Below are 251,501 nucleotides of genomic sequence, written 5' to 3' on the forward strand. Positions count from 1 at the left end.
GACTGTTTCGTTTAGGGAATAAAAAGTAAACGATTAATACAAGCTTTATTGGAAATAACAGATGAAAATAAAACAGGAAATGAAATGTAGATGTTAGAACGAGGAATGCGGTGTCACTCATGTATTTTATGCGAAAGGACCAGAGTGACACATAGGCGAGAAATTAAATGAATATATAGCCTTTATTTTTCTCTGTATATATGACCAAAGGAACGGGCATACGCATAATAGCACGGTGAAGTGGCGATGTTTTGAAATGCTATGTGTTGTAGCAAGGGCATATTACATTATTCATAACCTTTAGCCATTTTCATAAAAAATACATATTGGGTTAAGCATTCTGCACAGTCATTCGGACCGCACGCCGAGAGGATCATTTCTTTACATCCGAAAAACATACTCGATTCCATCAAACATTTTCGTGCAATTTGTGTTCATGTGTATAACACACACACAGCCCGCACGCGAGAGCCAGACCCACAACGAGTAAGTATTTTACATAGGTGTTTGTGGTGCGTGTCTGTGTCGTTGTCTTGTGGTAGCTTACTTATATTTTGTGTTTCGGTTGTGCTGATTCAGGCCTGTACGCTGTGTCAACGGACTCAACAAGTAGTCAGGTCTACTTTGTTGTAGTTTTTTACTCTTTTGATTGTTCCTCAGTGCATACATTTGTGGTCCGTTAGCTGTTGTCAGTCAAATTTCGGGTGTCTTGTCTTTTCACATATTTACTCACCACTTTAGGTCTTTTTGCATGAATAGGCTACTTGTCTTCCCCCATTACATCTTTAACTAAAACAGACTTATGTTTTTTAAAAGAGTAGCCAGACATAACATTTAGCTATGAAATATAAACAATACTTTTAAATACTGCATTCCAATAGATTTTAATTGGCCACATCCAAGTTCCAGCATCTCTTTTGGATGAGTTGCAGTAGGCTCTTTAGTTCTAACTTGCATAAGCCTAAAAAGCTAAAGTGTAACCGTTTCCTCTTTGTACACTTTATCTGAGCATCACACACTGGTTAAACTCTTTTTACTTTGTTTCGGTCACGTGTTTTCAGTCTCTGGTCCTTCCCTTTCGCCCTCCCTCTTCCACCTACCAACATCCTATGTGCACTGCTGTCCTCTTTTTACACCAGTGACACTCCCTCCTCAAAGCTAATGCTTTCCCTGATCCTGCACGATGAGAAAACACAACCTTTATTTCTAAAGTGTCACCTTTACTAGTCACCTGAAGTGACCCCCTTTTCACCATCTGTTTCTTTCTCTCTCTCTCTCTCTCTCTCTCTCTCTCTCTCTCTCTCTTGTCACTATACTCCATTCTTTCCCACTGCTAAGAATAGTTTCCATCAAGTTCATGTGTGGTTTGGCTTAACACAATTATATCCCATCGCTCTCCGGCTTCATTCCCTGAGTACTTAATGGGGGACTATAAAGGGATGGTAATTAACCGGAGAGGGCACTTTTATTAATTAGGTTTTAACGAGAGCTGAGACGAGAGGGTTGGGTGGGTGGGGGTGTAGGGTTATAACTATCTTATGAATACTGTTAAGTGCGAGATATGAGTATAGTCGTGCACAGCTCAGTGCTGTCACTGTAAAATTAGTCTTGTAAGCCCGCTATCTCTCTTTCGATCTGTTCTCTGCAGTAAGAGCTGTGATTATTTTCAAAGCAGAGGTTAAAGCCTGACTAGTGACCTTCGGTGTCTATGTGTAGTTTTTGAAACGGAGAGTCTAACGCAGCATTTTCAACTAAATTAATTACATGCAAATGTAATGTGACATGCCATTTTGTGTGAACACGCCCATGTTTGCATCCGCAAGCGTCCTTGTGCTGTTAATTTGTTCTGCTGTTGGTTTTCTCCCTCCTGAGTGCTATTCCACAAGAGACGCCAACATGAGCAACTCAGCTGAGAGTCGCCTGGTGCACACAAATAAGAGAGAGAGGAAAAAAGAGGGAGGGATTGAAAAAGCCAAAACCAATCACTGACCCAAGTGGTCTGGTTGAGTCTGAGATAATAGCTTCTTAATTCATCAAAATCAGCGATTGAATTGAATTCTAAAGTGATTTCAGTTAATTAAAAGGGTGTACGACCTGAAAAGGAAATATGCGCACACACTCACAATGCATCAGCTAAAGAACAGATGGTTTGCACAAGGCATCCATACCTCAACAGGAAAAAAGGCAAGAGAGGAGGGGGGACTGCAGTATTTTGTTGTGTGCAGTTCTGCGATAAATCCTCTAGGTGGCCTTTGAGCACCGCTGAGTCTCAACTGCAGTGGGATAGCGAATAGAGAAATCTAAAAGAATCCACATTGCACCAGACAGAGAGAGAGAGCGAGCGAGCGAAAGAGAGAGAGAAAGAGAGAGAGAGAGAGAGAAAGAGAGAAAGAGAGAGAGAGAGAGAGAGAGAGAGAGAGAGAGAGAGAGAGAGAGAGAGAGAGAGAGAGAGAGAGAGAGAGAATGCAGACACACTAAAGCATACTGTAAGATACCAGAAAGGTGGCTAAGATCAATTTAAAACAGGTTCTGTTCTTTTCTATAATGCTAAATGCATGTGTATATCAAATATCATACATATTTTTCAATCATTTAAATATTTTATTAATGGAGGCGGTGCTTCTATTACCTTTACTGCAGTCATTCCTGCATCCTCAGTCACAATCCCCTCAGTGGCTGTAACCGGTTCTCTCGCTTTTCCTCTCCGCCAGCTCATGGTTGGTCGTCTATAGTACTGTAGACTTTTATAGGCGTATCTGTCCTCACGACCAACCCCCATCCCAACGGACATACACACTTAATGTACTTCCCCCGTCCACGCACACACTTAACAATGATTTCCCTTTTAAGTGAGAGCTCTGTTTGCTTTCTCAACACACTTTGTAATACATTTTTTGCAGTTCTTCCTATTTATCGTTTAATTTATGGTCGGCATGGATATTGTTATATGATGTTTTAAAATCCATTAATCCATTAAAAATCTTTTTTTTTGACCAGATGTGGCTATGCTGGGCTCATATCAGTTTGCATAGCAGGCAATTTTGATCAATGTAGTTTTGAAAATGAAAATACAAATAAAAAGTTTTAACTAAATGAAATTAGTTCAAAAGGATTCTAAAGGAAATTAATTTACATAATGTGTCAGGTCGGTTTTGTGTATTCAAATGTTTCTGAATATACAGTATACTTTTTATAAATATAATTTTTAAGTTGAATATGTTGTCTTATGCATTTAATAAAATGCTTCTGTGTTAATGATATCACTGCTTATGGTGTGACATGTCAGTTCTTAGCTTGAAGTGATGAGATGAAACACCAGGCGCTGTCCATGGTGCTGAAATGAGAAACCGGCTCAATTGGCTTTATTTAGAGAAGCTATGAATCCAACGCCTTGTTTTATATGATTCAGCCCTCACACACTCTTATGATCTTTTATATTAGTTATTCACAAAACAGGTGGACATGAATGAAATAATAAACTGTAAATAAAGGAGAAAGTAGGTGAATCGAAGATTCAACTACATTTTGTCTATAGAAAAACCTCCCTGGTTATAGTAGTTTAGACCATGAAGAGAAAACTGTTACACAGGAATGTATAATACAAAAAGCCAAACATGACTGGCACATTTTATTTTGGATTCTGACAGTGTTGCAGTTGTGATTTCTTTTTCTGGATTTGTCTGATGAAAGTTGAGCCAAATTCCTCTTTTACAGGCACAATTTTAGTCAGTTACATACTTATGCCTTTTTATGGCAGTACATACAGCTAAACAAGAGGTATAGATGAGCCTAAAGACCGTAGACTCACTTGCTCCAAGGTATAGTTCACTCAAAAATGAAAATTCTGTCATGAATTACTCTCTAGTTGTTCCAAATCTGTAGACCTGTATACCCACAATTCTTGGAACCCATTGACTACCATAGTAAGAAAAATTGCAACAGTAGTCAAAAGCGCCCCAGAACTGTTTGCTTTCCTACGTTGTCTTTTGTTTTCAACAGAAAAAAAAAGAAAGGTTATAAAGTATTTTTTCCTACTATGGTAGTCAATGGGGTCAACAAACTGTTTGGTTACAAGCATTCTTTCAAATATCTTTCTCTTTGTTTATCATAACAGAGAAATGTATTCAGATTTGGAACAACTCGAAGGTGAGTAAATGATAACGGAATTAAAATCTTTTGGGTTAACTATCCCTTTAACTAGAGCTAAATAGCAAAAGATTCCGTTTTCCAGCAAAGCTCTTTAATGCAGTGATAATGCAGCTATGTATACATGTAGACTCATTTTAAGGATTGCACGCTTAAACAGTTGCAAGCTATTGACGTTGTCACACCTAATACTGTAGGTGCACTATTCTGACTGTTCTCCATAACATTCACTGCACACAGAGAGCAAGAGACTGAACGTGTAAGAGTTAATGCTCTGCAGTCTTTTCTCCCTATTTTGTGTAGCTCAGCAAATAATGGTTCTGCCTTTAGCTTTTCTCGCTCTTCCTCCCACCCTTCGTGTCTCTCGTTTTCTTCCTCTCCCTCTTTCTATTGGACACACTGAAAGAATGATGTGTGTGGGGGGGGACGGAAACGTTCAGTCATTTTCATCTCCCATCGCTGTAATTGAGGAGAGTGTTTTAGTGAATTGAGGGGACATGGGACCAGAGCGATGTTGTGAGATGGGAAAAGAGAGACGGGTGGGCATTGCAGAGAAGGAGGGATCCCCTTATTATAAGGGAAGACTGTTTATTATGTAACATGGAATGTACATTGAACTCCTTTATGAGAGATGAACAAAACTCGACATTTGTGTGTTTGTAGATAAATGCATGCATCATATTCCCGCATCAACATCATTTCGATTTTTAGATTTTCACATATCTTAGATTTTATAAGCGTAGCTGGGGGGTGTTTGAGTTCAACTTGTTTTGACATTGACCAACTTTTATAAAATCCTCCACAGAATCATGACTATTACAAATTGCTGTATAAACCTACTGTATAAGTGATAGGTTACTTTAACCTGATGATGTTTAAGAATATGAACATCACTAAATATCGCTTCTTTTTTTCTTCTCCGCAGGCTCCTCCCCTCTCGGTTCTCTCTCCTCCTCTCTCTCCCCCTGCTCCTCTATGCTCAGTTCGGTGTGTGTCTCCTCTTTGAAAGGGCGCAAGGGTGGGAACAAGTCGTCCAACAAAGCATGTTACAGCGCAGACATGACTTGTCCGTCAGACAGCGAGAAAATAGTGATAAACTGCGGGGGGATTCGGCACGAGACGTACCGCAGCACGCTGAAGACGCTGCCAGGGACCCGCTTGTCCTGGCTCACCGAGCCAGATGCGTTCAGTAACTTTGACTATGACCCCAAAACCGATGAGTTTTTCTTTGATCGTCACCCCAACACGTTTGCTTTCATCCTCAATTATTACCGCACGGGAAAGTTGCATTGCCCTAATGATGTCTGCGGTCCTCTGTTCGAGGAGGAGCTCGCTTTCTGGGGTATCGACGAGACCGACGTGGAGGCTTGCTGCTGGATGAACTACCGACAGCACAGGGATGCCGAGGAAGCGCTGGACAGCTTCGAGACGCCTGAGCCCGACCTGCCAGAGGATGACCCGGCGCTTACGGGTGGCGCGGACGGGGACTTGAAGAGGTTGTGTCTACAGGAGGATGGTAGAAACCGCAGCTGGTGGAGTATATGGCAGCCCCGAATCTGGAATCTGTTTGAGGATCCCTACTCCTCGAAATACGCCAGGGTGAGTGTCGGCATCTTTTGACTTATAATCACTTTAATAAATGTCCGCGGAATCATCTGCTACTAATGTTTCATAGGATGCGTTTTGCTTCCTTTACGAAAGTAAACCATGGTTTAACTGTAGGAACCGAATTTTATTTGTAGTAAAACCATGAAGGTGACCACAATATTTACGGTGGTCTCAACGCAATAGTCATAAGTTAACCATGGTATTTATTAGTGAAATAATGGAAACATAAATGGTCACTTTACTAAAACCATGTTTTATTTTCTTAAGGGTCATTTCAGGGGATGTCAAAGACAAATGTACATGGGGTTTCTTGGCAGTTCAATAAAAATGCATATAATAATGATGATAATAATAATAATAATAATAATAATAGTGATCTAATGAAAGTATACATCATTGGCTAATGTTATCATGATTTTGTGAGTTCTTCCAAATAAACTCCTAAAGTTTAGTGTGACCATAGATCTGGAAAGAAAACAACTTTCGTCTTTATTTTATATTACTTTGCATTGCAGTATTTTGTGGCGTTGTCTCTCTCTAAATCTTTGCCTCACACATTATTTGCTGGTTAACAGTATTCTCGAGATCACAGCAAGCACAGCGTCTAATTTCTTTGTCATTCTGATTCTGTACGATTTTGTCGTTTTCTGCACTGACACCCATTCACCTTCAATTAATGAACCCTTGCACTCTCTCCAGTCATTTGTGTTGGTTGTCCTTCTCCATGTATTCTTCTTTTTCTCCCTCGGCACCCTTCTACTGCCGCACACACACACGCATGTACACACGCATACAGTGCACACACAATTCTGTTTTACTGCTATAAATGTTGCTTTATCAAAGAAAACCGTCTGGCTATTTTACATTATGACCATAAAGAGAATACAATGGAAGTTCTGTAATGCTGATACATTCATTCTGTTTAGCACAATCTACTTTTATTTTAAATCCAGAATTCTTAGTCATAGGTGCATGGTTTGTATGTTCATACTGCAGAACGATTCCTGGCAGACCCTTACAAATGTCATCACGACATTTACCCAGAGGTGTAAGTTTTAACTATGAATTAAGGACAGTGATTGTCATGTACTGTAAATAGTTTTTTCCTCTAAATATTATAGACATGGAATTGGTGCAGTATTTTGTAAATCTTTCGGTTTGGTAGATTTTCCAAGGTGAATTATGTGTTCCTTGTGTTATTGCCCTTGCAGTGGTAAGACATACATTGAAACAGGCACATTATTCCCAAATTGATTGACTGTTGAAAAGCAAACCATCAGGTGTCAGATTTTGTTTGGGTATGTGTTCCGTTAGGAAGTGCAAGAACTTAGCGGTATCCCAGGAACTTCCGAGTTTCCCATGGGTCTTGTTTTAACCGAATCAGATTCCTGCTTACTCATCACAAACTCCATATGTCACTACCACCAAAGTCACCTGATAATCAGTACACCCTACCTCTCCCACGTCCAGACATGATGATCGAACATGGTGGTCATGTTTGAGATTAAAAATCTGATCTTTTATTTTATGAAAATCGACGGGCCTAGGCTGATACTGTTGCATGAATCCATAGACTGCAGCCTATTCAGACTGCAAATTTAGCAATGCACCAACCCTTTTTTGGATTTTCTTTATAAAGCATATAGAAGTAATCATATCTTTTTTTGTCAGAAATAATCTCTGTCTGTTTTAGAAAAACGCAAAGTCGTTCTCTGACCCTTTTCAGAGTGTAGTGATATTAGCACATAAAAGTTAATACACCTTTTGCCTTTGGGAATGTCCTAGTGAACAGTGATCATTTATTTTCTTTAACAGTGTTCGCTGGTTATTTATGATATTTTTCTCGCTTTGCACTTCTGGGTTAATATATCATAGATAGATAAGTTGATTCACTTATAAATAATGAGGCTAGTATTCTTGACAGATCAGTTTAAGTTTGCTGTCTGAATTTTAATGTAGAATTGCTCAGGATGCGTGTGAAGTCTGCGAGTATAAGTTACAAAGCTATTATCACAGCTCTAAAGGGGAGGAAGAGATGCCGTCATGATTTTGATGCGTCGTCATTGAACGGAGGTCTTTTATCAACCGTGACAAGGGTAGCGTTTTATTAGTGGGTGCGGGGCCTCGCACCGGATTGCTAATAATCGCTTACAACCTCCGTGTCCCTTTCTCTTGCTGTGCTATAGCGTAACACTGCGGCGTGTCATACTAGCTGACTGCGCGCTGATTCTGCTGCAGAGCAACCGAATAACAGAGCAACAGAGGCACAGCCACTAAGAAGTGTGCATGTGGTCACCTTTTTGACTGGAGGAATGCAGATGCGTAGCTGCTTATCTTGAACAAATGTTTTGTTAAACCCAGCTTGGAATTTGTCAGAATTAAACATTAAAACATACAAAGTGCAATGACTACATTTAACAACCTGCAGTGTCCATCTGTGATTTATTGAAGCGGTTCATGCGTCCTGATGAGAAACAGATACAACTGAGTTATAGGCCAGTGAAATAACGTGAAATAAAACCTCAAGGACAGTGGCGTGAAGAGGAAGTGAATGATATGCAGACTGAGCAGAATTGCTTTGCTTCTGGTAAACGCTTCGAACTTGTAGTTGAGCACATGTTGTATGAGCGAATGGATACCAACCTGCGGGTGCATATAGTCATTCACGTGCAAAATCCCATTCGATAAGGATGAAGAAATATTAAATGAACTAGAGCCCTGGCAGCGTATCTTAGCAACAGCCTGTAGTCAAATTAATCCCGCTTTGCGTCGCTCTCTGTATTTTGTTCCCACGCTTAAATATATGCGCAGAAAACCTCTAATTAATCTCATGATTCACATCATTTCAGATAGACGGTCAGAAATATATTTAAAAGTTCATGTTTTTATGTTGCGTCACATTCTATGAAATACTAGTGTATTAAAATAATGAACTTGCTGTATATTTTAGTGAATAACTTTTGGGTCATTGGTTGTGTGTCAAAACTCAACACAGGCTGCATTCACAACTTTAATATCAGATCACAAGTCAAGACCAAGCAAGCATGACATCAAAGTTGTGGCTGTTGTGGTTTCTCTTATGTTAACATTGTTTTTGCAGTAACTTAAAGGAAAGGCACATTGATAGTCTGCATTGACCGTATTTCGATTCTAATTTAAGTAAGTAGCCTAACAAAAAACTGCCCTTGTGACATGCTACGTTTATCTTTACAATACTTTCAATTACTTTTAATTCCCCACACAAAAGCAATGTCTATTCTTAGGCAACATAGGGAAAAAAATGAATCGTTTTATAAATGCATTTGAATTTGAATGCAAAGACTTTCGTAAAAGCATAAAAGACCCAAATTATTCATACACAGTACACTTTAGCTTTCTTACCTTCAATTGTTTGGAAACGGTAAGCTAAACTGATTTCGATGGTCATGCCAAAAACAAAGCCAGGACTTTAGAGACTTTTCGCCTGCATTGGCAACCAAAAGCCTGTCTAGCAGGGTCCGTAGACTATGACAGCCACTCGTCTCGTCTTTCCTGCATACTGTCCTTTTAACCACACGCATTTTCTTCTAAAATGAGGCTGTGTTTATCAGTTCCCCAAAAGTATCAATTACCTTTGTGTTCCCTATAATGATAATGTTCATGTGTAACCGGAGTTTGTCTGGCTGTCTATGCTAAGAGACCTCTTTTGGCACCCGTGCGCACACCTCCAATCTGCCTCCTTTGTTTCCCTTCTACTTACTACATCTCTAAATATAGTAAGAAAATGAGGAGATATGTGGGACGAGATCTCTCAGTAACAAGCAGGCCTCGGCTTCTCCTCCTTCACACTTGTAACGCAGCTGGTTACCCGGCCTCTATAACAATGAACCGGTGCATCGTGCACCCGTTTGGTTTAATTTACGCAGTACTGGTAGCAAAACCTTAGCAGAGCCTGCAGGGCAACTTTTTGTTGTTCGGTATTTCAACAGCACGCATCTTCTGATCACACGTTGCCGCAGCAGCAGAGGATGATAATAAAGGTTATTGAACCAGTCACGCTGAGACCAATGAATCGGTCAATGAGAGGTATGCCGCTGGATACGCTTGAATCTACAGTCGCAGTGTGCTTTATCCTCACTGGCCTCTGTCCAGCTCGCCGGTGAATGAGTATGGGAGAGTTGCAGTGTATTTGCTTTTACAAGCCAATTTTTCTGGCTCAGGATATTTTGTGTGCTTCAGTTTTACTGAACCCACCCCCCGAGAAGTCAACATGGAGATCCCAGTAGGCATCCATCCTTGAACTGCAGTCAGCTAGTTGCTCACATGTACGGCTCCACATGCAGTCTAGCTCTCCTGCTTTGAAATTTAAATAGGTGTTGATCCTAATAGGACAGAGAAGATCAGCCAATAACACAGCCAACATGTTATGTGAGCGAGTCGCCAGGTTATATCGTTTAAATTACACTGTAATCCTGTAATGCTGCACATCCGCTACACCTTCAATCCACATTCCCTCAAATACCGATCACAAGGGAATAGCCGACTTTTCCACCCCCACCCTCCCATTAAATACCTCCCAGAGGTCCATGTGTGGCCAATGGGACTTTTACTTTTCATGACCACACAGACATATTTTTTGAGTGTCAGGCTACTTCCACATAAAGGTTAAATGTGTAGTTTCTGCACCACTAGGATCACCAAATGGACCAAAATTTTCCAAACAGGTTTCCTGAACACTCCCCCAGGCTATTTAACTCACACCATTAGTTGACTCAAAGGCTTGTCTCTGCATATTAAGCTGAAATAGGAGCAAGGATAATATTGATACAATTACAGACATCACCTTTAACAGTGTAGCTTTCCTTGGATCGATCTTGCCTTTCATTGTGTGTCTTCAGGTTATTCAATGACTCTTTAAAACAAGCAGTGTGAATGAACACAAAACAGTAACTAATACTGATATGTTTTGTGCTCACAGTGCTTAAAAATGCAGTGGCCTAGATTAATTTGGATTCACATAGTTGACAAATAAACTGTAAATGTGTCCTATGGTGTAACAGCAACATTTTTACATGCTATTTCTAATGCTATTTTATACAAATATAAATTATAAAATAATATATTATAAATATAATATACAATATACAATGAAATTCTTACTTTGCTGTCCACAGTGAATGCCAGAATAAGTGCAACACATACAACAAACATAATAAATAAAATAAATAAATCTAGATAAACTAAATAAAACTCTGCAAGAGCGAATAAAACTATGAAAATATACGCTGTGGAATATAAAATATACATTAAATGTGCATGTACATCTATAGTGCAAATGTAGTGTACTGATTTATGCGCAAAATATACAATGGTAATAACAGCAGCAGTAGCACTGACAGATAATGCAGTGATAATAAAAAAACATTAAAAAGTATGCAATGGTAAGTGCTGTATTGCAGTAGCTGCAGTTACATTAACAAATGTGCAAATTAAGATGGAGTAATTCAGTCCGCTTACCTGTGAGATAGATGAGACCAGTCTGGTCCACTGGTTATCCATTTAAGAGTCTAGTGGCAGAAGGGAGTTGCTTACTCTGGAGGTCCTGCATTTCACACTAATATATTATGTTATAATATACATAATATAATATATTAATATAATATATTGCTGTAACACCATAGGACACATGCACAGTATACCCCAAGGTTTCAACATATTATTTTAGATAAATAAATTATATTTATTTTAAAGAACAAAGGCACAGGCACACTTTTTAAGCAAAACATAAACAATTATAATGTTTAAAATACAGATAAGAAGCATTCTACACCTGTGCGATCTTGAGTTGATTTCAGTCTGATTCACTTAAATTACTGATATATTGAAAAATTATGAAGAAAATTCAGAGAAAAATGCTTTAGGAAATGCCACTTGCATTGATATTTTGTTATCTAACGTAATATTATTCATAAATGTATACGTGTGAGAATCTGTTTATTAATAACAGTCACAAGGGGGATTGGGTGGTCTCTGATGGAAACATTGCATTGCATAGTTTTATTCTCTCTTTTTACCCCGTCCCTCTGAACAGATCCCTTTCTTTTTCTCAAGTACACTCCCACAGGACTTCATTTCTGCATTGAACAGGGGAAACTGATCTGTGACAGGAAGTGAGAACAAGAGAGAAAAAAGGGGAAGGGAACAACCGTGGTGCTGTAATGTATCATGTCACTTATACTTTATATAGCGTATCCTCGTTCTATCATGTTAATTCAGATTTGACTACTCCATTCCATTACACACACACACACACACACACACACACACACACACACACACACACACACACACACACACACACACACACACACATACCAGACTATTACTAGGAAATACGTTTTTTTTGCCTGCCTATTTAGATAAGATTTTCCCCACGGATGTGACTGGATTGTATGTTGGTGTGTCTGTGTGCGCGTGCTGTAAGAGAGGCGAGAAAGAGCAGCGCTCATAAGATGCTGATGGAGGTAATACTGCAGCAGGCTGGATGGAGAGGGAGAGGGGAATTGCAAATGAGAAAAGAGGGAGGAAGACTGCAAAGACACGAGCCAACGGGGGACTGAATGAGAGCACAGATACAGGCAGGAAGAAAGGGTGATGGGGAAAAGACCAAAAACAGGGAAAGGTGTCAGTTCGCCAGGCAAAGAAGGAGTAAAAATGGCCGACATGTCTTGCCCATGCTGTCTTGCTCATGCTGAAGTGATTTCTAGAGCCCCACAATAGGTTTGAATGAGAAACATGTCAGTTTCATGATAGAGCTTTTTTGTGAAGCTAACTTAGAATATAGTGAACAAGTCATATGGACCACTTTTACGAGTTTTAGTAGTTTTATGGATATTTTTGTATTGTGTGTGTCAGTTTACAAATCCATGCTCACATGTGGCAAATGTTACCTATATATTCCTATCATGTAGATTGCTATATTGACATGTATATCTACTCGGAGGCATATGTATGGTTCTCCTGCAGTGTGTGTGCATCAAAGAGAGGTTTGTGTGTCTCTTTGTGTTTTTGGCACTAGCCACTGCAATATAGCGTTCAGCATTTTCTCCAAGTGGAGCTCTCACTTGGATTAAGGACAAAGGGGAAAGGCACTCTGTCATCCCAGCTAATGGCATAGAGCACATAGAGGAAGAGAACACTGCCAAGCTATGCCTCAGACAGGGAGAGAAAGTGAGAAGGAGAAAGAGAGAGAGCCTTAGAAATATGGGAAGAGATCAGGATGGAGTGATTGCACAGAGCAGAATGATGAAGAGAGGAAGGGAGACGGAAAATTTGCAAGGACAAATGTACACGGTGTGCTGCAGTTATCAGGATCAAATACTAAGCAGAAAAAAATATGCTGTTCTACTTATTTCCTCTGTTTCACCTCACTGGAGTGTGTTTGAGAGAGAGATAGAGAGAGAGAGAGAGAGAGAGAGAGAGAGAGAGAGAATAAAGCAGAATGGGTTTTTTTGTGTGTTAGGAGGTTAGAAGGTTTCTGCATGTGACTTCATAGCTAGATCTGTGGTTATACATTTTCGTCCCTACTTTTCTTTCCATTATATTTAAGATGTATACTGGCAAATCCAGATGGCCAGAGACAGATCAGAGCTTGCGTCACTGTCTTGGTTTCCTGTAGACAAAGACCATCAATGGTTTTTATCAATGAGTTGCTTCTTTCACAGAACACTGTGAGCAGTGAATTTTCTCTCTCTTTGTCAATCTCCTTGAGTTACTTTCATTACACCAAATCAACTTCTGTTATGCAATGTGCTCATCCTCAGTCTCAACGGTTCAGTTTTTTCCTCTCCCTGAGCCGTCAATCACAACACCACGATCCGCACCGCAGATGTGTGGAGATGTTTTCTCACACACCTAAGCTCTATACCGCATGAATGCTTATATTGAAACATACGGCCGCAGGAAAATATAAGAGACCATTTCGAAATGATTTTCAGTTTTTCTGAATTTCCTTGGCAGGTGTTTAAGTAAAATTATAATATTGTTTCATTCTGTGAACTACTTACAATATTTCTACCAAACGTCAAATAAAAACATTGTTTCAATCAGCAGAAAATGAAAACTGGAGAAACAGGACAAAATAACAGAAAGGATGCTCAAATACTGCAAAGAAAACAAGTTCATATTCACTTTTAAATGATACACCAATTATATTGATCCATTTAGGAAAAGTTGAAAATATATATTTTATGTGAACCTTGATTTTTATCACCGTTTTCATGTGTCTTGTCATGCTGTCAGTCTTTCACATTGCTGACTTTATGTCCCTCCTGAGGTTTGATTTAATTGAAATTCAACAGACACTGAGCTGGAATGGTCACGATACATCTAGAAATGCTGATTAAAAGAAAACGTACAATTGCCTCTTCAATTTTTCAGTGGCTGTACATGGGTGTCCAAAAGTCTGAGGTCACAATAAAAAGTCAACAAATCTTTTGTATTATGAAACATTTTAAAAGAAGAAAGATTATGACTTAATAACGAGGAAATATGTAGAATTCAGATGTTTGATTTTATTGCATCATCACTGATCAAACAAAAATACATTTGCAATGAGAACTGTCTAAAGAATGCAAAATGAAAGCATTTTCACTAATCTCTTGGACCCGTCTATAGGGAAGAAGTAATCAGGTGAATTGTTTGATGTCTGCACGTGTTTGCGAGAGCTGCTGTCTCTGCTGCTTTGCTTATGTGCTGATTTGAGGGGGTTCATTTTGTCCTGTCAGTCAGTGTCTGTAATTAATCTCCTAAAGTGCTGTGCTGTGAAAGAGAATGAACGAGCCGTGCCACAGAGGCAGAACTGACCACTGACCGTGCGTGTGTATGTGTGTGTAGGACATAATAGCATCTGACTGGATGGGATATCGTTCCATGCGTCTGCTGAATGAGGCATGTTTGCTATGATACGTATTAATGTAATATGAGGAGTGTTTCTGCTTTGTTAAATTAGAGGGATCGGTGTCAAATGAACAGCAAATTGGTTTTGCATTGTGAACGATTTGAAGATCAGTTCAGCTTTTAGAATTAAGCTTGTTGTAAATTGAAAGAAATATAAAAAATAAACATCATTAGCACACAATAGAATAGCTTTTAGTCAAAGTGATGGCCTGTTTTTTTATGAGTTCATTGGCTTTAACATAGAGAGAAATTAAACTCATGCTGATATGTGATATTTTCCAGTTTATTACTTCCTTCTCTTTACATTATTGTTGCATTCCCAATGTTATGTATAAATTACAAAACGTATTTCCTCTTTAACTTATGTATTTCTTGCGAGCATGCTTTAGGCCAGACAAGATCTGGATTCAGGCCACAGTTTGTTTGTTTTCAAGTTTACTTGGACCATGGCCTCCCCTTTTTTTCCATTCATTCCAAATAATATGTACTTACCAAGTCACTCTATACTGCCATTACCGTCTTACTAAATTTCCGTAAGCTTCTGCCCTGTATCATTATTTGGGTCCCCATGGTGCTTATCAGAGGGATCCAGAGGACACCTGGCATATACCTCGGAGACCTCTCTGTGCAGTGTTTGTTACTGGATTCCTCTGACCTTTCTAGACCAGTAACCTTGCATGAGATATCCAGAAATCAGAACAAAAAGATTTTGCCACTTTTTTCCAACAGTAACAGTAGGGAGGGTACAGAAGGTTTTACATATTTAGTTGTCACTGAGTTGTCGCACAGTTGTTTTTTCTAAAGGGTTACAGAGATGGTAGCAAATGTAAGTGAAATTCAAATTATGACTGTTTTGGTTCAACAAATTTTCAAACATGTAGTATAGGTAGTAGATTGACATGTTTAAGAAAGAGCCCAGATGACGTCACTCACCTGGGACGCATAAATCTGCTGAAGAGAGAGAAATGGCAGAGCAACACGCCACACGTGTTTCCGGCATCTAATTCCCTTATGTGTCCTCCTTGCCAACAACGTCATTTGCTTTGAGATTATTATTACCGCCACAGATTTTGATAAAAACTTTAACAAAAGTATTGCCAAGCTTGGGCTGGACCGAGAAACGGAATCTCCAGATGGTATACGGTGGGATGGGCAACTGCAGGTGAGTGGCCTCTATGGGTGTTTAAATTAGCTGACACACAAACACACACACGAATGTCGTCATCATTAATCATGTAATTCCAAACTTGTGTAAGAATTTTTTCACGTTTTTGGTTAAACTAACTGTCCCTTTAAGTAAATTGTAGGTGTTTATGTTATTTAGGGCATTTATTACCCAAGACAAATAAAACAAACATAATAACGTATTTGTTGACTTTTCGTTTTCTCTCTGAACATATTATCCTTTATTTTTTTCTCTCTGGCTGGTGGAGGTACCAGATGCTGATTCCTTGGGGTTCCAGGGCTCTGGTCCCGTCCACCCTGGTGTTCTGCCAGATCTTGAGAGAGAGGGACATGGAGATGAGGTTGAGGGTGGAGCACAGCTTGTCCTCCTCTCTTCCCAGATGGCTGTTGCGGCAGTTTTCTCTCTCTGTCTCTGTTTACTTTTATGTTCTGTTTTTTCTTCACGTTCGATCAGATATGCTTCTGATCAAACACTCGCACACATACACGTTCAAGACCAAGTTTGTGTGTAGTTAGCAATTCAGCTGACATCAGGAGATCAATATGAGAATGGTCTCCCTAGAGGATGACATCACATCTCACAGAGAGAGGCACTGTTTCCAAAAAAAGAGAGAGAATCCCACATACCAATACCTTCTAGATAAATCTTTCTGGCTGTGTATCAGTTACGATTTCCATTGCTCATCGCTTAACACCACGATATGGCTTTATTGCTTTGCTGATGTAATATATTGGACTGCATGCATATGCTCCAATACAACCTTTGCTTCGCAGTTATTTCCCTAAACTCTTTTCTCATCTCCCTGGTTGTAGCCGTTGTATCGTTTTGCAGTGTAGGCGTGTATAAAGTGGTTGTTGTGAGAGACGGTGCTCCCTAACCTTCCAGCTCTCAATGCACCAGAGTTTCTCGCTGACGATACGGGGGATCTCAGTTTGGCAGCGTATAGTGCTGTGGCCTTGGCTGTGTGCTGCAGGAAAGAGGAGGCATATCTGGCAGGTGTCTGTGTCATTTTCACCAAGCCACTCACTGCACAGAATACTCGACCAATCAGTGTTCATAGCGCTTCCTTACGCAGCAGAAAGAGCCACAGAGATTACGCGTCTCCCCCTCCTCCCGTATCTTCATTCCCTCCTCTGCGTTTTCCCATCCTTCGATCCACCCTCTCCACATTCATTTCATGTCTTTTCATCAGCGCTCTATTGGCTGTTCTGTTGTTTGTGGTTTCCATCACACCCCCGAACCCCTTTTGTGTATCTTTGTATGCACTAAATGTGGGTTTTCTCCTTGAAAAAGGAATGTTGAATTTTTATTCACTCCTATGTCATTTCAAATGCATATGATTTCTGTGTAACATATGAAAAGTATTTTCGAACTGAGGATGTTAGACATTATCCATTTCAACATCTTTTTAAGAAACAACGACCGATTTGCAATTTTTGGGTGAACTGTCTCTTTAAATTCCACACACTGCACCATATGGATGGGTTCCCGTTACAAAATGACTCTTACAGCAACCCATTCTCTCTCTCCATCTTTTCAGTTTCTCCCACCCATTTTTCATCTCTGCCCCTCCTCCATGTGTTTTCCACCTTTGGGTATGCGATGGTTCATGTCATTATGGTGCAGTAAGGCAAAAGAAGCCGAGAGCTCCATGCAATACATTAATGTAAGGCTTGCGAACGCGTCCCCTCCCCACCTTGCTCTACCTTTCCCTTGCTTTCTCAGCAACACGCTTGCATAGCTGATTACATTAGTGGTCAAATATGTTATTTTCTCCAGGAAGCCGCTCGCCTGTGTTACAGTATGCATACGGCAGAAGTCTGCGCGATTTTGACATATTAAATTAGATGCTTTTAGTCAATGGATTTTATCAATTGATTTATAATTAAATCCTCTCCACCACTCTTTGTTTTTCATTTAAATTATCCTATTGATTTTTCTTTTGTGCTGATTCAGTGCAGCGAATCTGCCGCAAGCACTGAGTGATACCATTTGCCTCCTGAGAGGTGCATGCGTGTGTGTTTATGATGCGTGTACGTGAATTGTGTATTGCATTTTGTTGTTATATTGGTTGAGTTTATAGGTATATTAGTGTGTGAAGCTATATACATAAGGCTCTCTTAGTAAAAATGTTATTGTGCGTTTAGCCTTTTTACTGAATACGGCGTGTGATGGGGTTTTAAAGGAACGTTGTTTGTAGGTGAACATTTAAAGGTGTAGTGTGTAATATACAGAATATACAGTATATATGCAATATAATATACACAACTATGTGTTATGTTTTAATTACCTTAGAATGAGCCATTTCTATCTACATAAACTGCGGGTACCCATACATAGAAATTGCCGTGTTGTTTCTACAGTGGCCCTAAACAGCCAAACTAATCTACCGAGCGCGTTTTGTAAATACTTTATCTCCTTCGACAAAGAAGTGAAAACTAGATGACATCATCTATGTTAGCCACCATTAGTGCTTTCGGAAGAGAGGGGTGTGTGGTGGACTGAGCCATTGGTTGCAATTCGCTACCTCACACTAAATTTCATTCACTGCACATTTAGGTCGGTTAAGAGTGCTTATATTAAACCTAAAACAAGTTTTTAGAGGTCCTTTGATACATAATTATGGCGGTGTAATGGATTTCAGATGCTTTTTGTGATGTTTTTAATAGACAATCTAAAAAATTTAATACATTAGAATGATTACTGTTTTTAGACACTATGCTTTAGACATTTTAACATGTCAGGTTGTGCTTCAGTAATGCCTTATTTCATACGCTAGTAACATTCACAAGCTTACTAGTAACAGCTCTTTAATTGTGTGATTAATTGTACATTTGCTGTTTTAATTGTACTTTTTAATGTTTAACAAAGCCGTAATGCGCAAAAAACATGAATAGATATAAATTTCCCATGAAATAAAATGAACTCTATTTACTTTGGTAGTTCACATTACTAGTTTAGTGGTGAAAAACCCTTTTTGGCTTCTTAATTTTTAATTAAAATCTAAAAATGTACTTTTGGATGGCTTGGACTGAACATTCAAGTCTTCTGCCAGTTCCTTTTCTTGATCCAGTCATTTCGCAGCGGAAAGCACAAGCCACACCCTCTATTTATCTCATTTGACATTCCGTTTGACTTGGAAATACGTCACAATTCACAGAGACTTTTTAACAAACTTTTTAACATTTTTTATTTTTCGTGTTGTTATTCAAATGCTATTATACATTATTTCAGAGATAAAATGATTGTTTTCAGAAAGAATTGTGTGATATCATGATGCATGTGTGCTGGCTGTGGTGTTTTTATGTTAATGTTAATGTAGTTTTTATGGTACTGTATTCGTAGCTTGTTCCCTCCTGCTATGGGAATGTTGCAGAGCCGGTGGTGTTGTTGTGTGTTGTAATGACTCTGTGTGTCACAGGTGACTGCTCCTCTGTGTTCTCTAACCGTGTTATACACTCAGCAGCTATTCACAACAGTCTTTTTCATGTCTACAGTTGCCTGAAAATGCTGCAATGCACTGAAATTTGGCAGATTAGTTTAGCGCAGAATTCTCTCTCTGTCTCTCTCTCTTTCTCTCTAATATATATATGATACTAAAAGCCAGGTTTTGGACTTCCATGTACATCTTTCACTGCTTTAAAGAATAGTTCACAGTCCCTCTCACACACACACACATATAGCACTGCTGGGTATGAATAGAACAAAGAGCAACAACTGGCAGAAATGTGAGAGCTGGCTGGGGAGAACGGTAGCGCCTCAGTTTTCCCATGTCAGACCACAGAGACCTGCATTTTCACCTCTTACAGAAAGAGGGCACTGTCTCGTATGCACCATTCATCTGAATATCGTAACCTACAATAAAAAAACAAGCAATTGTGGTGCAGTGCTGCTTATGAACCGCTTACGTGCATGGTGTAAAGCGGATCTTAAAGGGACGGTGCTGACCTGAGGGAACTCACACACCATTACACAGTGTGATTTCATTCACACTTATATGCTCTTTACTGTATGCTGTACATGTGTTCGCAGAAGACAGATTCTGGATCATCTCTGTCTTAAACACCCAAACCAAACAGATGTTTGAATCACAAAAGCCTCATTTGCCGCAGCTTGTGAATGCAGAAGGTTCATGTCGTTTTTATCACTAGTTTTTCCAGTTATTACACAGACGTCTACTGGCCTTTATATGTCATTTTTAAATTCGCAGTGGAATCATGAATATTTAAACATCTATACATTCAAAACATAACATTAGCACCTAAGTATAACATTATACTGTTCATTAGGAATATGGAAATGGGCACATTTTTGGGGGTTTAATTTTGTCTCCGTAAAGGCTGCAAGTCTATTTCCCACATAGTTCTGTGTTTTTTTCACCTGCTGCTTGTTTTCATGGAAATCTGCCCTTGGCAAGCAATCTGTTTAGCTCTTATACCTTTCCATACTGCCTTTCAAAACCGACTGATGAAATAAAAAGCCTAATATGGTTTACTACACCATAGTCTGCACATGAATCCTCTCTTGTTGAAACTCAGTATTAGATGTCCAACTTAATGTATTCTCAGTGTAGCCATCATCAAGATACTTGTATGAAGAATCATGAGTGATGGGTTGTATTATCATGTATTATGCACTGCTAGCCCCAAGTGACCTAGTATCAAATGCTCTTTACATTCCTTTTTATTTCAAATGAAGTAGCGTACTCAACAAAATTGTTTGTTTCAGAACATACACAAGAGTAACAGTAACCTAACATCAGTGTTTCAAATCTAACATGTCAGAAATCTGGAAATTAGATATTATAAGAATAAAGTATGAGAATAAACAGTTTTTTTATAGCAGCTGGAGTATTCATTTGTATATAAAATAAGAACAGGGGAGCTCTGCATGTTGTACATTTGGGATCTGAATGGCAAGGCAATACATTTAAGTTATTTAAGGAACACATACAAAAGTAATTCAAACTGCTTTGGCATAGAATATGTAAGACTAATACAACTATAAAATTATGCTTTTTCTCATTTCATGTCTCTGTGTCAGTTTCTTGATTGTTCTTGTTCATGATTGACTTAGATTGATGTGATTGATCACTATGACTTTTAGATACATTGTATAGTGTTTAGTACGATCTTCTTAAAGAAACAGTTCACCCAAAATTTTGTCTTCATCAACTCACCCTCAAAATGTTCCAAATATGTATACATTGATTTGATCTGATGAACACAGAGAAAGATATTTAAAAGAATACTTTAAAAAATACCAAACATTTCTTGGCCACCATTGACTACCATAGTAGGAACATTTGCTTTAAAAATGTATTTGTTCTGCTGAAAGCAAGGCTTTGTTCTGGTGAACACAAAAGAAGATATTTTGAAGAATCTAGGAAAGCAAACAGTTCTGGGGCACTTTTGACACCACTGGGTGTAACGCTACATGTATTCGTACCAAACCGTCACAGGCAAATTCCACACAGAAGGGATCATTCCTATGCCCTACTCCCTTCGAAGCGCATACATTTGATATTAATCATACATTTTATATGTAAAAAATGTGTTTATATATTATATAGCATATTTTAAAAACTTTTTAAAATATAAAATGTGTTTATTTGCAACAGTTATGCTTACGTTATGCCAACTTCCAAATATCGTTCTCTCTGTTCATCAGAACAAAGCTCCAAATCATTTATACAGATTTGGAACAACTCCAGGGTGAGTAATTGATGACAGATTCATTTTAGGTGAACTGTCCCTTAAATTGATGCTTTTAGTTTCTTTTAATCTGCTGTTGGAAATGTGAACCCTCCTTTCATCATTCAAGGACTTCATGAAACATTGCTGTCATGGTTAAAAAGACGTAAAACCGGCATTAAATGCAATGTGAAAAGCATTACTGATTGCACTCATGAATTGGACCTATTTTTAGAACCAGTTTTATAAAAATCTGCTGAGTGGTCTTTTGTCTGCAGTATTTGACTAATGATAAGTGTGTTTAGTCAGATGTGGCCTATATTCATTATTCATGTGAGAAAAAGAACAGGAACGGCAGCATGGACAGACGAGATAAATAATAAAGCAGGCCAAGAGTACAAGGTAGAAATGACCGCAGGATTAAAGAGTCCTGTGATTTGTGTAATTCTGTAATACTTATGCTGTCCCACAGTGCTAAGGAAAATGAGGTCACCTTGTGTCTAATGAAAGTCGTGGACATAAGAAAAAATGAAAGAACGAGAATTCTAAAATTGCTATAAAATAGGAGGGATTTACTCTAGAGGGAAGAGCTGAGCGGTTTGTAGATGTAGAAACGTTATATAGTGAGTGGCAGAGGGCATTAAAATATGGCTGTTTAAATCATGACATCTGCATCCTCAATTGTATCCACTTCCCATCTCCTCTCTAGTCATCTGCTCTTTAAACGTGCCCGCCTGCGGCCAGATTGCTCACTTTACTATAATCTCTGCCTTCTGTTTTCAATACTCCAGACAAATCTATACTTCTATTTTTAGCCCACAGCCTTTGTATATTCATAAATACCAACTGTAGATGATTAATTAATGATGCAATCACTTATTCACCGGTGGTTTTGGCTTTGCATACATGGAAAGGAGCGTGTCCATTCGTTTTCGTTCCTTTTCCCGGTTTAGTGGCCTACATGCCAGACCAGCTTAGTCCTGCATGAAAATTCATGCGGTCTTAAACTTGTGTTTTGGCAGAGTCGAAGAGTGAAAATGCTGCGTGTGGATTACAAGAATGGTCTACTGTTTGGAGGTGTAGTGAAGGCAATATGCTGTTCAGATTGAATTTTTCTGAAGATGTGCCCGGAATTTGTGCACACATAAACTCTGAGACCAGCGTTCGGAGGCTGTAAGAGGTTTGACCTTTTGTGTTTCAAAGAATGTGCAGTTTTGTGTTCTGCGACAAAATATTGTTTTGTAAGACATTGCGTTGGGTTTTGATCTCATCAGGCCACCGGATTTGCTTGAGTGTGTTTTTTTCAGAGCTGCTCTGCAGGCAGTTCCTACAGAAAGCCAGCAGGCGTGTCCCATGAAGCTGACACAGTGACTCTGGGAAATGCACTTAAATGCTTAAGTGGTTTCCTTATGCTTCTCATGTACAAGCAAATGTTCTTCTGGTTGTTGAAATATTTTGGAAAGATAATTATATTGAGACATACTGGTTTTACCTGGTTGTATCGGACCTTTAAATAAACTCATAAGAGAACAGATATCCCAAAGACTTCAATGAACTACTAATTTCTAGTAGTTTTTAAGTCATCAATATTTTAGTGTGCCATGTAATATGCATTTTAATTTGCATGTCTCATATATCACTGTAGGCCTACAGTATGTATTCCATTTTTTGGGATTACATTATCTAAATATTGATGTTGATAAACATCGTATTACTTTCAGGTGCACTCTCTTTTTGTCCAACAAAATGTTCTTTAGTTCAAGACTGTACCTTCCCTTAATACCAGCTAGTTCTAACCAGCAAATCATGGTTATCGTTTCAGTATGTCCTGCCCAAATTTTCTCTTTTGATAGAAAATACATCAACACGTTGAAGAAGCAGTTTTTCTTCCCCAAGTTAAAAAATAAAGCCATGGAAAAAAATTAAGAGACCATTTCAAAATCTTTCTTCTGATTTTAAAATGTACCATTTATAGGCGTGTAAAATGATAATTTTCATTCTGTGAACTAATATTTGTCTGCAGCTGTATGTTGTTGAAATACGTTGTGATCCTAGGCTTTATGATCTTAAAGAAAATGTAGTTGCTGGTTGTCTTTTAATAGTTAATAGTAAGTTAAAGGTAGAGAGATGATTGGAGGAGCATGGGTGAGATATAAAGCAGACTGGACTCAAACCCTCATCTCCCATACAAGCTCCACGACGTAATGGTGCACATCAATATCAATAGTTCAGTTCTCACCTGTAATGAAATCCACTGAAGGCAAGTTTAAAAGAAGCCAAATTCAGTGTTTATTAACAAAATACCAAGTAAGTAAATAATCGAACAACCTGAAAACATGAACTAAACAAAATATAAGCTTACCAACGGTGATTACAATGATCAAACTAAATAAGAGACAATGGAAACATGAGGGCTACATGAGCACAAGACTATGACTAAACAAGAAACACCTGATGACAATAAACCAATCAGAACAAGGAGACCAATGAGAACTAGACACATGAAGGAACTACAATGACCATAAGACTAGAACTTTAAAACGACTATCAAAACAAGAGACAAGACAACATAAACCAAAAACACAAGATTTTATTTTATTGCCACATTTCTCAAAACATTTCTTCCAAAACAAGCTTGTGTTTATTGTTATGAACATGCCTTTAGTGGTGGTATACCTTGTAATGGAATACAGAAAAAAATGCGCAAATGTGGGCAGCAAACAACCATTAGAAGCATGTCCACACCCAGAGTGGCATTATGGTGAAGAGACACTTTATTCCTATTTAGAGTTTCTCCTGCTAGAGTCCTTCTTCATCCTCTAAATCTTTAAACAGTGATGCTCTCAAAGTCCATTCCACAACTCTGTAGCTGGACTGCGGTGAAAACTCAAGGCTTTTCTTGCGTAAGATGTATTTTTGTCCTTCAAGAGTTAAAGAGAGAATCACACATACACACTCTTATAAAGGTGCTTCACTATGCCATAGAAGAACCATTTTTGGTTCCACAAAGAATCAATCAGTCAAATGTTCTGTTATGAACCATCTCTTTCTTACTTTTTTATAAGATGTTAAAGGTTCTTTACCAAAGGGTTCTTCTATGGCATCGCAGAACGTTTTGAAGCACCTTTTTTTTATGAGCCTGAAATAAATAAATGTTAGAAGAGATGGTTCTTAAAAAAACCTTTGACTGAATGGTTCTTCGTGGAACCAAAAATGCTTCTTCTTTGGCATTGCTGTGGAAATTTACCTTTATTTTTTAATAGTGCAAATAATAACAGAATCAAAGCAATACACCTTTTGTGATTGTTGGTGGGTACCGTTGTATGTCCAAAACGTAATGCAGATAATGCATTTTTTTATGTTTTTATTTGTTAGTAAGTTAATTTGTTAAAGGAACTTTAGTTAGCGTGTAATGTTGCTGTTAGAGCATGAATAATATCTGCAAAATGATAAAGCTCAAAGTTCGATGCCAAGCAAGATATTGTCTTTCAGAATTCGCTTTTATTGCTAAAAGCCAAAGCATGAATACACATGCACGGAGAGTGGGACCGACCAATCACAACAGCCTGAGAAGCCGAAGATCGCTGATATGGGTTAGGCTGGCGTCTTCAGACACACACTGTAAGAGGGGAAATAATCACTACAGACTGGGTCAGCTTTACCAATCAGAGCGTATCCGAAGGAGGACAAACCGGAAAAAGCTGATTGTTTGGTGAGAAGACGGACAGCGGTGAACAACAGACTTGAAATATGTGAAATATAAAGCGTTTTTTGAAACAAGAAACATGAACATTCATTGTTAAACACCCAAAAAACTGAATCAAAGCTTCGAAAACAGCAAAATAATTGCGGCTTTAACACTTGTCAGAAATTGTCACCATTTGAAGTTTCAAAATCCTGCAATGCTTCTTTTTGTATAAAAGTCTCTTCATTTACTTAATTGACCATTTATGTGATAAAATGTAATTGTTATGCAGAATAACAGCAAATATGTACAATTTAAGACTGACCACAGTACACATACACAACTAAGCACATCAGCAATGAATTAAGGCACGGCGGCCTAATAATCATAGACAACTTACAATGATCAAATTACTTGATAACAAAGTCTTCCTCCTGTTGTTTTGAACGTTTATCAGCTTTTAGCAAAAGCTTATCCATATTGAATGAGGTTTTCTTATTTCTTCTTCTTCTTTTGAAGTTTTATGGTGGTTGGCAAACCAACTTCTGGTGCTTTTTCCGGACAACCCCCAGATGGCGGAAATCGCCTTAAAGTTAGAAAGATGATATGATTGGTCAGTTTTACTGTCACTCAAAATTAATCTCTCTCATTGATTTACTATTGTTTTCTTAAGCTGAAACTTCAAATTGACTGGCATAACATTTTAAGTTCATATTTACTGATTTTATTTAAATGTTATAGTCAGTTGTTACAGCAACCTGACAACAACTAACATATGTGACAGTCCATCTCATGTTTAAGCCATGTTTACACGATGAAATTATTTTTCCTCTGCATTTTGGAAAAGTTGCACTTACACATGACAGCGTTTTCAAAACTGTCTGCATTTACACGGATCCAGGAAAACAAATAAAAACAATGTAGTATGCACGCCAGACCAGTGGGTGGCGATGTTGTTGGGTAAAGAAACAGGACGTGCCTTGGCACATACACATGCACAGTTATAAATAGCATACATTTTGCGTTTTCAGTTGAAAATGGTCTCGTGTAAACTGCTTCTTAGTTACTATAGCTCTGTTTTTCTCTATGTTTTTAAAATATAACTAAATATTTCGGCTTGGAGTCAGTGAGTGTTATCGTTCTGACAGCAAAGAGGCAGATGCTGGAGATGCTAAAGATGAGCAGAATTTGGCCTTCACCATATAGAAACTTAAATCATTAAATCCTTTTGGGGATGAATTATTATGTGAATGAAAAGGTCAACACAGGTACACTCAGAAACACAACATCTGCTTTTCAACCGTCTCCCACACGCTTGCGTAGCATCTGAAGGGTTGAGAGTTTGGATCTCTCTTGTATCTAGAGCAGAATGTGTGGAGTTCTGGTGACATCTTGAGAGCTGGCGTGTGTGCTTGACACACAAACGGGTCCCTCATCAGGATTTTGAGGGCACGACAAGATGGGCTCATTAAATTAGTTCATGCTAATCGGGTAGGGGAATAAGTTTATTCTCTCAGGATGCATCAGTCCTTCATTTGACTGCTCCTAGTTTATCATGGGAGGATTGACCTGACTGCAGTTATTTGAGAAATGGCCCTTAAATGTTTTAAAAGGTGTCTCAATTGAAATAGTTCAGTGTGAGAGTGTGTTTGTGGTCCTTATATGTTATGCAATATTGGAACTGATCGCACTCTGCCAGCCATGCTGTTGATAGCAACATCCAAAGGAAATCCACATAGGGAAACAAGAAGATGGGGTAAGGGAGTGAGAAAAGAGGTGGAGATACTGTTCTGCAAAAGGAATGGATTAACCCAATTGGAGGGGGGCACAGAAGGGGGAGCAAGAAACGAGGGGCAGGGAGTGGGGAGCGTAAAATGAGCACTGCATCAGCGGCATTGAACACACACAGACTTGGACACATAGATGCCGCTAATAACAGGTTACCTCAAAAAATGTATGTTAAAGATGTTACCACTGAGGTAGCTTGAGATCCAGAGATTATATTGATTCCAGCTGATATCAAGAACCATGAACACAGCCAATCAATTCCCATCTATATGCACGAGAACCAACGTGACCTGACATCCCTGTTTTGAGAATTGTAACCATGCACAGCACACCCTGCCTTTAAACTCGGCCGGCCCCTCCCTCGCCCCTTTTCTCCTTCCATTTCCTGGTGTTCTTTTTCTAAATATAATTTCGCTCTCCTCTGTCACAGCTTTTTGTGTTTCCAGTACACCCATCTTCCTAATATTCTGCCCAGTCCTGTTGTTTGCTTTTACCTCTAATCCTTTTGTGGTGTTTCCTTCATTGTGTCAATGATACTGCTGCATTCACACCGTTTGCATTATGTCCGATGCCTTGAGCTCTTGTGCTGTTTCTGATTGTTGTTGTAGTGTTTGGCGCCCTCTGTCTGTCTTATAGCTCACTGCCTTTTTCTGACGAACCTCTGCAGTGCTCTGAATCACATCGTGGCAACCTTGAATGTAAAAGTGCTTTTTAATTTGTGTGCAGAATTTCACTGATGCCTCTTGTCAACAAGGGCATTAATGAATTGTAGTAAACAAGAGTTGATGACAAAAGATAAAATTTTCTTGCCAAGTACCCTTTGATGGATAGTGAGATGCAGCAGATACCTCATGTTACTTTTAATGCCCGGTTTCACGGACAAGGCTTAGGGCTAGTCCCAGACTTAAATGCAAGTTTGAGCTATCTTTACTGAAAATAAATTGCCCTGCCATATCTTAAAATATGTCAGTGCCATTGTTTTGTCTCGAGGTTCACACCAGTAATAATTTTATGAAAAAAGGCATTTTAATAAAAGTGACTATCCTCATTAAACTAAGGCATAGTCCTGACTTAAACTAAGCCTTGTCTGTGAATCTGGGCCTAAGGGTTGCAATTTTGTGCATGTAGTACCATATTTAAGTATTTACTGTATGTGATGTGTTCTAATGCTTACATTGCAAACCTATTAAAACCTGTACATTACATTCTACGGTACATTTAAATACAGGAAGGACAATCTAGTTTTCTGTTTTGGTAAATTTTGGCTTTATAAAAAGTTTAAATAATGATTGGCAATTTCCCTTCGAAGACTCCTTTGATAGAATAACAATTTCTAAACATAAAAAACATGATTCCGATCAACAGTGTACAGTATTGACAGAATGGCTCTTGAAATTAGTTTTGTTTTAAAGTCCATCAAATTATTTATAGACATCTAAAACATTTGTAGAAATAAATAATCCAATAATGATCTGATTTCACTTTATAATATTAATGTACTCATCTTCTCATCTCTTTTTGTGTCTTTCTCCCTCTCCTCCTGTCTCTCTCTTTTCTTTGTCTCTCTATCTCTGTTTTTAGTATGTGGCGTTCGGCTCGCTTCTGTTCATCCTCATCTCCATCTCAACATTTTGCTTGGAGACACACGAGGCCTTCAACACCATCTACAATAAGACAGAGAACGTGACGGTGGGGAATGTCACGCGGGAGGAGATTGCGTATGAGGTAGTGACTGACCGCTGGCTCACCTACGTGGAGGGCATGTGCGTCATCTGGTTCACCATCGAGGTGTTTGCCCGTGTGATCTTCTGCCCTGACAAGGCGGAGTTCTTCAAGAGCACGCTGAACATCATCGACTTTGTAGCCATTCTTCCCTTTTACCTGGAGGTGGCGCTGAGCGGCCTCTCCTCTAAAGCAGCTAAAGACGTGCTGGGCTTCTTGCGCGTGGTGCGATTTGTCCGGATCCTGCGAATCTTCAAGCTCACGCGTCATTTCGTTGGGCTGAGGGTGCTGGGCCACACACTCCGCGCCAGCACGAACGAATTCTTGCTTCTCATCATCTTCCTTGCTCTTGGAGTGCTCATCTTCGCCACAATGATCTACTACGCAGAGCGCATCGGCGCGGACCCTAAAGACCCCACGGCAAGCAAACACACCACCTTTAAAAACATCCCCATCGGCTTTTGGTGGGCGGTGGTAACCATGACGACGCTGGGCTACGGCGACATGTATCCAGAGACTTGGTCTGGTATGTTAGTGGGCGCCTTGTGTGCCCTCGCGGGCGTGCTGACCATCGCCATGCCCGTGCCCGTCATTGTGAACAACTTTGGCATGTACTACTCTCTGGCTATGGCCAAGCAGAAGCTTCCCAAGAAAAAGAACAAGCACATCCCGCGGGCTCCACAGCCTGGATCGCCCAACTACTGTAAACCAGACGCCCTGGCCATGGCCACTGCCTCGCCGCACAGGCTCATGGGTAATGTGCTAGGCGGTATGGTGGGCTCTGGAAGCATGGCAGGAGACTGTCCTCTCGCACAGGAGGAAATCATAGAGATTAACAGAGCAGGTGTGTGTGTACATGTGTGTACGTATGTATGTGTGTGCGAAGCAGATGCCTTGAAATTACAAAGAACTTAATGTTGCATTTGACAGAAAGCATGTGTTTTACACTTTGAAGTGAGTGTGTTTTAGTGTGTGTATTATGCACTCGTGCTCCCAGCTCACTCATGTCCCCTGTCATGACAATTTTGTTCATAAGCTCATGATCATCACCTACAGTATAGCTTTTCATTATAACAGCTATCACTTCAGCAGGGTCTTTTATATGATCATGTGTAAGTAGTTGTTCGGACAGGACACATTCTTGCATTTAGCGCAGTGGAATGGAACCAGAGAAGCTGGAGTCCTCCAAAAGGAAAAAAATGCTTTAATAATTTGTCTTAGATGGCCAGAGACACCTGTGTGATGCAGAAAGTGGGGAAAGGGAATGTTTAGAGTTTTAGCCGCCTGTGACATTGGCTTATTTAAGATTATAACATCTTGACAGAGTTGACACAAGCGACAGGCACAACTTTAATAGTCTTTTTAATGAAAATATAAAGAAATATTTACTAATTGTCAATGTTTGAAATTTTATATGTGTCTTTTTCTGTTTCTTCTTTATAATTTCAAGTGTTGAAATTAAACACGTTTGATAGTTTGACATTAAGACCTGCTAAGGACAAGATAAATTACATCATGCATGTAAAAGGATTCTCATGAAAGTAATTAAAAAGGCAAATTTCTCTCTTTTCTTAAAAAACAGTGTGATATATTTGTCATTTTGACAGAACATTAATGTTATTTCAATTATATTAGCATTAAGTTGCATACATAAAAATACCCTGCCAGCATCTTAGATTACATCCCAGAAAACGTCTCCGCTAATCTCCCATCTCCTCTCCTGCCCTCATCAAATCCTCAAGAGAAGGGAATAGAATCATGAGTATCCTCAACCAGCTTCCGGCTCTGACATTGACTGGATGATAGACATGAGGCTCATGTTTGTTTGTGTGTTTGTGAGTGTGTGTTTCTGTTTGTGAGTGTGCCAGTCAAGAAGATCAGCTGGTGAGCTCACGCAGCCGAGAAAACTCTGTCTGTCATTATTGTGCACAGTACAGATATGGACACCCCATGCTAAGATTAACATGAGGCAGATTAGTCACAGCCTCTCAAATTAGCTTGGCTATATTTGCCCTGTATCAAAACTAGAAACGTTTTAGCTGCTTCAACCTCTTTGCCGATTTTCAAGTGATTTTGACTGGAACAATACTGACTCTGGCAGATGCGTAGCAGATTCGTACAAATAAAATAACTGGATCATTTTTCAAAAGAGTAAAATTTTTGAACAAGCTGTCTCTGAAGTGGATGAAAGCTGTAGTTCAGCGCTCCTCTTACTTATTTTGCTTTTTCTTAGAATCCTCACAGCTGGAAGTTCCAGAGGAAATAAAAGGCAACATAAACATCCTAAAATGATCGCTGTGAAGAACTTCTTTATCACATGTGCCCTCCTGTAGCTTCACTTCCCACATGCCCTAACACCTACACTGCTGACATGAAATTTATAATGTGGACAGTTAATGAAGTTTTACAAAGTAGTACAAAGCCAAAAAAGCATAAAACTTTTAATGAAGTCATTTGTTTTGTCTGCTGTGTCGGGGAAACTTTGGAACTTTCTTGCCAAGCTGCACGTAACTCACTAGGAGTGTCAAGGTAGCCTTTTGCTATTGTTAGTTAACAAAAAGTAGCTAACTACAATTGCGATTAAGATTTAACATAAGCAATATTTTGGGGTAAAGAAATCATGTTTTGGTAACACTTCACAATAAGGTTGCGTTTGTTTACATTAGTTAAACTGATAGTAAATAAAATTAAAAATTAAAATTCTGTCATCATTTACTCACCCTCTGGTAATTTCAAACCTGAATTAATTTCTTCTGCAGAGCACAAAATAAGATATTTTGAAAAATATTGCTTACTCGCCCCCATTCATTGCATTGGTTTTGTCTCCATACAACAGAAGTGAATGGGGGCCAGTGCCTTTCGGTTACCAACATTCATCAAAATATCTTCTTTTGTGTTCTGCAGAAGAAACAAAGTCATATAATGGTTTAAAATGATAAGAAGGTGAGTAAATGATGACAGAATGTAATCACTTCAATGCGTTAGCTAACATGAACTAACAATGAACAATACTTCCATAGCATTTATTCATCTAAGTTCATGTTAGTTTCAGGATTTACTGATACATTTTTATAATCAAATGTTAACTTTAGTTAATTGTACATTTAATAACTAACTTTAGCCAACCTATAAAAAGCTAAAAGAACTATATTGTTGTTTGTTAGTTCACATTAGTTAATGCATACTAATGGTAACAAATACAACCTTATTGTTAAGTGTTACCGATTTTTTTAATAAACATAAATATAAACTGAAAACTAAAAGTCCTTTTACCTGTTTGTCACCATCCTTGTTTAAAACGTAAAATTGCAATTTACTTTGTACGACATAATGATGTGTATATAAAGTCGTACTGATATTTCTTACAAAATTGTAATAAACACCTCAACATATAAATCAAGTTTACATTATGATTTAGGGTAATGACTTAGGGTTTTAATGTGTATGCTTAAATGTGTAAAAACCTGCAAAATATTATGTTAAACTGCTTTTTGTTAGCGTTGTTAGTAGAAACATTTACTATTTTGAGCTAAACTATTGTAACACTCTAATGTAGTAGTGTCCGTTCTTTCAGTTAGTGATGTTATTTCCATAATATTAGACCGTTTCATGCACCTGCACTGCAGTTAACTTCCGGTGTGTGTTTGTTTATCAGTCTGGCTAGGGTCTAATAATATAACCATTTATATTTAATTTAATTTATGTTAATATTAATTTATATATTGTATAATAATTGTAATTAATAAACAATTTGTTAAATTTTGTTAATTTTATTCAAATAAGCAATAAGTTGAATGGGTCCCTTTTGTTTTGTCGCATTTAAAAGAATGAATGGGACATTGACTTTTAGCGGTTGAGTTTAGTATCGCAGTCTAAATTAATAATATTTGAGGGGCAAGTTTAGCCAAGTAACGGTTCTTCACAGGTTATTTTGCTTGTTTTCAGAAATAATCTACATGCATACTATTATTTGCAAATGTGTACCGGAAGTTAAGGGCAGTACACAAACCGTTAAAAGGTCACTGTCAGTCTAGTGTGGTGATCTCTTTGTATGTGCAAAATCATTTACAGTATCACACTTTGTCACATGTCCAGTATATGTAAGTACATGACCAACCCAGATTTCCTAGTTAGGCTATATATTTTTGCCTTCTCAGATTTGTAATGTTTTTAAATGAGGTGCAATTGCATAACGGGTCTCTCTTCTTTCATCTTTTCCTTACTCTGCCCTACTCTTCTTTTTCTGTCTCTTCAATTTCTTTAGCAGTCTTTGCCCGTGGCTTATTTCTGTAAATTGTTGAACAGTAACTCACGTCAGATTAGATATGACAGCTGTGTCGGAAACTATAAGAACAAGTGCCCCTGCAGCTTCTTTGTTTGAGTGTGTGTGCATCTCTCACTCTTTTTCCTCTGTGATCACATTCACATCCATTTTGTGTATGATGTTGTGTGTGTGATGCTGTGTGCCTGCTCCTCCATTTTAATCAAGTATCGCTGGTGCTCTTTTGTCCCGTTTCCTTTCCCTCTCTCTTTCTTCCCCTTTCCTTTTTGTAGCATTTTTTTTTGCTCCTTTTATGTAACCATACATCATAACATACACATTACTGCTGCGTATCGCCTCTAATTTCCTTCTTTCTTGACTCCTTTCCTTCCTTTTCTCTTTCTTTCTGCATTGTCAGACTCAAAGCAGAATGGGGATGCTGCAAATGCAGCTCTGGCTAATGAGGACTGTCCCACCATAGACCAGGTGATGGGGCCGGATGACAGGAGTCCGGCCACCGGTGGGTTCGGTGCAAACACGGGGCGCGAACGTTACCCCCACGACCGGGCCTGCTTCCTCCTCAGTACTGGAGAGTTCCGCACCACAGACAGCAATGTCAGGAAAGGTATGCGGCACCCACACACCTCAGATAACACTCACACTTTTAGTATGCAATACAAATAACAGGAAAGGTAAGTTAATCAAGTTTAAGTGCTCAGGTATCAGAGGCAAACACACATTCAGTAGGGCACATTCACAAAAAAACACTACAGCAATAGAAAATCACACATTTGCTCACCACCGTGTGCATAAAAAGAAGCTCATTCACATATAACTAACAACAGAGTTCACTACATTCTGCTCCTTACACATTTCTTCTCATCCTTCACCACATCAGTCATTCCTAATAGCGGTCATCATTTGCAGAGCTCTGTCACCTGCACAGTAATAATTCAATTATATTGTTATAAGTTTTTAATATTTAATAAACTGAACATAGATTACATCGTTCAAATGAAACCATATACTGTATACTCCACATATCTATCTATCTATCTATCTATCTATCTATCTATCTATCTATCTATCTATCTATCTATCTATCTATCTATCTATCTATCTATCTATCTATCTATCTATCTATCTATCTATCTATCTATCTATCTATCTATCTATCTATCTATCTATCTATCTATCTATCTATCTATCTATCTATCTATCTATCTATCTATTCAGCTTGTTAGCCCTTGCTCTTTCTTGCTCTCATTCATTGATTTATTTCAATCTCTTTTCCTCCCTTGTGGTCTCCCACCCTGACTTGACTGTGCATGCTGTCTCTTCCCCATACATGCTTTCTTTTCCCCAATCTTCCTTACCTCGTACTTGTACCTCCTCTTACATCTGTCCACACATCTTGTATTCTTTTGCGTCTGCATGCATTAATTGTACTGCCCTCCTCACTGTACCACACTTTCCTACTGTCGCCTTTTACCTCCAACCTCCACCGATCCCAAATACACCCCTTACACAACCAAATCCTAAATCCCCCCACAAAAACATTAGAATCTGCAGTCGACAACCCAGTCTCCCCCCCAGGAGAAGAGTGGTTCAAGCCGGAAGGGCCACTGCTACAGCAGGACCTCAATGCGAATTCTGCCACTTCCTGGATCAAACCATAGTGACACAGAGGTAACCATAAAAAGCCATTCGTGCGGTAGCACAGGGATTCGTTCATTCCACACATGTCCAAATGTAATTGCATACAATCCTTTAAACACAAAGACCTTTTTATAATTATTTCAACCGAATACTGATACAATGTATAATTTATCTATGAACCAAAAATCAAATACAAAATTCTCTTTTACACACGAAACCAAAATGTACACAACACAGACACTCAGCTCACCTCAAGCTTTTAGAGAGATTGATGCCTTTATGAAAAATGCATGATGGGGCATTTTTGAGTTCAGATTGAAAGACTGAGCATTAACAAGAACACAATGCTTTTCAGTGTTTTAGGGGATAATGCATTATATGTGTTATGTTTATGTGTTTGTGAATTGTGTGCCTAATCTCTCAACATAATCACTCACAGCAGACTAGCATCTGGGTCTGATTCTCGCGTGTGCTTATGTGATGTTAAATTTTATATATATCATAGTGTTTACTCCCTCATAATCCTCAGTAAAGTCATAAATCTGCCTTTCTCATTGTCTCTTTCTCTACATTTTACTCTCTTGTTCCATTTTTCACTTTCTAATCAATTTCTGTGGTTCTTATTGACTTTTCGTTTAACTTTTTTCAGTCAAGCCTTTGATTCCTTTTGATTTTTTTTTACATTTTAATTTTTTCCTACCAGTTTAGACATCTTTCACAATTTTTCTATAAACTATACTGAGCACTAAACAGTAAGGGTTCTACACGTGTTAATGCTCTACTGATGTTTAGAACATTAACCATTAGGCCAGTATAGTTCAACACACTCAAGGTTGAAAACCCCATGGAATAAAAATGAGTTGTTGTCATCTTTGTGACTTTGAAACCAGATAAATTCTAATGCACTCACATGCTGAAGAAATAACTTTTTATTAGATAAACGCATTCATGGACAATTTTCCTGTTCCGGCAAATAAAACCCAAATTTTGATTTGTGTTCAATCACATGCTCTGTGGAATTTTGTCTCTCGTCTCGTCTGACTAGGTACTTTATGTACTAAGTATGCAGTAATGGTTTATAACACTGACATAATTTAACTTTCAATTAAACATATTGACAAGCTTGTTTTTTTTAATCCAATAGACTGATTTGAACATTTTAGGCCTATAGTCCACACGTACATGATTTTTTTTATAAACTGAGTTTTTCCTTCTTCGTTTAAAAAAAATGCATCCACAGAAAAATGCAAAAACACTGCCGTGTTCGTGTGGACAAGGCCTAAATATGTATCGCTTAAACATCTGGTTTCAAAAAGAAGGATTCTCATGGGGTTTTTAATAGTACAAAAACACATTTAAATAAATGAAAATGTGCTAAACATATTTGATATCTGTGTGTGAGAGAAGATGATTTGTGAGTGTGTTTTTGGGGATGTTGTATTTTCTGATGTGTTCTGAGGTGAGCTTGTCTGACGCGCTGTTGTTGTTGTTATCTCCTTCCTCAGGTTGTGTCGTGTCATGCGTTTGTATGTCAGCTCTTGTTGCTACACCGTTATATTGTCTTCCCTTGTTTGTGTGTTGTTGTGTGTGTGCACTGTATTCCCTTTGGTGTTGCTGTGACTTCTTCCTCCTCCTTTCCCCCCTAACAGTGACCTTTCACCTCAGTAGAGTGCCCCTCAGGTCTTCATTTGCAAAACCGTTATAGCGCTCACGATAATTTCACCTTCTGTTTATTATTTACAGCCTAAAGAGACTTTCTGAGGTGTTTAGGGGTTTTGGTGAACAGTCACTGAAAGGGTGTGTCTTTCTGTGCTTTATCTTGTTTGTTTATTTGAATAAAGCTGGTTTCTTCTTTCTCCTGAAACTGCCCTCCACTCTGGGGTCCAATGACCAGTGTTTCATCACAGCCAGCTGAGATGAGCCCCCAAAACCTTTCAGTCTGTAGAGCGCAACAGTGAATGCTCACTTTTCTGTAGCATTGGTTTAAGAAGTATTTTCCCATTGATTTTCTCCAAAAGGATTTCAGCTTATTGTTTGGTAATTCCGTCGAAGCTTTAAACCAAACTCGATGCTCCAAGATGATTCACAAACTTTGATTTAAAACAAATGGCTCAATAAATAAATACATAAAGAATAAGACAGAAGTAAAAAGACGTCTTTAAAGGAATTCAAGAGTCACATGAGATATTACCAATAATGTCTTTACAATTTTTTAAATATAACATTTCTGACATCAAAATAATAAATAAATTGTTTAACAGTGTGAGGAGACAGAATTGATTATATTCAGAAGGAGCTCTCTTCAGGATTATGGGTATTGTAGTTTTCATTTAGAATTTAGTGTGTTAAGTTTTGCTTCTACAGATGCATATTACGTGACTTAATAATCATAGAGCTCCTAGCAAGTTTTTTTCCATTGTGTTATACATTTCTCCATGAAGAAAATGAAAGGGATTTGTATCATTCCGTTGCACTCCACAGACCAGGAACAGTACAATCAAATATTCTAACCACGATATGGGGCTCAATATTGACCTCGGGTCAGACCTTATAGGGCAAATCTGACCTGCACGGTAGTAAAACTGCTCAGTAGGGCTGTGCTGAAACATTGATCTCTGTCGCTGTTAGGATGTGTGCTACAGTCCTGTAGTCTTAACCTGTCATGAAAACAATTCTGTCTCACAAACACATCACATCAGCTAAACAGAGAAACCTGTCTGACATTAGACTGTACAGACACTAAGCAGCAGGCAGATAGCTAAAAAGACAAAGACAGACAGGAACAAACACAGATGCCAAACGCCCAGCAAGCCCACATACTGTGACCATTCAGTTACAGGTAAGTTAATCTAGAGCTGAAATGACATTCTTGGGCAGTTGCCATGGTAACAGGACACAATGTGAGGCATTGTTACAAATGGACACTTCAACGTTTTCTACATTAAGGCCAAGTGGTGAATCAGGTTAAAATGGCCACAAACTGTTTCCTCACGAGGCCTTTAGTTCTTGATGGGAATTTCTTATACTTTCCATTATTGCCCTCCTTCCTTCCCTCTCTCTCTCTCCCCTCTCTCTCCCCCTCTCTCTTTCTCTCTCTCTCTCCCTCTCTCTTGTACTCATACAATATTTTTTTACATTTGGGTTTGTTGACTTTTTAATTATACTTTATATTAAAGCCACTTTGAATTTGGAATTTGGTTTGTATGGACGTTTTCTCACATTTATTTTCTAAATTACATAGTATTGACCTGTATGTATGTATGGGGCAATCTAGGCGTGAATGTTGTAGGAAAGAATTTCTTTTTTTTGCTCTTGATTTTCCAGTGTTTTTATTGGTAATGAAACACGTTTAAGTTTGCATCACTTCTTCTCACTCTCCACCACAGCATTATGTATTATACTGTTTTTCTCTCTTCACCCCCACTCTTGTGTCTCTACCTTCTACTCTCTCACTCCTTCCTGCTCACTGTTGCCAAGGAAACAGTGGAAAAGAGCATTCTGGGACTTAGCGAAGCATGATCAAATAAACGACAAAGGGGTTAAAAATTGTGAATTGTTGAAATTCCATGCACAGACTATTGGCTTTTTACTTTTTGTAAAACGTTATAACCTTGACATTTGAACATCCAGTCGCTCGCAAGAAACCCTTGTGTGTTGTTATTTACCCTTTTTAAAATCATTTTTTCCATTGTATTCTTTGTGGAGCGTTTTGTTGCTTGTGTTTTATTTGAAATTCGCCCGATACCCTTGGGGCGAGCCATTGACTGACTCTGGCTATATGTGTGCATAACTGCAGTCTGGATACTGGCCAGAGCACATTGACTAAGGGCATTGTGGTCATCTTCCTCTCTAACCATTGTCTTAAAGCATAGAAGCAATGCTGCACTGCAGGGCTGCAGGGCTGCAGTCACACCCTCCCCCCCCCCCCCCCCCCCCCTCTGCAGACTGATTGATTTTCCTCTCTCCTCCCATTTAACCTCACTTCTGAATCTTTGCTGTAACAAGAGATCATGAGGGTTTACTCTCCAGGGGTCTTTAACAGCGAGACCATTTCATTATCAATATATTCACATAATGTATCACCACATACATCAAAACTGCTTTATGTACTTTATAATCAACATTTTTGCAATACCCTGCTTGCTATAAATTTCAACATATACTTAAAGGGATAGTTCACTCAAAAATAAAAGTCATCAATTACTCACCCTCAAGTCGTTTTCAACCTGTGCAAAATATTTTTGTTCCGCTGAACACAAAGGAAGATATTTGGAAAAACGTTTATAATTTTCAGTTCTGGGACATCATCGACTGCCATAGTAGAAAAAATTTAAATGGCAGTCAAAGGTGCCGCAGAACTGTTTGCTTTCCCACATTCTTCAAAATATCTCACTTTGTGTTTAACAGAATGGGTGAGTAAACGACAGAATGTAAATTTTTGGACGACCTGTTCCTTTAAATGTTACAATCTTAACTGCAAATAAACTTTAATTAATATATTCTTAATGTTACCTGATTGGCAAATGTTACCTACAAATTGAATTTGATTATAAGTTAATAAAAAATGCCAGCCATAGATAAAATGATGAAAAAAAGGCCCAGTTGCAATCCAAATTGCAATCACGATGCTATTTTCTAGTTGTTCAGCAGACGTTACAGCCAACTGTCAGAATTCCAGGTTGCATCGGTGGGAGAGTTTGACTGCAGTGCAGTAAAAATTGAGGAGAGAAATATGGCTTATGCTTACAGAGGGGTCACTGGCCCTCAGGGAAAGGAGAGTGATGAAATTATGCAAACACTGGCCCTTTTACACAACATCCCACACAAATTAATTCATTTTAACAACTCTCCTATGTTAGAAAATCTATGCGATTTCTTAAATCTCTCTAAGTAATGTACAGTATATATACTGTAATTAATGTCTGTATAGAATCAATGCTCTGAGTAGTTTTGAGCACTGTTGCCAGACTGCTAAATCGAACAATTGTCTTAGTATTCTTTATAAACTGAATTAAAAACAATTCATTAAATGTGTTATAGCAAATAATTTATGAAGTAATGTACTTAAAAGGCAGAGATCTGCAGACCCAATATGTGTCATTGAAGCTCTTAGCTGAACCTGATGAAATATGGCCAGCGTGATCAGTACAATGGGGATCGAACCCGTTAATAAAAGGCGTGAGGATTTTCATTTGAGAATCAAAAATACGTATACATAGTAAAGTATAAAATCCTCATAAGGATCCTCATAAGTTTCATTAAATTAAGATAAATTATTGAAAATCTTTACATAAGATTAGGGAACGCGAGACAACGGCATTTTTTTTGGTTGTGAATGGATGTCATTTGTTCTTCATTGTCATTGATGGAGTACTGCATGTATGACAATATCATACATGATCCGAAATGTATTTTGAATATTCTTTTATAGCTTTTGTTGTGTGCTGTCCTAGATAAAATGTCTAAATCAATTTTAACATGTAAAATGCCATCTCTGGGTACTTTTCTGTGTGCACATTAGATTGTATTGTTCATCTTTTGATCATGTTGAATGTTACTTCTATGTTCTTGTACTGCATATACAGGAGTGGTATCTATATGCCTAATATTTCCTGTATTTTAACTGCATTTAACATACACAACTCCAATGCTTCATCACATATTCCAGCTCACTGTTTCTGTATTTTGTGGTCTGTTTTAATGTTGGGTGTCTTTCTTTTCTTGTGTAATGTATGTGTATTGTGGTGGTCGTGTTGTGATGTGTTTTGGTGTTACATTGTGTCAAAATCATACATGCAGATGCAATATAACTTGTATGTATGTGACTCCCACTATTTTATTGTGTGTTTAAAGGAGTAAAAATATCCATTGGTGGATATTACAAATATTAACCTGGAAAGCGCCATATAAATTAAATATACTGTGTGTGAATGCAAACACTTTAGCAAGTCAATGACTACAGACTGAAATGTGGCTAATGTGTTCAACACAGTATATTAAAGCTTGTTTTATTGTTGCCCAAAAACAACAACATTCCTTGGTTAATATTTGTGCGACATACTAACGCCCACCTTCCATTTCATCCCCAGGCCTCTCGTACAGTCCTCGTAGCGTAACTAAAGTTTGACATGAGGTATGTACAGACAGCAGAGAGGGAGAGAGCCTATACAGATCGAGCAGTATTTTCTTTATGGGCTTGTTAGCATGATGAAGCCACCATAAAAAATGCTATGCTACTGTATGGAGCTTTAACGTTCAGACTCATTGCTCTGTGATTCATTTCCTGCTGAGAGCCTGATTGTTACCATATGACAATGTTAATAAGGCCTACGTCCGAATGTACTTAAACGTACAGGAATTATTAGGCCACATGTCTCCAAAACAGATGCTTAAGAATTGCAGAAGCACAGAGTCTGTCTAGCCAAGGATTTGAATTACATCAGTTCAAAACACTGGTGTAATGCTTCATACATAACCTCTCACCAAAGGCACCAAAGTGTTGCATGTGTGAGGCTTGTAAGTGTGTGTGTGTGTGTGTATGTGTGCGCATATGTTTGACTAGTCAATCAGTAAATGCCAATAGTCAGGGTTTTAGGTTAGTTACACCATGTCTACACTGGACGCGATAGGCGTGACACGACACATGGTCCAAAAGGGATGGTCGTCCCGCACTGCATCCAGTTTATATTTATAATGGGTTCTAAATCGTCCTATGGATTTTTTCACGCAATCCGGTGTTAGACTTTTTTTATCACTAATCCTTTTGATTTAAGATTTGTGGCAATTGATGCACACGTTTCTTCTCCCCATCATTCTCCCCTCCTCTTGTAATATTTATTGAGCCCTAATCCTTTCACTAAAACAATGTTGGAATTGTTGGTATTCTGCAATTATTGAGGTGGATTCATAATGCACATGCATTCCATGGCCTTTTTTGCACTGCACACAGTATGATTTGGGCTTCCATTTTAAAAGTTTACCGTATTTAAGTGACTTTTTTGAAGCATGAAAGCTTTCATCCAAGGCAACTTACAAAATGTGTCATTGCAATTAATGCAGCACACTCAGCAGAAAACATGTAGAATTTCTTTTTCAGAAAATGCTTGATACATATTTTTATCAAGACAAAGAAGCATTGTATAAAGTAATCAAATAAAGAAAACAACTTACTCATTGTTTGGCAAGTTTTATAAACAGCAGAACACACAGGCCCGGTTCTAAGAGGGTTCAGTAATTCTGACTCAAGTCAGTTCATAGCGACATTTTAAATTTGTGTTCTGTGAAATCATTACCATTAGGATGTAAATGTCCCTCGATAATATAAATTATATTTAACAGTGATAATAAATGTACAGTGTAATTCTCAATACCCCAATATAATTGATAGCTTTTATTGCAAGAAATTTTCACTTGATTTTATTTAGAAAATGTTTTTTTTTTATTTGCTGTGCAGTGTGAAAAAGTCCTAAGAGTTATTACTTTATTAATACACACATACAGTATATTGATCGGAGTGATATCAGTTGGCAGAGGTGTATAGACAGATAGATTGCATTTTAGATGAATGCCCAGCACACACATAAGCACACATTATTTGTTGTAAATGAGCCCTCTGTTGATTTATAACTCCTCTAAACATGTATATTCCCTCAGATATCCAGTGACATACAGTCACAGCTGCACCAGTGGTCTGGTGTGATGTACAAGGTGACCCAGATCAGATCTGTTCACTTTGCATTGCCTCTTTCTACAGCTCCTACTGTACAAGCAATGCTTTGCTGTAGACATTGAATGGCAAGTGTCCCTGGAGCTCTCTGAAGCACACACACAACCTCAGAAACATGAACGCACGCACTCTTCCCAACTGACCTACACTATGGCAGGGACTGGAGATAGGATTGCCGACTATACGACAGTAGGACCTTCTTAACACCCCGTGTTTTCCTTCCTCGTGAGCTTCTGTTATTTTGTTAAGAATTCTCTCTCACTGTGTTTGTGTTTGTGTGGGACGTTCTCCCGTTTTAGGAGGGGGTTGTCTACTGTGTATTCTGCCAGAGCTCTTCCTTCCATATCCATTCACTTCAGCCTGTTCAAAATCTAAGACAAGTCCAGTTCTCCCCCAGTCTAGAAAGCATTTATATAAGACCTTGCTGATGAGACCTCTAGACCGGGATGTTTTGTAATATTTTTGTTTTCTAAGTCCATCCACACCTGATTTGCATAATAAGAGCAACAGATTACAGACAGCATGTGTGAATTCAGCAAGAAGCACGCTGGGTAAATTTCCCCCTAAATTGACACTTGTAACCAAATTTAAACAGCCCTGGACTGTTTCCCCTTGAGAAAGTTTGGCCATATAAAGAATCAGATGTTTGACAAAGGCAGAAATGGATGTGGAAGGTGAACCTTTAAGCACGGTAGGGTCACGTGAAGCTATTTTAAATTCCTGTAATACTCTACAGAAACACACACATATTTAAATCAGTCATGCGGATAATAAAATATTTGCTTCCGTTATTGAGTGTGAGCTTCACCTGGCCCACTGTGCTGACTGAGGCCGTGTGAACCTCAGTGCTTTGACTAGAAGGAACTCCTCTGCTACCTTCTGTTGGACTCCTGTGCTAGTATCAGACCGTCTGAGACTGGGTCAAACACCTGGAAGCTAAACTCTTTACCTCACTGTTGGTGTGAGTCAGCCATCAGGTGCTTCATCCACCTGCTCTTTTATACATCTGCTCTATCTCTCCCTGAAAACTGTATGTGGCTGTGACTATAAGGGAGTTTTTTTTAATACTGCTGTGCCATAAAATGACATGAAAACTTGATGACATTTCATAACTCTCATTTTCCTGTTTTGTCCTTTGTCTCTGTCTCTGTTTGTCTCTGTCTGTCTTTCTGTCTGTCTTTCTGTCTGTCTGCTTATATCCGATTCATTTACTCATTTTTGTTTCCCCCCCTGATTTCGCTAATAACACCTGTCATGGCTTTTAACGTCCTTTCACTCACAATATATACAATTTACATTAACCATGAAAAACCATTCATCAACCATAATAATACATCCTACTAACAAAATCTATTTATCATCTAACTCTATTTACCGTTTTTCACTCATTTCTGTAATGTTTTTTACATTAATTCTCATTGAAAAACTGTCTTTGTATATTAAAATTGGGGTCTCTCTCTCTGTAGCTGCAGGCTACGAGAAGTCCCGCAGCCTCAATAACATCTCTGGGATGACGGGGGCCCCTTTGCGCCTGACTCCCATCACCCCCATCAACAACCCACCATATGAACCCTATGAATCCCCTGGCCCTTTACGGCGCTGCAGATCCCCCATCCCCTCAATTCTGTAGCACAGCGTTACAACTAAATAGAACACAAAACAATGACGCTCAACGTAACTTCATACTGCAATAGTATTATTAATCACGATAATGACGCTAAGTACTCAGCACCTCAGCTCCTCCATTGACTGGACAGGGTGGGGGGGCAGAACTCTTTTTAATATCACGCCACAAAGAGTGTGAGCAAGTTTGTGTAGGGATTTAAAGCTTTTAAGCATTTTCTGTAATTTCATAGCAAATACTTCAGGCAATATTTCAGACAGGCAACTAAAACAATTATATGCTGTGACTCCAGCAGGTTATGCCTTACTATAAAAGAAAAAAGAAGCACTGAATAATATTATAATGAAATCCCTCTATGGCTCGTAAGCAGCAGTGGGCACCCTGTAGGAATCCTACCCTTGTAGTTGAATGACAGTAGTCGGCTTTCCCATGTTTTCTGCCTGATTGCTGGTTGTATAAAAACTATTAGACTGTGATCCCACAGGCTTATTCACTAAATAGCTTCTTTGACAAACCATATAGGCCTTGAACAAGTCACTTCATATCAAAGCTTGGAGGTCACAGACAACATGCAAGTAGTTTAAGTGCATGCAAGAAAAGACTGAACTTAGGCAAGTAGACATAACCGAACCAAACTCAATCCCCACACGAATATGAAAATAAACATTTACTCAACGCTGGACTGAGTGTAATATACAGCAAAGCCCTTTAGCATAGAGTCAATGCTGGTTTGCTACTGAGTTTTTTTAATCATTCAGGCCATTATCAGTATCACACACAAGGACATCATTTAGTCAAATCCCTTCAAAACATTTCCAACAGCAACATTAGCTGACACTAAATCTCTTCAAATGTGCTTCGCACAGGAATTATTATCATTATCAACAACTTAAGTAACCTCTGATGAGCCGGAGATGAAGCTTTACTATTTGTAACTGTTGTAAACTATCAGTGAGATGAGAACTGATCATTACAAAAGGCTATTTTTGTACTAAGCGTTTGAGCATCTCCGTTATGATTGGGGTTGGAGTTCCGTGGGCTCCGAGAGTTGACATTTCGGGTGATTTGGATATCGTGCTGTTGCATGAAGATGTAAACTTTTTCGTTTTTGTATTTCGACATACATTTCTGCATTTTTGTCACAAGAACCACAAAACGAAAAGAACAGAAGAGCCATCTTATTAGAGGCCCATATCCCTCTGCACTTCTTCAGGACCCTTTCCAATTTATATACTAGCGCATGAAGGAACTGTCTTTAAAAAATCTCCTTTTCCTATATGGTATTTCCTCATAAATATGAAGACATATCAAGCTAAGCTGCACTCTTCACTGAATATCCGCATATACTGGGCCTGTGGTGAACCAGACAGTGGCCTCAAAGTTCCCCTATAAGGGCATGAATAAGCTGGACTTTTTCATCATCATCATTACTGGCATTATCCTCCCCATCAGAACCATTTTACGATTACTGTTATTCCTATAATCTGAATGCAGTAGAAAATCAGTTCAGTTTATTTTTTTTCTCTGGTCCCCTTTTCTTTCTCTATTCTTTGTTTTTTGTCTGCTCTTTTGGATGCTGACCTTCGTTCCAATGTAAAGGAGGGAACATTGAATGGATGCTGGATTGACAGCGGTCAGTAAGAGAAGAAAAACAAAAGATGGCAAAATGAACTCTTTGAAATGCAGATTTATGAGGCATATGTTTCACTGTACATGTGTGGGGGTGCACAGATTTCATCCCCACCGCTGGGGAAAATCTCTCAGCAACGGCGGCTCACAAAGCTTGTTTTATTTCTCTTTATGTGAAACAACAGAAAACCTTGTGTGTAAAGACCAAACTGTATTTAGTTTTGTATATTAGTTGAACATTTTATAAGAAATACAAGTACAAGTTTTTTGTTATGTTTTTCATTTGATTTTCTTGCAACTAAAATATGTTAATACTATAACTTATTAATTAACTTTCATCCTCTGAATGAAGGAATGAAATTACTTTTTGCATTCTACGTTTTCCATTGTACTTCACAGTACAAAGTTAAAGATTCTTATGGCTCCATTTGAGGTTCCACAGATGCCACAAAGGCGGAGCCTGAAGAAGAGCCTTGAGGTACCACATAATTTTTCCCCAAATCTTCTTAATTTCTGCAAAACTCCAAAAAAATCAAGGTTTCTTCAACACCACCAGCAAGTTTAAAAAAGTTTATATATTGTATTTCCTAGAGACGTAGCATATTGATTTACCCATTTAAAGGCGCTAGATGTTCTTCGGAGGGTTCAGCAGGGTTTGAGGAACCTCAAATGGTGCCTCAAGAATCATTTAACTTTTTCAGTGTATTACACAGCTAGTACACTGCTCTTTTCCTCCTCTCTTTCTCCTACTGTCTTCCCTCTTTGTTAAAGAAGTTAACTGCTAGTAAAGAAAGTGATTGTTAAAAACATGGAGTATTTGCATGGAGGCAACAAACTAGGTGTGTTACATTATGACTTGTCTGCATGTGCACTGCTTTATGTGCATTTAAGGGCTCAGTGCAGTCACCAAGGACCGCGTGCTGAATGTATGCAACAGCACTTCATGCGTGCAATGTGTAGTGTTCAGGTAGACCGATAACTGTTCATAGATCAAAGGAGCTCTTGTTCTCAGACCAGTTTAACAAGCAATACGAAATGAAATATTTTAGATGCAGTGTTTATTATTCTGAGATCAGATTTGTTCTTAAAAATGAGTATTTAGATTAGGAACTCTTTAGTTTTTTACTGTTTTAAAAGCAGGCCCAAAGCTACTCTTCTAAAAGTAAGCAAATGTTTTGACAAATGTTTAAGGGGTATATAAAATGACCTGCAGAGATGGAGAGGAAGGAATATGAGTTAGTCGCCAAAATCCGAGTGGGATTTAGGCCCAGCCAACACTCTTTATTTGTCATCTTTAGTCATATCCCTCTCCTCCTCTGCTCCATATCTCTTTGTCTCTTTTTTTATTCACGAGGATCTGTAGGTCTAAATGATATGTACAGTTTTTAAAGTTGACTTTGTAATTTCCACATGCATGGGTTTTTATTGTGAGAAATAAGGGAATTAAGGGAAGTCTATATGAGAACAACGAAGTGTGTTTTGATAGGAATATGTATTTTTTAAAGACGTTTATGTACATGTGTATGTTCATATAAGTGTGTACATATGGATGTGTATATTCATAAGCACATGCATATTAATGATTTGCATGATACAAATGTAAAGTTTTTCATTGCTGTTTTTGTTACCAATCTTTATCATTGACTTGATTGCTCTGTGTGGGTGGGCGGGGCTTAGTTTTGCATGCTGTGATGCTATGGGGTGGCAGAGACCATTACAACTGTTTTATGTTATTTGTATTGAATGAGGGTCTGAACTTTAACAAATATGTACCTGTTTTCTTTAGTTTTGTTTTCTTAGGCATCAAAAGCATTGCAGATTGTCATTTTATGATTTATTCTTTTTCATCTTTTCACAGAGAACTATTCTGAAAGCCCAGTGCTTATCAGATATATGCAAAAAGAAGCAGTAACTGTGAACTAATCCTAGAACAGAAAATCCACTTCTTCCTTTTTCAAATACATTCCCGACCGAACACCTGACCCTGTCCCCCAAATCCAGTATCAGCTCCTGTACATTCCATTCAGTCGCATCACAGCTCATTTCAGTACTGTATTGCCTTCTCACGTTCCCCAAACTCATGAGATCATCAAACTTATACTTATGCATTATTAAGGAGCATTTTAGCCCTTTCAGCTCTGACCCCCCTCCCTTGCAGGATTTACGGGGAATTAACTGACGTAGCATTCAGCGTTTAGGTCACAAGCACTCTTTGGTCACTTTAGTGGCTAAGAATACAGATTTTAGCCCTTAATGTTTACCTGTTATATAAATATATGATTTAAAAGATAATATTAAGGCGTTCGTTGTAATGTATTCTGACTTGACCAGTCAGAACCGAAGGACTTTCTTTGCTTTTGAGTGTGGCAAGTGAAAACAGTCTATAGCTTTTTTTCTACTCGGGGGAGTGTGAAGGATAATGATAATACTCACTACAGCAATGCATGTTTCCACACATCCTTCGAGACAACTAAGTGCTGCATCCTAGTGCATCTTGTTGTTTTTCTGTGTGTAGTCTCTTTGTAGATGTGAGTCTGGGAGGGGCCAGCTCCATTATACAGTATATCCCTTTATGATGTAGAAGAGATAGGGCTGCCCCTAGTTAACTTAGTTAGCGAATGCCCTGGTAGGCAAAAACAAGGTTGCATGTGACCGTGGAGGACGATGTAAATAATTCTCTTTGCATGTTAACAGCACAGAAGCTATTGTTTAATTGTGGCATTTCGAATAGGGAGAGCAGGTCGGTTAAACTACATTACCCAGAATCCTCTCTGTCAGACTTCTGCTCCCCTGTCACTACTCAGGTATATCTCTTTTTGTTCGTCTGAACCAGTGCTTCCAAAATGATGTCAATCGAAACAAAGAGAGAGACAGAAAGTGATGATCTTTAAACATCCCGTCTACACGTGCATCACAGTGTCCTTGTGCTTTGTGTGTCCACCCGTTTAGTTTTTCTCACCACTGTCATTTCTTGTCACTTTAATTTGTCGTCATCAACAAACTCTACTGCTTCCAAATAACAACCAAAAAGCCCAGATGACGTAAGGAAAATTTGTCCGCCATTTGTTAAAACTTTTCAAACACGGTTCACCGTAAGTGGATCACAAAAACTGTATGTGGAATCAGGACTCAACCGAATGGGGAGATGAAAACATGAGGGACAGATTGTGTGTTTGAGTGTTAAGAGGATTTTCGACAAATGAAGACAGGCACCGTGAAATGGAGGACAGTTTGGGGAAGAAAGAAAATAAAAGAGGAGGAGTTGCGCTGAACGCTTCTCAGTGTAAGAATGTGTGTATGGTGTGTATTCTGTGTGTCACCGCTGTTCCCATGTGATGTGCTTGACTGTGTGCTTCAGTGGTTTTTGTGTGACCGTTTGTTTTTTTCTTGCTCTACTCATGTTTGGCTCTGGTGCACTTGCTCTCTATTCCCTATGCCATATGCAATACGCTCTCTGTTTGGTGATGTCAAAATAAGGGCGCTTCATGGGGAATAGTGAGTTGTGTTTTTTGGGACGCACCCTTTGTATTTGTAGTATGAAGGGGATTCACTGATGTACACTGAGCTTTTGCTTTGTTCTGGTCAGTCCTGCAGGGCTGACAAAATCGACTCAATTGATTTCAATCGTAAAACTTCATGTCTAGCAGATTTTGTGGCCCTCAGTGACTTGAACTTTTTTTCAGCTTTTGTGTGTGTGTGTGTTTTTTTTAACGTGGTTTCAAGAGTTCTTGGTTTTGCATTTACATGTTTTGATTTTGAGCGCATGTCAAGGTGGGCTTTGCTATGAGTATAGCGGGTTTTGTTTCTGTCTCGTTTTGTTTCACATTGGTATTAAGAAGAAAATCATGTTTAAAGGACATCACTTCAAAAACTAATTGTGTGTTCGGCTTTCTTAAGGCTTTGGCTCTCGCAGTTGCACAGTCTAAAATGACTATCATCTGCGATAGCCTCTAGCAATGTGTAGCTTTAAATGCGTTAGTATTGAGGCTATGCAATCCTGCAATGCAAAACTGATTTCTCTGTCCCACATTTTCCTATTTCTCCCTTCTGTCTGTCCATCTATCTTTCGTTCTGTCTTTCTCTCCTTTCTTTCTTTTCCTCTTACAGTGCTGAGCTTTTGAACTGCCCTTTTTCACTTCAGAAGAGCTCCCCAACTGCAAAGCCAGAATCAAACCCCAGGAGTCGCCACAAGATTGAAGATGACTCGGAGAAGGCGAAAGAGAGAATGAGAGACAACTGAAGTGCTGCGCTAAACCCACTTGAAGAAAACATTGTATCATTCATCTCTCCATTACTAACCCCTGACTATTTCAGCCTAATGTAGGTGCAATAACCTGATGATGATTCTGTGTCCTGGGAGGATGTGAAACTCAGATTCTTCCAGGGATCAAAAAGGGCGAAACTCTGCATACAAACAGTAGTATGTTCAGGCACGAGCCTTCAAACCCTTCCTCTAACTACCTAAAGAACAAGGTGGAAAATGGATGCAATTTTAAAGGGACAGGAACTATTTTTGTGGAGGGTGAATCCTTCCTTAACCTGTCCCACCAAGTTAAATGCACCTGCAACCGTGTCCCCTCAAACCCTGATCAATCCAGTCTTAGGTTCAAGTAATGTGTGGAAAAATACCCATAATGCTCTTTCAACGCTATGCAATTCAACCACACATTGAAGTCGACAGACCACAGTTCATCCGATGCTTAAACTGAACAGTTTATCACCCAGACTCTTTCCTCTCCTTGGCTTTTTGGAGATCTTGCACGTGCTTTAACAGCATCATCAGTATTCCTACTGTAAAAACTGTTTCCATCCATCTAACTTAAAATCTTAGTGTCCTTCTCAGGGCTAACAGAAATGAGACTTTGTCCACTATAAAGAAAAGAATGTCAGCCTCTCTTTTCTCTCTCTCTCTCTCTCTCTCTCTCTCTCTCTCTCTTAGTTCAGCTCTGCATCTCAGCATTTCTGTTCCACTGTAGATGAACTGCATGGCATGAATGAAATGGAAAAAAGAGAGAAGGATCATATTGAGAGGAGCCTGATATGACGTCTAACGTAGGCAGGACATCTCTGTTTGCACAGTGAAATGGATGGGTGAATGAAACTCAGATCAGGACCGTGGATGAAAAATGCTGGTCTTGCACCTTCGTGTGGGGAACAGAAAATATGACATATGTGCATGACACCTGTTGACGGACAGAGGGGTTTTTACGTGGACTGGGTGAACTTTGAATGAAAGAAAGACAAAAAATAAGAACGAGAAAATTAAAAATGCATTTTTCTCACTTTGTTTACCAGCATGACTAAACTGCATGACTTCTGTAAGCCCTGAACCCCGAATTAGAGGGCTTGAAATGACTAAACAACAAAATCAAATGGAAACAATAAAAGTTTATGCTAAATGCTACTAAATTTAGAAAAAAAAGATTATATTTAAAAAAAGAGAGAGGCTATATTTTGTTTTTGAATAAAAAAAGAATATTGTATAAATATATAGGATTGCAAGATTCATACAGTTTTGTTGGATAACAAACCCCACCGAGTCTAGCCGAATGATGAGATGAACTTCTTCAACAACCGCTTCTTCCATGGCTTCAAAAGACATCTCCTCCTTTCTGGTGTTTCATTCTTTACTTGAACTCTCCTGGCTCTCTGCTCTGCCCGTCACTTCCCTGCAGTCCCTTGTCATGACCTCCAGCAGTAGCACCACAGCTTTTTCTTTTCATGGTTTTCATGATTTGTTTGATTTTCTCATTGAGGTCATGAAGGGTCCACATGAAATGATTTTTTGTTTATTTGCAATATAACAAACCCACGTCTATTCTGTAGGTAAATCAAAGCTTTATCCATTAATGTGAGCCTGAGTCCACCCAAATATGAATCTTATAAATATTAGCTTTGTGTGAACTTTAAGTCTTTGATGGCTTACATTGCAAAGCACTATTGTCCTATCAAGCCATAATGTAAGAGCAGCCCCAACATCTAACATCAAAGGGGCTCAGGAGGACAAGTTGAAACCAGAAGATGGTTTTGTAGTACCTGTTTTGTTTAGAATGTTTTCATCAGCATTTAACTGCACTTTTTTGTTGGGTGGTACAAAATTGTTACTGTGTGCAAGATGTCGACAGGGTATTTTTTCTGTCATTTAATTTTGTTTGTTTGATTACTTTCTTGTAAAGATTCACAGGAGTTTGTGACAAATGTAACAGAGCAGAGCGCTCCCACCAATCCATTCCCATTCATCCCATGGATTTAGGTTTAAACAGCATTGTTCTGGGAGGTAGCAGATCTTAATTTCATTATTACTGCTTTTATATCATAGTGGTGTAAACATGACAATGTTATCAACCTGTTCACTGTTATTTGTTTCACAAACAAGAGAGAATGATGTCCATGTTCATCATCCGTTCTGTTCGAAATGTGATGCAAACTTAGTTTAGCAACTACCTATGCAACACCTAAGCAAGACCTTAGCAGCTTCCACACATGTCATGTCCTTAGGCCAGCTGGCTGGTGTCTTTTTACTGGTGCTGTGTGTCCAGGTAAGGACACAGACGCAGCTTCCTCACCATATAGACAAGGGCCAGCATTGTGCAGTGTACAAAGAACCTATTTCTTCAACCACTTCAAATGTTAGCAACTGCTCCAAGTAGCTTGAAGGTGCGACAGACGTGTAGCTTTAGTAGCCATGTTGCTTTTAGTGGTGCACCGATTTTCCTTCCTAAGGTTATCTTTTGGAAACGCCTTTCCTGTGTGGTTTGGAAGCCGGTACATAGGCAACGTAGGAAGACATTCATGCACTTTTCAAATTAAATTGTACAGTTATATGTAAGCATGAAATCATGTCAGCGGATATGTAGGACACATATGTTACCAAATCTTCCATGGTTTGAAACAGATTTATTTTATATGTAGGAAATGTTTATCTGCATCTCACACGCATTTGGAAAATGCTTAAGATGAGATGTGCCTCTCTGGTCATTCATTATGTAGAATTGACAGTTTCACAAATAGATATACCGAGCAGGAGCAATAATGACGGAACGCCACTTGTTTCCAATTGTTTAGTGTCACCGTTTATGGAATTGGGGGACATGTTCATTTCATCCCTTATAATAAATCCAGTGTGCCTGAAACTGTTCTTGAATGTTTCTGTAAGTAAATCGGACACAGCGTTTTGAAAACAGCTCTCTCGAGCGGTTCCAGTGTGTGCGAGAATGTGTCCCATGTGTTTCGGCCATACATGCACTTGCTGAGTGAACTCACATCCCCTCGAGAACAACTAGACACTTGCATACCTTTACTTGAAACCCAAATACAAAACATATCAGAGAGGAGCAGAACAAAGCCAGAATCAATCTTCACTCTTTCTCTTTTTCCTGTTTGCATCCCCCTTTCATTCCTCTCTCCTCTCTTCCCTCTCCTTCTCTATTTTTGAGGAAGAAGCTTTTTTGCATCTCGTGTTCTTGTGTTTTCTATCCTATTGTTTGAAGTTGTTTGAAGATTACAATGCATGCATGGAATACAATGAGGACATAACTTGTGAATAATTTGTGAATGGACCGAAGAGGTAACTGTCTCTTTCGCCTGGGCTCTCTTTTCTGCTATATCTCTCTCCGAGGCACCATGGAGAAAGAAAGAAATCTGTTACAGTTTTTTTTATGTGTCTTCCTTAAAATGTAGCCGTACCAAAAATATGTTACGGCTGTAATGTAGCCTTACCAAACCATTTTTATCTAACTTATGTATATTTTCTATGCTTGTAATGTTTGTTTATTCTGTGCTTGGTGTATCTTGGTAGCCATTTTAGCTGTACTCGAGCTTCCACAGACTAAGAGCTGAAACAAAGATGCAGCAGTTAATTTGAAAACACATGTGTCAGTGAAGCTACTATTCTATTTTGGGTTAAAACAACCAGTTTTTTTATAATTTTTTTTAACTTTAGTTATGTTTTAACCTAAGAGTTTTGGGTTTGTTTAAAGGGGGTCTTCATTGCACTATCAATCACAATATATGGAGCTGCTGTGTCTACTGCTGAGCGTAACCATAACCATAAACAACCCCCTACCCCCGAGGTAATAAACGGAGACAGAGATAAAGAGAGAGAGGCCAGGAGAAAGAGAAGGTTCCCAAAACAATGGATGAGTTCTATGCTACCAAGACTGATGCTGGATACAATTTTATTGTCATAAAAAAGGAGATAAAAATAACAAGAACTGTATAAAATATATTTCAATGGAATGTTTATTATTTACCTTTTATATTTTTGAAATGTATAAAGAAACAATTAATAAACTGTAATAATTTAACAGAGTTTGTGAAAACGGAGACTTAAAAAAATCGTTATATTACTAAAAGTATGAAAGTTTGAACGTGAATGCAAACCTAACTGAGCAAATCTTCTCCATTACAGATAGGAAAAAATAAAAACCATTAGAAAAATGAAATCCAATTTAAAAAGGAAAAGTTGTCAAAAAATCAATAAAAATGTTAAAAGCTCATGCCAAAATTTTCAATATGTGTCCTGTGTCATTCTTCAAATGTTGATGTTATTTCAAAAGCGTATTTAGTATTTTGGTTAGTTGATCATCTAACCACAAAAAGCCTGCTGGAGCTTTTGATTGTAACTAGATGTGGTTTTACCTAACACTCTTAAAAATAAAGGTGCTTAAAAGGTTCTTCACGGCGATGCCATAAATATTTGGTTCCACAAAGAACCATTCAGTCAAAGGTTCTTTGCAGAACCAGCTATTACCCTTTCCTAATCTGAAGAACCTTTTTTCACCACAAAGAGTCTTTTGTAAAAAGGCTTTTTAGAACCATTTAGATAAAAAGGGTTCTTCTATGGCATCGTGAAGCACCTTTATTTGTCAGAGTGTACTTGTGTTCTTGAACCACAACTTGATGTTTATTTAAACAACATCAAAATTGTTATACATGTTTTTTCTTTATCTTCCAGGTATTTGACTGCTAAGCTAACAATTGGGTCTTTGTTGCACAGGCTTTTCATTTCAGCTGGACAAACTATTACTCTGAAACATCCCACCCTCAATTTCTCAAAGAGATACAGTAAAATGAGAGTTGGAGTACAAATCCAGAATAAGGACCGTTTTTTAAAGCCCACCACAAAGCATTGCAAGTACAGCAATTATGTGTCAATTTCAAATATAGCAGTTAGACAGCCATAATTAAAGCAATGTTTATCCTTCACATCAAACATTTTTGGAGAGTAGCCTTTCTTACTGTTCCAGGGAATTATTAAATAGGTGTTCTCCTAGTATATTAATGGACATTTGATCAATTAAAAAAAAGCCAGACATGTGATTTTTATTCTGCAAGAAAAAGGTCGGTAATCAACAGAGGCAAAACAACCAGTTTTCTTTTTTTTATTGATGTTGTTAAAATTCAAGGATTTCATTCAGTGGCATGAGGTAGGAAAGTAAGGCAGCCTCCAAAATTACAGTAAACATTCTTTGTACTACCCTACATGACATTTTTAGTTTTGTCGGTTAGTAAAATGTAAGACAAAAATATCACATTATTATTTAAACTTTTCTTCTGCACTGACTCAAAGACACAAACCTCCATTTCTTGTAGTTCTTGTCTGATCAAAGCTTATACACAGTAATAAAAGTCTCAATATGTTAGGATATACTTGTCATATTTTCAGATACTATATACAGCTTTTTCCATTTAACAATAATTTACTATATATGTACACTACTATTATGTTGTTTTAAATAGGTGTCTGTTTTTGGTCTCCAAACTAACTTTGCATTGTTTTGGTCTGTAACTTCCTGCATCCTTTGGCAACCCTTTTTTTACTTCTACATTCCTCCTACCACCCTCAGGCACATCTGTTCATTCTCCAGACGATGTATCCACCTAGCAGAAGTCCACAGATAAAGAACAGTCCAGAGGCAGGTGAGATCAAGCTAGCTGAGGATGCAGCATCTCTCTCAAAAGAGAAACAAGCCAAGGAAGAGATGCTATTTACCTGCAGGTTAAGCAAATCCAATTATTTTGTACTGCTACTTTACAACTGTTAATTGTGTTGATCGGATCTTACCCATCCGCCGTGATTGCAGATCCAGTGCAGTAGCCTGTCATTGAAGTAGTCCAATGTCCAAGACACAATTCCTGAGACATAAGTAAGCATCTATTCGTGCCACAAAAAACGTAGTATGAAAGCACAATCAAAATAAGTTTTTTGCTAAAAATGGAAGATGAAATACAAAACTCATTGCCTACCTTTACAATAGATTTTGCAACAAGACAAATCACAGTAAAAATTCTTCCCCAGGTAATGTCATCAACGAAAACTTGATCTACAAGTTTCTGGAAACTCTTTCTGTCAGCCACACGTGCAAAACCATCAACCATGCTAAAATGGGATACAACATGACAGACACAGTTTCATGAAATTTTCCATTCATTATCACCAATCGGGTCACAATGTCAGCGTTTAGGCTACACCATTGTCATGACGAAAATAATTAATGATATTAGCAATATTAACAATATTGTCATTATATGTTTTTACAATAAAATAAAAAATAAGTAATCCTAACACAGAGAGAGAGATAGAGATGTTTCAATGGTGAAAACCACAATGCTTCCTTTAACCTGATATTAGCAATTAACTATTTATGTGAGGGGTCTTCAACGTTTTTCGTTTTGTAGTCAATGTTTACTGTTACGCCACAGGATTTCAATTGTGTTGTCATCTCTTACGTGAGCTTTCGCAAACTGTAAGCCATAGCTTTAAGACATAACGTAAAGACAAAAACAAAACTTTTTGGTACAGTAGGCCTATTTACATCCATGCAACAGCTGGCGGACGTCATGCAGAGGATGCGCGTAAAAGCTCCCGCAATTGGAACGCCCCCGGGAGGTCGGATTTCTCCTGAAATAATCGTACAGCTTTACTGTCTTCTGTAAATTTGAGAAAACTTAACACTCTTCAGATATATGAAGAACGCAATACTAGCACTCAAGATTAACATAAAATGGGCAGAACCGGCTTATTTAACCCCTTCTTTAAAGAAAACATTGTTTGTAATATTTCTGTACCTTTACGTTTTAACAAAAAGTTGCCTGCAAGTAAACATAAATTAGCGGGCCCCTTGCAATTTCAGGAAGGGAGGAAGGGTGTCCAGTGAAGGTCAGGAAGGGAGGAAGGGTGTCCAGAGAAGGGGTACATGATTAAGAGGCGCCTGCTACTGTTAAAAGTTAAAAAGGCGCTTGCTACGGTTAAAAGTGCACACGTTGGTATTAACCACATATATATATTTGTCTTCAACATATATACTTGTTTTCAATATATCACATATTCACATATATAGTGGGCAGTCGTGGCCTAATGGTTAGAGAGTCGGACTTGTGACCAGAAAGTTGCCAGTTCAGGGCCGGCAGGTAAAGACTGAGGTGCCATTGAGCAAGGCACCTTACCCCTACTTGCTCCCCGGGCGCTGCAGTGATAGCTGCCCACTGCTCCGGATGTACGTGTGTTCACGACTTGCTGTGCGTGTGTTGACTACTCTCTGGATGGGTTAAATGCAGAGGTCATATTTCAGGTATGGTTCACCATAACTGACAAATAGGTCACTTTCACTTTTCACTTTCAAGTGCATTTACATATACTTGCCGCTAATGATTTTACAAAAAACATATATATTTTAATAGTATTAAGAAGTATTCATAGAGAAACTAGAATAATGTATTAGTTTTATGATCTCAGTTAGCTGAAACTATATTTAATCAAAGATGGATGTGTATGCTTTAATACTATAATTCAATTTCATTGATCATGTATTTACACTTATTAATCATGTCTTGTCACTTATGTTATAAGGGTACAGCAAAGTAAACTCCAGCAATGTCTGTAGGTTCTGAAGCTTGAAACTTGACCAATGCATAAATCTATTGGTGGAATGACAAAACAAGGAGGTAACAGAAACAGGTCTGATTGGTTTAAGAGAAACCCGTCCTTTCAGGGATTTCACTATAACTATGGACATGAAAAACAATTTATGGTTTGGAAAGATCTTACTTCGTTTGGCATGCGCAAATAAAGTTAACTTTTTGACACATGGGCCCTCTTGTCTGAGCAATTTTTTGAAACTGCAAGAACAACTTGCCACGACAAATGCTGCAGTGTTAACGCAATATCAACAATCACTTCTATTTTTGCCTATGCCGGTATATTGTGACATCCCAGAGTATCACAAACACACATTGGCACTAACTTATTGAATTTTGGGTCCCGATCGAGATTGTCCCCATAGAACCGGATGGCGGCGGCAATCTGTCCCAGTAGTTGCTCCTGCTCGTCATTCAGCTGCTGCGGCTCTGGAAGTGACTGTAAATGGGGGCCCTGGACCTGATCCCGCATTACTCTAAACACAAACAGTGAAATATTTTCAAATATGAATTTATTTTTTAAATAGACAAACAACTAAATTACTAAAAAAATAACAAATACTTTAACTAGCAAAAATCAGTGGAAGGGATGAGGAACCAAACTGTCAACGTAAACAACATGCAGAGAAAGGAAGTGAAACTTACCGAAGTACAAGATTCTTTGAAAATTGCTCCTCTAAAACATGCCAAAAAAATATTGGATTTGTAGAATACTTTTACATAAGAAATAATGGGTTTGGTAATTAGAGCCAAGTTAACCTTACTTACCTGTCATGACCCCAGGATTTCCCACCTTAGTCTTTAGATAACGTTACGTCGATTTAGAAATCTAAATAAATCTATTTTGGTCCTGTACAAACCCCAATAGACCACAACCTAAACAGCATGAAATAAACTTTCAAGAGTAAGGTGTAGTAAGTCTAGACACAAGCTGAAAGGTGAAGTTCTGTTACGCACAGTAGTATATTGACTGCTGTGCTAAGTGAAAAAGAAACTGAAACACTACGCTACTTTTTGCTTCGTGGAAAGGCACATCATTTTGTTATTTCCTTATACTGTATTGTTCCTGCTACAAAAAACACAAACATGCACCACCTAGGTCACACACACAAGGAAAAACACAAACAAGAAGCAGTAGAAACAGTTATATTTTTGGCAAATAAAAGCTGGTGGGCATAGCTCCCAGATGCAAACCATATTTGGGTAATAACATTATTCATGAATAGGCTACTGTTATCTAAAATCTCTAAGTTTACAGGATGTGCCAATGTTCTATTTTGTATGGATTTGTATTAAAGCAATACAGCACTGTGAATGATATACACATTCCATATACAAAAAAGACAATATAAACAAAGTCCATAACCATGTCTGTGACAGGTCTAATACAATCTTACAAAAGGCCTAGATCTCCAGAGGCAAAACTAAAACCTTTTAGGGTGACTATTTAGAAAGAGAAAGTCACACAAAAAACAATGAATGATCATACATTTGAAGCATCACAAAAAATATTTTTTTCTAAAGTATAACTATGTCAACTACTACTGACACAAACAAAAAAACACTTAAATATCAAAACCAGATTAAATGTTTGACAAATACACATAAAATAATGAAATGAGCATTATTCTGCACTTATATAAAGATAAATATTACAGGATCCCATAGAAAATTATTTGAAGTAAATTTCATAACATGGTTTTAAAGATTATTCTGCTGTGATTGGTCTATTCTTTCCATCTTAACTGGCTTTGTGATGTCTCCAGACGATAAGAGCTCCAAGAAGGGCACCACTGGTGAAAGTCAGCACAGCTCCAAAAATTAAAGAACAAGAAATCGGCGAAGAACCAGAAAACCGCTCGATGGAGAAACGGGCAAGGGCAGGGATACTGTTTATCTGTATTTGAGGGTACAACACAGAAGTGTAAGTTTGTTTCGAAGTAAAATAAAGCAAACAGATATATAGAAATGTGGCAAGGGATATATTTAACACTAAAACTAAAATATATATTGTCATAATTTGTATTTCAGTGAATGTTAATATTTTATTATATTCCAGTATTTTATGTAATAGGCTGTCTTGACTTTTTCTTACCCATCCTCCCATTTTGCTAATCCAATCCAACAGATGCCTCCTGAAGTAATCCAGACTTAAAGTCAGAATATCAGAAACAACCCTGGGTACATGTGCAAGGACCAACTATTCGGAGCATAAGAGGTCATTTAAGTGCACAGATACAAAATACATAATACAGGCAAATAACTGATATAATGACAAAAATGGGAAACAAGAGAATGTAAACACTCATAAATACCTTTGCAGCAAGTTTTCCAACCGAGTAGAACAGCACTACAATTCTTCCCCAGTTGATCTGTTCGTCTTTAAAAACGTTTTCCACAAGTTTCCAGAAACTGCTTTTATCACAGACTTTAACTAAGCCATCAAACATACTGCGAGATAAGAAAAACAGGATAAGAAAACAGGTGTGGTGTAACTGGTATGCAGACCACACCAGACAAAGATGCAAATCTTAGACTGACTCATTAAATTCTGTATCCTGATCAAGTTTGTCACCGATCACTTTGATGGTCTCTGCCAACTGTTCAACAAGCTTCTGGTCTTGACTGTTACTTATTGTCCGAACTTCGAGAATGGAGAGAGGAGTTCCATTTCCTTCGGTTGCCACATTCATCACCTGATGTCTCACCAACCTGAAAGACAGACATATTTGCACCTTTCCATACCTGCACAATAAGAATGTGTCTCCCAAATGAATAAAGATTCATATACTGTCTAATTTAAGATTTTGTACCTATGCTATCCTGTATGGACCACCCAGTTTTTAAATATAAACTACATATTGAGGAATAGTTTATTTTAATATGAAGGTAAAATAGACGGTAAACAACAAGTAGTTCTCGTACCAAAGTAATTTAACTCACTCTCTTAAGAGGGCTTCTCCAATCTGATCATCTGCAGAGCACATACAAACTTTAGTAATACCAATTACATCAAACATAAAGGCCATGAATACAGATCGTACAAGAACTTACCTTGCGAGCCTTCGCACGCCATATCAAACTGAAGGAAGTAAATAAATACAGTATTTAACAAATAACTAATGTAAACCACACAATGCGTTAAAGATGTGAGAGGGGAAATGCAGATAAAAGCCCACTTTTCTTTAGTTATCGGAACTTTTTCCTGTAAAGATGACCAAAATATATGACCTCACTGCAATCCACCCAGTGTAAATACCCATCAGATGTCTATGTCATGTGAAGCGCTGAGCAACTGGTAGGTCCTGCGCATTTTGTACGCAGTGTTGATAGGAGCGAGTATACCGTACTAAAAGGTCATAGTCCCATAGTTGATCGAGTCTATTGTGTGAATTGTTTGGTTGCAAATGCGGAACTTCGATCATTTTGGGGGGTTTCTTTATATACATTTTTACGAACTATGCGTGCTATTCGTTTTTTTTGTGAATGACGAGCGTCCTCACTGTCTCTGTCCAATCGTAAAAGAGAACGGTTAAAGGGAGGAGTTTAGTTTTGACGTCAGTTACAACACAGGAAGAAATATCTGCTTGAACGTGAAAGTCCACGTTGAGTGCTTTATTACTTTGGTTGTAACGTTTAATGTTTGCGTGTTTTTAAAACAGACAGCAGTTGCGTTTATTATACATTGCTTAAATTGTTATGGCAGGTATTTCTAATAAGACTGTGCACGACATCTTTCAGAATATGGAATATGGATCATCCAGCACGAGTTTTGCAACTGCACAGGTGAAGTACTTTTTCCTGAGTGGTTTAAAAAACATTAGCTACATTTGAGCTTAATAATTTCAAGATTTGGCTATATTTGGTTTAACGCACATTTTCATCCAGTGTGTGTCCAAAGTGTTTTGCATGTGACAGTACATTAGGATACATGTGACACTGTTGTTCACGAGAAAAGCATGTGACAAGTGGTCGGTGGTCCTGTTAATTTGCGCATGATGATGGACAGTCATATTGAATGACTTCTGCATGACTTCTGCATGACTTCTGTGAGCAAAGTACAGAAAATGTATGGTCATGTACTGTGAGAATAATTTCTATGAATCATCTACTGCAACCTCCACTCTCTACAAACCATTCTATTGGTTCTTTCTGAGAGGTGGAACAGCATGTGTTTACTCAGATCAAACATGTTCTTAGGTTGAAGCTTAAATTATTTTAATGAACTGTAGCTGTCATAAATAATGTTTCACATATTAACCTGGAGATGTGTCATGAAAGAGATTCTAATGTGAACCTGCAATATAATTAGCGAATGCAAAATTATTTTGATGGAATCCAGGGTTGTATTGGAAAATTACTGTGTGCAGAGTCGTTTCTCTCTTTATTTTGATCCAAAGTACTCTTATCCCTCTCCTCAGTCCTGGTTAGAGAAGCATTCTCGCACGCTTGGCTTCTTTGCTGATGGAAAATTTTCCTGTCCTGCGGAAAGGCAGATGTACAATGTAACAGATTCCAAAGGTAAGCAAAAAATACTTCTTCTGACATTTGTATCTGGGGTCCTGTCTTGCGTGCAATGATAAACAACTTCTGCTCTTTTCTCTTTTTACAGCTGAGGTCATATGCAGCATTGTTTGTGCTAAAGATCAGGATGTTGCATCAGTTGCGTCTTCTGCATCTGCAGGCTTTAAAACCTGGAGTGTACTGAGCTGTTACCAAAGGGCCAAAGTCTTGCGCCGGTACTAAATCTGCATGTTTTACTCAAAATTGTACCTATCACGATATACATCACATGAGTCAGGTTTGCATTGGTGTGTGTATGTGCTCCAGGTCAGCGGGTGTTCTGCAAAGACACAGTCAGTGTGTATCTGAGCTTTGTGAGCTCTCACAGTCTCCCACTTTTCCTGCCTCGCTGATAAGACTGGCCCAGTACTATACCAGCTGGGCTCAGCTCCGAGACACACTCATGCCCTTGTGGACCCCTCGAGGTATATGCGGGATGGTTTGTCTGAGATAGTAAACTATAAAGGAAAATAAGTGTCTTAATTACACATGGAAATGAGCATTAATGAATGGAAGTATGATATAATATCTATCACCAGGTATTGTGGCAGTGGTTGTCTCTGATGACTGCTCTGTGTACTCTCTTATGCTGAAGGTTTTACCAGCTCTAGCTATGGGTGAGTCTCTCTGTCTTATATCAAACAGTACAGATATATTATTGTTGTGAATTTTAAGCTTCCAGAAGAGTTTCATGTATTCCCCACAGCATCAAAAATGACAAAAACTCTAAAATAATATAAATTACTGTAGATTTCACATACTGCACAACAATTAAAGTTCCAAGAGGTCCGGTCTTTATATTTTCTTCCAAACAGAGGTCCGGACAATATGTTTTAATCAATTTAGCCCAGTTGGATATACTGTATAAAAGATATGATCTTTTATCAGTCCATTTATTTAATATTTTGATATATGTCATATGCCCTCTTAATAGAATCCGATAATTAATATTTGTAAATAAAAAAACCTACTGACAACATGCAAACAGCAAATTTAATGTAACAATTAAAATGCTATATAACAATTAAAATTATAAACAGAAAACAGAGATACCAACTAAATTAGCCTTTCCATGCCACTGTCACATTTTCACTTTCATACCAGAACTACTATCTTTAAATAATTTCCCAATTAAAACGTTGTTAATGACAAAATGTGAACCTGCCTGTGAAAACCCAGACAGATCAGAATATTCAGAATATACACCCTACAGAATATTCTGTGAAAGTATAACAATATCTTCAATATTGACAGAATAATACCAAAAACTTCGATCTTTGATGCTTGTTAGAATAATCAATTCGATTATGAGATGTTAGCCTGCATGGGTTCCCACAGGGTCACAAATGTTTACATGCTGACTAATAATACTACTGCCAAATTCAGATAAAACGTTATGATTATTAAAATATCACAAATCTGGTTGAAAGGTGCGAGACATATAGCAAACAGTAAACAGACTGACGGATACAAATGCTTTAATATCCGCTGCATTTTGTTTACTGTTGTGTATCCATTTACCCGCTCTCTAGTGTTGTAAAATAAGCATGTGTCTGCGCGCAGAGTGGAAAGGATTCAAATGAAGTGCGTTTGACGCTAAATAAAAATATTAGGGGATATAGTGGCAAAAGATAAATCACATAAATGTTTCTGAGAAGCGCGTGTGATGTGATTCTCTGTTGTGATGACGCGTGGCTCAATTTAAACAATCAAAATAGCCAAAGGTATTAAATTGTTTATTAGGCTATGTCTGGCGGTCCAGATAGAATGAAGCAATGGTTTTGCTATTGAGGATGATTGCGGTACAGGCCAGTTCGATTGTAATATAATATTAGAAAATAGTGTTCGATGTAATTGAATTGTGTTTTTTGCCTTAGGAAAATTATAATATAATCAAACACAATTAAAGTGATAGTTCACCCAAAATGTTTAATTCTGTCATTATTTACACACCCACTTGTCATTTCATACCTGTATGACTTTTTCTTCTAAAGAACACAAAAGTAGATATTTTGAAGACTGTTGGTAACAGAAAACCATTGGACCCTCTTGACTTGCATTGGCTTTGTTTCCGTACAATAAAAGTCAATATTTACATAACTTCTTTGCTTAAAATGGTCTTCCTTTAACTAACAATATTTCTTGCTTAGGTAATGCTGTTATTTTGTTACCTGGAAGGTCAACCTCTCTTCCTGCACTTCTGTTGGCTCAGCTGTTTATGGAGGCAGGGATTCCTGCTGGAGTGTTGAATGTGGTGACAGGCAGTGAAGCATCGCTGGCTGTCAAAGTGGCTCAGAATCCACATGTGAAGTTCTTGACCTACAGCGGATGTAAAGAGACCGGAGAGGATCTGGCTAAAGCAGCAGCTGGCTGCGGACTCCCAATGACATTCTCTTTCTCAACCAGCTCTGTGTGCCCTTTTATCATCTTTGAATCTGCAGACTTGGACAGTGCTGTAGATGGTGCGATGGAAATGGCCTTCAGAAAGAAGAAAGATGTAAGAAAATGTTATGGTAAAGCAGAGGTTACAGACTTTAACTCCTGCGTTAAAATCCTCAAATCTAAAATTATCCTGTAGTGCTTCCAGAGTCCACTAGGGTGCGTTTGTGGTCCGCAGAAAACAACTGCAGTGAAGATTCATGTTTTTGTAGAACAGATAATTTAACAATAATTATCTCTTTTTCTTTCTCCAGTGTCAGTGGGTGCTGTATGTACAGGAATCGGTGTGTGCCAGTGTTGTAGCCAGGCTGAGGTTAAGAATGGCCGCAATGAAGTGTATTCCCCAAGGCAGTGATGCAGACAGAAAGCTTATAGATACAGCAGTTCAAGGGGCCCAGCAGCAGGGGGCAACAGTGAGTAGATATTCCTTTTGGGATGTCTGTAGTCTTACTGCAGTGACTTTTCTAGCACTAATACTTTCTTGATATATTGCTTCTTATATTGTAGCTGATCCAGTCATGTCCTCCTCCACCTGCTGGTGGTCTATACCCCCCTACTGTACTGTGTGGTCTGGCTCCCTCATGTGACACTGTAATTTCACCTCCTCCAGGACCTGTGCTGCCCCTCGTATCTTTCAGAACCTCCGCTGAGGGAGTCACTCTCGGTGAGGCTGAGCTTATAGAAAAACAACTCATTTATTAAATCTAATGTACAATATTTACAATATTTTGAAACTTAAATGTTGGACGTTTGAAATCCACTGAACATGTTCTTTCCATTGCAATGTTTGGTTGTGTGCAGGAAACCACAGCATTCATGGTCAAGCTGCCTCTATTTGGACTGAAGACTTGACTCTGGCTTTGGAGTCTGCAAAGAGGTACATTGTTTTGACATGCATGTAAAGGTACAGTTCACCCCCCAATAAATTCTGTAATTTACTCACCCATAAGTTCTGATGAACACAGATAAAGTTATTTGGAAGAATGCTTGCTACCAAACAGTTCTTGGCCACCATTGACTACCATAGTAGGAAAAATCAAGGTCTAGGTCAAAAGTGCCCTAGAACTGTTTGCTTTCATTCTTCAAAATATTTCTGTTTTTATAACAAAGATATTTATTAAGCATTTATGTAATGGATAGCTATTTTTGCATTGGTGGCCAAGAACTGTTTGGTTACAAGCATTCTTCTAAATATTTTGCTCTGTGTTTATCAGAACAAAGAAATGTATATAGATTTGGAACAACCTAAGGGTGAGTAAATGATGACAGAACTTATATTTTTGATTGAACTGTTCTTTTAAAGAAGCGCGCAATTGTCTGGTACCAGTCTTGCAAATAATGTCACTGTATAAGCTTCCCCATGGGCAGCGCAATACATTTGAATTGTAGAGACATTATTTTAAGGTAGAAAAACTACAAAGTGTCTTGGTCTGATTTTGATATTTTTCTTTTTACCTCTTTTTCTCTTATTTTTCCATAACACTCTTGTCTGTATCAACAGATTGTCTGTAGGTTCTGTGTGGGTAAACTCTCATTCTGTAATGGATCCTGCACTGCCTCTGTGTGGACGGAAGGAGAGTGGAAACTGCACTGATGGGGGCAGAGAGGTACATTATACAAATACTATGTGACTGCTTGTTTGTTTAAAGCTAGGGTAGGTAGTATTAAAGCAATAGCAAGCTACGCTTGAAAGCAGAAAAGGGAAAGTTGCAAATCCCACCCTCCCTTCAATGTTTTTGTTCTCTCCCAGAGGCTAAGAGTGGAGGGTGGAATGTGTCATTTTCATATCTTGTTCACTGGTGAGACAATATCCAAATGACATTAAAATATTAATGAAAACAATGCGCAAACGTATCCTCATGAGCATGCTGATGATGTGTCTTGTGACAGGCATCCTATCATTTGCAGTAATATTTAGAATACTTAAGTTGAGTTGATTTCTACTAGTATTATGAAACATATAGCCAGTTCTAGCTTTAAATGGATACGTTTCATTGTGTAAACATTTGTTTCTGATCTTGATTTGGTTTCAATGGTTTGTTAAATGTCTCATGTCTGACTAACTCTCTGTTCCTCTTTAGGGACTGTATCAGTTCCTGCATCCCTCTCTCTTCCCCAGCCTCCCACGTTCCACACCCACCTCAATAAACTATGACGAGTTTGGCTCTGCAGCGTCTAAATTCCTGACACCTGAAGGATTTGATCCCTCCAGGTGTTTTTTTATTCACCGTCTTGTGTACATTGTTTTAGAGGTTAATTGAGTGACTTGTTAACTAATTTTTTACCTCTCTTGCAGTGTACCAAGGTTTTACTCGCAGTTAGTGGGTGGTCAGTTGCGTAAAGCTGACTCCGGCTGCACCAGGTCGGTGTTGGGCCCCGAGGGCACTGTGCTGGCTCACTGCCCAGACGGATGCAGAAAAGATGTCCGTAATGCAGTAGAGGCCGCCATTAAGGTTCAGCCAGGGTAGGCTTATATAGAAAGTTGCTTTTAGACTGAAAATACAGGCCAACCATTCCATATCCCTGATTCACACTGCCCTTCCTAATTGATGTGTACTGCTGCTCCTTGCTTGTTATGCAGGTGGCTGAAGAAGAGTCCTGCTACACGCTCTCAGTATCTTTACTCACTTGCTGACATCCTGGAGAAGAAGAGACAGGACATCGCTGCATCAATCCAGACTCAAACTGGCATCTCATTGGAAGAGGCGGATAAAGAGATGGAGCTTAGCATCTCCAGGCTTTCTGATTGGGCTGCACACTGTGATAAGGAACAGGGTGGAATTCCAGTAAGTTCATACAGATTTTAAAGCTTGGTGTTTCAGTCTTTTCTTGACTGTTTGATTCATCTGACCACAGAATATATTTCACACTCTCTTTATAGTTCCTGCCGCAGTCTGGTTCTGCCCTGTCAACCCCTGAGGCCTTAGGAGTAGTGGGTGTTATTCTTCCCAGTTCCAAACCGATCCTATCTTTGGTGTCCCTGCTGGGGGCAGCTGTTGCCATGGGTAATGCTGTCGTTATGGTGCCAAGTGAAAAATACCCTCTTCCAGCTCTTGAATTTATTCAGGTTTGCCAGTTTTCAGATCCTTGGTGACAAAAGGTACATTATGTATTTGATTCAGTTGCTTGGAGGAGAAACTTTGGACACTGTAATACTAAAATGTATTTTATAATGTTGTTATGTTTTGTCAATGAATCTCTGTTTAAATGTATTATGTTTGTAACATAACTTGTTGTAACATCAACCTCTGCTCTTTGTTCAAAGGTCCTGCAGGCCTCTGATCTTCCAGGAGGTCTGGTCAGTATAATAACTGGGGACAGGGATAAGCTGACTCATGCACTTGCCAACCACAGTGTCATTCAAAGCATTTGGTATTGGGGAAGTAAAGAGGTTAGTGATTTTTATTTTAATGGAAAAGTAGGTGGAATAATTGGGTACAATTGAATATTTTAGGTACAGTCTTTATACACTTCAAGTCATTCAAAGAAACAATAATTTTGAAATATTTTCACGATGTTTTGTTTTACATGAAGTTGATGTGGTGAGATCACATGACTAGTCATACTTCTGCTTGCTTTATCTCCGTAACCCCACTTTATTGCAGCACGCTTTTTAGTGAATATTAACGTCACTTACAGATACTGCATTTTGCTACAAAAACACTTTAGAAAGACATATTGTACAACATAATTTAGACAAACTTTAGAACAAAAATTCTTTTCATTTCCACATCATGTTGATGATATCAATCTGTCAGAAAAGGAAGAATGGCGTAACTGTGTACTTTGTTACTTTATGCTTACAAAGCTGCAAAGAAAAGTAACATAAAGGCAGGGCTGGGAAGGTTACTTTTCAAATGTAGTTCACTACAGATTACAAAATGCATGCTTTACAAAGTAATCTGTAACGTATTTCGTTAGATTACAAAAGTTTTGTAACTTCATATTTCTAGTTCGGTTATTTTGGTCCGGACCAAAAAGAACAAAACATTGTCCTGGTTCGCTTAGCGTTTAGCGTTTTCCGGGTCGTATATTGCTATAACTTCCAGTTTTTGGTTCGAATTCCTGCCGCCGTTTAGACTGCTTTAAACACTTCATGAGGTCTTCGCGAGTTATCGGCTTGCTAAAAATACCCTCAAAGGCGCAGGCATACACTGAACATATATAAGTATAACCCATGCAGAACTGTGCACAAATAATTGTTTTGGATGTCCAATAAGTTCCGTTTTTAAATATAAGAAAGCTGTCCAATCGATTTAACATGTAAACTGTTGGGTTCGATATCTTTGGTTCGCTTTTAAAATGGCAGTGTGAACGCTAAGCGAACCTGGAATTTTTTTTCTTTCTTTTCTGTCCGGACCAAATGTACAAAACGAACCGAACTACAAATATGAACACGCCATAAGGCGCCCTAATCTAAAGATACTTGAGAATACTTTGGACAACTAATAAGGTACATAAAGCAAAGGAATCACCAAACAGAGGACTTGACTTTACTCTGCAGATTATTTTAAACAACATTAATTTGACCGTTTTCCTTCATTTGGCATTATAGTCCACAATTGTTAATGTATGTCTCACAATTCTAAGATAAGAAGTCAGAATTGTGAGAAAGTCTAAACTTTGAGACAAATCGTCACAATTACCTAAAAAATTACTTAAACAAGAAACTCACAAACATCTATCACAAAACATGAAATCAGTCGTTTATCATTCAGGTAAAGACATACAATTAGTTTTCAAGGCTTTGTAAATTTTTTAATGTGGCAATTTGTAAAAACTAAGTCAGTTTGTCTTGTGGAGTATATGTAAATTAGCTTAAAAATATGTGAAATAGCTTATTCAGGACAGTAGGCCTACCAAATTAAATTACCATGCAATTTTAATGTAACCAGATCCCTCTTATTTTGTGAAAATTATTCAAATTTAGCATATCTGGGAAGAAGTATGAAAGTTTGTGCATATAAGAAGTTTAGGATGCTTTTTCAGATTGTCAGAGAATCACAGAGATTGCTGTTTACATGAATGGCCTGTTACAGTTTATATTCATATTTATATAATATAAATGACATTAAAATCCACACTAATCACTTTGGTAATCTAAAATACTTTTTGCCTGTAATTATAATTTGAAGTATGTATTTCGTAACTCCCCAGCCTGCATTTACATGTGCTGACCGAGCGTTTTGCCCATGTCAGTATATGTTCACAACATGACTTTGATAGATTGTTTCACTTCTCTTGGTCAGGGCTGTCAGTTCCTCCAATACTCCTGTGCCTGTCCTCTTAAACGCCTGTGGCTGCACTGTGATTGTGAGGATGAGGAGAAAGGAGGCAGAGACTGGACCAGCTCAAATCCTTCTCATCAAGAAGAGCTTTGGAGGAGGGCGGTTGTCTGGAAGAGTGTATGGGTCCCCTTGGAATAAAAGCACTTACTCTTAAGTACTTGGCTCTTTCAAGGCCAATAACCCAATATAAGTAAATAGGTACACCAAGATATGTAAAAACATGATCACATGTACCGTATAAAAAAGATGATGATCCTTTTATTAGTTATCATGACACATTGCCTCAGAGACTCAAAAAAGTTATTTCCCAGGTCTAACTTTTTTAAAATATAGCAATAAATAAAGTTGTATAATTTATCTATCAACATTAAAATATGTTAAGCACTGCTGTTACATAATGCAGGTAATTTCAGTATTCTATTCTTCTAGAAAATTTGATTTCTTTGCTGAAATGATGTCCTTTCAAATATATAAAGCTGTATATGTTGTGTGTGCAACGGGTGTTGTCTTTGTATTACTGAAACTTTACAAGTATCATTGTAGCAATTTCTTTACGATAGGACACACTGACATTGTCATAAGTAATTCAGTCTACTATAAAAAGCTATTCCACACCTTTGATTAATCATTGACGTTTCTAACATGTGTTTTTAAGCATAGGAAATAAACTGGTTATAATGCTTAGTCACCGTGACACAGCAGTATCACGTCTCGTAATTCCACATTGCTGACCGGGAGAGGTTTTGTATGCAGTTTCCGGAACAAAAATGCTCAGTCATTGTCATTTGACTTATTACATTTTCACTCGCACAAAGCGTACTTACCTTTATGTGAATTTGATGTTTTACAAATACTTCCTCTTGATGTTTACCATGTGAAATAATTACTATTCTTTGTTGTATACGCACTATAATCTCGGGTAAATTCTGAGCAAACTAGTGACATTTCAGAAAATAACAAATTCATAAAAATGGATTCGTTGGAATAAACAACGTCGCATTCTTGTGATAACAGCAGAGGTCATTCACTTTCCTTGAAATAGTTTAATGGTTTGGGCTAATGTTTGTCGGGAGAATACACTGGGGCACAAATGTTTGCACAATAAGAAATGAGAACGCTGCCTAAAACATTTTCAATTCGTTTGTAAAACTCTTAAAATTGGATTTACTGGATTTTTTAGGTTAAATAACATTTAAAGAAAGCCTAACGATCAAATGAAAACGATATTGTATGATTGCTTGGGGTTAATCTAGGAAACGTGATATTTTCTTTGTTGACACGTCACGAATGCTGTCGTGCATCTCATTCGGTTTGTGATTGGCTGAGCTCTCCTCCGACTTGACACGCTGTGGCGTATATAAGACGGACGCGCAGCCTCCATTTTACACACACAGCTGTTTCGGGAAGACAGAAGGAGTTTCTTGCTTCAACAGTGATTGAACGGAACTTCGATCTCTCGAGAAATTACTTTTGACAAACGACGCGTTTCATATTATATATATTTTTATACCACGTTTGATAATAAATCTATAAAAGTTCAGCCGAAATGGATTCTCAGGTGCGCCAGAACTACGACCGCGAATGCGAGGCTTTGATCAACAAGATGGTGAATTTGGAGCTTTACGCTTCATACACGTACACTTCAATGGTAAGTATCTTATTGCTTCATACTCCCTAAATGTATATTTGGACATACTTAGTTTTTTAGCATGTTTCAGTTTTTTTTATTGTTTGCAAAACGTTCCCAACTCCTATGCGGTCATTGTTTATGGTTGGATTTTGCGCTGCGTCACGAATATGGCGTGAAACGTGTTAAGTCGTGTTCTCAAGTTTTGATTTGTTTTCAACAGGCTCATTATTTCGAACGGGATGATGTCGCCCTTCCTGGTTTTGCCAAGTTCTTCAAGGAGAACAGTAAGGAGGAGCGCGAGCATGCTGAGAAATTCTTGGAGTTCCAGAACAAGAGGGGTGGACGCATTGTCCTTCAGGACGTAAAGGTAACAATATTTGAAACCAACGTATTGATTGTAACTGTGGAAATGATGCAAATCAGCCTATAGAGTATTGCTTAAGTGCCCTTTGTTTGGTACTCATGTGTTGTTCTCTCTTTGCAGAAACCTGAGCGTGATGAGTGGGACAATGGTCTGGTTGCAATGCAGTGCGCTCTGCAGCTAGAGAAGAACGTCAACCAGGCTCTGCTGGATCTCCACAAAGCCTCCTCTGAGAAGGGTGATCCTCATGTAAGTTCTCAAGGTCTCTCTTCAGATGTACAATGACCTATGCACCTCCCAAAACTGGGACTGTCCGTTGACGCTTCAGTCATTTATTTAAATTGTATATTTTCTTGCCCGACAGCTTTGTGACTTCCTGGAGACTCACTACCTGAATGAGCAGGTTGAGGCCATCAAAGAGCTCGGTGACTACATCACCAACCTTTCCAAGATGGATGCTGGAAACAACAGAATGGCAGAGTACCTGTTTGACAAGCACACCCTGGATGGAAAGAGCTAAATGATGGCCACAGTTGATATGTATGCTCCAAATCCTATCTATAGTTTAAAATCAAGAAGTGTTTATTGCACAGCTTTAGGCAGCAGAGGGTACAAGCGTCACAAAGGTTCAATGTCACTAGAAAGATGCAGTTTTGCTGCTTGCTCCAATTGGTCATCTTGTGGTTGTCAAGCCATGCATTTATATTGAATGCCCACTAATTTTAACACTGTGAATTTGAATAAACATTTTTGGCTGAACTGATGTGTCACTTCTCTTTATATTGACGAAACAAAGGGTGTTCTATTCATAAATGTAAACATTAGGGATGTTAATTGAGGAAATGTGAGTGTTGTTAACCCTTCTTTACTGCTACGGGCGACTTAAAAATAGTGTTATTTTCGTATCTTACTTTTTGCCAGAAGTTATTTATGGTTGAGGCAAGTCACTCGGGAACATAACTAATACAATAGATTTGCATGATGCAAATGTCCACACTTTGAAAGTGACGGTTTTTCCCCCACATTTGTGAACTACTTTTTGTAGTGGACTTATTGAAAAACATGTTCTGTGCAAGTGTATTTAGTCCACTAAAACCTCAGAGATTTGAAACAAACAATTTAAATTGCTCAACAAACGCCTGTTTAAACTGGGTATAAAGCTGAGTCACCATGACACGTCTATGTCCACATTGCTGACAGGGTGCTTTTCACATTTGTGAATCCTTGTTTTCTTTCCTCGTTCATTTCCTAATATCTTGGCTACACCCCCTTAGGATGCAAGGGAATTGAACAACTACTGTACCTTTACACATGTCTTCTCTGAAAGCTTCCTCATTCACTCACCTCATTGTGGTACAGTTAGACAATTGAGATATGGCTGAACTTGATCCATTTCTGGCCGTGGACAGGCTAGACAATGGAGAAAGTAAATTAATAATTTTAAATATCGAGTAGCTTTCGTTTCACATGATTCTTTCAGTTTTTTTAAGGGATGCATAAAGTGTTGTTTGCCTCCAATTACTGATTGCGATACAAATGTCCAGATGTTTCACAATAGGACATATAGTAAAATGAGAGAATGCAGAGTCACAGTTAGAGAGCAGGTGGTGTACATTTTCTGTTGACAGCCAGTGTTTATATAATAGAATAAACATGCCTCTTCATTGTGAACTTAATGATTATGGATTCAATCTATTTAATCTTTCATTACAAAAATAACCCAATAATTCCCATGGTACAAAGATGAATTTGGCCGACATTACCCAAACCTTAGAAACACATTTTTTAAGCACCCTGGCAGACTCAGTCAACTTGTCAGAATATTTTAATTTAGCCCTTAATAGAACCGGTGTAAAATGAGGCAAGGAGGAAACCTTCTTTAAAGCATTGAGAAGCCCCCTTCATTTCACATCTTTTGAAGGATACATGAAGGGTATAATTTGTGGCCTCCAATCACCCACAACAATCCTAGGGGATTTTCTATCAGGAGGATGCATTCTTCTTAGACCAGTGCTTCTATAGACTTAAGGCCATTGCACATTGAGTCTGAAATAAATACGACCTCGTGGTTTGTCAATCACATATACAAACTGCCTTTGATTTTTTTCGTCCGTCATAAAAAAATTCTAACTGGGTTTGATTTTCTGCGTTTTTAACATCCGTAGCAAGAATTTGGAGAGGCGTTTTGACAATTCAGAGACACAGTACAAATGAGCGCCAAATATGAAAAAGCACATATGAAAATGTCGGACTGAATGTGCAAAGACCTTTAGAGTGCTCCTCAACATTACACACAAGAATGAGATGATCATGGCAATAATGGTTTTCACCTATTAACCGTCTGTAGTCTCCCAGTGCTTTACAACATGGCCAATTTAGCATTATGTGTATAATAACAATTTTTTTTAAGCCAAATAACATTTTTCGGGGGGGAAAACATATTTAGTAAGACAAAAAAAACATAAATGCTTTTATAATAAATAGACTGCATTATGAAACAGCCCAGCTCTGCTCATTCGTTTCCTGTTGTTTTTTTAATGTCTTTGTTGAAATTGTAAAGAAAGTGCTTAGCAGGGTAAAATGTAAACTATATTTTAAATGAAATTTCCTTTAGTCTGACTCTAGCGTTTAATGAGAATTCTAGCATGTAAACCAAAGGACTCAGCCTGCATCCTACTATTGAGAGGCACCTGTAGTTTTGCCCTGTGATGATGTGACAAACATTGAGTTTTGAGGCATTTGTTTGAGTGTCAGAAGTTAAGATGTTCAATGGACTATTTAAAGCATTTGCTTGATTTTTATTTTAAATTAATTAATTCAAATGATTTTATTTATTCATTCATGTTTAAATTTTTTTGATGATGGCAAATTAATTATAAATATGTTAAATGTTCTTAAACATTGTATACACGTAAAATTGTTACAGTCTTTCTTATGTGTATGTGTGTGTGAATGTTTTTTTAAACACAAAGGACAATATAGACATTTCAAGAGAAAGTTATACAAGTGAAAAAGGTGGTTGCATACCTGGAACCTTGAGCTGATCGAACAACAAATGACCACACATATGGTACATATGGTAAAAATGTGAAAATGCTGAGTCACTAGACAAGACCAGGTAGTGTACAGTAGTGTAGATTTACATTTACTGCTGACAACCACAGTGTTTGCATGTAGTATAGTTGTATAAACATGCCTTGTCATTGTGTCCTTAATGATTATTAATAATTCAATTAAATCATGAAGTTATACAAATGTAATCTTTTGATATACCTCACATGAAACCTGAAAACATTTACCTTTTTTATGCCGTTTTCCATTGATGGAAACAGGACACGTCAGAATGCATGTGATCCATTGTGAAAGCTAATGTTTAAAAATCTTTTGTCTCTGCTGAAATTTGCCTATTGTCTGACATGGTATTGTTAAGAATCTATATTATACAAAACTCAAAACAATAGTTTCACTTCATCATTGGTTCAATGACTTTAAATTAACACTTTAGTTTACAGTATTATATTTGTTATCATGTTGTGAGATTCAGTGACTTTCTTTTTTGATGATACATTTAAAATAATGAAACAAAACTAATGTGTGATTTAGATGTAAATTGTGAAAGTTGTGACAAATCATGATGATAGCACAGTTCCCACTGGAATCACTTTGCTATTAATTATGAACAAGGAAAACAGAGCCATCCATGAAACTTGATCTTGCTTTGGTTTTACACAGTGGACTGTGTTGTCACGTCCTCATTTGGCTCATGATTTTCATTGGCTGAGCTGTATTCCACTATGATGAGTCATGCTGTGAGCGTATATAAGACAAGCACACACCTGTCGTTTCACATCTTACGAAGAGGTTCTTGCTTCAACAGTGATTGAACGGAACTTTTGAGAACGTTGCATTTCATATCAATTTTTTTTACCGTTTTTATTTATAAAACGCTAAAACTCAGCTAAAATGGATTCTCAGATTCGCCAGAACTACGACCGCGAATGCGAGGCTTTGATCAACAAGATGGTGAATTTGGAGCTTTTCGCTTCATACACTTACACTTCAATGGTAAGTATTACTTTCCTATAATTTACAGTATGTGCAATGACAGCTTTTTCACAATTTTCAACAATGCATGTGCATCTGCTTCACTGGTGTTTGGAATCGGAGTAGAAAATGTGTTATTGCTGTCCGGTTTTGTCATCTTTTGATTTTGTTTTCAACAGGCTCATTACTTCAAACGGGATGATGTCGCCCTTCCTGGTTTTGCCAAGTTCTTCAAGGAGAACAGTGAGGAGGAGCGCGAGCATGCTGAGAAATTCTTGGAGTTCCAGAACAAGAGGGGTGGACGCATTGTCCTTCAGGACATAAGGGTGCATATAATGTTTGATCTTAGCTTGTTGGCTTGTTGTTATGAAGTTACCTCTGACCTGAAATGCTTTGTTTATCTTCCTCTCCAGAAGCCTGAGCGTGATGTATGGGACAATGGACTAAAAGCGATGCAGTGCGCTCTGCAGCTGGAGAAGAACGTCAAGGCTCTGCTGGATCTCCATAAATTCGCTTCTGGGAGGAATGACCCTCATGTGAGTTCAGGCTCATCTCTGAAATACAAGACAATATACAAGTCATAATGAAAGTCACACGTTAATGGCACCGGTGTATAGAATTTAGGGGTCTGACTTCCATTTTAAATGCTCCAACAGCTGTGTCATTTCCTGGAGACTCACTACCTGAATGAGCAGGTTGAGGCCATCAAAAAGCTCGGTGACTACATCACCAACCTTTCCAAGATGGATGCTGGAAACAACAGAACGGCAGAGTACCTGTTTGACAAGCACACCCTGGATGGAGAGAGCTAAATCATGTCCTGAGTTCTCAATACAAAGCTCCATCTATAATATATTCTTAAATCATCAAGCAATGTTTGTAAGCCACCATCAAGTTTCATGTCATAATGTGATGTATTTCTAACTCATCCAATATTTCCTGATGAATTTAAGCTTACTTGATGAATAAACATTTTGAGCTGGATTGACTGGATTGTCTCTTTATTTTCAATTTAAAACTTTAAATGAGAGATGATAAACTTTGACCACCAATGGCCTGGACTGCAAAATTATAATAAAAATTCTGCTCCTCGACTCAAAATATCAATAGGTGTAACTGCAACAAATTTACACACACAAGATGTTTTTTTCTTATGCAACCCTGGATTACAGCATTGAGAGAATATGTTTAACTGGGAGCAAGGGTTGAACATTAAAATGAACTTCACATGTGAATTCACCTGGTAAGAATGGACACCAAATAGTGAACATGCTTCTGCATTAAAGATAAAAACAAACCATTATTATCTAATCTTATTTCCGAAAACTGATTGATATTACACAGAATAATGGAAAACTAATGAAGTGAATAGGCACTGAGGATGTCATTAACTTCCTATCATTCTGGCTAACGATGGTGGAAAAATACAGCAGGAATCAAGAAAAACATAAACCCCTTTGATGTTGATAGGCTGAATGATGCAAGATGATATGAATTTGTGTTTTTGTTTACAATTTAACAAAAGCCATGATTCAAGCTTGTTAAGGTTGCATTTACTGGACACGTTTTCTCTTTTGCATATTTATTTGAATGAATAAATTGTAATACTTTCAGTAGGTTATTTAGGATTGCTTTGTTAAATCTGTAAGACCTCATAATTTTTCCCAAACGAAAAATAGAAAGTAATCATTAAAAAGATGTTCTTGAATGTTTTCCAGTAATCTATTTCCTACAGTATATATATATTAAAAAAACATAGTTCTGTGTGTCATGATTCTGCCATATCATGTCATGTTTCTCTTGATTTAGTGGCAGGATCATGACAGAGTCTCATGTCTTCTGTGGAGAGAGGCTGTTATGGCCCTTATGGCCTTTCATACACTCTCGGCTCTTTTCCCATCCACTCGTTACCTCGTTATTGATTCATGCCCTACACCTGTTCACCTCTTGATTTGCGCCCTTATTTAATGCCCTTGTGTGGTCGGTCTTGTGCTGGTTCATTGTGGTTGTGTGGTGAGTTCCTGTCTTGTTAGCTTAGTGTAGGTTGTGCTAAAAGTTTATTTTATTTATTCCATTTTCCTTTGTCCATGTCATGTTTTGTTAAATCTTTGTTTTGTATTTATTTATTAAAGTGTGTTAACCCCTTACTGCACCTGGGTCCTCTGTCTGTGTCTCACCACTAGCGATCATGACAGCTGTGTGTCCATGGAGTTCATCTTAGTAAGAATTCAACAGAACGTTTTGCCAGCTTCCCTTAAGTACCCAGACCAAAACACCCTTCCTCCACACAGTAACAATTTACATTGTAAAGGACTCTGTCCTGGATCTGATCAGGCCACAAATGCATGTTACATGAAGACACACCCTCAACAGTGAGCAGAATATCTTTAAACACTCAAACCTATGTTATGATCTTCTCTACTGCTATGGAAATGAGACCATTGTACTAAATTATATCAAATATGCATATGGAGATTTTATGTTCATGAAAGATATGGTATTTGTCAAATCCAGGTCATTAAAGTTCTCTGAGTTGAGATGGAGAGGGGGAGAAGAGATCATATGTGAATGTGTGAGTTGGTAGTCATCATTCATTGTTGGCACCAGCCTTACAAGCCATTCAGATGTGTACATGCTACTGTGTTTTGGATCACTGTCCTGCTGCATAACCCAAGTGCGCTTAAGCTCGAGGTCACAAACCGATGGCCGGACATTCTCTTTTAGGATTTTCTGGTAGAGCGCAGAATTCAATGTTCTAATTTAAATGCTGTGTTAGTCTTATGCCAGATGTAGCGGGACACACACCTTCCAAAAAAATGCAACCTTTGTCTCATCAGGCCACAGAATATTTGTCCATAAGTTTCATAAGGGATCATCAAGATGTTTTTTAACAAATGTGAGACGAGCCTTTCTGTTCATTTTGGTCAGCAGTGGTTTTCGCCTTGGAATTCTCTCATGGATGACATATTTGCAGTCTCTTTCTTATTGTAGAATCACGAACACTGACCTTAACTGAAGCACCTGCAGTTCTTTAGAGACTGTTCTGGGATCTTTTATGACCTCTTGGACGAGTCGTCGTTGTGCTCTTGAAGTCATTTTGGTAGGCCGGCCACTCCTGGGACAGTTTACCGCTGTTCCATGCTTTCTCCATTTGTGGATAATGGCTCTCTCACTGTGGTCCGCTGGAGTCCCAAAGCCTTAGAAATGGCTTTTTAACCCTTTTTAGACTGATACATTTCAATTACTTTGTTTCTTTGATAGCGGCATGATGTGTTGCTATTAGAGATCTTTTAGACTACTTCAGTTTGTCAGACAGGTTCTATTTGATTTCTTGATACATGTCTGGTAGTAATTAGGCTTGAGTGTGGCTAGTGAAATTTAACTTATTGAATTCATCACAGTTAATTCATGATTTGCCAAGGGGGCAATTACTTTTTCGCATAGAGTCCGAAATGTTTGGATTGTTTTTTCCCATAACAAATAAAACTATAATTTAAAAACTGCATTTTGTATTTTCTTTGAGTAAAGTTAAAATCTGTTTGATGATCTGAATCATTTAAGCATGACAAATATGCAAAAAAACAAAAATCCGGAAGGGGCAAATACTTTTTCACAGCACTGTATATATATATATATATATATACATGACAATGAAATATGGTTTAATAACTAGTCAAAATAATGGCTATACTTTTTTCAGAATTGTTTTATTATGCTGTGAGTTGATCATGTTACAAACATATCCCCATCTTCCATGATGAGAGTCAAAAAAGAAACTGCTCCGTCACATAGCTCAGTGTTAGCTCTTACGGCAGCACATGTCGTAACCGACACATGAGGTTTCGTGTGCAATTACAGAAATGCTTAGTCATTGTCACCTGACTGTACCTTTGAATCCAGAGGCACTAACCCAATGGAAAACAGAGCTCACTATCAGAATAACATGTTGTTTCAGAGTTGTCCCATGATGTTTGCGGTTCAATGGCTATTTAACCTTCCAAAATGTATTTACATGTATAGCCTTTACCTTCAATATAAATTGTTAAGGGTCATAAACGAACAAAACACATAATGTTTTTTTATAGCAAACTTCAGCCTCCTATATTTAGCTTGCAATATCTGGGACAATATTTCCTCTCCTATTATATACATACAATTATGTCAATACATTTCCAAATATGTTCTGGTATGTTGTAATACTGAGAAACTTTACCTTCTATATTGATGCAAATTGAAAACTCCTGCTAGATGTCTGACTTTTGGTAACAGCACAGTCACACTGCTCCCTCTCATGTGTCTCTGAGGTGTTGTTAAAATATTGTTCTTGGATACAAATACTGAAGACTACCATTAATAATGAAAAAGTAAAAAAGACACATCCATGAACTTGATCTGGTCTTCGCTGTCTTAGAAACTGCCTTGTCATTTAATTATTTAGCAATTTTTTTCTAATTGGTTGGGTTCTGTTTCACTACTGCGTCATGTTGGACATATAAGACACAAGCGCACCTGTTATTTCACAGGATCATTTGAAGAGGTTCTTGCTTCAACAGTGATTGAACGGAACTACAAGCCTTGATCTTTTAAAATCAGATTCTATTTATTTATTATCAACGTTTTGATAGTAAAACCATCCGAAATGGAAACTTCTCAGATTCGCCAGAACTACGACCACGACTGTGAGGACTTGATCAACAAAATGATGAACTTGGAGCTTTACGCTTCATACACTTACACCTCAATGGTAAGTATTGATTTTTTTAATTTGCTTGCATTATTATACTATATTATATTATTTATGCATTTGGCGAAATTTTTATTCACAAGGGACTTTAAGGGAATTTAAGGTAAAAGTAAAGATGTAAAGACAAACAAATGTAAAGACAAACAAAGACAAATAATGACAAACGAAACAGATGAAATTACTCTTTGTACAAAGATTCCTCTTCATTGAAACAAGGCTATCAATTTGATGATTCTTTAAAGAAGTGGTTTTTACTTATAGGCAGAATGTTAGAGACGGATAGTCTCGGTTACCATTCACTTTAATTTAATCTTTAATCCATAATAGACTGATTTTGATCAGCATGGAATAATACTTTTTTATTATTGGATCAATGATCCCTTTTACGATGACGTTTGAGTACTTCATGCTTTCCTTATCATTCAGTCTTAAGTGACAGGGAAGAAATATTGTCTGACTGTCCACCAACTCTTCTTAGAATAACTGTTTACACTGGGGCATACGTCTGGTGATAATTAAAATCATCTTTTGATTTTGTTCCCAACAGGCTTACTACTTCAAACGGGATGATGTCGCCCTTCCTGGGTTTTCCAAGTTCTTTAAGGAGAACAGCGAAGAAGAGCGCGAGCATGCTGAGAAACTAATGTCCTTCCAGAACAAAAGGGGTGGACGCATTCTCCTTCAGGACATAAAGGTGCTATGAATTATGCTGACTCAAATGAAGGGGCTGTTCAATTGATTTGAAAATGCTCACTGCTCTATTTGTCTTTGCTCTCCCTCTCCAGAAGCCTGAGCGTGATGGATGGGGCAATGGACTAATTGCTATGCAGTGTGCTCTGCAGCTGGAGAAGAATGTCAACCAGGCTCTGCTGGATCTCCATAAAGTCGCCTCTGATAAGAAGGATCCTCATGTGAGTTTTCAGTATTAGAATTTAAAGAATCACATTTGGTTTACGTGTCCATTTGAACGGCTCTTCAAAGCAGATCTCTTAATTATTTTCTGTTTTCTTATCCAACAGCTGTGTGACTTTCTGGAGGCTCACTACCTGGATGAGCAGGTTAAAACCATCAAGGAGCTTGGTGACCACATCACCAACCTTTCAAAGATGGATGCCGGAAACAAAAGGTTGACAGAGTACCTGTTTGACAAGGAGACACTGGATGGAAAGAGCTAAATCATGACCTCAGTTCAACTGCATGATATTATTAAGAATGTGATAGACATCAAGCAGATGCTGTCCTGTTATATACATTTACATTTAGTCATTTAGCAGAATTGGAGGATTTGATGAATAAATGTTTTGAGCTGGATTTACTTGTCTGTCCTATTTAAATTTATTCTTTCACACTCATTTTACAAAAATATGGACTACAGAATGTGACTGGCATAATAAAACTACTTTCAGAACATTAATAATACAGACATCTACCCTACTACTCTAGCACACACTTATTAGATAAACATTTCAACTATGTAAAGATAAAAAGTGTGACATTATAAAAACAACATAGGTTATTAAATAATTGGCTGTAATTAGAGAAATGTTGGATGTAGAAACCTTCAGATTAATTGTACTGTATAAACTTTTTAGCAAATCTGGTAGTAACTCTTTATCTCACCACATGAGGGCGACCTTTCCCGCTTATTCGTACCTAGATCATTAACGCTCAAAGGTCAAGCAATTTTGTGTTGTGTGATGTAACAGACTTTTTCGTTTACCAATATTCCGACGTTGAAATATGGTATAAACCAAAGGAGAGAGTTTCCCGGTATGTCAATCTCTTTTCCAGAATATGCCATATCAACAAAGGAAAACTAAATCTAATCGGATTTAGAGAGGTCACTGAACAGAAATTATATTGGAAATTAAAAGCCGATAAACATCATGCAAGAGATTATGTGCGATATGGGAAAATGATAAACTGATTGACATATGAGATGAATGACATAAGATTGTCACACGAGGAAACAACACAACGAGCAGAAGGCAGGGAACTGTTAATCCAAGTGAAAGAGGGATTGGCGCTTCAAATGCGATTTGTAGAGAGAGAGAGAGAGGATGAGTGTAGATCAGTGTGGTGCGTAACTGTCCTCTTCAACTAAAACCGAGGTTTTCAATCTCTAAAGAGCTGGTACAACTGAGAGTCATCAGGTAAATTTGATTATTTGTTTTATTATTATTGTCCTGATTTCCTTGCATTATGAGTTTGTTTTTCTTTTGAAGTTCATGTGGAATTAATGTAAAATCATACTGTAAATAAATCTAAAATACATCAAACATCTTAAAATTGTAGTAGCAATTGAAGTCAAGAATTTTTTTTTTTTTATCATCACTCAAATCTTTGCAGTAATTGGGCTTATATAAATAGGTTTTATAAACTCATAGGCTGTAAATTGAAAATATAAATTTCACATTCATTTCATATAGTAATTTCATCAAACTGCATAATTGTAAGTGACATGCAAGAAAGTCACAATGTGATATAAGTGGTGAACAGCTCATATTTGCCAACTACACATTGAAGAAAATTGCACCGCTGATGTTGAAAAATATGTATATTTCCGGCGAAATATTGTCTAGTTTTTTAATCAATGTTTATCTGTGTGGCATGCATATTTTTTCCCTCATCAAAATGGTTGTCTGAATGAAATCTCGGTAATCCGAAAATACAGCAGTTTTGTCCAGTGAGGGACAAAGTAGAGATGAAGAAAAAAAACAAGGCCAAATGACGCAGTCTGATGCCCTGTGACGTCCTGAGTGATAGGCCTTCTTTAGCCAGATTAGAACAGTTTTGCTTATATGTGATACAAATTGTGTTTCTGCTCTGTCATATTATGCAAGGTTTCTGCCCTTTACAGAAAATACTAGAGGTGAAAGTCTGTATCTTGACTCTGCAATGTCAAGATCTAAAGTAAGTGTGGGACTAAAGTAAAGATTGTCTCAAGGACTTCTCTAGAGGACTGTGCCTCCTTAAAGCTAAAAAAAAGGATTATATGAGCACTTGGTGAAATGAGTCAGATTCTCAGGGAATCTATGTTGGATACGTAAGAAGGTCTGAGTTATTCAAATGCATACAGTAAATGGTGACTGGATGAAAAAGCATTATTGATGGATTAGTTTTGGCAATTAATCTAATTATTCATCTGTTGGACAGCGACAAACGTTCAGTTCATCAGTGCAGGGGGCGGAGGCATTATTCTGAAACATTCATGTTTTGTGTTTCACAATGACGGCGGAATTTAAAAAGTGGCTTCCTGTGTCATGGCATCAAAGTTTTCTCCTCAAACATCACACCAGACACTGAGAAAGGTGGTAAAGAGGATGCGAACAGGACTGATTATAGAGGTGATTTAGGGCATTAACTTGTGCGCATGATAACAGTCTCTGTTTCATGTTCTTAGCTGATCAGCAATGCGATTGGTCAGCATGCAGCATCGTGGGCGGAGGGCAGCGGAGACTGAGGAGGAGCCTAATCGTGAACCACCCCCTGCGCCTCCTCCATCTCATCACTCTCATAACTTCATAAATATGAAGAACAAGTTCTTCAATGAGCTTGGGCATCTACCAAGTAAGTAGAAGATATGTACAGTGATGACAACTTCATCGTTTAGGTCATCAAACTGTTAAATTAATTATTCAATGCTTGTTCCATTTCCACTTTTCATGTGTCAATCATTCACGTTTTCATCTTTTCTATCAACTCAGACCCTAAGATCAAATGTAAGTTATCCATCTATCCATCCACCATCCCACTTTCACAATTTAAATTTTAGGCCATTTTTAGCCAACTGAATTAAGTTAATTTTTCCTTTATTTTTACTGTTTTTCGCTCTCTCTCCATTGCTCAGTGCCCATGTGGGCAATTGGAGCCATAGTTGTGGTTGTACTTGCCCTGGTTGGCTGCCTTGCTTTCTGCATTTATAAGAAGTGTTTGGGAGGAAAAAAGAAAACAAAGAAAGTGAGAGAGAGGAAGGGAGGACGCAGGCGAATGAAAAAGGAGGGAGATGGAGAAGGAGGCGAGGTAAGAGTGTGAGTGTGCTCAAAGTATTAAGAGATAATACTTTATACTTGCCACATTATGTTTAAAGGAATAGATCACTGTCAATATATTTATTTATTCACCTTTATGTCTTAAAAAAATCTGTATATTAATTTCTGTAGAACACATGCAAAAGAAGAAGGTTTTGTGTCCATACAGTGGAAATCAAAGGGGGCGAACATTCTTCAAAATATCTTCTTTTGTGTTTTGCAATAAATAGAAAGTCATACAGGTTTGAAATTAAAAATAATATGAGAAAAGGATTAAAGGAATTCATTGTGGGGGGAATCATCCCTTTAAATGTGCAAAGACCTGTGCTAGACAAAATCTATTCAGGTTGTAGCATAAACCTAAAAGATCATTAAGATGGTTTCCGCTATGATAGTAGCAACATTATGAAAAAAAATCAAGCACAACACAGTCTCTGCTTTCCTGTTAATGTAAGTCGACACTGAAACATTTCTCATAATATCTTCTTTTGAATGTGTTCTACAGAATAAAAAGTCATTAGAGCATGGCACTTGCAATGCTAAGGTTGTGGGTTCGATCGCAGGGATTTCACATATTAAAATACAAATGTATCATTCAATGTAAGTGGCTTTGGATAAAACCGTCTGCCAAATGCATAAATGTAATGTAAATGAATCTGCAACAAGTATAATACACCATAAAACAGGGCTGTCATAGAGATGTTTTAATTTAGTTATGTGTGTTTTTCTTAAAACAAAGCAGTGATACTATATTGTCTTTAATAATAAACTTTCCAAGGAACAACCTAAGGAAGGAGAGGGCGAGGGTGATAAAGAAGCCGAGTGTTATGGAAAGTTGGAGTATTCTCTGGACTACAACTTCACTGAAAATCAGGTGTGTATTTTGCTGGAAATGGGTGACATGTAGATATGGTGTTTAGCATACCTGCATGAGCTATTTTTACACAAATCAGCATCAAGCATAAAACGATATTGTATGAGGGGATTGCCTACAAGAATCTGCTTCACTTCCAGTCGATGTTGTTCTTGACCCCCAATCTTTTCTTCTGCAGCTCATTGTTGGTGTCTTACAAGCCCAAGACCTTCCTGCTATGGATATGGGTGGAACATCTGACCCCTATGTCAAAGTATATATGCTACCAGACAAGAAAAAAAAGTTTGAGACGAAAGTCCAGCGCAAGAACCTTTGTCCTGTTTTCAACGAGACATTCTTTTTCAAGGTACTGGTGTCACATAACACTGTGCATCTCTTCTCCATAAATATCATGTGCAACAGAGGCATTGTCACATTTTTATTTTTCTATTTTTCATTTCATTTTAATTAGCTAAAAGGCATAGTTCACCCAAAAAAGAAAATTATGTCATAATTTACTCATCTTGTCATAATTAACCTGTATGACGTTCTTCCTTCTTACAAACACAAAAGGAAATATCTTAAAGAAAGTTAATAACCAAACAGCGTCAGCACTCATTCACTTCTATTGTATGGTCTCCAAACCAATGCAATTGAATGGTTGCCAGTTAACAAAGTTTTTCCAATGATCTTCTTTTGTGTTTTACGGAAGAAAGAAAGTCATACAGATTTGAAATGACAACAGGGCGAGTAAATGATGACAGAAATGTAATTTCTGGGTGAACTATCACTTCATTGATCATCCTTTATGAGACACATGACATCATACCTCTCTTTTCAGATCCCATTTAATGATCTTGCTGGGCAGACCCTGGTCCTTCAGGTGTTTGACTTTGACCGATTTGGTAAACATGATGTAATTGGAGAGATCAAAATCCCCATGAACAGTGTTGATCTGGGTCAACCCATACATGAATGGAAAGACCTGGTTGGAGGAGAGAAAGAAGAAGTAAGTGTATATCCTTTCCATACAGTCTATTGCCACATCTTTATGCTATTTGATTTTTATAAATTCTTCTCTTCCACCCAACAGCAAGAAAAGCTGGGTGACATCTGTATCTCACTGCGTTATGTGCCCACCTCGGGAAAGCTCACTGTGTGTCTCATGGAAGCCAAAAACCTGAAGAAGATGGACGTGGGAGGTTTATCAGGTCAGTGTGGTATCTGCATGTGTGTAATACTTTGTTTTATATTTAAAATAGTATTTCCTTTTTGATTCTCCATTATCTCACATTTTGGTAAAACTTTTTTATACGGTAGACATATATCTGTATCTATTTAAACAGCCTTAAAAGCAATTTTCTGTGACAATCTTTTACTCTCTTAGATCCTTTTGTAAAAGTGGTGTTACAACACAATGGAAAGCGTATTAAGAAGAAGAAGACAACTGTTAAGCAGAACACATTGAATCCTTATTTCAACGAGAGCTTTAGCTTTGAAATCCCCTTTGCTCAAATACAGGTAGCCTTCAACATCTTAGTACAATGAAAATACATTTCTAAAGTATAATGAAAAACACAAACTAACACAATTTTCTCTGCTTTTCTGTGTCTCTGTAGAAGATCCAGGTGCTGATCACCGTCTATGACTATGATAAATTGGGGAGCAACGACCCAATTGGGAAGTGCTGGATCGGGTTTGGCGCTAGTGGAGTGGGTCTGCGCCATTGGTCAGACATGTTGGCCAATCCCAGACGCCCTGTGGCACAATGGCACACACTTCTGACTGAAGAGGAAGTAGATGCTGCTCTCAAGGCACCTATCCGCTAAACATACGTTTGTTTTACTTGAAATGAAAGGTGTGCATATATATTAAAACACAACTGCGATCCAATATTTACTGTATTTGCCACTTTCTGATTAGTTGTGTATATTTTAAAATCATTATTTTCAACTGGCAACACACTCTTACAGTCATCACATCTGTGCCCATGCTTATGATTTTGAGAATTGTTTATTATTACCTTCTGTGTCGTATTATTTCCTTTAACCACAAGAAATGAAACATACAAAGGAAGAATCATTTTAAAACGGTTATTCAGTATATTTTGTTCATCTGGATTTTTTTTCTTATTTAAATGTTTGAAAATGTTTGTTTGTATTTGTTTGTAACTCTTTAAGAACAATCCTGATTTTTCTTCACATTCTGTTAATCAAAATGGCTAATATACAGTCACAAATTTTACAATTTGTTTAAATTTTAAACGCTTATGGACACAAGTTATAAATTATGGCCAATGGGGTAAAATAGTTTGATAGGGATAGCACTACATACTGTTACTGTATATTGTAAAAAGACTTAATAATATTAAAGGGGTCAGAAAAGAGTACAAATATCCACCATTGTCCATAGACATTGTCTGGTTTCTTTCAATAATGAGTTGTCTGGTTGTATTGGAAGCCTGGATTAATCATGTGCTGTTTTTGGCTGTGTTCCAAGTACAGCACTAGACTAAGCTATACATGTGAGCAGGGTATTAGAGTCTGGGTTGGGCGGGGATACGAAGGGGATGATGGACACCGACAGAAAGGACACAGCCAAAGTCACAAAGACTGCGGTACACTAACTACTAAAAGTGTATTGAAATAAAATGAAATTGTTGTGATGTTAAAGAGGATAAAACAGACATATTAAGATTTAAAGTGTTAAGTTAAATTATCCAAAATGACAGACCAAAAGCACAAAATATTCTTCCAGGACATAAAATAAATATTTGTCTCTTAAGATTTGGCTTTACAACAGTGGCTAAATCCCTACATACATTTACATTAAACTTACACTCTTAAAAACAAAGGGGCTTAAAAGGTTCTTCACAGCGATGCCATAGGTTATTTAAAGAACTATCTATTTCTTACATTTCTATAATCCGAAGAACATTTTTGCCACAATAAACCTTTTGTGAAACAGAAAGGTTCTTTAGATGTTAAAGGTTCTTTATGGAACCAAAAGGCTATTCTATGGCATGGAAGAACCTTTTGAAGCACCTTTTTTCAAGAGTGTAGTCAACAAGTATGATTCCGGTTTTATGAAAACTTTGAACAACCTGTGAAGGTCCAGTTTTAATGTAGGAGTTGTAATGTAAATCTGTATCAAACAGTAGGGGGCGCAATGTGAATGCAATGCAAACCATTCATATTGGCTCCGAGTCCGTGCACAAGATAGCGCTGTGACGTCAGCAAAGCCGCTTCAAAGGCAGGTCTCCAAACTTAAAAGTTTGAATCTTCATTACAAAAATGAACTGCTTTTTGTCTGGAAGGAATATCCTGGGAAATACGTGCGCTCTTGATTTGGTAGTCGGTGCTTAGTGGTTATTTATTATTTATACATCATTTATTTCAACAAAAGACCTGTGTGTAGTGTACATAGTCACATGATCTATTTGACAGCCAAAAGAGTTTTTTGAGTCTGTGGGATTTAAGATCAATATAGATCAATATAAAAATGGATGATTCATTTTGTTTTAATCAAATGTATTTTCCTACGTGACATGATTCGAGTTTAATAGATATGTTTTAATCATTTAACCGTTTGTGTGCTATATAACCAAATGATGTTTTGTTTAACTTGCAAACTTGTGAGTATAGCACTATGTATAGCACTTGTATCTTCTTAAACACATAGTTTCAGTGGCTACTACATAATGGTTTGTATTAGGTGAACAGGTAACTAAATGATTACATTACAGATTCTCTCATGGCCTGTTTCTTATTTCCACTCCAGACGTCTGACATAGAGATGTTCAGTTTGTATGCCTACAACCCATTAGAGCATGTGCGGTATGGAGTTCCCTAGGGAATTTTTAATGGCCTTTTTAGAGAGACTCACATTTTGTTTCACAACATAAATTACATTAACACACACACAGCGTGTTTTTTAGTACCACATTAGTAATTCCTATGGGACCCCATAGAGAATTAACCTTCGAAATCGACAACGGATGTGTGCTATCCAGATATTATCGCTCCGAAGTATTTAGTCTTTGCCCACTTTGTGTATGTTAAAAGGTGAAGATCTGAAAAATTATAATAAATTATGAATCAGTAAACGAGTCATTCGGAACACACTTTGGAGTCATATTTTGGAAATTCCGTTTGAAGAGTTGCCACAATGTTAAAAAGTCATCAGGGCACACCGCATGCCACATCAGCTCCATTACTTGCATACAGTTTAAACATTTTGGTTCATGTGCAAAGGTTAAAATCTGAAATTTTTTATGGTAAGTAAATGTATTTCATTTCCTCAACTTTCCCCTTCTATGTTCTAGCTGCAAAATCAATGTACCTTGCTACACAAGTCTTACTGTGAATAAGTGTATTTTTTTATTATGAATACATTCAGAAATTGCTATAAGTTTTGGCAGAGGTTGTGAAAGTGTCAAAAGAGTAAGAGAAGAAATAGATCCTGTGTTGACATAATTTCTGCATGTTTCTTATTTCCAACGGCCTCCAACTTTCCCTTTACCATGGACTTTTTTGCTGTGAAAGAGAAAGATGTAAAACATCAACAGCAAATAATACACAATCTTTATAGAATTTTCATTTAAAATAAGCCCAAACCATTGTAAGTATCTTATTGTAAGTTATATAAATATTATCATAATATTATCATTTTGATTCTGCATTTTCATGTTTACTTTAACAAAATATGAAAACGTTTTTGAAAACCTAATTGCTGTACCTTTGCTATTACACAATATTGCACATATATTAAATACTTGTGCTATTTGTTGTTATTTTTATTTCACATAAACCAAGCAGTGCGTGGAAACTCACAAATGAATCACTGGCTTTCAGCATACCTTAGAGGATTTTGTTTCATGCATTACTAGTAGTATGAATCTGTTTATGAGTTTGTGGAACTTACAACTTTTGAGCGTGAGAAATCCTGTTCAGCAGAACAACAATCTGTTGAGATGGAACAAAGGTTAATTCATATTATAATTAAAGTAGAGAGTTTCACACTTTCACACAATATCTGCCTTGTCCAAGATAAACACAGATCAGTTATTTACAAACCTCATACTTCTGTCTCTTCATATGATCCAACAGATCAAACTTCTCTGACTCTAGCTGGTTAATCCAGTTCCACAATTCCTGAGCTCGCTGTCTGTTTATGGAGGTAAATTAAAAGGTAGGTGTTCTTGCCAGGATAAATAAAGTGAACAGTGGTCTGTTTATATTGGCGTGCGTCTACCTCAAGCCATCCTCTCGCATGTTTTCAATGGCAAGAGGGCTGCGCCTTTCTCCAAGAGTCTTTCTCTTGATTTCACGTGCAGTCAGACGTTTTCCTCTTTTCTGCTCTGCCTTTGACAGAAGCACATTAAAAAAACACAAAAGCATACTAACAATTATATTAACGAAAATGTTGAAATGTGTGCATTGGGTTGAAATGTCTGCAACTCATGCAAATAAGGTATTTATTGCACCTTAGCTAAGAAGCCACCAAAGTTGGCCCCCATATTAGACAGAACCTTCTTCTTTTTGGCTTCATCATCTGCTCGCTTTTTAGCCTCCTCGTCCTCTTTTCTCTGACGCTCTTCCTAAGACATAATATGGAAGATGAAAGATGAAAGAGCGCAACAATATGAATTATATATAAAATTTTGTTATATTATGTACATGAATCAATCACAAGAATTTCATAGGAAATCACTTTTTACATACAACTCGTAGGGCACTGGAGTATGAATAAGTTTCAGTTAATTTACCGCAATCCTTGTTTGTCTTTCTTTTTCTTTCTCTGCTCTAACACGCTGCTGTTCTGCTCTTTCTGACCGTCGATTTTCCTGAAAACAGAAAAAGACATGAGTGAGATGAAGTGAAATTCAAGTATAAAACTGTGTAATATCTGCGCTTACAATTCTATCCTTTAGACCAATCAGTTCTTCTTCCTCCTTTTTCCTCTGCTCAAAGTGGGCATCGATTAAAGTCTGTAATTCTAGAAAGTCCTTCTCCATTCTTTTTCTGTGAATATCCTGAGACGGAAAAGTTTCATTTTATGAATAAAAGATGTGTCAAAACAATACTAGAAAACTATAATACATTATTTTATGACACCATGTAAACATTCAACATTTTTAATAGCTTATAAGCTTTATAAACTCAATTGGACATGATAGATGAGGGACAAAATTAGCACTATCATGGGTCTTTGAAATCCTTTAGGCATCCTTTAAATCATACACGATCAAGATATGAGTACTTACATCAAAATCCACCCGGTCACCCTCTGGGATTTTGGGAGGGGCATGTTGTGGGACCATGGGTCTGCATGAGGGAAATGAACAAAACCAAGAAATGTTTGGCATGAACTACAAGGAAACTCGAAATTGGGAATTTGCATGCAGTTAATTTTTAAACACTTACTTGGGACGTGGTCTTTCCTCCTCTAAGAGAAAAAAGGAACAATGAAACACTTGTCATATGAGATTATGCAAAAGTTTCTAGGAAACTGGCTTCCATCCTTTTGCAGTGACTGAATATCATTGATTGAATCAAACTATTTTAATCCCCATTTTCTTTTACATTTAAAAAAAATCACTGACATTACAAGCTAGTCTCTCTGAAGCAACTGAGCACCAGGGGCCACAGTTTTTAAATAACTGTTTTTTAGTTATATTATGTGTTTTGTTTAAATAACATGGCATTTCTAAGCTAAAAGTTTGTGAGCTGCAAAATACAGATTTTAAAATATATACAAACTGATCAATGAAGTAACATATTTTGATTGAAGTATCCATACAGAAACAGTGTGAACTGATAAAAAATTACCAATTCGAGTTTTACAAAAAATGTAACAACAGACATTTGTCTAATAAAGACACGTCAGTGTCAATAGAAAACTTCCATTTACTCATTACATACCAGTTAACATGTGATGAATAAGCTATATCTGTTACACATTGAGACGCAAATTCTGTATAGCCTTATGCAGTTTTCTTACATGCATATCGATGGAAATGTTACAAGTGAAGTAGTGAACAGCAGTTACTGTTTACAGAACTCAGGGGTAATGGAAGTTAAGGAAATACTTAAGACTTTTTAAGATTTTTGCCTACCCTCACCTTCCTCCTGAGATTCCTCTGATGAATACAACAGTAAAAAAATAAGAACACATTAATAAGAAATAATGGGGATTCGGATAGATCAAATATCAGTAAATGAGAAACATTTGGCAGATATACAGTAGATAAGGTATGCACTGTATGTTCTCCAAAAGCACTGAGCTAAATACTGTATGAAAATTGCCCAACGAGTAATCAGTATAAAATATGTCCTACCAAAAAACTTGCCATAAAAATGGCCATTAAACATAGGCGTGTTTTAATTATGGCATTCGTTATTATATTGTATGGTTTAATATTATAAACAGTTTTTCTCAGTTTCATAGAGCATATAGCTTTACAAATACATATGCATAGGTTGTCTATGATATATTGCATCTACTAGGCATTACAGGGATATTACATTTATTATTAGTCTTTCAAAACAAATGTTGCAAAATGTATGCAAGCGAATGCCAATAAGTGAAACATAATGTATCCTATAAACATTTAATTGTTTTTTGCATGCAATACTGAATATGCTTGTTTTGATGCAGGGTTTTCAAGTACCTTGATATTCTGTATACCTTTGCTGCTCTGTAATATAGATACAGCAAAAAAAAGAAATTGTGTTGAACGAACAACAAATTAAGATTTTAAAATGCATGCAGATTATGAATGCGTTGACATGTAGCTCTCACTATGCACAGCATCTCTCTGCAGACATATTTATATTTGTTTCTACGATTTTTATGGACACTTAGGACATAAGGTCACATGTTCTTTGTACTATGACCTTGGAAACTTCATTGAGAGGATATTGTACCTGTTTCAGCTTCCTCTGTAGCTTCCCCCTCCTCCTCTGTTTCCACAAACACACAGACAATGACATGATGATGGAGAAAAGCAAGTATACATGTGATTTGCATGTATCTTATTGAATCTGTATTTGAAACATTAGGAAAATGTAATGACTAAGAGGGAACACACAAGAGATGAAAAAGGATTAGGATTGGGAATGTAATTGTGTGAATAGGATTATGTATGCATGCACCATTTGTTGAGGGTGTATGTGAATAGAAACTTGAGATCAGTTTGCAATAATAACCATCCCAAGAAAGGACAGCGTGTCAGGGTGATACAGGATTCTGAATGGTTGTGGGGAACCAATCGGTGCTCAGTGTGGCTTCATGAGGTAACTATAATTGTCCTCTAGGTACACGTTATGCCATGGCTTTACTGATAATCACTATAGCTAAAGGTGCAAAGAAATACAAGCCAAGAATGCACATGACAAAAACCAAAGAACAATTTGAAGGCTACTCACCATCTGCTTGTTCTCTTAAAGACAGAAAGAGAAAAAACTATAAATAAATAAATAACATTAATGGTCAATAACATTATAAATCAAGAAAAATGACTCACTCATAATCCTCCTCTGCATCAGACATGATTATCTGTAGCAAAAAGAAAACAAAAGCATGTTTTTCTCGGAGAATAAGCGAGAAGGTGAAAGTGACAAGTAAAGACTATCGTACCGCTAGATCTAATTGTTCCATTCTGGCAACGTGCTGACAACCCTCTGAGTGACTTACAACAAGACTGATGTGGTGACAACAGGTGGGAACACAAGGACAACAATGACAGAATGAGATACAATTTCTGACACTTTGTATCCGTTTAATCGTGTGCTTTTCTATTTCAATTTAATTCTAATTTTGTCATCCGTTAACAAAAGGCAAATGCGTTTGGATAAGCAGATACTGTAGGTACTGTACAGTAGATAATAGGAATCATGTGCATGAAGGGAGAGTCCGCCAACATTTTTTTTATTCTGTCATCATAGAGTCTGTTGTTCTACTGAACACAAAGAAAGATATTTTGAAGAATGTTTGTAACCAAAGAGGTCTTGGGCACTATTTACTTCCATAGTAGGGGAAAAACTACAATGCTAGTGAGTGGTGCTCCAGAACGATTTGGCTTTCCACATTCTTCAAACATCTTTTGTGTTCAGCAGGACATAGAAATGAATACTGGTTTGGAACAACTTGAGGGTGAGCAGCTTAATGATGACAGAATCGTGTGAAGTATCTCTTCCGGGGACAAATTAGTTTAAATAAAGTCTATTGTGAGGCACTGGTGAGTTTAAAATGCCTTGTGTTTCTGTGAACTTTTACTTTTTTGATTAAACAATACAATACAAAACTACAATACAATCGGTAATTGCAAAACTAAAAGAATAATTGCTATCAATTACATTTGTAACGATTTTGTCTCTCATCCTGGCACATCATCTATATGATTTGTTTTATAGTTGCATGTCGATGCCCAACAGAATTGATCATGCTGTCACCACCACCCCTTTATACTTTACTGTCTCCGGAAATGTTCATAGAGTCCTTTCAACACTTCATCTTGCGGTCACTCTCCTAATGAGATTCTTAGCATCGAAGGCAATTCTGTATGACGTGATAGACAAATGGATCAAATGAAAATGGAAATGCTCTCTCCTCAGATGACCCATTAGTTCAAGGGCTGTTCAAGTAATTTTCAGACAAATGAGGATGTATGTGTATTGGGTGGGTAAAATTGTATGAAAGCATTACCCATCAATCTCTGAGGGAGGTCTATTTCACACAGTAAAACATGGGGGAATTACACGAGTTACAGATCAGTCTTTATTCTAATAGAGTGAATTTTATTAATAGTTCAGAGGGTTGGTAGCTCTTTGAACGAGACGCCATGGATTGAGGGAAAAGTACTGCATGGCCATTGCTATGACCCATGCCTTATAGATTGTGCACGCATACTGTATTACTCAAAGTGGTAACTGTGTATATTTCTATATTTTATCTGATCAATACACAAACACAATGATTCCCTACATCAAATTTAAATTGCCAATTGAACAATTACCTGATCCGAAAAAATCAATGAAAACATTTGAGCTGTCGATTTGGTTTTTCTGACTTACTAATATATTACTACTACAATCTGACCGTCAAGAAAAGACTCTAGAAATGTTTTGCAAGAATTGGCTTATACAGTTTGTGCTATTAAGAAGTAACAAGAAAGACTTTTACCTTTTGGTGAGGTTTGGATGGATTATCTGTGGAAAGGCGCACAAAGGCACACAAAGGCTTTCAATGAGAGAAGAGTCCCGGTGAATTAAGAGAGTTTTGTGATGGGGGACAATGGGGTCTTTTTATATGAGCACAGGGACAGATGGAGGGTGTTAGCAGCTACGGCATACGACCACGGGTGGATTAGAAATGAACCCTGGGACAGAAAGATGACCACCACTAAGGATTAGGGGAGACTGGGCAATGACCTCACACAACAAAGACAGGGATATATAAAGAGATTGAAAAAACAAAGGGACAGTCGGGGACAAAAATAGCACAGGGGATTTAGTCTCAGTTTTTCCCAGAATAAATATTTTCTATCTTGCGTCAATAAGGTAATGGGTAAAACAACGTTTAGATTAAAAGATGAAGTTTCATCTCTAACACATATTTTTACGTAATATATGAACGTGTACTATACCACTACTTACAGTTAACATGCTAATTCTTAGTTATTTAATTGCAATGACAGTCATCCATTTTGTTGCTGTTTTGCATATGGCTCTATTGAAATGCAAAGCTTAATGCTGACAGTATGGTGCCTGGCAGAACAAAAAAATCGCAGAATGTTCTTTCAGATCATTTATTTTCTAGCAAATGGCTAACAGTCCTGAACTTGGCAGTACTTATCTTCAGCCACTCTTGCAAAGAGAATGTAGACAGTAAATCTTGGTAAATTTTCAGGATTAGGCCTACTCATAATAGCAGGGAATGAGGTTGCAAGAATTTTGAGTTGAACAATATGCTTTGTGGTGACATTTCAATTCAACATTACATAACATAACACTGATATTCCTACACTACAACTTCAAATTGTTCTCCCAACAAAGGTAATAATGTAACTTGAACAACGTTTATTTTTAGAAGAAGAAGTTTGACCAACTTGCCATACTGTGTAATCTCAAAAAACAATTCTTTGAAAGTTGCCAGCATGCATTGCAGAATTTTCAATTCCCAGGTTAAAATGATTGCTATTATTATTTGTTTTTGTTGTCATTGTTTCAGACGTGCTCAAAGTTGTTGGTACCCCTCCACAAAAAATGCACAATTTTCTCTAAAATAACTTGAAACTGATAAAGGTAACAGGCATCCACCATTGTTTATTCCACATTTAATAGAAATCTGCCTTTTTTCTTTAGATTTTTTATTCAACATAATATTTTAAATAATAAAACAAATGAAAATGTCACAGACAAAAATGAACGGGACCCCTAACCTAATATTTTGTTGCAAAACCTTTAGAGGAAATTTTAAGTTAAGTCAACTTTTCATTTTGTACAGTGTAATTAATCAGATGAAAAACACTCCTTATGTACAAAATATATCATTTTATTGTGAATTATTAGTCTTGCAATAATTTCTTACGAAGACACTATTGGCATGGTCACTGTTAGCATCTGAAAAGAAAAAGAAAGAGATTGTGATTAAAACACTTTACCAAATGAGAAACAGAATTGATTTAAGAAAGTTAACAGTTTGACCACAGAAAAAGGAATTGATAACAAACTTTAAAATGGAGATTTTTAGCTAAACTAAGAACTATTTACTTGTGTGTTTGTGTTGTACTCAGCAACACTGTTTTCTTGGTCTACAAGCAGGGGAAAGAAAATATCCAAGTGGAAAAGGGAAGGTCGGGCAATCAGTAATAGCCTGTCCTCTCCCAAGTCCAGAACAAGAGAGCGAGCAGATATCTGTAAACGTAAGGTAGAAGGAAAAAATTATCTCTGTGATTGTAACGAGCAAGGTGGGATGAGAGCCGTGAGGTAACGGCCGAGGGCGGTGACGACGAGAGAGGACCAGGCCTAGACTTTATATATTGTGTTTATGTGGCATTTTACTTTCGTTTTATTGTTTGTTTATATGATTAAAAGTTTTGTTACGTTCGCCTTTTCCTGCTCCTTCCTTCCTTGAACTTTGTTACATTGGAGTAAAATGCTGGCAGCTCTCTCACGGTCGACTCCCTCACAAACACAATACATAAAGTCCAGGCCTGGTCCTCTATCGTTGTACCCTCCTGTCGCTCGTCCTTTTTTGCTCCCGGAGCGAGACCGGTGCAATGCGCAGCTGATACTCATTATCACTCGCCTCTCCAGCCTCGGCCGTTCCCTCACGGCCCTTGTCCTGCTTTGCTAGTTACAGTGAATAATATTAAGCTTTTATTACTCACCACCCCAGGCAGTTGAATCTCAGCAATCAGGTACTCTGCATTACCAGTTGGCGGCTCAATCAATAAACAAAACTCTGGGCTGGAGTTGACCAAAAGAAAGACAAAAATCAGTAAGAGAAATCATTATATCAGCGTAAATAAGTGAGGACAGAACTTAGAAACAAAGCCACTAGTCTACATAGATATGTTGTACACAAACAATTTTAAAAAGCACTCACCGTTTGGCTGAATTCAAGGTCCGAGATTCCCTGTTTACATATAAAACAAGAATGATCTGTATAGTTGAATATGAAGGAATGGTTTGCATTATATAAACAGAATAAAGGCAGGCTGATGTTTTTTACAGTATATCATTTAAGCACACATACGGAGTTCAAAAGTACTTGAAGATGCATTTGCCTAACCACATTAAAGTTTTTTTACAGACGCTAGGACACATTTCTCAATACTTAGGTCACTTTTGCAAAACTCTTCACACAGTGAGCACAACAGAAGTCTATGTGGGCTAAACTGAGGATCAATTTTCATTGCTTTGGCACAAAATGCATTCAATAACTACATCTCTCAAATTTCATGAATTCTTTTCTCACTCAGACGCCACAACTGCCAAAACTCTTTGTACAGGCCAATTTTCACATGCTTACATACTGTTTTCAAAACTGTTAAACTTATGTTCAAAACAATAACCTAATACAAAACTTAATAAGACAGCAATTTGCTACATTTCTACAGTAATATTTTAATGAAATATATTTAAAATCTTAAAATGACTGTAAATGTTATAAAAACATTTGGACCAACCACAGCTGATTCTCATTGTAGATGAACATCTACATAGGTGTTACTCTTTCAATTTCATTACAAAAGGAGACAACTGCTGAATAGTTTTGTATTGTGATGTAAACATGGACCCAGCCAGAAATAGACAAGTGGCTGAAAGAGGAAGAAGATTGCCAGGTACCAGACTGTTGTCTCGCATTTGTTAAGCTTGCAGATTAAAATAATTCAGTCATACTGTCCCACATCATACACAATTCTGGAAAAAAGCGGAAAGAACAAACAGTGCCCTTCTCCCTTTTGATTTGAAGTTTTTTGACAGTAGGATTGTATGCCCACATTTAAAGGTGCAGGGCTACATTATTTAATATTCATAATGTTGTCATAAAAAATAAAAAAATTAACATTATGTAAGAATTTTAAGAATTTTATGAAAAAGGGAACTCACTTTGAATCAATTTCTTGAATAACTGGCTTGTTCTTGGTGCGAATGTTTTGCTCTGCAAGAGCGCCCATGAACTTTCTGTTCTTCAAAATCTTTATATCTAAAAGGATACAAAAAATAAGGCTTTAGATTCCTCCTTTCTGTTTTTTTGTGTAACAGACCGGAATGCTTTGAATAACAAATGATCTGCTAACTGTATGTGATTGTATTCAGTTTAAAATATATAATAAATAATTTACATTATACAGTAGTTGTATTTACACCTGCTTCATTTTATTAAATTTTCATCAACTTTTTTCCTATTTTTAGATAATAATCTGATTTTAAGAAAAACAACTTCAGCTCAAATATTCAGAAATTTTTTTTATTTTGAATTCTCTTTCAAACATTCCTGGTAGGTTATGTGTTATATGCATTAAGACTGACCTCTGCTTAACTCTATGCTGTATTTATTCTCCAGTCCCTCCAAAGAAACTGCGATCAGAAACTGCTGGAAAAGGGTGTCTTTCTGATGGGTACAAACATTCAGTAATAACCATGGAGGCAGAAAAATAGGCAGAGGGACAATTTTATAATATTCAAGGTGAAAACACACACAAGACTCTCACCTGACATTTCTGGAAAAACTCATTATTGATCACAACATCATACACTGTACAGCCTTGTAAGCCTGGTAAACAGAGGAATGAATATATAGAATGTAAATGTACTGTATTCTCATATGCAGACACCAGTACAAAGAAAGGAATACACTCTGAGGACATGAATTGCTCACTGTTGTCCTCTTCCGTATGGGGTTCGCCGAGGCTCATGGGCACCCTGTAACTTGTGGGATCCTCAGACTCCAGTAGGTTCACCAGTGCTTCCTGGGACAGATGAGGAGGGGGTGGTACAGCCTCTGACTGACAGATGTTCAGAAAGACCTTATTTTGGTCTGACAATGACAATGTCTTTACACACATGCCTGGCATAAACCAGAAATTCAAGAAAGAGAAAGAAAGAGGTCAAAAATAATGGTCAGTGTGCTGTAATACTGATTTCTCAAAACATATTGATCTTCACCAGTCCTAAAATTTTATATACTAAAACTAACCTGGCTGTGGGCAAATTACTTTACCAGATGGAGTGTCGCCTTGCATTTTCCCCACAGTCTGCAAGGTTGAAAAAAACATATTTTTAACTTTGCAGTAAATATGGAAGGAAACTGGAAGGTCCTATTAAAACAACAAAGTCGTGCCAAAGCAAGCAGATGTTTTTTTACTATGACTGCACTAACTGTACAGTACAGACCCTGTTTATGGTTTATATATAAATGTATTTTAAAAATATAAAAAAGAAATATTGTCACCACATTAAAGTGGCTGTCCGTAATTCATTTTGAGTAAAAATAACCTAAAACCAATTATTGAGCAAGAAAATAAAAGAAAGGTGTTTAAAACTGTGTCACTACCCTTGCTGGATTCACCACGGAAAGCTTGAAAGAATGGTTTGTAATTTTCACTTATTTGATGTCTTTTGTCTATGTGTCATTTCGTCACATTCGTGAACAGAACGTAGAGGACCCGACTGCTAGCCTGCGTGTGGATGCTGCGGGTGACATGGGTAGCATTGTACACAGACATATTATCTTGGAAACTTTTAGTATTGTTTATGGCGCCATTTAGTACTTTTACTTTTAAATGGGTCAGCTGTGGCCTAATGGTTAGAGTGTTGGGCTTGTGATCAGAAGGTTGCCGGTTCTAATCTCAGTGCCAGCAGGTCATGACTGAAGGGCCCTTGAGCAAGGCACCTTACCCCTGATTGCTCTGCAGTAATGTTCCACTGTATAAAACTACTTGTAAGTCGCTTTGGATAAAAGCGTCTGCCAAATGAATAAATGTAAATGTAAATGCCAAGCAGTGCTGTGCTGGCATCTGGGGATTCATCGGTTGTGAAAACCAAGAAATACGAACTGATGAGAGACTACAAAGAAAAAGGAAAGGTGATATGATTGAGCAATGAATCTGTGAAGCTTTAAGCTCCCCCGCATGTATGGCAGCTGGTAGAGCTGTGTTATTATGAGTTCACAACGCCCTGGTCACTCAGTGCCATTTCCTATCATACTTTTGTTTGAATGGCTGATTTGCCTACTACTACGAAATGTGACTGACCACCACGCACTACACGCTGTTATGCAATCCAGTTTTGTTGCAAATCACCCCGCTTCAGGGATGTGATCACGGTTGCTGTTGACAGAAAGCACTGGTGCTGGGAGTGTGCATCCACGAGAGCTGGACGTGGCTCAGCTGTCCTGAGTTAGGGCTTCGCAATGTTTTCTCGCCCCTAGTCTTAGTATGCACCTCCTCACTACTAATATGGTCTCGCTTTTTTGCGTTCTATCATATGTGTGGCATATCCAGACAGCCCCTTATATCAGGTGTTTTCGGCAGTTCACAGATCGTCATATGGGTTATTGTATCCCAAATGAGCAATATATTAGTTTTAATCCAGACAACCCCTCGTCATAGGTGTTTTCTTTGATTCATGTGACCATTCTGAATGTTAACTGATTTAGCGAGCGAATTCATTCGCGTCTCTGTTATTTTGACACATGGCTGGATTTTGCAGCGATGCTGCCCATCAGCAGCCGCTCGAGCCCGCATTTGCTACATAGCTAGTACTGCATCTTTGCCGTTGCTCTGTGTAATGCTTGTAGGGCAGCTGGATACAGAGCTTACCGCGCCGCTTTCTGCCCTTAGCGCTGCAGCTGAGAACCGCTGGCTTGCTATACTTCTACCATTTCCCACATACAAGCTTACCCCATGTATAAGGTGTCTGCCTTGTGCGAGCCGTCGCGTTGTGTTACTACCGCTTGTGGACAGTGGTCTCTGTCTTCTTTATGTGCTCAGTTTACTGCCCTTATTATGTGCGCCTTTATAGCACTGAGCTTTTGAGCTGATTTTGAGATCTCTGTGATATCGTTTAGCCCATTAGTGAAATGTGCCTGACAACCGCAAGTGCAGCATCTTGCTGTGGGGAGCATAAAAGCATGTTTGTTCACAACGGCTTAAACACATGATCATGCTCTCCAGACTATGGGCTGTGCAATTAATCAAAAATTACTCATAATCGTCAATTTTGCCCTTCATCAATTACAAAAACAAAATAATCGAGGTAAACGATTATTGTGCTGGCTTCCATTTGGCAAGGATCCTCTCTTTTCTTGTAGTATAAATCCTTTACAGTGGTTCAGCATTGCTATTTCTTTAAATTAACTTTTTTATTAAATTCAGAGTTTTTTCTATGTTGTTTTAAAGGTTAATGAGTAATCGTGTTAAATAATTTTATTTTGTCATACACACTTGCATTGTGATTATATTGGGACAGCACTGGGTTCCGCTCTTCGCTGCGTTATTTTATACCGTTCCCCTAGCGCAGCGTTTCTCATACTGTGGGGCGCGCCCCACTGGTGGGGAATAGAGACGTGACAGGTGGGGCGCGCCAAACGGAAGGAAATGTTCCTTTTTATGCCTTATATGGAAACGTGAGATCAAATCTTCCAGAATTTTGTATTCATGGTTACAAATGAAATTGTAGTGAGGTAGGCGGGGCGAGAGCCGGGATTCAAGGCCGGTGCATGAATGATTACGAGCGTCAGCTAGTAGAACAATACATTTGGAGTTTGTAAGATACACACTCATGTCTGTGGAAGCAGCAATAACAATCTATTCAAATATAATTTGACGACGTGTGTTATTCACATCAGACAAACATAGTGGAAGTAACTATAAAGTTTACAAGAGTTAAAGTTCTCGGAGTTCACCGGCCACTTTCTTGCATGTATTTCGAGAGAAACTGATGACAGACAAAACTCTCTGAACTGCGTCGCAAAGAAACATGGTGGCACCCGTCTCAAGTAGATCAAGATTATTTATAAATGACCAAACACACACAATTACACATTTTTGAGAATCGGAATAGCAGATAGTTGATGACATCGTAAGCAAGTTTGTGAATATTTTTGAAATAAAAAAGGAAATTAAGGCGATCTGTCATAAGGTGTGGCTGCGGTGTGTCACATGACAAATATGACGCAAACATTAAGGGGTAATCATTACTAGTCTACATGGAGTCTATATTAAAAGAACATTAGAAATGAGACCCCGAGAAAAATATAACCTGGAACCGAAGTGCCAAAATAACATGACATCGGCATATTAATTGTAACGGAACAAACTTTCGCGGCCATATTTAAATGTTTTTTTTACAGATTTCAAAATGGCACTTTTATATCTTTTCTATTTTTGAAATTAGTAGTGCACAGCTGCACTTTTATTTTCTCTATTTTTTTATTTCATGAAAGTTATTATTACACAGCTTCACTTTTATTTTCTTTATTTTAGAACTTTCTGTTATTTGATGTATATTTGTATTTTAGATACAACTTGTTACTCTGATACTACTTTTTAGTTCAATAAATTGGAACATGTTAAGCTTGTTGCGCATTTCATTAACATTGCGTTGGGGCGATGGGGCTTGAAAATTCCCCCTTGTCTGAGGTGGGGAATGACCGAAAAGGTTTGAGAACCACTGCCCTAGCGGTTCACGCAATGTTGAGAGATCTCACTTGAAAGGGAACGTCTCCGGTTACTGTAGTAACCTCGTTTCCCCGAGAGGAGGTATACCGTCCTGTATACCGTCCATGCGCTGTACCGTCCATTCGTAAGATTCTGAGGTAAGGGGTCCAGACGGTGTGCTATATGGGGTGGCGACCACGCCCCTAAGCGCCGTCTTGGACCACATTGGCCAGTTACATTTTCATTTCTACTGGCGTTATTCAGTAAGGTTTAGAGAAGGGGATTCCCTTTAGAGTTTCACGCAATGTCTCGTTCCATCCTCTCAAGGAACCGGGGTTACGGCGGTAACCGGAGATGATTTGCGCAAACACACAAGTTATGATAGATTCAGCTAAATTACATTTGTCTCGGCGGTTACCTGAAGCAGAAGTTGCTGATAAAGTTCCTCCTGCTTTTTCTCCTCTATTTCAACACCGAGGAGAGACGTATCCGTTTCCATGACTACAAACATGAACATACACTGGTTGGCAAACAAACAAATGAACTTGCTGATTTTAAGTATGTCATCTGAATTTAAACGCTAAACAAGGGGTTATGGCCTGAATATTCACATTAACATACATCATTGCTAACTCGCTAACGTACGTAGCTAATAGCCTATGTAACACACGCTACCAAATAACGTAACCAATTTAACCAAACATCTATTTAACAGCATGATACAGTATGATACTCACTGAGCGTATTCTGTTGTGGACGCAAACGATATGTTGAGCTCTACATGTACAAATAACGCTGATGCACGTCTGTCAAAATAAAAGTACTCTGCTTAACGTTTCCGCAAAAGCGAAATAAAAATTAAGTGTGTGTCGAATAATTTTCTAATCTGCTGTTTATTAGAACTACTATATTTATTCATAGAGTGCCATATTGATAGTGAAGTAAAGTCGGCAATGGAGTGATAACTAAAAAAAGCTTTACAATAAATAAACCTATAGTAATACAAACATGAATTTCTACCGAACGTTTATTGTGTAGCCAGCCCATGACAACTTTATGGCAACTGTGAAATTCCAAAATATTAGTTTAGTTGTAAATATTTCTTGTGGTACATTGTCACGGTTAAAACCAACAACAAATTAAATGATGATGATAATGAAGACAAATAATTATTTTTTACTTGGTATAATGAGAACGTTTAATGCCATGGTCTGGTATACATAATACAGCTTGATTTTTAATGAAGTCAAGTTTGCAGCACAACCATGTAATTTCAGTTACAATGCATAAGGTATTTAAACATTTAAGCACATAAAATAAATGACATTCTGAGATACCCAGAATACTTGCACATATATTTTCCATTTCCCTTATAATTTTAGACACACAAACATACACATACATCATCATATAAACATATTCAAAGATAATGTAAAAATTAAAAACTGCTGAAAAGGCAGTATATATTACATTTATTCCAACAAAGTCTAAAATAATTCCTTTTCAAAAGAAACTCTGGGACAACCACTTAAGACAACAGTTATCACCTCAGTGCTCCTATAGAATACCCCAGAGAGTTAGGATTTTAGGACTTCTGGTTCCATCGCCCAAAAGTCTATGGGTTTTTGATAAATCGCCTCAAATTATTCCTTTGGTTAACAAAAACTCTAAATATTTTCACATTTTAATCTTTGACATAAACACCGGAACCAGCGCGGCTAACATGGCCGACAAAAATCCATCATCTCTGAGGTACTCAATTTGAATCTAGGCTATATCACATTCAAACTCATCACACTACATACAAACATGGATCAACAACACAATAGCCAAGTCTAGACAAGCAAAGTCTCTAAAAATTCACGACAAACATCACTTCTGTACAGGAACATTTAAGACAATAACAGTATAATAAAACAATATTACACCCTGTGGCTATTACTGTTTAAGTTAATTTGATGAATCTATGTCAATTAATATTCAAATCACACATTTAGAGATATCACAGTGCCATGCATAGGGTATTATGTGGTAGCTATTACAGTTGAGTAATGTTGAAATATTTTATACACAAAAGGAGACACTATTTGGCTGTGACTGTAATAAAGAAAGAGGAAGGTGAACAATCCTGATAATTTTTTTTCCAAACGCTTTCAATCTGTACAAAAATATATACGTTTGAAAAATAAACATCAAACGACAGAAATTATTTAATGAAAAAAAGCAATGTATAATCACTAAGATTGTCATTTACGTACCAGTCATCTTGAAAGAGTGGGAATAGAAAAAAATAAATAGTTACGAAATTAAAAGAAAACTTAAAAATGTATGTAAACATTTTATTTTATCTATAATGCAGTGAGCACTGAGGTATAATTTTCAATATAGCTATAACATTTTACTAAAGAAATACTACACAAAACCTACTGAAATAGAATCTCTCTTCTCTGTGAGCCTCACCTCTGGTTTTGGTGCCTGAAAAAAATTAATAAAATATACATATAATTTAAAGTATAGGTATAATTGGTGTATGTGGTATATTTGATAAGAAGTCAATGCAGCTCATAAGGAAAACATCCGTCTCTTAATGTTTATATACGCATACACATTACTTAAATGATGGAACCATGATATACCTTTCCGTTTCGATTCTTATACCCAACCCAAAAGAGTAAAAGGACATTCAGCAGTAAAGATGCACCCAGGAGCGCTTTAACTGTATGGAGGAAAAGTACAAAGGTTACAAAGATATTTATAGAGTAAAACAGAGAAATGTGGGGGCTGAAATGATAGACAGACTGATCAAAGACTCACTCGACGTGTCTGCCAGGTGTTCCTGAATATCTTTGTTTGCTGTAGTAAAAGTGAAAAGAAAACATTACATACGAAAATCCATCCACTCACGCATCCAACCAAATTCCCAATCAATCATTGCTTTTGCTTAGTAAAAAGAAGAATGCCTGTTAAAAAAACAAGCTGAAAGAATGAATTAATGAATGAATGGATATGGCAGCAGTGCGGACATTTTTTGGTTACGAGTCCGACGCTCTAACCATTAGGCCACGACTGCCCCTTATACCACTTATTCTACTCATCATCACTGATAAAGCTTGATGCTTGTCAACAATAGTTGTTGATGAAGTGGTTGACCAATCTACAAAATATTGCATACTTTCATTAAAACATAATAATAATCTGTAAAGTTCAAATCTATATGCTGGTTTTCTAAAGTCTTTACTGTTTATGCTAAAATGTATTTCCTGTAGAGCTCATTTGCAACAATGCAAAATTGTGCCATAAAAAACACTAAAGGGAATTCTGTGTGTGAAAGCACACTTGCTAATGAAGCGGATTTAAAGGTGGTTTGGAAAGGTCCTAACGTTTGCCTGCTAGCAGAAATTGTAATCCCACCCTTTTTGCGATTCGCCGTCCAACGTTTTTAAGATTTACTTGAAAGTTTGATTGTTGCTAATTGTCCGGCATTCTCCCTACATTGACACAGCGGACGTGAGCTCCCTGCGGCGCTGATGACATATGTCTGCGTGAACAATGTGCACAGTGGTATGCAAAATATGTTGGCGGAAAATGTACATATGACCAGTCACAGCGTTCGGCCAGAACATTTTGATTGGGTGAATGTTTTTTGGTCCTACGCCTTTCACAGATGATGTTTAATTATAAAAATATTATTTGTCCACTATACTTTTTGATTGCTATCAGGATATAAAGAGATTTCCAACCAACATGACAAAAAAAACTAATTCTAAACATGATCACCCACCCTGCCTTTAACAGGATCCTTCTCTATGCTTTTAAGTCGGTATAATATTTTGTCTGCTCTTTAGTCATAGATTTACAGATTCCATAGGTTATTAATTGGTGAGCTATTGAGATAACTTACACTCAAGTGCTGTGGTATTTTGGCTGATTTCTGGTGTTGAGCTTGTTAGCCCTGTATAATTTATTGGGTAAATGAAAATTTCATCAGTTAATGAAATCTGTGCTAGATTCTGTGTATTTGAATATTAAAATAAAATACTGATGAATAAATGTTAAGAATTGAATATGCTTACATTCAGAAGCAGTGGAAGCAGTGGAGGTTGGGCTATCATAAGATGTTGAAGATGTCCTGCCTGTGTGATTTTATTACCGTTTGTTTGAATCAACAAATCTTAATTAGGTAACAAATATTAAACTTCTGCACAAAATACATACAATGTACATTGCATTATGCTGTAAAGAATATGCTCTAAAGCATTATTCTAACACAATCTTCACATTCATTTACAAATTTAACTTTGTGGTGAAAGTCGGAAAAGTAAAAAAGACTTACTTTTTGTTGATGGACATTCTAAACCTAATAGTAGAAAAGATTGAGAAACAAATGTGAGTTCCTTGATTTTGTCATGGAAAATCGCATTCTGGACCTATTGGAACTCCAACATGTTCCAGAGATGTGCACAAAACACCATTCGGCTACCAGTAAAGTGTAGCATGTTCATATTACTTTAGATACTGGCAGATGTTTATTTTTTGGCTTGCTGTAGAGATGATTGTAACTAAACATTACATCACTTGCTGTACTCTAAAAGTCTAGAAAAGGGGGCTAATGATGTGGCCACACTATGATGTAAATGGAAAACAATAGAGAAAAAAAATTATACAGAGCACATACCAGATAGTGATGTATTGCAATATTTCATATACATTGATCCAAATGCAGTTACGTTAATAAACGTTGTTTTGTAACCGCCTGTACAGTTATATTTGCCACACTCTTGTAGTATTTCCTGTGAATTCATTTCCTTTGTTCTATTAAATAACTACAGAGAGAAAAATAAGAATCATGTAGTTATTTATAAGCCCCAATTGCTAAGATAGATAGAAAGAGTAAAGACACTATACTCACATGTTCTAACATTATTTTATAAGTCTCAATTACTTTAAATTTTTCCATTTCTTTGTTCAAATTATTATTCCAAGTTGAACACAGAGTGTTTATTACTGAAAGAACTTTGTGCTGTTCCTGTTAAAAATGATTCACAAGACAAACTTATCAAACAGTACATTTGCACACACAAAATATTTTTGGTAACAATTAATTAAAGTTGTATTCAACATTACTAAACGTATTAGCTAACATGAACAAACATTGAACAATAGCATTTTTGAACATTTGTTGCTCATTTAAGTTATTGGCAAAACTTAAAAATCTTAGTTGCATTAAATAACACGCTGGAATACTTGATTGACTAGTCTTGACAATCAAGTATTTTATATATGAGATATTTATATGTCGGATTATTATGTGGCGAGTAGTCATGTAATGAGCGGGATAATATATATCCAGCAGATGTTATGGCAGAACAAACCCTTGCATAAAATCCCTCCACCTCACACTGGGATCCTGATGAGGGTGATCCTGATCACCCTGCCTGGGTTTATTCTGTGATAACAGCTGACCGTACGACATGTTTTACTTAAAACCTACAATTTTGGATAATCTCGTTGTAAAGTGTCACCTAATTTTTTAAGTCAAATGCAAATCAATATCTTTTAAGTATTTAAAAGACAATGAGAGTGACTCTTTACAGACTGCTACTACCACTTGTACTAATAATAATAATCATTATTACTATACGTTCATATCACTATGAACGTATTGTACAAATAATTCACAAGACAAATTTGTCAAAGTGTATATTTGCACACAAATATTCTTTTTGGTAACAATTTAAATTACAGTTCTATTCAACATTACTAAACATATTAGCAAACATGAACAAACAATTACAAAATTTTGGTGTAACTTTTTACCTGCGAGTCAAGGAATACCTTCATTTCAAACAAATGATCTTCCAACAATTCTTCATGCTAAAAGAATTCACAAAAGACAGCCGATAACTATCCCAAATTATACCAGGATTATGTTTTACAAAAGATTTTATAATACTAATCTGCAATATTTTCCTAATTATAGCTACCTACTAGACAAATAAATAATAAAAAAGTACAATTATTCAAATATGTACTACACAAAGTATTAAATGCAGTGTAATATACAGAACAGGTCATTCATATGTAATTTAGACAAACTCACCAAGTGTGACCGCAGATCGTTTAGCATACATTTAGATTTGGCATGATGAACGTAAATCGTGAAAAATGATAATGTCTGTAAAGAAAAAACATGTTTCAGGATAAAAACAACCATTTTGGGACAACCACCACTTGAAATTGTGTTGATTACAGCATTTCTGCAAGTATTGTGGTGGCCATTCAAACACTGTCTGTGGAATTCAACTAAAACCAAGCCCAAGGAATTACATAAAATCACCCAATTATTGAGAATGAAAGAGAATGCAAATATACTGAAAATAATTTTGGAGTGCACCCTTGATTTCAACTCTGGTTGGCCAGTTACAAATTACACAAAAATAAGTGTTTTCAATCAAATAAAAAAAAACAGCACTCTCATTCTGTGTACGATACAACATTGTTCATGTAATATGGACTAATTTGTCTCATTTATTGTTTCCCCATGTCAGTTGTCTACAGCTATGCCTCATGTACCACTTTACTGTCATTTATTCAGATTTTAATTGAACTGTTCCACGTGGTGGCTTCTTGTTTTCACTGCGTTTGCTGAATGCACAAGAAAAACCACTGAGATGATCAACAACAGATTATAACTCACTGTTAACAATGTGAATGTCCAGGCTTTCCCGCTCATTACGTTGTCTTGTTAACCATCAGAGTTCAGCTCCATAAGCCATAATCTCTTATTTAACTTGCTGGATATTACAGGAAACACAAAAGGGAGAAGTGAGAGGGACCATGTACAGAAATCAGCATTAATTCATTCATAACATCCTTTTCGTTTTGAAAGGCAGGAAAGCTGATTGGTATAGCCTCTTCACACACCAAATAAAATTTTCAACATTACATCATGTACAATTAGTCTTCACCTCAACTAATAATAATTGTATTGTCTCATTGCATTGTCTCTCAGCAATTTGAAACTGACTTTCAGTCCATTCTGTAATAGGCTCACAGGAACACAATTAAGTTTATTGTTGATCCACTACATCTAGATATCAAAAACGAACATCGAGAGAAAGCATACCTACACCCGGAGAAAATTGGGTTTAATAAATGATAAATTATAATTCCTCTGGACCTGATGTCAACCAGATCGGAATGTCAGATAGTAGCCTACTACTACTTTAATAGGTGTAGTAGCCTATGCATGAATAGTTTAGACTTAACGATGACGTAATAATAAAATAAACAATGAGAAATACAAATTGCTGTTTAAATGAACAAAATCGGTCTGAAAGAATATTTTTTGGTCGATTATAAATTCAGCTGAGGCCCTCTACAGCAGAAACGCACACAGTAAATCTCACACATTGCTGGATCGCATCTGCTACGTGTCTTTTGCGATCACAAATATCCAAAATTCCGTTCAAAAACATTACTGCAAACTAAAAAAGAATTGACTGACACCTAAATTATATTTAAAATACGATGTTTTGCATGACTATTTTTAAGTATTCGTTTAATATACAGTCCGGTAATCAAATAGAATAATAAAATCCCAAATTGCTGTTTTAATATGAAACACAAGCATGTCATTCCCATTCCTCAGTTAAACACGCTGTGAAACACGTCTTACCTTGCAGCTGCCTTGTCTTGTAATGTAACATTTTACTTTCGGTTTGCGGCTTCAAAGCCCCCATTGAGCTGCATGGATCCGAGTGGACTTTAGAAACCCCCTAATATGCCAGACACGGAGAGCGAAAGGATCACATATCGAGAATCGGCCTTATAAACTCACCTTTATAATCAACATGTTAAGATGTGGGATAAATTTAAACCTGTAGGTTGTAACTTGCTAACCACTTCGCAACACGTGCGTTATTAAATAGGACACATTTTTAAGTCCCCGCCCACTTCAACTTTGGCCACAACGCTCGAAAGCAACAAAAATAACATTCCTAAAGATTAGCTATTATTAAAAGTGAATGCATGAATACGTAAGCTAAAAAGCACTGTGAATGACAACGGCCATTCATCGGTTGTTATCAGGGGCGCTTCCTCCGAGGAGGCAATAATCGAATGAGAATATTATTAACAGTTCAGAAATAGAAAAGAACAGCGGAAAAAACGTATTAAGCTAAATATGAAATAAATCAACGTGTATAACAGTGTCAAACAGCGACCCCGCTGGAAAGAATTCCAAAGGGAGGCAGCGTTTCTCTTGCCTCCTCTAAGCTCATTGACTTTACATATAACCGCTAAAGCGTGCTGTGAGTTTGAGTGGGGGTAATTGAAAAGAATGGAGAAAAGTCACGTGAGACGAGGCCTTCAACGGGCTATGATTGGATTAACTGATCAGCGAGATCCCACCTTCCTGCTCGTCTTCGTCATACATTTTAAACTGCGGGCGCAGGGCCGGAGTGGGGCCACTTGTCAGCCCGGGAGTTTCAGGCCCAAAACTGGCCCACTTTTTCCATGGTGGAATTCCAAATTAGCATTTTTTCCAATTTGGATAAATGAAGCAACAGTTAAGCTCTTCCTATTATTTGTAGTTTTTTATTAATACGATGGGTTAACAAATAATATAAATGTTAAATAATAATTCACAGAAGAAGTTAACAAAAAATATTCCACGAGGATAGGTTGATAAATTAACAAAAGCAGAAATAAATAAATAAAGCATTTGAAATGTATCCCACTCTTCCACAAAGAGGCATATTGAACTAATGTTTACAGTTCAAGTCACAGTACTGTTTATGTTTACATTGCAAAAAGCACCAACAGCATCTACAACAGCAGCAGTAGCCGCCTAAGCGGTGCACTGGTTTCAGCCACTTTATCGATAACGGTGGCGTTGCTAATAGACATGTGGATTTCCTTCTCTGTGCACATTAACATGAAAGCCTCCAAGTTGTCCTGACTCGATGAGCTTCGTAGCCTATTCTTCACAAATTTTAAAGTTGAGAAGCGTCTCTCACATGCAACCTGTGTGATGGACAAAGTCAACAGAAACTTATATGCTAACCCAATCACATGATAAGCATCTGTGAGGAGATTATACTGTGAGAGTATTAAATGGACACAAATGGCACAGTTTTTGCAGGAGGAACAGGTCCTGCTTTCAAGTTCCATCTCTGGTTCTTCCATATATGGCAGTCCGCCACTATCCTCCTGACCTTCATGTGTCACCTCACTACATGTCCTGACAGTATGACCTTCAAGAGAGGACTGTTTCAGTCTGTCCCACTGGTATGCCAGGCTAGAAAGCTCAGTCTGTAATGTGCTAACAGTAGCTCTGTCATCAAACCTAAGCAGACATTGTCGCCATGTATTGGGTGATACAAAAAAAAAGTTATTATTACATTTTATATTTTGTGAATAGGTTGACAACGATACAACTGTATTAGCCGAATAATTACGTTGCAGCGTTGCTAACGTTAATGCTAATCATGAATAGACCTGTCTCTCTTTACCTGCTGTTGCCACTTGTGTTTGTTGTCCTCTTGAAAACAAATCCGTGAGTTTAGCACATTTGGCAGCATCCTCCTCCAATGCTTTTCGTTTTTTTAACCTGGCTTTTTCAGCCCCTCCTGGCTTCTTCCTCCCATTCGCGTACCGTTACGATAGGGCCGGCCCAGCTATCGTACCTGAGAAAACGTTTTGGAAAAGACGCGCTGTGGACTCAACCAACTCTATGGGAGGGGGGAGGGGAGAACTCCCTCACATGGTACAACCATGGCTGCGCGCTGCGGTGTCAGAATGTTGCTAACTATTTGTCATAAATGATATTTCATTATTGTGACGAGAGGAAAGAAAAAAAAGCAAAAAAGAAATTCTCGACCGGCCCAAAAGTGAAGCGGCCCACCGGGAATTCTCCCGAGTCTCCCGATTACCCACCCCTGGCCTGTGCGGGCGCTAATTAGATTGAACGTAAATTAAATTGTTTTATTAGTTGTATTAATCGGAGTTTAGGATTCGTGTCGGAGATGGCGGAGGCAGAGGAGTTTTCGATTGTTGACAGAATATTACGTGGTTCAGATTTGTTCAAAAACTTTTGGTTGTTGTGATCAGTCTTGCTCAGGATAGCAGCAAGGAAGTAAGTCACATCTATTTGATTTGATCTCTTAAATGGTTTGAGTATTTCTAATAATTAAATTGATGGTATTGGTAATGATGTTATTCTTATATAGGAAATCCCAAATGTTCCAGAATAAGATGAAGGTGGTGTGGATGTACCTTTTCCCAAAGCAGGGAAAATAAAAAACAAAAAAAATCAGAAGTACATACTGTTATGAACTTTTAGTAATTAAAAGGAATTTTTCACAAATAAACACTGAAATGACACTGGTTTTCTGACAAACGCACTTGTGAATAGTGCAGAGATGAACAAAAATTACATGGGTAGAAATCTGCCTCCTCATTTTTTAAGTCCACCGCATACCACTGGTTGTTATCTTCCGATCTATTATCCATCACACTTCTCATTCACAAACCAGTTTTCTTTATAAAAAGGTGTCTGCGTTACAATGTGCAAATATGTACGACATATTAACCAACCTTTGGCCAACGGTTATTAACAGAACAACAAGATGATATAGGCTAATGAGAAATACAAAATAACCCCGCTCTTTAAAGGCTACATATATATATCCTGTGCATATAGGTTGCTGTTTGAATAATGCATTCAATGCATTAACCACTCGTACTCATACAACCGTCTTGGCCTTTCAGGAAGCAGATCTGTCCATATTTAAGTGATAACCAAGCTTCGAGTGAAAGAGATTTACATCAAGTCGCTATTTCCCAACTGGTTAGACAATTCTGCAACATGGAAGGCTTGCTATGCCATTCCCGAAACTGAAATGAAATGTTCATGCCTCTCCTGACTGTAGCTACTGCATACACTTCATTTTTACAAGTATTGGAGAAGATCCCATCTATGCTGGGCTATGTTTTAGGTGATCTATTTTAAATAAATAACTGAAATCTTTATTCTGTAATATAAGAAATTAGTAATATTCTTAGCCCAAACACTATACAGTATATGTATAGACCTAACTAGAATGACTTAATACAATGATTTTTAGAGGAACAGTGTAGTTTTGTCACATCACAGCTCACAGTATAAATTGGCTGCATAATGTATGCTGGGAAACATGCGGTTTAAGCTGTTTCCACAGCTTAAAAATCCATTGACACACTTGCCCAACAAAATCAAACATGTTTAGACTTTGAAAATGAACATTCAACATACAAACACAACAACAAAATTATTAATTTATTCATACCACTTATTATTAATGTCTCTTCATTTCTGCAGTTTACCTTCATGTAAAGTAAAATAACAAAACATGTTAGTTGGCATTTGTGATTTAATAAAAGAAAGAGGCTGCTCCAGACTCCTGTTCTCGTTTAACAGAGTCTAGGGCTGCCAAAAGATCAGGTGCAACACCTATTTCCTTCATGTCAATCAAACAGTAAAAGCATTTTAAAGGGGGTTTTAACAAAGCTGTGACAGTACTGTAAATTACCTTAAGGGGGCTCACCAATATAAGAATTATATAAACACTGGGAAAATGACACTTGGCAAATCCTCCATCTTTAAATAGCTAAACATCCATGAATTATGAGCGTTTATCGGGGCTGCTTTCTGTGGGAGTCCTAAAGTCTGGGCTCAGGAGACTCATTTGGTCCCTCATGGCTTGACTTATCTGACAGCCAAATTTATGGGAGTCCTGCAAGCGAAATGGCACAAAAGTTATGCAAGAGTTTAAGAGGTAATGTCTGGATGTCAGAACTCACATGTTTTAACAAAAATGAAAAGGAGTCAGAAACCTGAGAATTGAATATGGCCTTCTTTTGCTTTAATGATATCATGCACTTGAACTGCTGTCAATAAAGCTAAACTTGTTCTCAGCTATAGTGGGTATGCATGTGACATCACCGCACACGTCACATGAAGAAATGCAAGTCATGCCGAGTGGCAGAAAGACTGAATGCAGCAATGTTTACCACTATCTTGAAAAGTTTCAACTTCTGCTGTGAGCAAGGTCAGTGACCCGACGCCGACGGACCCACAATTCAGTTCGGCAACTTATTGAAATGACGTACAGTTGGCGTATTGTTGACATCACCCATTAAAAGTAAATGAGAAGCTGTTTCCTGCTGTTATACGCATTATGCCACCACCCCTCAGTACACAATTCACTTACGAAACTGCAAGCATCATCAGGATTTCTGAAAGGTTCATGTTTGAGTGGTGTAAGATGAGCTGCACTTACAGTCGCTGTGCAAGAGTGCTTGCAGGACACATGAAAGCTGATCATTTCTTCTCCCATGATGATGTAGGATACGCCATAGCCATCATCAGCCACCTTAAAGCATGAATTAAGAATAAACACAGAAACCATGTGAGAGATTCAGTTTGTGTATGTTTATGCAGACGGGTCTATCTGATCCCTTTGAATTGATAAAATTAGCACACCGGACCAAAGCCTCCTCCCAGCGAGATGAATTCTGGATGGTTGACCAAATCAAACAGCTCCATCTGCTGCACAGGGGTCTGAGAGGTGGAGAGACGCCACGGCTCTGACAAGACCTACAAATCATATAGAGCCATATACACCGTAGACCATTACAACAGTCACAGATTAACTGATAAGACACTTTTTTGTATAGAGTTTACATGTCTTTAACAATCCCCAACTTCCCATTGCAGATCAGGTGCAAATATCAAACTTCTGATTTACTAAACGCGAAAGCTGAGGAAATTTCAGGTTTTCCCAGCAATCCTGAAAACGTTGTATAGACAGGTTTATCTAAACAACATGAACAAACGTTCATGTCCTTTGTGACCCGTCTGAACTTCCGGTACACATTCACAAACAATAGAGTGCCTGTAGAAAGTCCTCAATTTCCTAGAAAGATATCTACAGCATGTGTTGCAGCAAAAATTTATCTGCGGCCATGAAGCAAACAGGTGTGTAGTTTGTTGGCAAAAATGGAAATTGTTAGCCGGGAACTTTTTCTCTTTAAGCCTTCTGACTTATATATAACATATCTATATCACACCCTATAGGTCTTACAAGCAGTGTATATTTCCCTCAGTTGGCTATGTACATTGCCCCACTTTACCACAGGACAACATACTTATTTTTATTTGTAATAAAAAATAGGTATTTTACCTTCTTTTATTATTTTTTACTTTACCACTTTTTTCTCCATTTCATATTTTCACTACAGATTTTCTTATACGGTACTTCTTGCAGTGAAATTTAGGCCTGGTCAACTTTCTTAAATGTGCATCTTAGGCTATGTTCACACAGCACCAGAATATAGTTGCCAGTCCTGCATTTGAGTCCTTAATATGGTTACATTCAAACACAGTTTGATTATTTACAGGAGTGACAACCGCATTATGTAACCAAACTCTCACCTGTATATTTTTCTGACTCACAATCGCATTTACAGCAAAGCCCTACTGTGTGAACAGAAAAGTATTGGACAGCTAGTTTTCTGTCACGTCGCTCTGTGTCACTGTGTTAAGGTGCAGTGCATGAAAATGAATGCAAACCAGGATGAAGCATTTCTTATTTATAGAATTATACCAGAGAGCTGTGCTATAATATATGTACTGTACTTGTCCATCTATTCAGGACATTCTAGATAACATTCATATGCACAGTAACACTAATCTCAGAAAGCATCCATTAAAACAACCCCTTTACATCTCACATTGGTATTTCAAAAGATGACGATCTACTGCTGAGGCGACGTTCTTTCCTAAGCATATCTGTTGCCAAAAGGTCAAAGGTCAAAAACACTTTGCCTCCATGCCTCTCTACTTCCTGGCAACTTTAATCCACATGTATGTGGATGACTTAAAGACGATCTTGTATTTCTAAATGTCTTTTTGATAACCAATATCTAGCATACTTTCACACTGACCTCTTTGAGAAAAGACGACTCCGCCCCCAGGTATTTGGAGACCACATAAAGGCAAAAGAGGTGTCTATCAATGCCTGAGCCAGTCATGGCCAGACGGTAGAGATTCTGATGCTTCTCAGCAGCTTGTCGGAACAGTTTGAGACAATGTTCTCGATCCTATAAATCAAAATTGGGGCAAATTAAATATTGCAAAAGGTTACATGACAATTTTGTATGACCTGTGCTTAATCTTAGATCACCAGACCAAAAACAACATAGCAGGCCAAGACCTTTTCCATATGGTGAAAAAAAGAATAGGTGTTCAAATGTCTGGTCAAACTACAACAAAAAATGCTAAAGGCAAAAAACTAAAGAATCTAAAATGCTGAGATGCTCATTGCCACAATGGCTTATAACAAACACCAAAATAATAAGAAAAATATCCTTAAAAATAGACGATTGTTCTACTCCATATAATAAGATGCTTCGCTAAAAAGTTATAATTTTTCTTCAGTCTGAAAATATCAGTGTAAATCTATACATTCTTTGCTATTAACTGTAATAAGTGAAAGGTCACTCGCTCAACTCGCTTTTATGTAAATAAATGTGAATATGTAAATAACATAATAATGCAATTATTATTATTATAAATATTCAGGGTGCATTAAATTCATTCGAGTTTCAATGTTTTTTGAGACACACATGTGCAAAATATTGTAAGGTCTCACCTCTTTGGCATCCAATGCACGGACAAAGTCACAGCTTTCATTCGAGCAAGAGCGTACAGTCTCTGTGCGACCCTCACGAAACAGACGTGTCATAGAGGCTTCATACGTGAGACAGAACGATCCTTTATTCTAAAGCACAAATAAAGCAATGAAGAGGATACTTGGACAAAAGCTTATTTGAGCAAATTGAAACATACTCCTTGAAAATGAATAACCCTACTTCTATTCTTTAAATATGACGTATGTGGATCATTGTGTGAGACAAATTTCCATGTGCCATAATTGACCCTTAAGGAATGCAAGACTTTCTTGGCATACTGTAGCTGTAACTTTGCTGAAACATCCATTCATTCTTTGTGACTGGATGTAACAAAATTACCCTGTAATAGGCCAGCTGCAGGGCCAGCTGAACGAAGGAATCCGGGCTGATTTTCATTTTCTTAATAAGACCCTTGCCAAACTCTCTGAAGGGAAATACGTGGCAGTCAACATCATCCGCCAGTGCTTGTGCAACAGCAAGAGAGTCAGATATTTGTTCCTGAACCTATAAAAGAAAGAATAAGATCATCCCATTACTGTATGACTGTGGCTGAACACTCTTCATTCAACTTACCATGATGGCATAAACTATTAAATAATGTGTTCAACTGCACATGGTCTGAACAGCTGCACACAACAAAAACACAATTTCGTATTTTTTTCATTTGAACAACTGTAGAGAGAAGAAAAATGCAACTGAACCACAGTTTCTGAAAAAAAAATGAAATACTCCAATAGACCCCCTACACTCACAGGTCTAACCAACAAACAACAAAATGCTAAAGAAAAGCTGTTTAATTTACTAGTGGTGAGGTTCCGAATTGCAACCAACGGCTCACTCCACTGCTCACTCCTCCCTTTCAAGGCACTATGGTGGCTGACACAGGATTAAGACGTAGTTACGTTTTCGCTTCTTTGCAGAAGGAGATAACTTATTTATGAAACATACTCTGTAGAGCAGTTTGTCCAATTAGGGCTTCTGTAGAAACAACATGGCGACTTCCATGCAAGGAGACCCACAGTGTATGTAGACAGAAATAGCTCATTCTAAGGTAATAAAAACATAACGCTTCATTATGTGAGGTCTTTATACACCTCAGAAGACATAGTTATGTATATTATATTGCACTCTGTCAATAGATCCTCAAAAAAATTCACATTGGACCTTTAACTTAGTAAAGACAGGGACGGACAATGTTTGTGGTATCTGTAGCTATAATGGGCTTCTTATCAATGTTTAAGTTTAGCACATGTTTCATACCCTCAGCTTCAAGTACGGATCATTTTAAACATGTACTTACTCTTTAGAACATGCCCAATATAGCAACATTCCTTGAAAGACACCACAATGCTCAAGGAAATAAGATAAAAATCCCCAGTGCCTATTGTCCTGTTGTTATGGGAAATCCCCTCAAACCAGTAGACCCATCTTCAAATCTCCCTGTGCAAAAGCATGCGGAAAGCCCCATGCATGCAGAGCTTGGTTGATCTACTTCTAATTGTTAAAATGATAAACATTTGAGATCAACTGTAAAAAAGACACAGCAGTAGTTAAGAACCAGAAAAGACCCTGCATAGAAAGCTTTACATCATGGGTCAAAGCAATAAACCCTTAAAAAAAATGTAAAACATGGATGTTTTCTCTTCAATAAGGGCACGTGAGAGATTGTCTCGATAAACTCAATACCTGCACATCCTAATTGTCTGCACAAAGACAGAATGTTCCAAACCTGTATCAATTTTTTTGTTTGGTTGAACACAGAGAAATGTATTTAGACTTTGTAACCAAACAGTTCTTGGACCCCATTGACAACTGTAGTATAAAAAAGTGCCCCAGAACTGTTTGCTGTCCTACGTTATTCAAAATGTCTTTATTTGTGTTCAACAGATCAGCAGATTCTTTAGCCATCTTTAAGAATCTGCAAAAAACACGCTCTTCCGTCCACACCTGACCCCTTAACACAGTTTTTTTCTTTTTCTACTTTTCTATTTTTTCTTTTTCTATCCTTTCACAAAAACTACTTCATATACTGTGGTAGGGTAACTGAGACCTGTTTTATTGCACTTTATTGCATTGTTGTCATAATTGCTGTGAGGTATCTTGCCTCTGCCTGTATGTCCCAGTTTAAGCGTTGTGGATGTGGTAAGAAGTGCCTGATCTCTCCTCTGCAGTTTCCATCCGTCATGTATCCCAACTGAAACTTGTCTGTGGCAAGAGTGTACTGAAAGATCCAACAGAAAGACAAATCTGTTAATATCTCGATAATATCTCAATTCTAGACTGCAATTAGATCAGATTGAGAGCAAAAAGAGATAATAGTGGAGAGCAAACTCTTACTGCATTGTTAGTTGAGTGTTAACATGGAGTTGTACATGGAAAAAAAATAAAGGCCTTATGTCCTACACAAAAAGCTTGAGAGGGAGATCAAAACTTACTTTGTTCATAGACCACCCACTGAATAATTTAAATGCATGAATGTGGGTGACTGCTTAAAGAAATAGGCAGTGGTCTGGTTCTAAATAAAGAAACCGGATTTCACACATTCAGACCATGACAAGGCCCTTGTTTTTAAAGTTCATCACTGCCCCCTCACCTCCCACAAGTGTGCCACAATAGGAGCATCAGCCCAAGAATGTTCTGCGTTCAGCCCGCTCTTTCCATTCTTGTACACCACAATAGAAAAAGACTTATCAAACCACCTGAGACAGGAAACAAAAACAGATGTCTTATACATGCAACGAGTGCCATTAAATTCAGATATCAGCTAAACATGCCGCTCAGTCACCTGTCGTAACATTTGCCATGCAGGAGAGATTTGGCATAGTGGCCCAAATTCCCAGAAGATTCTGCTCCCATCATGCCTTCTTCCTGATCATCAAGTGTGACAAAAAAAGCAGCTTTCTCAATACAGTCCAGTGATTTCTTATTAACTCCCGAGCTGAAATACTGCTTTCGGACCCGAGCCCAGGGCACCCTAAAGGACACACAGAGAAGGTTGCTAAAGACACATTTAAAGCAGTATGATTTGCCTTTATAAGATATTTAAATATAAAACTGAAAAAACATGTGAAAAGGTACAACTTCCTTGTGCTACTTCTTTTACAACAGTGACACTAAAATTTACTGTCAAGGGGATGTCAAGGTGAACATCTTCTGAAGCCAATTTGGTAGACATCACCCAAGCAATAATTGGACAATGTAAAGAATGAGGAAAAACTCCAAATCATATATATATATATATATATATACACAGTTCAATAAATTCAGCAGTGTGTCATCTGTTCAGGGCAAGCTTTACACCGTGTAAACTGGACACGAGCATCGCGATGCAACAAGTGTCATGAACTGTGTAGGAGAACCCAAGTGCAGGCAGCAAAACGGGGATGAAGGGGTTAACAAGTATACTTTAATAATAACAAGAACAAAAAACACTAACAAAACAAGACACAAAATTGAAACCAAATACTTCCCACAAAGGGGGCAAACATAAACAACTAGGAATAACAAATAAAGACCTTGGGTATGTACCTACATGGACCAGGACCATAAAACAAGGAACTACCATTTACAGGACAGGAAACATGTACAACAAACAAGCACAAGACAAAAGACAAGAGGGCATTAAATAGGGAGACTAACAAAGGAGATAACGATGGGCAGGTGTGGGTAATGAGACACAGGAGGAAAGCTATACTAGGAACGAGAGGGGCGGGGCCAAATGACGAGACTGGAGAGAACTCATATTATGTCCTGATTGACAATAATATGTTTCTCTCCACATAAAACACATGGGTCTGTCATGATTCTGCCCCTTGACCAGAAAATCAAGACAAGAGTAGGCAGAATCATGACAAGCTGCTTGTTCTTTATGTGCGTGCCGCGTTACGCCACATCCAGTGTGGACAAAACTTTGTATTATAATGTATACATTTTTAACGCATTATATTGTCAAGTGTAGATACAATGTCACAGTTATATGTTGAGGCTTGATTGTATTGTTATTTTGATTTTATATTCAATAAAAAAGGTGGCAACACTATTTAGATACAATGCAGTAGGCCTAGTTTTAATACCTTGTAATGCACCTTTTAATGTTTTGTATTGTCTCAAGACTAATTATTACTACATTTAATAAATTATAATGCTTATCAATTCATCATAACACTTTGCATTTTTATTTTGGTTATAATTCTCTATAACAACATTTAATGTATTACAACACATATTATGAACAATAATACGCTTTAATAAAATAAAACATATTGATATAATATAAAAATAAAGCCTAACAAATATTTTCATACAATTATAGAATTACATTTTTCTAAAATAATCTGACTTTTCATAAATTACACAGACTTTGACCAAACATGGAGCAGACACTTTACGCCTCGGTCAAGATTTAAATGTGAAATTATTTTTCTAATAAAGCAATTATTCTTTAATTCCTTAATATGCAAGCTGCCCCACTCCACTAAACGCTCCATGAAGGTTTACTTTCAGTCCCCATTACAGCAATAAAATATACGCTGTTACTATAACTATTACTGATACTGTAATTGGACAAAAGTAAACATCTGTAAAGTATTTCCTTTTAAAAGCAGTGTGCAATAATCTACTGCGCAGCATGAAAAGACTTCTTGTCTGAGTGCAATACAGTTAACAAGTCATGTGAAATTTGGAATACATGCAATATTCCATTGGCTTGTTTTTAACATAACAAATAAATGTACAGTGGTTTGGAATAACCAGGGAGTGAGTAATGCATGACAGAATTATTTCCCTTTAATATTAGATTTTATTCCAGGGAATGCGCATACCTTTGCTTCCCACAAAACTTCATACCTGGGTTAGTGGGCCACCCATGTATATTAATTTTGGTGCAAAAATCACATGCCTGTATTTCTGTTCAAATACATAAAAATCGAAATACTAAATTAAATCTGGGCTCTTTTTACATTAGGAGCATAAAGATTATCATCTATTTACGTATGACAGAATTTGCACCAGCGCTGTGAAAACATCTGGAAAATAACAGTGAATATTTTTGGGAAACTCTCTGCAATCTTTACCAATGAATTTTTAAAAGTGTAAATTATAATATCCAAAGTTCTATTAGTAAATGTTTATAATTTACAGATTACTAAGGAATATATTCACAACCGAAAGTTCGTAATTTCTTGTGCCATAAATTGGCAATTTACAGAACATGAAACTTTCTTTGTGCTTATGCTGATGTCACACTTAAAATAATATCCCATAATGCCCCCTGCTGGATAGCACACAAAAACACAGTTTTATGTGCCTGACCTGTTTCCTGCAGTTAGTGCTCCTAGTTTTTCCTCTCCTGGAAAAGGAGGCGAGGGATCATCCAGTATCCTTTGAATCTGGTACTGGATCTCTCTGGGTGACAGCAGCCGTCCTGCGTGGTAAACCCATAACCTGAAGTACCGTCCCCTGTGGTACACAGCAACAAACTCACTGTCCTGCCAGTGCATCAGTACATCTGAAAGATCAAGACATGTAAGGGACACAGGATTACTTTTTTCATGCATATTTGCATCTTAAACTGTCCTGTACAAGTGTGTGCATACCAGTTTCCTCTCCCGGGGTCCGGGTAGTGTTGAATATACGTTCACATTGAGCTGCACACAGCGGGATGACAGTACCAGGAATACGACTCTAGATAAAACAAAATACAATCATTTCAATGACTTGTCACTTTTTCCTGTGACACATTTTTCAGAATCAAATTTTTGCAGTATTGCTTCTCAGTTTAACAATGCCCAAGTATGATATCACACATCCATGCTTATAATTATGTTGCATAATTAATCTATTATTAATTCACAAACACACATGGGTGGTTGATATTAGTTATATTTTATGCAATATATATACTGTACATGATGTATAAAAGCGGCATGTACAACAAATGATAAAATAATTAGAAACAAGTCTACTTCCCAAAAGTATAAAAGAACAGGTTAAGATGAAAACTTTTGTGCTTTCTACTGTTGACGTATTTCAGACAGGGAGGCAGTGATGGGTGGGGATTTGGATCAGATTTTGGGGTGGGTAACATACAGGTTTGAGCTCTTCTCGATTGACCTTGCGGCGATAGAGAAAAAGGGCTGTGATGGTGTTTCCAGCTCGAGCTGCCTGGTTAGCTGTGGGCGTCACGTACAAGAAGTCCTACGCATAAAATACACAATAAAACATCAGGGAACCTTGTCAGTGTGCAAATGTAACTAATACAATTTTGGCTAATTTCATCCTCTAGTTTCGAGAATGCTAACACACACTTGAAATCCCATGATGTGACATTTTGTTTGAAGCATGTGAATACAAGATAATAGTGATTATCTTGAAATAATAATTTGCATATTACAGTCATGCTTTTATTGAACTTTTATTATAACCATTATACAAATAAATTGCATTAAATTACATTAAAACTGAAAAGTTTACTGTTAACAGTAACCAACAGAGAGCTGATGAGTCACAGCAGGATCAGCCGGCCCAGATACGTTAAACAAACACAGTGCTACTCAGTGCTGGGCCACAAATATTATTCATCTAAAACGTGTAAGAAAAATGATATGGAAGTGATAATGTAATAGTAATGAAAAAGCAGTGATCAGTAATATTATGGACAAACACATACCATTCCATAGTAGTTACTGTTAACCATAATGGGACCCCGCCCTCGGAGGTAAACATACTCTTCCCACCAGTCACTAACCTGGTGAAACAAAGAGAGATGAGATAAGAAAAATGACATTTTGACCCCAGAAAAATGTGGCAATTGTCAATCTAAGGATAGGTGTGCATTTACATTCTCATGATAATCAGGACCTATTTCAATAAAGTGTCATTCAGAATCAGCACGTACATAGTTTGTGGCCCACAGGGCTTTAAGTTTGAGGTATCTCTGCAGGCGACTGCCCAGACTGTTCTTGAACTCAGCGGCAAGTCTCTTCATTCGCTGAAATTCATCCGCACTTAGCATCGGCTTTACTGACTCAAGATACTAAAACAAAAAGAGACATACAGAGAGAGGTTTTCACAACCCAATTGCCAAAAAACATGTCTATTTATATACAACACCTCTCAGAGAAAACTCAAAAATCATGATTACACACACACACACACACACACAGTAATGTTGACTCACTCTTTCCAGTGTGTCCTTAATGGGCGGCACAGGTAGGTGTGGTAAAGACATCTGATAACTGTAAAGTAATGGCTTCCTACCAGAGAGCAGACTAACTAGGGTCTGAGTGGGAGGACAGGAGACAGACACAGTCAGTCAAAAGATTTATAAACCTGTGCTCTCAAAGTTGGCTTGTTGCTGTATGCAATTTAATTCATTAAACATGGTTCTTTTTAAAGCAATAATTATACTAATGTTTGAAATAACTTTTTTGTGATAATTCTTGATGCTGCCAGAACATTTCAAACTGACCGAACAAATCAATTGTTGGTGATAGTGGTTGTAAAAACATACTCCTGTTTATAGAAAAAAACTCGGTCAAATGGCAGTATCAAGCCGATGAGTATCAAGGGCCTATTCAATATTAGGCTCTAATATTTCATATTAAAGCACTGACCGCCCAGACTTTGGTCTTGGTAGAAATGCAGCCGTGTAGCTCGAACATCCATTGATGGTACGAAAGGAGAAGCTTTAGACAGAATCTCAGGGCCAGAATGAGAGACAACCACAGCAGAGTACTGAACACCAGAGCCGACAGCAAAGTCTGACCCTGTACGCTAAGAGACAAACTGAGATGAAACACAGAGAGGAAACCATCAGCACCATATCAAATACAGGCAGTGAATTAAACACTGTTTTATCACACGGGCCTTTAGGTTACCTTAACATAAGATTCCAGATTAACAGTTTATACACACATGAATCACTGAACAAATATGTTGTAACTACTGGGGAAATATGAGGTTTGACTTATCATCAGTCTGCTAAAGAGTTAAAGAAAATGTTACCTGAGGGGCAGGTGCTCTCGAATCTTATCAATGAGCCCCAAAGATGGATCAGACTGCATATACATAACGGCCAAGATTGGTATAACAACAAAAAGCCAAGAGGAAGGGCTAGCTGGGTATACACCTTTTATAATTCTGTTCTGTCCAAGAAAAAAACAAAAGGTAAAGTATTAATGCGAGCTGTGTACAAAAATATGGTGTAATACCATACTCCACAAGATAACAAAGTGAATTGTTCATTCTGCACAAAAAAAACCTGTCTTTGCAAAATAGTTTTATTTAACTGCACTGCTAATTTTTCGTCATTTCATGGAACGGAGCTTTCAAGACTTAAAAACTAACAATCAGAGGCAAAGACTGACTGAGGCCACTGACCCTAATCCTACTGATGCGTTTCTTCCAGGATCGCAGTCCAGAGAGGTAGATCTGATTGAGGGCCTGGTAGGACAGGTGCAGGTTGATCCCCTCCGGAGTGATGGTGAACTGAAACGCTACAGCCTGGTGTGCCTCTGCCATCACTGTACTGCAAACACGACACACAGCATTTCACACAACACTGCATCATTGACAGAGATTGCAGAATGTGACATTATTCACTCATGGGAACAGGTTTCAAATAGCCAGGTACTAAATTCTGCACTGGTTTGTTTAGTTCGCAGAGTCAAACTCAAATAGCGTTGAGTGAAATACCTGTCACATCTTTTTTCTGTTTTGAGAAAGTCAAGCCAAGCTTTTACAACAACACTGACGCCCTCCAGTGGCGCATTTATATTAACAACTATTTATTGTGTAACTATTTTTTTATTTACAGTAAATATGCATTGTGCAGAGAAGATTGTGCTGTGATATTCTTAAAAATAGGAAAATTTATATGGTGAACTTCATATGGAGTTTCTTATGGGATTTATTTACAAACCTGCATTTTACAGCGCATTTCCTTTATACATTTTTGTCAGTATGTCTGTTTCCTGGTGATCAAACAGGGATTTACAATGGCCTGTTTAGCATTACAGATACATTGAGTCAACATGTTCTCTGCAACCAAGACCTTTCATTGAAACATTCCAGAGTTTCCGTGGTTGTGTTTATCGACACTGTATCAGCACAGCAGATGTATGACTTAAACTAATAGAGTACGTATACTTAGGAAACATGTTAACAGAACCAAGACTAGTTTATCCGGTATGTGTAGTTTGGGAAAACCTTTCTGAGAAATATGGTGACTGAGAGATGAGGAAGACAGTTTGAAAACAAAAGAAAAAGAAATCACAGAATATGAAGTTGACCGTGCGCACACCAAATATCAGTGTCATTGTTTGATTTGATGACTTCGCCATGATAAAGATTTCTATAATTCACCAGCACACGAGAACTATACTTCTTATTATAACCTTAAAACCAAAGCATGTTGTGTAGCACATTACGAACCAAGACAAAAAGTTCACATTTGATTTCGAGTTTGTTGTAGTTCATTTACGCGGTTGCCTTGTGTTATTCAACATTGAGGTGTCTCGATCCTCTAACTACGTTGAAAAATAAAAACAATCTTAACTTTTTCTACATTTAACAGTTGACCACTTTCCAAAAAGACTCGGGAATAGGACACAGTATTACACGCGATCAATTAACGCGGAGAATTGACCGACTACTCTTTAAAAAACAGCAAATAGTATTTTTTCTTTATTATAACACAAAATATATGACATGATGTATTAAAAGCCTACCTGTGTGGGTTTGGTGTGTGGCAAAAAGTTTTCTGACACTAGTGTGAATTTGGCGCTCCTCACCTTCTCAACTCCGGACAGCACATACCTGTTTGACCCGTAAACACACTGCATTCCGTTTATGTGCGTGATGACATCATCGTCAAACGTCATAGCAATCGTTTTATGAAACCAGGATGGGAGTGAAATGAGAAAATGGGAAAATATGCAGAAGGGAATTGCACAGAAACATTTTTGTATTGTTTATTGTTCTTTATCACAGGCATTAATAATAGTGCACTTTCATTTTTTATTATAACACAGACATTTATTTTCTTGTCATTATTTTTTCCCTCCAATTTAATGACTTGCATTTCTCATGAAAAAAGTTCCTACTGTGCGCAATGGGGAAGAAAGAGTACAGCTTTACAATCTTAAGAGGAGTAATCAGTAATGACGACAAAGATAATCAATAATCATCAGGTGAATATTGAATGGATAAAGAATGAAGATATGAGTAATATTTTCTGTTTACAATGAACAGAGATTGGGGAGATGAGCATACATTGGGGGCAGGCAGGGTGCGTGTATATAATGATAGAAGAGGGAAAGGGCTTGGACTAAAGTATAACTCTATGACTGGGGGCGGGATTAGGACGAGGTATATAATGTATGGTAAATAAGTAAAGACGAAGGATACATGTGATACTTGTGGTGAATGCGTTTCGAGGGAAATGCCAGTGACAAAAACAGAATATCATTCAGTGCATAATGTGAACGGGAGAAGGTTCGGACACATCCAGGAAAGAACACAGAGCAGGACGGTGTCATGAACACAGAGAAAGGATGTGGTGTGTATTTCGCATTCACTCAAAGCTGGTGTCCAGACAGTCTGTATTTGCACACTCCCAGACGTACCCTGCCTGAGAATTAACATCATTGAACATAGAACATCTTCAGGGTTTTGCTCTGGCGGTTCCTCTGCCTCTTGGGCATTCGCAAATGATGGGGTCCGACCGTGACCCTGAGCATGTTTGAGAGTGCACATGCTAACCATTTTGTATATTTGGATTTAAGGCATTTGGAGTGTATTAAAATAAGGTTCTACCCCTTACTACAATGAACAATGCTCCTAAACATTCAACAGATTGACCAGTCGTTTTTTGCGACGTTTCATCTAGATTCGATGTGCTATCATTTTAAACATCATGATGGCGCACAGGACACGATGACAAAGACAGTCTGAAGTGTATATATGTCTATCCTTACGCTATACTTATCGGCTGTCTATTTTTGGGGACTATATGTCATGGCTATGACAGAGTGACAGAGGGAGGACCAGAGCAGAACCTTGCTTTGCATGTAGTGCTCTTCATGTCGGGAAAAGCGAGGACAGAGAGCGCGGAAGAAAGGAGCGTTATTTTAGATTCCGGGCTACAGGGCAGAGGCTCATTGGACAAAGAGCTTTTTTAAGTGGATATTCAGGATCAGTTTTCCCTCATTCACAACCATAAACGGAATGAGCCCCACTGACTCTGACTCTGCACTTAAGACAACTCGTTCCCCAAGGGTGGGCAAGGACAGGGACAACTATTTGTTTCAATACAATTCTCTTCTTAGGACAGTGCATTCCAGGTTCAAAGTCCAGTTATCATTCATTTTGTTTTTATATTGTGAGTTCTGACAAAGAGAGTCTTCTCATCAACAGTTATTCGTGTCTCTGTGTGTGTGTGTACATGTGTGAAAAAAGAGAGAATACTGCTCGCGTCTAGTACAAAGGACTGGCCTGGTACACACGAGTCCGAAACTTTGGGCTCTGGTCTGGGTAACATTCTCAAAGATGGAGAGTGAACACAGAGGGCTGGAAAACTCCTGCCTGGCTTCTGTTTTGTTCCTCTGATTCCATAAGGTTCACTTAAGTCTACATTGTACATCCTGGAGGGTTTATTCCATTCCATGAGAGACATCCCACTTTTCAAAATTGTTCTCTAGATTCCTCCGTTGTGAATTTGTTCGTTTTATCCAAATGAAATGAAAATGAGATGGGAAAATGTAGGCTAATGAAAAGGATATTAGAAGGGCATTTTGCAGCATTGTTAGTTGGAAAAATCGAAATTGTGGCTTTATTAGTCCACCCCAGTCAACTTGAACCTGACACTCTTTTTATCCACCTAATTTGAAATAAATAAATAAATAATAATAAATAAATCTTAACTTGCTTTGACATTCATTTTTTTCTTTTTTGTTGATGGCAAACATTTTACACCTCAGCTCAAAAATATAAAACAAATATAAAATAAAAAATAAAATGTTATTTTGAGTTCTATACATTTTGAAAGTCTGAGCAAGCATCACAAGAGGGGAGGGTAAGGGCTTTTAAGTTTCCTTTGCCTCTCCTTGCCTCTTTCTAAAACACAAGAGACTTTGACTCGTGCAAATTTGTTCCTCTTGTTCAATCTCTGTATGAACATGTCATAGGAAGTTTAGATGCCTCCTCACCCCCAGCGCTCTACTTAGTGAGCGAGGAGGTTGGTGTTTGATGCTTTGACCTACAACAGACCAATTTTTTTCTGAGCGTCAAACAGTAGCTTTTTCTCCACAGCACGTCGATTTCTGGATCTACAAACATATCACAAAGCTCAGGATCTAAATCACAGGTTTGAATGAATCGTGTTTAAAGTAGCCCACATCTTAAACACTTCTCTCTATTATCTTCAGGTAGGAGGCATAATCCTGGCTTACCTCATAGAGTTTTAGCCACATAAGTAGTGTTTTGGGGTTAAAAACTGTATATTCTACTCTAATTCCCATACTGAACAAATCCCTATATCCCTTACTTGTCAAGATGCTTGCGAATTCCTGTTTTGTGCTCCGGTGTTAAGAATTAAGACATTTCCATAATTTCTGTTCTCAAACAGCTCATTGTGATACTCTGATATTCATGTTTTCACATGGACCATTACTTATGATAATGATAGTAAAAATGATGAGGAAGATGACGTTTGGGAGACATTCATTCCTGTCCCACTTGTTTGTCTGGATGCAGGTATAGTTTGTTGCTATTAGATCACGGGACGATGGATGTCAAACTCCTTGTTTGTAGTGTTGCTGGGTAAACGATTCATAGCTGAGGTTTACATTAAAAAATCTTGTCAAATCCTTTGCTCTGATGAGGATAAGTGATATCATCGATGGTGTTCTGGTTCTTCGAGTGATTTTTTGCATTTGTTACAGACAAGGAGTAAGAACACTTCCATGTGGATAGACTCCTGACCCTCCTACTATTGCAGCTGGACCTCAGGAATTCCAATAGTGATGTGCGAACTGGGGCTGAATATACCTGTTCTTATTTGTTGTGCAGATGGTCTATGAGGGAGTCGTGTCTTGGGGATATCAGGGGGCGGGGCTCGCCCCCCACCTGCTCCATAGCGTTTCTAAATAGTTTACTTAGGGCTGAGACTGCGTTCCATTTGAGGAAAGGAGACGAGTTTTATCCTTGCCAGACCCTTTTCTTTGTAGAACGCTTCCGCTTCCCCCAATACTGCTCCCTTCTCCTCGTTCCGCTCGCTCGCCGCGATCGCACCCGCCCTCCGAACGACGAGAGTTTTGACGGGTTGGTGTGCTGGGTGGGCGAGATGAAATCCCATTCTTCTCATCTGAGAACACAGAAAAAAAAGCAGGTCTAAACATGCTACAGAATTTGAGTCATTATGGAAATTTCGTCACTCTGTGAAGGAATTTGTTTTGGCAGTTACCTGCAAGCGCTTGCACGGAGGGCTGGTCATGCGTACTGAGAAGCTGAGCTTGAATGGTCTCCACCACCCTCTTAAACCTGCGACTTGGGCCTACAAAACAGACACAGCAGTGTTTCATTGTCAAAAAACCCAAGAATGACTCTCTCTCTCTCTCTCTCTCTCTCTCTTGCATTCTATGTAAATACCAGATAAGAGGGTGAAGGTGACACTGTAGATGCCAGTCTCCCTCCTTCCTTCTCTCTCTCTGTCTCTCTCTTTCTCCCTTTCCCGCTCTCTCTCTCCTTCAGAGAAAGCGATGTCGACCTGAAATTTGACAGGCTTCTGGAAGACGGATGAACCTCCGGAGGACTTATACTCTGCCCGGAAACTTGTCTGAGAGATGACACTGTGACTCAGGGAGGGAATCTGTGAGGAAGAGAGGCAGGCCGTCAGAGTCTGAATCTTCGTAACAGAATGAACATCACGCAAAGCGTGAAGAAAGGAATTGAAAGGAAGGATACGAACTGATAAAAAGGCGTGGACAATATCAGCCTTGATAGAGCTCAACGGTTTGTCTCTAATCACAATAAAGATCTGCTCTTCCCTCTCCAGACTGATGAAGTTTCCAAACCAGGACTTCTTGGCCAGCCTACGGCAAAAAATTAGGAGACTTTAAGTCATAGTTCACCCAAAAAAGAAAATTACTCACTCTCTAAATGTTCCAAACCTGTAAAAAAGTTTTTGTTTGCTTGAACACAGAGAAAAATATTTGGACGAATGCTTGTAACCAAAACCTTTGGTCAATGCACACACAGAGATTTAAAACGTCCTCAGATAATTACTTTCTACACCACACCTTTTTGTGTGGCTTCCGGACACATGAAATATATGGCATGAGATGTGTGGAGTGACTTTATAAGGTTGTTGCATTATTTTAAAGCTAAAGAAGAGGATCCCTATTCACTTCCATTGTAACCACAAAACACCACTTTTCAAAAATATCAGTGCTTTGGATCCAAAGATCAAGGAAAGTCATAGTGGGTTTAAACAACACAATGGTGAGTAAATTATGACAAAATGGTCATTAAAGGGCTCAGTGGTCTTCATAGAGACCACTTATTTAATGAGTGAAAACTAATTTAGCTATATAAAAACTATACATAAAAGTATGACTTTCTTACTTAAGTCTTTTTTTCTTGTTTCCCAGTAAAAAATCTAAGCATTCTTGAAATAAGAAGTATTTTCTTGATGAGCACACTGACTTAAGAAAATAAGTCTTGTTTTTAGTAAAAAGATATGAAGTTTCAGTAAATTTGTGCTTAAAACAAGCAAATAAATCTGCCAATGGTGTAAGAAAAATGATCTTGAATTGAGTGACTAAGAAAAAGGTAAACCTTAATTCAAAATAATTTTTCTTACCCCATTGGCAGATTTAACAAGAAAAAACGACTAAGAAAGTCATTTTTTGCAGTGTATACAGTACACTTTAGTAGGGCTGTTCTCTTTAAAATCACAGAAGCTTACTCTGCAAGCATGCAAATGCTGTTTTACACATTCAGAGAAAAGCAGCTAAAAATGCTAAAAAAGCTTCAAAACAAACACACTGAATCATAGGGGCAGGTTGTTGTAGCTTTAAACACAGAACTTCTGGCACAACACGTAACATGAATGAAATGCTGTGCAATCTGCAACCCTTCAGATGTCATATGAACATTTTGAGTATTTTAAAAGCTACAGTCACTATGTAAGGTCACATTCGTCTTTTACAGCTATGTTTCTCTCATCACTTACTCAGGGCTGGACTCTGGTGTTAAACTGGACATGTCCTCTGAAGTAGGAACTATTGAAACACAAAACCAGTATATTAATTAATTAATTAATACATTTCACTTAACAACTACAACTCCATGTCATTGGTTCATGCCTATCTCACCCTGTAGCCTTCGGCGGTGGAAGCGCGGCGAACCCAGAAGGTTGTTCTTGAAGGAATTGAGGCGTGTCCTCCAGTGGGCGGAGCTACTGGCAGCCATTCCACCACTCCCCCCAGGGCTGGAGGGTGGAGTTAGGGAGAGGGAACCACCACCCACACCACCACCCCCTTCAGCTCGTGAGGAGGAAGAAGAGGAGGAGGAGGAGGGCGGGGTGGGAGGGGGGTGCTGGGGATGGTGCACAGGGGTCCCCAGAGGGGTGGGGAGTGGGGAGCCCTGTGGGGTAACCTGCGACACATGGGCAGAGTTAGGATAGATGGTCTTAGTGACAGACTTCAGGACAGAAGGAGTAGGGAAGAAGAAGCGAGGGATGGGGGACAGGAGCGGAGAGGGAGAAGGGGAGGGAGACGGAGGAGTTTGCAGGGGGAGGGACTTCATTGACTGCAGGTGAGGGCGCTCGGAGGGGCCTTTGGATGGTAGGGTCTGGGTCTTTTGGTCAGGCACGCGTTGGGACGGCCTGGACGTGGTGGAACTTCCTGCTTTGGGGTCTTTGGACTGGGTGGCGGAAGCAGAGGTGACTTCAGTTTGGCTGAAAGTGAAAACTGGGCTCTGACAGGTTGGAAGAAAAAGGACAGAAGGATGGAGAGGAAAAAGAGGAGATGGAGAGATGGACACAGCAATGGTAATGAAAGTTAATGAAAGCTATGGTATATGATTATTAACAGTTGTATTAAACCGAGTTATGAAACTGATGCACGGCTCTTAAAGAAGCTTGTGAAATCTAGTGTATATTAGTAAGTTGTGTTAATCATTAGGTTGAACAGTGCAAAATGCAGGTTAAAGACGTGACCATTAAATATATACATTAATGTGTATGTGTGTGAGAGAAATATTTGGTGTGAATAATGACTCCAGTATGAAGACAGTATGAGGTAGATGAACATAAAGCAACTAAACCCATTTCAGCTTTGCTGATCGTACAACAGTGACAGAAAACCGGCATATTACTTAAATATAGAAGTAGTGTTTTGTTTCCACTTCAGATATTGGAGTACAGTTAACTTGAAAATAAAGGGTGTGGAGAAACTTACTCTAGGGCTGCTGAGTGGACTGGACGAGAGGCCGGTTGAAGCTCCGCTAACCGATCGAGATCTAGCAGAACACCAGGACATGTTAGTCAACCATGTCTTCATGTTTCAGGACGTCATAGATACACAATCCTTTTCAAGTATGTTAACTTTCCTTGGATATTGTTACAGTTCACAAGTGTGACTACAAGCAACCTATCAACATTTTGTAAGAAATTGTTAACAAAATGTTTATTTTATTGAAAAGGCAAAGGTTGAAAAGTGTGGTCTGGCATTTAGATGAAGGTAAAAATGTCATTTTAAACAATATCCATGTACCTCTGGCTATGTGCAGAGGTATCCAGTGCTCTGCGTGGAGGTGTTGGAGAGCCCTGCTCTGTTACACTCAGTACCTCTAGACTTTTTCTCTCCGGCCGACAGCGACCGTGACGGGTCAACATGGGCGAGTCCACTCGCTTACGAGGAGGATCTGATGACACAACATATAAACACCCACTGTAACACAAACATCTTATATGTATACTAGTCAGTATACCATATACTGTAACTTCAATAACTGCATTAACTAATCTACTGCACTGTAACCTTATTAACTGCATTTACTCATCTTCTGGACTGCAACTTTAATAGCATGTCTATAGTATGTATGCACACTTAAGTTGCTTGCACTATTGTTTAGTCTAAATTATTACCGGTTCATAGCCACCTGTACATTAATGTTCATAGTATATAGCTATCTGTATATATTGTTCATAGCACATACCTACTGTCATATTTTCATAGAACATACCTACTGTAAAGTATTTTCATAGTCCATGCCCACTGTATAATAATTTCCTAATAATGTAATCTGTATTTATTCACTGTATATCCTGCACTTCCTAATTGCACTTCTGGTTAGACCTAAACTACATTTCGTTACACTGTACTTGTAAATGTGTAATGACAATAAAGTTGAATCTAATCTAATCTAGTATAAATCAGTACACCATCACAGTTTCTATCAAAACCAATACAATTCCCTTAACAACCATTAGATCTATTACATGTTCTGTTTTAGACAGTGTAGGGTAGTTTGAGAGTATATCGCACATGAAGCCTAACTATATCCAAGAAGAAATCTAAGGTTTTGCTTTACACAAAAGAATTCAAATGTCAGCACTGCCGCCAGGCTGTCAACCTTTGATCTATTTCCTCTGAATACATTGGCAGGTCCAACTCTGATCGAACCTGTACCACCTGTTCTTCCACTACACCATCCTATTAACAATGAAGATCAACTCCCCTGTCAAGCTCTTAATGATGACGATTCTCCACCTTGAAATCCCGTTTTTAGCCCGGGTTTGGTCCTGATCTGTTTATTTTGGGGAACGCGTCCTCAATGTGTTACATTTACAAATCACTGAAGTTTGCCTTAGAAGCACACTCGAACCCTTTAAGGAAACTGGCTTACTTTCAGGCTTAAAGGAGCCAGATGGTCGCTAGGTAACCAACATTTCTCATGGTATTCGGCTGAACGTCACAGTAACGTGCACAGGCCTGAACAGCGAAAACTCACCAACATCGTTTCTGGGTGGAAGATGTTCATCTTCATAGCTGGGGTAACGCTCCTTCCTGTCCAACAGAAGATAGTAGATCAACTTCTCCTGGTTTTCTCTGAAATGACAAAAAGAAGATGCAGCATGCTTTCGTGAGAAAGGTGAGATCATACGATTTCATACAAGCCGTTTTATGTACAATTCATCAAAACGTTGATTATGTATCTGTTCTTTTCAAAATACATGCTGAAATTCTTTGACTCACTCTTCACACTGCAGGTCTCTGGTGAGTTTAACACGGTCTCTGAAGCAGCCCAGGGAATGCATGCTCTCCAGAACATCAGGGTCCAGATCGGTAAGAGACAGAATCCTTTTTACGCACACGCGTCTCGGGGGCGGCTGCTCTGGACACGGCTCATTCCTGCCCCCTCTGAGACAGCAAGACACAAATCGATGTGAAGACATGTAAGCATTAAATGCAATGAAAATAAAAGGAATAGACCTTTTTGTTACACAATAAATCTATACCTTTATGATACAATATGTATGTGTGTTGAACATATAATTTAAGTTATTATTCACTAAAATATTCCCATTCACTGTAAAACATGGCCACCAGGAATCTTTTTAGATATCAATACTATAAATAAGCTAAAGACTAAATACGAATGATCATAATCTACAGACACAACGTTTAATTTGAAATCTATAGCACACAGCAGGACTTTAAATAAACACAGACTCAAGTTTCACTCTGTTCATCACAAAGATCCAGTGTAGATTTAGAAGACAGCAGAAGTAATATGGACTTATTTTATGGTACTTATCATGATTTTTCTGGAGCTTGGCAGATGTGACTACATCACTATAAATCAAGTTGTGTATATAGAATACATATTTAAACCAAATGAGCAAAATTATCATTTTTAAGTGAATTGAGTGATAATTGATGTCATTAGACTGTACCTATTACTAAGTATTATTAACAATACTTACTGATACCAGGCGTGCTTTTGTATTTCTTCCAACTAAGAAATAAAATAAACAAACAAAAACAATTATCATAAACAGATATGTGGAATAACTGTAACTATTATTATCTATAATGTTTATATAAGATATATATAATATATGGTTACATGAGAAGTATGTGTATACGCTATATGGACAAAAGTATTGGGATGCCTCATTCCAATGAACAGGTTTGACTTCTTCTGTGAGCACAAATCTTCACGCTACAGCATTGAAGGATATTCTAGATAATTGTGTGTTTCTAATTCTATAGCATCAGTTTGGACAGGGCCATTTTTTATTCCAACATGACACTGACGGCATGCACAAAGCAAGATGAAAAATAAATGAATGAATCAATCTAGCGTGGAAGAGCCAGACCTGAACCCAACTGAACACCTTTGCTCTTACTACCCAACAGGGGTACAGTTTCTTAAATGAAAAATTCTAAAATATAGTATAACATTAATATTTGATTTGAGTGGAATTATTGGAATAGATACACAGGTTTATTAGAAAGGGGCATCTCAGTTATTTTTTCAATAGTGTGCAAGTTTGGTATAATGGTTATATTTGACTGTAAATACAGTGTATGGCTATAGATGGATATGCATACCGTCAGGCGTTTCTCAGGGTTGACCTCAATCATGCCACGGAGGAGAGCCTGGCAGTCTGGAGGAATGAAGTGAGGCATGTGAAACACTCCACTCTTCACCTTCTCCAGCAGTTGACGCAGGTTATCGTGGTCAAAAGGTAGCGCTCCCTTTGAGGAAAGACATAACACACACATTGACACACATTTCTGAGTGCAAGAGAGGTGAATTTATTCAGGTAAGGGTCGAGACTTTAATATAGCCACATGCAGTTTTGAGACATTACACATACGTATGTGCACCTTTCTCTTTAGACACTACTTTTCTATTAATACAATTAAAAAGTATGTGGAGAAGATACAGAAATACAACAAAATGTCACACTTACCACCAAAAGAGCAAAGAGGATAACTCCACAGCTCCACACATCTGCCCTGCGTCCATCATATTTCTCACCCTGTGGAAACAGTACAAATAAATACAGAAACATTTGTTATTTTTGTGAGATCTAGTGTATGAGATCTATAAATTAAAGCATGTGGCATTTATCCTCGAAAAACATACAGTATCACTTACCCTGATGACCTCAGGACATGCATAATGAGGTGATCTGCAGATACACATCACTGATCATTAATACTTCATCTACTGTAACACAGTATTACACACACATGAACACATAAACTACTGACCCACAACTGGTCTCCAGGAGACTGTCTCCAACCTGTAGGGAGGCCATACCAAAGTCAGCAATTCTGATGTTATTCTTCTCATCCAGCAGGAGGTTTTCAGGTTTAAGATCTCTGTGGCTGAAAAAAGACAAGTAGGGTGTTTTCATATGTGTACTTAGAAGAAAATGGAGAACTGAACGGCAAACCTAGAGACACTATATATTTAAAAACTCCATCAGACGATCAGTCCTGAATAATTATTTACAAAAAAATTTTTTTTTTACACATCTTAAAGTTGCAATACTTGGTACTACACTTTTATGCTGACCATGCAAAAATATTTAAATAAAAAAATCTGTGTATGCAGCACACTGAAAAAGAAATGATTAAAAGAGACGTTTACCATATAGAGTGACTGTGACAGAAGTCAAGAGCAGATATGATTTGTCTGAAGAATTTTCTAGCCTCTTTAGGGGTCAGTCTGCCTTTCTTTACCAGGTAGTCAAATAGCTCCCCACCGGACACATGCTCCAGTACTAAATACCTAAAAGACGGACAGTGAATATATATTGATAACCTGCACAGAGATGATCACAAACTCACAGCCACATCTCCAGAGCAGGATGTAAGTCTAGACAAGACAAGGCCAGGCATGCTTCAGATGTGTGGAGAAACAGAGGAGTACTTACAGATATTTGTTATTCTCGTACACATCATACAGTTTAAGGACATGAGGGTGTTCTATTAGTTTAAGAATAGCTATCTCTCTCTCCACCTGCAGAAATGGGGAGAGCGAGGAACATTGAAGGAAAGTTGAATAGAGAAAAGGAAGGACTTGATTTTTGCAAAGATGATGAAGGCCAAAGATCATTTTGAATTTAGAGCGAGTTAATAGAATCAATATACATACAACAACAGTCTGACAATCAACAGTAGACAAAAAATGATTTAAAAAGGAAAGACTAGCGTTTTTTAGCACAGATCAGACAGAGCATAAACTGTGGTAAATAAAGCAGTTTGGGATGTGCAGCTGTGTTATAGGAAAACCTCTGTACATAAAACGCAGTGAAAGCAGGAAATTATGGAAAAAACAACACGTTTTTTAAAGAAAATTCGGTATGTGTAGTTTTGTGTCAGTGAGTATGGAAAACTTACTTTCATAAGAACAGACTCTGACAGCTTTTCTCTGTTAACTATTTTTATGGCCACCTTCTGTCCTGTAATACAGTGAACTCCTAACTTCACCAGACCTGCAATACAATATGTACAGTCTTCATTAGACATGTTCCCAATGAGGCAATGTTCATATTAAAATGTGTACCCCTGACCACGTGTTATTTGATGAAGTCACAAGATGTACTGTATGCGTACTGTACGTCTTTCCATACTGACGATTTATGAGCAATTTGCCTATTTTGTATAATTTTACCATAATGATTCCAGAAATAATGTGTTTGGGGCATGAAATCAAAACACTTTCACAAGATCTTACAGGTCCAGACAGGACTAGATAAGTCCAGATGGGCCTGCACCAAGCGAAAAGTGGATGTCAGGTTTATAGGGTCTATACACATATAGACTTGCACCATTTACTGAAATCAAGTCAACTTCACCAGGAAAGAAATTTACTTACAGCAGTACTTAATATTTGGCATTGATGAATAACACTTCTCACTAATACACGAAAATAAAGGAAATAGTAAAAACACACTGCTCATGTACACAATAACATAAATTATTAATGCACTTTTCTGTTTTACCTGCCAAAAAAAGATCCCATATATATTTGATTTTCTCTTGTGCATATTCCAGTTACCAATTACTGACAAACAGGTTCTCTGTGATCTTTATTCCAGAACAAACAACACAACACACGTCCAGACTCGGGACAAATAAATCACACAAACACTTGTGACATTAAACAACGTTCAAAATTGCCATTATATTGTTACTTGTTCAATCCTCCGCACTTACGTTAAAAGCTTAAAATATTGCCAAATACATCGTTCAATAGATTCATCCTTGAACGGGACGCGTGAAATAGAGCATAGAGCATTTTAATGCACTGAGTGAATCCTACTATCCCAAACAGGATATGAGCTTACCTGTTTGGCCCTTTCCCAGCGTCTTTTCCAGTCGATAGGGCCCGACATACTGAGCTGCCTGACTCCCCGACAACTCCTTACTGGACATTTCGTTCAAATGCGATTTTATGTCACAATGTAAGTGGGAAAAATCAGCGTGTTTTCAAATCTGTCCTGATCACATAACAGCTCCGCCGTACAGACATCACAGACGGTGAGCGATGACACAGGGATGCTGATGCGTGATGTCAATGCCGTGGCCTACTCCCAAACATCTGCCGTCTCCTTAAAGTTGATCGAACTGCATCGGTAACATTTTCCGATTGTAAATAATAAATAAAATAACTGGGGTATGCGTCCAGCCGAGTCTATATGCTCAAACTACAGCTGTTGTTGCGATTTAAACGACTCGGGATATGTATGATGAGGGAACACGGTTAGATCTGTCAGTATATGGGCCGATACTGTATCAGAAAAGCGTTTTCTTAATAGCTCCGAACAACAGTAAACTAATTGTTGTTGTTATTATTAGGCTATTAATATGATTATTTAAGACAGCGAGAATATTAGATGGTAAAGTCATCAGTCCACTCGCCGGTATGTTTTCTGTTAAAATATATTCATTCAGCCTACCGGTATAGTCAAACTGGAAGTGGCCTATTTATTAAAAACTTAGCCATATCCATCCTGCGAAACAACCGCACATTTGGTTTATGATACATTTATGCATTCTTGCTCCGATCTGAATGTCGTTTTTTCCTCATTTGTCAAAGATGCACCAAAGCTCCGTAACATGACGTGTTTCGTCTCGATTTGAATCAAATTCAGGACGAGAAAAATGAGCGTCCCGTGCCTGCGATAAACTACGATTTATCCCAGGCCTCACATCCGGAAATACAGGAGAATTGTCAGAGAGAAAACAGCCACCCTATCGCGAAGGAGAGCCCCGGTGTCTTCAGTAACATCCACCAACGAATCCACCGTGCAAGTCCCGAGTGTACATTGCGCTATTGTGAGCTATAGTGTTTGTGCAAAAATCCCTCGCTTTATTTGTACAGAAGACATTCCTGGTCAAAAAACAAGCATCTTTAACTAGCGTAGGAGACACCTCTCCCCCTCCCTCCCTCCCTCGCTCTCTCCCTCCCTCTCGCGCTGGCTATGTGCATATCGCTGCATCTTCTCTCTCTCCTCCCGTCGCCTCGGCTACCGCGCGTGGAGTCATCCTTTTAATCTCGTTTTCAGGTTACAGTCGTCGCAATGGCTTGCTCGGCGTTGGTCCGGTCGGTTCGGTTGCCTCACGAGGAAGATTCGGATCTGCAGAATTCTCACTGTCAGCAGGGCCTTTCTCTGTTTTCTAGCTCTCTGTATTCCTTCTCCCTATCCGACACGAGCAGCATCAGCATCCGGGTTCTGCGGTACATGCGTCCCCTCCCTTACGCGATTCCCATCGAACATGCTCGTCATACCCCCACCCCCATTTCCGCCCGAGAACACGTTCTTCACATTATTGAGCTCGTTCTGTGTACGTTATTGATATCGAGCAATGGCAGTCAAAATGAGTGACAAAGGTGCAGCATTTATCTTGTTTGATATTATTTGACAACCATCAAATTGACTTGTTTTCGTGGTATTAATTGACGTTCGCACGATATTCTCTCATCAGAAAACAAGACACTGAGCAACTGTACAAAAAGAGGACATTTACAAATAAAACAAAAACACATTTCCCACTAATTCTTATTTCCCCATGCTGTATTCCTGCCGTATAGTGCTTGAACACAAGATGGCAGTAGAGATGAAGTATTTATTTTTTGTAATGCGCATTTTACCTAGTCTATCTCACATTTGATCCGTATTACCTTTTACCTCTGGTGGCTTTACCAATATTGTTTTGAAGGGGTGTGTTACTAGCACCAAGCTCATATTCATAAAGTTGTTTTGTTTAAAGGGACAGTTCCTCCAAAAATAATTTTCTTATGTTGTTGAACATCAAAGCGTGTATAATAACACAAAAGAAAATATTTTGAGAAGTGTCTTATTTTGTGTTCTGCAAAAGACAACCACCCAATGAGATTTGGAATGACATGAAAGAGTAAATTATGATAGAATATCCACTTTGGGGTGAACTATCCCTTTCAGTGAGACAGCAAGTTTTTCTACGTATTTATTGTTGTGTACTTTTATAAGCATATAATGATTTTCACAGATGCTTCTCTATGAGTCCTTATGTGTTTCATTGAGATTTCTGACTGCACTTCAAACATATACTATCATAACCTCCCTCACGTGGGGCTTCTCAATGTCAAGCGGTTGCTTTTTAAGTCATACACAGCACATTCATTGGCCTCAGTCCATAACCAAATGCCTTAAGAGTATTGGTAAAGTTATCCCTTCTTCCTGGCAGATCTCCAAGCAGTAGCACACCGTCACCTTGGAACATGCTGACACACACTTGATAATATCTCAATTCACAACAGGTTTATGGAAAAGAGCGAAAGAGTAATGATCGTGTCACGTTTCCATTTTCAGATAGTTTCCCAAATTTCTCACAACTCTACTTATGCAAGCCAGATGCAGACATGCATGACAGGGCATGCATAACAAGCATGCATTTCTGGTATTTTCCAAACACCCAAACAGCTTTGCACTGTTTACATGTGTGAGCATCATTCACCCTTAGGACATTTTTTCGTTTTACAGAACAAGTCTTCACACTTCTAGCTTCCAAGTTTGCAAACAAATGAGCTCAAGCAGAAGCTTAAGTTGTGATTGATTGGCTGATGAGATGGGTTGGGGATTTTAGTAAGCGTATTTGTGTGCTTCTTAATGAGTTGAGGTGAGGAGTTTATTGTATTAGTGACATTTGAAGGCCTAATCTCCCGTAGTTCACCTAAACCCATTACTAAAGCCCACATAATCCTAGCCTAAAATCTATTTCAATGCAGCCACCTGAAAGTTTACAAGTTAACACTAATCTGAAGATAAAACTGGCTATTTGGTAATATAGGATCTGCTGATAGTTGCGTAAGAGCTTGCAATGACAGATAACCTCTGCAAGTCATTTTTATCTAGACAATTTGCTTAAAACCAGGACAATTAATTCAAACTACTCGAGGCAGAAAAGAGCGTTACAAATGGCATACCATTTTAAAATCTTTATTCCATCTTGTAAGCATCCGAGACACAATTTTTATCTCTTAAACTTGTTTACAGACCAGATCAGTACAATCAGCCATTAAAGGGGAGGTTAGATTGGTGGTTGGAGGAATCCATTTAAGCTTCACACAGGGGGTAGAGAAAGGAAGAGACACACGAATGGTCTCTGGTGCCAAACCCCATTTCAATCATTTAGTCCAGTGCCATGAGCCGCAGGGAATGCTGGGAAGGTGGAGGACTCAGTGCAGTAAACCTCTGATAAAAGACATAAGCACAAGCACGATAAGACAATAAACATGACTAAAAATGCAGTCAATAGAACCGTGACTATACTTTTGAACAATTAAAATAATTCACTTTATGTGATGCTATGGTCAGATGGTTCCACATTTAAAAAACAAGGTTAAACATGGTACACCTGCTGAGATGACATAAATAAAATATAGTTCTCACAATGTAAAGGGAAATGAAGACAGGAGGTGGATGTGCATTACCTTTTCTGCATGTTGAGCTCCTCATGACGCTTCAGCATTGCTCTTCACACAGGCAGCAAACGCCTCCATCAGCTCCTTACACGCTTCCCCACCCTTCTCCTTTACACTGAAACACACAAAACAGATGGTTACTGTCTCCAGCACATGAATGTGTACATGCAGACATAAAAAAAATACTTTAAATGATAAGACCTGGAGGTCTGACGGCATCAAATTTCTATTTCATGCACGCTCTTTTTGAGAAATAAATTAAAAAATTATAAATACTACAGTATAAAGCAAAAATCTTAATATTATTCCAATAAGTCCATATAAATTACACTCTTGTTTTAATTGTTCTATTTTTAGCTTAAAGGCATATTATTACATATTCAGAATCTTGACTGTCTGCAGTCATTTAAGGACATTTAGTTGCATGTCAAATCACTTTGGGTTTTTGCTACATCATACAGTATATCCATTGACTATTTAATGATTGGACTCAGGACTGCATGAAACATTATGCATGTGTTTCTGTGAGAGCGTTTTTGAGAATCTCTCCACACAAAAGCAAACACTGACACACTGCATTAGAGTGATGGAGCGAAAGCGAGGGTTGGAACGACAGTAAGAAGGGGGATAAAAAAAAGAACTAGAGAGATAATCCATGTGAACAGGGGCTGGGAATCACATGATCAGGCAACCAAGCAGCTGCGGCAGACAGGTAATGGATAAGAGGCGTGACGGCTGATGGAAGAGGATGATGTTGTGACCTTAGATGAAAATAGCCCCTCCCCCTTTTAGAAATCAGTCTCGGTCTCTCCCTCCCCCACATATCATCTGCTGCATCTCGAGCTCTGACATAACAGCGCTTTCTCTCTTTTCAGCGAACGGTGACGTAACACACAGCTGGTCAATTTAAATAGAAAGAGGTTTGAGCAGGCTGGTTGTAATGAGCCACGTGATGAAAAATGTAGTGGGTGATGTGGGGGCAATGCACTTGCCAAGGGCATTTCCTCTTCACAGGCAGCCATTTTAATAGTTTAGCGGGAAGACATGCATCGGTGGAGGGGGATCCACTGCGAAATTCGTTCATGTCAACACAACACTAATCAACTGAAAGACAAGCTGGCTTTCATAAGAGCTTAATTATGTGTTCATTTCTGATCACAAACCAGTTCATCACTGGTCTGGAAGAATGCTGAGTTTTAAAGATGGATAGTTCACCCCAAAGGAATATTCTATTCTTCATAATTTACTCACCCTTTTTTGTCATTTTAAACATGAATTTTGTTCTTCTGTCGAACACAAAAGATATTAAAAAAAATGTGGTACCCGAACAGCGGTGGTACCCCTTGACTTGCATTGGTTTGTGTCCATGCAATAGAAGTGAATGGGTACCAACATTGTTCGGTAACAAATGTTCTTCTAAATATTTTAAGTTGTGTCATACATGTTTGAGATTTCATGAGCACATTGCATTGAATGAACAAGATATATGAGGTCATTTGAATTTGAGTCAAAAATAAATTGAAGACAACAGGTAACACCCAAACAATGATCATTGTCCCCAATTTAAGACTGAATAATTTAAATAGTGGCCCGTCCTTCACATACATAATGCAAAAGGAAAGAGGCACTGCCCAGGAGTGCTCTAATCTTATACAGGAGTAGTTAGAAAGACATTTTTAATAGACTCAATGACTGCTGTAGTGTTTAAACAACAGATATAAAATCAATTTAAATGTCAAGACAAGTAAAAAAAATTGTGCTTTGTATTTTTGGCTTTGTGCAGAACATGTTGAACACACATAATAAAGATATAACCCTAAAAGTACAAATACATAGACTTGTTCAAAGAGCTACAAAACAAATATGCAGGAATCCAATAATGAGAATTCTGACTTTTTTGGAAGCTTTACCACAGCTAATCATGTGGAGATAATAGGGGATGGGGGGTCTGAAAAATAGCAACAATACATTCCAAACACCACAAGAACAGGCATGTCAACAAACAGGAGGAAAGTGTAAAAGATTGAAAGAGAGTTTGTGTCTCATTATCATATTTGGAAGGACAACCCCAGGACAAAATGGCTATACGTTGACTGTGTGAGTAGTTAATGTTTTGTTAAAGCCAGGCACACATTCTGCATTTTGACTTGTACCACAAAGATGCCATAATAACATTGTGGGGCTGCAGTGTGACATAGAAACATCTCAAGGTCATAAGGTCAGCTATTTTTAATGCAGCATATTTACACTAAATAGATCTAAAAAAGTTAAATATTTCACAACATACAACTGCTTTCATGTTTAAAGGTCCAGTGTATGCAATTTTGCGGCATCTTGTGGTGGGGTAGCGAATTGAAACAAATGGTTCAATCCATTCCTCCCTTTCAAAGCACCATGGTGGCTGACACAGGGCTAAGATGTCGTCAAGTTTTTGCTTCTTTGCCTAAGGAGATTACTTATTTACGAGACGTGCTCAGTAGATCAGTTTGTCCATCAAGGGCTACTGTAGAAACAACATGGCAGATTCCATGCAAGGGGACCTGTGGTGTATGTAGATAGAAATAGCTCATTCTAAGGTAATAAAAAAACCGCTTCATTATGTAAAGTCTTTATGCACCTCTGAAGACATAGTTATGCATATGATATTGCATTTCTGTCAATGAACCTCCAAAAAATTACACAGCACCTTTAAATGCAGATCTCACTGTATGACTCCTACCTTCTGGAGTAGTAACCGAAACCCTTGTAATATCAGATGTGATACCCATGGTGACATGTTTAGACCAGGTGTAAAGTGTACAGTGTACAGAACATGTCACACGAAGTGATCAATGACAACCAACCGTCTATACATATCTATGCTATATCGGTGGTCAGCTTAGTAGGATGTTAAACATCTAGCTAGTCAGCAGCACCAAGAATGCAGGTCTTCAGCCATACCCTTCTCGAATGATCATACAGAGGTCAAACTGGTCTAACAGTTTTAGGCTTTCACGCATCGGTTAGACTATTGGGATATTATGCATTATTCAAACATGCTGTCCAGGGTAAATTCTTTAACCCACACCCCTCCTATCTAGCCCTCACATACCAAAGGTCAGGGTATGTGCAACCTTATCTGGTTTCTCAAACGGCCCAGACTTGTCTACACTATAAACACCAGAGGCAGCAAAAAGGCCCTTTTGGGTGTGTGGGTGTGGTGATTGTGCTCAAAATACTTCTTGAGTAATGAAGGTTGTCAATGGTCAGAAGAGTGCACTAGTTCAGTGAAAAAGTCTAATTCTTCATGCAATATCACAATCCAGATATGATTATTCGTGATGCAAAATCAGCTAAATCCCCTAATGCGGAAGAGATTGGTGTGAGGGGAGGGAATAATGGAGAAAATTTGCATGCATGGTCCCCTTTCATGTATGCAGTCATCTCTGAAATGTGACTAAGCAGAGTTAAGGAAGGGGGGTTGCCTGGACAGACATGGTGAAGAATGAAAGAAGGAAAGAGAGGGGAAAAGAATGACATAGGCACATTCTCAACAGCCAATCAGCCGTGAGGAGGAATTGAAGTTGAAGAAACCCCAGAATCCCCAAAATGAGCAGCTCCACTGAGGTTGTCAACATGAATCAAACTGACACCAATCAAAGCATTTTAAAATCACACAAAACGTATTAGATATTGTATTAGAAAAAGAGATGCAGGACCATGGTCTTCCTCTCTACTCCTCCATTTTGGATAGCCACCACAATGTGCCATTTAGATCCCATACTTTAACTTTAGCAAACATCATCCATGCGGAATGGTTGGGAATACACGGGAATAGGCTACATAGAATACTTTGTGTAGTAAAATAATTTAACAAATCTTTATAGGCTCCATACACCGCTTTAACAGTGCATACTTCAATCACTTACCATTTGTCCAAATCTGCCTTGATGGCCACACAGAGTGCTGGGACGGGGGTCTCGACAGGAGCTGCAGTCTCAGAGTCCGACATGGCGTCTATGGTGTTGGTGTGTATGTGTGAGCTTGAATTGTGTAGCCTTTCTCCTGCTGTGCATGTGCAAGTATACAGGAGAAAACGAGAGAATGTAGAGTTACACTTTGCAAATAGGAGGAGGAGGAGTGTACATAGTACACAGGGGAGGGGGGAATGTGAGAGGGCACACATGTGTACATGAGCAAGAGATCAAAAGGTGCCCAGGTTCATCTGAACTGAGCATAGAAACCATTGCATTTATTTTTATTTAAAGAGTGCTTCAAACATAAACTCACCAGAGTCAAATTACTGGGGTACTTTGACATATAGGTACATTTATCGTCGTGTTTTATCATGGACTGTAAACGTGCGCCACCTACTGTTAGCGTGTTTTCCTGACAGTAATATGCGGGACTTGACTCAAGTATTTAAGTTGTGGGTGGCTTGCAAAACATATAAAGACCTGTTGTTGTTTTTCCTTTGTTTTAAGAATAAACAATAAAACAACTTTCATTAGGATAGAAAATAATAAATGTTTTATAAAAGAGTTTTGCTTAAGTAGATAGACTTTTATTTTGTTTGAATTAATTTCTAAATGCTTCCTCGATCAATGTGTCCAGAAAGTATTTCAGTAAATTCACTAAAGGGATTTTGGAACATCACGGACTACCATACCATGGTAGAACACTATAAAACACAAAGATATAGTTCGAAGATTTTAGCTAAGAAGAATATGAAGAATTGAATTTGTTCTACCATGGTAGTCAATGATGTCTCAAAATTGTCAGCTGTATGCAAACAATTCCTACAGGTTTGGAAAAACTTGAACGGAATAATTCACGACGCAATTTAATTTTAATTTTTGGGTGAAGTACCACTTTACGCTGGCGTTGTGTGGTCATTCGGATAAAACGAGATATTAACTTATTTAGTAAGTTAAGTCTACAAAATTCCCGAATTGGGTCGTCTATTTGGATCGAATAAAAACTACAATACATTAAATCAAGCTAAGAGCAGGTTGGTCATAAATCACTGAACGACCTATGGTTAAAACGTTTGAAACTCTTAACAGTCACAGGCTATCAGCTCTAACGTTTAGTACGTCTCTGTCTGACTAAACCAAAAGAGTAGCCTATGCCGTAAACACTTTTTTTTCTTTGAACAAAAAAAACTCAATATATCTCTAGTTGACGGGGGCAACCTTTGAGGACTTGACCTTTGAGGACTTAAGAACATCGTGTCCGGTGAGCAAGCAATTTACATTCATATGCATCTACAGCGCCAACGAGCTAAAGTCATTTTAATTAAATCAACATGTAATGTCGACAAAAACCGAACCTGGATCTGCAGTCGTGACGTAAAGTGGTCGATCTGGCAGGATCTAGAGATTCATTCAAGTTTTGCTTTATTTGTTCCACGACTCTTTCGCCGGGGGCATGGGGGTTGAGCGGGGATGAATGTCCCTATGCAGTGAACACATGTGCAGTGGACATTTTGCTGTGGGCTAATTGTTTGAGAGGGGTATTTTTTTATTGACTTGCTTGTTATTTAATACAGACGACTATAGGTAACTACAGGTGAAACACGGAGTGGTCTATAATTGGTCTAAAAAGGAATTTCATTTTTCTTTAAAACATGAGAAAGAGAAAAAGGTATAAAATAATGTGATCTTTCAGTCCTGTATGGTTTTCAAACAGTGTAACTCAGTGAATGAAATAAAAAAAATGAACCACATATAATGTTTAATAATGTTCAATAATGTTTAGGTCAGGCTATAGAGGTGAGACTTTCTCAAGCAAGGGGAAATGAAATACGAGCTTTGCAGCAAACATTCAAGGGGTTTCTTTGTGTGTGTGTGTGTGTGTGTGTGTGTGTGTGTGTTCTGATCAAATGGAATTTAGGACCAGGGATTGACAAAGGAATTTCCTCACGCAAACTTAAAAAAATGTCACATCTGAATAGCACACAGAGCAGTTTTTTACTAGGGTTCAGAAATACTTTTTGATTTGACATCCCCTTTGGCAAAACGATCATCAGGCATACATCTACATGAGCTCCATATTCAAAGCAGTTTGACCCCTTCGTTGTTAATTAAATGGAAAATATGTTTAAATGGCACTTCCTCTGAGTGAGGGTGAGTTTTGCTCTCACATGGCCCTTGTGGCCTGCATCTGGTCAAGCAGCTTATCACTATTGACTTAACCAAACCCTCAAAACAATGTTTTTCATTAGATTCAGGACTGAACTAGTTTAGGCACAAACACACACCTGGAGTGTAAGACTTACTGCATATCCAAATGCAAAAATCAGGGAGACTATATAATGACAAGGAAACGAATGAGAGTGCAAGAGAGGAAAGCTGAAAGCGAAGATTCACACAAGAGATAAAAAGAATGGTTAAAATGGAACTTCAACGGTCTAAACTGTACTTTGCAGGTAAATGTGTGATGTGTATTGGTGGTGTATATTCAGATTGTCAGCGGTTTCACACTATTTCTTTTTGACTATCTGTTGATGTCTTTCCGTCATGTTTCATTTTTTTCTCTCTGTTTGATACCCATTTTATATTGCTATTTGTTCTCTTTGTTTCTTTTCAGTGACTGTTTTGATGTGTGTCTTCGTCTCCATCAACGCTGTTGGTCTGAATGATTTACTGGAAAGAGCCTCACAGCTTTCAGACAAGCTACACTCCCTCAGCACTTCTCTCACCAATGACCTGGTCAGTACAGAATGTTCTCTTTAATATGTCATTTCAGATTAGTGTGAATACGCATTTATTCCTAAGAGGGACAGTGCACCCAAAAATGAAAATTCTGTCATCATTTACTCACCCTCAGATTGTTCCAAACCTGTATAAATGTCATTGTTCTGCTAAATACAAAGGAAGAAATTTTAACATGGGATTGGTGTCTGAATGTAAGATTATTCCCTGGAAATATTGACTGGTTGTTGGTAATGATGCTGAATGTCTGTTCTCTCCCCAGGATTCTCACTTTCCTCCTGTTGGAAGGATGATGATGCCACGTCCGTCAATGTGTCACACATCCTCCCTTCAAATTCCCAACGACAAAGACCAAGCCCTAAGCATTCCGGTACAAACACACTTTAGTACAGTTCATCTACCTTTCTATTTCTGTTTGTCCACAAACAGCGTTTTAACATACATTTTATCATATTTGTTATCGCCATCTAGTGGTCACTTTTGTGGTTACAGACCCAACAGAGGGTACAAAAATAACAGAAAGTAGGCTAATACTCCAGGCTAAAAACATTGTGAACTTTGCAAATGTTTAATGTTTCGATCTGATACTCTTATAATCTGACATATAAAGGCATAGATTTCATTTTTTTATTTATAAGCTTTATGTAATAATTTCTGCAGGAGGACGAGTTGTTATCTTTGGCTCGCTCTCTACTGCTGGCGTGGTCCGATCCCCTCGCTCTTCTCTCTTCTGAGGCATCCAGCCTGGCACACCCAGAACGCAACACTATTAACAGCAAGACCCAAGAGCTGCAGGATAACATCAGAAGTCTGGGAGCAGGTTTGGAGCATCTCGGTCATAAGGTGAGTCTAAATATATTCATATACATTTAATGTCAAAAGAGGACATAAAGCAAATTTGAACAGTAAAAAAAATCACATTTTATTTAAGAAAAACTGATCTGATTTTCTTCCTAGATGTTGATCTTTCCAATTGTCCATGTTTTCTTTCTCTTTAGATGGGCTCATCTTCAGATGACTTGCCCAATCTCCCTTTTTACACAAACAGTCTTGGTCAGGATAAAACCTCTCAGCTTGTGAACTTCCATTTCTTGCTGTCCTGCTTCCGCAGGGACTCGCACAAAATTGACAGTTTCCTTAAAGTTCTTCGCTGCCGGGCAGCTAAGAGACCTGAGATGTGTTAAAGAGGCAGTCTCTGCCAATCTCTTTCCATTATAAAGAGCGATCTGGAATGTTCTTTATCATGCCATGCCGAAGCGGCACCTCTGTTTGTTTCTAAGCTGTAGATATTTGAATAACCTTCCTATATACTTGAATTAATAACCAGGCTAAAGATTAAAGAAGCTCAATAAAAGCATCCAGATGAGTAAGATGTAGAAAGGACTCCAGGGATGCTGTATAATAAACAAATGTACAGAGAAACATCTCAGATTATCATCTATGTTGAAACGTTTGACTATAGTTTGAAGGGACATTTTTATATTGGGTAATGAAAATTTATTTATTGAGGATGTATTGAAATGTTGTAGGATCTTTAACAAGTTTATTTTAACATTTTAACTTTTCTGCAATGCAATTTTTAAGTGTTTATTTTTTGCGCCAACATCAATAAATTTCTATCACGCAGATTTACGTTGTTTAATTAATACCCAATTTGACACATAATTCATGAATACCTTTCAATAACAGATAGTATTTAAAATGTTGTCAATTATTGCGGCGCACACATGCGCACACACACACACACACACACACACACACTCAGTGCAACATAACTGTCTTGTGATAAGGAACAATAATTTTAAAATAATATAAATATATAATTAGGGGTGCTTGCAGAATGAAAAGCATTACTATTACGATCTTGCGAGCTTATTATTAGTAGAGCAGAATGCAAGATGACTTTAATAAGCGATCAGGCAGAGGGTGTTCGATGGGGGGAAACTTTGACGGGTCTTAGCTCCGAGTGAGGATTTCGTAGAAACATGTGGGTTGCCACTTTTCAGGAGGCTGTCAGGCAATGAAAGAGCATACACCACAATGGGATGTAAGTTGCACCCTTGGGGCATAAGCGCCACCCGAAATTTCCCTTAGACTTATAATGGGCCAGGAAATATGCCCATATAAAGCCTTATAAATGGCCCATGTAGGATATCTTCTTAGCACAGTGTTGTAGAGAAAAGGGGGTGGATTTATTTTACTCAGACAACCAACCAGTGTCACAGGATCATCATGAAGCTAGGATGCCACGCCCATATCAAACAATTACCACAACCCAGCAACCGATCCTATAGAATTCCATTATAAAAAGCCCAGATATATATCTTTGCAGCAGAGTATTGACGAGACAAGGGGGAGGGCCCTTTTTTGACTCATGCAACCAATCAGAATCCCAGGAACTTCATTAAGCAACAAAGCCACTCCCAAAGCAACAAAACATATTAGCTTAGCAACCCTTTAACAAGACCTAAATCTCAGCATCAGACTATTGTAGAGACATGGGAGTGGGTTGATTTCAATTGAGGTTTCTTTCTTTCTTTCACAAAACACACAAGTTGATCCAAAGTGCTGAAAAATACAGCTAAAAATAAAAACAATTAGAAACACAACAGACAAAATCACAGAAATAGATTATCTTGGCTAGTTAAAATCAACAGACAGTAGGTATTTTGTTAATCGGGCATTTAAAAAATGGTAGGGAGGGTGCAGCTCTAACAGATGTTAATTTGTTCCATAAACTACAACCAGCAACAGTGAAGACTCGATCACCTCTACAGTGGAACCATCAACACGTCGCTGATTGACTTTTCCTAATTCTCTTCCCTTTAAAAAAAAAAAACACTTACTAACCTCACTATTCTTAGCTTTGTATACTGTGCTAGGCTTTAATGGACTAGTTTGATGCACTTATGTTGCCTATGTTGTTATAATTGCTTCCAATGTTTCCTCATCTGTAAGTCGCTTTGGATAAAAGCGTCTGCTAAATGACTAAATGTAAACTGTGTTGGCCAATAGACACAAAAACTTGTATTTGTTCAAAGAGATTGTAACCAGCTTGGAGCATCATCAAGTGGCATCTGCCAAGCCATGCCCACAGCAACCAGACAGGTTAGCCTAGCCATCATTTAGCACTACCTATACCTCTGCATCAGAAAATTGTAGACACAGGGGTTGTTTCACTCATAGCTTAAAAGTATCATCAATTGGCAAATGCCACACCCATTGCAACCAAACAGATTAGTTTAGCCAGACCTATATATATCTGCATTAGAACACGAGACATGGGGTTGGCTTCCGGACAAGAACCAGCAGACTAAGAAACAGCTTTTTTCCCAGAGCTGTTTCATTATTGAACTCTGCCCCCCACTGATTCCAGTACCTCTCATACCCTTAACTCCAATGCTGCTACAACATTGTTTACACTGCACTACAGGGCTGCATGCATGACTGAACTGTACACACCAGTACTTCATGTATCTGCTCTACCGGACTGTTTACACACACACAGCATCATTTGCACTCTATACTGCTCACTTGCACACCAGGAATATTTAACTGAATGCTCATTTGCACTAATGGACCACTTCCATAACTGCAATAACCTATGTACTGCACTGTAATTCTATTAACTGCATCTACTCATCTATTGCACTGTAACTTCAATAACTGCATTAACTAACCAACTGCACGGTAACTCTATTAACTGCATCTACTCATCAATTGCACTTTAACTTCAATAACTGCATTAACTAATCTACTGCTCTGTAACCTTATTAACTGCATTAACTCATCTTCTGGACTGCAACCTATTAACTGCATTAACTCATATACTGCACCGTAACTTTAATAACTGCATTAACTCATATACTGCACCGTAACTTTAATAACTGCAACTTCAACAACTGCATTAACTCACCTATTGCACTGCAACTTTAATAGCCAATGTCAATAATTTATGCATACCTAAGTCACTTGCACTATTTTAGTCTTAATTAATATCTGTTCATATCCACCTGTACATTAATGTTCATAGTATATAGTCATCTGTATATATTGTTCATAGTATATACCTACTGTCATATTTTCATAGAACATTCCTACTGCAAAATATTTTTATAGTCCATGCCCACTGTATTATATTCTCACTATTGTATTCTGTATTTATTTTAACTGTATATCCTGCACTTGCTAACTGCACTTCTGGTTAGACCTAAACTACATTTCGTTACACTGTACTTGTATATGTGAAATGACAATAAAGTTGAATCTAATCTAATCTAATCTAATCCAATATTGATTTAAGTGTCATCACCCGAGTGACTGCACAATGCAGCGTTTTGCCTTGGTAAGACCCCAAATGTAACCATCTAATCAGGCAATATTTAACATCAATTATGAATTTGTTGCCCAAAACTACACTTACATCATTGGGACGCTTCCACAGTTAGATACAGGAAACTACATTGTAAAATATCTGCATTTTACGCTACCAGGTGGGGCTAAAATTCACATATTGAAGAAAATATTTTAAACTAGTGTGCATTTAAACCAGTCTTAAGCACGTAACGGTAACAAATCAGGTAAACCTGACTGCACACAAGGGTCTCCACTATTAAGGAAAAGGGCAGAAAATGTATCATCTGCAACATGTTCACATTTTTTTAAAAACAAACCATTAACATCCAGATTTATTGTTTTTATTTCAAAAAAGAAAAATTACATTGCCTAGTGGACAAATGTCTGAATGGTAATAACCCGTGCTAAACACAACGTGTGATCGTTCACCCTTTTTGAAAAACACTAGTACACAGAAACATGAAAAATGAATGACATGGGCAAATTTTAAGTTACATCCTTCACCTAAAGGGAAACATGATCCTGAAGATTTTTTTAGCAGAATTAAATTGTAGATCTGGGTCCGAGCAACTCAAATTTAAATGCTTACAGTGCAAAAGAGCAGCAGATAAGCTTCAAACAAGTCATTCATTGAAAAGTTGTGATATTAAAAAGGTCATTAGATTTAAAACAGTGCTCATTAACATCACCTATACAAGAGGTTACCAGGCTTCCTCATCCAGAATACAGTTTTATGATCATGACAAGATATGATCATGTCACTGCCACTAATGTATAAAAAAATCCATGTATATAAATGGAACCGATGAGGACACAAGCACTAGCTGAATTAAAACATTACTCCACAAAAGACAAAAACAGTGATTTATGAAGGTGCCCTCAATTGATGGTCTAAAATAACTGTTTCAGTATTCTCCACAACTGACGCAAATGTACACATCAGAACTTCTAAATGATATGAGCCCATTCAAATAAACCAAAGGGCTCCTATTCACAGGAAAAAAACATGAAAATAGGTTTTACCTACAAGAAAGATGATGACTTCAACAGATGGAATTAGAACAACAAACATCTTAGTGGCCAACACAGAAAACATGTTAGCGTAGCCGGGAAACTGACACAGCAGACATTTGTGATTCATATGCCATGGAGAAAAAAACTGCACACACAGAACTTGGATGGCATGTCATCATAGACACTTCTTACAACTTAGAAGCTGACCTGGGACAGACAGACAAAAGAGAGCAGCTGTATGTGTGCGTGTACATGTGCCTGACGGAGCATATCCAAGACAAATTGCACAGCTAAAATTTGGAAAAAGGGCCAAAACGGTGCAAATAAGAAAAATTGAAGAAAAAGAAATTGCCATGGTGAGTCGCCACTGGTGCATTCTTAGCATACAAAAATCGAAATGTATTAAAAAATGGTCAAGAACTCAGAAATCCTCCACCTCGGACAATTCAACAAAACAGACAGTCTGTCATGGAAAACAGTCCTGGTCACCCACAAACATCAGCTGCTCTCAGAGTTGCCTCAAACACGAATGGAAATGGAACCTAACGCATTCTGTATTCTGATGTCTTGGACACCTCACAGAGCTGACCCTTGAAGTCAAGGTCGACATTAAAGTCAAGGTCCCTCTGAAAAACAAATCATGAGTTAGGGTTAGGAATATGGACCTTTTGAAGACAGTAAACGACCACCAAACCTTTAATTTTAACGCAAATTGTAAGCATAAATGAATATAACATCTCTGCTTGGACAAGAGGCATATAAAACACATATTACTAAATGTTCAATTAAATAAGACCAAAACACATCAAAGGTCTTACATTATTTTTGACATTGGGTTTCATGCTGATGGTACCAAAGATCTCCTCTCCGGTCTTCACCGTTAGATAGTCATCAAGGTAGAACACTGTCTGCTTCCAGTGAGTGTAAGGAGACTCTGGGCCTACAAGAAAACTAGTTCACTATTGTTCAACAAGTCTTTTTGTATGCAAATAAAATATGCGAGGCAAGTAAAGAAACAGAACTAAAGGTAAAAGACTCACTAGTAGAGAAGCCTGTCCTCTTGTGGCAGCGAGTGAACTCAATGTTGAAGTAAGTTACCAAAGCATGAATGTAGTCATTCCTTTTCACCTGGAGGCAAAAGGGTGACGTAAAGGACAGGTCTTCTAACTTCACCGTGTAGATGTCCACCTCCTAAAGCAAAACAATGTTGAATGAAAAAGCAGGGGGGGTTGTGTGACAATTGATTCTTAAATTGACATGCACAAAAACATTGACTTACAAATATATATAAAACCGAACTCTAACCTTGATGAGGCAGGCAGTGCTAACAAGTTGTTTGGGGTCAACAACATCCACAAGAGGCTCCTTAATGGCCACTTCCTTTATACAGGACATGTCAAAGCCATAAACATTCTCCCACCCTGGAACAATACAAAAACATTAGGGGAAGAAAACAAATTGTCATGTGAGAAACAACAGAGGTTTTGAGCATGCAATGTAGGAATTGTTCACACGTACAGTGAATTTTGTAGTCCTTGTATTGTCTGTCCTCGATAGCAGTGACATAGAGCGTGGCTCTGTCAGGAAAAATCAGACCATCGGGTTTCTGAAAGAGAGAGTCACCAGGCAACATGAACAGAAAGAACTACGACTAAATAAAGGTCGCAATGTTAAGTTTACATCGATACCCAATATATCAAAACATTAGCAAACACCCACCAGCCATTTGTCCCTTGCGTAAATGACGGTGTTAAGCATGGACTCGTAGAACAGACAATAGCCCATCCACTCCGAGATGATAATGTCTACCTTATCCACTGGAAGCTCAACCTCCTCCACCTTTCCTTTAATGATGGTAACAACTGGACAGAAAAATAGGTATATGGTTCATTCAGTGCAACACAACAAATTAAAGGGATACATTTCTGGCAGATCAAAATGTCCCCATGTTTTACTCGCCCTCGAGGCATCCTAACTGAATATAGGTTTCTTCTTGAAGAAAAACGAAGTCGGAGTTATAATAGGTAGAATGTGTTGACTTTTGGAACCTCCAAAAAGTGCATCAATGGCAGGAAATTTCATCTGCATCATTTGCCTGAAAAAGCCTCTGGTTCACAAGCGTTCGAGAGATTACGGAAGCTAGACATCAATGGTAATAGCTCTGCGGAGCCGTGTCAAATAGTTCTTTGATCAGTGGAGGCAATTTTTGGAGCTTCAAAAAGTCAGCACCCTTCCACTCCAATTATACCGCTTGGAAGTAAAATGATACGTGGTATAACTCCAACGGCATTATTCGTCAAGAAAACCATATTCAGTTAGGATGCCTTGAGTAAAACACGCGGAAACTTTGATTTGCTAGAAAAGTAACCTATAAAGACAAGCTAAATCAGTACAGCTAATAACATAGATGATACGTTTGTATGCTTGTGTTAATGACCCCCCCCACAACAATCTTGAAGGAATTCCTTACTGTGATCCAACTTGTTGGCCTTCACGATCTTCACAGCATAGTCCGATATACTGCTGCATTCAATCTGTAAAGCAAATGACCAAAATGAACAATACAAAAGCCCAGCATGATCATGTATGGGCAGGTACTTCATATGGATAATGGGTTGTTTGGTGTGAATGAAGACTCAACAGCAGTTTAGGACAAAGGGCTTACATTTACATGCACATAATTCCCACACTCACCCCAATGACTTTCTTTGCGCCAGCTTTTGCTGCAAACATGCAAAGGATGCCAGTTCCACTTCCCACATCCAGTACCACCTTATCCTTGAAGAGATGCTTGTTATGGAACATAGAGTTTCTATATGTCAGAGTACGAACTTCATCCTTCAGCATCTCCTGTGGTCACAAAGTGTTTTCATAATTAGAAAGTGAACTCAACTCAAACCTGTTCTACAAAAATTGTACAGTGAGCTGTATTCATTGCGCACAACCATCCAAAAAAAAGCTGTACCTCATGAATACCGAAGTGTGCATAGGAATCAAAGTAGTAATCTTTGGATGTCATGTCTTCTGCTGCAGGTTTCACTGAGCTTTCTCCCTGGGACACCTTTAGAGAGAAAGAGGGAGGGAAAGAGACAAGTGAGCACAATAAAAAGCCCGAAATAAGCAGATAGTTTTCCTACTACTAAGTTACATTACATGTAACTTTGGATTCTGGCATTATCACAGTTAACTTGCATTATATTTTACTTTTTAACTGCCAACGACACTGCACTAAAAAAAACCTACACCGACTAACGTCAAGTTAAAACTAGGCCTATAACATATTTGGGTAGCAAATCAAACTTTTTTTAACTTCATTGGTCAACAAAAACTTCACATTGCTTGTGTCTGTAAATTACCAGAACAGTACTGGCCTCAAGAGTTATAATGTCTGTACGACTTTTGTTTAATTGTCCATTAAAATAGTAACAAGAACGTTTATTAAAACTCTTAACCAGCGCAAAGACTCAAACTTTAGATTTCATCCATGTGGCTATAATGTGGTGGCACGAGGAAAAAACTTGGCCACAACCAATTCGGGAAAGCAGTATTTAGGCAAATAATCGATTAAGTTAAATGTGATGGGATTGCACAACTATAATAACCAAGAAAAGATTAGTCTATTTCCATGAATGTGCGATGTGGTACGCAGTCCCATGCGGTCTCTAACAAAAAGTCATTCAATCCCAATTAGCTTATCACTCAGCCAGCGTGCTTTATTAATGACCCTCGTGGAAACTGAACAGTGAGCTAACATTAGCTAACGGGACTTGGATAATATAATCCTCTACCGAAGGTTAAAACTAACATTTATAACACCAAACTAATTTTTCTTTTAGCCGTTTAGCACTAGCACACACGTGGTAAGGAATGAATGAATAATCAGGCGGCAGGCTAAAATGGATGCTCAAGTTCAGTCTGCGACTGTGCGCACATTTTAGCCACCTGACGATAACTGCGTACGCAGCAAGCAAAACTGTTCAACCCATTTAAGTCTCATAACCATGACATCACAAACAAATTCGCCCTAAGATTCTCCGCATAGAACTAATCTATTGATGGATGAGCTATCATGGGCCAAATGGCCTTGCATTGCGCCAGCTTACCTCCATCCTGTCCGCAGTCTCCGCCATTTCGACGATAAACTGAATTCCGCTACGGCTGCAGCACGTATCATGTAAAACACGCTTGATTTATTCCCGCCTCTTTTGTGCTACTTGATTATCTGATTGGGCCACAATCACGTGGTTTTTAAAGGCACCGCCCTTCTCATGAAAAACTCCGCTTTAGAGCTCAGGCAGTAACGTGACCTATTCTGTTTACACCGCCATCCTGGCAAGCAAGCACAACAGGGAACGAATATGAAATGAATGGCGCCAGCATGAGTTTCAAGGCAACAGAGTTCACCGCGCACTTTAAAGTGATACTTCACCCAAAAAACAATTGTCATCATTTACTCACCTTCGAGTTTTTACAAATATGTATATTTGTTCTCATGAACAAAGAGAAAGATATTTGGAATAATGCTTATAAACAAACAGATCTCACCCATTGACTCAAATAGGACATTCTGAGGTTCTGTTGAACACAAAAGAAGACTTTTGAAGAATGTAGAACAGTTCTGGGGCACATTTGACTACCATTTATTTACCGTAGTCAATGGGTGTTGAGATCTGTTTGGATATAAGCATTAATCCAAATATCTTTCTCTTTGTTCATCAGAATATACAGATCATTCCCCATATATATGATAATTTTGTCTCTCTCCCTATTCAATCACAGTACTTCCTCCAATAATTACATTTAGATATTCTTAAATTTTTCCTACCATTGCTTGTGCCCTTTTATATTGTCTCAACATTTCCAATGAATGATATTTCTTTAATTTCCCAAATTCTTTTTCCTTCTATTTCCTTTACTTTAAGGAATTGTTTCCTAGTCTTTGTAATTGTTGAGCTTAATTTTTCATTAAATTCTTCAATATCTGTAATTTTGTTTATAAAAAATTATATACATATTGTTTCATTCAGTTCTTGAAATATCTCCCAATTCGCTTTATTAAACTTCCAACTCATCCTGAAATGTTTTTATTTATCATCAGTGGATAATGATTACTAAGTCATTATATTCCATTTAGTAGGCTAATGCTTGCTATGTATCCCATTTAGTAATGCTTGCTATGTCTCTTTTTGTAACTTTCCTCAATGCTTATGTTATTCCTTGACTTTGCATACGCGATATGCAGAACAATGATCGTCTCCACAATTGCAGCACTTTATCTGTACTCCTACTTCACCTTACCTTCCACGTGTTTGCTTTCCTACATACTGCTGCCACATGACTGTATTTTAGACACCTCTCGGAGGTGGTGGAGCATATGACCTTACTTCATTACTCATATAACCCAGATATACTCTTGTTGGTAATCTTTCTTCATGAAATTGAATCATTACTGAAAGACTTTAATTCATCTATTTTGCCATGTTTTTAACTGCTTTGATTCCACAACTTTTGCTCCACTTATGCTTTCCTTTATTTCTTCCATCTTTACCAACGTGGGAATTCCATAAATTACTCCTCTGACATAAGTTATTTATTCATCTATTTTTACCATCACTTTTTTCCCCTTCTATTTGACTAATTCCAATAGCTTTGCCTTGCTGTGCACTATCCTTGCATTCAATTATTGTTGCTCCATTTCGCATTTTTCTAGAACGTTTTATTTCTCCTATAAATGTATTTATGTTTTAACAACAGAAATCATGGGGGAAAGTCCAAAGGGGTTTGGGTAGGGAGGGGTATGAGTCATTGTTCATGGGGGTGCTCGGGAGCGCAGGTTTCTGGGGGGCATGACCGGACACGACTTGACTGCCATGGCTGGACTGTCGGCTGGATCCCCGGCTGGACAGGACTAGGTACCGGCTGGAATGGACTGGGCACCTGCGGCTGTGCAGGACTGGACAGTGGCCCCCTCCTCTGCTTCTTCTTTGACCGCCGGATGCAGAGAAGTGGTGGGGAGCACGACTAGCTCCGTGTTGGAGGAGTTAGCTGCTTCATGAAAATAGTAGTACCATCAGCGAACTGGCTGATGTTGTTGGCCAAATATCTCCAATGCGAGTTTTTGACAAAGATAGAAAGCACCTCTGTGGTTATAATAAAATTAATAGAAATAGGAAAACCTTGTTTAATGCCACGATTGATAAAAAAACTGGGTGATTTGAATTTTCATGTTTTTAAATTAATCTCCAAAACCAAACAAACTTAGACAAGTAAATAAAAGGGGTGTTCAATTGAATCAAATGCCTTATAAAAGTCAAGAAAGAGAATAAAAAAGAACAAAAATCCTTTTAATCTGTTAGCAGATTGTAGCAGATTGTAATTATCTGGTCTTGGATCGACAAGGCTTTAAATGAGTCTCTCTTGCCTTCTTTGTTGTAACCGACAAAGTACTTCGTCCCCCATCCTCAATCCATGTTGTCCTAGACGTAATAAAAAGAAATTCCGCTCCGAGCATGTGGGGACTGTTTTGACAGCTACCCTCACTAATACCCTCATTAAATGAATGGTATTTTAATAAACCAGAATTTAATTTCCAGTACCCTTTATTTTGGCGACAATTACCAGGGGATTTAAAAATAATTCACTTGAATGATCTGTGAGAGGAGCTGCTGACACACAACAGTCAGAAATACCCAGAAATAAATTCTTGACTTTACTGCATTATGGGGTTTAAATCAAGAATATTGAGGATATTTAAAGCACAAGGGATCCAGTAAGTGAGACAAAAAACAGTTATTAAAGGATTAAAAGAACTGTGGTTACATCTGGAGGGGTTTCGATCAAGTCATTCTTCACTAACTATTTTAAAATCACCACCCATAATTATAACAGCAGTTGGATAAATGCTTTTAAGATTTACAAAGAATAAAGTGATGGTCATATTCAAGACACAGATTAACCAGTGACCATTATTACTAAATGTGGCTGTCACTAATTTACCAGGCGAGTTACAAAATATGACAGTCCACCTGCTGATCTCTGGTGGACCCATGATCAAAGATAATTTTGTCTCCCCATTGGTTTACCCTAAATTATTCATCTTCAGGTTTAGAGTGCATCACCAAACGCAATGTGGTGAGATTGCTGTGATAAGCAATTTGTTTGTCCATACCAATCATAAAAAAGGCGCGGGAGGCGGCAATCAATCACAAAACACAACCAAGCTCGCACTGCAGCTGAAGAGTGCACATGCAGAGTGCATCCTGTTCTCATGACTTCAGTGATGCTTCAACGGACGCTATGCCATAATTTCAGAACCCTTAACGTATGTAATCAAATGTATATAGCCTGTCATCATCCATGTTTGGCGATTAATATTCATGAGGTGCAGAACTTACATCGAATGAGATCGTTGTGTGAGCGGAGCTGTCAGCCACAACGTTGAATAAATACAAACCGTTTCTAAAATAGAAAGTGAATGTGTGACTGAGGGAGGGAGGGAGGCGGTGAGAGAATGTGACTGGGAGAGATGCTGCTCCAACAGTAGTGACAGGGAGGAAATGGAACACAACAATGCAAAGGTAGAAGATGCAAAAGCAGCCCTCAGACATAGGACATTGTGGGACAAGTTCAACATGGCAGAGGGGGACTTGGCTTTGCATCAACCACACCCACGTGGCGAAAAGCTACACCAAAGAAAAAGTGTCATCTGGTAGTGGAGGCGGTTTGGCAACAAGAGGAAGCAAGTAGATGTGCTGCCCTCACCAACAAATCTGCATATTTGGTGCGGACATGATCCAGCCTGCCACCTATGTGCAGCTCCAAACCTTAAACATATTCACGTGGGTTGTAAGAAGAGTTGCAGGGGAGATACACATCGCACCACAATCAAGTACTAAAGTGCTTGGCTGCAGCAGTAGATACCAAGAGAATGGCAGCAAATTCCATCCCCCAAAATGCCCAGGCTAGCTCGCTTAAAAGGCAACCCTTTATTCGGGTGGGGCAGAAAACGTGGGCCAAGCCCTCATCCCCAGATTCAGGTCTGCTGAGTATAGCCAGGGATTGGGAAATGTGAGTTGATTTAAACCACAGATTTACAGTACTTTCCCTTGAAACCTACCTGCAGCCGGACATGGTTCTGTGGTCCAGCTCCAGTAGGACAGTCCTCTTTGTTGAGTTGCCTGTACCTTGAAGAGGACATTAACGAAGCATTTGAAAGAAAGTATACCAACTTGGCAGCGGAAAGTGTTCCCGATGTAGATGGGCTGCAGGGGCTTTGTTTTCAATTTCAATACAAGGCTGCTTAAGAAAGTGGGGATCAGAGGACAGGCCCAAGGGACGATAGCCAAAAAACGTGCAGGCTCATATGGTTACATACACTCACCTAAAGGATTATACACCTGTTCAATTTCTCATTAATGCAATTATCTAATCAACCAATCACATGGCAGTTGCTTTAATGCATTTAGGGGTGTGGTCCTGGTCAAGACAATATCTTAAACTCCAAACTGAATGTCAGAATGGGAAAGAAAGGTGATGTAAGCAATTTTGAGCGTGGCATGGTTGTCGGTGCCAGACGGGCCGGTCTGAGTATTTCACAATCTGCACAGTTACTGGGATTCTCACGCACGCACAATCATTTCTACGGTTTACAAAGAATGGTGTGAAACGGGAAAAACATCCATTATGCGGCAGTCCTGTGGGCGAAAATGCCTTGTTGATGCTAGAGGTCAGAGGAGAATGGGCCGACTGATTCAAGCTGATAGAAGAGCAACTTTGACTGAAATATACACTCGTTACAACCGAGGTATGCAGCAAAGCATTTGTGAAGCCACAACACGCACAACCTTGAGGCGGATGGGCTACAACAGCAGAAGACCCCACCGGGTACCACTCATCTCCACTAAAAATCGTCTCCACTAAAAAAAAGGCTACAATTTGCACAAGCTCACCAAAATTGGACAGTTGAAGACTGGAAAAATGTTGCCTTGTCTGATGAGTCTCGATTTCTGTTGAGACATTCAGATGGTAGAGTCAGAATTTTGGCGTAAACAGAATGAGAACATGGATCCATCATGCCTTGTTACCACTGTGCAGACTGGTGGTGGAGGTGTAATGGTGTGGGGGATGTTTTCTTGGCACACTTTAGGCCCCTTAGTGCCAATTGGGCATTTTTTAAAGAATATTGTAATCTTAAGACCTTATTTTTACATTTTACATTTACATTTAGTCATTTAGCAGACGCTTTTATCCAAAGCGACTTACAGATGAGGAAACATTGGAAGCAATTATAACAACATAGGCAACGAAAATACATAAGTGCATCAAACTAGTCCATTAAAGCCTAGCACAGTATACAAAGCTAAGAATAGTGAGGTTAGTTTTTATTTTATTTTTTTATTTTATTTTTTTTTTTATATAAAGAAGGAAAGGGAAGAGAATTAGGAAAAACTCAATCAGCGACGTGTTGACGGAAGAGATGCGTTTTTAGGCGTTTTTTAAAGATGGCAACCGAGTCTGCTGATCTTGTAGCAGCAGGTAGATCATTCCACCAATGTGGAACAGATCCAGTGAAGGTACGGGAGAGTGACTTTTTTCCTTTTTGGGATGGTACCACTAGTCGTTGTTCCTTCGCAGACCGCAGTGATCTGGCAGGAACATAGATCTGCATTTTACCTGACACACATGTTCTATATGTTGGTTCAAAATTAAATGTATTGGGTCCAGTTAAAAATATGTTTTTGTTTATGCAGACATTTGGAAATACCAAATTTTAGTGTCGTAATAGCAAAACCGTAATACCGTGAAACTGAAAATCTCATACCGGCCCATGCCTACTCCGAACCATTACAAATTGTAATGTGTTTAATTTCTTTTGATGTTTATTGTCCAGGTATGGAATGAGTAGGGCAAATGACTCTTTTTGTTAAACTGCAACCGGAAGTGGCGTAAGTTTCCACATGCGCAGTACAAATCGTGTTTCCAGGACGATAGGGTAGCGGTACCCTGCGTTCCAATCAGCATACTTACCATCCTAACAGTATTCCAAACACAACTAACAGAATTAGTATGTAAACAGTCTACTATATAGTCTAATATCTACTAATTCCAGTAGAAAGTGCAGAATGATGCACACTCTAACGGCTGATATAGGCTCTTTTTACATCTTTCACCACGAAGCAGTGTATCGTTACTTCCACTAGTGCCTCAGAATGGAGTTAACAAAATCCCTTGCACTTCTTCTTTATACACTGCTTTGCGAAAAAGGTGAAAGTTGAATGACGTCACGATTTCGAAGTCGGACCAGCTCTCCGTTCAGGTACTTGCTGAGACTCATGGGTATGATGGCAGCAGCAGCATAACGGTAGGCTTCCTGGCGCTGCGTCCCTTCCACAGAAATCCTAGTGTGCACAAGACCAAACTGATCAAGGTTTCGGAGCAAGGCCTTCTCGCGTTAAAATCCTGGAGAAAGAGATCATATCTGACCAAGGGGGTTGCTCTGGGCAGGGTTCCCTGCTAATCAAGATGGATGCCTCGTTAACCGGCTGGGGGGCAGTCTGGCAACACAGATCAGTGAGGGGACAACGGAGCTCATTGCAAAGCAGGGAGAGTATAAACACCCTAGAGCACTGAAGCATTTAACATTGAATTTGGAAGGCAGAAATGTTCTCATCAGGTCAGACAATACATCAGTGGTTTATCACATCAACCATCATGGGGTTGCTCACATCATCCATCCAATCTCTTCATGTGGGGAAATGCAAATGGTTATAGAAATTGTCTTTTAAATGGCTGATTAAAAATCATATTCGTAGTTTAATTAGAAGATCAAATTATTTAAACCTCTTTTTAAATCGCGTTTTCAAATACATTTAGAAATTTCACTATTTATAAAGGAAATCATTAATGCACTTTTAAATGATGTACTTATTGCATGTTGTTTTTAAAGTCCCTTTTAAATTTGATGTATCTATTGTTGAATTCATATGAATGTATTCATTATTTTTGTAATTACGCTTTTTATTGCCCATTAAAACAATAAACAACGAATGACTTCATCATAAATGAAGTTGTAAACAAATGTATTAATCCCTATTTTTATTGCAGAATTAGTTATTAAACATTGAAATGCTTTATAACTTTAAACGACTCTTCCGGTCCTCCATAATGTCATGCACTCATTCTTTTTTTATCCCCACATGTGCTGTAACCTTTTCTGACAAAAAACTATGTTGTACTTATCCTCACGCCTTTTTAAGTGGCTATACGAAAATCCTTGACTTTGTCTAGTGGGCATACGGTGTACCTATGTATCACGTACCAACACCACTGGCACCCACATAACAGAAAAAATTGCATGGTAAAATACCATGGAATAAAACCCGGTAAAACAAATAGCAAGCAAAGGACCTAGTTTTTTTCTTGCAAATATCAAGTGTTCACCAGTTTGAGTTAAAATGATCTCCTTTGATTTTAAACCGACCCTGCATACCTGTTCTTTTATACTTTCAACATTGTCGATCTTGTTTTTAAGCCAAATCAATTTGTTATAAAATGTAACTGATGTATAAATGAACAAATTGTATAGTAAATGGCGAAGAGAGACGTGCAGGTTTCCAATCAGATTAGGAGAAATGGGCAGAAGGCGGGTCATGTTGGGAGGAAGCGCTAGAACGTGCCCAGTGCAGTTCTGTCACGAGCTTCGTCCGGGAACACCGACAGAACGTAAAGTCTCGTACACTATTGACGACTTTATATAACAAATAGTTATATTTTCTCGAGAAACAGATCTGTCAGTCTGTCTCGTCAGCAAGCAGGATTTCCTATTGTCCAATTGCGGCCATTTGGGTGATGTATTCTAACATTTGATAGAGCTAGCCAGCTCGCTAGCTGTTTGGCTAGCTTGCCGTGCGTGACTCAAAGTCAGAGAGATATCAATTGCTATTTTAACGCAGTCGACACTTAGGTGTTTAACCATAGATTACCTTAAAAACGTACTTTTTATTTAGTGCCGCAACTGAAGCGTATGACTGTCTCGCCCATTGAAGAGAGTTGACGGGATTGAATGAATTAGCGAGCGGAAACACCAATCGCTTTGACTACCGAGCTTCACCATTCCCCACTGCATTAACCGCTCGTATTTTAACCACACATATTTGCTTAGTTATCAGTGTGCTATACCAGCGCGTTAAAAATCTAACCTAAATTCATAGCTTTGCCAGCTAGTGTCAGCGCTAGTTAGCCCGCTAGCTCGGTGTGTTTAAACTCTCCCACCGCCTAATAAACCTGCACCTCTGACCATCTGCAAGTAATTTGTTTCGTGTTGAGGTCGTTTTGAAGAAAACAACCCTGCAAACATGCCGGCTGTGTCGAAGGGAGACGGAATGCGAGGATTAGCGGTGTTCATTTCGGACATCAGAAATTGTAAGTATCATTTCCCTATCACGTTTGTAATTTTCTTACGCGAAAAGCTATCTTCATACGCCACCAATTGAACTATACACATCTATCCGGAATTGATCCGTGCTTTGTTCAAAGGACAATATAGAGTAAATCTCGCAAGCACTAAAGTCAGATCAGTGGCTCTTGATCTAAACAGGGGGGGGGGGGCATTTGGTTGCCAGTGATCGCGCCGTTTCCTCCCCGTGGCAGCCGATCAGGCCCCGTTAGCTTTAGCGCTGTTGATGGAGTGATGCCCATAAAGGCCGCCGCCGAAGATCGTGTGTTTCAGTGCAGACTGTCTTTACTGAATGTGTTGTCTCTTTAGTTCTCGTCACCTTCACTGACTGTGTAACGGTTGATATCGCTTCTTGCCAAAAGGTCACCCGTTAAGATAAACCCGTTATCAAGCTGTCGCCTTGCGCTAAGCGTTGTAGGAGGGTCATCTTGTTAGGACGTATCTGTACTTTTCTGTGTCTGCCTCAAAATCTTTACTCCTGAAATGTCTCGTTAATAAGGACATTGTAATATAAGGTACCTTGTTTAATTATGCCATTGTAATTTTTAAGACAACCTATAAATGCATTTGTTTTCATTCATTGTTTTAATGTTCAATGCATTAACATTATTCTTTAGGCTCTATATATTAAAACGTACAACAGTGAATGCATAGAAATGGCAATGGATACATACTGTCATGAGAAAGGTGCAGGTATTATCTAATGCATGTATCCAAGATGAGATTGAATTTGTACACATACAAGTTTGGCGACTCTGATGTCATCTTGACCAGAATATTGGTTCCAGTACATACATTCTCATAACCACATTGTGTTCTTGGTCTTGCATGCACAATCTGTGTCCACAAACATCCACAAAGCCTTTATGCAGTGTCCCTATCCCTGGTGATTGTTGCTATTTTGATTGCATTTCTCTGTCAAAGAGTTTGGACATAGGAAGTGATTGGTATTGGTTTATCACACACAGCCTGTTGATCCACAGTTAAATAAAATAATGGGTTGACCCATGTCACCTTTGCTTCTGTTGGAGAAAGTGAAAAATCTTGCGTTAAGCAATTCTTCCCCATAGAAGGACATTAAGGAAACAGCTTAATGTACCAAAACAACAATCACAGAAAATGAAATAAATACATTTGTTCATCACTGATATCAAACTAAAACATGATTACAGAAAAGTTTTATGTTCTCAGTTTGTGGCTGCCTTGTCACGTTATGTGGTTTCTTTATAATGAACTTTAATGAGCCTAACGTGAGACTATTCTCATTCCTGGAATAAGTGCTTGTTCTTTTAACAGTAGCTAGTGTTTATTACAATGAATGTTTAATAAAAATTAGTTTAAGGGGTTGCTGTATCGGTACGTTAAGCTGTTTCATTATGATGGACTTATATGGGTGAGATTTATCCATTTAATCAGGACTCGATCTTTGCATCGTTAATCGTTTTAGAAAGTCATCCGGCTCGCCTCATCCTTACTCCAGATTCAGGTTTACAAGCCACTTTATCTCCGTTTCTCAGTCAATACTCGAATTTCCCCCCTACATGAACATAAACTTTTGCTACACAATAAAAACACATTTTATGGTTGGACAGTCAAAAACAATGAGTAAAACAGGTGTTTTGATTTTGTTATAGTGAATTCCAATGCAGAAAATCACTTCCATGATATTTCGATTGAAATGTTATTTCATAATTTTACTTTGCCACTGCACTCACCAAAATTGTTGTCAGTAGAAGCGTGGGCGTGTTCAAAAGTTTGTGTGACCTTGTGCATAGGAAATTAAAGGCTGTTTTGTTTGCGCATGACATATGAGGCCTGTTATTGGATCAGGATACTGCCTAATGCCACTTCCAGAAATGAATACCTGGAGCGCAGTGTCACAAACACCATACTGCGCCAGTTGACCAATATCAATGCTAGTTTACACAGTAAATGGCTAGTTGCCATCAGATCTACTCTTGAATTGTTCAAGGCAAAGTAAATTGATCCACAGAAGTAGCATAATGCGAATAACACCATGTTTTGTCTGGCCATGGGTAGATGGTGAACAGGCATGTTGATGATCTAGTATTGCTAGACTAGAAGAAGGTGGGGTAGTGTTCAATAGACTGTAAGCTATAAAACGCATGGCAAGTCTTTCTTGAGCAACATGTTGTTGAACAAAAACATGAGCACTTAAATGCATGTGATTTAAAAGTGCAAATCGTGTGAAAAGGTGTGGCGGATGTTATGTGGAAGCTGCAATTTGTACATCTGACTTTCACATTATCTTTGCTAAAACATTATCCTGTTGAACCATATAGCCTCCCACACATTTGTAGCCATTTCCTGTCTTCTTTCCTGGTTTCCTGTCCACTTTATTTACCATCTGCTCTTTTGGAGTCCCTCTTATTTCAATACAACCACTTGAGATGATTGGTGATCATGCAGTATTATCTTTTTTTACACAACAGGGATTCATGGTAATCGAGCAAGCCATTCAATGTGATTTCTTTTTCTCATTTAAATGTAGTATTTTACATGTAAATACATCAAGATTGCATTTTGGTGATCTTAACTAAACTGGAAACATCCTCAATAGAAAACTCTGATTCTCTGTTTCTCTCCTCAGGTAAGAGCAAGGAAGCTGAGATCAAGCGTATAAATAAAGAATTAGCCAACATCCGCTCAAAGTTTAAAGGGGACAAAGCTTTGGATGGATACAGCAAGAAGAAATATGTGTGCAAGCTGCTCTTCATCTTCCTCCTGGGCCATGACATTGACTTCGGCCACATGGAGGCTGTCAACCTGCTCAGCTCCAATAAGTACACAGAGAAACAGATTGTGAGTGGAACCGTCTCAATATCTCTTTTATTGGACTCTTGTATCAGAGATATGTTTTTAATGTTAAAATACTTTTCGTCCCACTTAAAGATGACCGGTAAACTGTTTGTAGATATTTTTTCCTCATGTATATCAAACACTGTGGCACTATCAAAACACTGATCAGCTTGTTTGAGAGTTCATGCCAGTACAACTCAAATTCTTTGAATTCATTTTCACAAATGTCTTGATGCTGGTGGGGCACTCGGATTAGAAACTTTGCACGCGCATGTGTTTGGCAAGTTACTTTACTTAACTGCTTTATTGCAGCATTTTGATCAATTAAGGGTACAAAGTCATGCCAAATATGACAACTGGACAGGAAATACTGACGCATAAGTTTTACGACACATTATTTTTGCATGACAATACAATGATAAATGTACTCTTGTAATACAAGAATGCATAGACATAGGTTATGTTAACACAGTTTAGTAAGTTATTAAAGGTACAGTCCATGGTTATGAAGTTGGTGATCTGATTGAATGTTTGTTTGCTTTCTTCAGATTGAGATCAGATGTTCCTCTATATTATTTTAGGAAGGTCTATAAAGTTTATGTGAAAGTGTGAATCTTGCAGTTTTCGTATTTTGGAAATAATAGGTGTTTTCAGTACTGCTTGAGAGAGTGCTATAATTTGAGTGAGTGTGCAAATCGAGTAAGAGTTATCAGCCGATGTGTTTTTAGCTTGTCAGAGAGGCTTAGCGACACTCTGTGCCATGTAGACCCACCGTGAGGTCTAATTATCTCCTGCCGATACAACACCCATGTTTGTAGCTGCATTCCCATCAGCAAAGCAGCTCTCCACAGCCTAACACTGACAGAAGCCAGATGAATTCAAAGAATATTTCCGTACAGCGGACAAGAAATAAGCTATCAAATGAGGAAATTAAAGGTCAAAATCTTTGTAGTATTGTGTAGAAGTCCTTTTCACTGCAAGACGTTATAGTGTATAGTGCAGAGGAATGTGATGATTTCATCATGTTTTGAGCTACTCCTCCCATGTGGGTCAAATAGATTCAAATCCCATTTCCCAAGTGGCCAGACAACAAAATTCAGCTAAGCATAAAAAATTCAAACCAGTTCACTACAACTGTGGTCCTCAAAATAAAACTTATAAGCCCATTAAAGCGTTGGATTCCAAACCTGATTTAGGTCACCAAGCTGCCTTCTGTGTAGTAAGATTTGGTGTTCTAAACAGTGCAATGAGTCACAGTCTCTAACCGTTTCGACACATCCATTCACTGTAAAACACAGCTGCCCTTCTGATACATGATCTTTAATTCAGCCAATACATCTTGGGTGCACATCTTGATAAATTCAATGCAACCATTTTTCATTACACTGAAAAATCTTTGGGTTTTGGCAGATAGTCAGTGGAGCAAATGATTGATTCTTGGTAGCTGTAAATTGTGTGATTCAGATGAGCTAATCCTGGTTTTCTTGCTAAATATATTCTTCAACACCTGACAATCATTTCCACATTATCTGACTTTACGGTTTTACGGCATTAAAAGATCACAATTCAAGTGTGCTTCAGCCTGGGTGAGGAACGTTAGCTCAGTGAGGAGGAAAATCTCTCTCTTGTGGTTCAGTTCTTAGCCGCATAGCTTTCAGGACCGAAGCCTGTTTGAAGACGACAGTCCTTCGGAAATGTTGTCTTCTTTCAAACTGTAAACTCACTCACCCCCGTATTGAATGATGCGTCACAGATGTCTGACTTTTTTTTATGTGTGCGTGCAGAACAGGAAAAGCACTTGTGTAAACGGCTGTCAGCATATTTCTGTTTCTTCCCTTTTCATTCCCTTCTTCCTTGTCTGTACTGCAGGGTTATCTGTTCATCTCTGTGCTGGTAAACAGCAACAGCGAACTGATTCGGCTGATTAACAATGCCATAAAGAATGACCTGTCCAGCAGAAACCCCACCTTCATGTGTCTGGCTCTGCACTGTATCGCCAACGTGGGCAGCAGAGAGATGGCTGAGGCCTTTGCCGGAGAGATCCCACGCATTCTTGTGGCTGGGTGAGTGTCATGGACCATGAAGGGTGAAGCTAGGGAAGAGTCAGACGAAAACCTTTTGACCCTCAAAGTGTTACCAGATTATTTTGTGATTTAAAATTTGTAATGCAGTATGTTTTTGTTAGATTTTACTTGATAACTATTCTAGATGGTTATTTCAATTGCCTAATGTTTCCCAATGACAGGGATACAATGGATAGCGTCAAGCAGTCAGCAGCTCTGTGTCTGCTCCGCCTGTATAAGACCTCCCCAGATCTTGTGCTCATGGGAGAATGGACCTCTAGAGTTGTGCACCTGCTGAACGACCAGCATATGGTGAGTATGACACACAAACAATCACATAAATCATCACTTTGTCAAGGGATTCTCATTTTTCTCATTCTCATCTCACTTTTTTCTTCCCTCAGGGTGTGGTCACCGCTGCGATCTCCTTGATCACCTGTCTCAGCCAGAAGAACCCTGATGAGTTTAAGACCTGCGTGTCACTCGCTGTGTCTCGTCTCAGCAGGGTGAGTGTGCTTTTTGAACATCCTGAATGCTTGATTAATTCAATGTTTATACATGTGATATTTCAACTTTTGGTAACACATGCTTCTCCTGTCTCAGATTGTGTCCTCAGCCTCCACTGACCTGCAGGACTACACCTATTACTTCGTTCCTGCACCGTGGCTGTCCTGCAAGCTGCTTCGGCTGCTGCAGTGCTACCCGCCACCCGAGGATGGTGCTGTGAAGGGACGACTGGTGGAGTGTTTGGAGACCATCCTTAACAAAGCCCAAGAGCCACCCAAGTCCAAGAAGGTTCAGCACTCCAACGCCAAGAACGCCATCCTGTTTGAAGCCATCTCACTCATCATTCACTATGACAGGTGTGAATCGTTTTTATATATTTTTGTTGTTTTATTTGAACTGCTTTTATATCGATCAAGTTATACTCTATTGGTTTTGTCTGTAGTTAAAGTGATATTTAACCCAAAAATAAAAATTCTTTCATCATTTACCCCGCCCTCTTGTCATTTCAAACCTGTATGACTTTCTTCTGAAGAAAACAAAAGAGCATATTTTGTTTAACATTATTAACTGTTGTGTGTGCCGGTGCTGTTCTTTCTTCAAAATATGTTCTTTTGTGCATAAGAAAGTAATACAGGTTTGAAATAACAAGAGGGCGAGGAAATGACAAACTTAAAATATTTGGGTGAGCTGTCCCTTTAAGGGCTCATTTAAATTTTTTACCACCGTTTCTCTACAGTGAGCCGAATCTTCTTGTGCGGGCGTGTAATCAGTTGGGGCAGTTCTTACAACACAGAGAGACTAACCTGCGCTACCTGGCCTTGGAAAGCATGTGCACACTTGCCAGCTCTGAGTTTTCCCATGAGGCAGTCAAAACACACATTGAGACAGTCATCAATGCTCTGAAGGTAAATCCAAAGCTGTGCATTTCTTAATTTATAGAGCCGCTTCATCTTTCTTTCCAACTGTGATTCCGAATGTCACACTATAACCATTTATTAATTTGGCAGACTGAGAGAGACGTCAGTGTGCGTCAGAGAGCTGCTGACCTCCTCTATGCCATGTGTGACCGCAGCAACGCCAAGCAGATCGTGGCAGAGATGCTGAGTTACCTGGAGACGGCTGACTACTCCATTAGGGAGGAGATGGTGCGTGTCTCTGAGAGCAAATAGTAATCTATTAAAGTTGCAGATTCTTGTGATAACTGATGACTGCCGTTTATGCAGGTTCTGAAAGTGGCTATCCTGGCAGAGAAATATGCAGTAGACTACTCCTGGTATGTGGACACCATTCTGAATCTAATCCGCATTGCTGGGGATTACGTCAGTGAAGAAGTGTGGTACCGTGTCATCCAGATTGTAATAAACCGCGATGATGTTCAGGGCTATGCTGCCAAGACTGTCTTTGAGGTACATGATGTCATATATTCCAGTCATCGGACTTTCCAAACCTGCTGATGAACCTCCTTCGGTTTTTTGTTTTACGCTAACTGACACTGTTTCATAGGCTTTGCAGGCTCCGGCGTGTCATGAAAATATGGTTAAAGTTGGAGGATACATCCTTGGAGAATTTGGTAACCTGATTGCTGGAGATCCTCGTTCCAGGTGAGTTCATTGGCCATTCACATCTGCAATTTATCGCTGCGTTTTAAAATCATGTTTGTGTACTAAAGTTGTCCTCCTGTTCTTTTTCGTCTTTCTTTATTCATCTTTCCAATTTTCAACTTTTTTACTCTCTTGCTCCCGCCTCCTTCCATCTCTCTAGTCCTCTGGTTCAGTTTAATCTGCTCCACTCCAAGTTTCACCTGTGTTCTGTTCCCACACGTGCCCTGCTGCTTTCTGCCTATATTAAGTTCATTAATCTGTTCCCGGAGACCAAAAGCACCATTCAGGAAGTGCTGCGCTCTGACAGCCAGATCAGGAACAGTGATGTGGAGCTACAACAGAGAGCTGTGGAGTATCTCAAGCTTTCCTCTATAGCCAGCACTGACGTTCTGGTGAGACCACATGCATTAGGACATGCTTTTGCATTCACAGCCATTACCAGTCATTTTGTATGATCTTGTGTGAACGTCTGCGCTTAGGCCACAGTGCTGGAAGAGATGCCTCCATTCCCAGAGAGAGAGTCGTCCATTCTAGCCAAGCTGAAAAAGAAGAAGGGTCCAGGGGCTGTTTCTGTGAATGAGCTGGAGGAGGGAAAAAGAGAGGGAGGTGAACTCAATGGAGGGGGAGAGAGAGGCGCAGACAACTCTGCTATTGCCGCATCGAATGCTGTGAGAGACTCAAACATGTTCAAACTGACACATATATTGACACATAAATAAACACTTATTCATAGATATTTGTCCTTTAAAATGTTTACATTAGGCATACGTTTCTTGTTCAACCTAGACATAAACACTTGTGCTTTTGTGTGGGTGGTTCTGTTTATCTAAAATAGTTGATACCACAAAACTTGAATAATTCAGATTAGTCAAATAATTGCAAAGCAGCATCAGGCTGTTACTGGCAATACTAAGGTGTTGTTTACATTAGCCCATTGTCGTACGAAACGATCCTTGTTTATACTGCCATTTCCAGATGCGTTTTCGAAAAACATTTGCGTTTACACTACACTACTTAAAACGCTTGTCACATGTCCATTCAGACACACTGGGCATGTGCAAACAAACCGACCTGTTCAAAATTAATATGAGGGCAAGGATGTCTTTGTGTGGATAATGTAAAATGAGGTCATCCATGTTATTAGGCTTGTTTGATTTCATTCAGCGCCATGCAGACAGATCGACAGATTACATTGCAGTACTGAGTGAGCTATTTAAAAGCATGCAGCTTTTGTTTTTTTAGCCCTCACCTCAAAGCCAAATTTGAAGAAGTAAATCACAACTTCCATTTCATTATGACTTTACAATGGACACTTGAAACATTTTATATTGTGAACACAATATTGTTTCTAGATAGATTATTGCATTGCCTCAGTTCCCACAAGTCGTGTAGCTCCAGTCAATCAGATCACATTTTTGCAATATCCATCACGTGGTCGATGAATGAACTGTGGGTTGTCCATAGGTGTGTCATGTGGTGCTGAGAGTAAAACACTCCGTTGCAGTGACACGCATACTTGTTTGCATTGTACAGGGACGTGAGTCAGCAATTATAAAATCCCTGCAAAATACACACCCAATATACACAAACATTCAAATACTGTTTACTGTGAGCGACTTTATTACACATAACAAGACCTACAGATAGACTGCATGGACTAAACTCAGAAAACAGGGGAAGTTCTACAAACTCCCTGCACTTATGTTTGTCAATATTTTTACTGATTCGGGCATGTTTTCAAAACGGCCAAAATAAATCAAAGTCTAGTGGAATTAAAGTGTGTGTTTCTTTCTCTCAGTCCACTCCGTCCCCATCTGCTGATCTTCTGGGGCTCCGCTCGGGTCCGTCTGTGAGCGCTGCTCCTCCCAGTGCTGGCAGCTTATTGGTCGATGTTTTCTCAGAGGCTGGCGTCAATGATGACGGTTTCCTCAGGTAAGAAAGGATCTCTTGATTGAGTTTTTGATTGAGCACACGGTTTCCAGTCTGCTGCATGTGCTTTAATTAACCTAAGCGAAGATCACTAATATTTTAACTTTATCTAAAGTCGTATCTATCTGTCTGTCAAGCTTTCTGCTCCTCTTTCTTTTTGTCTTCCTCTTTTGTGTTTGTGTAATCTTGTGTCCTTTATCTTGCCGCGTATGTGACTGTCTTTCTCTTTTCTTGCTTCTTTTTCTCTTTCCCTCACCTTTCATCTCCATCATCTGGGGTGTGTATGCGCTCTCGTTTGTGTGTTGCGTGAACGTGTGTGCGTCTCACGTCCTTGCTTTTCGTTGGACGATGGCAGAGATCTGGAACCTCCCACTGACAGCTCTGACTCCCTATTGGCTGAGGGTACTGGTGACTCTGAGTAAGGAGCCAGTGGTAGACTACGGTGTCATCAAAACATTTTGACTCCGTCACACACAAACACTTTTAATTGTTTATAGATGTTGTAATTGTGTGTAAATGTGGTTTTTGCTTTTTGTGTTTGGTGTAGTTTATATTTGTAAGCTGTGATGTCTGATGGAAATGTGAAGATCTAATATAGGTGCGGTTTTGTTTGCCTGCAGATGTAATGGCGTTACTAACGTCTGCCTTTTCTCTCTCTCCTCTGTCTTGCTTCCTTGCTTTGGCTTCACTCGAAACCACTTTCTTCTCTTTTTACTGGCTCACCATTTACTCTAACAATCTATTCGAACCATCTTAACGCGTTACACCCCTCTCTTCATCACGGGGTCTCTGCATCCTTCGCTTTCGGTCTCTCAGTTCTGCAACTCCTCCCCCTTCTGTGGTGTCTGAAGATCCTGCTCCTCCTCTGCCTGAGTCAGACGAACTGCTCCACAAGTAAGCACTCACTCGATCCCTGAACTCTCTTCATCGGTCACCAGACTAGTTCCCAACTTCCCTACTCATGTTGTGCCCCCTCTCTTCAATTTGGAAGCAAAACACAAACTGATTCAAGTGATACATTTATTTAAACCACAATGGGAGACTGAAGCATCATTACCTAATACCTTGCATGATAAGCAATTTTTTTAACTAATCCAGGTGCCTTGGCATGTACAGAACTAATTTTATCTTATTTATGCATGGGGGGTGGGTTTAAATGTGAATCCTCCAGGCGTCTAAACCTATACCACTGTTAGCTTACAACAGCACTGTGAATTAGTCATCAAAGTCACTTGATCCGGCCTGTTTCTCCTCATTCTCATCTGTTGCCCTCAGGTTTGTGTGCAAGAACAATGGAGTTCTGTTTGAGAATCAGTTGCTACAGATCGGCATTAAGTCTGAATATCGCCAGAACCTAGGTGAGTCATAACATCAGCTGACTTCTGGACTGTGTCTTTGGGTTTACCCCACGTTTACAAGAGACTAGTTTGAACGCCGTTCTTTTTGTGTTAACACTGTAACTGTATGATGTAGTTGGGTTGATATTGGATTTTTTATTTAAATGCTTGTGTGCTGGTTCTCCTTGCAGGGCGGATGTATCTGTTCTACGGCAATAAAACATCGGTGCAGTTTGTGACATTCTCTACCACAGTAACCTGCCCAGGAGAGCTACCCTCTCATATCCTTCACATTTACACATGCCTTTACAAGTTGAAATTTTGTTCTAGATAAGAGTGAGTTAAGTAAACCGTTTAAATATCAAGATTGTATGTGGCACTTGCTGATTTGTTGGTTTGTAGCTCCTTAACTGACCCCACAGCTCAATGTTCAAGCTAAACCGGTGGAGCCCCTCATAGAAGGAGGTGCTCAGGTCCAGCAGGTCATCAACATTGAGTGTCTGACGGACTTCTGCGATGCACCACTCCTTAACATCAAGTTCAGGTGACAGATACATGGCTTCATACACTTTAAGAAGCAGCGTTTGTGGTGTTTCTTATGAAGTTTATTTGGCTGTTGCTCTTAAACAGGTATGGTGGAGCTCTTCAGAATCTCTCGCTCAAGTTGCCGGTTACCATAAACAAGTTCTTCCAGCCCACAGAGATGGCATCACATGACTTCTTTCAGCGCTGGAAACAGCTCAGCCAGTGAGTCTGACAATTTGATACATTTCTATAATAATTATAATACTATAATATACGTTTAACATATTCTGCGAGTGAGTATTTTTGTCCGTTTACAAAAATAAATGATTCCTCTCACAGGCCTCAGCAAGAAGCACAGAAGATCTTTAAGGCTAGCCATGGCATGGACACTGAAGTGCTCAAAGCTAAGGTTTGTTTTCCCTTAAAGCATATATAAGCAAGAATCGTTCGGTTAGTATGGATGTGCTTCTGCTTACAGTTTGGGGTGGTATTACATTTACATTTACCAGACGCTCTTATCCAATAATATATTATTATTGATTTCCGTTACACATTGATAAACTGCTGAAGGTTTTATCTATCTTTTGTAGTTGCTGGGATTGGGCATGGCTCTCTTGGAGAACGTAGATCCAAACCCGGAGAACTTTGTGTGTGCTGGAGTGATCCAATCCAAGGCCCAGCAAGTTGGTTCCCTGCTGAGACTCGAGCCCAATGCACAAGCTCAGGTATGAACAAAGGCACTCACCCAGTCATGAACATTACATTACATACACGTTACGAACGTGTATCCATAATACACACTGTGAGGAAAGCTTAACAAAAGAAAGAAATGCCACAATCATCAAAGGTCTCTGCAAGGCTGTAGAAGCGTTGCTGCATTGACATCTCTAGTAAAAACCAACACAGTTCAATCTCAGAGTCCCGCCCTGCTACTATGGTGCACTAGCCACCATTTTTGTTGCAACTTACTGTTGTCTGTGTGTCTCTGTTGCCTGCTGATGCGACTCAAGTCTGGGGAGCAGGTAACACATTCATCCTGAACCCACAGCCATATTAACCCAAATATATCTCCCTCTGTTTTGTTGTTCACTCAATGTCTTGTAGTAAAACTCAGTCCTCTACGTATTTTTGTTTTCTTGTTGAATTTCCTTTGTTCATCGTGCAAGTTTTAATTTAATCCGTATATTGACGGTAAGAATCAGACACATTCTGACAGCAGAATAAGCATCTTCTACCTGCGGAGTTAAAGGAACAGTTCACCTAAAAATGAAAGTTGTCTTATTTACTCACCCTCAAGTTTTTTCAAATCTGTATAAATGTCTTTGTTCTAATGAAGAAAGGTATTTGGAAGTATGCTTGTATTCAAACAGTTCTTTGCTAGCATTGACTACCATAGAAAAAGTTGCTTTGTAAATTTCTTTGTTCTGTTGAACACAAAAGAAGATATTTTGAAGAATGTAGGAAAGCAAACAGTTCTGGGGAACTTGGCCAAGAACTGTTTGGAAGCATTCTTCCAAATATCAAAGACATTTATACAGATTTGGAACAACTCAAGGATGAGTAAATTATATAATTTTTGTTTGAACTATCCCTTTAATGTGTCTTCTGTTGTGTCCACCCCTGTATTTATGTTTCATAACGTTCTCTGTGCTTTCTCTCAGATGTACCGGTTGACCGTGCGCAGCAGTAAGGACACAGTCTCCAAGCGTCTTTGTGACCTGCTGGCGGAACAGTTCTAGAAAATGAGACCGGCGCCATCTAGAACCGACACCCAGACCAGCGTATCACTCAAGACCCCAGAATAAAGATTCAACGAGAGCATTCATGCATAAGGGAAAAGTAGCTGTCAGCCTTTGGCAGCCCTATTACTGTCCTTCTGATAATTATTATTACTGTTGTTATCATCAGCGCTGCCCTTCTTGTTTTTAATTGGTGTTTACCTATGTGTAAGCAGTGGAATGAAAGGATGCGCGTGTGCGTTTTTTCGTACGTATGTGTGAGAGAGTCATGGTGATAGTTCTGTTCTCCGTCCTGCCTGTTAAACGATCAGTTCCTGTGCTTGTTGACAGCTGGTGTGTTGTGGGGTACAGAAGATGATAGAAGTGGAGAAAGTCTTCCCTCTCTCCAGTTTTATCCATGAAATTTCAACCCCAAGGCATTCGTAAAAAGTGTGTTAGTCTGCACATTAGCTGTTTCTTTGGAACATTCCCTGTTAGCCAGTTATTGAGTGTACTGCGTAAGGCTATTAGCGGGACAGAAAAATACAATCTTAAATACACTAAAGCAGTGGCACTTCCTTAAGAGGCCAAAATCACTAATCCCTTCCCTTTAGCTGTCATGTTCCTCTACTAAAATTAGTCAGATCCAGTAATCCAAAGCCATTGGTGTACATAGAAAAATAAAAGAATTTATTTCAGAAGTGTCATACAAGCATTTCCAATGTATTCCACCAAGATTCTTCTGATGGCCAGTGCACTTTAAGAGGCTTTGAGAGGAAAGGCTTTTATAGTCCCAACCCCGCCCCCTTTCTTGTTCTTGTCGTCTGTATTCAGTACTCGTCCTGACCCCGAGACAATGTTTATTGAAAAAAATCACTCTATATATAAATATATATAAACAATGTAAATGATTACCCTTCATGGTTGCATTTGTATGTCTCTTTCTTGTTTTTGATAGTAGTATATTTTCATTGTGTTTGTATGCTTTCTTAAGGGTCTGTGCTCTTATTTTTTGGACATTCCATTCTGTGCTATGATTGAGTGGGCTTAACGTTTCAGGTTTGTCGTACAGTGTTAAACAAGGTGGGAACTAGATTAAGAGAGAAGGGAGGCAGCGGATCCGCAGGTGTGTGTATGTGTGTCTGCACATGAAGAGTGCAACATCAGTGGATCTACATTTACCTGTCTTCTTTTGTAATATCTTAATGTATAAAATGTCCTCCAACACAGTTATTGACTGAATTGAATATTAGATAGTGGTTACCTCATTACTTAATCCTTACACAATACACACAACTAACTTGAGTGGTGTCTGGCCACCACTGGTGATCCATTTTTTTCTTTTCGCAGCAATGAAACCTGGGCAAGCACTTAGTTTGAGAGACAGAGAGAGAAATGTGTCGCATGCACACAGTTGTACACACACCCACACATATTTAGGCTTAGGGGCTCAATGGACCAAAGCAGCTGCCAACTGTCAATCACATACAGGGATCATAATGATTTTGGTCAGCATTGTTTGGTGAGCGAATGTGTGGTGTAATCTGTGTGATACATGTAAAAAATATATAATGAAATTTATGGGACATTGCCATTAGTTATGGGGTCATGCTGCCCTCAGTGCAGTATGGGGGACATTGTCATTGTAGTGGAGTAGTCACAGTCATGGTGTGTGTGTTTCTGTGTGAGCGTGTGTGTGTGTCTATGCAGTATCCGCTAGCTAATGCAGCCCCAGTGTATCGCTGTTCAACCTGTCAGATACCTGTGTTAGATTCAATTTACTCTGTACTGAATAATGTGAAAGTAAAATTATGCCATATACTCGAACCAGGTGTTTTCATTTTGTGTGTGTGTAAGCTACATAATGCATTTGCAGAATTGGTTGAACAATATAAAAAGTGTAGTGTCAGTGTAGTGTGCACTGCTTTGCAACTAAAAAGTAAGTAAAATGTGCATTTGTATACAAACAGATCAATACAACCAGCTAACCAATACAACCAAATAAAATCAATTAACAAAAATATTTTTAAAGAAGATAACAAACAATTTATATAATGTCATGATACAATGTGATTTTCATTACTAAATCTGTGTAATTCAATTTCCAATATTGCGCATACATGAACTACGGGTTTTAAATCTATATTTTGCTTACGAGAGAATTAAATGGGATGTTTGATAGACCTCTATAGAATTAATGTAAAGTCTCATTTGCACTGCATTCTTTTTGCAAAAGTTAAATGAGAGATAGAGAGATGACGGCTCGCTGAATTAAAACACGATTCATCACAATAAAAATGCCGAGGTCTTCAAGACAAATTGATGATGGCTAACAAATAGAGCGTGCCCGCGCGCGCGTCACAGCGCTACCCTGCACGGCGATTGGCTGAAAATGACATCATACAGAATTGTACTATTCTTAGCTTGTGGAAACGGGATGACCTCATCTTTTTCCTCCCTCGCGCAGGTATAGACATACAACAAACAATCATGTTAGAGGCGCAGACACAGCGGAGATGAACACTGGAGCACAACTTGTACGAGGAGAGATAAAATAGCTATTTATAATTGAATATATGTAGATTTCTCAATACGTGCGTTGTTTCACTTCTCCTTTGTGCTGTTTACACATTCGTCAGTGAGAATTTTTCAATATTTTTGTATTTTTTCTGCGGTCTCTGCTGATCTATTGCTGATTGAATACATTTTCAGTGTACCTGGTGAGTATTCGCTTTTAGTTTACTTTGAGTTTGGCATTGTGAAATGATCCATCAAAACAAACGTTGAAGTATTTTAATGCTCTACTTTAAAGACCAAATGCATCAATCACTTAGACGTGTCTTTGTTCTTTCAGTGTTGGTTTTCGGATTCATCAAACCGAATAAAGAAAAACAACAAGGAGATGGTGTACTACAGGAATAGTGAGTCCGAGCGGCCACCGGTGTCGCGTATTCTGCCGCATCTCTACCTTGGTGCAGAGACTGACGTAACGCAGGTAGCCTATTTTATTTCTCTCATTATTTATCTGCATTCCTCATGAACCCTTCTTAAAATGATATGCCACATGTGTGCAATCTATGTTTCCTGTTCATTATGTTGTTTTCTCACTTTTTACCCTCTGTGTATTTATAACAGGATGGATTATCGGACCGAGGCATCTCATACGTACTAAGCGTAAGCCGATGTTGTCCACAGCCTTCCTTTCTACCCCAGTCCCAGTACCTTCGTATCCCAATAGACGATTCCCTCAGGGATGACCTGCTTCCATGGATCCCTCAGGCGTTGCACTTCATTGGTAAGGAACACGGAATCCCAGTGCTTACATCATCGTACATTTGCATCTCAAACGCATTGCATCATTAATACGACTTGAACCTATAGAACAAGCTTTGATTGGTTTGTTCCATGGCTGTATATTCTGATTTAAATGAAAACATTATGTTGCACACAAGTAGTTCTTAAAAAGCCATACAATATATTTGCATTAAATAAATGAACTGTTTCAGATGGGGCGATGTCACTTGGCTGCTCAGTCCTGGTCCACTGTGCTGCAGGAATCTCTCGGTCTCCAGCGCTTGCTGTTGCATATGTTATGTATAGCATGAAAATAGATCTTGATCACGCATACAGGTAATGCATTTATGTTTTTATTCTCACAATTATATAATTTCTTGTCTAGTTTGCAGGCTTTTGCGTTAAAATAAAAAGAACTGTGAAAGAACTATAATTATGACATTTGTGACATTAATTTAATTTTATCAAGATGAATGCCATGATTTAACTGATCAAAGGAGTGAATTATCCTTATATCATCAATCCTAATGATCTCTGCTTCGCTTCCTTTCTGTAGGTTTGTAAAAGAACGCAGACCTACAATTTCACCAAACTTCAATTTCCTGGGACAGCTGCAGTTGTTCCAGGGGACACTTTCTTTGAAGAACACAAACTTCACTCAGCAGTCAGCGAAACCTTTGGATAATTGCCTACAGGCCACCAACGAAGAAAACCTGAACAGTTCTGCAGCACCACTGTTAACCAACTTGAATCTTCAAAGCAACAACTGCATCATTAATAGAAAAAATGAGGATGTGAAGTGTGAGAACAGGATCAACCAAATAGAAAATATTCACAGCCAACACCATGACATCATAAAGCCAGAGTTGACCTTATCTCTTTCCGACAAACTGGGATCTCTCACTCTCCACACAAATTCTGATGAAGTACGACCAATCATCCCATGTAAGAGACAGCAGGGAGCACCGAAGTCCATCCCACCTAAACCCACCTGCTTACAAATTCCGTCCGCTCGCATTTCTCTAGCAGAGAAACGCAAATGTCTCACTCTTTCTCTGACACCAGTGAGTGCGGGTACTCAGGCTCACCACAAGGTGACAACAGCAAACAGTAGTGATCTGAAACAGAGCTCGACATGCAGTTCTTCTGTTGATCCAAAGGGGGAGGTTGGCAGCCTGGGTAGAGCCAATAAGGAGCGGCCTGCTGCAGAAACAAGAACGGAACCAAAGGAAGCAAAAAGGAGCCCAAGGGAGGCCTCAGCTACACACAGCTTCTCAAGATCGCATAAGAAAAAGACTAAGTTAAACGGCAGCAGAGCTAAGGAGGAGCTACCAAAAGCAAACACAAACATATTGAAAACCGAGGACATTTCGAGCACCAGATCACAAAGGCCGATCCAGGGGGGTGTCACGACTCCCCCTCAGGAGGTTTTAGAGAGGGAAGTGACTGGTGGTGTAGAAGCAGTGGAGAGTATGGATGGAAACCAGAGCCCCCTGTCTCCAGTTGGCCTAACGGTCAACAAAATCCTAGACTGGGGTGAGCGAATGCTGCTCGGTGTCCTGCTTGGTCCCCGTATTAAAATGGGACAGGCTGCTTTGCCGTATAGATGTTGAGGAAGGACTGGTTTGTATCCAATGTGCTGTTTAAAGATACAGAACTGTGGAACTGTTCTGTACCTTTCAGCAAAAGGGAACTTCAATGAAAAAGTGGATATTATAACTGGAAAAGCATATGTATAAGTGTGTGAATTCACTTATTTATTTGATTAAATTGCATGTTCATTTATTACATGACGGGCTGATCTGTCAGCTTGACTCTTCAGTGATGTGTATATTACCAAATGACTTAATGTTTCGCAAAACGACATGCAATTTGTTCTGTTACAATGCACAGCTTGCTGTGAATTTATTTATTAAAATACATTGATACTTGCTATTTATAAAGGAGTATTTTGTGGATGGAATTTTAACACTATGTATTGACAACAGTGTTCATTAAAGGCTATTTTACCTTTTCCCTGTCTCCCTTCAATGTTTTTTTTTCGCACATTTAAAGCCTTAAAATTTGTATTCTGCCAATAAATTAGATAAATTAAACATTCAACAAAACACGTGGGACAAATAAACCACACCGGTCGAATTAACAATAAAGATGAATCTCTCTTACACTATTTTATATTATAAATACTAATAATATATAACAGTTCGTTTTAAAAAATGTTGCTGTCACGCCATAGGACACATGGTGTATTTTATTTGTCAACAACCCATGTCCACCACCATAATGTCATAACATAATTTATGTGTTTTGCCTGTGGACCGGATTTGAGTGATTTATTGCACAAAACAGTGTTATTAGCTTACTTTCTTTCATTACATATGCTTCTTTTAGACGTCATATAGACACTTAAACCACAACATTTCAACTTCTGTTCCTATTTCACCATTTGCATTTTGGTATCGTTCAAACTGGCTCCTGGATTATTAAACGGACAAACAATACCGAACTAACGGTCTGTCTAAACACGTACGCTAACGCAGACAAACCAGGCCTTTGGCCAAATATGGGAACGACGCACATTTATCGTGTTGACTTCTATCGCGGAAATGCAAGCGAAACATTGGCGTAGTAACAGTAGAATCGTTCATCGAATCGTGCTCCTCAGCCAATGAGAGACCACGAAAACTCACCGATTCGTTCGGTGAGAAAAACAACGACACGCCCATTTTAGAGAGAAAAGTTGCCTCTGGTCATGAAAAAAAGCTATCGGAAGCTGGGATCTAAAAATCACCAAGAAAACCACAGAGCGGGCGTTCATTCAAGCCTGTGATTCTCTTTTTATATTCTGAAGCAAGATGATTCTGTCGTTTGCACAACGGCGGTATTTGTGATCTAAACCTAAAATCAATTGAAGTGTTCGTTGGTGGACTAAGTTGTCTGACTTTCGAGGCACAATCTTGGCACCAGGGAGTAAGGCTAATTTACCGAAGGCGGCTGCGGAAGAAAGGTAATTTACCTCCATTGCTAACATGAGAACGGCATTTCTGTTTCTCTTTTAGATTCATCCATCTGCAAATGTTGTTGTTTTAGATACTAAACAATGGGGATTGGATAATAAAACACACTTTCCCTGAAACTGCAACATTGTGTTGTAGAGGCTTATAAAATATGCCAGGGCCTAGAGAGGCGAATGATCTTGGTCCTAAATCTTTCTCCTCGAAGGATCGATACATTCCTACCTTTTAAGCACTAGATTTAGAGGACATGATTTTTGTTCGCTTTGTTTTTAACCTTTTGGGATTCGCATTTGTAGGACCATGTCAACGGAAGAAAGATATAAATTGGTGGTCGTGGGCGGTGGAGGTGTTGGGAAAAGCGCCCTCACTATTCAGTTCATTCAGGTAAGTCTAATGAGAAGTCTTCGTGTAGTTTGAGTGTACATTGTTTGACCTAAATGTCTTTTCTTCGCGTATGGGACAACTTTAGTTTTGTAACTATTCCTGTGGGTGTGATGTTTAGGCTACAGTGGGGGTTTTCTCTGCATGTTCTTTCATGTCAAAGCCCAAACGTTGCCAGTCAGAAAACATTCAATCTAACTAGTCCTCTCTTTGTTTTTCTTTTTGACAGTCATACTTTGTGTCTGACTATGACCCAACAATTGAAGACTCGTACACTAAAATATGCACAGTGGATGGAAAGGAGACACGATTAGACAGTATGTTGATAATATTATAAACTTGCTTAGAAGGAACGAATGAGTGTTCAAAGTCTTCATAGGTTCCCTGAGAAGGGAGATTTTTATTCAAATATTGCATCATTATGATTCATTGTTGACCACGGGTTCCTGCCCAGATTTTGTTTTTGACTTGCTGTCTCACTCCGACATCATACCAGATGTTTAAAGCAGCATTTGTGAGCTTGTATTACAAGCATACATGTTTTTGAAAATGTAATGTTTTTTTTTAGTACTCGACACAGCAGGACAAGAAGAGTTTGGTGCAATGAGAGAGCAATACATGCGCTCTGGAGAGGGTTTCTTACTGGTGTTTGCGTTAAATGACAATGGCAGGTAAGTGTTGTCCTGTGTGGGTTTATGTCTTGTCTATGACAAAAATGGAACAGACGATTTTTCAATTCTAGCCTTTTTGTAATGCTGAGACAGGAACGGGCAGTGTGTTTTAAGGAGAAAGTCACACAAAAGAAACAACAGGGAAGATTATGAGTGTTCATGCTATAAGGTGCAATAGGCTGAACCTGAACAGCTCAATTGAGCCTATTTGTGTATTTTCAATATAGAGGTTTCACACATAGAAAAATGTCATGTAGACTTGTTTACCATGTGCTCGGTCAAAATTATGTTCCATATACCAGAATAATAATCAGACTAAGAATTCATAGGATTTCCCAAGCAACAACAAGCAGTTCTAATGAACTTTTGTCATTTCTCTTTCAGTTATAATGAAATTCAGAAATTTCACACTCAGATTTTGCGGGTAAAGGATCGAGATGACTTTCCCATGGTTCTTGTTGGCAACAAATCCGATCTTGAGCAGCAGAGATTGGTATTGTTACAGTGTTACACTAATGCGGTAATTTTACAGAAAAATCCTAAGTGGGCTTGCGTTTGTTGAGACTGGTATGTTTTTGTAGGTCTCAAAAGAGGAAACCATTGCATTTGCCCGAGAAAACCGAATTCACTATATGGAATCGTCAGCAAAGAACCGCCACAATGTGGATGAAGCCTTCCTTGAGGTTGTGCGAGCAATAAGGTATTTCAAATGAAGAGAAACATGCTTATCACATTGAAAATGTAGCATGTTGTCATGACCTTGCATTACCTCTCCCTAGGAAGTTTCAGGAGACAGAGAGTCCACCACTCCCCACTAATCATGGTGGGAAGCAGAAGAGTGGTGGCTGTCCCTGCACCCTACTCTGACTGCCCCTTTGCACTGTTGCCTAGGAGACTGAAGCCCTTTCTCTCATTCCTGGTGCCTTATGTGTCTACACAGTGTGTGTGTGTTTTGTGTAGTGGATGTTTGTGCATGGCTGTATGCATCAGTGTTCAGTGGCTTTTGCAGTGTGTGCGTATGAATGGGTTTCTAAAGAGGAACTATATCACATTAGAGAGATTTTCTTGCATAGGCAGACCTTGGTTTTCATTTCAATCCACACATTTCTAGTGACTTGTACAATTTGAAGTCTCTCTTGGTTTTAGGTCTAAGCACAATATTTGTTAATTTCAAGCCTATAGTATAAGGTTGCCAAAAAATGGAGTGCCACGAAAAAGGGAGGAAGGAATATAAATAATGTATGATTAACACAACACATACGTGATCATGGTATAAACATTTTAATGTGTTGTGTTAAAGTGTAAGATGATTTACTCGAAAAGGCACAAAACATTGTATTGACTTGGACCTTTGTCGAGTCTGTGCCATCTCTGTGTTCATTTAAGACAGTGTGGTCACACTAAAATGGCTGCTATGGGGTCTGCCTTGTTTCCTGTCTTGAACCATCATTGGCAAGAATAGTATTGTTCATATAAATTGTTTTTATTCATCTCACCTGATTAAAGTAATTGGGGAGACTGTAGAGATGAGGATGGTTTTATAACGTGATGTGGTTTTTAAAAAAATGACTTTCTTTACAAAACATAGTAGAGAAGCAGTACCATTACAACAGTGGGTCCAGTATTTGTGTAATGCTTATGTTCATACAAACCAAAGGCCATGCTGTATATGTTTGCACACCTTTGTATTTGTGAACTGTTATGTAGTTTAACACTAAAATAGTTTCATGGGGGGGGGGGGTGTTTTGATCTGTTTTTGTTTTTATACAATGGAGTTTAATTTTGATGTTTCGAAGGTACTTTTTGTTGGTCATATGCAGAATAAGTGTGTCAACAGATTCATATGCTATTGTATATGATTTACTTAAATTTTTTTACCTTCATTAGTGGACAGCGATAAAAAAGTGTCCAGAAATGTGCAAAAATGAATTAACTAACAAAATATGATATTAGTCTGTGTTCAGAGGGGATGAGCAATTTTGTCTGTACACATGTGAGAGGCCTTCGGGTGGGTTGAGGGTGAGGAAAAATGAAACTGGGTAATTTTCCTTGACATGCTATAGCAGTTTTGAAATTGTACACAAGGGAGGGCTACGCCCACTTTATGGCCTTAAGTCGAGATACTTTTTGTAATGCAAACTTTGTATTAGCCCTGGTTTACTAGCGGCAGATAAAGAACAAAGCACTATACTATTTTAGAATGTAAGGAGGAAAATACACGATACACATTGTAATATTATTCATGCCATGATGTCTTAAATCTTTCAGTTTAATTTAAGATGTTTTCTTATTTGCTCTGAGATGACAAACAATTTGTCTTCCATGGACAAAGTTTCAATTTGTATACATCAAACAATATTCTTTTGTACACAATTAAAATGTTTACTTAAACTATCACTTAAGATTCCTGATTTATAGGTAAGCAGTATGCTGTTTCAGGTGCTTCATTTGGATACAACACTCCTAAATAGGTGCTACAGAAAGCTCTTCCTGTGAATGCCATAGAATAATAGATTTTTGTTTCCCCAGAGAACCCTTTAGTCAGAGGTTTACATAAAAAGTATTTTTTTTATATAATATAAATGATCTTTTGTAAAACAGAAAGGTTCTTCCAGTGTCAAAGGTTCTTTATGGAACCATTTAGCCAAAAATGATTTTATGGCATCATGAAGTGTGTAATTCAGTTTTCACAGATGATTTAATACTATAGAGCTAATTTAGGGAAATGTGTGACCTCATTTATGTGTTAAAATACACGGGTGGATTTAGGTTAAAAAATGAACCAGTCTAACTAAAATAATCCCACGTTTACATTACTTATTTGGAGTATTGGTTTTGTATTGGTCCACAGTTTTTTGTATAGCTAAAAAAGATCTAGTTTAAATGGATCCACATGTGGTGTGTGAAGCTGAAAACGGCCTTTTCATAACTTAAATTTAAAGGGAGCTTAATCCAATCAGGACAATCAAGTATCGAAACCGGAAGCTGTCTAAGGTCGACCTTTAAATAGGCGTTTTTGTTCTGTTTGTTTTGATGATGGCGGGTAATGGATTGAATTGTTGAGGCGACCTTATTCTAATACTTTTTTTACGGACATACTTTTTAGTTTATATATTGTAATTAACTTGACAACTTCTTCGGCACTATTTACGTTCAGGTGAGTCCTCGAAACTCTGTCACTCTAGCCACTCCCATAAGCGCTCGAGGCTGTGAAGCATGTTGTCAAACTGGTATGTCTCGTACGTGATGATGAGCCAGTGTACGTACTTTTAGCTGTAAAACAGGTGATTATGAGTGCATTTTAAGCTTAGTATAAAGATTTCGAATATGTAATTGGTTTGTTTCTCTGTTGGTAGTTTAGTCATTATAATTTACAGCACCGGGAGAGGACAGCCACGGAGAAATTTGAAAGTGTTTTTCCATGTAAAACAGTTTCCTTGTACGGCACACAAAAGCGCGTGGAGGTAAGCGTGCGTCTACCTTTTTTTCATTAGATTAAAGTTTTTACTTTCTTTTCTGCTTTCATTCTGTAGCCATTGCGTTTTGTTATAAAATACATCTTATTTTCATCTGCACTGTATGGTTATTTGCCAAACAAAATGTAAATACAATTTCCCATTACTGCCACTCCTCCTTTGTCGTTGTATCTGTGTTTTGCTGCGGGAATCACTAGTAGAATCAGGCTTTTTAATTTACTTTAAGGTTTAAAACGAAAAGTTTCCTTATAAATACGTGAAATGACCGATAGAGGACGACATTGTAAAATTATTTTTCGTCTAATGGTTGAGCATATAGCCTTTTTGTGACTCGTTCTTTACAGTGAGTTGAAGGTCCCCCAGGGGTCTAGTTTTGTTATGGCCTATACAAATATAACGTATTAACCAATGGATATTTTCATTTTATCAGGTACAATGCCAGGATATACGGAAATATGCGTCAGCGTGCTATCCCTACTGTATCTTGTTAAGGGCCGAGTAATCAACAATGGAAATGATGGTAATAACACCTCTTTAATAGTCCAATGCAGATCTTTTATAGTTTACTAATGCTAGTGACCAATTGCAGGATACTGTGTTTTTGCTTTTCTAGTTCTTATCTTATTGACACCATATTCACATTTATGCATTTGGCAGACTTTAACCAAAGTGACCAGGGCATAGAAACACTTTTTGTAGTACATGCACTGCAATTGGTAGCTGCAATTGAACTACACAACAACTTTACTGACTTAGATATACCACATCTAAATCAATGTTTGTTGTAATTGATTACTAATATGGTTTATATTCTCGTGCTATTCAGTGTTCTTAGAAGAGAAGGCAGCAGGCTCGTTTCTCTCTCGTACACTGCTGTATAACAGTTGGGACATGGAGCTAGTGGTGCCTGGCAATCTAGAGAGAGAATGCCTTGAGGAATTGTGCTCATATGAAGAGGCAAGAGAGGTGTTTGAAGATGACCCAAAGACAGTAAGAAATAAACAGTGTTTGTGTTATCATTGTGCTCTCATATGTAAATACAAAGCATGATAAATACAAATGTTCTTTTTTTAATCGTGTCAGTTAGTGCTGTTCATTTGTCCCCAAACAGGCTGCTTTTTGGAAGGACTATGTCAATAGTCATGGTAAGACATTTTTTAGGGAATGGTTGTGATATTTAATAGATTTATTAAAAAATATTTTTAATTTTGACTTTTTTTGAAGATGTCCACATTGATTTAAATAATTTTGGTGAAATATATATAAACAACTTCATCCAAATGACCAATGGATTTGATTTTGCTGGCCCTATGCTGTCAACAAACAACTTTAAGTGGCGTTTATTGACATTGCTGTATGGATTGATTTCAGAGTCTTTTCCCCGAGTGGATGTGTCTGGTCTGGTGGCTGGAATTTTGGCTGTTGTAATAACTGCGATTATAGCCATTGTGCTTGGCATTTATTGCTACAAAAACAGAGGGAAAATTCAGAGAAGAGGGGGCAGGTATGTGTGTATCTGTATTATTTTCAATGTTATAAGCCTTGTATGTGGTATCCCTCTAATGGACGCAACAAATTTACAGTGTTCCTGTACGAATGCCAGTCGATGGACGTTCAGCGCCTGAATCTGTTCCCTTGACTAATATCGCGGCCCCAGGCCTCCCCTCTTACAATGAGGCTCTGGGCCACAGTGGGCAGCATGACGCACCACCACCTCCTTACTCAGGGTAGGCAGTCGATTGTAAGAGGATGTTTGTATATGCAATTTCATTTTCTTTTACACTTTCGTGCATAGAGATCACTACAGTGGACTGGTATAAAAACCTATTTCTTGCTTTTGCATGGGTTTTGATGGCATAATGGTGCACCAACCAGTCCAGTGGACACTCATCTCTTAAAATGCCCTCTCAAGTGGAAAATAAAAATGAAAGTGTTAGAAAGTTGAAATATAGTTTTTTTCTCACCCTAAAAGCAATAAAAATTAAGAAAACTATTCCTGACTGAAGTTTTCATAATTTATGCATGCTATGGTTGAAAATAACTATTACAGACATATATAAAAGCATCAGCTTTCATTGTTGCAAGTTACATTCTTACTCTGATGTTTCCCTTTAATTTCTCTTCCTTTACAGTGTGGGTCCATCTGAGCCACCGGATACTCAAGATGCATAGTAATGGGTTATGTTGCTTTGAAACTGGGGAATAAGGAATTGTAGCACAGTACACAGCTTTTAGGTCTGCAAGCTGGTGATGGTCCTGTCACAGAGAAAGAATGGGCTGTCAGCCAAGTTTAGTATATTAATTAGATAATTTATTATATTAATGCCAACACAATGTGTGTGTTAGTTTTATAATTTTTACATATTTTGCCAATATTATCAAGTATAAAACTGTCAATATTTTTGTAAATCTGTCTTTTTTTGAGAGTTTGTCATTGTTCAACTGAATCTACCCTGAGTTGTTATCAAAGTTTCATTAATAAAACATGACTAATTTTTAATGTTTTCATTTCCTGTGCAAAACAACCAGAATGTGCTTGAAGCCTTAACGTTTTGCCATTACACGCTGTTGTCACTCATAATCGCCTAGCTTTCATACACCGCCACAGAGCTTAAGTAGAGAAGGGGCCGACGCCGTCCAATCCTCGGCAGTGCCTATGTGCTGTAACAAGGCGGCAGTACGCACGAGACTTCCAGACAGACTGCGTATGTGTGAGGGAGAGAGAGAGAGAGAGAGTGACAAGCGAGTCGGAAGAGCAGAGGGGGAGTGTTTGAGCGCGCGCTTGCGTGTAGGAGCGAGCCTTTGAGTCCTTTCTTGAAAATGGCGTCTTCTTGACTAAATTACTGGAAATATTCGGGTTTTTGTATCGCGAGCATTTTTAGCGTTTGTGCAAAGATTTGAGGCGTTGCGTTAGACTGTTACGTGTTTTTAAGGAACTTTACGCATTTTAAGAGCCAACAACCACTTTTGTTTCTGGCGAGGATGTTACACCCTATGTTTTTATGCGTTTTCGGGACGCAACAGCTGACTAAAACCAAGCGCTTCGTAGACAGCTATTTATAGATTCCTATTATCTCACCTTTTTGTGGCAATGCAGTACGTGAACAGAACGTGAAGAGGAAACTGGGTACAATCAGCACGTGTCGTATGTCTCATGGGTGTAATAGGGAAAGGCATCAGAATTCGACGTGCAGTGTGTCTACGAGCATAAGCCTCGTTGCTGTTTCTGCTACGAAGGACAATAGGCATCGAGAGATATATATAAGAGGGCAAAAGAGGGGAGGGGAGGAAGAAACCGGATTTTTTGTGGTGGCGGTGGTTGGTGTAATACTTCACCCCCCTTCCATATCTACCCCCGCCTCCCCTCTGTATCCTCCATCTCCCCCTCCTCCTTCTCCTCCCTCCATTCCTCTCCCCCTCTGTGCTGGTCCTATTCTTGAGGACTTGCTTGTGAAACGGGAGAGATAAACAGACATTGAGCGCAGAGGAAAGGACACGGGGAGAGATAGTGTGTTAGAATTTAGAAAATACCTCCCTCCCCTTTCCCCTGTCTATCTCTCCATCTTCATCCCTTGTCTCTTCTTTAATGGATAGAAATTATCCTGGCACAGGATTCGGTGATCTGGGCGCTGGAACGGGATGGAGTTACGAGAGATCGGCGAAGGCAAGGTAAGGCGCCCCTGCACGTATACTTCCATAGATGCATAAATATGCTTAGCTGGCTGTAACAATGCCCGTGCCGACGGACGCAACGCATTGCATGTTATCACTTTCGCTCCCTGTGCCGTGTTCATTCAAATACATTTATTATATTGTCGGCGGTTCCACGTACAGCCATCAGTATTGTCATTTCTGAGGGAGGAGGGGGTGTCTTGAAAATGCAAGGAATGCGATTGAGAGTAAATGCGTGATACGGAAGGTAGACCAAGACAGAAAAGGGGGAGAGGGGCGAAAAGAGGGGGATGGGATGATGTTGCTTGCTAGCTAGCTTGCTAGCGTATTATCAAAAATGAAAAATCAAGCCTTGTACCTTAGAGCGCACCAAATCGAACGTTGCATGCTAGCGTTATATACATGCGAATTCGACGTAGTGAGTAATACATGACACAAAATGCACGTTGACAAAGCGTTATTCTGGAGGCAACCAATTACAAGCAATCCCATATATTCAGGAATGAAATGGTTGCTAGCTACTGTGTGCAAGCTTGTCGCTGTGGCTAACGCTATTTGTCTGCAGAATGAAACGGGCTTTTCCTGAACATTTTGCGTGGCGATACCTTTCGTGGCCCAAAGATAAAGAAAGGGGAAACCTTCGTGTGAATGTTAGTCGGCAAAATGCCTAGCTGTAGATCTTAACATACATGTTTTAATCCGTAACAAATGTCACACCATTGGCTATATTTCAACGCTATGTGAACAACCGCGACTGGCCACTAAACCTCATGCCTAACGCCATGCATATTTTAAAAGAAAGACAAACTTTGCATATCATGCTGGTAAGTGTTAGATAAAATACATTCTCTGATGGTTGCACAGTAATATGGTAATATGTTAAACATACTATCGTTTAAGTGGTCACCTGGCGACGTACCAAAATTGCGTGTAATGTCCCTAAGTGAAATTACAGCGTGACTGAGATGAGCACGCTGTAAACAGAAACGTAATACGCAGACCAAACGTATTTTCAACTATAAACACTTTACATACAGACATATGCGTTTTAATGCTCATTTTTATGGTTTCAATAGAAAACAGACTATAGAAGAGGATTAAGGGAGTAAACAAAATAATACAATTACTAGTATTTTTTTTTTTAAATCTGACCAACTGTACAGCTAAATTAGGGCTAGCTCAAAGTTTAAAAATAGTTGATAGTTTCGGTTAAAGCGTCTTTATAATATAAGAATAGCGCAAACCTGTCTATTTTGACCGGGAAACGTGACTATGCTAATGGTGTGGTGTCGCTGTGTTCAAGCGCGTACCACTGTGCCCGTGTGTTTCACTATTTTCGCGGCCTACTTACAGTTCAAAGGCGCCCGGCTACGTACATTATCAGTCGCTGTGACAACCAAATCAATTTTAGCAGCTTACAGCGTGCGCATGCAATCATTCTTGGTGGCGTTAGTGTCTCGCAGTGCATGTAGGGAGCGAGGCGAGCCGTTCACTCGGGTGCATACCTGCAGCATACCTTTAACCTTTTGTTGCTGGTGCACGAGTAAAAACGCAATGATTAATAATTTTGGATGATTCTGATTATAATATAGGTGTATTCTGAACAGAGGAATATGAATAGCATGCCAAACAATGCTATTCATTGGCTGTGCATACTTTCTATATTTCGTCTAATTTATCATGCATCTCACCTTCTGGTTGTTGTTTTATTCAGACAGACACACTGTCACAATACCTAGGTTTATCATGCATGCCATAATGTGTCGCCGTTTGTGTATTGTAACAAATGTTACATTTGGAGTGGGTCGTTTTTTACGTGACAGCATAACAATAGGTCTATTCTCTTGATGTTCCGTTCAAATCAAGCAGACCTTTAAGGTTATGAATAAGTATTTGTATTTCATTGTAAACCCTGAGGTAGTAGTTTCAGGTAGCGAACCCATAATATTCTGTCATGTGAGCGTGTCCACCCATTTCTCGTAGCAGGTCTCTCCTGTGCCATCTTTTCGGTCGCCAATAAGTCTTGCTGTTGGATTCTTGTTGGATTTTTGATTTGAGAACATCTCTGTAGTCTCATAGGCAGATTGATAGAATCCAGAATCTTAATGTGGAATTCAGGCTTATGATGATGGACAAGCTTCAGTGCTGCTGTGGAGCCCGAAAGCATTCTCCAGATAAAATGAAATGCCTTTTATTGAATCTTGTCTCTTTTAGTTTCCAAAAAAATTGCTCTGGCTTTTGAATGAATATTAGATAGCAAGGGTGCTGTTTTGGGATATTGGAAGCAAACCCATTATGCAATGATGAAACGCAGAGTATTAAATTAGCATAAAATGAAACTAAATAAAAACAGGGTCTGTGTAGGACACCATGTTCAACATTATTGTAATAGTAAAATAATTTGTTTCATGTGCTGAAAAATTTAATGAGAATAGATAAAATGACAACCCTATTGCCTGGTAGGCCATCTTGGTTATGAAGCCATGAGGTACTACTCTTTGAAGGCAGGACCTTGTGTTCTTATGGCACCGCCACACGCTAACACCTCTGCACGGTTCTAATGGAGATTAATGATCATTACTGAGTTTCCCATCAGCCTGTAAACATTTTGCACCTGTTGGGAGGGACTATGGTGAATTGCTGCCTATATAATTAGGAGCAGTCCTGTATAGTGGATTTAATAGAGCTTCCTAAATTAACCTTTCCCTTTATATATTTATTATTTTTTACTTTTTCTCTGTTACTCATCTCTTACAATGGTGGAAATGTAACAGATTGGATTGAGTGTTAGCCAAACAAGGAACAAGAGTAAGTGAACAGAGATTAAGAATAAAAGAATAACAAAAGATAGGCTGTAGAGTGTGTATCTAAGAAGCCTAATTCCCTTGTTCTGATGTTCTTCATCTGCCCCGACAATTGTCTCTGAACTGCTTCTTTGGGAATAATTATTGTTTAATTCATATCAAACCGTACATCAATCTAACTAAGTGAGATTACATGTAAATCTCTTTTTCTCACCTAAAAGTGAAACTAATGCTTTGGTTGTAGGGAGTAGTTATTGATTCAATATGGATTGGATACCCACGTTTGATGAGAATGTACTGACATTATGATGCATTATTTATTTAAGTGAAGCCATTCCTTCACATCTACCTGTCATCTACCTGATATTGTTGTCTGTTTATCAACTTTAATCAGTTGCTATTTTTTCTTTATTTTTTATTGATGCTTCTCCTTCGGATGGCCCCATGACTAATACGTTTTTGAAGCAGTGACTCCGCTTCTCTGCTTTGCTGGCCTTATTCTATGCAAGCTGATCACAAATTGTAAATAAAACCGATCCAGTAATGTATCAAACAATCATGGGGACATTTTTTTTGTCATGGCACAGTGAGTTACGTATCATGCCAGAGGTGCAGACAGTGAGGCGGCTGGCAGTAGAGAAGTGCGCTGTCACTCTTGCATTTAAATGTTTAGCCCAGTTCATTAGAGCCTTCTTTCAGTTAATTACATGTCCTCTGCCTTCAAGATTCGGGTGTTTTTGAATGAAATGGTTGCACTCAGATGGAACCCTCTCTGGATGGACCCTTCCAGGGCGGACAATCTTGTCATGCTTATTAAAAAGATAGTTCACCCAAAAATGAAAATTATTTTATCATTTACTCGGCCTTATATCATTCCAAACCTTTTGTGATTTTCTTCATTCTGCAGAACACAAAAGAAGATACTTTGAAGAAAGTGGTAACCAAACCACACCAGCCTTCCATTGTATGAACAACAAAATTCCATTGTATGTGTTACAATGTCTTACATGTATATGAGGGTGAATAAATGATGACTGAAGTTTTTTATTTTTATGTGTACTATCCCTTTAAGGTCTGTCGGCGGACATCTTATAACAGTGACCATATTGAACCCATGAGTCTGTTTGATGGCAAACGACAATGCACTCTAACATTAAAAATTTGGACTACACCCCTCTGATTTAGATGCAGCTATACTAACAAGTGTGTTGGTTATTCATTGAATGCTACACTAGTAGACATACATTTGAATTATGTCCGTATTTCATAATTTCAAAATAGATTTTCTGATCTACTTCGATGCTTCTGTTGAATGACACCCACCCCCTCACCACGCGCGCACTCAGTATGTGATGTCTGTTGCTTCCCACTCTGGTCTCAGAGCGAGAGGGATCTAGACTATCTGAGCTTTACGCACACTAAGAGCCTGTTGAGGATGCAGGGGAGGGGGGTAACCAAGGCAATTCAGTCAGTGGAGAGCTTTTATCAATGAGCGCTCTGTGTCTTACCTCAGCAACATCCTAACCGCCATTGTCAACTGAACTGGCCACTCTCTATGAAAGAGAACAACAGAGACTATCTGCAAAGACTGCAAAAGACAGTTGATTGGCTGGCAACAGCTGGTGCAGCCAATCAGAATGTTGAGCGACACTCAGTTTCATTGCACATCAAGGATCATAGCAATGGAAAAAAAATTAATATTGATACTTACTAATGATAATAGTAAGTATTATTTTTCTACATTTGTATTTATTAGTAAAACATTTTGTAGAGTGGGTAATATAGACAGCTGTAGCACAGTTTATACCAATAATTTATTAAATATGTGTGTATATATAGCAGGATTTGAGAATATGAATGGTTGAAGGTAGATCCTGGAAATGATTTGGAGGGAGGGAGGATGTGCAAGTGAGTAGGCTGATTAAAGAGCTAATCTTTGTGTGTAGCAGTGGTGTGAGAAGGATAATGCCAAGCTGGGTCAACTGATACTCTATACAGGGATTTTGTACACGTCTGGAGCCCAAAAACCTCCTCACTGTCCTAGGAGGGTGGTGCACGAAAAATGTCACATTGCAGGTTTTATTGTCACCTTGTTTAAAGTGCAAGTGTACTTGAATGAGCATTTGAAAAGTTTGAGACAAGATAAAGAAAATATAGTTTGCATTAACCAAAGTGACCTTCATTTATTCCTATGTGGGTTTAATGGTTTATGTAATGGTCTACCTCTTTCATAGTACATTTTTATCATTTCTGATCCATTTAATAGTAAATTAATTGAGTTGCTAAGAGGTTTTGTGTGTATGTGTGCTTTATTGTTTAATAAATACTCAATCAGTTTTGGCAAACAAACAACTATTATTCTGCACGTGGCTGTATCATTTCCTCTCTCAATCTTGTTTTTTTTAGTTTGGTTTATGGGAGCTCCAGATCCTCCCATCCAGACTCAGAACTCCTCCACCGGCAACCTTATGCCACACCACACCCCCTGCAGGGATATGCAACAAATCATCATCCCGGAAGTTCTGGACAGGGTGGGGCATGGGGTGCAGGAAGGAGTTTAGGTAAGATCTATAAAATTAGTTTATCAAATTGCATAATCCTTGAACGTGAATCATGGTGACATTGAAATAAAATATAATCTGAGATGTTTTTAGAAATTATTTATCAGTTATAGGACCTTCCAATTTTCAAATCAGATTCAATTTAACCTTTGTTGTCAGGATTTAAAAAACATTATTGCCTCTCATGACATACTCTCTCACATATATACACCAAAATCTGCCTTAAAACCACACAAATGTAATACTATACATAAAACATACATACATTCCCAATTACATAGATCTACAATACATTAATGTGACAGTCCTTTGACCTTTCTTAGCCCTTGAGGCCTACTTTGACCTCCAGCTCTGGTTTAATAATTTAAAAGATTTAATAATTTAACAGCAACTGGTTTGATATATATGCATGTGCAATTCTTCTATTAGAGGTCAAAAACTCAAATATTACCTGTAAACTGTAAAAAATAACCTGTTAACAGGTTGTACATTTTGTCATAACAGTTATCATCTCTTTTAGGGCTCTCAGGCTTGTTTGATACTGGGCTACATCATGCCAGTCCTTCAGGACCAGATGCTTCAGTTATGAACTTGATCTCTGCTTTGGAGTCCAGAGGTGCTCAGCCACCCCCCTCAGCCTCCTCCCTTCTCTCCCAGTTTCGCACCCCCTCGTGGCAAACCGGTAATTATTGTGAGCTATTAAATACAGAATGGTCTTATATTGAACACTGAAATACATCGTAAAAATAAGAGCAAAGAATTGTGAGAACCATATTATTAACTGCTGAATCATTTTTTATCTTTTTCTTTTTTCCTGTAGCAATGCATACTCCAGCCCCTGCAGAGCTATTCATTTCTGGTGCACTACCTGGCTCTGGCTCATTTCCCTCTTCCTCTGCTCTGTCGGCATATCAGCACCCTGCATCCTTCTCGGGGCGCTCCTTCCCTGGAGTGACCACATCATTATCTCTGCAGGACACACCTACCTTCAGTCCTACTTCTAATGGTCTCCTGTCACCCCATGATCCGTTGCTGCACATCAAGACCCCCTCACAGTCAAGTCTTGGCTTTGACCGTCTTTTGTCCTCCCAGAGTGGGGCTGCTTCTTATAGAGGGCCACAAGAGCCTAGTGCTCCACCACCACAGGCACCTGCATCCTCCTCGACACGCCATTTACCACCCCCTCAGTTTAACCTGCTCTCCTCACAGCTTCAAGATCAATCCTCCCAGCTCTACAATTCCTCTGTATTTTCCTCCGCACCCCCACAACCTCCACAGTCCCAGGAAAGAGCAATTCCCAGGCAAGATAGTGTAATCAAGCATTACCAGCGACCTTCTGCACAATCTCAACTTTCTTCTTCCACACCTCATCCGCTACAGCATTACCTAAGTTGCGGTGCATCAGGATACCAGCAGATAGCCCATCATCGGCATGCAGGAGTAAACTGTAGCCCTCTGGGTGAGCAGAGCCCATCGGCTGACCCCAAACCCTCTCCCAGATCAGAACAAATTTACCGACCTATCATCCAGCCCCCATACACCTCGTCCTCAGTGTCCTCCTCAGCTGTTTCAGGTGGTGGTATTGGGAAAACAGGAAAGAGTTCCAGCTCAAGTAGCGGCTATTCTTCCTCCAGCTCTTCCTCATCAAGAACCCCTCACACTCCACCTTCAGCTTCTTCTACATCCTCTTCCTCCTCCTCAGCTTCTAATGCTAATGTCTCATCCAGTACCTCCTCAGCACCCTCAAGGCAGCAGCCACCGCCTCAGTCAGCACCTCCACCCCCGCCACCTCCACCACCCACGGTGTCATCTTCTGCTACACAGCAGCAGCCACCCAAACCTTGCTTATCTGCATATGGTTCTCCTGTTCCTCCTGTTAAACCAACAGCTGGACTTTCTGGTCAAACTCCCCCACAACAACAGTCATATTCGCCAAGCCAACCGCCCCCTTCTCACCTACCCCAACCATATGGAGGATTCAGTTCTCCACAGGGCCAAGATCTCGGTTCCAGCCTCGGGGGATCTGGAAAAGCGTATGGCAGTCTTGGAGCAACAGGGCGTTCATTTTCAGCTGAGGTTGTCTATGGCTCGGATTCAGGATATGGCTCTTTGCCACCATCTCTTGGAGGGGCAGGAAGTCCTTCACTAGGCTATGGTGGGACTGGACATTCACCCGCACTAATGGTTTCTGGAGGTGGTACCGGTACAACAAGCAGTACCACTGGTTCAGGGGCGGGTAGTTCTGGGAGTGTTGGTGGTGGTTCAGGAGGTGGAGGTGGTGGAGGTAGTAGTAATGTACCAAGTGGTGGTGCAGCATCATACCACCTCCCAGATTCTAGCCCTTCACCCTCAAGTAATTCTGGGATAATCCGCCCAGGACTGCACTCCCCTGCCCCGACTCGTCCTGCACAATCACCTGGAGGAAATGGTGGAAACAAGTACCTATCCTCAGTTCTCTCCCCAGCATTCCTGGGCTCTCCACAAGGATACTCAGATACGAGGGTACCACCCCAACAGCAGTCACAGTCTTATCATACAACACCACCAAAACCCAAGTCTGATTCTGATATGCTTGGGGTAGAAAGACCTCAAGAGGAAGATGAAGAAGATGAAGATGATTTTTTGATCCAGCACTTACTGCACTCACAGAGTCCAGGCCCGAACCCCTCGCAGCACCATTCTCAACAATCTCAGCAGGTAACTGCACAACAACAGCAGTCCCAGTCCATTCCTCAGAGTAGAGATGGAGGAAAGGGTCTATCCGCCTATGAACTGAAGGCATCTGAAGAACGATACCATCTGCAGAGCGTAATTCGGACCAATAATACCACTAACAACGTGGCTTCAGTTGCTGCTGCCTCTTGTGGTCCAGGGACAGGTTTGGAAAACCAGTTAGAGATGTCTCTGAAAAAACAGCAACAGCCTAAGACTGACAGAGGGCACTCTGGAGCTGGTGCAAGTGGTGGTCGAAGTGCAGTTGAGTCACTGTCACACACTCACTCACACAGTCAACACCCAAGCCAGCATGACTCCCTTAGTTCAGTTGTCCATTATGGTAGAGGAGATCATTACACTCATCAGACACATCAACATCACCCTTCACACCCATCACACTCACAACATCCTCAACATTCCCAGCACCCTCATCCCCATCCAATGTCTCACTCACATATGGATCTTAAGAAAGCTCAGGATCCTTCAGAATTATCCTACATGCGAAAGACACCAGACTTGCAGCAGCGACAGACCCAGTCCTCTCTTGGTTTAATGGATTCTCCACCTGACCAGTCTCAGCAAACCTCTCAAGCTCACCTTCTCCAGTCTGTCCTTTCTCATACCACTCGAAACAAAATGGACAACCAACAGGCTTCTTCACAGCAGCAACAACACTCAATGAGTCAACAGGCAATGATTGGACCATCTGGAGGATTAGGTACTGGCGGCTCTGGGGCAGTAGACACTCAGCCACAGACCTCTCAGCTTCAACTCCAGCTCCAGTCCCAAACTATGGATGCCCACTATGGGCGAGAGTCTCAGCGAAACCAAAGCCAGACAAGTCAGAATTCGGTTTCACCTCTAGATATGCTAGAGAGAACACTCTCCAGGACAAATAGCCGAGAAGGGGCGGCCCCTTCTGAGAGAGTTGGTGGTGGAGATGGGAGCAGTAATGATCATCACAGACAACAACATAGGATGTCCTCACACCATCAGCCTCACCACCCTCAACAATCAGCACCAGAGCTTCATGACTTCTTGTCTGAGCCTGATATGAGCATGTCAACCCCCTCTCATTTGCACCATATGAGCTCACACCATCCACCCCCTCATGCCCACCATCAGTCTCAGCCACACCCTCACCACCAACATCCTCACCAGCACTCCCACCACATGCAACCATCTTCTGGACCTTCACAGTCCCAGACCCAGTCTAGGGAACAAGAGCCACAGCTGGATCAACTTAAAGATCATCAATTTGACACAAGCAGTCCTGTTGGCAAAGCGGCTCAGAACCAAGGGCAGACCCAAGAGCAGCAACAGCGGTTTGTGCCGCTGACCTCCATTTGTTTCCCAGATTCTCTGCTCCAAGATGAAGATCGATCCTTTTTTCCAGGAATGGAGGATATGTTCTGTTCTGAAGATTACAAGACCAGCTGCACTGGAGGAGGTGGAAGTTCAGCTCAAGGAGGTCAGGAAGGTGTGTCAGAACAACGTGGATCTGTACAAGATGGAATGGATGCAGTTAAAAATACAGGTGGTGGAGGAGGTTCTTATGATATTATGGGTCACCATGGTGATCAGGGTTATGGACAGTATTGTCACAATTTGTCTGAATCTGGCAATGGTACTATGCACTTAGATCTGGACCCCCTGAAATCCCACGAGCTCCCATCCACTGTAAACACAGAACAGCTGGGCCTAATTCAGTCTCAGGGTCCAGGTCTTGGAATGGCGAGCACGGGACATGGCGTGGATGGAACTGGGAACAAAATGATGGGATCTGTTGGGGCAAGTGGTGGTCCTGGAGCAGGCGGACTCACCTCACCCATCTTTTGCTCCTCTAGACCTAAAAAGCTCTTGAAGACAAGCTCATTTCACCTCCTTAAACAGCGTAAGGATCCTAATGCCCAGTCACAGGCTAAAAAGAATTATGCCCAGGAGTACGAGTTTGAGGATGATGAGGATAAAGCAGATGTTCCAGCCGACATCCGCCTAAACAGCAGACGTCTCCCTGACCTGCTTCCTGATCTTGTGTCCAGCTGCAGAAAATCTGGAGGTGGTTCAGGAGTTGGAGGTTTAAGCCCATTAATGGGCGATTTGGATTTCTGCCACCCATCAGGGTACCAATCCCTTGGACCTCCACCACAGCTTCTCCCTCACGATGGCCCAAAGAAAAGAGGGAGGAAACCCACCAAACCTAAACGTGAGGGTCCACCAAGACCTAGGGGTAGACCCCGTATTCGGCCTCTGCCTGAGCCTCCATATTGCAGGAACGTGATGGCACCTGCAGGAGAGAGTAAGAGGGGCCGTGGTCGAGGAAGAGGTCGTGGAAGAAAAGATGATCCCATGCTCGAGATGCACAGAGACATGAACAAGGGGCAGAACTATCAACAAACATCTCATCTCCAGCATCAACCACAGATGCAACAGCATATGCACCACCATCTACAACAGCAGCAGCACCAACCACAGCACATGCAGCACCAACAACAGCACCTACACGTTCAACAACTGCAACAGCAACACAATCAACAGCAACATCAACAACTCACACAACACCAGCCTCAATATCAAGAGCCGATCAAACCAATTAAGGTAAATTAAGACTTGAGTGACGTGTGTATAATTCATGTAATGCATTTTATGTAAATACTTAAATTATTCTTGTTCCCCTAGATCAAGCTTCCTATTCCTTCCATGCCCTCGTCTGACTCCCTCCTGAGGACAGACTCCCTGTCTAGTACAGATCCAGTTTTGTCTGATGGTTCAGTTGGATCTGCCCCATCTATTGGTTTGAGCCCAGGGCCCACTACAAGTGCGGATATGAACAGAATTGACATAAATCGAAATGACATGAACTGTGGTCAGGAAAAGATGAAGCAAAAATCCCAAGAGGTAAGTCTAAGATACCTTCTCAGTTTGCAGATGTTGATATAAAAAATTTAATGTTTAAATGAAACCAGATGTTCATGTATAATAATGTAGTACATTACTCAATCTAGATCAAACGGCAATCATGGTTTTGCATTTTAAAAAACACCAGTTGTTGCATTAGGATTGCTATTTCATAAGTTTTTGAAATTTATTTTAAATACAACTTCTTGCATTTGAAACTGATTAAAAATGTCAAAAATCACAAAAGACACATGGGATTATGAATTTTGAGAACATAAGTGTTGTAATAAAAACATGGCCAACTATTCACTAGTTCATGTTTGGTTTGGAACTGATGTCCTCAAATGACATACAGATTTAGTGTGCAGTTTATTTGAGGCAGTTTGTTTTGTAGGGGTCAATTTTACAAGAAACAGATTGGTCTAAAATTGCTGATTGATTTCAAACATAGTATTCACCATGAGATATTTTATGTGCTGAACAGCATAAGAAATCAATTATGATTTATGCAAATACAAAAGGAAAGTCGTGCAGTGAGCTGTGACCAGTCTCCCTGTGATAAGATGAACAATATTCTACTACTTAGGATCTTAGCAAATACAAACAAAATTTTATTATTAAAAGCTAAGAATTCATAACCTGTGCAATTTTTAACATGTTATGTTAAACGTGAGTGGTTAATGCCTCTTCATAAAATCATAAATTTTTGGCAGACTAAATCCATATTCCAAAGCCCAAAGATATATAACTCGGCAATATTTTGCTGTATTACAGAAATGACGCCTTCCTGCGCGTTTAAATTGCATTTGTGAAATGTCCTCTGTTGCCTCAGCAACAGGTAGCCTCTGGAAAGCAGGGCGAGAAGAGTCAGTCTAGGGTGCTATGTGTGTGTGTGTGTGTATGTGTGAATATCTATGTACAATGTGTATTTTTTACTTTGACAGATGACTTGGGAGGGAGAAATGGATGAACAAATGACCCCAGAGGCATGGGCCACCATGCAGAAACTCTCCAGCCCAGTAAGACATAAGAAATTAATTCCATTTTCAATGTATAATTCTGTTAGAAGACAATACGTCACCATTTATTTACAAAAAAGGCTTGATCTTAAAATATAATTAATTTGGATTCACTTTTCATTGTTCTCAGTGTATGTATGCACTTTGCCACTCGGGGGAGTAGGACACATAGACTAAGATGATTGGCAGGCCACCATGATGACTGTGTTCTTTAAAAATGCAGTAAAAGAAGGCAGAGAGCTGTTGCTAGGGTGGCTGTTGCTAAGGTTACAGATTCATAGTAATTGTAACCAACCATCCTGCTGTTCACTAGGGTGTATTACTTCCCCCCCAATATAAGAGAGTGGGACTATAATGATGATATAACATAACACATATAATTGTACAACTTTTTTAAAGCTATTTTGAGTCCTACTATTTGTCCATATTGTTTGTATCTTCCTTTGCATTTATCATCTTCCTCCCTCCCATTTCTTCCGCTCAGACGGAGGAGAAGCCTTCAGAGCTAAAGTCTGGTTTCATAACTTCCTTTTTGGATTTCCTGAAAACCGGAAAGAAGCAGTCAGGCCCCGAAGCTCCACCCGGGCAGATCCCTGTGGACGGATGCACCTCAACAGATACCTCCTCAGTCAAGGGAGGCCTTCGGCCATTATCTCCACAACCTCCTCCACCGCCCCCGCCGCCACCCTTCGGGGAGAACGAAGGTGAAGGAAGCCTGGGTCTCAGTAACTGTCCGTCCCCCTGCAAAAGACTCGATGAGGAGCTGAAGCGGAACCTGGAGACCCTGCCGTCGTTCTCCTCAGATGAGGAAGACTCCGTCAGTAAAAACCAGGACCTACAGAAGAGCATATCATCAGCCATTTCTGCCCTCTATGACACGCCTCATAGCCTTGCTGCGGTTCCACCTCCGCCCACACCGTCACCACCCACTCCACGGGAAGATACTCTTAACACGCCCCCACCGCCCCCTCAACCCGAATCTGTCCGTGAACCTGAGACGGATACATGTGCGTCACAGGAGTTGGATTCACACTCACGACCCGGCTCCCGCGAACAGATGCATGTTCCTGGTGAAGATGAGGATGATCAGGAGGTGCGTAGAAAAAAGCAGCAAAAGGAAGAGCCAGAGACTAAATGTTATCAGGAAGATGACGAGTCGGATGAGGAGAGGTCCAGAGAAAAAGAGAAATCTGATCAGATAGAGGAGAAAATGAAGAAAGAGTCGGAGTATGAAATGGTGGATGCTCCGACGGTTGATGGTGAGTGTATTAACTCATATATTAAAATCAATGCAACATTAATGCTTCCATAATGTAATGTTTTGTCATTTCCCACTTTTAGAATCTCCATCCGAACCTGTTCCTGCACCTCCTTCTCCTCCGTCCCTTTCTCCATCTCCCCCAACCTCCTACTCACCATCCCCTCTGCCTCCTCCTCCTCTTTCCCTCCCCTCGCCTCTTCCATCTCAAGAAGAGGAGGAGAGTCTACAGCAGCAGCAACAACAGTCACTGCTGCACAATTCCCTCCCCCTTAGTCCCTCTCCACCCGCTCTCCCGTCTCCCTCCCCGCCTCCGCCCACACTGCCCCCCTCCACCACACCCCCACCATCTTCCTCTCCTCCTCCCTCGGAAGAGCTGCCCCAGCCCTCCCCAGCCTCTCCCCCCACCCCTGAAGATGCTCCCACCCCCCAGATCACTTCATTGCACCTAGCGAAGAAGCAGTCCAACGCGGCCATCACGGGAGAGAGTGAGGATGAAGATAGTGAGAGTGGAGGGGAGGGGATCTTCAGAGAGAGGGATGAATTTGTGGTGCGCACAGAAGATATCGGTACTCTTAAGGTAACCGGTATCTTTACACGATTTAAAAAAAAAAGTGAAAAGTAAAATTTTTGGGAGATGCTCATGCTTTATTTCTTATGTCTTCTCAGCTGGCTCTGCAGACGGGGCGAGAACCTCCGCCGATCTGGAGGGTACAGAAAGCCCTGTTGCAAAAATTTGCTCCTGAAATCAAAGACGGACAACGCCAGTTTTGTGCTACCAGTAATGTGAGTGTGTTTTTAGAGTATGTTATAAGCAAGCCCACTAAATATCTGTTTCCCACAAAATAGTTTTTCATATCTCCTATCAATATGCCCAAGGATTTTACTTCCATTGAACGTGTTTGACAATATGTACATTTATTTCAAAGATTTCTGTAAAAAACTAGGAATTGCGACAACCATGACCATGGACCACATGAAAAATTAACACCACCATAAACTCAGTCTCTGTTATTCTCCTGCAGTATCTGGGCTACTTCGGAGATGCAAAGATGCGCTACCAGCGCTTGTATGTTAAATTCTTGGAGAACGTGAATAAAAAAGATTACGTCAGAGTGTGCTCACGGAAACCCTGGCATCGACCCAGCCTAACGCTGAGGTAATTTCACACAAGGTTCTTGGAAAAGTTATAATCATTAATCAGCACGTTATCAATGTGAACATGAATGCTGAGATGAATGTATTTCTTCCCATCAGGCGCCAGTCTCTTCCTAAACCGCAACCTGTACGCAGCCTGACCCCACCCCGTGTGGAGCGAGAAGACAGAGAGAAGGATAGAGAGAGGCAACGGGAGAAGGAGAGAGAGAGGGAGCAGATGGAGAAATCCAGGAGAGAAAGGGAGAGAGAAATTGAAAAGCAAAAAGAAAGGGAGAAAGAGAAACAAAGAGAGAGGGAAAGGGAAAAGGAGAGGGAAAGAGAGAGACAGAAAGAGAAGGAAAAGCAACGGGAGAAGGAGAAGAAGCTACAGGAGAGACAGGTTCAGGAGAAGTTAGAGAAGAGAGCTGCAGTCGTGGAGCGTGGGAGGGTAAAAGAGGAGAAGAGAGTTGGAGAGAAGAGGGCTGATAGGACCCGGAGCAAACCTGTGAAAGTGAAGGCTGAACCTCCACCCAAAAAGAGGAAGAAGTGGCTTAAAGATGTGCCCTCCTCCTCTGATTCAGACTCATCGCCTGACCCGCCCAGTGAGGACGAAGGTGTGCTTAACTCTGTTGTTGTACATTTATTTTGTGTCCATTTGCAGAAATATTCTGTAGTTGCTATGTGATACATTTATGTGTCAAAAATTCACAAATCACTACATTCCTCAAATGAAGGCTTCACACATATTAGGTATACAACTATGCATGTTAACAGATGCCTATGTTTTGGGAAAATCATGAAAATTGATTGAATATTCTGTCAAGCTGTCCAGGTACCAAGCATTAAAGCTATTCAATCTGTCATTCACAGTCTCCATTCGCAGTGGGATGAATAGTCGGGCCATGAGAGAAATGTTTCGTAGTTATGTAGAGATGCTGGTCAGCACTGCTCTGGACCCTGACATGATCCAAGCTCTGGAGGACACCAATGGTGAGAGGACATCATTTGGTCATGGTTATGGATTAAGATTTATTCATGAGGTGAACAACAAGAGCTATGAAATCAACAAAAGGCGAAATCAACAAAATGGTCCCTTTTAGCTGTGAAACTGAATAGGTATCTTATCTGTATGAATAGAATAGAATAAGAAACGGAAATAAGTAAGGGTTAAGATTATTGGGTCAAGTGTTTGCAAAAATGATGCCCCTGTAGCCAATTCTTGAAGATGGCTAAAGATTTAGCTGCTGTGGCAGAGGTAGACAGATTTTTTATAATTTAATTTTTTATAAAATAAAAAGCATTACTTGGACAAAATAATGTATAAAAAGCAGCCAATAGAGTCCAGCATACATGGAAATTCTTTCAATACTGTTTAAAAAGTGCCCCAGGTTGAGACATCAAGAAGCTGGCTGATAAAATGCCAAGAGAATGATTTTGATAATTCTTGTCAAAGGATGACTACTTTTATGGTGCTAAAAAAGAATGTAGAATTAATTTAATTTTCAATGTTTTCAGTCACAATCTAATTCCCACAGTCACATCTGTATTATTCCATGAGTTTACTAAAATATAAAGAATGAGTGAGTGATCCCAAACTTGAATTCTTAGGTAACACACAAACTAATGAAGTCACTTTGGAGCATGTCCCTTATTTACATATTTTAACATTTTATAAAATGAAAAAGTTGCAATTTGGATACATTTTATCACCCTCTTATTTTTTTAGACGAGCTTTATCTCCCACCCATGAGGAAGATTGACAGTATTCTCAATGAACAGAAGCGAAGACTGCTCCGCAGGGTCAACATGAGTGTCCAGCATCAGGTGACTGCCTATAACTCCATTTATTTGAATGCTTAGATTTAATCATTCCCAATAAATGAAATCGAACCACAATGTTTATATATAGCCTATATTCTGCAATTCACTGAAAATATCTATTTACATTCCACCCAAAAGTGAAGAGTGGCATTTAGTGTCAGCATCGCCATAGCAACAAGAAGTTGTGAGCACGCTTTTGAGGAAAGGTCACCGAATATGGCTCCGCAATCTGTAATTGGCATTGGTGACATATTCAAAGATGTGTCAAAACAGTTTTGCTGTAAAACTGCATTTTAAAATAAAGAACACCTCCCCAAATTTAGTGTACTTCCAAAAAACAGACATTTCTTAATGGATTACATAATATAAAAATTTGGGGCCTGACTTTTCGAAATAGTTAATTTTGCTCGAGCTCGGATCATTTTTTTCTCACTAGATGGTTTTCATGCCGATTTTGCTTCAGGTCGGATTATTAACTAATGATTCCTGTACATGTAACTATTGCTCACTCATTCTCTTCCCTCATCTTTTGTCTCATGCAGGAGGCCCTCCACATGTTCCCTCAGATGACAGCAGACCCGCTGGATTCTGGAGTAGTGAAGGTGCACCTGGGCGGTGAGAGTTACAACCGCAAAACCCTCAACCGAGTCAAAAAGAGCCTTCCAAAACAACAGGCATGTTCTACATAGTCAATCTTTCCTGATTAACGGTTAAACTGTAAAGAGATCCACCAGGATGAATATATTACAGCAAGACTTGCCATACTTTCTTTGCTTGTAATACCTCATTTGTTTCTTACTGTCAGGACCTGAAGCTGTCGAAAGAAAACCTTCGAATATACAGCCTCTACCACTCTCTCCATCACTACAAATATCATACCTTTCTGCACTGTAAAAAGGAGGTATGCTTACACAACGGATCATTCATTTCTCAACAAAGTGTAGTAGCTCATGTTTTTATAAAACTCCTTTGTCTTCCTCAGACGGACAGTATCGAGCAGGCAGCAGAGGATCCAGGTCAGGAGGAGGTGGTTCAGCAGTGCATGGCCAACCAAGGCTGGCTAGAGACTCTATTCAACTCCTTCCTCGAACTGCTGACGCTCAGCACCAAGGCTTAAGACTCGACTGTCAAAGCTCCAAGTGTGTGTCCCATTTGGAGATAGGAGGACTCTAAACAAAACCATTGCAGAGCTCCGGGTTGCGGGAAAATGAGATTTTCCTTTGCAGAATGTTTAAGAGCCAGTGGCGGATGAAGCTGTTGCGTTTTAACATAACAAATGTTTTTGTAAAGCTTTTCATTTCTCTCTCGTTCATTATGCGATTGCTCCCCGCGACGAGAACCACGGGGGGAAGACACGATAACAAAAGTGAGAATGTGTGAAGACTTTTGTCTGCACAGAGACAAGTAAAGATAGTGCCAAAGGGAACAGGGTTGAAACCTCACAGGTCAGTGTTTTGACGGAAGTGAGTTTTGAATGCTATGTTCCATGCACACTCTTATATATAAATATGTATTATGAACAGTTATGATTTGTATTATTTATACATGGACATTTATACATGGTTACCTCCCAAAGCTGGGGCAGTTTGCTTTTATTATTTTGAATAATAATGCTCATGTTTTATGAGGGTGTACATGAAATGGGCCACCCACAGTCTATGATTCTTCCTGTTCCAAATACTGAAGGACCAGCGGACGGGATATGTACACAACAATGGGGTCAAAGCAGTGTGTAGTTCCTCTTCGTCAAAAAAATAGAGCAAATGAAAATGTATTTAAACTAAAATAATGTGTTCTTTCTGTTGTTCTTTAAAAGAAAATGCGGAAAAGGAGGCGTGTTCGTTTTCTCAAAGAAAACATGGTGTAGAGGGATGTAATAGTTTTTCAAGTGTAAAATGTCTGTGTTTACTGTTTGTTTTTTTATCTGTTGGTTGTTTACTATGATAATTATTGTTATTATTATTATTTTGGAGGTTTGCTTATTTCTCTCTTCTGTAAATATTGTACAGTTGCTGCAGTCTCTACCTGTCCCTCATCTGTACATGAATCCTCCTGTATTTGACAAGCGCAAATAAAAGAAAAGAAAATGGAATTTATGGAAATGACGCATTTTCACATGAAACTGCCGTGGTTCTTTTTGTTCTTCTACGTGGGGAGGAACAGATTTATAATAAAAAGAGTACCGCAAAACAACCTGCTCTCACGTTCCCCTAACTATGGGGGCACGTTTGTTTCCAGTGCTAAGTGTTCTGGAAATGAAAATGCATCTTTGAGAATTAACATTATTTTATTCATCTCATTGCAGAATACCTGCAAATACAGTATTACATATCGGTCTCAGCAGTTCTAGTCTTCAAGGTAAACATTCCATTCCTGCTAGAGTAAAAAACTAGAACTGCATTTCCTGTTGTTACCATGGTAACATAACCATGGCAACACCAGCAGCATTTTCCAGGAGTGTTGTCTGTCTTTGGTGTGATGGCTGTCTCTCTCTTTGTTTCTTTGTAGCTTCTAAATGTAACTGCTTCTAAATCATATTATTGATACAATTTTCAGCTTCACAAAATGTATTATAAGAAATTACAACCTCTGCTTCATGCTCATAAAATACATTTCTGCTCTCTATTTTTCCTTTCCTTGCTGTGCTCTTTATTACATAATTTTATACAAATATACTGCATTAACATCCTATCCCAACAAGTCATTAACTAAGCAACAATCTTGTTTCCTTATTTTAAGTGATTTTATTTAAGATTTTCTATTATTCTTGCACTGTTGTTGTTAATAATGTTTATTGCCATAGCAGTCATTAGTAAAGAATGATCCAGAATTTCCACCTGTCTCATTAATCATAATTTCTTCCCTTTGATTTCATTACTGATCTGCTTCGCTGTCTTCCTCCTCCTCCTCCTCCACTTCCACAGTGCTGTGCCTCATCTGGTCACACAGCGGCGCCAGTTTTCCATCTGTGGTCACCCCCAATGGCTGGATGATATTGTCCCTGAGTGGGGTGTGGTAAGGGGTTAAAAAAGATGAGCAGAAGAAAGCAGTGAATTTTAAGGGTGAAATATATCATCAGGATATTATCTAGACACACTTTGAAAAAGAAAAAGGGTGCTTTTACAACCAATATAGATTGTGTGATAAGATGGATGATATATGCTGATACTGGTGGCATAAACTTTTTTTTACCTTTTTGGTACTTCAGCCGTAATGCAGTTCAAACAATTGTTTTTATCTCATAATTAAGAAGTCAATGGAAAGATATAATATATATAATAATATTATAATGTCTGTAACACAAATGTAAAAGAGGGCATTATTTTCATTACCCTATCAGATACCCTGTGAGCCTCTTTCTCACACACACACAAACAAACACATGCTGTCTCACACATGTACCGTGACAGCTTGTTGAACATATTTATGAGTCTGAGCGCCTCTTCCTCTTTCTCCTCCTCAGTCATCCCTTCCATGGGATCAGGCTGTTCCTCCTCCACCCGTCCTGTCACAGGGTTAATTCTGTCCTTGACCTGTCTGTACTCCTCTGTGTCTGAATCCGAATCGCTGGAGTACTGTGGCTGAGGAGAGGAGCCACGACCATTCAGCAGACCTCGGGCAGCCAGCAGTCCTGCTGCGTTACCATAGCCGGTGTACTTCACAAATCTGCTTACTGTGAGATGCAGACAACAGTCACATAAATGTATTATACCAAGGATTTACTGACAAAAGACACTAAAGTTTTATTTTAAGAAGTTCAGAAGCAGATTCGTTTATGTACCATTTTCTTTGCAGAGTACAAAGAGAAGCTCAGCTGCGCAATGTTTGATGTCAGTGTCCACATGAGTCATCAGTCGCACCAGTTTGCTCCTCAACGTGTTTCCCTGTTCAGGCCTCAGTTCAACATCCCTCAGTGGAGGCAGGATCTGGTTAAAACAGATATATGGATAACATTTTGAAAAGGTAAACAACAACAAAAGAGTCAACATTAACTGTGCACTGCTTTTTGTTTGTTGAACTGTCATGCTTTACTAATGCCATTATAAATACTATAAAAAAGTACTACTATTTATTTATCCTGTGTGAAAGTGTCCAAAGTAGGCAATATCAACTAATCCTAATGTCATAAGACCCATGACATGAGTAAAGACTTATATTCAAAAGTATCAGTTATTTCCTTGGGAGAAAACAAACCAAGTTCACCTGTAATGCACTTTTGTGTATTGATTGTGCTGACACTAATATTAATACTTGAGCATAATGTGGTGAATATGTAACAGATGTGAATTTTGAGGTGATTATTTTACCTGATGTCTCAGATAGTGTCTGGTTTCTCTGTGTGCCCTGCTGCTTTCAGTCAGTAAGTTCAATACAGGAGTCAACTTTTCCTTTTGCTTGTGATCCTGTACAATGCACAAAATCTGAAAAATCTCATCCCAGTTTATTTAATTTAAAGAACTAACATTTAAAATGAAATGAATCTAAAAAATATAAAAACAGATTTCCACAGTTTTTACAAATTATACACGCAGTATTATAACCCCAAGCCATAAACCAGTGTCTTGTTCATAGCATTGTCACACAAAAATCTAAATTGAAATTGAATGTTTTTATTACTGACCTGAATATACTACTAAAGACCACACCAACAATGAATTAAAAGGATAGTTCACCCAAAAAATTATTTTCGGTCATCATTTACTCACTCTTAGTTGTTCCAAATCTGTATACATTTCTTTGTTTGGTTGAACACAGAGAGAGATATTTGGCTGAATGCTTATAACCAAACTGTTCTTGGACCCCAGTGACTACTACCATAGTAAATTAAATGACAATGGTAGTCAAAAGTGCCCCAGAATTGTTTGGTGTCTTACAATCTTCAAAATACCTTCTTTTGTGTTCAACAGAAGAAAAAAAATATTAAATAGTTTTTTGTTAATGGGGCACAAGAACTGTTTGGTTATAAATATTCTTTCAAATATATTTCTCTGTATTCATCAGAACAAAGATATTTATACAGATTTGGAACAACTCGAATATAAGGATAAAAGCGTCTGCCAAATGCATAAATGTAAATGAGTGAATTACAGAATTTGTATCTAATGGGTGGATTAGAAAAGAGTAAACCAATTCAAGGTAACAAGTGCAGGTTAACACTTGTGAATACCTTACTATCACGTATAGTATAGTAAACCTGAACCCCCATTTTGTCTTTCCACTCTGACTCTCTCTCTTTCTCACTCTGTCTAGCCTCTTCTCCATGAAGACCAGCAAAGTGTGCACACAGTCCATGTTGACTCCGCCGGACTCTTTCGAACCCTCAGACAGACGAACAGTGAGCAGAACATCCAGACACTGCAGTGGTAGAGTTGAGAGCACATTCACTGTGTGTCTGTGAAATGCAGCACAAGAGCACATCATTTATCAGTAGCTGAGGCCTCTTAACATCATGATGGTTGTTTTCTGGATATTTCTGAATTCTCACCCCTGCAGCTCCTCTTTTCTTTCCTCTCCCTCACAGGGCACTACGAGGCAGTGACGCAGGACTGCAGCTAGATGACGATACAAAGCACTAGCCTCCTGTGGCAGGAGATGGAGACCAAAATTGTTCAATGGAAAAACTGATGTGTCATTCCTATGTAGGCCTACTGCAATTTCATGTACCCATCATCATAAATCTTAAAGGGACAGTCCACCCAGAAGTGGAACATTTTGGCATCATTTATTTTCTCTCATGTCATTCAAAACATGTTTTTGACTTTTCTTCTGTGGAACGCAAAAGAAGATATTTTGAGAAGTGGTTTTGTGTTCAAGCAATGGAAGTCAATGGGGCCAATGATGTTTGGTTAATAATGTTTTTGATTAAATATACTTTGTGTTCTGCAGAAGAAAGAAAGTCAGGTTTGGAATGACATGAGGATGAGTAAATGTAAATGTGTGAAAAGTCTGTTAAATTATTTTAAAGTAGCCTAATACTGTATTGATATATTTGATACAATATAAAAATCATTATATTAAATTACATTGAAGAAAATTTTGCGGCATCTAGCTTTAATATTGTGAATTGCAACCAACAGCTCACTCCACCGCTCACCCCTCTATTTCGACGTACTATGGTGGCTAACATATTTATGAAACGCACTCTGTAGCAGTTTGTCTGTTAAGGGCTACTGTAGAAACAACATGGTGGATTCCATACAAGGGGACCCGCTGTGTATGCAGATAGAAATAGCTCATTGTAAGGTAACAAAAACAAAACACTTCATTATGTAAGGTCTATATACTCGTCTGAAGACATGCATATTATATTTCATTTCTGTCAATAGATCCTCCAAAAAATTACACATTGGACCGTTAACCCTAATGCTCTTACTAATACAAAGAGCAAGAAAAAACAATGCTTACCTCATCTAGTTCCTGTCTGTGTACAGTATAGGTAATGTTAAACAGGGTCTTCAAAATCTCAAGGGCATGTAGAGAGACCTCCTTATTTACAGGGTGCGCTGTCAGATCCGTCTGCACCTCATATCCTTCACCCCAGCGCACTTCTAAACACTGTTCAAGGGCTGCAGTCAACAGGGACACACCACGCTCCTGGCAAAAATATATTGATTATGAATACGTAGTGATCGAAGATATGATCCAGCTTAGTTGATATAAAACGTTACCTGCCGGAGCTGCACCCTGAGCTCGGGACGTAGAGCAGTCAACAGAAAGAGAAGTCGCAGTTCATAAAATTGACGACTTGGAGGGCATATTAGCCCCTCCTTAAGTCTCTCTGATAGGCCTTGGAGCAACCTGGGGAAGAAATCAAAGCATAAGAAAATGAAGTGAGTGAGTGGGAGTTTACTTTATTGGAATAAATTATATGTGAAAATGTAGTGAACAAGTCATTAACGCAAAACAAACCCCACATGGTTATTATGACCGTGTCACTAGGCGGAGAAGTCTTGTATCAAAATCAAACATTTCAGAGACTCGCGTAATACAGGAATATTGGATCACTATGAAATTGGAGAGTGTTTTGAATGTGATATTTTGACATTGGCTCGGAAAGAAAAGTCTCACCTCAGACTGCTGGCTTTCTCTTGTGCTTTCGGACTGTTGTAGATGAGATTGCACAGGGCCTTTAAAGCCTCTTTCCTCCACACATCTCCATCATCTCCCTCCTCATCCTTCTCTCCTATGGCATCCCTCTTTCCTCTAGTCAACACTCCGTGGGCCACATCGTTCTTTGGGTTTTCTTCATGATGCTTAGTCTGTGTTTCGACTTCAAATGTATCACAGTTAGTTGTATTCAAAGGGCTGATAGGAATCCTGGTGCATTGCAACCCTCTCTCGCTGACCAATGAATCAACACAGGCTGAAGCAGGCTGTGAATCTGTCTCGCTGTATGTTAGTTGGCATTGGGTGTTGCTGCCATTAATATCTAGACCCGCCTCTGTTTCGCTCTGTGCATGTGCCCCAAGAATGATGTCACTATCGGAGGAACCCGATTGAGCTTCAGTCTCCTCTTCTTCAGAACAGACAGGCAGGGTAGAGATCCCCCCAAGTCGAGCAAGAGTGAGAATGGCAGATTCTGTGATCAGAGGGTCCAAGGCCTTACGATCCCTTGAGATGATTCTCAGAGTTTGCAGACACTCCCTTAGAACACATGGCTGCAGCTGCATACGAATAAACCAGATCAGAGCTGCAGCAAGCCTCTAGTGCAGAAACAGAGAAATGTGAGAGGTAGACATTATGATTTTAGGTTGAGGATGATGTGGACATCAAATATATGTCACGCTAAATGTTTGGTGACACTCCCTTTAAATTAATAGTTTTGACTTGTCCTCTTCCATCATTTACTTACCCTCAAGTCATTTAATTCAAATTGTATTTATAAAGTGCTTTTCACAATTTTCATTGTTGCAAAGCAGCTTTACCTACATCCTAAAAAGATATGTAATAAAAATAATACCAGGGGGAAAATGAAAGAGAATATACAGTATTAAGAAAGATGGTATTATTGCAAGTTTTTCTCTATGCAATGTACACAAATTATTCAATCGAAGTAGATTTCTTTTAGGTATACTATTTTAAATATTGTTTTCAGGACTGGGAGCCAAACAGCACTGGCCTCCATTGATTTCCACTGTATGGACACAAAACTAGACAATTCTGTGCCTCTGACTTAATGGCAAACGTTTGGTAAAGGAATGTATAAAAAAGAGATTGTTGACAACATGACACCAAAGAATTTGTGTTTTACTCACCCTCCGCAAAACCAGATCTGCATCATCATTTTCATCACAGTCAAAATCTGAGTCAGAGTCTGGAACAAACTCTCTCACTTTATTCCTCCGGAACTGAGAGAGGGGAAGAAAGAAGATATTCTCAGCTCTGCAAATTAAAGTGAAATGTTTATTTTGTGAGGACAGGTATGATGAACATAAGTATATGGCTTTGTGGATGTTCAAGCGTAGAATGAATTATCTCTTGCACAAATGGTATAATAATTGGTGCTCAGTAAAAACTCAATAATTAAATGTCAAGAGTTTCTAGGCCCATCAGGCGCACACACTGTCAGATGAGTATATTAGCAACAGATTACCTACCTCTCTATTATTATTCTCGCACCCGTAGACGTCTCTCTCACTTAACTACATATACAGCAAAATGACACTTAAAAAGGATTCTCTTTTGATGTTTTTCTAATTATTACAATTAATACTATTTCATACTATCAGAATATTGTCATTTAACATTTCCAATTACATTTAATGTATTTTTGTTATATTTGGTGTTCTCTGCATTTGTTTAAGTACACAACATGTCATCATTCATTCACTCTCTTGTGGTTCAAAACCTGTATAAGACTTCTGTGGAAAAAATATAAATTATGTAAAATGTTTTTGTGTATATATAAAGACTGTCAATAGAGCCTATGTTGTTTTGGTGGCAACAATTTTCAAAATATCTTCTTTTGGGTTTATTTTGGCTATGCGCCGTGAAAGTCTTACCTCTTCCAGCTCCATTTGCTGTTTTCAGATCATCCATGTAGAGTAGAATTAATGGGTAAAGGGACACAAAGAATTATATTAATACTAGGCATCCTAACATTATAATACACTAAAACACTGAAAGTGAAAGAAACTGATGGAAAGATTATCTGCTAATAACAAGTGTGGTATAGAGATAAGTGAAGGTGGATGAGTGAGATTTAATAGCGGGTTAATCCTCAGCATATGTGCTCAGATTGAGGACAGAGGGATAAACGCACAAAGAGGTATTAGGACATAGAAATGTACCTTTCTTCTTTCTTTTTCTTCCACATCGACAAAGAAACATTGTGAGTTCTGCGAACAATAGATTAAGAATTAAATGGAGTGAGATAGAAAGTGCAACTGAGTCTGAAAGGCATTTGCAAATGCCAGACATAAACTTCCCTGCACCATAGAAATATTAACACGAAGTGGGAAGTAATAAAAGGAACACCCTTTAGGTTTACCCAACTTTTGTTGTCATGGAAACTGCAAATATCTGGGTGTTGGGATTCTAACTCAGTTTGAATTGTACAGTAATTCATTAATTAAGCACAGAATTCATGTGCAATACATCAATATACATCAGCATTTTGTTTGGCATTGTATTTACCTCTGTGTTGTAATCATCCAGATGTATCTGGACGTTGTCCTGATCACCCTGTTTAATAAACTGAATGATCCTTTCCACGTCCACAGGCATTCTGTATTAATCGAATAATAAATTATAATAATGTATTATCTCATACTATCTCATAATATGATATCTCATATAATGTTTAACATACAAGTAGACTCTTGCACTCACCTTGTGTGGTTTCTTGATAGTTCCCCGTAAAGATACAATTTTAGTGCGTGTGTGTCCGCGTGGGTCTATCTGTAATCTGACAGGCCTCAGATGTTGCTGAGTTTTTCTAAACTAATCCCACCCATCCTCTCTCACTCATTCATAACACAGCACAGGTGTCTTCGAGAAAAACATTGCGCAACTGGCCCCGTCTATGTCGGGTCATCCCAAAAAGAGAAACAATCCCTCTCTCGTACCTTCTCTGCATCTGCCCGCTCTTGCAAGATCAGCAGATTCTGTTGCCATCTTTAAGAATCGGCTGAAAACACAGCCCTTCGGTCAGCACCTGACCGATTAGTTCTGACTTCTATTTATTTTCTACTCTTTCTATCCTTAAAAAAAACCCACTTAGCTTTATATAGGCTATTGTGGTATGCTATATGAGACCAGTTTTACTGCACATGCTTTTTGCTTTCCTTATGTTGTTCCAATTGCTTCTATTGTTTACCTCATTTGTAAATCACTTTGGAAAAAAGATTCTGCTAAATTACTAAATGTAAATGTCACTTGTACGGTTATGGCACATTGCTTTATTGGGTTATTTCATTTTATAGTTGTATTGAAATTCGGTCAAGAAAATCTTCTCTCTCAATAAACAGTGACTTACTGCAAGAGTTATCCTCAAAACTGGGGTGCTAATTAGTGACAAAGCCAACAGGGACAAACAACACAAACAGAAAAAAGGGATGAGCTGCTATGCTGGCACTCAGAAAACAGTGAGGGAAAGATTGATTGTAGAGAAAGAGCGACAGATAGACAGACTGAGATAAATAAAGAGAAGAAAGCAGCAGCACAGGTTTATATGAGACTTAATAGGGGTAATTAAAAAAGTGAGGTAACCAGAAACCAGAAAGGCAGCCATGACTGGGGTGAGCTGATAGGGGTAATTATTTCTACTGACTGAAGGTGATTTATTGGGGCTAGTTGTTCAGATCCAGCTCAGTGATGGACCCTCATAAAAGCTGACTGTATAAGGACAGAACAGACTGGAAAATAGAGAGAATAATTCCAGGACTGGTGGGCTGGGATGAGTTGAGGCACATTTTATCATTACAGGACACAGACAATCTGACCGGACAGAGCACCGTTTATTTGTTAAGTTGCATGATCTGACGAGTTTTATTTGCAGGAGAATGCACAAATCTGAAATTCTTCTTTTGTCACTGTGTGCCAGCTCTCTAGTGACACATAGTGGTTGTTTCGGTAACAGAAGGCTATGTGGCATGCAGTTAGTGGAAGCGCTGCTGCTCGTCTGTGGTGAAAAGGGTATTTTCTATCAGCCCGAGAGGCGTGTCAGAGAACACAATAATCGTAAATCAACTTTTGATGAGCATTGTTTTACCTAATATATTTATATATCTTTATGTGTATGAGGGTGACAGAAGAGTATAATATTTGTTTGTGCACGTTTATTCAGGTAGTACTTTGTAAGGTCTATTTGAGTCTTAAAGAAAGGGAAACTTTGTAAAACAAATGTTTTAAAGAAACAGTGTCCTAGTAATGCAAAATAAAAAAGTACACGTATAATCTTTTTTAATTTAAATTTTTTCGTTGCTCTGTTCTGTAACAGGCGTCATGATGGGGAAAAGCGCCCTCTTCCGGCGACAGGCTGCAGTGACTGTGCAGAGAGGACACGCGTTTCAAAGAGAGGCATTGTAAAGCAGTTCTCTCATCTTTACTGTGATTACTATGATCTGGAGAATTACTGCAATACATAGAGAATATGCCACACATGCTGCTAAAATAAATATAGGCACCATTACATTGTTTAAGTAGCCTGTACTGCAGTGTTAAGAGAATATATGTCAGTGACACCATGTGCACGAGATTGAATGAAGGAGTATCAAATGCGAGATATTTTGAGTTAAAAAATATTAAAAAGAAATTTGCAAGCATAAAAACAAGTGTAGTTGTTTATTTTGAGTTGATCTCTGGGAATACATGGGATTATATCTATATAGCTTGCATGGGCTATGTCAAAATCATATTATTACAGTTTGTTGGGGGGGATTGAGAGATTAAACATTTAGATTTGTTTTAAATTAAAACATGAAAATAACATGTAAAAAGATCCTGAAGTGTAAATATAAAAAAAATATTTAATAATATATATAAATAGGTTAAATTGTGTAGACAGTAGATGATAAAGGGATATATTTACAACATAAAGTAGCATAGGAGAGATTTATCTTCATTTGTTAGTTTCTTTATAAACTTTTGCTGTCACACCATATGACACATTTATTTGTTAACTACCCATTTTGTAACCACTTGGTCCAGACAACCATATCAAATTAATGGGATAGAGGTTACAAGGGAATAATGCTAAAATGTTTATGCTGAAATTTAAGGGGTCAAACAGATATTTTAAATAAGTCCATTTTATCCCAAACGCTGCTTTTACAGACGTTGTAATGAAAAAACTACAACATTTCCCATAAACCCAAGCCGGCAGAATCACAGAAGGGAAAGCAAAATGGCGGAATCGGATGGGATGGGCCTCTTATTGTGTTCCTAATAGAAAAATGTTTCATATCTACGTGCTGTTTCAAAGTTAACTAAAAACATCTCAAAGGCTTCTAGCGAGTTTTCAGCTTTGGGATTTACCAGTCGGTTGATATTTTCACTTCGAAGGTAAACCATTGCTTGTTTACGTTAGCCAGCCGGCTAACATCCATGGACGAGAAACTGTATGCAATATATTATTGTAGTTAGAGCGAACAGGTTGGAGAAAAATAGCTGCTAGCAATATAAAATGCACTCAGCACGATGCCGTGTATCGTTTTAAAATTGCCGTGTTTTCATGACAGTTTACAAATGAGCACACGGGTAGGAAGCACTGCAGTGGAGCAAAATCATTGATTGCATATATGATATGTCTGTAGCATCTTACAGTAGTTTCATCCCCTGCCCACTATTAGTGCTGTCACTGTGTGTAGAATTTAAGTTATAGTGTTGTGAATTAAGTGTCTGTAAGAGTTGTTTAGGATATGGACAGATAATTGTTGCAGTAGTAGTTTCCCATATCCTTAAGATTTCCTTTGGAGCATTTGCCAGATCTGGTATCATTGAGCAACAAATGTTTAAATGTGTTGTGTTTTGTCTAGATGGGAGCAGATGGACAGACGCACAAGGATGAAGAAGTTGTGCAGGCTAAGGTAAGTGATCAGTAGGAGCAAACTGAAGTCAGTGCCATTTGACAGTACCGGTAGTTAAGATTCAGAAGCAGTGCTTTTCTAAATATTGCATGTCTTGTAATGTTGTAGTCACAGAATGAACAATGTTCAGATGAAAACGAGGAAATTGAGTCTAAGGCAGAAAGAAAGACAGCTGGCGTAAGATGTTTCCAGGGAAACAGAGAGACCTCAGAGGAGGAACCAAGTGAACTGGTACAGTACAATAAGTGATGTATTTGAGGTTCATTGCTTTTAAATATCATTACTGTCTCATTATGTTTCTTACATATTTGTAATTTACCCATTCTGAACCCGGTAAACTCAGCTGACCCTTAGTCCATATGACTTGCTTTATAGGGGGCTGCTGTTGTGACTGCATCTGAACCTGTGTGTTTTGTGCCTCAGCTCATCTCACAACCTCAGTACCTGGACTGGTAGGTGCTTGACAATAAGATCATAGCTTGACCTGCCACCTTAAATGCAAGGAATGTGATGCAGTTGCCAAGATACCTTTGTCTGACCATGTTAAATATGTAGAAGTAAAAAAATAGCACAGAAATGCATGGGCTTGTCTGTTGTGTTACATTTGTCCTGACGACCAGAGTGTGTCTTGTATTTTGTCGCCTTTGCACAAAAATAAAATGTTATGATAAAATAGTAATTTAAAAGCTTTTACCTGTGGTTGTTATGTCTGTTTAAATGCACGAATGAAGTATTAGATTCGTTTTTTAATTTTGTAAACCAACAGATAACATTTTTGTATTACCAACAAAACACAGACATCTATTAGTTTCAAACGATCTGGAAATCCAGTGTTATATCCACCGCTTGAATAACATTCCTCACTGAAATGCAGTGAACTAACAAACACAGCTGAACTCCTCAAACACAGCTTGACGTGTGCACATGCTCATTCTCCCACTCTCCCTGGTTGACACATGGGTGTGCTCTTTCATCTTGCGAGTTGATGTGTGGGAGCGCCTTTATGGGAGAATTGTCCAATAAGAGACTAAGAAAAGTTGGAGAATTTCATGTTCGAAAAAACCTTTCCGAAACCTATACAAACGCTGGGGAAGTGTAACGAGCACAGAAATACTACGTCATATATAACTTGTTTTTTGAGATGTTGACCATGTCAAGCATGAGAAGCCAACACGTTTAATATTGAAAAGAAGTCAGAATGCATGAAACACTGTGGTATCTCCCCTTTGAGAACATTTGCCTCTCATATGTCTTTGAGTATGAATTACAGAGTAGTACAGTTATTAATACATACATTTTTAGTTTGTTTTATATATACACGGACATCGTACAATTTAATTGTTTTCCATCCTGTTTAGTGACTTTGTGGAATTAACAGCAGAAGTGAGGGTAGAGGATGGCTCATCTCTTGCTTTGTTAACATCTGTTATCCCCAGTGTTGGACGCCAGAAGCCAGGTAGGTTCTGGCTTCATTGATGATTTATGTCTACATATTGTACTATTTCTTGATTTTCGATTTTGTCTCCCTTTGTTAGGATGCATTCTGAATGGACATTTTCTCCTGCGGCCACCTTTGAGGAATAAGAGAGGTTCTGTAGACTGTTTTTTGCCTTCAGGCCATAATCCCGGATGGTGTTCAGATGTAATTCAAGCCTGGGGGCAGATGCAACTGCCCTCTTCTTTCAAAACCTCTGAGAGAGTCATCGAAATGGCCAAAAGCCCTCTTCCTTCATCACCCTCCAATTCGCCATCATCTCCATCGTCGGCTCCCTCTTCCCCCTCCTCCTCCCCATCATCTTCCTCTCCTGGTACAAACTACCACGTGGATGAAGACAGAGGCTGTGTTGCAGACAACAGGACCAGCAAAGGCACAGGAGACTTTGTGTCATCCACTTCATCCTCTCTGATCCCATCATCACTTTCTGTGCCACCTTCTTCTAATCCTCCACCTCACACATCCTCATCATCCAAACACCCTTGCAATGATAGACAGAGGGAGGGTGTAGACAATGACATATACGACCCCTTTCACCCAACCGAGGGGGAGGGCGAGAGGGAAGAAGCGTCCTCTGAAGACGAGGAGGAAGAGGTTGACAAGTATGATCCGTTTGAACCCACTGGATCCCCAGCTTCAGAAATCGAGGAAGAGAAAATATGCATGGATAGCAGCATTATTAGTGATGGGAATATAATGAAAGGCCATCGAAAATTTGAAATCGATCCAACTGCTGAAACAGAGGCTGGGCCTCCAGATTCAACAGAAACTGTTGCGTCATCTTCCCTGTCTAATAATGTACTTTTAGAGTCTAACAGCAAACAATCCATCAAGGACAGAGCCAGAGAACAGGGAGCGAACCTAAGAGAAATTGGCACAGACTCTGAGCACTCTGAGATAGAAGAAGGAGAGATAGTGGGTGCCAATGAAAGAGGAAGAGAACAAGCGATAGAGAGAAGAAGGGAAGTATTGCTTCCAGCCTCAAGCAGTCCCTCTTACCTTCAGGGCAGCGGCCCAAAACCTGAGAGGATTTTGCGGGTCTTAGAGGGTGATGGGTTTGTGTCAGTTTGTGCTGATGAAGAATGGGAGAGGGAACCAGTGGCTTCTGTGGGTTTGGGAGATCTGAGACGAAAACTGACAAGCAGGCGGAAAGAAAGATTCAGATCTTGTCCCTCCTCTGCATCCATATCACCTTCCCCTGCTCCGGTTTTGCCCTTGCCTTTGCCCTCTCCACCTTTTCCCACTTCTCCACCCCTATGTGCTGACAAAAGGATGAATCGTAAATCCTCCAAAAGTTCAAAAGACAGGGATAGACACAAGCGTAAAGAGGGACGAGTAGAAAAGGAAAAGGAAAAGAAAAAGAAAAGGAAGGATTCTAAGGAGTCAGCTGACAGGAGTAGAGACAGCAAAGAGAAGGATCGTGGAAGAGAGGACAACAAAGACAACAATAGGGAGAGTGAGAGAAGTTGCAGAAGTGATAGTCGCAAAAGGAAAAAAAGGTCTCCGGAACACTCCTCTCGCTCCCACTCTCAAAATGCCTCTCATCATACTCCCAGCCGTAGGTCATGGTCCAGCCACTCTGAGGACCACCACAAAGATCGTGACAAAGCTCGAGAGAGAGAGAAAGAGAGAGACAGCAACCATGAAAAGGAAAGGGATAGGGACAGATGGGATGATGATAGACACAGAGAGAGAGACAGAGACTCCAAAAGAAGGGATGAACGAAGGAGAGATAGAAATGATGATAGTAGGAGGTCAAGCAGTAGAGAAAGACAAAGTAAAAAAAGGAGTAGAAGCAGCGACAGGAGAGATCGAAGGAACGAAATGGTGAGGGGGGATAGGGAAAGAGACAGAGACAGGAGAAGAGATAGCAGAACTGTTGTACCCCCGTCCATTCAAGATCTCAGTGGCTCTGATCTTTTTGCAATCAAACGTACTATAACTGTTACCACCACTACAACCACCACCACACTCCCAAGTTCACCACCCCATAGCCAGCGGCATTCCAGCAGCCGATCCCACAGCTCAGACAAACACCATAAGAGGAAGAAGAAACGAAGAGGAGAACCTGATGATGAGGAGAGAAAAGAAGAGGATCACAGGAGCATGTCTCGTCCCACCTCCCTCACCCCTCCACGTTATCATGAATATGAATCAGACCGTCCTGAGGTAGATATGCTTTCTTTGGATGGGGAAGCACTGGATTCAGACTATCCCTCTCTTGAGGACTCGCCGCTCCTTCCCCCGCCTCCTGAACCCCCTGTTCCAAGCCCCAAAATTAAATCTGTAGCACCCAAGACCAGCCGACATAATCTGAAGAAGAAATCCAGATCTGGCAAGAGAGCTGGACTGTCTGAATCAACCTCCTCTTCATCTTCTCATAGACCAAAAGTCAAAAGTAAAAACCTCCTTCATTCTCTCTCACCACCTCTTTCTGCATCCTCAGGCAACAACACATCCCTTCAACCCACGGCATCTTCATCCATAACTAAACGGGGACGGAAAACTGGTAAAGATAAAGCAGGAAAGAAGGATATTGGCCGTTCTGGCAGGTCCAAGAAGCTAAGTGGTGGTAGCAGAAAGGGTAAGCTCCAGTCTAAAGTGTCTGTTCTGGTGCGTGAGGGTGTCAGCAGCACCACGGGGAACTCTGGGAAGTTGGGTATTGACCTTCTCGGAGCTAGTGGAGCTTCAGGGCCGTCAGTAGTTGGTGGATCTATAGCTGTGGTGTTTCGCCGGGACAATGAGAGCCGGTCGCCCTTTCTTAAGCCCTGCTCAGAGACCCTGGCTCTTCCAGGGAGAAGCAAAGACTTAAGCAAAACTGGAAAACAGCGTAATATCCTTAGGCCTCCTTCTTCAACCACCTCTGGTGGACTGAAGTCAAAAAAAGCTAAGCCCAGCTCTGCTACTTCCACATCCTCATCTACCTCTTCCCCTACATCATCATTGGCAGCAAAACGTAGAAGGCGGCCTGGAAAGAAGGCCAGAGAGAAAGGAATAACTGTGGATGGAAGTGATGCGAAAAATCCTAATAGTAATTGTAGCACGGTGGGTGGTTGTTGGTTGGGGGTATCTTCAGAAATGCAGCCGTTGGTTGGGGTTGGATCCAAGCTGTCAAGTCCGCCTTCAGCTCTCCCTGGCCTTACTCCATCCTCCTCTTCCTCATCCTCCTCTTCCTCATCAGCAAGTGTACTTCCTCCATCCTCGTCGCCACCACACACATCGCCGTTGTCTTTGCCCCCATCTCGAGAGACAAGGGAGTCATCACCAGACTCTCAAACCGTTGACAGTAGCTGTAAGACACCAGAGCCTTCATTCCTTTCAGAGGAGTGCCCCAGTCAGTCCAAACCCTCATCTCTCACGCCCTCAAAGTCCCCTTCTAGCCCTCCAAGTCTGTTGTCCTCACAGATCAGGGGGGAAACCATAGCACAGTCAACTTCCAATGCTAAAACTCTGCCACAAGATGATCAGAAGACATCACCACAGTGCTCCATTTCATCAGCTTCAGTGTCGGCCTCCCTCTCTCATTCTTGTGCTCCTCTTGCAAATGACCCTTCCTCTTCCTCCTTGTCTTCAGTGTCCTCATCTTCAATAAACAAACCACCGCCACCTCCCCCTCCACCCCCTTCAGCTCCACCGTTACCCTGGAGTCTGCAAACCGGAGTGGACTGCACTGCTGGAGGTGTTTTAGCATGTAAGTGTATAGTAATTGTTTTCTAATACCATTGAATTTAGTAACCATCCATAGGTTGCTTTTCCACCATTGTGCCAAACCATTCTAAGCACAGTCTGAAACTGTTATAGTTATGTTTCCACTTGAGCCTGGTTCGACATTGAAAGATTATTGGCTCTGAATTTTTGGCACGGTTGTCTAACCATGCTGAATCGTGCTAATGAATGGGCGTAAATGTGTTATAGCTCAGCCTCTTGTGTTACTAAGGCAGTGCGTGACACGTTGTTTTTACATTCTAAAAATTTCCTTTATCAGCCCTGCAGAGGAAAATGAAACTATTTACGTACCGTCTGGCAAGGATCGGCACTGAGTGGAACAATTAAGCAACATGAACGATTTGGCGCGATGGTGGAAAAGCACTTATAGAATGTGTACGGTTTTTGAGCAGTTAGCCCAGTTAACAGTTAAAGTGATCACCCAAATATGAAAATTCTGTCATCATTTACCAATACTCCTGTCATTTAAAACCGGTATGACTTAGTATTCACAGTGGTTCACTTTTTCCACATTTTGTCATGTTACAGCCTTATTCCAAAATGGATTCAATTGATTATTTTCCTCAATTCTACAAACAATAGCCCATAATGACAATGTGAAAGAAGTTTGTTTGAAATCTTTGCATATTTTATAAAAATTGAAATACTTTTGTGAATACTTATGTACATGTACTTTATTTTAGTTTTTAGTTTTTTATTAAATTTGCAAAGATTTGAAAAAGAAAAAAGAAAAAACAAACTTCTTTCACATTGTCATTATGGGCTATTGTTTGTAGAATATGGAGGAAAATAATGAATTGAATCCATTTTGGAATAAGGCTGTAACATGACAAAATGTGGAAAAAGTGAAGCGCTGTGAATACTTTCTGGATGCACTGTATTCCTCAAAACCCAAAAGATTATATTTTGAAGAAAGTTGCTAACCAAACAGCGCCGACACCCATTTATTTCTATTGCATAGACACAAAACCAATGCAAGTGAATGGGGGCCAGTTAACAACATTTTGTATTCTGTGGAAGAAAGTCATACCGGTTTGAAATGACAAGAGAATGAGTAAATGATAACAGAATGTTACACACAGGTGCACCATGCACACAAACCAATGTAGGGGTCCGATCACGTAAAAGCGTTTATTCCCGTTGGATTGTTTTCAGTTGAAAGAGAGTGTTTAGCGCGCTGCTTATGCGGGCTGAGTATGTGTGTAGTGTTTACCGACTTCTTCAGGTAAAGCGCGTATATAAAATGTTGCGGCTACAGCCCTGTGAGCGTACAAAACAGCGTTTCCAAAACTCTGTCACTGTTACAGACTGCCTGGGCATATGGAAATGGATGTAGTTTGTCTGTAAATATTTGAATAGTTTGTTGCCAGACGGACATTTGTGCTGCATGATTTACTAAAAGTTACATTGAAGTACTATTTCATAAACGGAAAATGTAAATGAGAGCAGCTTTTTGCATTTGTGTGTAACAGTTAAGACCGTAAACACAAGTACGACTAGATGACGCCATGAATATGATGATTCGCATTTGATTGCATATTGATTTGCAAAACATAACTTCTAAACAAGATGTTAAAAAACAATGTTTTTATTGTGCATTCAAATTTATATAAAAGAAACTGCAGTTGGGTTCTTTTGATTAGGTAATAATATAAAATACAGCTAACACAACAAAACATGATTTTAAAAATTATGTAACGGAGTTGTCTGTTTTTCCAAATAAACTCTTTACATCGAGTTGAATTGTTTTTAAAAAGTATTTAAAGTTGTTTTAAATGATTATAAAAGTTTTGTAGTAACAATTGTACAGGAACTTTGACGTTGACAAGAAGTTGGATTCAGACCTTTGAATGTAAACTTTGAGAACCCCTAGTGTAGACGTATGGACCAAATCACATTCATTGCATAGACAAACAAAAAATATGTGATTCCCATATTTGCACATACCAGACCCACAAAACACGATCACAGATGTGTGCATGTTGTATTTTTACACTTATTGTGTTGTCAAAGTAACATATTACACCCAAACTGTATTACTTTAACTTGCATTACAATTAAACGTAATATTGTCCAGCTGATAAATGAGTGACTATTAAACTTTTTCCAGTGACAGCTCTCCTCTTCAAAATGGAGGAGGCCAATATAGCCAGCAGAGCCAAGGCACAAGAGTTCATCCAGGCCACAAGTCAGGTAATATCGGTTGCATCATATATGATTATAAAATAAACATCAATAATATATTTTTTTGTTGGTTGCAAAAGTTGTATTCTGAATGTGCAATCGTTTTGGAATAATTGCGAAAGCCTAATCTCTGTTTCTGTCTTCAGTTGTAGATATGACCAACTCTACCAGACATTAAGATTATGAATTCTGTGCTTTCATTGATTAATTTCCCCTTTATGATTGCACAGATTCTCTCTCAGGCTAATCAGACCCAATCACAGCCACACCCTCCTTCATCTTCCTCATCCGTGTCATTGCAAGTACCGCCTCCTCCATCACACGCCCAGCCTCCTGGACCAACTCCTGCACAGTTTATTCTTCATAGCTCTGTCCCATTGGTTGGCTGCACCAAAACTCCTCCCCCACACTTGCTCCCTGGACTCTCAATGGGTGGAGGCTGTGCTCAAACTCCGCCTCCACCATTGCCAACAGGGGTGTCAGGGGGCTCCAGTGAAACGGGCTGGGACAATGAAAGTAAAGACCCTGACAAGGTATCTACACAAATCCCTTCGTCTTCTATTTAAGATTATAAACTTTTCCTCCTGTTTTACTTGTATAATATCTATAATACAATTATTAATAATTTATATTTGCTTAGTACCTGAAAAAGCTGCACACCCAGGAGAGGGCAGTAGAGGAAGTCAAGTTGGCCATCAAGCCATACTACCAACGCAAAGACATCAACAAAGACGAATACAAGGACATCTTAAGGAAAGCTGTGCACAAGGTAAAGATTGCTTCAACCACCACACAGTGCTAATAGATATTCATGAATGTTCTTATGTGTTCAGTATGTTTGGTATGACACTGTAAATAAGTGACTAAATCTAATTTGTACCTCACAGATTTGTCACAGCCGAACAGGGGAGATCAATCCGGTTAAAGTGAACAACCTGGTCAAGCTTTATGTCCAGAGGTACAAGTATTTCAGAAAGCACGGTCGCAAGATGGACGAGGAGGAAAAAGAGGACAGAGAGTCTGCCTCCATGCATTCCTCGACATGATTGGACAAAGACCGTTTATTTTATATCTGGTTGAACAAGTTTGCAAAATCTCCACCCTTGCACGTGTTTAGGCCAACTGTGGCTATAAAGTGACACTCGTTTGTTAAACTGCTCTGTTTCCCTGTGTGTGTTGACTTCATGTAAACATCTGTACTCTACCTTCCTTCCCCACTCGCTTTCTTGTCTTGCTATAAATGTGTATGGATGTAGATGCATTCAGAAAGTGTTCTAAAGTATATGCTCGAGAGAGAGATAAAGACGGCACACTATTTTACACTTAATGTTTAACCTGTATATACTTTTAAGCACACTACACAGGTGTTCTTTTCTCCTCTCCATTTTGGGGTGCACATTTAAATATTCAGCTAGAACACACATTTAATATTAAGAGTTTATGCGTGAGAGAGAGAAGCATAAGAATAGAATGTTATCTTTACACCATCTGCTTTTCTTTAGGATGGCATATGTGAGTGTGATTTTTCTCTCATTGTGGCAAAGAGCATTTACGTGTAGGGGTACTACTTAGACACATGACATTATCTTTACCTACACAAGTTTTGAGGTATCTGCCGAATGGAAGGTATGTTCCAATTCTCAAAGAAAAGTGAATGTACATGGAACAGATCGACAGATATCTTTTTTTAACCAAAATTTTATCCAACTGATTTTAAACTGACCTCTTCTCATCAACCAAGTAAAAAATATGTTTCCCCAGTCAAAGTCATCTAATATAATTTAGTCAGCAAACAACATTTGAAAAGAACCAGTGTATTTGAATGGTTGCCCCAAGAAGCATGCGTTTTGGATTTTATTTGTACTGAAGAAAATTAGTGATTTTGAGGGTCACTTGAGAGATAAACTTGTGTCCAACCTCAAAATGAAGAAGTCTGACTCTTTTCTTAAACATTAAATTTTTCAGAACTTGTATAGGCGTTTAACATCAGTATATGCCTGTGTTTGTGTATTTGTTACATTATCAAACACAATAGTTTTTTAAACTGATAACATGGAGAAACAGTTCAATTTGAAGTTCTATTACAGAACTTGCTGTGGTGACAGCACCATCTTGATGGTAAAAATAACAGTGATTGAAAAGTCTCATACAAATTGACAGAATTTGGCTGTCATGTGTTTGTACAAAGTCAAAGTATGTAGAGGGTAGAAGCTTGAAATAGTAATATAATTAGCTTGTGAAAAATGATAGGGATTCTTAAGCCTGAATCTTACAGTTGTATACACAAATACAACTATCAAGCTCCACGAAGAACTAAAATAATGACCTTAAACTTATTTTAGTTTAACCTTAAATCAAGGCCATCTGTTTGAAATGTTTAGGTGCTTACTCTGGACAAACCCTTAAATCTTACCCTTACTTGAAGTACTTAATTTTATTTGTTGGGTACAGTGCACATAAGGTATAAAATAAAGTGCAACCAATCGGTCCAACAAACAGATTTTAATTTACATCTCTTTAAATTCTCTTTTATTCTGTTAAACATTAAAATACCATCGGTGTCTATTTCAGAAAGTATTAGACAAGCAAGTGATATGAGTGTACAAGTTACGCCATATGATGCAGTTAGGTAAACGTGTGGTGTTTCAAAGTTCCCGTGTCTTTATCACATAACATTACGTGTTAATCAGTGCATCAAATAGCCATATACTTACTTTTGGTTACATGTATTTTATACGTTATTAATTATGTGTATTTCAAGTTATTAAACAGTAGCACAGACGGACTTTTAAGATGTTTTTAGAATCAAACGCATATAGCAGCTAAAGTGGCGCACCATCACTTCCTGGAGCGGACAATAGTAACAGTCAAACCAGCATAACAGGCCAGGCAAAATTTATTCAAAGCTGATAGAATGACAAAAACATGCGAGTCCCTGAAAGCCCCGCGGCCAAACAAAAGACAAATAGAAACCAGCAAAGAAATTATGTGAATGAAAAGGTCACAATGGGACAATGGTTTTATGGGAACCACTATCGTCTCTGTGGGATGTTAAATCTGGCGGATGGAAACCAATAAAACATTATTAAATGATACTGGAATTAGGTCCAAAACACACTAGGTATTGCTAGCCTACAAAGTAATTTTGCAATAAAGGCATAAAAGCCGGGAACAAATAGTATTGTTCGTTTTCAGCAGTTTTTTTAAATAATTAATATCATTGGAGTTGTTTGCCAAGTTTAGTTGTTTCTGTGTCCGTGAACAACAGGATCAATTAGCTATTCAAACCAATATTTGATCCCCGATAATATACTAGTAAAACCTTGTGTCGTTTAAAAGCAGAGTAATCTTATCTTCACTGCACTCATATTTATTTTTCCACACGCGTTTGGCTGTGCTCCAACTGTACCTGTCCTGTTATCTTGAGAGGTCATCGTTATCTCGTGCTGCTGGAATGCACCCTGGGGAGCGCTCGTCTGACGTATGCGTGAGGGCGGAGTAATACAAATACTGCTCTGCTCTTGAAAGTTGTATTTAACATGCCGTAATCCGGTTATGGCAACTTAGACATTAAAACAAGACTCGCAGTATAATTCAACCTTAAGGAAACAGAATTGGAAACCGCGCAGGAGTTTGAAATGAAGAAAATCGGGAAACAGAAAGAAGGCGGTGGTGGAAAACCCCAAGATCAGGTGTGCTTAAAACATTATTATCGCAGGTTAATCAAACTAAAATCTTATTTTTGTATAATGAATTGATGACAGATTATTTGTCATGCTTTGTCAAGATGTAGGCAGCTGTGTTGTCTACGTGATGCGCAGGTAAATTACAGTATACGGAAGGATTTCCGCATACCCACTTAAGAAAGCGCTTGGATCCGTAACAAACGCACTGACTTTTGGACCGATGTTGCAACCGGGAGATATGAAACAAAAGCAAATCACGAAAGGCGACGCGATTTAAACTAAGTTATTTCAGTTTCTTTGTAAACCTGGCTGCCTTGTCACTAGTCAATTGGCGCTTCGGATGACGCTGCAGCAGGTGTTACAGACTCGCGTGACGCTCTACGCGGGGTCCCCCTCTGTTGTCCCCTCTGGGGTCCCGATCGTGTTTCTCTGTTCAGCAGTGTATAATACTTTCTGCTGAAAACTCACCTCCACATTTTATACTAATGCGTATTTTTTAATAAAATGAGCATATTTGCTTTCATTAAAACGAATATTATAGTTTGTTTGAGATGTAATGCAATGCGTATACACGATTTAATATTAAAAACTGGATGTAGGACTGCGCCATCGGTTACTGTTTGAATGCAGGAAAGCGTGCGACGACAGGTCACTATGACCTGGTGACGTAATATGTAAATGTATGTATGCTTATATTTTGGTATGACTTTATTAGACAAGAAGTGATTTTGGAAGAAAAGGTTTATCTTTCAATTACGAGAACTTCAGTCTTTTTATACCACAAATCATTGTTTCTCATCACATTCTACACCAACTTTGGGTGGGGAGGCGGTTTGGGAGGGGATGCCACGTGTAGGAATTGAATGACAAAGCTTATGTTTAAGCTATTCAATTCAGTGCCCATGTGACACAGTAACACTAAATATTACCTCATATGTAAGTGTCATTACCTTGCGAATGGTTTGAATTGTCTTTGGGATTAATCAGCTCTTTGAAATTGTATAGCCTCTCATTAGTTATTAATATACTACAATTGAGAGCGTGTTATAAGTTTGTTTTTACAGCTTTCAAAGCAAGCACATTGGATAATGTGCATTGCGACATGCTCACTGTTAGATTCTGTGATAGATGGCGTTGTCATTCATTCATTCGTTTCCTGGTTGCATATCAAAACATTTCACTGGTATTGCTTTTTCATGTACAGTGTTCAGTAAATAACCATTCGTCTCGGTCCCTGATTGTGAAAGAAAAGAAACCGGACCTGCATGTGAAATCTCTGACTCACTCTTTGCTGTTTTTGCAGAGTTGGATCCCAAAGATTATCAAAAAGAGAGTTTGCAACACCTTTGTGGAGGACTCTAGGTACGACAGTCACTTTCCCATGCATTGAGATTAACGTATTTTTTATTCTATTCATGCCTTCAAACGCTTGTTATATGATGAGGTTTTGGCCTTTGATTTGCTAATGGAAGGTGTAATAAGGAATAAGGGTTAACAGCTTCTCATTTGTCAATGCAGCATTGTTTTCTAGTCCTTTTTCACATTTTGAGTGTTATGTGTGTAATATAATAGGTTTGTTTCACAGCTGGGTGATAGTGTTACAGTTAATGTAAACCTGCTGTCTACATTATGTGTGACCTGTAGGAATTGAATTTCAGCTATACTTTTAACTTCCTAATTGACTGAATAAAATGTAACACACTACAACTTGGTTGTGCATTCATGGTTACTTTAACCACAGGTTTTATGTGCCTTAAGAAATGAAACTTCTAATTCTCAGATCAGTCTCTACATTCATAATCTGCATCAGAATTTTAAATCCACCAAAACCTGCTGTGACTGTAATGAGTTTTATTTTTCTTACTGTTAGAAATAGGGCTTCTTGTCAGTGTGGTGAAGCACGGGAAGCTCATAAAAGTGTTACCACTGGTGATTGTACGGTCGGCAAGTGGGACAGTTTTCAACACACATCTGAATACCCCACTGATGCCTTTGGCAATCTGGAGTTTGTTGGAGCTGGACGTCGACACATTCCAGTGGGTATCTCATTTACTTTACCCACGCTCAAGGGCACACAATTATAGTTTCTTTTACCCAGAAAATGTAGTTTTGAGTATGGTTAACTAATAATTTTACCCTTTCTGTGACTCTTTCAATCGATATGCATACATTTCCTATAATGTTCCCAAAATGTAATGTAAAATGTATGTATGAAGTTTAAACGTAAAACTTTTATCTAAATCAACTCAACACACAATATTTTCCCTGTGATTCAAACCTATGACCCTTCAATGGTTTTCCAGTCTGTTAAATAGTGTATATATTATCTTGACAAAGCCTAAATCTAGTCTTTAGTATTTTTCTTTGGGCACAAAATCCTGTTCCACATATAAACAACAAGATACACCGCATGCATGTTTGTACATGTTTGGAATGTGTCTGTCAGCAGCCTTTGTACCTCAGTTAAGAATAAATAATATCTCACTCATATCAAATAAAAGATTTTCTGCTTTGTCAGTCACTTAATTCAGGTTTGTGCACTTACTGTATGTCACTCTTATTGTTGTCTCTTTAAGTTTATGCGCCTGTCACATGACACACCTCCTGCAAATGTGTACTCACTGGTGACCACTCAGTGGGGTCTGCCAGTGCCCAATCTGGTGGTGTCAGTGGTGGGGGGAGAGGGAAAGGGGAAAGCGAAGCCCTGGGTACGAGAGGTGATCAGACAGGGCATCGTCCGGGCTGCACAGAGCACAGGTAATCCCTCATTTTTATTTGAACAATGTTGTGTCTCTAATGCCAAATACTTGCAAAATATACACAGTATACTGTGAACCCTCTGCCCCATCCTAGAAACTAGAATGTAACATATAACATTTTGTAGACTGAAAGATAATTAACTAAAATAAAACAAAATTACAATAGTGGTTAAAAATAATAAACAAAAAACAAAAGGATTCTCCATAGTTTAGATGCAACCCTGGCAATCTTTGTTGATTTCTCAAATAATTTCTTCCCCATCTATAATCTTTTCTAAGAAAAAGTGATATCTCCAAAGTATACATATCCACGCAGATGGATTTAAGAAATGTTTAGTACAATTGTGCATTTCTAGGACTTCTGCAGAACCTTTAAAGCAATTAAATATATTCGCTCTCAGAATGCTGAAGCTCATAATTGTCCCTGTATTCCACAGATAGACGATTACCTAAGCTCTTCAGAAATAACTAATAGCTGTTTTCATGTTCCCAGTAATTAATGACTAGACGGCTATCATCAAAAGTCTTAAGGTTTAGTATTAGACAGGAAAAACTAGTCTTACTCAAGAGCTGTGTAATATGGTAATAAGGCAGAAGTGCTGTGTGGTGGGTTATGTTGCGAAATATGTTTGTCATTGATGATGTTTGTGTCACTGATTGTGTTTGTGTGTTAAAATAACTCAGGGGCTTGGATATTGACGTCGGGCCTGAAGGAGGGAATAAGTCGCTGTGTAGGTCAGGCAGTACGGGATCATTGTGCAACAGCTTCATCTCTTTCCCAGGCCAATGTCATAGCTGTGGGTGTCGCGCCCTGGGGCTTTATTCACGATCGAAAACATCTTGTGAATCCACAGGTACTTTGATAAATTCTGGGTTAAACATTTGTACTGTCAGGGTCGCTGGGAACTGTATAGAGGGTAGGGCACTCCCTATAATATACTATTAGCCACGCCTAACGATTGATGAATGCCGTAGCACTCTGAGTCATGAGCCACAGCATATCACTGAACAAACTTTTTGACTGTTGTGGGACTTAATAAACATCTATATAAAAGCTAACTTTTATCTTTTCTGCATAAGGGCAGTTTTCCGGCTCCGTACTATGCACAAACTACGCCACCTACATCCAGCTGCCTGGATAATAACCACCAGGCCTTCCTCTTAGTGGACGATGGAAGTGTAGATCACAGAGGGCATGAGACACTGTTCAGAGCCAACCTGGAGGATTTCATATCTCATCAGCGCACTGGCATCTGGGGTGAGAGAGAGATGTTTTAACTCAAAAGCATTATTTTAGTGTCACATACAAACAGCACAACTGCCAAATTAAGCCCTTTCATTAGAAAGAGGAAGCACAGAAACTGACAACTGAAACATACCTGGAACTATATGCTTCCTTCTATTTATACTTATAACCGAGCGAGAGGAACTAATCTGCAGTGTACTGTTATATTTAACATAACATAGCAGATTATTTACCTAATAAACAGTAGTATTTTGTCACTTTATATTGAAGAAGTTTGTTTTTGCTTTTATATTATTTGGGTCACTGCACAACTTAGCAACAAATAGTTTACTATGTAAATATGCTAATTTAATATGCAAATCATCTAGAGATGTGTAATGTGAAATGTTAAAACCTAATACCCAATATTGGGCAGTTCCTACATTATTTATTTTACATTCCCAGTCAAAACTCTCAGAGAATATATATAGTATATATAGTTAAAAACCAATATAGTAAATCATTTGTTTATATGCAAATCTGTCCTATCGTATGATGGTAAACTTTTAGAGGTAAAATGCTTTTTCTGTTTAAGATCAATAAACATGCGTTACAGATTTGACAAGAAAGGATACTTTGGGAGATGTATTTGATTTAAAATTAAGAAACCCGTAGGATTAATACCCAACAAATGGAGAAAGGATGGCTCCTTATAGAACATCACATAATTATTATATTTTAGTTTTAATTAACTATTTAGCAAAAACTTACGAAAAATGTGTGCTGAGTATATCACCAACCAAATATTGACTGTCAGGGTTTTCAGGGAGGAAGAACCCAAGTGCAGGCAGCGGTGAAGGGGTTAACGCAGGATTCATTAATAACACAAAACAAAGACCCACGATGGGTAGACACTGAAACTGAAACAACACAAAACAAAACACTTCCCACGAGGGGGGAAAACCTAAATACAAACAGCGACACAACGTCTCACAAGGCACAGCGAGGTAAGGGTAGGTAGAGGCAAAGCAAGGCAAAACAGGGCACGATGATGATAAGGGTTATATAGGCAACGATGATATAGACAAGGTCTATAGTAAAAGCTAGCAAAACACTCCCAAACAAATGAGCACAGGACAATAGACATGAGGGAATTATATGGGGAACTAAAAAGGGGAAGATAACAATAGGCAGGTGTGGGTAATGTGACACAGATGGAAAGCTAGACTAGGAATGAGAGGGGCGTGGCCAAAGACAAGACCGGAGAGAAAGTCATATGCATATTATGTCCTGATTGACAATAATATGTTTCTCTCCACACAAAACACGTGGCTCTGTCATGATTCTGCCCCTAGACTAGAAAATCAAGGCAATAGAGGGCAGAACCGTGACAATTGACATCTGAGCTATCAGTATAGTAAAAACCTTTAGTACAAACTTTGCATGGAATAGCCCTATTGATTACTTAACTAAAATCAAATATAAACATAGTGAAACATTAAACAAACAGTGTTCATCATTTTAAATCCTGAACAGTACAGTTATGTTCAAAATAATAGCAGTCCAACATCACTAACCAGATCAGTAACTGTTTTTGGTAGAAATTATATAAATATTTTACTAGTAGGTGTAGTAGAGTAATAGAAAACCAACAGACCCAAGAGTCATGAGATGCATGCTGCTAATTCTGTGTAATTGAATAATTAATGGAAAAGGGCGTGTTCAAAATAATAGTAGTGTGGAGTTCAAATAGAGAGGTAAATCATTCTGTGAAAAAAATGGTGTCAAACTAATGGCGAATGCAGTAAATTATGTACTGTGCATTTCTACCATTCGAATGGATCGCAGAATAGCCAAAATGACAAAGACTCAGCCAATGATCAGCTCCAGGGTGATCAAAGAAAGTCTGATGTAACCTGTGAGTACTGTAACAATTAGAAGACGCCTCTGTGAAGCCAAGCTATCGGCAAGAAGCCCCTGCAGAATCCCATTGTTGAAAAAACAACATGTGCTGAAGAGGTTAATGTTTCCCAAAGAACACATTGACTGGCTTAAAGGGAAATGATGCAATATTTTGTGGACTGATGAAAGCAAGATTGTTCTTTTTGAACCAGGGGTCGCAGACAGTTTGTCAGAAGACCTCAAACACTGAATTCAAGCAACAGTAAACTGAAGACAGCAAAGCATGGTGGCGCAAGCATCATGATATGGGGATATTTCTCATGCTATGGTGTTTGGCCTATTTATCGGATTCCGGGGATCATGGATCAGTTTGAGGTCATTAAAATAATTAAAGGGGTCATTTTGCCTTATGCCGAAGAGGAAATGCCCTTGAAATTGGTGTTTCAACAAGACATGACCCCAAACACACAAGTAAGCAAGCAGCATCTTGGTTCCAGACCAACAAGATTAACTTTATGAAGTGACAATTCCTCTCTCCAGACCTTAATCCAATAGAAAACTTGTGGGGTGACATCAAAAACGCTGTTTCTGAGGCAAAACCAAGAAATGCAGAGGAATTGTGGTCCGTAGTGCAATCGTCCTGGGCTGGAATACCAGATTTTTCAGGTTATACAGTAAATGTTTGACTTCGTAAAGAAAAATACAGACACTGGCAACATTCCTTTTTCTTCACTTTCTGCAGAGAAATAACAAATTTGATAAACACACTGTATATGGGTGAGGAATCATAAGGGGGTTGCACCGCTCTCTAGTGGAGAAGGCAGATAATGTCGTCCTGAAACTAAAGACAGTAGGAAAAACTTGCTTCTCACTAATTGTAAATTCAAAATTTGTTGTTCTCATATTTTCAACAGGAAGTGGAACCATCGAGATTCCCGTTTTGTGTGTGCTAATCGCAGGAGATGCTGCAATGCTAGAGGTCACATATAAATACTGTCATTTATGCTTTACTTACAGTCTCTATAAAAATCTATTACGGATTTAAATCTAGTACATTCAGTCTCGAAGCATTGAAAATGTTGTTACTAATTAATGAAGATTTTGGAATATATCTCTATTTTTTATTTCTGTCCAGAGAGTTGATTTATCTCTGAAAGATTCCACTCCATGGTTGGTGCTGGCAGGTTCGGGCCCAGCAGCAGACCTGATAGCAGGATTGCTGCGGGATGTCAGTGCACCCATGACTCCACCTGCGAGTCCCACTTTGCCACCTGCCAACAATGAAGCTAGCACAAGCAACAGTGCTGAGCTCACGGAACAAGTGAGAAAGAGAATCAAGAAACAGTTCCCGTTGGAGACTCAAATGGATAAACTTGTGGATCAGGTGAATAATTGAAGCAAGACTAAAAGATTAAAAATAAAAGCTTATGTTTAAATTCAGAACACTGGTAGAAGATAAATATTCTTTCACTTTTGGTTTTTATGCCTTTCTTCTCCAGGCCCTCAGTATCTGTCAAAACAAAGATTTGATCACTGTGTTTTATGGAGACAAAGAGGAGGGCAAAGAGGACTTTGACACCATCATTCTGAAAGCTCTTGTAAGAGGTGAGCTGCAGATTTCAACATCGACAGCTCAAAATGTTTACAGTGTAGATGTGATTTCATTGTTTCTGTGTGTTTTGTGTTTAGCTGCTAAAAGAAACTCTCGTGATTCTAGTGAGTACATTGAGGAACTGAAGCTGGCCGTGGCCTGGAATAGAGTGGACATTGCCAAGAGTGAACTGTTCAACAGCGACATCCAGTGGAGGGTTGGTCTTATAGCACTGCTGTAATAATAACATGGAACAATTATATGTTTTGTGTACAATGTATAAAATCACAATTTACTTTTAAACAAATTTATATCCAGTATTTCTTAACCATCTGCTGCTCCTTTGGGGATCAGAGTCATACTCATGGTCAAAAGTGACCAAACACCTAAAATATAACTTTTTCTTTTTAAAATGAAATGAATCTAATATATTTAAGTTCAATAATATTTTTTCTTTAATATTTCAATTTTTTGGGGATTTATTTGCCTTTATTTAATATTTATGCAGTTTTTCTATTTTCAATTAAATTTTCAATTCAATGTAATATGTTTATAAATAAAATTTCCATTAATTTAATGGAATTTAATTAATATTTGTGATCACAGTGCGACCGAAGTTTTGTACCATTCTGTTAAAGTAAAAGAAATTAGCGACATAAAATATGTAAAATATTTTGGTATAAAATTGACTGAAAGATGGTTAAATAACTGAAAAAAACAAGCAGTGAAATGTGGGATGTATCCAATTATTCCATGTTGTTTCTATGTGAATCCAGTATCTGTGTCGTGTTAACACATGGATTACTCTCTTGTTGTCAGTATAATGACCTGGAGGAATCAATGACGGATGCGCTGGTGAACGACAAGCCTCAGTTTGTTCGTCTGTTTGTAGAAAGCGGCCTGAACATTCTGGACTACCTGACATTCGGACGTTTAGAGGAACTGTATAGCTCGGTGTCTGAATGCACTCTGGTCTACTCGTTCCTCCAGAAAAGACTGCGGGAGCGCATAGACATATGCTCAAAAAACAGATTATCACATAATGAGAATTCAAATTCAAAGCATATTAACGGCCCAATCCCTGCTGGTGTACAAGAACTCACCCTATATGAGGTAAATGAGGTTACCATGAAAGAGGATGTATTATATACAGTACTAGATACAACAGAAAGAACATATGGATTAAAATTTCTTTATCTTCCAGGTCTCAAAGGTGTTATCTGAAATCATGAAGGACATGTGTCAGTCATTTTACTATATCCCTCTGGGTCTAGAACAGGGAGTGACCTCGAGAAAAGCAATGAAGGTCAGTTTTACTAGTCAAAGATGTTTATGATTAAATACTATTGTTAATTAACTACATACGAATAAGTTGACGTTTGTGTTTCTGTCTTTAAGCATGTGAATAAGATGCTGATGGAGGAATCGGAACAGAGTCTGTACCGAAAGAAGCGCTGTAGGTACCCATGGGTCTCTCTGTTCATATGGGCCGTTCTGCAGAATCGACGAGAAATGTCCATCTACTTCTGGGAAATGGTAAAACTGTCTTAATATTTTTAATCGTGTTATCATTTAAGCACGTGTTTCGTATTTGATATATTGGTCTAATTGTTTATATGTCTATCTTGCACTGTCTTTTCATTTGAGGCTGGGGAGTCAGTGCTAAGTGCTCTTGCCGGGTGTAAGATATTAAGAGACCTCTCTAAACTGGAGATGGAGACTGATACCAAACTTTCCATGAAAGAACTGGCTCAAACATTTGAGAATCTGGCACATGGTGGGTGTGAAGTAAAATTTAGGTTATATTTATTTTCGGTTTCTGGTATTCTGTCCGATGTTTGAATGTATTCCCAGAGATTCTATTTTCTCTCATCACTTTCATTCCAGATGTGTTCAGTGAATGTTACCAGAGCAGCGAAAGCCATTCTTATACGCTTCTCATCAAACGGTCAGTTCTATGGGGCGAGGCTACCTGTCTGCAGATGGCCACATCAGCTGATGCCCGCCTGTTCTTCAGTCATGACGGAGTGCAGGTTTGCGATGCTTATGTCCTTTTGCACATGTTGGTGCATGAATATTGTTTAGTTATGCTGATGTTATATATTTGATGTCTTCATGGCTAGACCTTACTGTCCCAAATTTGGTGGGGGGCCATGGATAGCAGTACAGAGGTGTGGAAACTGGTTCTCTCGTTTTTCCTGCCTCCCTTCATCTATACCAAACTCATTGTTTTCAGGTCGGTATGAAATATTTTTGGCAAATTCTTTGTTGTGGTGTACCAAGTTTGATTGTAAATCATTGGTCTTTATCTGACAGAGAGGAGGAAAATGAGGAGAAGCCAGAGGATAATCATCAGGGTAAAGAATTCGACAGCATAGAGGGAGCGGAGTCAATGCCTGAAATCCATAACACGTAATTCATGGATTCTCAACACTATAAACATTTTAGCTTTATATGAGATGATATACATAGCTTAAATGTCTCGCACATGTCCTTCACAGGGATGAAGAAATGGAGGAAGGGATGCCTTTGAGACGAAACCCAGAAGGTGTGTCTAAAAAACAAGTTTCACGCATCTTGACTGTTCAAATTTGCATTTGGTAGTTTACATCCTTCTTTTTTTTATATAGCAGAATCAAGTAGCCCCAAACAACGACCTTATATATTTCACCGATGGAGGCAGTTCTGGTTTGCACCGGTCACTTCGTTTCTAGGCAACGTGTTCACGTACTTCCTCTTCCTCTTTCTGTTTGCTTACATCCTATTGGTGGACTTCAAGCCTCCCCCTCCGAAAGGACCCGCACCTATGGAGCTAGTGTTGTATTTCTGGGTCTTTACACTGGTCTGTGAGGAAATTCGACAGGTTTGAAAATTCTCAATTTGACGTTGACATGAATTCTGACCAAATCATTCAGTCGCTAAATCGTATTCGTCCACTCAGACTTTCTTTGTAGGATCCACCACTGTAGTGCAAAGGATGAAGCTCTACATCCAGGACATCTGGAACAAGTGTGACCTCACAGCCATCTTGCTCTTCATGCTGGGGGTTCTCTGCAGGTGCGTTTAGTGAAATCCACCCTCAAAATGATCATGAATGTTAGTGACTGTGTTGGTTAATATATGTGTGTTTTTGTTACAGGATGTTTCCGTGGTCGTATGATTTCGGTCGTTCGATAATGTGTCTTGACTATATGGTATTCACACTCAGACTCATTCATATATTTGCCGTCCACAAACAGCTTGGTCCCAAAATCATCATCGTTGGCAAAATGGTAAGAAAACAACATGAAATTCAGAACCTGGTTAAAATTTTTAAATATACATTGAAATGAATTTTTTTTAGGTGAAAGATGTGTTCTTTTTCCTGTTCTTCCTGGGGGTGTGGCTTATGGCATATGGAGTAGCCAATCAAGCGTTGTTATACTCCTACGATTCCCGTCCTAATTGGATCTTCCGCCGAGTGTTCTATAGGCCATACATGCACATATATGGCCAGATACCACTGGATGAAATAGATGGTATGTGTGCCAGACAAAATATATATATTCTATATTAGCTTTCCTGTAGTTCAGTGGTAAGAGCATTGCGTTAACAATGCAAGGTTGTGGGTTCGATCCCACAGGATTGCAGATACCTATGTATAGAATAATGCTATGTAAGTCGCTTTGGATAAAAGCGTCTGCCAAATGCCTAAATGTAAATGGAAGCCCTGGAAAAAATAAAGAAACCATTTAAAAAATATTTTCAGTTTTCCTGAACTAACAATTTTTTAGGTATGGGTTTGAGTAAAATTATTTTTTTTTCATTCTGTGAACTACTAGCCATATTTCTCTGCAATTTTAAACAAATGATTGTTTCTATTTGCATTTATTTACAGAAAATGAAAACTGGAGAAACAGGTCACAATTACAGAAAATATTCTCTTTTTCAGACCTCAAATACTGCAAAGAAAACAAGTTCATATTAACTTTTAAGCAATACAACAATAATGTTTACATGTATACAAGTATTTAGGAAACGTTTAAAAAGAATGTATGTGATAACCTAGATGATTATCACAGTTTTCATGTGTCTAGTCATGCTATCAGTCTTTCACATTACTGTTGGATGACTTTACGCCACTCCAGAGGTTTGATTTAGTTGAATATACAGTCACAGGACTGGAATGGCCACATTTTTGAAATTCTGATTGAACTAACATTTACAATGGTTTCTTAATTCTTTCCACCGCTGTTTGCATCTCATACTGTGTTGTTTTATTGATTAAATAGTTACAACACTTTTTTTTACTCTAGCTGACAAGCGTGCAGCGAAACAATGCACCAACAACGTGACTCTTATTCATGAGGGGTTGGAGCCTTGTCCGCAGTCTGATGCTAACTGGCTGGTCCTTATTCTGCTATCAGTCTATTTGCTGGTCACCAATATTCTACTGGTGAATCTGCTCATTGCCATGTTCAGGTAAAATATATTTCATGAATAAAATGCTATAATGTGAATGAGGTTTTATTATAGCATAGTTTTGTGATGTGTCTACAGTTACACATTCAACAAGGTTCAAGAGCACAGTGATGTGTACTGGAAGTTTCAGCGCTATAACCTGATCGTGGAATATCACTCCCGGCCCTGCCTAGCCCCACCCTTCATCATCTTCTCTCACCTGCATATCTTCTTCAAGAGGGTCATCCAAAAAATTCCTTCTACTAAGATTCAACACTTCAGTATGTTATTTCTTTATGCGTTTTCTTCTTTAAGAAACAGGCTGCCATGATTCAGCCTTCTTGTACCATCTTACAGTGGATGGACTCTTAAAAATGAAGGTGCTTAAAAGGTCAATCTTGGTTCCACAAAGAATCATTCACTCAAAGGTTCTTTAAAGAATCATCTCTTTCTTACCTTTTTTATATTCAGGTGTTTAAGGTTCTTTATGAAACCAAAGGTTCTTTTATGGGATCGAAGAACCTTTTGAAGGACCTTTTTAATAGTGTTTTGTATAACTTACTATCTTATGCAGGGCACAAAAGATGTTTTGAAGAATGTTGGTAACCGAACAACAACGGTACCTCTAAACTTCCATTGGTTTTGTGTCAAAACAACAACGCCGTTGTTGGGTTATCAACATTATTCAAAATAACTTTTGTGTTCTGCAGAAGAAAGACAGTCATACAGGTTTGAAATAATGGGGTGTGTAATTAATGTCTGGATGTTCCAAAGAGCATCTTGTGGGCTTTCAGGGGAAACTATGAAAATGACCTTTTGATATTAACAAGGCAAAATATGCTTACATTTAATTTTGTGAACTAGAAAACATAAACATTAAAGTGATGTATTCATGTTTGTCCTAAAATTATTCTGTTCATGTTATGTCCTAGCATTTCTTTGTTTAGCATTTTTACTACATAAATCGTAAAACTGGACTTGACTGCATTGCATCACATTATGTCTTTATATGCTCAATCTGTAATTTGTATTTTACCCATCATGTACCTTTATCCATAGTGTTAAATTTAAAAGGCAAAAGGGCAAGTTGGCTGAATACATGGGAATCCACGCTGAAAGAGAACCTGCTTTCCACAGAGGGCAAGAAGCAAAGAGATAGTGACACTGAGCGACTCAAACGTACCTCCACAAAGTCAGTCGCTCTCTAACTTTACTTTCCAACTCTAAGCAGTTATCAACTTTATTTAAAGCCGTCTAAATCCAACGTGTTTTCTATATACCTATTAGAGAACATGACTGCAGATTTGTTTGTAATGCACACCCGGGGGCATTTAGTAACCTCACAGTGGAAGCTCTTGTTACATGTTTCTGTGCATACGAAGGGGGAGACATGGAGACTGTCAACTCCTGCTGAATCGGGCACTGGCGTGTTGATTGACAGCATGTGTGTTTGTTCCTATCTATATGTGTTCGTAGGGTAGACAGCGTACTGAAGCAGATGGTGGAGATACGAGATCATGATCGCAGGTTGAGAAAGCTGGAGTCGGAGGTTAGTGGAGTCTGTATGCACCCGTCTATTGAACTCAGGGGGTGCGGTGCACCAGCATCAGAAGTTAACCTGTTTGGGCCCTGTTGGTTACTTCCAGTTGCGTTTTTGTTCCAAGCCCTGGTTCATTTCTGAGCGTGGAGTAAGAGTGTGAGTCTTGTCTAATTTAAGCTGCAGCTGTCGTATTTGCTTGCTCAGCACAGACCAAGAGCCATTTGTCATTCTCCGTGTCACTGTACTGCCCCCTCATCTAAACCCTTCTGTAGAATGCAGATCGACTTTGAATATCTGCCAAACTGTCAGGGAAGCACTGTTATTAATGAACTTGCGCTTTAAAGAACACTTCAGGTGTTCATTGTGTGTTCTTGACAATTTCTCGTTATTCAGGTGGAGTATTGCGCCACTGCCCTCTCCTGGTTAGTGGAGGCACTGTCTCAGAGTGATCTCGCAAAACACACATCGCCACCTCCATTCAAAGGTGTGTGCTCAATGAAGATGAAGTTGTTTTGTGTTTCTCTGACTCCTACTAGTTACATTATTTATGTAATCAGTTTGGTTGTAAGATGTTATTATGCATTAGATATGTTATTTTTAGTTGCATAAGTTACAGTTAATAGCATTTCATTATTAAAGAAGACAGAACCAACATTCTCTTATCACTACATATTATATTAAAGGAACTTAAATAAATACATTTATGTATTTAACGTTATCTTTTCTATGTTTTAGGTGTATCATCTAAAAGTCCTTCTTCTCCCTCCTGAAAATTTTGCTGAAACAAATATGCTCACACAAATACATACGTGTCCACTCTCTTATTCAGAAGTTCTGGATAAAATTACTTTATGTTCTTTATCATTTCAGTTGTTATTGAGTCATTATTTATGCAGTGTATTTTTACCTTATGTTAACAAAAGTTGTTTTGATCAGTTTATGAAACATTTTATCAGGGGATTGTATGTTTATTGTTTAGAAAACAAGACTGGTTGAGCAGTCATATGACTGGTTCATATAAATTTTACCAGATGTTTGAAACAAAAGAGAGTTGGATGTGCCAGGATGGTAAAAAATACGACTGTAAAATGAATGTAAAATGTATACATTTTCTATTACATTATATTTACATTTGTACTTTTCATTCTCTACTTGCAAATAAACAACTAATATGAACTGGGTTTGACAGGATACAAATGGAAACATATATTTATAATATTATAAAACATGTATTATTTTGTGAAAATATCTGAACTTTAAATATGCTAGATATTTTTAAAGTTGTTAAAAAGTGGCTGTAAAGTTACCAATTAAACCTAAATTTGTCTTTGTATTTACCTAATTGATTTGTATTCTTAATCTTTACTATTGCCCATTTGTAATGACCTGTCTCCTTTTGAGAAGCATTTGAATCCTAGGTTGGCATGGTCTTAGTTTCCTACAAGCCTTACATGGCAAGAGCATAGGCCAGATGAGGATCAGGTTGTCAACTTCTGTAACTGTGGAGGGAGGAGTGGTGGGGGGGCTCAACTCATCCAAGTATCTCTGCTTAATTCTGACCGAAGCTAAATCATCATTTCAGCCCAGTTTTAGCTGTTCGCTCGCTGTGAACGTGAATATGCTGCTGTGTTCAGAACAGGTTAAACTGCGTGAGAGCACATACCCAGTGAATGTTTACTTACAACACTTTGTCAGAATTAACCTTTAAAGTTTTAAAAGGTTAAATGTCAGCTTGTACATGGA

General features: G+C 38.7%; 24 protein-coding genes and 1 long non-coding RNA gene across 63 annotated transcripts; 15 read left to right on the forward strand and 10 right to left on the reverse strand.

The window, feature by feature from the left end:
* The first annotated feature begins 5,082 nt into the window (after positions 1-5,082).
* Positions 5,083-30,337, forward strand: kcnc3a (potassium voltage-gated channel, Shaw-related subfamily, member 3a). The gene is made up of 2 exons (XM_079456030.1): positions 5,083-5,745; positions 28,625-30,337. Exons 1-2 carry the CDS (start codon positions 5,122-5,124, stop codon positions 29,678-29,680), a joined length of 1,680 nt encoding a protein of 559 aa, XP_079312156.1. The 5' UTR covers positions 5,083-5,121; the 3' UTR covers positions 29,681-30,337.
* A 24,715-nt stretch (positions 30,338-55,052) lies between these two features.
* On the reverse strand, positions 55,053-58,584 carry LOC306893904 (bcl-2 homologous antagonist/killer-like). 2 transcript variants are annotated; one of them, XM_079456036.1, is made up of 6 exons: positions 58,352-58,584; positions 58,229-58,259; positions 57,910-58,059; positions 55,913-56,045; positions 55,731-55,820; positions 55,053-55,658 (listed from the first exon to the last, which is right to left on the reverse strand). In XM_079456036.1, the coding sequence occupies exons 1-6, from the start codon at positions 58,356-58,358 to the stop codon at positions 55,509-55,511; spliced, it is 561 nt and encodes a 186-aa protein (XP_079312162.1). In that variant the 5' UTR covers positions 58,359-58,584; the 3' UTR covers positions 55,053-55,508. The 2 variants fall into 2 exon arrangements, with proteins under 2 accessions (XP_079312162.1, XP_079312163.1); XM_079456037.1 differs by having other exon boundaries at positions 55,628-55,658; positions 55,731-55,801.
* A 15-nt stretch (positions 58,585-58,599) lies between these two features.
* LOC306893903 (apoptosis regulator BAX-like) lies at positions 58,600-61,110 on the reverse strand. 5 transcript variants are annotated; one of them, XM_079456031.1, is made up of 7 exons: positions 60,763-61,110; positions 60,638-60,665; positions 60,527-60,557; positions 60,125-60,295; positions 59,899-60,034; positions 59,679-59,783; positions 58,600-59,480 (listed from the first exon to the last, which is right to left on the reverse strand). In XM_079456031.1, exons 2-7 carry the CDS (start codon positions 60,657-60,659, stop codon positions 59,325-59,327), a joined length of 621 nt encoding a protein of 206 aa, XP_079312157.1. In that variant the 5' UTR covers positions 60,660-60,665; positions 60,763-61,110; the 3' UTR covers positions 58,600-59,324. The 5 variants fall into 5 exon arrangements, with proteins under 5 accessions (XP_079312157.1, XP_079312158.1, XP_079312160.1 ...); XM_079456032.1 differs by having other exon boundaries at positions 58,711-59,480; positions 60,802-60,999; XM_079456034.1 differs by having other exon boundaries at positions 58,711-59,480; positions 60,509-60,557; positions 60,802-60,878.
* Positions 61,111-61,149: 39 nt separating this feature from the next.
* Positions 61,150-70,487, forward strand: aldh16a1 (aldehyde dehydrogenase 16 family, member A1). 3 transcript variants are annotated; one of them, XM_079456026.1, is made up of 17 exons: positions 61,150-61,188; positions 61,290-61,369; positions 62,005-62,104; positions 62,196-62,322; positions 62,414-62,571; positions 62,686-62,763; positions 64,297-64,643; positions 64,840-64,998; positions 65,093-65,249; positions 65,387-65,462; positions 66,087-66,192; positions 66,667-66,797; positions 66,882-67,049; positions 67,167-67,371; positions 67,467-67,652; positions 67,851-67,976; positions 69,835-70,487. In XM_079456026.1, exons 2-17 carry the CDS (start codon positions 61,328-61,330, stop codon positions 70,009-70,011), a joined length of 2,343 nt encoding a protein of 780 aa, XP_079312152.1. In that variant the 5' UTR covers positions 61,150-61,188; positions 61,290-61,327; the 3' UTR covers positions 70,012-70,487. The 3 variants fall into 3 exon arrangements, with proteins under 3 accessions (XP_079312152.1, XP_079312151.1, XP_079312150.1); XM_079456025.1 differs by lacking the exon at positions 61,150-61,188 and having other exon boundaries at positions 61,192-61,369; XM_079456024.1 differs by lacking the exons at positions 61,150-61,188; positions 61,290-61,369 and having other exon boundaries at positions 61,856-62,104.
* A 456-nt stretch (positions 70,488-70,943) lies between these two features.
* fthl27 (ferritin, heavy polypeptide-like 27) lies at positions 70,944-72,623 on the forward strand. Its single transcript, XM_079456041.1, has 4 exons — positions 70,944-71,521; positions 71,724-71,870; positions 71,988-72,113; positions 72,229-72,623. The coding sequence occupies exons 1-4, from the start codon at positions 71,420-71,422 to the stop codon at positions 72,382-72,384; spliced, it is 531 nt and encodes a 176-aa protein (XP_079312167.1). The 5' UTR covers positions 70,944-71,419; the 3' UTR covers positions 72,385-72,623.
* A 3,087-nt stretch (positions 72,624-75,710) lies between these two features.
* On the forward strand, positions 75,711-76,892 carry LOC306893908 (ferritin, middle subunit-like). The gene is made up of 4 exons (XM_079456042.1): positions 75,711-75,929; positions 76,088-76,234; positions 76,322-76,444; positions 76,565-76,892. Exons 1-4 carry the CDS (start codon positions 75,828-75,830, stop codon positions 76,718-76,720), a joined length of 528 nt encoding a protein of 175 aa, XP_079312168.1. The 5' UTR covers positions 75,711-75,827; the 3' UTR covers positions 76,721-76,892.
* Positions 76,893-80,407: 3,515 nt separating this feature from the next.
* LOC306893905 (ferritin, middle subunit-like) lies at positions 80,408-81,963 on the forward strand. Its single transcript, XM_079456038.1, has 4 exons — positions 80,408-80,652; positions 81,200-81,346; positions 81,438-81,563; positions 81,672-81,963. Exons 1-4 carry the CDS (start codon positions 80,548-80,550, stop codon positions 81,825-81,827), a joined length of 534 nt encoding a protein of 177 aa, XP_079312164.1. The 5' UTR covers positions 80,408-80,547; the 3' UTR covers positions 81,828-81,963.
* Positions 81,964-82,611: 648 nt separating this feature from the next.
* On the forward strand, positions 82,612-89,643 carry syt5a (synaptotagmin Va). 3 transcript variants are annotated; one of them, XM_079456027.1, is made up of 9 exons: positions 82,612-82,805; positions 84,056-84,222; positions 84,503-84,675; positions 85,462-85,557; positions 85,736-85,903; positions 86,378-86,545; positions 86,630-86,747; positions 86,924-87,057; positions 87,156-89,285. In XM_079456027.1, the coding sequence occupies exons 2-9, from the start codon at positions 84,066-84,068 to the stop codon at positions 87,363-87,365; spliced, it is 1,224 nt and encodes a 407-aa protein (XP_079312153.1). In that variant the 5' UTR covers positions 82,612-82,805; positions 84,056-84,065; the 3' UTR covers positions 87,366-89,285. The 3 variants fall into 3 exon arrangements, with proteins under 3 accessions (XP_079312153.1, XP_079312154.1, XP_079312155.1); XM_079456028.1 differs by having other exon boundaries at positions 82,627-82,805; positions 84,056-84,237; positions 87,156-89,643; XM_079456029.1 differs by having other exon boundaries at positions 82,694-82,805; positions 84,056-84,374; positions 87,156-89,273.
* Positions 89,644-89,894: 251 nt separating this feature from the next.
* tnnt1 (troponin T type 1 (skeletal, slow)) lies at positions 89,895-95,939 on the reverse strand. Of its 2 annotated transcripts, XM_079455730.1 has the most exons (13): positions 95,722-95,939; positions 94,064-94,095; positions 93,465-93,500; positions 93,209-93,235; positions 91,962-91,983; positions 91,802-91,862; positions 91,454-91,570; positions 91,304-91,381; positions 91,022-91,135; positions 90,790-90,899; positions 90,612-90,702; positions 90,460-90,500; positions 89,895-90,071 (listed from the first exon to the last, which is right to left on the reverse strand). In XM_079455730.1, the coding sequence occupies exons 2-13, from the start codon at positions 94,080-94,082 to the stop codon at positions 90,026-90,028; spliced, it is 762 nt and encodes a 253-aa protein (XP_079311856.1). In that variant the 5' UTR covers positions 94,083-94,095; positions 95,722-95,939; the 3' UTR covers positions 89,895-90,025. The 2 variants fall into 2 exon arrangements, with proteins under 2 accessions (XP_079311856.1, XP_079311857.1); XM_079455731.1 differs by lacking the exons at positions 91,962-91,983; positions 93,209-93,235 and having other exon boundaries at positions 93,399-93,500.
* Positions 95,940-96,338: 399 nt separating this feature from the next.
* pih1d1 (PIH1 domain containing 1) lies at positions 96,339-104,535 on the reverse strand. The gene is made up of 11 exons (XM_079455729.1): positions 104,446-104,535; positions 104,127-104,209; positions 100,246-100,303; positions 99,928-100,116; positions 99,761-99,822; positions 99,579-99,660; positions 99,156-99,252; positions 98,149-98,178; positions 97,931-98,009; positions 97,311-97,454; positions 96,339-97,160 (listed from the first exon to the last, which is right to left on the reverse strand). Exons 2-11 carry the CDS (start codon positions 104,205-104,207, stop codon positions 97,125-97,127), a joined length of 858 nt encoding a protein of 285 aa, XP_079311855.1. The 5' UTR covers positions 104,208-104,209; positions 104,446-104,535; the 3' UTR covers positions 96,339-97,124.
* Positions 104,536-104,865: 330 nt separating this feature from the next.
* LOC306893738 (uncharacterized protein) lies at positions 104,866-111,662 on the reverse strand. Of its 13 annotated transcripts, none has more exons than XM_079455735.1 (14): positions 111,589-111,662; positions 111,387-111,486; positions 110,406-110,502; positions 109,809-109,883; positions 109,526-109,582; positions 108,618-108,734; positions 108,384-108,531; positions 108,042-108,065; positions 107,782-107,841; positions 107,610-107,660; positions 106,523-106,561; positions 106,345-106,424; positions 106,127-106,183; positions 104,866-105,866 (listed from the first exon to the last, which is right to left on the reverse strand). In XM_079455735.1, the coding sequence occupies exons 3-14, from the start codon at positions 110,439-110,441 to the stop codon at positions 105,792-105,794; spliced, it is 819 nt and encodes a 272-aa protein (XP_079311861.1). In that variant the 5' UTR covers positions 110,442-110,502; positions 111,387-111,486; positions 111,589-111,662; the 3' UTR covers positions 104,866-105,791. The 13 variants fall into 13 exon arrangements, with proteins under 13 accessions (XP_079311861.1, XP_079311866.1, XP_079311870.1 ...); XM_079455742.1 differs by having other exon boundaries at positions 104,893-105,805; XM_079455740.1 differs by having other exon boundaries at positions 111,387-111,658.
* Positions 111,663-114,035: 2,373 nt separating this feature from the next.
* Positions 114,036-128,310, reverse strand: cpt1a2b (carnitine palmitoyltransferase 1A2b). 2 transcript variants are annotated; one of them, XM_079456989.1, is made up of 19 exons: positions 128,173-128,310; positions 126,824-126,971; positions 126,449-126,588; positions 126,058-126,229; positions 125,622-125,723; positions 125,340-125,477; positions 125,112-125,189; positions 124,532-124,639; positions 124,039-124,126; positions 123,755-123,950; positions 121,230-121,418; positions 121,038-121,143; positions 120,549-120,665; positions 118,784-118,948; positions 118,405-118,533; positions 117,698-117,853; positions 116,235-116,348; positions 116,032-116,124; positions 114,036-115,485 (listed from the first exon to the last, which is right to left on the reverse strand). In XM_079456989.1, the coding sequence occupies exons 2-19, from the start codon at positions 126,962-126,964 to the stop codon at positions 115,375-115,377; spliced, it is 2,343 nt and encodes a 780-aa protein (XP_079313115.1). In that variant the 5' UTR covers positions 126,965-126,971; positions 128,173-128,310; the 3' UTR covers positions 114,036-115,374. The 2 variants fall into 2 exon arrangements, with proteins under 2 accessions (XP_079313115.1, XP_079313116.1); XM_079456990.1 differs by having other exon boundaries at positions 126,449-126,583; positions 128,173-128,260.
* Positions 128,311-130,398: 2,088 nt separating this feature from the next.
* brsk1b (BR serine/threonine kinase 1b) lies at positions 130,399-141,169 on the reverse strand. Its single transcript, XM_079455704.1, has 19 exons — positions 140,820-141,169; positions 139,870-139,964; positions 139,404-139,489; positions 139,118-139,258; positions 138,736-138,852; positions 138,620-138,653; positions 138,432-138,500; positions 138,067-138,213; positions 137,436-137,467; positions 136,705-136,869; positions 136,460-136,557; positions 135,220-135,370; positions 134,905-134,965; positions 133,819-134,101; positions 133,677-133,725; positions 132,411-132,534; positions 132,092-132,311; positions 131,907-131,996; positions 130,399-131,807 (listed from the first exon to the last, which is right to left on the reverse strand). The coding sequence occupies exons 1-19, from the start codon at positions 140,905-140,907 to the stop codon at positions 131,599-131,601; spliced, it is 2,259 nt and encodes a 752-aa protein (XP_079311830.1). The 5' UTR covers positions 140,908-141,169; the 3' UTR covers positions 130,399-131,598.
* A 1,801-nt stretch (positions 141,170-142,970) lies between these two features.
* On the reverse strand, positions 142,971-149,913 carry LOC306894933. 2 transcript variants are annotated; one of them, XR_013786738.1, is made up of 4 exons: positions 149,751-149,913; positions 148,348-148,486; positions 144,449-144,554; positions 142,971-144,209 (listed from the first exon to the last, which is right to left on the reverse strand). It is a non-coding gene; the product is annotated as an uncharacterized lncRNA (long non-coding RNA). The 2 variants fall into 2 exon arrangements; XR_013786739.1 differs by lacking the exon at positions 149,751-149,913 and adding an exon at positions 148,709-149,695.
* Positions 149,029-152,762, forward strand: prl (prolactin). 6 transcript variants are annotated; one of them, XM_079457785.1, is made up of 6 exons: positions 149,066-149,429; positions 149,600-149,656; positions 151,010-151,131; positions 151,397-151,504; positions 151,795-151,977; positions 152,133-152,762. In XM_079457785.1, the coding sequence occupies exons 3-6, from the start codon at positions 151,021-151,023 to the stop codon at positions 152,316-152,318; spliced, it is 588 nt and encodes a 195-aa protein (XP_079313911.1). In that variant the 5' UTR covers positions 149,066-149,429; positions 149,600-149,656; positions 151,010-151,020; the 3' UTR covers positions 152,319-152,762. The 6 variants fall into 6 exon arrangements, with proteins under 6 accessions (XP_079313910.1, XP_079313911.1, XP_079313909.1 ...); XM_079457784.1 differs by having other exon boundaries at positions 149,029-149,656; XM_079457783.1 differs by lacking the exon at positions 149,600-149,656 and having other exon boundaries at positions 149,066-149,223; positions 152,133-152,761.
* A 3,053-nt stretch (positions 152,763-155,815) lies between these two features.
* prmt1 (protein arginine methyltransferase 1) lies at positions 155,816-160,669 on the reverse strand. Its single transcript, XM_079455982.1, has 11 exons — positions 160,608-160,669; positions 159,470-159,565; positions 159,199-159,354; positions 158,975-159,038; positions 158,224-158,366; positions 158,023-158,110; positions 157,810-157,925; positions 157,545-157,695; positions 157,323-157,444; positions 157,023-157,130; positions 155,816-156,738 (listed from the first exon to the last, which is right to left on the reverse strand). The coding sequence occupies exons 1-10, from the start codon at positions 160,632-160,634 to the stop codon at positions 157,047-157,049; spliced, it is 1,047 nt and encodes a 348-aa protein (XP_079312108.1). The 5' UTR covers positions 160,635-160,669; the 3' UTR covers positions 155,816-156,738; positions 157,023-157,046.
* Positions 160,670-168,159: 7,490 nt separating this feature from the next.
* On the forward strand, positions 168,160-183,283 carry ap2a1 (adaptor related protein complex 2 subunit alpha 1). Of its 2 annotated transcripts, XM_079456675.1 has the most exons (21): positions 168,160-168,924; positions 171,570-171,781; positions 173,648-173,841; positions 174,024-174,153; positions 174,246-174,347; positions 174,445-174,704; positions 175,085-175,253; positions 175,356-175,493; positions 175,572-175,754; positions 175,852-175,949; positions 176,110-176,341; positions 176,429-176,617; positions 177,748-177,881; positions 178,695-178,772; positions 179,154-179,236; positions 179,407-179,495; positions 179,635-179,759; positions 179,846-179,962; positions 180,080-180,149; positions 180,331-180,465; positions 181,402-183,283. In XM_079456675.1, the coding sequence occupies exons 1-21, from the start codon at positions 168,858-168,860 to the stop codon at positions 181,477-181,479; spliced, it is 2,883 nt and encodes a 960-aa protein (XP_079312801.1). In that variant the 5' UTR covers positions 168,160-168,857; the 3' UTR covers positions 181,480-183,283. The 2 variants fall into 2 exon arrangements, with proteins under 2 accessions (XP_079312801.1, XP_079312802.1); XM_079456676.1 differs by lacking the exon at positions 178,695-178,772.
* A 575-nt stretch (positions 183,284-183,858) lies between these two features.
* LOC306893755 (uncharacterized protein) lies at positions 183,859-186,774 on the forward strand. Its single transcript, XM_079455779.1, has 5 exons — positions 183,859-184,178; positions 184,313-184,453; positions 184,594-184,753; positions 184,965-185,088; positions 185,309-186,774. Exons 2-5 carry the CDS (start codon positions 184,361-184,363, stop codon positions 186,363-186,365), a joined length of 1,434 nt encoding a protein of 477 aa, XP_079311905.1. The 5' UTR covers positions 183,859-184,178; positions 184,313-184,360; the 3' UTR covers positions 186,366-186,774.
* Positions 186,775-187,472: 698 nt separating this feature from the next.
* Positions 187,473-191,283, forward strand: rras (RAS related). The gene is made up of 7 exons (XM_079456696.1): positions 187,473-187,759; positions 188,066-188,153; positions 188,380-188,467; positions 188,719-188,821; positions 189,206-189,314; positions 189,403-189,521; positions 189,601-191,283. The coding sequence occupies exons 2-7, from the start codon at positions 188,070-188,072 to the stop codon at positions 189,686-189,688; spliced, it is 591 nt and encodes a 196-aa protein (XP_079312822.1). The 5' UTR covers positions 187,473-187,759; positions 188,066-188,069; the 3' UTR covers positions 189,689-191,283.
* A 496-nt stretch (positions 191,284-191,779) lies between these two features.
* On the forward strand, positions 191,780-194,880 carry prrg2 (proline rich Gla (G-carboxyglutamic acid) 2; the record flags this gene model as incomplete). Of its 5 annotated transcripts, none has more annotated exons than XM_079455948.1 (8): positions 191,780-191,978; positions 192,178-192,285; positions 192,728-192,817; positions 193,124-193,287; positions 193,409-193,442; positions 193,669-193,801; positions 193,881-194,024; positions 194,430-194,864. In XM_079455948.1, the coding sequence occupies exons 3-8, from the start codon at positions 192,733-192,735 to the stop codon at positions 194,467-194,469; spliced, it is 600 nt and encodes a 199-aa protein (XP_079312074.1). In that variant the 5' UTR covers positions 191,780-191,978; positions 192,178-192,285; positions 192,728-192,732. The 5 variants fall into 5 exon arrangements, with proteins under 5 accessions (XP_079312074.1, XP_079312073.1, XP_079312075.1 ...); XM_079455947.1 differs by having other exon boundaries at positions 191,782-192,105; positions 194,430-194,873; XM_079455949.1 differs by having other exon boundaries at positions 191,802-192,080; positions 194,430-194,880.
* An 855-nt stretch (positions 194,881-195,735) lies between these two features.
* On the forward strand, positions 195,736-214,677 carry prr12b (proline rich 12b). 2 transcript variants are annotated; one of them, XM_079455952.1, is made up of 16 exons: positions 195,736-195,966; positions 201,180-201,334; positions 201,855-202,016; positions 202,155-206,647; positions 206,729-206,947; positions 207,892-207,966; positions 208,451-209,225; positions 209,308-209,804; positions 209,894-210,010; positions 210,250-210,383; positions 210,482-210,975; positions 211,232-211,351; positions 212,088-212,185; positions 212,725-212,856; positions 212,988-213,083; positions 213,165-214,677. In XM_079455952.1, exons 1-16 carry the CDS (start codon positions 195,884-195,886, stop codon positions 213,297-213,299), a joined length of 7,785 nt encoding a protein of 2,594 aa, XP_079312078.1. In that variant the 5' UTR covers positions 195,736-195,883; the 3' UTR covers positions 213,300-214,677. The 2 variants fall into 2 exon arrangements, with proteins under 2 accessions (XP_079312078.1, XP_079312079.1); XM_079455953.1 differs by lacking the exon at positions 195,736-195,966 and adding an exon at positions 199,686-199,759.
* Positions 214,454-222,280, reverse strand: LOC306893863 (chaperone Ric-8A). Its single transcript, XM_079455954.1, has 14 exons — positions 222,014-222,280; positions 221,819-221,909; positions 221,473-221,520; positions 221,185-221,202; positions 220,438-220,530; positions 219,251-219,885; positions 218,851-218,980; positions 218,588-218,776; positions 217,668-217,762; positions 217,424-217,574; positions 216,490-216,585; positions 215,964-216,108; positions 215,585-215,855; positions 214,454-215,183 (listed from the first exon to the last, which is right to left on the reverse strand). Exons 2-14 carry the CDS (start codon positions 221,906-221,908, stop codon positions 215,057-215,059), a joined length of 2,088 nt encoding a protein of 695 aa, XP_079312080.1. The 5' UTR covers position 221,909; positions 222,014-222,280; the 3' UTR covers positions 214,454-215,056.
* Positions 222,281-223,185: 905 nt separating this feature from the next.
* On the forward strand, positions 223,186-223,770 carry LOC306894900 (insulin; the record flags this gene model as incomplete). Its single annotated transcript, XM_079457738.1, has 3 exons — positions 223,186-223,363; positions 223,470-223,479; positions 223,623-223,770. The coding sequence occupies 3 exons, from the start codon at positions 223,186-223,188 to the stop codon at positions 223,768-223,770; spliced, it is 336 nt and encodes a 111-aa protein (XP_079313864.1).
* A 593-nt stretch (positions 223,771-224,363) lies between these two features.
* scaf1 (SR-related CTD-associated factor 1) lies at positions 224,364-234,606 on the forward strand. The gene is made up of 10 exons (XM_079455535.1): positions 224,364-224,686; positions 225,160-225,210; positions 225,319-225,441; positions 225,586-225,662; positions 226,569-226,666; positions 226,746-230,396; positions 232,542-232,624; positions 232,846-233,148; positions 233,256-233,384; positions 233,503-234,606. Exons 2-10 carry the CDS (start codon positions 225,160-225,162, stop codon positions 233,659-233,661), a joined length of 4,674 nt encoding a protein of 1,557 aa, XP_079311661.1. The 5' UTR covers positions 224,364-224,686; the 3' UTR covers positions 233,662-234,606.
* Positions 234,607-236,104: 1,498 nt separating this feature from the next.
* On the forward strand, positions 236,105-251,100 carry trpm4a (transient receptor potential cation channel, subfamily M, member 4a). 4 transcript variants are annotated; one of them, XM_079455923.1, is made up of 28 exons: positions 236,105-236,307; positions 237,605-237,663; positions 238,172-238,337; positions 238,878-239,058; positions 239,745-239,914; positions 240,141-240,318; positions 243,102-243,166; positions 243,323-243,571; positions 243,687-243,792; positions 243,877-243,995; positions 244,598-244,891; positions 244,983-245,084; positions 245,177-245,314; positions 245,426-245,555; positions 245,666-245,811; positions 245,902-246,014; positions 246,095-246,190; positions 246,280-246,326; positions 246,409-246,641; positions 246,720-246,835; positions 246,918-247,050; positions 247,122-247,296; positions 248,074-248,239; positions 248,318-248,499; positions 249,278-249,410; positions 249,695-249,767; positions 250,152-250,242; positions 250,494-251,100. In XM_079455923.1, the coding sequence occupies exons 1-28, from the start codon at positions 236,254-236,256 to the stop codon at positions 250,526-250,528; spliced, it is 3,750 nt and encodes a 1,249-aa protein (XP_079312049.1). In that variant the 5' UTR covers positions 236,105-236,253; the 3' UTR covers positions 250,529-251,100. The 4 variants fall into 4 exon arrangements, with proteins under 4 accessions (XP_079312049.1, XP_079312050.1, XP_079312047.1 ...); XM_079455924.1 differs by having other exon boundaries at positions 246,412-246,641; XM_079455921.1 differs by lacking the exons at positions 250,152-250,242; positions 250,494-251,100 and having other exon boundaries at positions 249,695-250,021.
* The last annotated feature ends 401 nt before the right edge of the window (positions 251,101-251,501 follow it).

This window comes from Barbatula barbatula, assembly GCF_947034865.1.
Source record: "Barbatula barbatula genome assembly, chromosome: 5".
NCBI classification, from domain to species: domain Eukaryota; kingdom Metazoa; phylum Chordata; class Actinopteri; order Cypriniformes; family Nemacheilidae; genus Barbatula; species Barbatula barbatula.

What these genes read in the sequence shown, in the direction of transcription:
- LOC306893903 (XM_079456032.1), bottom strand. Translation starts at nt 60,846, where the DNA reads ATGGGTATTTACACTGGGTGGATTGCAGTGAGGTCATATATTTTG. An exon ending in TTGGAAAACTTGCTGCAAAG is followed by an intron (nt 59,784 to 59,898) that starts GTATTTATGAGT and finishes TGCTCCGAATAG; the next exon opens with TTGGTCCTTGCACATGTACC. An exon ending in TTAGCAAAATGGGAGGATGG is followed by an intron (nt 59,481 to 59,678) that starts GTAAGAAAAAGT and finishes CCTCAAATACAG; the next exon opens with ATAAACAGTATCCCTGCCCT.
- tnnt1 (XM_079455730.1), bottom strand. An exon ending in GAGGAAAGACCACGTCCCAA is followed by an intron (nt 91,863 to 91,961) that starts GTAAGTGTTTAA and finishes TCCCTCATGCAG; the next exon opens with ACCCATGGTCCCACAACATG. An exon ending in ATTTCTCACGCTCAAAAGTT is followed by an intron (nt 90,072 to 90,459) that starts GTAAGTTCCACA and finishes TCTCTTTCACAG; the next exon opens with CAAAAAAGTCCATGGTAAAG.
- fthl27 (XM_079456041.1), top strand. Translation starts at nt 71,420, where the DNA reads ATGGATTCTCAGGTGCGCCAGAACTACGACCGCGAATGCGAGGCTTTG. An exon ending in CATACACGTACACTTCAATG is followed by an intron (nt 71,522 to 71,723) that starts GTAAGTATCTTA and finishes TGTTTTCAACAG; the next exon opens with GCTCATTATTTCGAACGGGA. An exon ending in CTGAGAAGGGTGATCCTCAT is followed by an intron (nt 72,114 to 72,228) that starts GTAAGTTCTCAA and finishes CTTGCCCGACAG; the next exon opens with CTTTGTGACTTCCTGGAGAC.
- scaf1 (XM_079455535.1), top strand. Translation starts at nt 225,160, where the DNA reads ATGGGAGCAGATGGACAGACGCACAAGGATGAAGAAGTTGTGCAGGCT. An exon ending in TGTTGGACGCCAGAAGCCAG is followed by an intron (nt 226,667 to 226,745) that starts GTAGGTTCTGGC and finishes TCCCTTTGTTAG; the next exon opens with GATGCATTCTGAATGGACAT. An exon ending in TCATCCAGGCCACAAGTCAG is followed by an intron (nt 232,625 to 232,845) that starts GTAATATCGGTT and finishes ATGATTGCACAG; the next exon opens with ATTCTCTCTCAGGCTAATCA.
- LOC306893738 (XM_079455735.1), bottom strand. Translation starts at nt 110,441, where the DNA reads ATGAGCGGGAAAGCCTGGACATTCACATTGTTAACA. An exon ending in ATAAAATAATGTTAGAACAT is followed by an intron (nt 108,532 to 108,617) that starts GTGAGTATAGTG and finishes TTCTCTCTGTAG; the next exon opens with TTATTTAATAGAACAAAGGA. An exon ending in ATTCTATTTCAGTAGGTTTT is followed by an intron (nt 105,867 to 106,126) that starts GTGTAGTATTTC and finishes ATTTTTGTACAG; the next exon opens with ATTGAAAGCGTTTGGAAAAA.
- pih1d1 (XM_079455729.1), bottom strand. Translation starts at nt 104,207, where the DNA reads ATGGAAACGGATACGTCTCTCCTCGGTGTTGAAATAGAGGAGAAAAAG. An exon ending in AGTAATTTGCCCACAGCCAG is followed by an intron (nt 100,117 to 100,245) that starts GTTAGTTTTAGT and finishes GGTTTATGCCAG; the next exon opens with GCATGTGTGTAAAGACATTG. An exon ending in CCATACGGAAGAGGACAACA is followed by an intron (nt 99,823 to 99,927) that starts GTGAGCAATTCA and finishes TCTGTTTACCAG; the next exon opens with GCTTACAAGGCTGTACAGTG.
- LOC306893863 (XM_079455954.1), bottom strand. Translation starts at nt 221,908, where the DNA reads ATGCCTGTGGACGTGGAAAGGATCATTCAGTTTATTAAACAGGGTGAT. An exon ending in AGAAAAGAGGAGCTGCAGGG is followed by an intron (nt 217,575 to 217,667) that starts GTGAGAATTCAG and finishes TGCATTTCACAG; the next exon opens with ACACACAGTGAATGTGCTCT. An exon ending in GACACTATCTGAGACATCAG is followed by an intron (nt 216,109 to 216,489) that starts GTAAAATAATCA and finishes TGTTTTAACCAG; the next exon opens with ATCCTGCCTCCACTGAGGGA.
- ap2a1 (XM_079456675.1), top strand. Translation starts at nt 168,858, where the DNA reads ATGCCGGCTGTGTCGAAGGGAGACGGAATGCGAGGATTAGCGGTGTTC. An exon ending in ACTCCATTAGGGAGGAGATG is followed by an intron (nt 175,494 to 175,571) that starts GTGCGTGTCTCT and finishes CCGTTTATGCAG; the next exon opens with GTTCTGAAAGTGGCTATCCT. An exon ending in TGAATATCGCCAGAACCTAG is followed by an intron (nt 179,237 to 179,406) that starts GTGAGTCATAAC and finishes TTCTCCTTGCAG; the next exon opens with GGCGGATGTATCTGTTCTAC.
- kcnc3a (XM_079456030.1), top strand. Translation starts at nt 5,122, where the DNA reads ATGCTCAGTTCGGTGTGTGTCTCCTCTTTGAAAGGGCGCAAGGGTGGG. An exon ending in ACTCCTCGAAATACGCCAGG is followed by an intron (nt 5,746 to 28,624) that starts GTGAGTGTCGGC and finishes CTCTGTTTTTAG; the next exon opens with TATGTGGCGTTCGGCTCGCT.
- trpm4a (XM_079455921.1), top strand. Translation starts at nt 236,254, where the DNA reads ATGAAGAAAATCGGGAAACAGAAAGAAGGCGGTGGTGGAAAACCCCAA. An exon ending in AAGAACTCACCCTATATGAG is followed by an intron (nt 244,892 to 244,982) that starts GTAAATGAGGTT and finishes TTTATCTTCCAG; the next exon opens with GTCTCAAAGGTGTTATCTGA. An exon ending in CTCAAACGTACCTCCACAAA is followed by an intron (nt 249,411 to 249,694) that starts GTCAGTCGCTCT and finishes ATGTGTTCGTAG; the next exon opens with GGTAGACAGCGTACTGAAGC.
- LOC306893908 (XM_079456042.1), top strand. Translation starts at nt 75,828, where the DNA reads ATGGATTCTCAGATTCGCCAGAACTACGACCGCGAATGCGAGGCTTTG. An exon ending in CATACACTTACACTTCAATG is followed by an intron (nt 75,930 to 76,087) that starts GTAAGTATTACT and finishes TGTTTTCAACAG; the next exon opens with GCTCATTACTTCAAACGGGA. An exon ending in TTGTCCTTCAGGACATAAGG is followed by an intron (nt 76,235 to 76,321) that starts GTGCATATAATG and finishes CTTCCTCTCCAG; the next exon opens with AAGCCTGAGCGTGATGTATG.
- prmt1 (XM_079455982.1), bottom strand. Translation starts at nt 160,634, where the DNA reads ATGGCGGAGACTGCGGACAGGATGGAG. An exon ending in GCACTGCCTGCCTCATCAAG is followed by an intron (nt 157,696 to 157,809) that starts GTTAGAGTTCGG and finishes GTTTTGCTTTAG; the next exon opens with GAGGTGGACATCTACACGGT. An exon ending in AACCCAATGTCAAAAATAAT is followed by an intron (nt 157,131 to 157,322) that starts GTAAGACCTTTG and finishes TTTGTTTTTCAG; the next exon opens with AGGGACCTTGACTTTAATGT.
- syt5a (XM_079456027.1), top strand. Translation starts at nt 84,066, where the DNA reads ATGCGATTGGTCAGCATGCAGCATCGTGGGCGGAGGGCAGCGGAGACT. An exon ending in ACGAGACATTCTTTTTCAAG is followed by an intron (nt 85,904 to 86,377) that starts GTACTGGTGTCA and finishes CTCTCTTTTCAG; the next exon opens with ATCCCATTTAATGATCTTGC. An exon ending in GGACGTGGGAGGTTTATCAG is followed by an intron (nt 86,748 to 86,923) that starts GTCAGTGTGGTA and finishes TTACTCTCTTAG; the next exon opens with ATCCTTTTGTAAAAGTGGTG.
- brsk1b (XM_079455704.1), bottom strand. Translation starts at nt 140,907, where the DNA reads ATGTCCAGTAAGGAGTTGTCGGGGAGTCAGGCAGCTCAGTATGTCGGG. An exon ending in TGTCACAGTCACTCTATATG is followed by an intron (nt 138,853 to 139,117) that starts GTAAACGTCTCT and finishes GTCTTTTTTCAG; the next exon opens with CCACAGAGATCTTAAACCTG. An exon ending in TCCACCCAGAAACGATGTTG is followed by an intron (nt 135,371 to 136,459) that starts GTGAGTTTTCGC and finishes TTGTGTCATCAG; the next exon opens with ATCCTCCTCGTAAGCGAGTG.
- prl (XM_079457782.1), top strand. Translation starts at nt 150,806, where the DNA reads ATGGTTAAAATGGAACTTCAACGGTCTAAACTGTACTTTGCAG. An exon ending in GTCTAAACTGTACTTTGCAG is followed by an intron (nt 150,849 to 151,009) that starts GTAAATGTGTGA and finishes GTTTCTTTTCAG; the next exon opens with TGACTGTTTTGATGTGTGTC. An exon ending in TGGAGCATCTCGGTCATAAG is followed by an intron (nt 151,978 to 152,132) that starts GTGAGTCTAAAT and finishes CTTTCTCTTTAG; the next exon opens with ATGGGCTCATCTTCAGATGA.
- LOC306893755 (XM_079455779.1), top strand. Translation starts at nt 184,361, where the DNA reads ATGGTGTACTACAGGAATAGTGAGTCCGAGCGGCCACCGGTGTCGCGT. An exon ending in CAGAGACTGACGTAACGCAG is followed by an intron (nt 184,454 to 184,593) that starts GTAGCCTATTTT and finishes TATTTATAACAG; the next exon opens with GATGGATTATCGGACCGAGG. An exon ending in TCAGGCGTTGCACTTCATTG is followed by an intron (nt 184,754 to 184,964) that starts GTAAGGAACACG and finishes GAACTGTTTCAG; the next exon opens with ATGGGGCGATGTCACTTGGC.
- rras (XM_079456696.1), top strand. Translation starts at nt 188,070, where the DNA reads ATGTCAACGGAAGAAAGATATAAATTGGTGGTCGTGGGCGGTGGAGGT. An exon ending in TCACTATTCAGTTCATTCAG is followed by an intron (nt 188,154 to 188,379) that starts GTAAGTCTAATG and finishes TCTTTTTGACAG; the next exon opens with TCATACTTTGTGTCTGACTA. An exon ending in GAGGTTGTGCGAGCAATAAG is followed by an intron (nt 189,522 to 189,600) that starts GTATTTCAAATG and finishes ACCTCTCCCTAG; the next exon opens with GAAGTTTCAGGAGACAGAGA.
- prr12b (XM_079455952.1), top strand. Translation starts at nt 195,884, where the DNA reads ATGGATAGAAATTATCCTGGCACAGGATTCGGTGATCTGGGCGCTGGA. An exon ending in CGACCCAGCCTAACGCTGAG is followed by an intron (nt 210,384 to 210,481) that starts GTAATTTCACAC and finishes TCTTCCCATCAG; the next exon opens with GCGCCAGTCTCTTCCTAAAC. An exon ending in AGCTCTGGAGGACACCAATG is followed by an intron (nt 211,352 to 212,087) that starts GTGAGAGGACAT and finishes TTATTTTTTTAG; the next exon opens with ACGAGCTTTATCTCCCACCC.
- LOC306893905 (XM_079456038.1), top strand. Translation starts at nt 80,548, where the DNA reads ATGGAAACTTCTCAGATTCGCCAGAACTACGACCACGACTGTGAGGAC. An exon ending in CATACACTTACACCTCAATG is followed by an intron (nt 80,653 to 81,199) that starts GTAAGTATTGAT and finishes TGTTCCCAACAG; the next exon opens with GCTTACTACTTCAAACGGGA. An exon ending in TTCTCCTTCAGGACATAAAG is followed by an intron (nt 81,347 to 81,437) that starts GTGCTATGAATT and finishes CTCCCTCTCCAG; the next exon opens with AAGCCTGAGCGTGATGGATG.
- aldh16a1 (XM_079456024.1), top strand. Translation starts at nt 61,915, where the DNA reads ATGGAATCCAGGGTTGTATTGGAAAATTACTGTGTGCAGAGTCGTTTC. An exon ending in AGGGCCAAAGTCTTGCGCCG is followed by an intron (nt 62,323 to 62,413) that starts GTACTAAATCTG and finishes TATGTGCTCCAG; the next exon opens with GTCAGCGGGTGTTCTGCAAA. An exon ending in CCTTCAGAAAGAAGAAAGAT is followed by an intron (nt 64,644 to 64,839) that starts GTAAGAAAATGT and finishes TTCTTTCTCCAG; the next exon opens with TGTCAGTGGGTGCTGTATGT.
- LOC306893904 (XM_079456036.1), bottom strand. An exon ending in CGGGACCCAAAATTCAATAA is followed by an intron (nt 56,046 to 57,909) that starts GTTAGTGCCAAT and finishes ATCCCATTTTAG; the next exon opens with CATGGTTGATGGTTTTGCAC. An exon ending in TTGCAAAATCTATTGTAAAG is followed by an intron (nt 55,821 to 55,912) that starts GTAGGCAATGAG and finishes TGGCACGAATAG; the next exon opens with ATGCTTACTTATGTCTCAGG.
- cpt1a2b (XM_079456989.1), bottom strand. Translation starts at nt 126,964, where the DNA reads ATGGCAGAGGCACACCAGGCTGTAGCGTTTCAGTTCACCATCACTCCG. An exon ending in ACAGTAACTACTATGGAATG is followed by an intron (nt 124,640 to 125,111) that starts GTATGTGTTTGT and finishes TTTTATGCGTAG; the next exon opens with GACTTCTTGTACGTGACGCC. An exon ending in TTGTGGCACACTTGTGGGAG is followed by an intron (nt 120,666 to 121,037) that starts GTGAGGGGGCAG and finishes TGGATCTTTCAG; the next exon opens with TACACTCTTGCCACAGACAA.